Consider the following 265,679-nt stretch of genomic DNA (forward strand, 5'->3'; position numbering starts at 1 on the left):
ACGCTTTGTCTGTTAACTACCTCAACTTGTTGCTTTCTTTAAAATCTTATTAAAACTATCTGTTACCACTTCTGTGATGAAAAGACACTGAATTCTACATAAATATCTATAAAGAATATGAAAAAGTACAGTATACATTACAAGTAATTTTATATGAAATATCTATCTTGTGTATAGAATTTTGGCAAAAGAGAAAAGACATCCATATGATAGACAGCAGTGTAACTGTATTATTCAAAACATGTGGGAAATTCCTAGCACATACTTTTCTTCCTGACACAGTTGTTCTTTAACAGCCATGAGTACTTCTTGATTATCTTGTTTGTTACCCATGTGTGAAGAGATAACATCAAACAGAATTGATTTTGTGAACAAATCTACTTCACAAAGTGCCCATGTCTCCTTCTGCAAGTTGCAGAAAAATCAGAGCTTTTTCATCTGAACATCTGTCATCAAGAAAAGTTTTGAAAACACCCTGCCACATCATCTGGCTTCTTTTGTAAAGATCTCTTTGTGGATCCATGAATGATTACTCATTTTCTTCTCCGGACTCAACTTCCCTTTTAAATGTGGCTAGGATATCAAGTGTTCAGTGGAAAAGAAACCTTGATCAAGTTTAAAGCAGGACAGTTTGGAGTCACCATTTGTTAACACATCAGCAAATTCCTTTCAGGAACGTGTTGTTCAGCATATTATACTCCAGGATCAATTTGTTCTTGTAAACTAGGGTATGAATCATTTAATCAGAGTGCGGGACTTCTGAAATCACTCTAGCAGCTTTCAAATCTTGACACATTGTGTTTTTCCTGTGCCTGGCATTGTCAATGCCATCTTCAAATATAGTTGATACAGATACAGCTGTAAGATTCCACATGAAAAACATGCTCTTTACTGCAGATATAAAGAATTGCCCTGCAGTGCAAAAGTGTGGTATGAACCAGATTACATTTATGCAATTATTACAATTACAATTATATAATTAATAATTATGGTTATTACACACCCATAAATCAGTCCTGATGTTCCTGGTGCCTATTCCATTTGAAGCATCAGCTGCTTCATAGGTCTTTCAAAGAAATAATCGACAAAGTCTATAAACACATTGTCTTTATACCACTTTGTCCTTTATCAACACCTGATTCCTCTGTAACAACCTTTCTATCTATCAAAAGTCAGAATAAACATGGTGTTCTAATCTGATCCCTTTGGATCAAATCAGGTTGGCAGACCCTTCTTCAAAGACTATAAAAGCTGAGCATTTATATTGGGCTTAACATAGTTAAGCCTTGGTTTTGCAACAAACTTTTGGACATCTGCTCTCTGCTCTACTGCCCTAATTCCACATACTTATGTTGAATTTAATGGAAAAACTACAATTAACTCCAGATGCCCAGTAACTGAGGTGGTGTATGCAAACTAAATTGGGAATTAAAACTGAAATAGCAAGTTAAGCAACAGAATTATAGCAAGACCTTGGGAATGAATAGCTCCATCTACACTGATCTAAGGAAGAAATCTCACATTTAATACATGTATTTATTTATTTATTTATTTGTTTTTCCATATGAGACTTTACCAGACAAATTTCCTATGATTGGTTGCTTGATAGGGAAACTAGGGAGACTATGAATTTTTTTTATTTTTTTTTCTTGGAGTAATCAAAATAATCAATGATTGCTTTGGACCAATTCAGTTAAAGACAAAAACATTAAGATTGCTTTATCCATGAGCCTGGTGATGCTAGAGAAACCTGCATTTCCTGCTAAGATGAAAAAGTCCAGGCTCTTCATTTGCACCGTACGTTTATATTAGATTATATGAATATCTCTGAACTCCAGTGGATTCATTTACACTTCAGCTGTAAGCTGAAGAGAGTCTCCTCTTCAGCTTACAGAGAGTCTCCTACTGAAACAAGTGTCTCCCTGGCTATATTATCTACATGCCAGATTCCCCTTAGGGAAGGCTGCTCAAAGTCCTGTTGATATTCTTGTGGTGTTATGTTATCCTAAACCAAGCTTCTGAGAGCCAGTCCAGAATGCTTGTGTGAACAGATCTTCAGTTTAGCTCTCTGTTTCTGAAATAGGAAATATTATAGTTCTGCAAGAAATGCCCTTATCAATCTTATGAACTTGACATCTGCATAAGGGTCAATCAGAGGTCTCTAAAACATGTGCCTCTGGACAATCCTGTCATCAGCTGTAGAGGGATCCTGTCCTCACAGTTTGTTCTTGCTATAGCTCTTCAAAGGTGATGAAGAGATAGCCCACTTGGAGCCTACATCCAGTAACACTGCCTGCAGCCTTTTGACCAGCAGGTGTTCATCACAACCAGGCATCTTCTGTAGGAATAAAACAGAGGGAAAATCATCTTTATCAAGTAAACTGTCATTTTCTCATCAAGCTACCAAGACAACAATTATCTTAAGCTATTTATCTTCCCCCAAATAGTTGAAAATGTATTCCTTAGCAGAAACTTGGATTAAATTTTGATTTTACTGGCATAAATATGTATTGATTCTGTTAACAGTCCTGGACATACTGTTATGTAATTGAAAGAAGAATTGGGCCCTTGATATTAAGGCAGCCTTAAGCCAGCTTTCAGATTCTAATTAGGTACCCACTGAAAGGGAAAAAGTGTTAGTTATGATAAATACTGACAGAAAAGTAGCTACACAAGCCAAGCACTCCCAGTGTAATAGTGCTATCCACCTGCACCTGTGCCAAACAGAAGACAAATGTAAGACTGTGAAAAAAAAAGGGGGGGATCAGGAGGCTCAGACAGCAAAGAAACAGAAGGACCATTTGTCAAGAAATGGCCTCTTTGTTAGTCAAAAATTGGCTATGAAAAATCCTGATGTGTAATGGATCTATACAACAGTTAGGACTAACAGATTGAATGATCTAGCACAGCTTCATAAGTCCATTGTCATAGGGAATCTATTGTTTATGAAGGTTTCTCCTCTGACTGGGAGGAGGAAAAAAAGAAAAAAAGAGAGAGAGAGAGAGCCTAGGATTTGTGCCTTGACTTCCAAAAACTCACTTCTTGCCTTAGATATACACAATCATCAGTATTAGGCTGCTTCAGGAATAATCCCAGAAAAGTTTAGTTCTACTTTTGGAGTGTAGATTAATTTATTCTTCAGTGTATGGGGGTTACATTTCAATCCAAATAATTTTAACTGATTAACAAATTTAAGACACGATGGACTAATGAAAATCTTAAAGACAGTTAAAGTCATACACTTTTCATGAAAACTGTCACCTGCTAGACAGGATAAATCCAGTTAATGCTCTTTCTAAACAGAAGTGTAAGCACAAAAGTCATCTTCTATGTTTTGCCTGCTGATAAGCCAATCAGTACATGTACATGAGCTGCTGGCCAAGCTTTAGCATGTACCTCACAGACCACTGATGGGGACAAGCAGAGTCAGTCAGAAATTGTGAAAAATTCTGAGAATCCTCAGAAAAGATGAGGGAGGATGTATCTGAAGGTGTGGAGGAGATCTGTAGGCAAATTTCTGACACTTAGATACACGTACAAAGGACATGAACTGATGGGAAAGCAATCTGAAAAGTTTGACTTTCTTCCATCAAAAATCATAGGGTAATAAGCCGCAGGAAAAATCAATGTTCTGCTTGCAGTTCTGGCACAGCTCTAATGGGTGTAATACCAGGTCAGTCATCTAATCATCCAGTGCATCAGGTTCCTGTAAAATAGGGATAAAATTCTTATTTTAAAGGTTATAGTGAGGTCATTCATTCTTGTTAGAAGATGGTTTTGCAGCAGTAGAAAAAAACTAATGCAAAGGATATGTGAGTGGAACACAGAACTGAATGTAGGCAGATATTACATTGACCATTTAATGCAATGAATTAACAGTAAATTGGGACTGGGTTTTCTCATTAAAATTCATCCATTGAAAAATCTCCTTGTCAGCTTAAGCCAATGAATAGGAGGCATTTCATTTTTGTAGGCCACCCTCTTCTTTGAGTAAGGACCCTTACCCACCATCTTGTCTGATAATTAGGCCTTTGAGGTACAACCACCTGTCACTGAGAGATTCCTTATCCATCCTTTCCAGGATCCTTGTGCAGCTTTGATGTTTTCTCATTTACATATGTGCTATTCACAAATTTCTAACTAGCATTTTTCTTTTATCTGAAAACAGAATACAAATGAGTACAGCTGAACCTCTTGGCTTGTTTGCTTAACGTTTGGAAACTTCAGTTGTCCCTACAGACCAATAGCCACTCTGATTTGTGTGGGACAGAGACATCCAATTCTCAAGATATTGTTATTTTGGTATCCATAAATTAAAATGTGGTATATGATTATTATGTCAAATCTGAGAACAAGGAAATATTATTTTTTTTTAAGAAATGATTTCTATGTAAGAATGTAGAGACATTTAGGAGACAGTGAATGTCAGAGAACCAAGTCCAGGTTAAAATCATGAATTTAATCTAGAGTTCACAATTCACAATAATTAAATTCACTAAAATATTATGTTTTTCTCCCTCTTCCTGGACAGTTCACCACATTTCTGAAATGATCAAGTAGATCCTTCATAGTTTGTGTTTGGCAAAAGATCCCTTTCTTATATATTTGAAATATTTATAGTGGTATCCTAAGAATATTAACAATAAATAAGTCCTGACAACTGAGGTACAGAGAATCAGACGTAGGTCGTTGTAGGCTTATAGTAAATATCTATAGTAAATATCTAGTAGGCATACTAAATATCTTTACTATGGTAGCCACAGACAACTGTTGGCATGTGGTGTTGGCTGTATTTGAAGCTTTGTTAATAATTAGAAAAGTCAATTCTGTAGTGGTTCCCTGTAGATTCTTAAGACTTGGTAGAGGTCATACTTCATACTGTTACAACTACCATAAATACCTTTGGTCAGCTTTCTAGCTCTGAAATTAGCAGCTGCTACTCCCTTTTTGAAATGACCTTCTCCACTCCAGAGATGCCAATACTCAAAATAGCAATAGTGGTTAAAGGATTTAAATGGTTTGCATTTGAATTTTTCACCCTCAGTGACAAGGGCTTTTCTCATCTAGCCAAAATATTTTTGCTATGTCTTTCTTATTCTTTCACCACTTTTGGAAAAGTTTGGCAAAGGGTTTGGAAAAGCTTTTTATTTGTTTGTTTTGTTTTGTTTGTTTATTTTTTTTCTTTGAAAATCTATTCAGAAAAAAAAATCTTAAGACTAAAAAATATGATTTCATACAACTTAGGAATGTAGGAAATCACTTCTGGTCTCAGAGAAATCTCACTCAATATTTTAAGAACGATCTGAAGATTATAAAAAGAGAATGTTAATTACAGTAGGAAGGATTGTTAAAAGGCTTGTCATTACTAATTCTTTTGTTGGATGGGTAAGCCAAAAATATGAATCTTATAAACTACCAACCCATTTATTATTGAAAGGTAATATTATTATATTCATTTTTATTTTTGTCATACGCAGTGGATTTAATTGATTTCATTTTACAGGTTATTCATATCATAGCTTTTGTTCAGTTTGACAAGAGTGTTTGATTGATTGTTCTTAGGTGGAGATCCATCTACACTCATAGAACATATAGAACATAAAATTCACCATTTTTTAACATTACAAATTGAAAATGTTATACTTCCATGATGTCTTTATAACCTATATGTATCGCACTGTCCTCCACAAAATGCAACACATCAGACCACTATTCAGTAGTCATTATGTTCAGATCAATTATTACCATATTTTATTATAAACTAAAGTTTCATTTCAGCCCAGGGATGTTGAAAAGTGTATTAAACTTAATATTTCACGCAAAACTAGGTCATGTAATCATTTCACATGTAAAGTAGGTGAACAGATGGATTTCTGCTCCTGTGAGCAGAACTACATTAAATTAGAACTAGATTTAACTAGATTAAATTACATGGTCCTAATAAGGTCATTTAGCAATAAGAAAAAAAAAAAAATCAAATAAAGAGGTCACTATCCCAGAAAATGTAATCAGCATGAAATTTTGTTTAATTTTGTTTGAAGAATAGTAATTAGAGCTTTTTAGTAAATGTCTATTTTATTTATTTATTTATTTATTTATTTATTTATTTATTTATTTTTATAAATAGGATTGAAAATATTTAAGAACTTATTCTGCTCTCAACAAGCTATCTTGTACTGTCATCATTTTCTGCTATAAGAGGTCCGACTTTATGTGTGGAATTTTGTCCAATCGCAGCTTACATCCCATGGAGCAGATGATTAGCTGGTGTTCATAAGCAGATGCTTATGTTTGTCACAGGTATTTTAGCCTGCAGCCAGCAATAGCCAGACAGATGTTTTTCAGAAAACCCACATGTGCTTCACAGGAAAAGGGTTGTGTCTACTTACTGCCTAATAGCTGCTCCTCTCATAAATAGATAAATAAATAAATCAGTTTTAGTGTTACTTCTGCTACCCATCATGTCCCACTAGCTGCATATGAAACTCAACGACTTTCTAAGTTCATATGCATTTTCTTGATCAAATTCTTCAGCATTTTTTCATGCACAGTTGAAAAGCCTTGACAGTTGAACAATAACTGAACATCAGAAGCAGGGAAACTTGACATAGGCATTACTCAGTTGTTGATATTTTTCACTGTTCCCGAACATCCTCATGTTTTCAGAAACATGAAAATATTCTTAGCCTGTGTGCTTCATGTTCTGATACCCTGGTATCTCCCATACTGTTCACTTCCCTAAAGTTTACTTCCTCTGGTTATCCATTCACTTTGGCACTCTTTTTCTAAAAATAAATACATAAATAAATAAATAAATAAATTGAGTTGGAGTGACAACGAGGATTGACTGGACAAGGAACCCTCTAAAGTACGTCCAGCCTTTTCACATGGCTGGGGTCACATCCCAGTGCTTCTGTGAAGCAGAACTATGCCATGAAGGTGGCCTCTTCATGAATATTCACTGAACCATGCAACAGAAAAGATTCCAAGAAATATTTGTTATTGTATTTTTATTCCTATGTGAGTTTTGGAGTGGAAAGGTAGTCAGCTGTCAGCAACCGGTGGTAAGAAAGATGGCTGTTCATTATTCTTTTCTGCTGAACCAAATTTTCAAAACCATTATCTCTGTGTCAGGAGGCTTTAACAAATGCTCTAACATTTGATGCTTTAACAGTCCGGTGGCCAGTTTTCCAACTCTTTAACAAATTTCCAAATCCAGTACAATCACACATACACCAAAACACCACTGTCTGGTTTCACACTGCATGACACATCAACTGAGTTATTTTCATTAATGTCAATTAACAGAGAACAGGATTTAAATATTTTTTTCTTAGAATACTGTTTTCAAAAGGAAGCATAAATAAACAAGAAAAAATTATCTCTATGTAAGACAATCCATAAACAGCAATTTGTATTGTTCAAAAGCATTTTTCACACTGCAACAAGATGAGGACAGAAAACATTCCCAAAGCAAAAAGCTGATGTAAATAATACAGACACAGAATATTGACCTTATTTCAAAAGTTAATTATTTTTAAAGCTACAGTTTTAAAAAAATCCAAAACATTTTTCCCTTTTGCTCTTCAAAGGTAGATAGAAAACATTATAAAATCAGTATCAAAAGTTCTTAAGATATGCAATAGAGGTGCATAAAAGAACTCCGGATTACAAAAGTTCTGTTTTGCTTTGTTTTTCCAAGAACTAAAATGGTAGGAACTTTTGACAATCACAGCAAACTGCATGTGAGGAAAAAACAAAGTTTTTAGTTTTCCTTCTCCTATGGAAAAAAAATAGTCAAAAGAAGAAAACTAATGCTGAAATACTTGAGAATCAGAACTGAACTATTTTGCTTGACTTACAGTCAAGGAGTTTACCAAGAATAAAAACCCTCAAAGGGGAGTTTTTATCTTAGTTTTAGTTTTTCCAGTGGTGTTTTTGGGGATTTATGTTTGGCAAGTAAACTCTGTTTTTGTTTTGGGTGCTTGAAAATGTCATTAAGAACCACACAAAACCCTTGGTAAGGAAGTTCTTATAATTTTGATAATATTATCTGATCTTCTGGGGAGATACAGAGAGTGTCTGTGATTGGGAGAGCATAAAAAAAGTGAAAGAGCTCGTGGGGAGCAGAGGAGAAATTCACTTTGCTTTTCAATGCTTAAACAAAGTTATTGAGCCAGAATTAGTTTTATCAGGAAAAAAAATATATTAAAAAATAAATAAATAAATAAATAAAACAGGTAAAAATTCCTGTCATGCAAAAAATGCATTTGTTCTTGCTTTCAAAGAAAATATCTAAGCAAGGTTTAATTTTTGAATATCAGAGATGAAATCCATGTTTTAAAGAAACTGTATGTGTAACCTCTTTAGTTTTCCAGTGTTTCGTACATCTGCAACTTCTTTGATCTAATTCAGAAAGAGCGAAGCAAGTCACATTTTTATCACCATAGTGTTGTTTTTAAACAGGGTATCAATGATCCCCATTGCAGACAATCAGATTTGAGGGATTTTAGTCAAAGTATTTTAAGCTATTTCAAATATTAGGGAGGATTCCACAACTTCATTTATTACACTGTTTTGTGACTTTTTTATCTGTCTTCTTTTGCTGTATTAAGCAGCCCTTATAAAGAAGATAAGGAAAAATTGTTTAAATGTCAGGAAACACAACAGCAATCCCAGCTCTCTCAATTCTTCCGCTTGAAAAGAAAGCCAGAGGAATTCCATCTTTTCCATTACTTGTTCTGCGTCTGACAACATTTCTTGGAAGTTATATCTGCCAGTCCTTGCTGGACTCAAAATGGGCTGATAAAATGGTGAATTTTATCATGTATGTAGAACCCATTGTGTTATGAATCTGTGGTAATACTGTACTTATCAGAGAAGAGAAGAGAAAATGAACAGATTGCATAGTTAGGTACTCTATGTACTGACATCATTTTCATTTTTATCAAACTTTGGAAGAGAAGGAATGGGGTTGGGAAAGTTTTAAGTAATGTATGTCACTTTTGAGTAGTGGATGGGCCTAGTGAAGTCTGTTAATGTTCCAGAGACAGATACTCCTTCTTGTCACTCATGTAATCTACCAGAATACGCCAGAACATGGAGAAGACCAGAAACATCAGGGTATAATGTTTACAAATAGCAGCATGTCATTCCCATAGGCTTCAGTTCATATTTTATAGTTTTGTAGTTTTATCTCAGATGCTATTTTTAACTCAGAAAACTTTATGGATCAGCACCATCAAGAATTAATGTTTTTTGAAAATAATAGTTTTAAAAATACTGCATTGGTGATGCTCTGATTGAAAGCCTGTTCAGCTACATCGGCCATAGCCTGTGAACTCCTCATTCATTTCCAGCTTTTTCTGGAGTGCCTGGAGCTCCAGGGAGAGGGTAGAAAGGCAAAAGAAAAAAAAAATCCTTCATTTTGAAGAAAGCAGTCATTGGAAAAGTATTTGACAGCTGGATGGGAACTATCCTTGCTAATGGACATATATCTGGGCAGAAAGAAAAAACAAACAATCATCTATTACATAAAGCCTGTGCACATTCTGGTTAAGTGGTAAAAATATATGAGTAAATAGGTGGCTTTTTCTGTGGTTGACTTAGAGTTCACATAGTATTTTGCCAACATGTGTAATACTACACTAGCTCTGTATTTGTTCTTTACGTACGTTATAACAAGTTATGAATTCCTGCAGCCTTTCCTTAGGACATGATACAGGACTAAACCAGAAATAATGGCTCACAAGACTAAACAAAATGGAATTACACAGATGAATAAAAGCAATTTTGAAACCATAGTAAAGCAAGAATACTAATAGAGGCATAAAAAAAAAAAAAAAAAAAAAAAAAAAAAAAAAGTCATACCTGCCAAGAGTGACGTGCTGAACTTTTATCATTTTGCTTCAGCAAGGTATTTGACACAGGAATGCTTAATGATAGTCAGTGTTGGTTTCTGGTTTATGTTTAACCTCTGAATGTGCTAACCAGGAATGTTGGGAATCATTCTGATTTTGAAATACAACTAAGCAGCTATGTGGGAGGGACTGTACAGAGTTGTGGTCATAAGGTAGAAATATAACAGGAAGGGGATTTTGCTGTGGAACTTTCCTGTAACACCATCCTTCAATATTATTCATCTATTCCCTAACAAGCAAACATAAAATCTGCAGATGATGCCCAGGAACTTAGCAGTAGCTGAAAATACTGCATATGACAGGTTAAGGATTAAGTCATGCAAGATGCAGTTATCCTATATACCCTGCTGCACATTGGGATTGTCTTTCTAGCATTGTCAGATTGGTTGTGCAGGTCATTGCTCAAATGCTGCCATGGAGCCATTGTGTCACTGCAAGACAGGACAGAGATCTCCAATATGCTTTATATTTTAATAGAAACACATGATTTCATGTATCACAGGTTTCTCTGACTAAGATTACGTTCAAATAATGCACTTGTCACATAAGGTTTCAAATAAATAGTTTGAAAGTATCAAATTCTGCAGTTTTGTAAAACCAGCAGCTGGTCTAAAAAATATAAAAGCTTTGATTTAGTGAGATTCAACTGGAAATGTTGAAGGAAAAGAAAGCATAAGGTCAATTTCAGGACTTTTTCAGTAATTCCTCATTTATTTACCAGAATTGGGGAAAAAAAAAAAAAAAAGTCTTCAGAGGAACGAACTGTTAAGAGATGTAGCTTGGTGGGGAGGAGGTGGAATCTGGAGGATGGAGAATTTTTAGTTCTGCTTTTTATTTAGGTTACTATTGACACTATGTACACTCCTAGCACAATTCTTTCAGATGAAACATCCTTATGGAGTCCTCCGTATTGCTTATATTTGAGATGATGTTTCACGATATTCTAATTTTGTACCTACACCAAAGGAAGACCTCATGGTCAAGCCACTATTTACCAGTGCAGTTTGATAATAATTTTTCTGTGATCAGATGACACACCATAAATATTAGTTTCAAGAACTGGTTAAAACTCTTGAGCTTATGTCCTCTTTCAGTCTTTGAATTTCCAAATAGGAAGATTATTAAGGTCAAGGTTACTGGCTCCTAAAATTAGACCATACAGCTGTGTTTTCATTTCTGGGTGTGTGTTTGTATGAAAACAGAGATCATCTGTGCATTTGGGCTTTTGTACAATGCAAGAAAGATTTTTAATTTTCTTTTCTTTTTGGCAAATTGCCATATGCTTCATTAGAAGGTAGGAGGCTTAAGGTATAGCATTTATATTTTGTATATATGTCTCTATCAGTTCATGTTGCATATGAAAATGATAATAAAGCCATGTACAGAATTCTGTGAGAAAGCTTCTTGGAATAGGTACCTGAAATTTTGACTTAATTTCAGTGTTTTTTTTGTTTTGTTTTGTTTTGTTTTGTTTTTCCAGTTTAGTTTATGCTAAATGACACTGTAAAAGGGCAACACCTCCTATTGCTGTTATGAGACAATACTTCTAGATGAATTAACTCCAAAACAAAAAGAGAAAAGTTGTTTATCTGCATTTTTAATTTAAAAATATTTATGTCACTCTTCTGCTTTTATGGTGCTTTCACTTTCCAGGAGCCCATGAGGATTCCTGTAGATTACAGTGATTTCTAATGACCCCCAGGTTTTCTGGAAACTGAGGAACTGCTACGCTGCATTTGTTCATTGTCCCAATGGTGCCCTCTTCAAGCTAAAATCCTTGTATTTGGTGGTAGAGGCTGGTAATCTAGGATAGAGCTCAGCAAGCCTAGGCTAAAATAGTCACTATTTGCTTGCCAAAATGGAACAGTATGCCCTCTGCAGAGGGTTACACATATACTCTGGTGGCAGAGTTGAACTGAACCTCTCTACACTCTGATATCTGAGTAGAGGCATTAAGATCAGTAGTAAACTAAAATTTTCTATTTTAGGCCAATAAAGTCAATAAATTCAACGTTTTACCAACTTGCATTAAAAGAACAACCAAGGAATACTGTTTTGACTTCCAGAAAGTAATTAGACAGCTTGTTCACCATATGGTTATCTGAAATTGCTTGAGGCAGCCGAGACCACAGTTAGGATTTGGTGTTAATAGATAATGAACTTGTTAGCTGAGACCAATGCACAGGAAGAATTTACCATTCAGTCTGCAATATTTCAAGAAAGTAAAAAAAACCTGCAAATATACAAAGTATATACATTCTGATTTCTTTGTTCTCTGGACTGTGAAGTCTGTGAGATCATTATTTTAGGCTTCTTTAAATGACATGTTCTGACTCTTGGGCAAATAAATTTTATATAGATCTTAAAAATAAATAAATAAATAAATAAATAAATAAATAAATAAAAAGTTCTATTTTTAAAAACCTCTTCAAGTCTGTCTCTATCAACCAATCCAGGAGTCTGCCTCTCTCAACCAATCCAGGGAAGTTAGTTTTTGGCTGAAAAATAAAAAAAAATAAAAAAATAAAATAAAATAAATAAAAATTTTGGTCTGGATAACATTGAATATATACAGCAATATGTCGTATTTCAAAATGTAGAGGTGCCATCAAGTTTGAATCATCAATTATGGCAGACATTGTACAAACAATAAATTGAGTTAGTGAGCATACACTGCCCATACAGCAATGCCAAGAAAAGTAACATGCAAACAAGTTTTTATCCCAGGATTTATTTTATAGCTGTGGAAAATGTTTCTCCTGCCACTGGAATAAATCTATTGCTAAGGAAGTGTTCTCTTCTCAGGTTCTCAGGGCTGGTTAGCAGTAAAGAGCAATCAAGACTGTTCCTCAAATCCCCACAAGAGCTAAGCCACTGTCACCTCCTAAAAGTGCTGCTGCTCTTACTTTTCCTAGACATCACCAAGCAGCTATCCCTATGTTCCTTTATTCCATTCCATAAAGGAACTAATGTGACAAAACACAGTTTACCAGGTTGGTTATGACTCCATCCAAATGTTAGGAGAATTCAAATTTTGATTTTCAGGATGTACTTTCCCTCGGACACGCTGGAGTTTACAGAGATAGCAGGATGACAGAGACTTTAAAGATGTTTCAAAACCAAAAGCCCAATGTGCAAATATGAACATTTATAAATCTCTTTTTTCTTTTTCTCCCCCCCCCCCCTCCTCCCCAAAGGTCAGAAATGTAAATGTTCATGTGAGAGAAGGAAGTGGTAAAAGGCACCTGACTGGAACTCCAAAGCCAGGTTCAGTTCCTGGCTCTGCTGCAGCTTGTGACTGCAGGCAACTCTTACAGGGATAACATTTCTGTACCTCAGAGGGCTGCTCCTAACTCATCTGGGGGCCTGAGGCCTGTGTGAGGAGAGATGAGAGCAGGGAGTCCCTTCTGCAAAACTGCAGCTGAGTTGCTCTATGCACCCAAGGCACCTATCTCAAAGGTAACCCATCAGTCTTTGCACAGCACACCAAGGGCTGTCTAGGCAGTTCCCTGCATGCTGGCACTGAACTTCACTTCTTTTACACTCTATAAGCTACACTCACTGAAGTTATAAAATTTTAATTTGGTACTATGAAAATCAGTTACTCTATGGTCATGGTAGGGGAAGAAAAAAGACCTCATAGTAGAAGAATGAGGGGATAGATTTATTTTTTTCTCCACACATATGAATTCAATTTCATAGAGAAATGAATCTCAGACTGTACGCACATGAGGAGACCTCTGAGGAGTCAGAACAAAGGGTCTCTTAAATGATAATCAGTCATTCTATCAGTCTGTGATTGTAGCAAAATGTTTTTGTTGTAAAACATTTGTCTGACACATGCTTGTAAACCTGCCAAAAAGGATATCCTACTTAAACAAAACAGACATTAGCTTCAAAAGTGGGTTTTCAGTTCAAGATACTACTGATCTTTTTCCTAACTTTTGTTCAGCTAATGTAAGTGATTAGAGAGTATCATTAAATTAAACAAGAGCATAATTAAAATTGCTGTGTGATTCTCAAGAAGAAGCAATCATGCCATCCATGTTGTAGAATCCACAAGTCCAGCCAACCTGTGCCTTGGCACAGTGGCAGAGAGAACAGGGCAGTTGCAAGCCTTCAAACGACGGGTACCTCAGTTAGAAAGGAGTGCCTCCTCCCTGGACACCGCTGCATAAATTGTGCCTGTTGGCCATGCTTATTGGCTGTAAGTCCAGCTTGGTGGAACCAAGGTTGGATACCTTGCTCTTTTCCAGCAGGTATTTTGCAATCTCGTCTCTGTCTGTGCTCTCCGCAAGTGAGCAGCAGTGACAATTTTGCAGAGAGGTCTGGACAAAATCGCTCCTGCAGACTCCATGGAGTTGGAATCAGCTTTGGTGTCTGGTTAACTCATTGCTTGTGGAGGTACAGAGCCTTACTGTAAACACAGAAGGTATAGAAAAGGAACTGAAAGGTCATCACAAGCTGGGAGGCGCCAGGCAGCAGTAGAAATGGAGAGAGCCCACAGGGCCCTTCAGCTCAGCAGAGTTAAAGTGTCGGACAAGTTCTGCATATGCACAGACAAGGTTAGTAAGAAAAAATAAAACTGTTCCAGGATGTGTTGCAGTATGCTTATGGTTATGCAAGTAAAAAAGGGATATCCAGAGTGAGGAAAGGGAAGGGAAGGGAAGGGAAGGGAAGGGAAGGGAAGGGAAGGGAAGGGAAGGGAAGGGAAGGGAAGGGAAGGGAAGGGAAGGGAAGGGAAGGGAAGGGAAGGGAAGGGAAGGGAAGGGAAGGGAAGGGAAGGGAAGGGAAGGGAAGGGAAGGGAAGGGAAGGGAAGGGAAGGGAAGGGAAGGGAAGGGAAGGGAAGGGAAGGGAAGGGAAGGGAAGGGAAGGGAAGGGAAGGGAAGGGAAGGGAAGGGAAGGGAAGGGAAGGGAAGGGAAGGACAAATACATTTTTTAAATGGTATTAAAGCAGAAAGTAATCAGCTAAATCATTTAATTCCAACTGGTCTTGTCCCATCTGTATATTAAATTTGCATATTGACTGGAATTTTGAAAAGAGAAAATTAGGAGGCTACTATAGGTTTAAAATAATAGAATTATTAATTCTTTATTTTGTTGCTATCCTTTGTAGAGGTAATACAAAGTGAACTGTTCTCAGCTAGGAATCAGTCTTCAAAGTCAAAGAGGAAGGAATATATTCGGTAAGGTAGGTAATATAATTGGTTAGTAGAATTTCATTTAAGCAGAATGATGTCCATGAGTATTAGTGGCTGAGACGAGAAGAAAAGGGAACCTTTGAACATATATTTTATTTCATTTTAATTCGGATATGAAGTTCACTAACTCACACTAGATCCCTCAATGAAACAACAAAGACAGACAATTTAAGGTCAATTAGTAAAAAGGGTACATGGGGCAGGCAAGATTAGATGGTGATCCAATGATTTTGAAGACTGTTTTAAAGACTTTATTGAAAGTTATTTTAAAGAGCTCTCTGTTAGAAGGATAACATCTCAAGACACTCAGACTATATTGAAGCAAAGGAATTCAACCTTAAGTAACTTGTTGGAATTCTTTGAAGATATTACTGCCATGATAGATAAGGAAAATTCTAATTTAATTAGGTTTTCAGAAGGTAGTCAGCATTGCTCCACATCAAAGATTACTGGATAAAAGGTATAGAACAAAGGATTAGAGATAGTGTAGGATAAAAATTGCCTCCTGAAGAACAAAAGAGAATGATGCACAGATATTTTTGAAAAGGAAAAGAGGTTACTGCTTATGGCAGGGTTAGTTGCTTTAAACATCCTAAAAATATTGAGGTATGAATAGGACTTTTAAAAATCAAAGGGCATGATGGAGTATAACTACTTAGTCCATCACGGCTATCACAAATTTCCCTGCTTTATGAAATGTGAAATTTTCCCAGTTGATTAAAATCTGATGTCACAGGGAAAGCTACAGATTTCTTACAATACTCCCTTGTTCTGACAATGCTTAAATAGGAAACAGAAGACCAATGGAACAGCTCAGTGCCATGCTGGTAGAAAAGTATGGCCACTAGCAACTGTGGCTATTTAAAATGTTTATTAGAGCATCTTTCAGTCTAATCTAATTTGGCACAAGAATTCTAAAAGTCAGCGAAGCTGTAATGCAGACAGCTAGCAGACTAGAGCTATGTGCTCACTGTCAACACTGCAATTCAAAATTATGGGCAAACAGATTAGAGCTTCTACCAGATTCAAAACCTAGAAGAAACTGAAACATTTCCACCAGAACTACTTTATGCCAAGATATTACATACATGTAATGTTAATGGAAAAAGTGGGGGAAATTAAAGACTACCTCAGAATAAGCTAGAGGAGCAGAGTGAAGAAAAGGAAAGGAAGCTACTTTCAGATAAATGAGAGAAAGGAAGAAAAGACTGGGCATATTCAGTAGGACAGGCTCTTCCTGTCCTTGTGCTAAACACTTCTTATGTTGCCTTCTCTGTTTCCTAATCATATACTCCAGGTGAAAGGGCATACTCTGCTCTTGCATTTTTATTTCCTTAAGTATGACAACCAATACTGTTCTAGGCCTTTCCTAAAACGTATGTTAGTAGCATCTGAACCAAAAGCAATAACACACAATTCATCATTCAAAGCAGCTTAGAGAGCCAAAACCCGAAGTCATGTACCAATTTTGGGGATCATGCATCCCTTGCTGCACTTCTGGTGTATTGTGAAGCAGAATTTTTTTATGCTTCTTAAGACATTGCAACTTAAAACCATATATGCATATCATAATTACGCTGTCTTCCAATAGACTCAGCACACTGCTAAATGCAGTAAGAAATGTCTTCTATCCTTGCTGCAGACAAAGCAAAGTCTGGTGAGTGAGCACCTCTGATTGACAGAAAAGCATTTTGTGAATGATTTGCTGGAAACAATCTCTCCTGGCTGGAGAGGGGGGAAAAAATGTTTTATGATCTTTTTAAATTTGTTTTAATTGATTTTCATCAAATAAGCTGCAATAATGTTACATTCTAAATGAGGACATTGTTCTCAAGCACATAACTGTAGAAGTCAGATCACTTAGTAAAGGGCAAGTCATCAAAGGATATGCAGCATGAAGAGTTAACTGTCAGCGCAGAGAAATCCCTAGCAATATTGTGTTTGGAAGTTTGAAGTTTTGTATTCCTAAAGACAATAGGGTGAGGAACTCCCTGTGATAACTGTAAAGGTCTCTTCATGCCATAGCAGTTCACCCATAAACAGTTCACCTATAAACTTTACTTGCAAGGGACTTTAATGTTCCATATCATTCCTGGTGTTTTCTAATAGTGTTCAGATGAAATTACTGGCTCTCTGAGTGCCAGATCCCAGGGTGGAGAAACAAGAGGGTGCCATAAATAAATAAATAAATAAATAAGCAAACATTTTTTCAGGCAGCTTTCTGACTTGCCATTAAAATTAAATAAATAAATAAATAAATAAAAAGATAGATAAATAAATAAACAAATAATCCCCCATCCTTCCTGAGTTTAGTGATGTTCCTCATGGGGTACTGAGATTTAAAATTACAACAGACAAGTCTTTTTTTGTTTTCACTTTTTGTTTCCTCAGACAAAGTTTCTCTGCATTCAGATCAGCCTTCTCATTTAGTCCTCTACATTCATTTCTCCTTATTCCAGGAGTATTTCTAGCCAGAGCTTTTTGCTGATCTTTGAGTCTATTCCTAGCTTTTTCTCTCAAAGAGTGGGTGGCATTTCAGAAGACTGGGCTCATTTGCCCAGTCACAACAAAGGATAATAAAAATAACAAGCTGAAAAACTGAAGCTACTGGAATGTGCAGTACTCAGCATTAAAACAGCACAGAAGTGCTTGTCTATTTATAGCTCTCGTTTTGAGAAACAGTGAAGCACACTTTGGGCACTAGGTATAACGGATCACCCAGGAAAATGAATGGTCTTGCATTTAGTGTGTGAATGCCTTTTTGTTTGTTTGTTGCAATATCAGTAATTGCCCACAAAAATGGGGCTTACTCAGAGGTTCAGTTATGTATTTCATGCACGTAAATGCCAGGGTTTACTTGCCAGTTTGGTCAGTGACTAAAACTTAGATGACTAAATAAAATGCTATGATTGCTGTAATTCAGATTTATTCATATATCACTGTCATTATATCTTTGCTGAGACATAGATACTGAGCATGATTGCACAAGCAAAGTGTTTCCAGTGTAGTAAGAGACCCATACTATCTCATTCATCAAGAGATGAGACTTTGAGGATAAAAGACTTCCAGTTTACTAGTATCTAACCTTTTTTTTTTTTTTTTTTCCCATGTGCTTCATTATCCTTATTTGAGTCATGCTGAATTATACTTAATAAATTATGTTTGCTGGTTTCTCTCTTTATTTTCAAGTTTCTTCTCACAGTGTAGTTTTCCAGTTCAGTAGAATATGAGATAGATTGAAATGTCAGTGAGTAGAATGACTGTGGAGATAATGAAATTGCTGTTTGAAAGAAATAAAACTATGCTGCACATAACATGTAGAAGACATCTGCAAAGAGACTGCACCATTAGTAGCAGTCCAGAGATTTTGACGCTGTGTGTAACTGTAAGCCAAACCTTACTGTGCACCATGTGGACTGACAGAAGACAGCAGTCCTCCACATAGGAGCATGCAATTCAGAAATGCTACAAAAGCATATTTGATGGCCCAAGGTAGATATCTGTGGGGAACCGCATTCATGCTGTCTTTTGGTAAAGCTAGAAGAAAATCTAAGATTTCATAAATTTAGAAGGCAAGCTGTGTTCATAGACAAGACACACATTTATCCAATACACTCCTGAACAGAATGGCAAGCAGACGCAGAAAGTGAATTTGAGGTTCCCTGTGGGGTGTCATCACTTACCATTGGTGGACTAAAGTTCAAAAGTAGAAAATTGGTGAGTATGTTTTGCCACCATTATGAACAAACTCACAACACCTTCCTACTTTATAACAGCAACTTACTTAGATCAGATAAATATGGTAAAAGCAAATATAAGTGGAACCACTTATATCAAAGTTTTCTTTTTTTCTTATTTTTTTTTTTTAATTTCTAAGCTACATCTGACCTACAGGCTCTCTTGAGTTTATCTTCCAGCTTCAAAGGCACAAATCTTTGGAATTTGATGTCTCTGAATGAGATGCAGACCTTAGTTTTGTTGTAACTGCACATAACCATTGCAGTGAACAGGATATAAACAGATCCTTACTAAAATGTATACAACTTATTTCTCCTGGTTTCTTGCAAAACAATGTCCCAAATAAAAATTATTAAATGATGATAATTAAATAATTAGTACAGCTATGTTTAATAGCTGTATCTCCTTGGGAGACCAAAATTGTGCTGGAAACAATATCTTATCCTATATAGATAACCTGTATTCTCTCCAGCTTTGTGTCCATTGCATTCTGTACTAATTAATAAATATTCATTCTCAGAACAGAAGACCATGAAAAATGCCCTATATCATCAGTTCAGAGGTCTGTCTAGCCCAGTCCTCTCTCTCCAACAGTGGCAACAGGAGATGCTGATTAGGAAGAACAGGTAAGCTGAGCTGCTCTCTGTGGGCTTGTCTCCTCCTGCTCCCCAGCACCCACAGTCCCTGGAGAGAGGCTGAGAGGGCTCAACCCTGCCTGTTCCCTGCAGTCCTCTGAGCATCTCCATGTACAACCATCGCTTTGCAAAACAGCTCAAGACTGTCCTGCTATTTTGAGATTGAAACTTATAATTGATCATGACAAGAAAGGTAAGATCAAAAGTGGGGAGAAAAGCACAGAAGAGAAACGAAAGAAAAAGTTTCTGACAAGACTCTGCAGTGGTGATTCAGCAAGGTATACTCACTGGAAAAAAAAAACTGAACTGAAGCCAGATAATAAATACGGTCCCATGGATCCATTAAGGTATATTAATGCTGCCGCTTTTCCATCTGTTCCCTGAAGTTCCAAACCAAAAAACAAGTCATCTGCAGACTTGGCTCTCTCATTGTGTGAAATATTCATCTATTAAATTAATCTGGAGAAAATGGATCCATTTTGTCCCTGGTGGGACTTTGTTTTGTTTTAATAGGGTTACATACCATGGATTGTAGCCCACTGAGGCCACTGATAAATTACATGTGAATAAAAACAAAAACCAAATGAAACAGATAAATAATAACTGCATGTTATTTTTTGTTCCTCTAACAGAAATGCCTTCGGGATAACTGTAATTTTTTTCTGTGGTGTTGAGAAGGCTAGCAATTTACACTAACAAAATTGGCACAATAACCCTGGGAATCCTTATTTTTCTATGAGCAATACACAATGACAAAGTTTAATGCTAAATTTCCATGTCTTCAAACACCAACATATATTTCATCTGTGAAGCAAAATTACTGTTGCCAATATCACAGAGCGAAAGGCTTATGTTTGACCTTGTTAAGCAAAAAAATTAAAATGTTCTTCAATCTCCCATGTCAGTAATTCCCGAAAGCTCTGTGTTGCAAAATTCCCTTCTGCCACCCTCTGATTATCACTGCTCCCTCAGATCATCATGGTGATGCAACCAACCTCTTGGGGCAATGGCAAGAGCTATTTCTAGTGCTTTTGAAAGATCTTTAAGCTCACAGTGTTCAATATAGTGCCTTAAATGCAGCCTGGAAATATTTGTTCATGTGCTCAGCAAAGTTATGTTCCTTTTTGTGTTTCCACTTAGGACTAATCTGTATGATTTAATAATTATTAGGTGGAACACCCTCTAGCCTCCCTAGACACCCTACCAGAATTAGCACATACCCTCTGTAGAGAATAAATTGCTAAACAGCCACTTGCAGGGAAGATGTGGAATTTCTGTGGCTCACACAGTGTGTTCCCCACAACTCCTCTTGTGGTTCTCTTTCTGTAGATGATTAAATGCATTATCTTTTTCTTCTTTTTTTTTTTTTTTTTTTTACAAAAGTACTTTCCAAACTGCTAATTAATTAAGCTGCATCCTCACATGTGATTACAGCACAGGACAGTGAGTCAGGCAGCTTAGGTTCCCTCTATGGCTATGCCATAGTTACCCTGAATTTTCCTGGGAAAATGTTCAGTGTCTCTGTTCTTAAAACACAGTGTTAGTGCAAGGATTAATGAAATATGCCTTTCCCATAGTTAGGTTTAACTTAGCAACACTATAATGTAAATGCATGCCTTTATATTATGACGTCAAAATGCAAATGACCATTAATCATTGTGCATTCTAGTGCATTCCTGCTCCATATATTTTTGTTTAAATATATTCGAGCTTTTTTTTTTTTTTTAATGTGTGATTATTCTCGTCTTAACATTCTTAACCATAGAGGCATCAGAATTAGTATTTAAAATTATAACTTACTTGTCATATAGGTTATATGACTATATTCACTTACAGAGATTTAATTAGGTGAAACTAGCTCTTGCTCTTACTGGAGATCTTTAGAGCTGGTGTAAGTCAATAGACAACTGTTTAATCATGCAGCTGATCTAATTTTGATGTTACTAATTTATAAAACTGTCTCTATTAAAATAGGAAAATCTCTTCAGCAGAAGTCACTTCATTCTGTGATAACTTAAAGATCTAGAAGGATTGACCAAAACTAAGAATGCAGCATTTCACAGATTCTTATTCATGACCATGACAATTTTTCAGTTTATTCAAAAATGAGAAATGAGTGAAGTTCCGTGGTCAGCTTAAGCATACTTGGCTATACAGTGATGGCAATATGCTCACAGCATTTGCAAAAGTAACACACAGGGTGATTGGATGGATCCACCAAACACAGCGCAGACCCACTACTTGAACGCCTACATCATCATGCATCTAATCATACAGAGGTCACAATATTTTTTTTATCCTCACCTCTCTTCAGTATACACACTGAAATTTCAGAGAAGTTCTGAGCTATCATGTTTGCATGACAAATACGTGAATAAGACTCCTCCAGTGACCTCTATTACTATTTTAGTGATGATATTATCACTGTGCAGGAATGAGCAGATAAGAACAGTTTCTTCATTTCTGCATGGGAAAGGCAGAAAGTTTAGTATCTTCAGGAATTTAAGTAATCAAACCGCAGAAAGCCAAAGTAGGATGGAGATATAATACATGAATATTTCAGAAATGCACTCCTCTCCTCTAGCTGGGCAGGAGAAACTGAGGTTTTCCTTTTCAGTACAGATATGGGAAATCCAGTTCCTTGTTAGTGCTGTTGGCTGCTTAATTTTAAAAACCACAGCTCTTGATTTTAGAAGTTGTAGAACGCAATCAATGCTAGACAGCTGACATTGACTTGTCTCTAGATATGTGCCTGAGAAACATCAAAGGCTCGTGCTAACATACCCCTACCTTGCTTCATCAATTTTTATACATAACTCTAAGAACAGAACTCAAAGTCAGGATCGATTAAGAGAGCAGCACTCTGGTGACTAGTTCACTCAATACAACTTCCCGATACTGCAGCAGAGTTTTGCTTTACTGCTGCTTTCTGGGAAACAGACTGTTATGAAATGGCACAATGGAAGAAATCATTGGCATGGTTACAGGGAAATACCAACTATACCTTACGTAAAGCCTTCCCAAGAAATTGAACAATTTGCAGGCAAAAAAAATGTTACAAAAATCCAATAAATCTGTCTTGTTAATGAATTTGTCTTCAAATATTTTACTAAAGTAGAACTGTAATGACGAAGATAGATGCATCACCACCTTCAGCAAAATGAATTTTGCTGTTCATAGCATGTAAAAAAACATTAATTGAACAGTGATGAAAGAGGCGGGGCTATGTGCGTTTTCTAAAACACTGTGTATAAATCCTTATGCATACAGATGCTAAAGTATTTGACTGGCCCTAGAAAACTAATTTTTAAAAGGATAATGTTGTAAAACTCTGTCTGGTTTGCTTTTTACATAACAAAATTTCTTCTTTATATTTTTTTCATTTTAACCCTAATTGCATAATATGGGGTATACAAATAAGTATTATAATTTTAATAATTATTTTAATTATAATTTTAAGCCTCATCTTTCCTATACAAAATGCAAATATCCCAGTTCTGTTTTTTCAGAAGCATCAGGATAGACACATACATACAGAAAATATTTGTTGCTGTCCATCACTTACTATTCCTCCCTTTCCATGCTGCAGAGACCAATTCCCATTTTCAGTTTGTGCTTTGAGAAACATTTCAGAGAAACAGTCGGTTCCTCCTAATGTTACTTTTCCTTAATTGACCACATTACCACCCCTTCATATGTAATTTTAACTTACTGCCTCATAAAAATAACAAAAACCACCAATAAATAAATAAATAAAAATAGCATTCAGCTTCAGTGTCAGCTGTCCCAGCTGAAGCATTTAGATCAACATGGCATGAAGGAGCATTAACTTAAAATATGAATAAAAATATATGAGCTTTTTCTTAAAGTAAAACTCCAGAAAACCCTGTTGTGGTAGACAGATTAAGGAAGATTCCTTTTGTACACATAACTAACATGGGAATAGTATATTGGTAGTCCAATCTGGAATAACGAGAACCAACTTTTGAACTCCCAGAAAATCAGTGATGGTCATTATGAAGCAAGCAGCTATGCAAAGCTGTCTAAAGATTTTTTCTACACTTTGTGTCTTGTTTAAGATAAAAGAATCCACAGTAAATCACTAAATTAAAAGAAAAAAGAAAAAAAAAAAAAAAGAGCCATGTTAAAGTTCATCAGATATGATGTATAGTTAAGTTAGACCTGGGACTGAAATATGTGAGGTTATATTTAACAAATATGGATGTTTTGATTCATATGCTAATTAAAGAACTTTGAAACATGCCATGTTTCAAAATTGCCATGACACCTGATTTCTAATCTCTTCACATAAGTAGCCTTGCTACTTAACAGGTTTGTAAAGGACAAGCACATGTGTTTCAATGTTGTTTTTCATCTCCATTTGAAAAGTCAAAGAAAGCATAACAACACAGATTTTCCTCTAATTCTGTTTATTTTCTGTCTTATGAATATTTTTATATTATAAAAGCAGTGGCTATGTTATGATGTTACTGCTAAATCCCACTCATTTACTCGTATTACCAGATGCACACACGGAAGCACACAAAAAACTCACCTTTATAGTAGAAAAAAAAAAGACCATAATCCTTCTGGGAATAGAAAACACAGAGACTAAATCAAGCATTATCCTGCTGAAGATTGTTTTTCATGATGCATAATATTATTTTTAAGCAAACAGACCTCAAGTCCCAGTGAAATTTTTCCTGACACAAAAGGCAGCCTCTTCTCAGTCTTTTTATATGGGAGGCTTTAGTACTGAGCAGTACAAAGTTCACATGCCCTTGTCCTTGATTTTCTTGTGACTTTGTAGCACTCTGTTTTCAGACCATCCAGATGCTTCTTGCATGCACCAGCTCTTTGTTGTGATGAGCCTCTCTGCCCTCCACCACCCAAGCATCTTTTCATCGAAATAACAAATTAAAGGCGAGTAAGAGATGCCTTCTCCTCCCTCTCCCCCTCCACAAAAAAAAAAAAAAAAAAAAAAAAAAAAAAAAGGAGAAATACAGTAGTTCTGCTTTCACTTTTTTTTTTTTTTCACACTTACAGAAAATATATTGCACGCCACTACCTAAAAAAAGGAATGAAGGGATGAGGAAATCTAGGTGCAAAGCTAGGATGACATTTTTCTGTGTACTTCTCCACTCTATGTCCTTTGATATAATCAGGGGAAAATTCTGTGCTTAACACAGCTTCCTTTTAAAACTTAACATAACCCAAGTTCACATTAAACTGGTCCAAAATTAACTTCAAAGTTTTTCAAATTCTGTCCAACTTTGTCCTGGCTAATTTAAGCTGGAAGCTAGCAATGAAATCCAATACCAGAAGAGTTTTGTGTGATTTGTACTTCAAAGGGAAATTTTGTACTTTCCAGGGCTCTGTGGTTCTACTCCCTTATGCTATAATGGTGTATGCCCTCATCATCCCGGGACAAGAACCCCTAGTTTACAAATCCCATTCCTCTCAGTTACAGTCCCCTTGGACTTAGCCAGAAAAGGCTGTTCTAAATTTTTGTGAAATCTTTATTGGTTCATTTTGAAGCAATAGCCACTGAATTTGTCACACGAAGATTGTTCACCATGCTACTGCCACAGTGATTACTAATTAATATTATGCAAATTTATTTTAATATTAGCAACAACTTTTCCTTTTCATCTCAGTAAGAGTTACTAGTGGTTCTTTGTGGGTTTATTCTCCTTATATATGACAGTCACAGATACTCTTGTCGAGCCTTCAGCTCAATCAATATATCTACTAACTTGTGCTTCTGAAACAATAGGCTAATAAAGGTTTTCACTCCCAGTCTCAAAATCTGGGCCCACTGACCTATATATAAACACTTCTTTTGCCAGATTTGTGAGTTCAAAGCATGCCTCTTGGCATAAGAACAATGTTCTTAGCTACCTTATGTAGACTAGCATAGCCCCACCAAACCCAAGTGGGCTAGCTGCTCATGGGTTCACTGTCTGCAGACTCCCCACAGTTTCTCTTGTTGTAATTTCACTTTACTGGTTGCAACACATTTAAAAAATAAAAAAAAATAAATAAAGAAAGAAAATCAGGATATTATTTCTGATCAAACTGGTCTTTCCAGAGTATCTGAAAAGTTCTATGGAGCTATTATCTACCTGAAAATAAATAAATAAATAAATAAATAAATAAAAAGTATTTTAGTCCTGGGTACTCCAAGTATTGAAGGGTATCCTGTAGAAATACAGGTATGTTGGGCTAAGATGTAAAATGTTTTCTTAATTGCTTCTTCAGCAACTAGGAGAATAAATTCTCCTTTAACTAACAGAACTAAACACATAAAAGTGAAGGAGAAATCTGGCCCACTTTGCCTTGTGCACAATTCTTATTACTTATTACTAGTCCAGTTAAAGCTTTGTTTAATGGCTGATGTGTATCTCTACTGGATTTCAGTTTCATCATTTTCAGTTTTCCATAATATGTATTCATCTAACCCCAAGAGCAATTACGCAAATAAACATTTTTAGCTCTCAGCTTGATATATGTATTTTGCCTGATTAATTTTCAAAATACCTATTGGTACTTAAGCCAAACAGCCTACTATTTCCATACAATCATCCAGTTTGTACACCAGCACTTTATAAACCTTTAAATAACATCTTCCATGTTTATTTTTCTTAGAGAGAAAATCCCATTTGATAAATGTGGAACTTTATTTTTATACACATTTTACTACTGAGAGGGTAACTGTGTTCTTTTCTAAATCATATTGACTTATTTATTTACTTATTATTATTATGGGAAGAGAAGTAGTTAAAATAATACTAAAATATGTGCCATTTTTGGTGTGGGCTTTATCTACATAGCTTAAACTATATAGGCATCATTTCATTGTCTGATGGTACTGGAGAAAGCCTACAGTTATGATGATAGGAAGGGCAGAAAAAAAGGCACTTCTGTGGAGTTGCAGCCAATATTTTGTTCTCAATCTGATCTCCTAAAAGATGCTTACCTCTTTTCTGATGGCATTTGGCAACTTCCACTGTATGTCTTTCTTCAGGTGCTTAGTTTCTTGGAATGAATGGAGAATGTTTCTAAAGGATGTACACAGACAAAATATACTTCCCTCCTACCCAAGAAGTGGCATTCCCACCTCCTTTTTCAGGAAGAGAATGCAAATTCAAGGTAGATAGAGGGAAAATGACACTGACAGCAGCATCCTTTGTCATTCAGCAGCAAGGCATCATCCTGACATTCAGTCAGGGCTCCCCAGAGTTCAGACATGAAACCCATAAAGACATCTATCCTAATTTTGTCAGACCTGCTCTCTCTCTTGCTAGTCACAAAGCACCCTCAGGTCTTCAGTGGTTATTGTATTCACCACAGCTCCTCACAGGTGACACTTCAGGATATGGTCCTGATGCCATGGGCAGTGAGTTAGCTCACAGCCTTCTCCTTGAAATCAGAATTATTTATATGGCTGCATGATGGCCTCCATGCCTCCGAGGAAGCAACCATGATTTTATCGTGTATAACCTTTAATCCAGGACACATTAACAGTGCAGCAAGAGCAGGCCTAGAGGCTCTGTGTGTTCAAATATTTATGCTTCCTGGGTGAGTCTGGCAAGAAGTGCTGCCAAATGTACTGCTATCAGTGTCCTGTGCTGGCTAATTGAAAATTAACTTGGGCACTGCCTACATGAGTTACAGCAGCATATTTGATTGAAATGGTTTTGCCCCTCCAGGCAGGATAAGGAGCTCATGGGGAAGGTGGAGAAGAGATGAATCATTTTTGTGCCCTTCAAAACCTGAGCTACCTTGCCTTGTCAGCTGGAGAGACTGCCAGTGCAATTCAGGCAGCCCTTCAGCAATGCTGGTGAGAGCACCTTAAAAAAGGGGGATGTGAAAGAGGACCCTAGCCAGCATTTTGCACTGTACCTGTGCTGGGAATGCCATTAGCAGATGTGGGGAAGATGCACAGGGGCTGCTGTCTTACCCCCATGCCCACAAGGCACTTGGAGACCTGTGGCATTAAAGCAGCACTTTACAGTTGTAGATTAAAATTAGGGGCATCCTTCCCATGGCTTTCAGGAACAGACAGAAACACTTATTAACAACAACAACAACAAAAACTAAAGAAGTGGGAGGGGAAAAGAAAGGGCTGTGTAAGTTTTGTTGTTTTATCTACACAGTTTTCGCTGGGTGTTAATTCCTAAATTGCACCCTGATCTTTTTGTTTGTTTATTTCCTCTTGAGGAAAAACATTTCATTATCATTTCAAAAGATCACAAGTAAGCCTGAAAAAGTACTGAGCTTCTCGGAGTATATTTATTTATGGACTTGCTCCAGCTGAACACAAACTTGTAAAACGGATTCTCTCATTTCCTGGTGCCCTTCTAATTACTTGCACAGAAGTATCAGGCAAAATGAAAGCTTCACTGGAGTTCAACAGAAAGCCAGTAAAGTCCCCTGCCACAGGAATGATCTGGCGTATAGGAAATCAAGGTTACTGTTCCTTGATTATTTAAACAGAGCACAGCCTACTTTGCTCTCAAGTCTCTCGTGTAAGCAGTTTAAATGTCAGTCCCTGCACTGCCAAACCACGTTTTATGTTTGAGTAGCTCTCACCACTCACTCTGCTGCTTCTCTGGCAAATAGCTTCACTTTGCCGTGCCTATTTTGGGAGCACGAGGCGTATCAAGAAATGGGTTCTTAAACAGAAACAAAAAGAAACAAAGCGAGAAGTTTCCCCTGCGGCCGCGCAGTGCCCTGTAGGATTATCTCAGGTTTCTAGTTTCCTAGGAACGTAGTAACTTCCCCATGGGTTGTTTTGTGGGCGGTGTTTTTGAATATATGCTAATTCAGCTTTCCTGACAGGGAGACGCGCTGTGCCGGAGCTACGCTGCTCTCCTGACAGCAAACGGTGCTGAGAGGCGGCTGCGGGTCAGGCCGCGTGCTCGCTTGCGTGACAGGAGCCCTCACCGGCTGCCTTTGTCACCGACATGTGCCTATGACCATGGAGATGAAGGACTCGGGCAGCGTGGTCCTGACAGCCTACCACCCCCACAGCCCCGCCAGGATCCCCGGCATGGAGCAGAGCTTCGTGCAGGATGTCCCCTCCAGCCGCTCGCCCAGCAGCAGGTAAAGACGGAGGGTCGGGGCTGTTGTGTGCGGGTTGGGTTGTGCACTTCGAGGCCGACCGGTGGCTCGGCCACTTGGTAAGCACTGTGCTCTCACACGTTTCTTGCCTCCAGCCAGGAAAGTGATTCAGCCTGGCGCTACTGGGAGTGGAACATTCAAGTGCTTGTTTTAAACTGTGTAAATGACAGATTGAGCCCGTTTCCCGCCCGGGAATCCCTACAACACAATCCCCAGGCACACGACACGTGTGCCAGGCTTCTGCTCAGGTCCTTTAGGGAAGCCAGAGAGCTGGAGTGACTGAGGCTGGCTCCCAGAAAACTGATCCTGGCTTTGGATTAGGCGATTATTTGATTCCTTCCCCACTCACCCCCTGGGTCAGGTCCAGCCCTTGCCTTTTTGTGGAACTGCAGTTGCTGCTTTGCACACCCCCATACATACAATGGGAGCCTGCATCGTCAGAGAACTAGTCTAAATAAGAAAATTCCTTTGTGTTGCAGGAAACTAAGTATTGTCTTAATTAATGCAGTGGTGTGTATGTTTACTTCCCTGCTCTGTATGAATGCATGCATTTGCGCAGTTCAAAATTTTGCACGGTTGGGCAATTTCATTGTTTTAGAAAAATCTGACCTTTCTCCTAAACATAAGTGTCTGTTCTGTGCAGTTTTCTCCAGCAAAAGTAGTGTGGAAGTTCATACTGTAAAAAGTTGAACAAAGTAGAAAACATTTTTCTGTGGCTTGACCGAAAGAAACCAAAACTGAAGTCTGAGGAAACAGTAGATAAAATTGTCCACAGGAATTAAGTCTGTGTCTCCTGTTAATACAAATAATGATATTTACTTCATATTGTTTATTTATAGCCTGATGGTTATTTTATTTTCATTGTCATTATTTAGGTTAGCTGCATCTTCCTGTTCTTTGTGTATTTCCCTGGCTGTCTCATAAAGATAACTTCTTTGTTCTGTTAAACTGTTGTTTGAGAGCAGCACCAAAATACACAATTTCATGTTAAGAAAAGAAACAGAGCCTGGGCTTTTAGACGCAGTTGGAATGGCATTTGTTACTCAAATCAGAGAGCAGTGGTTTGGCATTGAGTTAGTGGGGAACATGTCATTTCTTCCCCAAGGAAGAATGCTAAACTGAGCCTCCCTTTCAGCCTGAGCAACGGAAATGTGGTGTTTTTCTGTGTTACTGGTAGGTGTGCTCATTGTTTTAAAATGCTCTTGAAACTTAAGGCCAGAATGTCTGAGGGTTTAAATCACATACACATCACCTAAGAAAAGGAGAAGTGCAAATTGCAGTTTTAAAAAAAAAAAAAAAAAAAAAAGAGGATCCTGGCATTTTGATGAGAAACATATTTTGGAAGCTCCTGCCACGAGGCAAAGCCATGTGTCTCTCTGTATAGTCTCTCAGTATATCTGTGTGTCTAGAAGGTTTTGGTGCTGTCTCCCCTTTCTTGTCTTCAACTTCCTGCAGCTGTCTAATAGCAATAGCCAAATTCTGCCATATAGGCAGTCAGTGACCATCTGAGTTTCCAAAGGCTGTTCAGGAGGGGGATTTTATTAACCCAGCATGCAGTCCTCTGGAATGCAGAGTCCATGAAGGCAAATGTACTGAGCTTTTTAGCAAATAGTAAAATAGGCTCTTACTTAATCCCTACTCCATCTTCTAAGAACTGTTTCCTGGACTGCATTTTCTATATAGTTTCCTCTGCCGCCATCCTAATGCAAGCGGCTTTACTATAACCTCTGTCTGGTGTTCCTTGATCCCAGAGCAGCCGCCCGCACTACAGCATGTCAGTTCCTTAACTCTAGCAGAATGATTTGAAAAAGCATGCAACAAACAGAAAAGTTATCTATTTTTCATTTAATAACAAAAAACAACTAGAACCCAGAGCGTGACTTTCCCCTAAATTCTGTTGGCTTTATTTAAATGTAGCTCTAACAAAGTCCATATTTCAGATATGTATCTGTATGAATCAGTCTTGGATTTTAGCCTTTGATCTGATAGACTACTGGTCAGTTCTCTCTCAGCTTAGCAATCAAGATCTTTTATTTTCTTTCATCTCCTCAAAATATGTCTCTAGCTTTGGAGTGATGCTCCATTCATATCAGAAGAACAACTCCACTTGCCAGACTTGGATGTGAGTCTCTCCTAGCTATGTTTTCTCTTACACTTTCACTTTGGGAACCTTCTAAGCGGAGGTTTCTCACAGAAAGGGGAAGCTAATGCAGCCTCTGTTGGCATTAAACTGCTCTGCTTCCCACTATTTAAGGAGGCCCTGATTAAAAAATAAATAAATAAATAAAAAGAGGAGGAAACACTTAGGTACCGTGAACCTCAGAATAAATCAGCAAACATAATTATTCTTGCCAAACCAGGTATGCAGCTGAGAAGTTCATGGACACAAAAGTTTACACTAATAAAGTAACTTAGATGCATCAGACCACTTAGCTTCAAATTCATCTACAATTCTTGAAGGGCCAATCAAGTGGACATCCTGTGTGCATGTCTGAAGCATACCTGTGCAGCATTAGCATCAACACAAAATATAGCAGCCATAAGTATTTTCATTTGTAAACCCAATGAATGGATGTCTGCCAAGTTATAGCTTAGGTGATACTAGTGGTGGATGGTACGGAGATCAGGACAAGATGTGTTTTAGTTACTTTGAGTGGAAGATACACCATTGTGCAAAGAAGGATAGTAAATTCGTATGTGTAACAAATGGGAGAGTGGAATGAAAATTTGACTACACAGTGATACCATCACTGATCTGCAAAGGGAGAATTCTATCTTCTAAATTTACTGTTTTGTACTATTAATAAAAGTGTTAAGAAGAGAGGCCACTAATTCCATCCATTCTCCAGAACAAGAGAGTGTCAGGGGGACTAAAGATAGCTGTATTTAAATATCTCCTCTTCAGGGGTCTGTATCATTCATTTCTATCATTATCCTATTTTTCCACCCCCAGACTTAACTTCACCAGTTTCACAAGTGGGGTGAGCTCTGAAAACTGTACTGCTGACATTGTTAGAGGTGCAGGAGAATTCTCCATCCTCATCTTCCTTTAATTCTGTTAATGCAACTATCAAGTTCATTTTTCTCATGTGACATTTAGGGCTCTTCACTATCCTTGTCATCCATGTTACATGATTGCAATTGTTTACACCATTCATATTATTCATATCTTTTTGTAATTTATTGCCATGGAGAACTAGATATTGGCAGGGTCTCTGTTTTCTTTCACTATTAGCAGTTAGTCTAATTCTGCAGCATATAAGGACAGTGGGGAAGGCTTCTGCATTTGTGACACTCACTTGTTTTTAATGCCATGAATTATGAATATCCATAATGAATATTAGAATTCAGATAACACAAGTACCAGTACCAAACACCTCAGAATATAACACTACCCCTTTCATTACAGACACCAGCCCAATGCAAAGGTGAAAGTGTTTATCTGAGTTTAGCACTGGTCACCTTTTCCATCCCAGCTTCAGAGAGTGAAAGACTTTACAGCTGTGCACAAATACTGTTCCTAGATTATATACAGGAAAAGTGGTGCCACAGCCATTCATCACATCTCTTTTTTATCTTGCTTGGTAGAAGTGAGAAGTGAGGAGGAGTTATTCCTGTGCTCAGAGGAAACAGGAATGACCTCTCTACCAAATGGCCAGTGAGCTCTCTAAGGTAATTATGCAATTAGGAGAGTACAAAGCATTCCTGGGTGAGTCATGCTCAAGCTTTCCTTGACTCAAGTATGAGAGTTAGTGAGTTCCTCAGCCCGTTTGTTACTGGCATATCTACCAGCAAAGAACTCATCCTGCACTGAAATTCACAAATATTTCCATTGCAATGTGTGGCTTAAGCTTGTATGGGCATGACATCAGAATCGGGGGACAGAAAAGGCACATTAACAGGCTTTGTTTCTGCAGAATGGGTTAGAGCAGATATAAAGCACACATCCTCATGATGAATAATCATGCATCCTACCAAACTTACGCACATGCTACAAAGGATAGAATGGATTTCAGCACCACTGAGCAATGCAGCCAGGACTCCTTTCATAGCTTCTCTCCTAGTCAAGAGAAAGTCAGTCATTTCCAGTTGTTTCAGGCTGTCCAATCTCTACATGTTCAGCCTGTCTGCCTCCTCCTGACATCAGGGGGGGACTTTCAGGCAGGCATCTCTAAACTGTAGACTCAAATAAGAACAGGAAAAAGTTCTGAAATTTTTATGTCACCTTGAATTACCTGTTGACAACTTCAAGGGTCCCTGCTCTGCAAATCTTGGACTTGGGGGCCAGTAGTAAAATCATTGCACCAGACAAGCACAACAGAAGATATTTGTGCAATATTCACCCCTCTTGCTAGCCCCAAGATACTACAGAGACATGTTAGGGTGAGGTAAAATGTCCTGAAATAATGACAGTTGTATCTGGAAGGAGTAAAACTAGAGGAGAAGCCCTTATGCACCAAAACTTAGCTTGTGACAAGAGGAACTGCATGGGTAGTTCAGGTTTTATCCTAACAGAAGCAGATTTTGTCACAGTGAAGTAAGGTCTGTATGCCCTGAGGCTGGGTGATCTGGGTTTAATTTCTGTCAGGCTGATTGAACAGCTCCCCTGCTCAGCTGTATACAAGTGATGTCAAGAATGTCTTCTAAGTGATGCAGGATAAACAACCTTAACTATGTTGGATGTTTATCTCGCTCTACCATAAACTTCCCCAGAAGACAAAAATAAAGGGCTGGCTCCTTTTCCACAGTAAATCTTGCAATGGCTTGAGCCTCTTGCAGTAACTTGGACTCAAAACGACGAAATTAAAATTTTAAAAGCGGTAAAAGAAAACTCCATGAAACAGTAGTCTAGGAAAATACTGTACTGGCACAGACTGGGCAAGAAGTATGTTTTGTGGAAAAATTAATACTTTTTATAATTTCCACCAGCTTCCCAAAATATGGTTTTAAAAGTATGTTTTTTATAGATGCTAGGAATTATGATTCTTAATAAAGCATTTAGTGAGAGGATGCATATAAATAAGTCAGACAATAGTAGACACGCTTTTCCTGTAGGTTTTAGAAATACCTACAGAATGTCCTCTGGGAGCCTCACTGCGGAATGTAATATTTATAGCCAGTTCCTCATGTTATGGTTGAAACTAGAGTTGGCTTCTCTGGTTTCTTTTTAGTTTGGTGCTCCTGCTGCTCTCCCTGGTACCTCCATATGCAGAGTTGATGGAAAACATCTGGCACTGTCCCTTTGATCATTTTGTTTGGTTGAGCATTTAGCCAGCTGCCCCATTCATTTTTAACTAAGTCACTTATCTCTGATTACATGAGGACTGGAACTGCCTGCAAAAAACATAAGACCTGAAAGCCCTGCATGCCCTACACAGACACCTTCAGATTGCATCTGGCACACTGACAGCACTGGCATAGCAAACAGCCAGGAGTCAAGAACTGTGAAGTGTTATTTTTGCACAGAAGATCAAAATAATTCAGTGTAAATGAGTGGAAAATGTGCAGCAGTGGGGACTGCAAGACACAATTATGGAATACTGGTAAAAGTCCTAGGTTGGACAGTATCTGAAAAGCATCTGGTTAGCACCATACAAATATAGAATCACATCCGGACATAGTGCTGAGTATCCATAGCAAAGGATCAAGTTAATGTCCTGGATTTTGGCTAACCACAGTACTAGCAGCCACTTGGCCCTAAGCAGTGCTTTGCTCTGGCTGGCAGGCAGCACATCTGCCATCAGGGTGGGACCATGTGCAGCCTTCAGATACCATCATTTTGGGTGTTTTAAAAGAACAAGAGGGGAACCAGAAGAGCCAGTGACCCAGCTGACAACTAAAGCATCCTCCCCAGGTTGTTGGCCCATTTGCCAGCCTTCTTTCTCTCTCTGTAGCAATAGTCCCCATCATGGTCCTCTGAGTCCTGCTGTGTGTAACAGGGACTCTGAAGGGAGAGGCAAAAAAAGAAAACAAGGGACTGAAGGGAAAAGGGTAACAAAGGAAAGAAGAAGGACCTGATTCTCCTCTTTTGTGTAAATAAAAGGAATGAGAAAATAAACCTCTACCAAAAAGACATTGTGTGGTAGAGCCATTTAGAGTCAACCCCCACGTCCTACCAGAGACATGTGGCAAGGGGGTTCTAAATGACATTTGAGGTGTTGCTTTGGAAGTCAAAAGCTGAAATGGTTTAAAAGGTGGTTTGAAAACTAGTCCCTGCTCGTTAAGGACTGTTTTAGATGAGGTCAGCAAAAGTGCTTGAGTTGGCATCCCTTGTAATTAATGCAAGGGAAAGACTGATGCTCTGTGAGGGATCCCTCAGTTCTGTAATTCATTTTTTTCCTCCCCTGTCTGTATCTGTTAACTTTCCAGACACTGCTGGAGCCTCTGGTCTCTGAGGAAAGAGAGCGGAACAAACACTGGAGCAGAGAGCTTATTATCAGGTTGTTCGTTTGAAGGCGGCTATGTTTTCTTATTTAGGATGCTATGTGTAATATTCAGCTACTGTGAGCCTGGAGGATTTTCAGATGTGTGAAGTGTAGGATGGACATATGCTGGAGGTTTAAACAGAAAAAAAGCTGAACAAAGGAGGGAAAGAAGACTGCTACCAAGTGTTGTCGTTATTGCATTTCCACCTGAGGACTACTGTAGGAGTTGCTCTGAGCATGTCATGAGCAAAATAATGACCATAAGTCTTTTCATGAAGGGTAGAGGAGAATCCTAGCAGTGCAGAAATACAGAAGGAAATATGTATTGATTAATTGTATCAGATGTAGAAGTCCAGCTGGGTTGACATCATTTATCAGCTGAAAGATGAGTAAAGCAAGAGGCAAGCTCGTTGGGGAACTGTGTTTTAAACATCTGTAGGCCAAACCTCAGGACAACTCTCACAGGTTGTTGCTGGAGATGGAAGAATCTCTAACACCTGTAAGGTCTCACATTTTGCTACAGCTGATCAGAAATATACTGGCTTCACAATGGACAGATCTGGGGAGGAACTAACTTTATACAAGGCCTGAATTTGTCTCAGTAAGTGCTGTGTTTCTTGCTAACTGCTCCACATCAATGAGTCTGCAGTTAGCCAGGCTCTGGGTTAGTCTATACAAATTGCAGGGGAGGCGATGGATGGCCTCCTCCCCTTCAGTTTCTCTTCCTCTGGCTAATAAAAGCTTAGAACAAAATATCATCTAAGCTTATTTTCTGGCCCAGTGATGATCATACCTCATAGTCAAGCGGGAATTTAAAAGTGTGAAAGTCAGATCATTTTAAGGTTTGAGAACAATATCTGAATAGTTGTAACATTCAATCTAACATTAAATATTTTTTATTTTTTTTTAATATATTCTCCTCTAATAAAATGTCAACAATAAATCCGTCAGTGAAACATAATTTGGGATATAAGCCTTGCTCATACACATAGACTGAGTTAATGTGTACTTAGGAGATGTGCAGACAATGGAAGTTTTACCTTTGAATTCAGTGGAAATTGGATCAAGCCATCAGAACTCACATTTATTGTCAATAATTTTGCTTACAGGCAATGAGTGATCTGGTTATGCCACCTCTTCTCTCAGCTCAGGCTGACCTCCTGTTTAATAGGATTCTTGCTGAATCAGTATGAACACATCAGTATGAAGTGTTAAGTTAGTAAAACATAATGGTACCTAGGCCTGTCTTCCTTTTGCGGTGATTCCCTCTGCTGTTGAAACACAGTGAAAACTAAACTTCTAAACATAAGTCTGGATGTAATGAAGATAAATGTAAAATCTGTGCTGTGGTTACAGGTGAAACATGAAGCGGGGAAGCCTAGGGCATTCTCTGAAGATGTTTTGCAGGCTTGGCTGTCCTTGGCCATTTCTAGGCCAGATGGTGCCCAGATCATGCATGTGCAAGGAAGCGAAAGGAAAGAGCGAGCTTATCCTGATGAACAGAGACAAGGGAAGTCTTTGTCCTCAGACAGCAGCAGGATTTCACATTGAAAGTGTTCCCTTTTGGAGAGAGAGTGGGCAGAAGGAAGGAAGCACAGCTGGCCAAGTGCAGGAGGGGGGTCTTTTAAATATGTGAAGGTCTTTAGTGTCCTGCTCGAATTACTGTGCCCACCTTCTGTAAGGTCCTTCTCGTGTCTTCTACTAAGAAAATTCATTTCCCCATAATCCTCAATAACCTGCAGTGATCCTTGACTGCTGCTTTTCTTGCTTGCTTGCTTCCCTCCTCTCTTTCAATTAGCAAAAGCAATAAACTATGAGATTTTAAGGAGAACATTACAGAAAACGTTAGGTTTCTGGAAATATTAATTTATTTCTCTATGTGTGTGTGTACAGTATGCACTAGTCTATAGAAGAAGCGTGAAGCTTAATACTACCCATGTGTCACTGGCAATTCACAAAACATATGGCACGCATTAGAACTACATGCCCACAAGTCAAAAATTAACTTGAGTCTTCTTGAAGCATATTTCTTCAAGCCATCTGTTGCCTCTGACAAAGAGTTGCAATTAAAAATAAACAAAACAAATGAAACTACTATGTCTCTTTCTGAAAAGCCTTCTTCATCATCCAGAACCTCCATGTTCTGTATTTAGGAAGCACACCACAGATTTTTGGGAAGGACATTGACTCTGCAGCTGTTTTTTGTGGTCAAGATACATTGCAACCTTAATGAGCACCAGCCTTGATGGCTTTTTTTAGTTAGATTTAAAAAAAAAAAAAAAAAATTAGCTAAGCCAGGAATGATGTTAACTGTGCCACTCTCAGAAATGCAACAAGACCATGGAAACCAAACCAGCTTGCCTCAGTCTATACTGAGAACAAGTAAATCTGGAGTTAGTTATGGTATGTGCCATGCAGCAACAAGTCACTGTAGTTGCAACTAATCACCCATTCATACAGGGAGCTTATTGTCATAGGATATCCTTGGAGGTCCATTTTCTCTTTCCAGATTCAAACATGGGGTATAATATTCATATAGGTAATGAGAATCCCTATAATTAAAAGTGTTAGTGCTATCAAGAATTCTAGAAGATACAGTAGATTTTACTTTTCAGGGTTAAACTACTTACATGGAGACTTACTGAAGCAAGAAGGAGGCATATTGTGTTTTGTTTAATTCATTGTCCTTTTTTGGATACTGTCAGACACGGGACACTGAAATTTGTGTATGCAAAATATGTCAGGCACAGACGTGAGGCCTATATTTTGATACTTGGTGAAAATCTTTATTACAGGCAGAAAGGAAAAAATCAAGTACTGAAAAAAAAAAAAAAATTGTCTGACAACACAAGGTTTAGCAGTGAGGTAATAAATCCATAGACTTAATGATTTACCACAGAAAGATTACACCATAGGAATTCAGATTATTTTTTGGCGAGGTGTCTGAAAACAAATCCAACCCCTCTTTGCCAGTGTCCAGGGGCTGTATAGCTGTGTTACCACAGCATTTTGCCCAAGCAGTGCATAGTTGCAGCTCTGCACTGCCACAGCTATACAGTTTCTGACCCTTCTGTGTCCAGCCTGCTGGCACAGCATTGGAGGCTGGAATTCAAAGTGTTTAGACTAATGCTTCAGGACTGATAAGAAAAAAAGGGTATGTTTTTCTGAACAGGCTAGTCTGCTGATTAATAGGTTAGGCTGGCTATTTTCAGGGCTAGATGCTTAAAGTAAATAGGTGAAAAGCTGTGCTGCATTTTTCTCAAATATTTTTCAGGCTGGAGGAGAAACTTTATCTAACTTGCTTGAACCATAACAGAATATCTCATTCATTTATGCAAGTTGGATTCCTAGCAGAGCAAAACACAAGAAAAAGGAGTGGTGCTTGTGATATCCAGCTAGCAAAGTTTATTGACAATACTGTAAAGGTACCCAAAATTCATCATCTGAATCTGTGCAGACTCCAGCAGAAGAGTCAAGGGTATAGCAGGAAGCCAGAAATAGTCCTGGTGAATAAATTCAAAGATTTAAAAATTTTATTAGGTTAAATTTCTTTCCCCAAGTTTAGCTAACCTGTGTAAAAAGTAGAGCTTTGATTCTCCTAGAGAACAAGGCATGAATTATCTTTTATTTCTTAAACAAAAGATAGGCCAGTCAGCATCTGACTATCCATTAGAATCTCTTTTCTAATTAAATCTCATCTGCTGGATCGAGAATATGATGATATTCACAGGCTGAATTGAGCCATATTCAAACACTGTAAATAAGGTTCATAACCTTTATTCTTTAAATACCAGTTTAGCCTTTGGTTCCTGATTCAATTCATGGCACTGACCCAAGGCTGTAGCTTTGCTAAAACAGGCATTGACCACTGCCTAAGTGGGTGGAAAAACATCATTCAGCAGTTAGGTGGGTATAAATGCTGAAACTATGTCTGTAATTCTGTGAAGGCGATGGTGTTACTAAGAACAGATTGGTTTCAGAGACTGCATTGAACCCAGCCAGCTGTAGTTAAACCCTCAAAGGCTGACAAAGTGCATTCCTAATTATATCAGTGGAGTGGACAGCTAGATTAAGTTACCTCCTTTGAGAGTATTGGTGATGAGTTTCCATCGCTAGGATAGATTTTACATTTTATCCAACCCAAAGGGGACCTCAGGCTCTGCAACTGTTTCAGTAGAAATAAACCAAACACAGAAATGATACATGTTTATGGGGCTACCCAAAAGTCCGCAGAGAGACACATCCTACAACTACACTGGATGCTGCAGAAAAAATTAACAGGCAGTCTTTGAAGACTTTTAATACATTTAAACTTATTATTGGATTCATCTTTGAAGTTAATTAAAGCAGTTTGTATCAGGTACCAGAAACAGCCAGGAGGATAATAGATGGTGGAAAGAGTTTTGGTATCTTTACACAAAATATATATTTATGGCTTTGGCCACCTTCACAGAGTCTTACAACATTCTCTGACGTCAATATACTTAAGAAACTGGAATAGCTAAAGATAATAGGCTCAGTGGGTATTTTTCTGTGCTTTTCTGTGATCTACATTTAGTTTAAATTGTAACTTTATACCACTTTTCCATCGTTGTTGATGATCCATAAGATGCATAATGCCCTATAACGTAGTTACGACATACCAAAATTAGCATTCTCTGAAGATAATTGGAAAGCAATGAGTAGGTCTCAAGGATAAACAATGAACAACACAACTTACATATGCTGAGAGGAGTGACATATTCCTACAGGAGGGGAGGAAACTTCCTAATCCTCAATATCAATTTTACATGTGAGGAAAAGAATTTGCTCACTTTGCAAAACTGCTGCTGTGCATTTTATGTTTTGGAGACATAAAGAAAAATCCTGTTTGCTTAAGCTAACATTTCTGCCACCATTGGCCTTTCCAACTTTTAAACCATGCTACCTAAAGCCAGAGAGATGATACAGTACTCTGTACATGCCACCTGGAAAATCCTGTTTAGAATTACACGGTGTGATCAGTCGATCAGATAAGTCTTGCCTGTAGAGAGGACGTGTTTGTTTTAACTGTTGAACTGTGGAGGTTACAGAGAGTTGAATCTGTGTATTACTAATGTAGTTGACATCTCACAACATTTAAGGTCAGATTCAAAACTCTTCTTGGCTGCAGTAGGCTTTGAGCTTGTCTCAAAAGATATAAATGTCTTGTGTCGATACTCTGCAACCAACTCTATATCATTGATACATCCTGCAGTGCTTCTTTTTGGTCATTGATGCTATTCATTCCACTCTCCCCTAATTTAAAAACTCTTAAATTCCTCACAGGGATGAATCAGTTATTGAAGTTCTCTATAATTACATTTCTATCGAATCCACTTTGTGCATATATAGGACTTTGATAAAAAACAATAAACTTCAGCCAAAAGCTGCTGAACTACACAGAAAAAAAGGATAATAAAGTGGGACAATTCTGTAATGGTCATTCATGATGGAAAATGTTAGCAAGTTCAATAGTTTTTTTCCTCTTAGATTCATCATAGACACTTTTCTGGATTGCCCTCAGAGAATATACTTACGAATGGAAATATTATCAGAAGTTAGCATTGGACCCCCAAATCCAAACTAAACAATGAAACAACACAGACTTTCCTTCCTATTCTGATTGCATCACTGGAACCACTGCCTAATAAAGGGATTGTGTTTGAAAAAACTTCCTTCTGTGTTTTTTACAGTGCTGTGTGTCTGCATTCCTGTTCATTTGTATGCTTGATTAGCTGAAATCAAATACAATCATGTGGATCTCCAAGCAGCTATAAAAGCTCAAACTAGGCAAAGCTAACAGCAAAATAAAAAATATTCTGCATTACCATCTTCATGGGAATTGTTCAGCAGAAAGCAGAAGAGCTGACACAAGATCATGTATGTGTTTTTCCTTCTTGTTATTTTGTCATTATGTAACTGCTCAGAAGTTTGCTCTTTAGTACGCTTCATATAGCTGTGCGGACAGGTTACAGAGGATGTATTGTTTGTGCCTCTGCCTCATACACAACTGCCTTCTGTCTGCTAGATGTAAAGAAGTGGATAGATTTTACAAATTCTGTAAGTATCAAGGTGTGGGATTTTTCCTCTGCCCATTATATTGTCTATGCTTTTTGTATTGCTACTAACTTTGGATGAGTTGCTCATTTGTGGCCTGGCGCTAAGTCTTGTAGATTTTTAGAGCGAGGAAGGCATTTTGGTCTTTGTAGTTGATGTTGTATCTCCTAGGGATGAATCATTGAATTGATTCTGATCACAGTCATCGATTTAAATGGATAGAAATATGATTTTTAGGTGGCTAAGAAGATCAGTGGAGATTTATATCCTCCTATCTGTATTTTTGGAATGTTTAGCTTATGTAAAGATAAACTAAACTAAACTAAACTAAAATAACATAACATAAAATAATAAAATAATACAACAACCAATCAGACACCTAACTAAGAAATCCTCCAATCACTAAAAGAATCAAAAAGTACTCAAGAGAAAACTTAAACTTGAAGGATGTAAAGTGGCTGTAGTGGTTAATTAAATAGGAAATATATGATTAAGACAAAAACATAAAAATCTACTTTTATGACAACTAAGCATTTTAATGCTTTTGCTATGAGGATAAATTTTATGTCTTGCATTTGTCTTATCATCAATAAAAATTTAGCTAATCAGTCTTTGAAAAGGAGACATGCTTGACAGCATTGGAAGAGATTTTGGTGAGTACCTTCTTCCATTACCAAGCAGTGAAGTGATGGATAGACTAAAAACATGATGAAAGTAGATGGAAGATCATGTAAATTTCTTTAGATGAAGCTTATTTTAAATGAATCTTGACTTTAACATGTTGTTTTGTTGTGGTGCTTTATTTAAATTACTGATTTGATCATGCAATTGTTGAAAGCAAAGCTGATGAAAAGTTTTGTAATTGGATTATATGGAAAAGAAAGTTTGTGACTAGAATATTAAACACTGATGGTTGAAATCAAAGCAGCTACTCAGAAGTCTAAACAAGTAACTGAAACACGCAGATGTAACCAAGCATTTCAAAAAAAAAAAAAAATCCATATACCAGATTTGATGGGGATTTTTTTTTTTGAAAGATGAAGTCTGTATACTTCTTTTATGTAAACCTTTAAATGACTAAGTTCAAGTGACTTATTAGACTGTATTTGAGTTCTGACTATTATCCTATACAATATGTAAAGAGGAAAGTCCTGTTTCCCTGCAAATTATGATAAGAGAGCAGCTTCTTGGTTAGCTGTGACCTCATGCTACAATCCAATGTTTGCCTAACAAAAATGAAATTAGTTTATTTTGCATGAAGAAAATGATCTGATAATATCTTGGGTGGAAATTCCTTATGTATACACTGCTAACAACTATACCGTAGAATGTTTTCTGACTTGCTTTAATTCTGAGAATTTTGAACACCTTTTGATGGACAGGATCTTCTTAACCCTAATAGCAAGATAAATAACAAGAGCAGTTCTGTGGCTCCTTTGAGTTGCTATAGTTGTTTAATTTTCATTGGACACGACTTTTATCATAAACTTATTCTTAGTGACACTCACTCTGCATTTCCTGTAGCATTATCGGGGACTGATTCACATGTTATTCATATTCTTTAGCATATTGAGTTGGTTGTGGAGAAACATCTGGGGGAATAAATTGTGTTGTCTGGCAGCTCATGTGGGACAGACTCAGGTGACATCTAAGCTTGAATGTGGAATGTGCCAGGCAGTGCTCTGAGGTCCTCCTGATCCACCTCCCAGCCCAGATCATTGCCTCAAAGCATTAAAATGAGACCAGAAAACTTTCCCCATCTGTCTTCAGAAATGTAGCTCTGTCTATGGCAGACAGAAATTGTAGGAAAAATAAAATTTAAAAAAATAGCTGCTGACAGGCTCACGTAGCTCTTGCAATCACGGCAACAACACTATTATGTTAGTGTTTTCTGGGGGAAACTTTAGAGGAATAGGCAGATCACAAATAGAAAGTGGCTTTGTTTCAATTTATTCTTTATTTGATTATTTATTTGATTATATATATATATATATATAAAGTCAAATTCCCACCAATGCCACAGGTGCTATCGGGTGGCCAGATACCTCCAAATGACTTTAATTCCCTCCTACTGTGTTAGGACTCAGAAACACAAGCAAGCCATTCACGATCATTTAACAAGCTACCACTTCCACTGTGGGATTTTATAACTGTTCAAGGACCTGCTCTTAACATGGAGCAAATAAAAAGTAACTTAACTAAGCTTTTATGTCTCTCATGGCAGAATAACTTTGAATTATATCATATTTGTTATGCTCTAAACTTTCACATGACAGTTCATATGGTTCAGGTGCCACACAGGAACTTTTCCATTTTTTAACAGTAACTTCGTTTCTCTAAGTTCTTACAATGAGGTGCACCTGAAAATCTTCCCCCTGGTCCAAAAGAATGCTTGAGCTACTCCTAAGAAAGTGATGTTTTGGAGTATGGAAAAAAATGGGGCATTAATGCTTTCAGTCTGTCCCCACCACAACCTTCTTAGATAGGAAATAATAATAATAATAATCCATGTATCTCAAAAGTTCTGGGCCATAGTAGTTACTGTCAACTTCTTAAATAACAGCACAGCATCAGACATCCTTGCTCAAATGATTATGTTATGTCATCCTCAAGTGATGTTTGATTTACATTAGCTGTTTCACCAGCATAATCATTTATCAGCATAGGTTCCACTGTACAAACATCTTGGAAAAAGAAAGCTGCTAGAGAACATGTGCGAAGTTCATTTAGGATTTCTCTCCAAGGCTAGGAGAAGATTAATGCAGTCATGAAAGCAAAGGCCCTGAAGCCTCTGCCAGCTCCTTTTCCAGTTGCCTGAGTGCTAAAATGATCACAGAGATTTCCTCAGGAGTCTCACTGTACAGCCCACGTGTGCACAGCTCCAGCACAAGTGATGGCTGCAAGCCTGCACAGAAGAAATACCCCAAACCTGCCTGGCAGCTGGCCAACTCAGACATGAGCCTGGATGGCTGTGTCTTGAGCGCCAGCAGTGTCAGCAGCACAGACATAAAGCATGTCTTGGCTGCTTGCAGTGCCCTCCCTGCAAGCAGGTGGGTCCAACTTCAATGGGGACGGCTCCCAGTTGGGTAGCGCTCAGTTTGAAAAACATCACGTAAAATCTGGCCGCTGCACAAATTACAGAGCTGAGGAAGTTCTGCAGATAGCTGTCATTGTGCTGGAAAGGAAGAAGTGGAAAGCCAGGAGCTTGTCTGAAAAAAAAAAAAAAAAAAAAAAAAAAAAAGTCTAGGGTTTAAATTTCTTCTTACTGCCTTCTGGCAGGCAACCTCAATGGATGCGTGAGAACTGAGCAGTACATGGCAGGAGTCGTGCTTCACTTTGAACCCAGTTTATGAATGCAGACAGCTGCCTCTTGTTGCCCCTGCTCAGCCATCCCTGCCCCCTCCAAAAAAAAACAAGGCATTGGAATAACCTCTGATTCAGGCATTGGTGCTCGCAAACACAATGGCACACTCACCACGCACCCACTGCATGTGCTTGGGGAACTCACTAGAAGGCAGAGTCAGCATTTTCCTCTCTTAATCAGCGTGTCCAAACCCCTGATGGTCCTTGTTTGAGCACTGCTGATGAAGCTCCCGCTTTAACTCCATGCTTGTGAAAAGGCAACATGGAAATTTCAGTACATTGCCCTTCTCTTCTAGTGCATGTATGGATTGCTTTACAGAAAAGGGAAAAGCAAAGAAGGGGAAAATAAGAAAGAGAGAGATTAAAATGCAAACCAAAGAGCTTACTAGCACAGCAAAGCTAACGTAATACCATCTGCTCTATGTCTGGTCCCCATTTGGAGCTTGATCCTGCAGGGTTCTTAGTGCTCAGGCTATTTCCTATGGCACCCTCCGGTGCATGCTTAATGTTAAGTGCTTTATGGGATCATGGCCAGAATGCTGAGCACCCCAGGAACCAGCCCTTGCTTAATTTTCCTGGTTTGTAGAAAAATCCTTCTTAGATCTGAGCCCTAGCACTTCTGGCTGCGATTTTCCTTCCAGCCCATCCCAACCCCCATTTTTAAAAATTTTTTATGCTGAATAGTCATTGCCAAGCAGGGTTAAGCCATGGGTTGCCCATGGAGGAAACTGCAGTATAGGCCCCAGGGAGGATGATTTTTTTACCCTGAACTGAGGTCCTACCTGGAGTTATTCAAAACTCCTTTCACTCAACGCATGAACAAAATGAAAACTTCAGCTATAGATGAGAAGAAAGTGTATGTAATAAATCCTCAGGCATTGTCAGCATACATTCCAGAGGAGAAATTGGCTTTTAAATCAAATAAAAATAAATAAATAAATAAAAACTAGGGAAGCAGTCCCCGTGGTGTGCCTGACAACATGTGCTGTATGAAATACTTCAGTTCCAGAACCCCAACCTCTTTTGTCACCATGGCATGCACCTTTTGTGCTCTTGGCCCCCATTTCTTTCCTGTAACACTGAATCTTTGCAAAGAGCAGCTGTAAATTGCAAATCCAAAGCAAATTTTCAAATTGTAGAGCCAGATCTGTAACCAGTCTGAAGACTAGAATTAGAAAGGAATGGCAAAGTAAGCAAAGACAGTTCTTGGGAAGCGGCAAGCCTATTCAAGGTTTTCATTTCAGGGTTAGGATTCCTAATTCCCCTGTGAGCTGATCATTATTTAGTGCTTTAAAAATCAGTACGTAATGTTTTAAAAATAGCATTCGCCATGGTAAGATCTCTCGTGTGCTCTGTACCCATTTGTGTGTCCATACGTGCGTGTGTGTGTGTGTGTTAGTCATCCCTGCTTGCTCTCCACGTCCCCCACAACAAAATTTTACAAGCATTACAAACCTCTGGACATCTTCAAACAGCTGCTAGATTTTCTAAGCAGCCTGCCAGAAAGAAAAACAAAAATAAAGGAAATATTTACCTCTTCTCCTCAGTTATAAAATTGGCCTAGGGCCTGGGAAAGACAAAGTATAGTCTTGGATCACTGATTAGATTAAGAGCTTGGATGTCCCCATATATGTCCATACCCTCTGGGGCTAGAAATAATTCTTCACTGGATCAGAGCACTAGCCGTATGCCTAGCAGGACCCAAGACAGCAGCTTTAAAATTGCCATATAATTGAGTATGGGAAAGACGCTGACTTTTTGTTGTTATTTGTATATATTTTCTTATATCCCTAAATTATGAGTTTATGTAGTGAGAAAAAAAGCAATTCCATCTCTGAAATACAACTGTCATAGGGGTACAAAATGACATTTTATGCCTAAACTGCGGTCAGGATATGGCCAGGGAGTGCAGCGTTCCACGTTGGCACAAGTAAGCTCCTGATGGTAAACAGCATTTTTCAGTGTAACTGGTACAATTCGCAGCACACAGGAGGCTTTTCCTTCTAATGCAGACCTCCAGTGCATAATAATAATAATAATAATAATAATAATAATAATAATAATAATAATAATAATAATAATAATAATAATAATAATAATAATAATAATCTTTTCACTGCACACAGAAACAAACACAGCGAGCAGAAGTGGCATGAGCAGCAGACTGAAATTTCATGAGTGCTGTAAACAGGCCTCAGTGTACCCTGGAATTGGGCCAGTATACTAGAAACAGCACTGTAGCCCTACCACCACAGGGCCCCAAATTGCAGAAAGATGGGGGGAAGAAAGGAGGGGCTATGCCTCTGCTTTCATGTACTGTCTTACTCATACATATGCCCCTCAGGGTATATGCTGGTTCAGCCCACCTGTTGGTTATGATCCCATGGGATTCCCTGGTGGCTCTCTCACATATACACCCCCAAAATGGATGCAAGGAGGACAGGGGGTAAGGGACATCTTTGTCAGACAAAGTTTGCATGTGTCCTTTGTGGGTGACTTTGTTAGATTTCACTGCCACCTTCAAAATGCATGATTTTTCTCATCTACCATAACCCACCACCAAGTAATTTAATAATGCATGTCCCGTAAAACATAAGTTGTCCTCTTTACTCCTGTGAATTTGCAGAAGAATAAGATCCTGGACCTTGTGAATCCCTTACCCACCACTGCATCCAAATTGTGCTGCTTGCAGTTGCGGCAGCTGGCAAAGGACTACTGCAGTCCTGAAAAGTGCTGCCAGGAAAGCCTTTCTGAAACACCACCTATCAAATCAGCCCCTTTCAGATCCAGCACTTCGTAGAAATCACAATCAGCATTATTTTTCCGTCTTGTCAAGAAAGCCTGGCCGGTGCAACTTGGGTGGGTGAGTGTGGTGACATGGACAACAGGGAGATAAAGTGGCTCGATGCAAGGGACAATGCTGCAGGAGGAAGTAAGTTTTTGGCTAGTCACCTGGCAGGACTGCATGAAATCTGTGATGTTGCCATATGGCTGGTTTCCTCGGGCTTTCCAGAAGCATTTGAGCAAGTGCGAGAGGGACTGAGAGAGAAAAGCTAAATGGCAGGTGACTGCTGGCCCTGAACGTGTGCTTTGTTTTCTACTGCAGTTGATGGAAATGGTGGCTCTGTGTATAGATGGTCTGGGCACTGCTATTGAAGCCAGGGACTTGTAAATCTTGATAAAAGCCTTGATCTTGAAAGCAAGTAGGAATCTCATTGCAGCCTGTGAAGGCATTGTTGAGAAGGGTTATCTGTCCATTTCCCAAACAGATAAAAATTCATTTGGGAGCCTGACTCTCCACTGCCTTCCACTCAGACCTGCACAGGTAAGGGTAAAACACCACTGATAGTAGTGCTAGCACCATGGCAGTTGTGGTCAAAAATCTCATGATCTCATGACCACAATACATGTGCCAAGCCCTGACCCTGGTGTGTCAGGTAGGTCTCTGGATTGTAGTCAGGCAAGGGAGATCTGTCTACTGTCACTCTTAATACCATTGAATTGTGTCAACGGTAAACAATAGCATTACACTGACTTTTGAAGGGTCTTTTTTGTTATCTTTTATAGTTTTTGGTTGGTTGGTTGGTTTTTATAACAGGCTAATATTTTTTAATTTATCTTTTTGCTTTGTTGAAATGTCTGGTGGTTCACACTGGAGTGGCTAACACTGATTCCTTCTATTGCACTTGCTAATTAAATTTTCTTCTGTCCTCTTTTTTTTTTTTTTGCTGCATTGTACAAGACAGACTTCTCAAGTTCTGCCAAGCCCAATTCTGTTTCTATGTCAAATAATTAATAAAATTTTTAGATTAATCCAATATTTATGTTATACATGGTAATTAGATGTGTCTTTGACTTATGTATGTTTCTGTTTGAAGAAATGAACTTTAGAGATTGAACATTTGCAACTGATTGAGCTTTTTCAGAGCCATAATTATGTATACAAAATAAAAACTTTTTTTCCTTTGTCTGTTTGTGTCCAGCAGGGTTTTCAGACTGTTTAGCTAAGGATTTTTTTTTTAAGTCTTTTTAATGGAACACATTTTATGATTTACAGTCCCTCTCAAGTAATATGCAATAACAGTGCTGATTAAATTAGCATTACCTAATGGGTGAAAGTAGTAAGACATTTTGTTCAAATTATATCCTCACCTTTAAGAAGATGTTAATTGGTTGATAGGCCATTAGGTGCTCACCAGAAACTCACCTAAGTTCTTACAATAATGATTACTGGCCAAATACGAATTTGGCAGTTATGGTTACTTTTAAATTCATATTAGTGAAGAACATGTGTTAACATAAAAATATCCCTGATGCATTACGGTGGTTTAACTGTAGTTAGTTTAGCAGTGCTTGGTTAACATCTAAGAGAAGAGGTGGAACAAATGTTTTACATTTGCCAATCAGTAAGCCAGGACTTTTACCCATTGCTTGGCTTTGTTTGGGTTTAGACAAAGTTTCTCTGTTTCTGTTCAAGTTGCAGTAATCCTTCATTCCTTGATGTCATGCATTCTGGTTTTCCATACTTTTTATAATACTCTTTGAACCCTTAGACCACATCATATGTTATGAATATTCTTTTTTTGGACAAGAGAAGCAGGCAATCATTGTAGACTGCAGGAGCCCTACCCCTAACACTTGTCTGTGTGCCACAAGGAGCAACACAAAGGAGAAGCAACAGCAGAAAGACCAGTTTGGAAAGATGGTTTGGGATGAGGAAAACCAAAATGGGAAAGGATCAGTGAAAAGGATGTCTTTCAAGGGTCAGAGTGTCACTGCTGTTGAGGGATGCTTCAAACTATACCTGAAAAGCCTCTTCAAGGCTACACCTGGTTTGGTGCAGGAACATGTTCAAGCCGTTTCTAAAGAAGAGCAAAAGCCAGAAATTGGTCCTGATGAATGTGAGCAATGGTAGCAGGCTATCAGTTCAGGTCCTTTTTTCCTGATGACAATATATTGTAGTTCAGAGATACTAACGGGTAATGGTTTTCCTAATTTTCTTGCCAGGTGACTGATAGGGCTTCTTATGCATTTGTCCCTTACTCTGTGACTCTTCCACCAGACTGTCATCTTCTTGGCCTTCCTGGCCTTCTTGGTCTGTTTTTGAAATACAGGAATGCACAAAGCTGCTCCCAGGGAAGTTCAGACTGGACATTAGGAAAACATTCTTTATTGTGAGAGTGGTCAAAAATGGGAACAGGCTTCCTGGGAAGGTGGTTGATGCCCCATGCCTGTCAACGTTCAGGAGGCACTTGCACAATGCCTTCATTTATATGCTTTACTTTTGGTTAGCTCTGATGTGGTCAGGCAGTTGGTTTAAATGATATTTGAAGGTCCCTTCCAACCGAACTATCTATAAATCCTTGAGGCTAGAATTACTAACATCTTCTCTATGATTTAGTTTAATGCAAAATAGGTTTTGTTGTAAGGTCCTAACAGGAGTATATTGTTGAACATTACCAGCTGACTGAAAATTAAGGTGCAAAATACTGTTTTACCAAAAATCAGAGAGATACTTGAAAAAATCTAGTGTTTGTAAATTCATCATAAAAAATTACTCCCAGTCACATGGCTACACATGCTGTTTCCAGTGTACATACGGCCCTGGCTCGTGGCCTTCGCAATGGCACTGGAAAACAAGCTTAAGCCCTTCCTGTTAATTTACTTGTGGAGGAGGTTTTTTCCACCAGGCAAGTTCATCTGTCAAGGTGACCTTCGTAGCCGACACTGAGCATCTGCAGATAAAGAATGCCATGTCAGCTTATTTGTGAAATTCAGCGAAGTGGCTGGCAGCAGGACTCCTGAGAGGCACAGGCACATTGCAAAACAAAACTTTTCCTACAGGCACTGGGAGGATTTTTCTGTTCCACAGCTTTCGTACGTCAGTACTGCACATTTTGCAATCCGTCTTTTGTCATGCTCTGTAAACCCTCTTCTCTTGCCTGGCTGGTTTTCTATCTAAATGGTCTTGGGGTTAAATAGTTTCTTTCAAAAAATCCCTATTCTGTAAATTAATGCCCTCCTTGGCAGATCTAAGACCAAAATTAAATCTTAATTGATCACGATTGCAGATTGGAGATTTCACAGATCCCCTGCCAAAGTCCAGGCAAAAGAAGTCGATTTCCAGAGATCTCCTATGAGAAGGTTTAATCTTTCATAGCATTCGAGAAGCTGAAGTCAAGTCTGGAATGCCTGGCCATGAACGACTATCTTCTTGCTATCTAAATAGTTGCTTTAAAATACAACACTTATTAAGTTTTGGCCATTACCATTTTTCTACCATGAAAAACAAGCCAGATTTGGACCATGTGTGCTTAATGTATCCCAGTGTTAACATAAAATCCACCCTGGAGAAGAGCCCCTGATTTTTGCTCGCTAACAGCTGGAATAGATCAATATATAGAGACCCTGGAAATAGCAGTCATGTTTCAGAAGAAACCACCACATGATTATGATCATGCCAGTTTAATTTCTGTGGAATAATTAATCCAACAATATTTCTTCCAGTTCCTTCCTTGTAGTTTTATTTTCATGCTTGCCATATGACATCAGTTAGACAAGTCCTTAAAGCAATTCCCCAGCAGCAATGACCTGCTAAAACAGAAGACTTTATTTAGATGTGGGACCAAAATAAAAGGATTTTTTTTTCAGGATTTTTTTTTTTCAGGAAAAAAAAAATAAAAATGGCTTGGGTTGATCAGACTAATCTACACAGCATATTTTGAGCCGAGAAAAAAAGGATGCAAAAATCAGAAAAAGATTAAACATTTCATTGCAACATCTTCTAAATGAACTGTTTTGTTTCCAAGTTATGCAGATTTAACTTTCAACAGAAAAGTAAAACAAAGTCAAAATCTCTGAGATCAAACTGTTTATTGTTCTTCTGAATTTCTACAGGAAAAGAAAATGGCTTTGCTTCAGATGATGTTTAAATGAAGATTTTGTTCAATTACGTGTTTGGCCAAAGCCCTGAAACGTCAGTTATTTTAATAGCTAATTGTTTAGGACTGGAACTTATATCCAGATGTAGCAATGAGCTTAAGCATTTGTCTCATTGTAAGGATAATCTGTGTTTTTCTGTAGTCATAAAATGGAGTCAACAGCAGGCCCGTTGTATGTCTCAGTATTTAATTTTAGAAAAAGAATAGCATGAAGCCACATGTGTCAGAATTTAACTGTTGTATGACATTCGGTATACCTGCTGAACTATTTCATCCTTTTGTCCCTTATGTAAACTGTATATGGAATTAGTGGAGAGCTGTCTTTGTACTGGCCATGAAACAGAGTACTCAAACATGCAAAAAGATACTGGTGCAGGCAGATCTCTGTGTCATGCAAATACCGAACAGCTTCAGCGGGACACCTGTGTGTATGAGTTCACCACTGTTTATTTTTCATAGGCCAGCTGTGATTACGGCTCACCATTGTGCTGATCCAGAAACAGTCAAGAAAAAAAAAAAAAAAAAAAAGATGTTGAAGCATAGTTAAATTCTTTGGAGGTAAAAAATGTTAAGTGCAAGGGCACTGCAGGCAGAAGCTCACAGTTCTCTTGCTTTCAAGTGTTTCGAGTGTACCTAATGCCCAGTGAGCAGTTATCCACTTGCAGCCTTTAACAGCTCTTCAGTGAGTCCCTCACTGTCCTCTCCTGTTATGGACAGCAAGGGAGACATTTCATCCATCGCTGTGCTGAATTGCTCTTTGGAGGTGACTTTCCTTCCACCAGCTGTCATCAGGAGCCCAAAACAGCACAGACCTAACTCACACATCCCACTTCAATGTCTAGTGTTAGACAAGAGGACCCAGCACTTACATGAAACACAGAGAGTGTTTTAAATGCTGACAGGAGCCCAAGGGAAGATATTCTCATTGTGAGTTGCTGCAAGTGAGCTGGCCTCTGCTTCCTTCCCCCCTTCCCCAGCCGTGTTTTTCTGTACCACACAGGCAGCAAGCTGCAAGGGACTAAGTTTGTAAATGGGAATTGAACCTGCCTTCATATTTACCACATGCAGCCGAATCTCACCTTAATTCCTAGGAAAGCCTAGGTAGGGCACTGTTACCAAGGCTTGCCTAAATCTCATCAGAGAGCAACTTTGGGAAAAGGCAATCCAGTATTGATTTTTATACATATTTTAACTGAACTATACTATGCTATGCTACACAATACTATACTAACTATACTGTACTGTACTGTACTATACTATACTATACTAAGCTATATTTAAACTATATTTATCTGAGTGTTTATACAAAGCCTAGAATTAACTATAAAATTAATTTGTTCATACAGCAACAGTTTAAGGAGAAGCAACAGTGAATCACTTTTCTGAAAAGAGGGAGAAGACATCCTTGAAGCAGGGGGGCACTCTTGGGACTATTCAGCATATACTGAACGCCTGTAGGAGGTGACAATATAGGTATTTTAGCTGGGAGGATACAGACTAGTATCACCATGTCATTTCATGCAAAACAGTAGCTGCCGAGCAGCTGCTAGTAACCAGCAATGCCAGCTGGACTTACAGCATGAACAGCTCTGTAGTCCGCTACCAAACTTGTGAGCCACCGTTTTCCCTGCAGTTTATACTTTAAAGTATGACCTAACAGTCCCTAAGCAGACCTACAGGCAATGGTAAATGACCTGAAGCTTTCAAAATTTTCAAGGATTTACATCATTCTAAAAGCTGACCAGAAGAAACAGAAAGGCAAGATTAAGTCCAGTGTAAAACATGAGACAAACTTAACTTCAAGATGAACTGTAAAACCAAACCACTTCTGGTCTTGCTGTTTTTTTGTCCCTTCAGGAAAGCTGTGTCTGATTCAGGAAGTCCTTTCCCTTCTCTTTTCTTTTTTTCTGCCTTTTTTTTTTCTCTGCTTGTTCCGATTAAATAACAGGCTTTCTTTCCCCCTTACTCTACCAAAGGGCTTTAGCTATGCGTTTGGAGGAAGTGAAGAATATCAGAAAGCTCATAACCAGAAAGCCCGCTTTTCCTCCTGTATATTGAGCTGCAGGAATGATGACAGGAATGCTGCCAGTTTGACAGCTCCGCTTAAGTATTTCAATGGATAAGTAAAAGTTCGGTGAAGGGAGTTTAGTTTGACCACCGCAAGTGCTTTCTGTGGTAAGGAACTGGTTGCACATGGGCTCTCCCCCAGCTGCAGCTCCAGGCATTCCTGAACTTTGAGATTTTTTCTAGCTTGTGTCAAAAAACAATTGTGGGCCACAGTCCATGCAAAACCTGATGCATGCTTTTGTCAGCATTCATCTGTGTTTCCCAGTGACCATCCCAATGTAAAAAAAAAAAAAAAAAAAAAAAAAAAAAGGCAGGAAAGACTTCCCCATAAATGTTTGATTTCTTAATAGCTGTACTCTGGCTTGCTTCTCTTTCCTAGCTGGCATTGTGCACTGGAGAGAGCTTCTCATTAATTTACATCTGGCCATTTACGATTTTTTGAGTTATGTTAATGGTAGTGTCTTATATCCCTTTAGCAGAAAACACATAAATTGGCACTGTCTTTTTCTGAGCCACCCCACAGGGACTCTTCTGAATTACAGCACAGCTAGCACTGATTACTTTTTTTATTCCTCCTCTTAGGAAATGGATAAAAGGTTTAAGTTCTGACACAAACAGGAAAACACACTAAGAGGATTTATCCTGAAGGCATCTACTCTTTAAATAGTGATGGAGCAGTGTCAGTCTGTTTCCCACAAGGACCAGAAGCTCCACTGCTCTTTGTTCCCGCAGCCCTTGTATGACTAGAGGCAGAATATCCTATCACAGGCTGTCAGATAGCTCCCAGAATAAGCAACTTTGTGATCATAGGCTGAGAAAGAGCTCACTGCCACTAGGAGCATGAAGAAGTTGAGTTTCAGAAGGACTCTGCCCTGCTGCTTTAAGGATAGCACCAAGGCTTTATTCCGCTGTGAGGTAAGATTTGCAGAATTTTCTAAATCAATAACTTCTCAGCCTCCCAGACCCTGCTCCCTCCCTCTTGTTTTCTTAAATAAGGAGTGACAGGAGGGGGAGCAAGCTGTCAGAGTTATCACTAGTGGAATTTTCCAGCTTTACCAGGCAGGAAAGGGGGGGGGGGGAAGCAGAAATAATGATCCACTGCAGAAAAACAACTAGACACAGTGCAAGAGACTGCAGGATAGGTATATGAATGTTTTGAATTGTCTCAAGTTGAAGTGACATGAAAATGCACCTCAAAAACTATTAATATGGATCTCTTTAAAGTTTTAATGACAAAGTGTGTTTCTGGAGTGTTATACTCTGTTGTACAACTTTTTCCTCACTGTTTATGCTTTTTAAAAGTGTATGTCAATGGAATAATGTTCCAGAGGGAGCAGAACCTCTACTTCAAATTGAATTAATCAAGTTTTTCCCCGTTCTTGCTTTTGTTTGATTTGAGGTCAGAAACTTGCCTTTTGTTTGATTTGAGGTCAGAAACTTGCCTTTTTCAACCTTTATCTTTTGATATCGTGTAGGCATTTGTGATATCAGTGCATATTTCAGCTCAGTGTTGTGGCCATAATTTAACTTGCACAACTAGAGGTTTATAGAAACATAGCTTTAAAGAAAGAAGAACCTTAAGATATATCATTGAATGGGAGGAAAGCCAGGTCTGACATTTTAAGTGATGCATTCATGCAGATTACATGGCTAAATGAGCTAAAGTGTTTCTATATTCATGAATACTTTATCCAAATCCATATTTTTCAAACTGTGCTCAAATCTGGCTTGGTTCTGTAAACTTGGTAGGCAGGGATTTGCAGGTAGCACCAGATTTTTCTAATGGACGCTTTCAGTTTGAAGGTACTTATGTCTGGTAATCACACACACACAAAAAAAAAAAAAAAATCCAGTGCAGCAGGGGACTCATGGTGAGCAGCAGGTAAAACTGTTTGCCTGGTCATGAAAACTGGAAAAATTCAAGGGAACTGGAAACCAGGGCTAGTCCACATTGTTTGGATGAAACTGGAAGCTTATGTATGTAGTCAAAATAAATGAAACAATAGACAATCAGTCCAGAACTCATGGACAGGACAAGTAGGAATTCTAGGGAGTTTCTCTCCCGCTGTCTGGCTGGTGTGACACACACATCACTGCGCCTCCAGAGCAAACATCAGGAGTGTTTGAGGAGTTGCATTTAGGGAGCTCCTGTTCCCTGATAGCTTGAACATACTGAAACGGCCAACACGACATTTCCAGTTCCAAAGTCCCCCTGTAGTAAAATATCATGAGTCAGGGTCATGACCATTTGACAGAAATAATACTCCTTGCCTTGGGGAAGACTTTTCAAGGATTTCTTACCCTGTTGTTCCCTTTGTATAGGCAGAACAAGGCCTATACTGAAGATCAAAGGGAAGTCACAAATGGCACAAGATGCTGCAGAGCAACACAATAGGATGATCATGATCCAATATGATGAGTACATAATAGATTTTTGTTGACTTTGATCACAATGAAAGAGCAAGTACTTTTTTTAACCATGTCAGACACAAAGTCTCACTGAAAGGAAATCTAGGCAACTAACATCCCATGAGATTTGACTTTTGCTAGCTAGGTTCTTGACTGATTTTTTTAGAAAAAGAGAAAAAAAAATCAGAAGGTTTATTGTGAAATTTCTACTGTATGATTAAAATTCTAGCATTAAGAGATTTTCTTCAGCAAGTAAGGTGTCATTACGAGCCACAGAAGTGTTCTGCCAGGTTGGAAGAGAGGGCTTACTGCCATCAGGGCAGTGTCCAAACTGCCTTCTGTGTTTTTTTGATTTCTTTTTCACACGTATGGAACAATTCTGAGGGGTCTCCCATCACTGGTTTTGCTCCTGATTGTTCTCAATGAAAGTGATCCTGTCCATGCAATGAAAAGGCATAAAACTCCTAGGTGCTAGGACATTTTCAGGCAGGGCTTTACAGTGCAATTAAAAGTGATTCCTAATTCAGAAAATTTCTGAGACACGGGAAGGTAGATGGTTCTAAACAGCTACAAATTCTCTGCTGTTGATGTTGTTTCAAGATAAAGACCAAATTCTGATGAAAATGAACCTAGCAACACTAGGCAATAAGCAATAATTTCATGTTTTAATCACTCTTTAGTAAAATGTCTCTTAAAATGTATTATTTTTGAAAACACTTGGTAGTGAGCTATGCATAAGTGATCATAGTGACACATCAGCCTCTTAATTTGTTATGTTTCTTCTACCCAAGAGCCCAATGACTTTGAATATCAAAGTCTGTTCCATTTCATCTTGAATTAAGCTTCCATTTAGCAACCAGTCAATGTTTATCCCCTGGTTCACACCTTATGAAACATTCCATTCTCTGTGTTATATGGCTTTTTCACAAAAGCTTTTAGGAGATTACTAAAATATTCCTTCCCTTTCTTTCGATCTTCCGATGTGTATTCATATATATACATATATATTATTATACATATATATGGATTCATACTCACATATATGTGAGTATGAATCCATATATACATATAATAATCTTCCCTTTAGGGTATTGTGTGTGTATTTCATAAAGGAAAGCACATTACAATACAGACTGATTTTATGGTGGTCTTGCAGAAACTCCTGCCAAGCAAAAGAATAAATAACAGCTGTTTTAATCAAAGCCAAATTTAAAAGATAAAGCTTGAATTTAGGTGGCCAAAATCCCAGAAAATTGGGTGAACTTAATGCCCACAGAAAGAGATAATTAGTGTAATAGTATGCAATGAAGTTGAAGGAAACCATCTCTGTGACTTAAAAGCCTGTCACCTTCAAAACCAGGTTTGAATGCAGAAGTATTTACTCTAAGTGTAAGTCTGTAGGGTGTGTGCTCTAAACTCTACAGTTGTTTCTGAAAATGAGAGTTAGGTGACTGCCCCCCTTAGTTTCTTTTAAACGCATAACCTGTAGTCACCTGGAAGGCCAAAAAAAGATATCAAGCAGTGGCTGAACACCAACCAAGGGTACCAACTGAAACCAAAGAACTAGTTATAAGCACAATTATTCCCTTATTTTACTGAAAAGCTGTCAAGTGTCTCTGTTTTGGATTAACCATGTGAAGATGTGTTAGCCTGTTCAAAATCCTGTGGAAGCATTTTGAATCAATTGTAACTGATATAAATATAGCGCTTGACTGGAAATATTCCAGAGAGAGAGAGCTGCAACAGTTCAGCCAAGATGCATTATATCAAAAACATAAGTAATTCAGTGTCCTCGTGGGAAGGATAGTATTACAGCTTCACAACATTCATAAAGTGCTTGTGTTGTGAAAGATCTAATGCGATCATTAAAAGATGGATGAATGCCCTGTGAATCTTCACTTCCCATCATGGATCATGGCTCTTATCTAGGCAGGAGTGAGAAGAGGAGTATGTATTCATGATGACAGAGGACACAACAACAGCTTAGTTGTACCCATTTGACGTGAGCATATGAGCTTTCAAAAATGATTTACTATGTTTACATAGCAATATTAATTACTTTTTAAAGGCTATCCCTCCAAGAATATGTATAGGGTTGACAAAGCTCATCTAGAAACTTCAGCCAAGCTCTGTAGGACTTACTGAAGATTTGCAGTTCTATTAGTCACAGTGTACCAGACTTTTAAATCATGAACTATCTTTTGTATTTCTAATCCTTGTCAGTGGCAAAACGTCTGTGTGATTTTAGAGATACCACTTCACCTTCCTCGGTAATTGTTATCTAACAACTTCTTGGTGCTCCTGTTATGATGAATTAGCACTTGCCTGTATCATTAATTAAATGCCACTGGTATGTTTTAGTAGTTACCAAATTCTTGATCCTGCATCCACCACATGATGTTCTTTGACATGTGGGTCCAGATTCTCAGCTGTGACTGCAGAGCTCTCAACACAGCTAAAGAGGCAATTCTCCAAAGTCCTTTTTCCATTCTCCCAAGAAGAGCTGATGCAAGCCCAGTACGGCTTAGAAGAAGTGAGAACGATTAACTGTCAAAATAGCCAAGAGTAATGCCTTCCTGCAATACATTCTGTTTATTAAAGGTTTTTTAAAGTTCTGGACTGCCTTGCATTTGTATGTCCCAGGAAAACATGAATAGACATTTTGTACCTGTGTTAAGATGATTGAAACTAAGATAATAGTCTCCATCTATATCTTCTGTCTTGAAGACTTCCTTTCAATGAGGGCCCATTTTCCTCAGAAATTTCCAAGATCTACATCTTACTACCCCAAAGTCAATATTAAGAGACTTGAACTTCCAAACCTTACACACAAAAATCATTTGCCTGGTTTCAGCAGGGCTGCTTGTAGGATTCAGAATTACTCAAATCGCCGAAGAACTGCAAATGAAGGCACCATATTTTGTAAATATTAGTAGTCTCTAGCTCCAACAGCTTCAGGAATTGCAATGTATTTGAATAGCTAGCTTTGAAATACCTGGCATGTTGCAGCTTCCCTCAGACTGTTTATGGATGAAATATATGAGGTAAACCTCTAAAATAAAATAAGCAGGAGAAAAAAAATAAAAAGAAAAGTAGTTGAGGGAAATGGGAAAGATGCTATGCACCGTGACCTGGTATTCCATTGAAGAGGTGATTTTTCTTATTCTGTTATTTGCCTTTTTTATAGACATTGTAGAGAAGTGTAACTTAGTAGAACATTTCCAGCTCTTACTGGAGTCCAAGTTGTTTGGAAGCATCACTGATTCTTTTGGCTCCTTACCTAGAAAGGTCTTTTTTTTTTTTTTTTTTTTTTCCTTCCTCCACAGGCACATAGCACAAACATTAAAACGAATTAGAAAAATAGCACTTTAAAGGCAAGGTGTTACCTTGACTATTCCCATGAAGATGTTCCTTCTATCTCTTTATCATGAACCTAGAAACCACTTTCATTCTTTCATTCTGGAAAATACAATAAAGTAAACTTGATTTTGTGGTCCATTGTTTCCCCTGAAAATGGGAATGTCTGTTCTTTGGAGGCCTGTAATCTTGTACTTGGTGTTTCCTGGCTGTTGGCTTTATCTCCTTCAAATTTAACCTTACATTCTTCATCTTTGCTCTGTCCTCTCTTCTGGTTACATTTCCCATCATCTCACCGTGACCCTTCATGGTATGGATAATGCTATCAGATTCATCTGACAACTCAAGAGCTTCTTGCCAACACATTTCTGTGCCTACATTATAAATGAAATTTCTCTAAACAAATCTTCAGCAGGATTGAACTACATCCTTTGCTTTAAATTCAGCTTTGTCTTGATGCTTGCACAGTTATGCTTAAACGGTCATTGATGCCCTGATGGGAAAGGTTACCAAGTGATATATCATCTAATTATAATGTGAATGAAACACCCTCAGTTTCTGAAGACAAAGAAAACAAGTGAATTAGTGAGAAATTAGTTGTTCATAGTTTCCCTCACAAATGCTGGTCAAAAACCTGTTCAGATATAGCTTGCTTTTTATGGCTTAAAGATGAACCTTCCATTGTCTTCAACAGGGCTATAAGGATTTACCTCTGTTAACATGGCCTAGCTATTTAGGATTTTTTGGCAATTTATTTTTTTTAGAATGCAAAGTATGCTTTTCTCTGAACTTCTTACAAATATTTAGAACTGTTTGGAGAGAGAGGTTGGTGCATGACTTCTTCTGATAAGGAAATATGACTGTCAAATACCATTGGAGAAAGATGGGGGAACACAACCGTCAGCTGCAGTCTCCATCCTTTGCCTGGTGTGCCAGGTCCCCCCTGTGCTGCACTGGTATCTCCTCCATGTGGCTGTGTGCAGACAGCCCTTCTCATATGTCCTCTTTGCTCCACCTCTACTTCAAGTTCTCACCCAGCCCAACTGCACAAGGGTTTGGGGATGGCTGCAGATGGAGTGAAAGGGAGACAGCAGTAGAGATGAGGCTTCATGTTGCCTCAGGTCATCTAGAATAAAGTCACAGACTGTTTTGGACATTAACAAGAGAAATCAACAGGCAATTTGCTGAAAATCTACTTCTCTGTGTTTTCTACGTTAGCTGATATATAACCTTTTTTCTTCAGGTAAAAATAGGGACATAGTGCTTTGAAATAAGTCTTCCAGATACCTCATCAACACTTTTTTATTAAGCACTCTTTAACAAAAGAACAGTCTCTTCAGCAAATTTGGGACTCTTTCCAAAACAACTCATATAATCATTACAAATGTGCTTGAGCGGTGAAAAATAGAATTATGCACACATCTTGATTTGTATCTGGCTACAATATTTTCCAACAAATTTTTCATTCCTTCTCACTGATTCAGTGTGCCACAAAGTACAATACACTATGGAAAATACAGTCTGAGGGTTCAGATTTGCCTGACAGCCAACCCAGAGCCGCAGAGAAAAATTTAAATGGTGAGAAATAAATTTGTTCATGCAATTTTTGTAATTTGTAATAACTTAAGCATTAGCAGTACCACAAAGTAGGATGTTCTGAGTTTAACATAAGGGATAAATTAAACCAGTGAGGTTGTAACATTTTATAACTATCTGAAAATCTAATCCAGGATGTGATGTTAACAGTGACAATGTGAAGTTGCTCCACACTCAGGTTAAAGATTTAGCAGTATTTTCCCAACATAAGCATTGTTTTTCAAAAAATAACTTTAAACGTTTAGCTTAAAAAAATCAAGCATTTCAGCATTTCAACATTACTTCAGTCTAGTCCTGTGAATACTATTTAGTATGGTGTTCAAAATGTTTCTGTGGATTTCAGGGTAACTGATAAAAGTCATGACTAAAATGTAAATTAATACATTAGAAACATTCATATTTTGTAGCTCAACCATCTCCTCCCATATAAATTAAAACATTTAAAGAAAATACATGTACACTGTCTTATGAAAATAAGTACAGCTTTTTTGCTTAGTTCCTGAAGCCTTCAAAAAAAGCATTTACTTAAAAGTGTGCATTAATTATAGGAAGGGACAGAGCAACAGCTGGAGTTCACTTAAAGCAAAGCACAAGGAAAACTTCAAAGACATTTTGCATGACTTCAAGCTCCCATTTAGTTTACATGTTCACTCTCTGGAAGTATCTGCCTCCCTTCTTTGGTTATATTAGGGGCTTAAAAAGCTTACACTTGCAATGTATGTAATCACATTAGAAACCTTCCAATAGATAGTATGGTCCAGTTCTTTATGCTGTTTCCTTAATTCAGCTAAAATGACTGCATTTGTCTCTTGAAGTGCTTCAGAGAGACAAAGTCCTGTAAATACTCTGAGCCCATTAACGATAATAATCATGTTGGTTGAAAGGATAGCTCCTTTAATAATGCCTTAAGTAAAAATAAGTAGATATTCTTCCACAGTTACCACATCAATGTAGGCAACATTAGGAGCTGTACTGAGAGCTGTAGCAAGTTTGACCCCTTATATTTCAGTGCTTTCTTCATGACTGATAAGTATTTTCATATTTCTTTTTCTTTAGAAAATCTAGTTTGTGCTTCTAGAGCCAAATGTCTCATAATTTTACATTTTACATCCCCTGTGTGTTTCACTTGGTTTGCTTCTTTGTTTGTTGAATGATTTAGGCCTCATCTGAGTTCTCAAACCTATACATTTCCTGTAAATAATAAGTCTGTCTAAGTGTGAGTTGTTGACAAAGGCTTATCAATTTTATTGTGACAGAAGATCCTGGACTAGTCTACACACTGCCCTGCACCTCCTAACCTCCTTATTTGTAGTTGCACACGCATGCATGCATAGTGGCCTGACATACTCCAGTGGGCCTGAGATGATGCGATCCCCCTTGGAGTACTTACACAGCTGTTGCTTACCTTAGAAGTGACACTGCCAGGACAGTAGGAAGCAAAAGAGAAATACAGCTTTCCCACAGCCTTTTGTGAGAGTTTCCTCACTGCCATAGACAGCTGTCTGAAGAGGAACAATGAGAATGTAACAAAGAATATTGGCGTTGGTGCAGTATCCTAGTTTCGATAAGATCTAATGAAATTGTGCTCCCCCCTTTCATTTTCATTCATGCAATTCTTCCTCATCTTTCCTTACTACTTGGGGTAATACACTAGGTAGATGCTAGCACCCAGCTGCATAATGAAATGTGTCTGCCTTATCCTTACCATACAGCTTAACAAAGCACTTCATGCCAAGGACTGGTATTTTATAGTAGTATATTCAGGGTGATCATAGTTCTTGAATTCAAATGCTGTCTATGTCGAATCTGAAGGATTTGCCTTGGATTTTGGGGTGGTCATCTATCTAGCTATCACTATGGATGACTGCCAGACAGATGGAATTTCTGCAGCCATCTACTCAACATGAGTAGATAAACCAGATATATATAGTGCATGAGCATTGAACCCAACACTCCTGGAGGTCCTGATCAGCATTAAGGTGTATGTACAGTGAACTGTCAGATTCACTGGGTTCACTGTTCAGACAGAAAACATTTGTACTATACATGCATAATAGATCAAATATTTTCTGGTAGCATGAAATTTCCTAAAACTACAGTACGTGGCCCATGTGCATATGTTTCTTCCTGGAAAACCTTGGTCTGCCCTAGATATGTGGATTTGTTTCATATAAAATTAATTGGATTTAAGCAAACACCAAACGAACAGAAGAATTTGTCACCTTTAACAACAGAAATGTGATGGAAATTTTTACGATGTTTAAACTGGCTGCACACAACCACAACTTTTGCCTGCTGTAGGCCATGTCTAGATGTTTTTTTATCTTGTCCATATCCATTGAAACTCATATCTACCATATTCTGCCACGATCTGCTAAGTCTTACGAATTCAAAACTATTACGCTGACTCTTAATCTATAAGAAAAGAATTCTTTTCCAATTCACTTGGGGGGAAAAAAAGAGCGTAACAGAACATACTCTTGTTAGCATTAATCATTTGGGAATCACTTCTGCCCTTTAGAAACAGCCTTGTTAGGACAATGAAGACAAAATACAGTCGCTTTCAGATTTTGACAGACACATTGAAACTATGTAGTGCACATAGCTCTCAGTTGCATCAGGCCAGCACTTAAATGATGTGATTGCCAGTGTGGAGGGGAGGTCTGGGTCATGTCCCCAAAGGTCATCATTGCCAGCAGGCAATACCTAGAAAGTATACTCCCGCACTCCCCTAGCTCAAAGGGTCTGATTGTGAGAGCCCCCACACTGACACGCACAAACAGAGAGAGATTCTTCTGCAATCTCCATGCTCAGCCACAGAGCAGTCACAATGTGACCCTTGTAGATGGGGGACTTCCGTGCCACTTATGAAAGAGTTGCGAAAGAGAGCTGAAGAAGCCAAGGTGAAATGCATTTTTAAATGCTGGCAGGTAACACTGGTGTTCAGACTTTATAGATGAATGTCCTGACTCCTGCTACTGCCTTGAAGGTGAGTAATGAATAAATAAATTCTTTTAAGTATTGCAAGTCCTTTATATCTTATAAGTTTTTTCTCTATTATGCCTTTAAGTCTTAATGCTAGTTAAAGTAGTCCCTTTGGTCAAAAAAAAAAAAAATGCTTGTGGAGACAGAAGAGGATCTTTAAAAATAAAATGAATAGTTAACAGAAGTATATTTTGCAGAATGTTTTGTAGAATACAAAGACATGCGAAGTACTGAATTCATGTGTTTCCAAGTCTAGCTGATATAGTAATGTGATAACTCTTTGTAATAATTGTATATTTTCAAACCCAGCTTTGTAACAAAGCAATTAGTTAATATGATTTTGGAGTTTTGTTAGGCAACAGGATGAAAAGATTATTACTGAAATTAAGTTGTATTTTACTTCTCACTCACTCTGTTGCAAGAGAGGCTAAGTGACACTTCAGTAAAATCAATGAGCATAATAGGTTACATACATGTATTTGCTATGCTAGCTGTTAGAGAAAGAAAGGTGAAACTTAAGGGTCCAACTTTCCTAATATCTGCAAGATAATCAGAAAAAGAAGTATGCAGATGGAGTTGGGGGGATATTGTCTGAGATAGACTCCTCTCTGTAATTAAATGCCACTGAGCACAAAGAGAAGGAAGCAAGCAGAGAGTAAACAGCACTGGATCTGGGTCGCAGGAAGGAACCAGAAGATGAGAGATTTGGGGGAAGAGTGCTGCCTAAAAACAAGTCAAGAACTGTGAACAAAGATACCATTTCCTCCTTTGCCTACAGCTTGTACATGTTAAAAAAAAAAAAAAACACATAAATAAATAAATAAATAAATAATAAAGGAAATATTAGTATGATTGCTTCATAAAAAATCAGAACAGACAAAAATGGTCATAACAAAAAGGAAGAAATGTTTTTTTTCTTTCTCAATGCAAGGTAACATTCCTTTTTTACATTTGGGAAAAGCTGAGCAGAAATAGAGTAATTATTTTTGTCAGAAGTTGGTGAATTGTCATGATAAACTGAAAAACAGAAAGACTGGAGACAGACAACTGCACAGTACTCTGGCACTGTTGTGTTATGAAAGTGCTACTGACTTCACTGGGCTGACTAGCTACACTGATAGAATGATTGCAATATGAATAGATAGATCTTGGTGCTAAAATGACCAGGACAATTTGCTTTCTTCACCTTCCCTACTCCTGTAAATTCATCTAATTATGGTGAAGTGGGTTCAGAACCTGCTGAATGGAGTGAAACACAATGACCCACAAGAGTTAGATGTCCTGTCTTTGTGTAAACAAGGATTAAATACTGGTTTTAACTACAAGGTGTCTCTATTGCTTTTCATCTATTTTATGGATTCTTTACCACACATTACTTAATTAAACTGAAAACACAAGCCTAGCTTTATCATTAGTCAGCCTGGGAGCAATCATTAGGTGTCACTGAACCAGCTCTTCATGAGGTTTGACTAACCTTCGCTTTGGGGATAGGATAAGAATTGCTCATTGAATTTGACATGACTATCCCAAAATCAATGTGTGCTGTGAGACCCTGAGCAGCTCACTTCTATGTGATATACAGAACATACAGGGCCTGCTTTGCTATTGCATTTCATCAGCACTGCAAACACACCACCACTGCAAACCTGGAGTCACATGCTGTTGAATCAGCTTCCTTGTGCCCAATGGAAATACCCAGGTTTGCAAAAAACTTTCCATGAAAAGCCCTCTACACGATAGCATCATGTTTCTCCTTACTTGCACTCTTTAACTCTTTTTTTTCTGTGACCAATGCCCGGCAATAGAGTTTTTTTGATAACATTGGCCATTGTGGTATACTTTTGCCTCCTTTCTTTTTCAAGTATTTGTGTTTGTGTGTTGTTTTTGTTTTTGTTTTTTCTTCTATTTGCATCCTGAACACCGTGTCAGCTCATTCAGTGGAGTCACTATAGTTTTGTTTCATGTTTTAAGATTCATCCTTTTCTCCTAGCATTTTCCATCTAGGAAGGCAGGATCTGAGATCCCACTTGTATTGAATTTTAGTGAGCCTTCCAGATTAGCTCACCACTGCATCTGTGTGTGAGGGAGCAAATGAAATGGAGCATGAACTTCATGATTGCTACTTGTCTAACAAGACCAGTGTTCAAACTTTCTGTAAGAAAGTATATATATATATATATAATATATATATATATATATATTATATATATATAATATATATATATATATATATATATAATATATATATATATATATATATATAATATATATATATGTATATATATATATTATACTTGTAAACTTCTATACAGACACTGAGGAAAAGGACAAATAAGCCAGAAAGCCTTGAAGGTGAGAAAGCTATTGGGAACATAGGTTTTCTGCTGCCAGAGTTCCCAGGTGACAGGCAACCTGGGCTTTTTGAGCTGTTTCTGAGACAGGCTTGCTGAGTCAGTGCTCATTGTGTCCTTCAAGAATGAATTAAAAGCTGTGAAGAATATGCTTTGCTTCCTTAGTAGGATTTTTTTTTTCCTGAAACTGTTTTTAGCAGCTCTGGTTGGAGGAAGTGCAGACAACTGCTATTATCACATTAAAGAAAGACCACTTCCTCCAGGACAGAAACTCCAGGTATATGGGTCAAAATGGCAGCTGGAGATCTTTTCAAACAAGTCAGTTTTTAATAGGAAGATTCCAAATAATTGGAGGTTTGTACCAGACCAGCTGGAAGCAAGGTTCAGTTGTTTACCAATAAGGATAAAGCATCTCTGCCTGATCTTTCTTGTTACAAGAATTTTACACAGTGTGATTTTATCTGTACCGAGATAACAAGTCTTAGATATGAGGTTCTCAGGAGACTTTGTTCAGCTGATTTTCCAAATAAGCTCCATACTTTTAATATTGTTGTAAATGCATGTTGATTACCCAGTAACCTTAGACGTATTTGGTAATGCTGGTTGTCACAGCAGTTGTTGCCACGCTACGTGGTCTGTTTTTCATTTAGCTTTTTGGTATGGTAATATTACAAAATAACATACTCACTGTGGGGAGAAAAGAAACAACCCGCAAAGCCTCTTTCATCCTAATATGGAGAAATAAAAAGCATTGCTTGAGTTAGCTGAAGTGCTGATGGAGTCAAAGCCCAGGGATCAGTCTGGTGTGGTGCCCGAGGAGCACAAGGGTCATGGTCAAGACTCACACTGGGAGGGCAGGAAATGTTTAAATTCCCTGACCATGACTAAATGATGGGAGGCAGCAATGCTGCAAGGGAAAAAGCCCTCTTCTCTTTGACTCCTGCATGGTGAGAGCGTTTCTTCCTCTGAGTGCTGCTGCAGGAGCTCTGGGCTGCACTATACAGCAGATGGGTGGACTTGTTTTAACAAGGGTTTAGACCAACACTAATATTGGTTACCCAGTGGGCAGCAGCCTGGGGTTTTCGGGCAGAGCCCTGGGCTAAAGAGGAAGCTGAGGAGGGACAGGCTGTAGTGGGAGGTTAGCACCCACCACCTGCCTGACGCCAGCCCTTGCTGTAGGCTCTCTGCTTGTACAGCGCGGGGTGGAAAGGGGCCCCAAATGTCTCTGGAGTGCCAGGAAGCTTTGCCTTTTTCCTTATTTGTGTTCGCTATCACCTCTTAAACAAAGGAGCACAGCTTTTCGTAGCAGTAAGTGATTGGCTGTTTCCCTGTCCCGGCCACCTCCCGACTGAAGGCACGGAGTTTTCCTGGCTGCTTCTCAGGGGTTCGGCTTCTCCTAGCTAAGACCTCTGCTTAGGGACACTCAGCACAGTATTAACTCATAATATCTGAGTGCTGCAAAGCTTGCAGTTTTGTTTCCTTGCTGGTGGTGATGCAAGGAAGGCAGAAAAGCAAACCCAGAAAACAGAGGTCCCACTGCCTCCATCAGCTAACTCCAGCAGTTAGGGTTTATCAGGTACCGTGGTCACATGAGGCTTCGCAAACAAACAGCTGAAAATCTCACGTCTCCCCAGCGGGAGAGCTCCTCGTAAAGCACGCCAATAGCTTTAACCACATTTGTGTCGCAAATTCTTCTTGCATTTGGTGACTGGGGCTTGTCCTAATTAAAACAACAAGAGTTTCAGTAATGTGTTTAAAAACAGGCAGTCATTTGCTGTTTGTGAGGAGAAAGAAAAAAAAAAAAAAAAGAAAGAAAAGAAGCACTGAAGACAGCACCTCTTTTTCTGGGGGATATTTGTCTCCGTATCACAACACCACATTTTCTTCTGCTGAAGTATTGCCACTCGTCTGAAAGCTTTGCCTGTCTGCAGCCAGCTAGCAGCACGTGGGCAGGTTTGGCAACCGAATTGTCTGCATCGCACCCCCCTGTGTTTGGAAAGAGGCAAGGGCCTGAGCTTTGCTTTCATCAAGTACTGATAACATCAGAGAAGACAGATTTGTTGTGCTCCATTGTATCCACCACAGCTTCCCAACCTTGGGCTCGGACCTAAGGCATAGAGAATTGCCTGGGACCACCCAGATGATGGGAGGAGGCTCCAGGAGCCTCAGAGAAGCAGGCAGCCCTTCGCTGAGTGGGGGGATGCAGCAGCAACATTGCAAACATGGAAAAGCCTGTCCAGTTGGCTTCATTAAATAACACAATGTTTGTACATCCATTATGAAACTTTGGACAAGAGGGGAAACACTGAAAAGGAAGTGTCTTTTTTTTTTTTTAATGGAGTAAAAGTGATGTCTGTGGTTTTAAACAAAAGGCTGTTGGCAGGATGATGCCGTAAAGGAAAGGAAGAGAAAGGGAAACAGTATTTGAATTAATTCAGATAAGGGAAGGCCAGAAGAGCTTATGACATAATTTTCCATTAATTTCTGTAGTCTAGCTCTCTGCCATAATTATGTTACCTTCTGGCTCCTTTGTACAAATATTGGTTGCTATTACTGTTTACTGTAATTACTGTAATCACGCTTACAAAAGCTGCTTATAGTATTGCCGTTTTAATAGTGTGAAAGAACTAAGTTAGACAAAACTCTTGTGGTGGGTATTTCATAAAATTTTCTATGAAGTTGTGTAACTATCTTCAGCTGTAAGAATTTGCAAGAAGAAAAGACAAAAACAAAGGAACAAGGATCTAACTTCTTGGTTTACCAAAAATCCTAAAATAATTTAAAGAAAGAAATCCTTGTTTTGAATCATAACTTGAAATTTGATTTTTAGTGAATCAATTTTCTTTAAAGCTGTGATCGAAACCTTACAATTGGCCTGAAACATACTGTTTTATTTCAAAAACAAATTTTGTTAAGAATTAATTTATTTTAATTTCATATAAGAAAATAATGGGTTATTTTAATTAGGACTTTCAAACAAAAATTGTAATTATTCTTCTGAATTAAAGTATTTCATGCTCTGGCTGTTTTTTTTCTTCATAATATGCACAGTTACTGGAGTCAAGATAAGTTTGTACAGTATTTCAGTGTTCCCAAGTCTAACTACTTTTCCCCAAAGAAGTGTTCACTGAAGAATTACAGCAAGTAAGCAAAACAGGAAGGGAAAGAAAGAAAAACTGAACCACAAGGTTAAAGTATTTTCTCATTGCTTCATTAGATGTGTAGCAGTGTTAGGAAAAGAAATTGAATATCCTGAGTTTCCCTCTAGGGTGTAACCCACTAAAAGTCATTAAAGAGATAAATTGTTAGATGCAAAACAAATTTCAAGTCATAACTGTGATGAGCAACAGATATCATGAAGACCACCAGAACTGTACATATTGCCTCCAACATCTTGTTCCCTGCTTTCTTGGTACAACCATATTTGAAGCCCTAGTTGCACGTCTTATCTACATGCTAGAAAAAAAAGGAGTATATTTATTTTTCATCAATCTCTCTTTTCAGAAAATCTCTTCCTCGCTGCCGAAGAATTAACAGGATGCTTTCCAACGAGTCCACACCTCCTCCCGCGTTCAGTCGCTCCAATTCTCAGGCCTCCATGGACAGCACCTCCATGGAGGACTTCTGGTGTGAAGTGGAGAGCATCAAGGAGAGCAGTGAAGATGGACCTGAAGAAGCAACGCTCTTGGAGTTCAAACCTGCTGACGGTAAGCACATGAACACCACTTCTTCCTCACACCTTGGCTTTGCCTTGTCTGATTAGTGATGCCCTGATTTCCTTCCCACCCAGTATGAGCAAGGTTAAAATAAAGACTAGTTTGAGCCAGAAAAAAGAGGCAATAAATGAAAACTTTATCTCCATCATTAAATAATCTAAACGCAAGGCTAAAAAGGGAGCAAAAAGTTCATTTAGTATATTGGAATTTTCCAGTTTCTGGCTTTTGGTAGGATAGAAAGCAGAAGTTATGAAAGTCTTGAAGCAATTTTTAGTTAGATATCATTTGGTGCTATCAGAAATTTGATAACTGCCTGTTTCTCTGAGATTGCCCAATTTAGATGTAATTCAAGGAGAGATTAGAGATGAGTTTGAATACACAGATGCCTACATTGTTCAGCCTCTTCACTCATTAAAATTCATTGATCACTTATACAAATTATGCTGAAGGTATTATTACTTCATTCTGTTCCCTTAACATTTTCACTTCTCCTTTTTCATAATGTATTTGGAATAACACATAATATTTTACATTAACTTTTGTTATGCAGCTATGTGTTAGATGATTTGATAACATCTGGAACAGCAGTCCTCAATTTTTTTCCAGTTACAACCCCACTTACAAATGCATTATATTGTGCAACACAAAATACCAGCTCCTACTATAGGGTGAAACTGGATTTCTTCTGGGGTCATGACCCACAGATTGCTACAGCCCTTTTGTGGTCATGGCCACGAGCCTGGGAATAACTGATCTAAGGATAGATTTTGAAAGAATAGTGTATTCTTTCCATGCAATTAGTAACATGAGTGACGGTGTATTTTCTTACCTTTACATGCAATAGGATGTCATTCATTCTGCTACCAGGAAAAAGGTTGAAAAGAGGGAAAGGGTGCTACTTTACTCAGCAACTAAATGTGTAATCATTCATGATAAACACCCTACACAGAGGTATCTAGCTGCAACTATATATTGTTCCCATGGGGAATACCTCCAACTCACTAGTTCCAGGTAGAGCTCTCTTGGGAGCGAAAGTAGAAGACCTCTGTTTACCAGAAGTTGCAGTCTGCTATGAGGGCCATGATCTCTCAGCTTAAATCTAAACTGCACTTCTTTGTGTTGGTCTGTGGTCTCATAAAAAGATAGATCAAGGTGTAACATTGAAACTTTATGGTTATTGTTATGATAACTCAGAAAAGCAATCTGCCTCAATCAGTTTGACCTTGTTGGGGAAATGTGCCCTTGAGGCTAGGAAGGCTAACAGTCCTCTTGGGTACACACGGCAAAAGTATTGCCAGCAGATCAAGAGAGGTGATCCTTCTGCTCTACTCAGTGCTGGTGAGGCCACACCTGGAGTGCTGGGCTGGCCAGCACAAGAGAGACCTAGACATACTGGAAAGAGTCAAATGGAGGGTTACAAAGATGATGTAGGGACTGGAGCACCTCTCCTATGAGGAGAGGCTGATAGAGCTGGGACTGTTCAGCCTGGAGAAGAAGAGGCTCAGGAGGGGTTCTTGCCAACATGCCTAAATACCTGAAGGGAAGGTGCAAAGAAGATGGAGCCAAGCTCTTTTCAGCAGTGCCCAGTACAGAAGGCAGTGGCCACAGACTGGAGCACAGGAGTTTCCCTCTGAGCACCAGGCAGCACTGCTGTGCTGTGCATGTGGACAAGCACTGGCACAGACTGCCCAGAGAGGTTATGACGTCTCCTCCTTGGAGATCTTCACAAGTTGCCTGGGCATGGTCCTGGACACCTTGATGAGGAGGTGGTTGAAGCAGGTGATCTGCAGAGGTTCCCTTCCCACTTCAGCCATTCTGTGAAAACTCCTGTCTAATCATGCTCTATAGCTTGGAAACCCCAGAAAGCTGAGATTGTGAACCTCATGGTGACTGACTCCTTTATGCAACCGTCAGCATGAACTGACTGTGACTTGTCCCCAGTGTTAGGGGAAGGTCACATATCTGTGAACTACCAGTCCAGTTAAATTAGCAGGACAAGGCAATACAGGCACCCATTTTCCCAGTTCTCACAAGCTTCTCTGTTGGTCTCATCACTGCTGAACTAACTCTTCACAACCGTGCAAATTGTGCTACAGTCCCGTGTTATGCTTTGTCTGATTATGCCTCATTAAATTATATTGATTTTTTCCTCTCTGTCATAAATTAAAAATGAGACCACATAGTAAACTACAATACATCTCCACACTTCATTTACCTTCATTCTGTTGTTTTAAACACATATATATTACATACACCCACACACAACAAGGGAGTGCTTGTACTACTTATTAACTTCAGTAAAATATTCAGTCTGAGATTATAAATCTTGGAAATAATCATGAGTTCTATTAAACTACTAGTAGAATAATACTCCTTCCCAAGGATCAAAACACTGGAAATCAATTTGGAAGTCCCGAGGATAAAATTAAAACAAATACTCGTCACCCTGTTGAGATTTCTTTGAGAGGAAGAGGTGCAGAATCCTTAGGAAGGAACCAACAGTGTGACAGCAACCAGGTACGAATGATATTGTCAAAGCCATAGTGCTGCTTTTTGCCAGACAACATGTACAATGGGAAAATATCAGAGCACTTATTCTATAGACATGTGTAACTAAGGGCAAGAAAAGTAGAATAACATAATAAATGACACAAGGGATGAGAATGCAGGGGAAAAGGAAGTCATGGAGTGATGTGCAGAACTGATTTTAACACTTAGTGTTGCAAAGCTGAGATGGTGTGAGTCATTTGGGCTTACATCTGAAATTCAAACAAAGTCACGCCTCTTTCCTAGCAGTCTCTAAGTGAAGAAAAAAAAAAAAAAAAAAAAAAAAGACAGAGAGAGGGAACTACCAGGCAGAGGGAACCCTCTCTATTATCTGTTTATCTTCTGATGGAACAGACCCAACCAGTGTCAGGACCATGCTGTATTTTTACAGCTACCACTGTAAAAATAACGTTTTGTAAAATGATGTGATTTTATTAGTCCTTATTTAAATCTATTTTCATATAATTTTGAGGATTTCTGATGCAGGAATTCCTTCCCTGTAATAGTTTTACTCCTTTGGTTGTTTTTGTTATTTCTTAGCCTATTGTTTGTGAGCAGTTGGAAAAGGAAATGGGAAAAAGCCAGAGAAAACAAGTCATAGGGGTGGCTGGTAAGCAGGCAGAATTACATGTCTGGTTTACTATTTTTCATAGCATCATGAAAGCCAAGTTTGATTAAAAACTAAATTCTTGGAAAGAATATGTCAGAATAAAAGCCAAAATGAATATAATTAAGAACATGGAACATGAATGAATGTGGCTAGAACAGCAGCATACAGAAATGAAAAGAAGGCTTGTTAGAAAGACTGAGGATGGCAGAAGTACTATGGTTTGAAAACTGACAGAGGAGGAAAAGGAACAGCCAGTCATCCTGTCTGTAAATATGGAAAGGATCTGAATGGAGACAAGCAGTCATACCTCAGTGTAACACAGAGCTGGGTTTTTAGAAGCAGAAATTTTTTTAGAGCTTTGCAAAGAGACAAGGCAATTAACAATGAAGTCAGTGATGGCACATGTGTAAGTTGCTTTCCCTTGCCCCTGCTGACCAGACCTGTAATTTTCCTTTGTATATCTAACTGCCAAAGTTCTGTAAACTGGTGTCCATCAATCTGTCTGCAATCTGATGATGTCAAGAAGTAATAGAGAAAGAGTGGGAATACCAGCCTGCCGTTAAGACCAGTTCTGTGAGAGGAACAATGGGCGTATTGACTAGTTGTTTTACAGAACAGTCTGCAAATTAGTCCATTTGCTCTTTGATGTGTTTATTTGTAATACCTTTCTTTCAGTCAAAGCTGGAATACAATTACTGTTTTGATTGCCTTGTCTCAAACAGCATATTGCTGAACTAGGATTGTTCACAAGCAGAATAAAAATGAAGGCGCTTAAAATCTCCTGTGTGAAAAGAGATTTAAAAAGACGATTGTTTACTTTAGAAAGCAGATAAATAAAATGTCAATGGCAGAAAAATTTGAAATTACAAAATGAGTCAGAAAAGGTAGATTGGAAGTTTCTCCCTGTCCTACAGTGACAGGAAATATTCATTCAACATTACAGCAAACCAAAACCCAAGGAAAGCAAGCAATGTTTCACAGAGTGCATAATCTCACTGTGGAACCAGTTGGGAAGCAGGAATTGAACAGGACTCAATAAGCTGTTAGTCACTGATCTGGGTATCAAGAAACCCTGGGGTGTAGAGTGCTAGCCAGCATTTAACTATTAGAAATTGGATGATATCTAGCATGCAAAGTTAGCTATTACTGCACCTTCCACCCCTGCCTGCCCTCTTTGATGTCTACCCCTACTTCCTCATTAGCGGGTGGCTCTGGCTCTTAATCATCTTGTCCAAAACAAGCTATTAGACTATGTGGACATTGAGCTTTTCTCAATGTGTCCTTTCATAAAGTGTGGTTACTAGCTAGCTGGCTGATGGTTTTTATGCATCTTAAATCTTCTCATCCTTCATTTGGAAAAAAATCATTATATTGTATCACTACTTCAGTATTCTTGCTTATTTGAAATGGAATGGCAACTTAATTTCCACCTGCCAAATGGTTTCATCTATTATAATGTGGTTTAAGTGATAACTGAGGGGTTTTATGCTCTTGAATGAAGGGTTAGCTTTTAGCAATCTTTCTATGTCAGGCTAGGTACTCTGCTGCCTTCTTCACACGAAAGCATTAATTCACAGTTTACAAATACCTCCTCCACTCTTCTCCTAAGTGTCTCCTATGCAGAGACTGACAAAATGAAAGCTGGCAGTATGTTGACAAAAATTAAATTAGATTGCACTTGTGGCCTAAGAACACTTGGACATGGAATATCCCCAATGCATAGGCTAATGCAGTGATCCTCTGTGCCACCTCCATTCCTTCCTGCCCTCCTCTCCCTCCACATCAAGCCTAGCCCATAACTTGCTTTCTTCCTCCACAGAAGGGGAGCTGGAGGCCGAGTGGCTGCAGGATGTAGGTTTATCTACACTGATCTCAGGAGCTGAAGAGGAAGATGGCCAAGCCCTGCTGTCTACTCTGACCCGAACACAAGCTGCTGCTGTACAGAAGAGGTACAACACCTACACACAGACCCTGAGGAAGAAGAACAAGCACACAGTCCGTGATGTGCGAGACATCTTTGGCACCAATGACTCTTCTGTAAGTAGCTGATGCATCCATGGGAATGCTTATGAGCTTAATTTTTACGTATTTTGTAAGTAGCTCATGAAGGCTTCTACCAGACAGGAATCCTTTTCTGCTAACGATGTACAGCCAGCCAGTAGCAGTTCCTCACACTAAGTCCAGGCCTTTAATGCTGTATTTGCTAAATTTTGAGAGGAAGGGAAGATACAATAGATGGTGCAGTTTTGTCAATAACCTGTAACATAATGTTGTATCTGTTGCCAGTCTTTCTCCTGCAATCTCCTATCAAGACTAACATTTATTCCCTTATTTTTTGGAAATTGGTGAGTTACTCTTGGCAGATATTCAAATTTTTGCTGGCTTCTGGGGACGCTTGCTATTTACTCAGCAGTCTCAGCAGTGAAGTAAAGCTTCTCTAATGAAACAACTGGGGTTCAAATATGCATAAGCAATTAAACACCTGCCAGCACGATTGCAACTGGTACACTAGCAGTTACATTTCACTTACATAGCAAACAAAAATCTATTAACAGTCCATTTGTTTCATGGCTTCAGAAACGAGCACTTCCCCTAGTGGCTTCATCCACTTTTCCCTGAGGATGGCTCTAAAAGCACCAGTTCTCCTCACTTCACATTTTGATTTTGGTGAATGCAGTCAACTGTCTGAATTTAGTTCAAAGCAAAATGCATGATTTTAGATGTGTGACTCTTGATATCTTAAACAGGAATGACCAATAAGCTCACATGTTCACCTTTAAGAATTAAAGTTTTTATCATTATAAAACTCTAGGAAACACCTTCTGTGTGAAACTGTTTTATGTTTTTCTATTTGTCCTACCTTCTACTCAAGGCTTGGCACCCTAAATTAATTCAAAAATTAAATAAAATAAATAGCAGCTGCATAATTATATTAAGATTACAAAAATATAATGGTTGGGGAAATTCTTTTTTTGTCTCCAATTTAAGTACCTGGGTTCTTTAGAACCTCTTGCATATATCCCATAAATATTTCCAGAAGCACCCAGTAGTTTCCTGTGGGCAGACTTTCTTGCATGAGAAATCCTTAGGCATGTTTGCATGAACTTTAAAAAGCTGATGACACTTCTTATTAGATTGGCACATTTCTCCTGTTTCAAGTGTCTGGAAACCTAAATGCATTTATAATTTTTAATAATGCTAGCAAAGCTAACACTTTCTAATAAATTTAAATCAGGCAAATAAACGTTGTGTCCATTCTCTCAGAGAGACACGCTATTGATGTTTTTTTGACCTGCTTATTTTTCTCCACTGTTTTTCACTTGCTAAAGGAATCAGAAACTTCTAATCCATTGTCCTTCAAATCATTGTTTTACCTCCTCAGAAATTCAGCTCACTTACTTGTTTCGCACTTTGAGAACGTGAAAGATAAGGCAGAAGAAGTAATTAAGACTTGTAATTCTTCTTCCCACAGAAATATGCAGTTCTGCAAGGTACTTGCCTAAATGTTAAACACAGATGCACAAACACAGCTGCAGAACCCACCAACACCTCTCTCCAACAGACTACAAAGCAGATTGTATTTCTAACAGCCTGTAAGGTTCCCAACAGCCTTGGACACTTCAATTAACCATTGCTCCTATCTCTGCTGCTTACTATGGGATTTAGAAAGCTCATCCTAGTTATCAGCTCCTCGGGGATGGACAGGTGCATTTTCAGAATGCAGCAGACCCACATTTTAGGGGATACTTGTGTCCCAAGCTGAGGTTGATTCTGAGCAGCCCTGCATGAGGCATTCCCAGCTGAACAAGTCCGTCATGCTCTGCTGAGTCTTTGGGCATGCCATTATAACCACTGGTGAACCCTTATAATGAATCGGTTTGGGAAAGTGATCTGGATTTAAAAGAGCCCAGCCCAAAGAGGAAGAGCAGTAGGGGACAGGGAGGGCAAATCTTTTCAGCACAGCTGCTACAGAGAGACTGGTAAAAAGATGGCTTAAAGTGACATGCAGGAGGTTCTTTACTCTCCGGTCCTGCTTTTTTGTTTGTTTGTTTGTTTTGGTGGTGGGAGATAGCAAAGGGGGTAGAAGAAAATGTGTTGCAAATAGCAAAACAGCTCTAATTGCTTCACATAACTCTATAATCCTTCCCATTAGTAGGATGGATTTACACTTTTCTTCCCAACAACCTAAGCATTACAGGAGCCCAGAGGGATGGGGTCACAGGATGGATTACTCTCTTCTGTGGCTAATGATGAGAGAAGAGGTGATTAGCTCACTGGAGTAACCTGAGATGAGATTTACAGGATGACTGAAGCTGCATAAACAGTTGTCATCCAGAGGGTGAGAGAGAGAGGGAAAAAAAACAGGGGGAAAAGGGAGAAGGGGAGTGGAGTTGAAGAGTTTTGCCCTCATTTCTTTTCTCTGTTCTGAAAAAGTCTGTCTGGTGGGCTTTTTGCCTGGTGGCCAGCCTCTATATAGGTAGGTCAACACAGAGCAAAGGGGGCCCGGGCAAGAGTGTTCCCTCAGCAGTCCAAGTGGACTGAAATGAAAGCCACAATTCCTTACTTTTTATTCTGCTGGAAAGGTGCAGTGATTGCTGAGGGTAAAATCCATCATCTGTGGTACCTTGCCCCCTACAAGAGTACCTCAGTGGAGCACCTTGCCCCAGCTGAAGTGCTTCTGCTCAATTTCAGGCAGTCTTGCACTCAACAGGCTCGACTGACAGCCACAGTACAAGGATTTAAATTGGATGGTTTATTAATCACAGTGGCCTGATTTTTCTTATTGCTGGTACCCTGCTGTTTCCATCAGAAACTATCAGCTCTGCTAGTGCTCAAAGCCTAGAAAAATCAGCAGCGGAATACAAATGGGGAAAAAAAAATAAATTGATTTTATTATTAGAGGGAGGAAGTGAAGCAACATGCTCATTAACAGCCCATCCCTGTATGTTGTGATCAACTAAAACTCCTCAAGAGTTCTCAGAGCATTATACTTCAGCAATGCACAAGAAAATCTTATCTTAATTAAAGAAGAATCACTAACTAACCCAGAGCTATTTGCATGAGAAGACAATCATGATGACAGCACTTGGAAATATGAATTAAACCAAAAGATTGGCAAGTTGTACCCTGACTAGAGCTATAAGACTACCTCTTTTGCGTTCCTTTTCCTTAGCTAGAGGGCTGACAACAGAATTTGGTTGCTTTGGTGCTCCAATTAATTGTTTTTACATCTTCTACAATGAGGGTAACCACTAAAGAACTATCTATCTCATCTCCATCTTCTTCTTGCTGTTCTAGTTTCCTCTTCCCATTGGAAATTCCTGTGTACATTATGCTAGTAAACACTGGGCTCATTTTTAGTATCCAATCATAAGAATTGTCTAATGAATCACTTTCAGTTAGAAATCAGGATATATGAAGTCTTGCCTTGACAGGAACCCCAGTCAAATGAATAAATCTGTCCCAATTTAATTAAGAACACAATTTGACTGTTGGCCTTTCGCATTCATTAAGATATGAGTTTCAAAGCATTTTAATCTTCATTTTTACTAAAGAAACAACGTGGAACTTCAAAATTAATGCAATATAAAGGTTTTACTCCCATACTCCCAGCCTACCTTCTCTTTGCAAAAAAAAAAAAAAAAACTCCTGTTGATTTCATCTAGAAGAGAGTTCCACAAAAGGCACAAAGGTTTTTCTTATACATGTAGTTCCCCCGTGAAGGCTGAAAAATGAAAGTAAGAATGTGATGCTTTTAGTTACCCTGATATTGTACATGGCTCATGACATCCATCTGCCACAATCTCAAGCAGCCTGCAGGCTCTTGCAAGCACTGCTGGGTGGGAAACAGAGCTGTGCTCTCAGTTCCCCTCTTCCAGCTCCCCTGTGCTTAGCAGAAGCTGCTTGCTTCAGCATCTTCATTATTGATTTCACCTGGATATCAAGGCTGCAAGGATTTTTTCCTTAATAAACTTGACTCACTGTAAATCTATTCTGAATACCGTTTGTAGGGTCAGACATTCTGCACAGTGAAAGTGAGCCAGTTGCTAATCATAGAACCATAGAACATTTACCATTAATTCCTCTATCTGGATCTCAAGCAGATTTTAAGCAATGTTTGATTTTCCAAAATTGCAGATGCAAGTTTAACCAACCCTTCCATTTCCATACTCCCACCTGAAATGCTCTTACTTTTTTATGTCTTAAAAATGTTCGTAAAGATGTTATGGGATTTTGTGCTAACAGCGTCCTACAGTTCTCCATTAAAATAAATAAATAAATAAATAAAAATAAAAGTCAGTGGTTTGTACAGTCTGCTGGCAAAGGAAGTCCATGTGACTCAAATCCTGTTTGCTGTCAAGTTTGTAGCCCATTAAATGGACTCTCTCAGGAGAGATCTTATTCATGTTACATTTGACTTCATTACCCAAATAGCTCAGAGGATAAAACTGAATAAAACAACTGCAGTGTTATTTCAGGTTTTCAATTGGAAGAGCTGCCTGCCTCTTAAACATCTGACACATTTTTATCAGGGGAAGACAACAAATACTGCCCTGAGGCATCACTGCTTGTTGATAAACTGCCAATTTAACAATTCAGAGAGCAATTTGAAGAGCTGTTGCTGGAGGCTCATTGGGGCTCTCAGCTGCATGTTCAGCAAGCTGAGGGCTGCTCCTTAAGGCTCAGGGGGGTGAGGCAGCAGATTGGTGGGCTCCAAGCAGGATAATAAAGGACAGCCAAAAAGAATACAAGGCTGGCTGAGGGCATTGTAGTCATTTTCACTGAGTACAATTCAGAGCATTTTTAAATTACAGCCTTTTTTCATCCCCAAATGTGCAGGTGAGCTGCAATACCATCCACACACACACACATGCACACTCAGATTAGTTTTTATCAGTCCCCAAATTGCTGAGCATAAGGGCAAAACCCAGCAGCCAGAGAGAGGTGATTCTGCCTGGAAGTCATCCACTACGCTCAGAGCCCTTTCCCCCACTTTCACACAGCACGGAATGATTTATGGAGCAGAAAGAAATGAAGTTGATTATAAAAAAGGATCATTTTTTTTTCCCAAAAACTGCATTTTCAGTTCTCTGCTAAAGTGTTAGTATATAGCCTATTGGAGGACATCCATCAATTAACAATTCGCAAGTGCCCAAATATCCTGAAAGGTAGTGAATAGCCTGGTGTCTGCCAGGTGCTTGGGATGTTCAGCGTGTGTCAGAGAGTCCCCAGAAAGATTTGTGACCAAAGTGATTAAAAGCAGGATGGATTACAATTTGACAAGGACCTTTCGCTTAGTACAATTATGTACAGCAATTTATTTAGCTAATTTCAGTCATTATACAGGGCAGGACTCATTAGCTACAGTGAGCTGCAATATCACTGACCTCAACATGATCCAAATCTGTGCAGCCTGGGGAAGATTAATTCTCAAGCTCAGCTATGAAAAATGTACTCTGGCAAATCACAACAGGTTGTTTAAACTTGGCAAAGGGTGTAAGCTGAGAATGATTTGCTGTTGCTTAACTGTAGCAGTTTCTGTCCATAGAAGTTGACTTTCACTGCAGTCTGATCATTTTTCCTTGCCTATCAGCCCACATTTGAGACAGTTCCAGTGTCACCAGTTCCTTCTAATGGTATCCAGCTTCCTGGGCAGAAGCCAGTTTGGAAATCAGTTAGCTGTGAGTATGCCAACGTGTAACCAGTGTTCACTTCCTCCTAGAAAAATGGTAGACAGAAAGATCCTTTTGTGGTTCTGAGGTTAGTCCCCTCTTTTGTGTTGGGGCTGTGCTACATATATTTTCTTAATATCATTGTCAGCTTATTGTCATGTAGGACCCAAAGTTTCCCATTCAAGATTGTTTTTTTAAGGACACAGACTGATGTCTCTGAGGCATCGATGTCTAAAATGTACTGAATATTACAAGGCTTGGAATGTGAAAGTAACCTCCAAACGGTATGGAGCAGAAGTTGCCAAAAATATGTCTCTCAGCTGTATATTTTCTCGTGGCAAATCATAAAAAGAAAGATGCATATGTCCTCCATATTTCTTTTCCAGTACTGCAGAAATTGTAATGTTATAAATTTATTGTCTTTCTGGTTCTCCCCTATTATTCTGCTATACTAATGGTGTCAGTTTGGACACCCATTAAACATTTTGTCCTGGCAGTTATTGGCAGTGCTAATGAAAAAGATAGCTCTGCTCTACTCGGTGTCCAGATAGCTGTCAGTAGCCTTCCAGGGAATGTCCATCTTTTATTTTGAAAGCTCTTTCCATCACTACTGTTCAGGGCTTACCTAAAGGGTTATTAAGAAGTATTATTTTATTATTAATATATTAACTTTCACATATATGGAGTGTCTAAACTAGTCACTTAGATGCTTAACTTTGGATATAGTGCCACAGACATTTTCCTTGGTTGCAAAAGCTGTTCATTTCACTGTTCTACTGATACCTCTGCCCCTCAAGCAGTTGTATTAGAACAGATTTAGTAGCAAATGGCCAGGGCCACCACAGTGAGTCTGTGATACCAGATCTAAGGATGGAAAGAGAGATGGAAAGCATCTTAAAATTCTTTGGCCATTGGGTAACATCTGAGGCCAAAGTTCAGAAGCCAAGCTTACCTTTTTAATACCAGAATTTCAAAACAAATGTTGCTACAACATGTGTTGGAAAAAAAAAGTAATATCTGTAAATTAAATGATTCAAAAATCATGGGGCGTGCAAATGCTTATAAAATATATAATACTTTTTAATTCACCTTCTGATTTCCGTGGGTTTTGAATGTATTTGGGTCACATTAGTAAACTCATCTCTGCAGTCCTGGGGGCTGAAATTTTATATCACTTTCAATGGAAACTGTGATCTTGTTCCAATTGCATGAGTCTAGGAGCTGGACTTTAATGGAAAATGTAAAATTGTCCGGAAATGTGAGAGATCAGTCATGAAAGTTGGCAACACTGGAACTCATGTATATTCTCACACTTTGGACTCCATGACAATAGGGTATTTCTGTACTTGACTGTACTGATCTCAAAAATTTTCCTTTGATATCCACTAATTTCAGGAGGCAACCAAATTTCAGAGTTGTACAGTAAGTCATTTCTGTATCTGTCAGAAATTACAGTAAAAGTAGTGTTTTTGCAAACTAAGATTGTACATTGAGTCCTGTTTTGGTGCTACGCACCTAGACTAGCAACCATGAGAAATATGAGTGCATATGTGTGTGAGCATACAAAATGTATGCGCAATGCATATAAAATTTATGCACAATGTCTTTTGATTGTAAATAAGTCAAGAGTGACGTGAAAATGTGTCAACATTTTTCTATCTGATACTTTTTTTTTTTCTCAATTGCTCATCACACAAGTGCCAACACTGTTTGCTAGCCTGGATAGACAAGGACAGAGTACAAAAACTTCATAATTTGTGATAAACAGGAAGTTCCAACTTGACTATCTTTCTCACGAAAAGCAACAAGTTAAATAATCTAAAATGAAAATAAGGATTTTATTTCTAAGGGGTTATTTCCTCCAGTCAAAACAGGAACATGCTGTGTTTTACATTGAAATTCCTCTTTGAAGCACTTCCTTTATTACTTTCTCAAGATTTTTGTCATCTTGGTTCAATTTGTTAATGTCCTGAATGCAAGCATACATTTGGTGTTCATATGCTGTATCCCTTATTTTCAGCTAATAGCTGTCTAGACTGTGGACTAGATAAAGGCAGCCCATCCATAACAGAAGAGCTCTCCTATGAGGTCTCTTTCTCAGAATCCATTACAGTCCTTCCAAAAACCCAAGAGTGGACGAAAAACCAGAGGTTCAGAAAGGAAGACTCTGCTTTGCCTGTAAGTTTGTTCTCTATATATTTCCTCAATGTTTGTGGCTGTTGTTTTATTTTTGTTTTGGTTTAGTTTTGTGTATTACCTTTTTTACCCATTAATTTCCTGCTTTATATGCCCAACACATTGGAGGCTGTTAAGGTGCATTAGCTGTTCTTTGCTATGTGTTCTTCATGGCGAATCCTCATGAGTTCTTTATGCATCCTGCCATGCTTGCCTACAGTTTATGACCGATTCCCAGAGAGGTACCAAAGATAAACTGGATATTCAAGCCTGATTTTCAGATGTACCCATCACAAATGAATATATGTAACTCAATCCACGAATATTATATTACCTGCACATTTTTCACATTGAAATGAAGTTGTTACTGGCACTAATACCAGCAATCATTTTCATTATTGGTCTGCTTTCCTACTTTATTCCCCCACAGATTATCTGCCTTTGTTAATGCATAGATTTAAAATTGCTCCACAGATGAAGGAGGGGAAAGCAAGCCTTAGTCCTGCAGCAGTGCTGATTGCCTCCAATCAGTATTCTATGCAATTACACTATGGGAGACACTGCACGAATGGCTAAAGGAAAGTTAACCATATCGTATCATCCAACAAGACCTACAGTGAGCAGTCATGCCATTTTCTGGAATTATTCCTTGTATTCAGTAGATAGCTTTCTATTTCCATCAGCCTTCACAGCTTCCATTACTAACAGCTGGAACATTAGGCTCATGCTCCAGATATCACCTCTTTACTGAGATGTCTGAAATAGCTGTAAATTATTTGGAAGCATTTCCTGAATGTTATGGCACCTGAGGTCCTGAACTAATCCAAAATTGTTGCTATCCACACAGACATAGAATTGTCTGAGAATTATCCATTTGTCTATCTCAGGCACCAACAAGGAAGCAGAACTTTAGATGCAGAATTAAGCTTCCTTGTTGAAAAGAGGGATAAGATACCAAATTGATTGCAACTGTTATGAAATCCCTGTGTTTTGTTTTTTTGTTTGGTTGGTTTGTTTTGTTTTTGTTTTTCTGTGGTATGGTTAACTTGGCATCCTGTGGAGAATAAGGTTATCTCTGCATTCGTCATGACTCTCACAAACCAAGAGTTCCTCCTTGCTCCTTGTAATAGCAAACCTCAGACCCCAGCCTTTGCTACTACACACACACACACAAATTGTTCTCTGCAAGCACTCTGACACTAACTTTCCAGTTGATAGATCAGGGAAACTGGTGACAAACAGGGAAGAGAATGTACCACTTTGATTATTTTGGACCCATGGATGCATAATTGATTAGTTTTAGAAAAGGCTAGTTTTGTACTTGAGGTGAACTATCCTGCATGCATGACAGCTTTCTGTGTGCTTGGAAGTTTACACAAGAAATATTTCAGGTCATCGGAGACAGAGATACTCTAACTGTAATTGTAATCATAATTGTAGCTGTTGGTGTTGGCATTTTTCTTAGTTCATGTGTTGCCACTCATGGTATTTGTTTTTTCCCATAATGGCACAGACTGTAATGGGACCCAGCAAAAAATCACCTCTTGGTCTGTTATGCAGATCAGTCACCCATGCTCTTAAGGACTGTCCCAACATCCTCAAGGTGGGCCAAAAAGGACAAAAAAAAAAAAGGAAAAAAGTTCACACATCATACTTTTTCTGGTAGCTTTCTTGCATGCTGGTATAATCAGCATCATGGATGGCATATACTGAGCTAAATGTAGAGAAATTGTGTCATAAAATACCATGTCCTCTGCAGCTTCCAGAGGAGCCAACTCAACATCACTTGCCCCATAGGGTTACATGCAATTTCCCCAACATGGAAACATAATTAATGTGACTTAGCCAAAGATTTCTCAAAATTAAAGTCCGTAAGCATTTCAGGCCTATCTAAGTAAACCATATAGTAAATCATAGAGTAAACCATATATACAGAGAAAACATGTCAAACAATATCAGACATGATTCTTAGTCAAAGTACTAGTTCTTTAGTTTTCAGAATACCACAGCCATCTTTGATGCTACATAGCGTGACTTCACTGTTTGTAAGAAAAATCACTGGAAAATAATGACAGAAGACACGACAAAGAAGCATAGCCCCAAACCTCGTGTTAACATTGTATCACATTATTGTGACCCTAGAAGTCAACCAGCCAATATGAAAAATCATTGTAGCTACCCTTTGTAATCAGTTTTGGAGAGTTTGTCATTTTGTCTTGGTGTGCTTAGTACTTGCAAACAGACTATTTCATTCTCTGTTTTATTCTCCATCCCCTCAGGAAACATATATATACCGTGTAATTTTTTTCCCGAAGATGACTTACAGTGCTTTTGGACATTGTACATCAATGGGGCTGAAAAGAAATAGAAATTATTTTTGTTTATCTTCAGAAGGCCATGATCCATATAGATCTTGTTGTATTATTAAGTCTCCGCATAAGAGTAACAGTAGGGTTGCTGCATTTTGGGGAGTAAAGATTGTGGACTAAAATGCCCTAAACATCATGCAAATACATTACTTATTCTATTCCCTGTGCTCCCCAGTTATGGTTAACCCCTATTGAAAAGCTATGTGCAGTACAGTTCAGGAAGACTCAGCCTACATGATCTACATGTCCTTTCTCTTCTCCTACTTTTGAAATCTGGTGTAAATTTTTATTTATTTTTTTCCCTGTCTTTTTCTTAGCATGTTTGGCTGGGTTGGGTTAAATATATTGAGTTCAAATTTGTTTAAAATGGGAGGACTGGGAAGAAATCTCCAGAAGCAAAACACTCTAAAAAGATGGGTTTCCACACAATTCCCTGAAGGGAAGAGATTGTTTGCAACGGTGTTTATTTGTACCTCTGACTAACAATCTGAATTACAGTCTGAATTACAACTAAATTAAATATATATATATATAACACCAAAGTTACACAAAGCTTTGGAAAGCATGCTTTATACCATACTTTGGTATTATTTCTGGAAATTGTGTCAAAAGCTGTTGGGTATTTGTTCTTTCTGACATTTGTAGAAATTGTTATGGTATGATGCAATACTCCTGGCTCACGTCCATGACACTGCAGCTTCTAAAATATATAGACATCTTCACATGCCCAATATTACTAAGTATCATTTAGTTCAAGCCTACTTGAATAAATCATTTCTTAGCTGCTGGGAGTCATTTCTATGCCTAAATGCTTCTTGAGCAATAAAAAGTACCAGTAAAGAGTCAGGTTAGCATCAGGACTAGCTGATTTTACTGCTGGACTTTTTTCAGATCTTTACTCTGAATTCTCCTGTAAGACCTCATAAACGAGTAGTATTATGCAAAGCAGACAGGTACTCATCCCTCCCACCACCAATAGATACACAACTATATCCATGATGAAATGTGTCAGTTACTTTAACAACAATCAAAGACACTCTGGGGGAGGAAGAAGCAAAGCGAAGTGTAATATACTGCTAAAACTGGCGAAGTTTAGTTAACATGTAGCTCGTTCTTCCAGCCTAGAGTACTGGCAGAGCACTGAGGTTAACATCTCTGCTCCAGTGACACCAGTTGAACTGCAAGTGAACATGGTAAGCAAGAAGCTAAGTTCTGTTTCAGGTGGATGGAAGTTATATCAACATACCAGGCTAAGATATAGGGTTGCAGTTCAGCTCTTTGGTGTTACCCATCTACCCTGACTTCCTTTTAAATATAAGCATTTATTTCAAAATAAAAATTCACATGCTAATTCTAGTACAAATAAAGATGTAACCCATCTCTACTGTAGAAATTCATTGTTCGGAAAAGCCGGTTTGGACTGACAGAGGTTGGAGATCTCTCTCCTGAAGACATGAAGAAGATCCGCTACCTCTCCTTGATTGAGCTAACAGCCTTCTATGATGCCCTGGGAGTGGAGCTGAAGAGGAACCGTGCAGAGAGGGTGCGGGGACGAGGTACTGTTCCATGGCATCTGTGTGGCAGCCACTTGGGCACTGCTCAGCATTACTAAAAAGATATGTACAAGTCTGTGTTTGCTCTCTTTCATATTTATTCTTGTTATTTTCAAGAAAATGGTCTTTTTGGAGTCCCTCTCACAGTGCTGCTGGAGAATGATCAAAAGAAGGTTCCTGGAATAAAAGTTCCCCTCATCTTCCAAAAAGTGAGTATAATGTGACCGTCTAAGCCACTAAGATGGGCATTTCCATCATTTGCACTGACACCCAGAACACACATCAGATAAGAAGAGATGCAAGCTTTGCAGTTTTCAAGGTGTCTTCTACAGGTTTCTGTATGTATGTTGTGTTTTGAACACCTCATGACAAAGAGACAATAATTGCTTCTTTTGCATTTTTGCTATGGTGGGGACCTCTTTCCATTTTTCAGTTGTGTGGCACCATACAGTAAACCTTGCAAAACAAATGTCAGGCTTTCTGTTTCCCTTTCTCTTTAAATTAGAGAGGCAGGCAAAATTGTGTGTGTGTGTGCAGAAGTAGCACAAGTGACTTCTCTCAGAAGTTTTAATTTCATGTGAATTCAAACTGCAGGAATTACTTAGCTATTATTTCCAGAGTGGATGTGTTATCTTCTCCTTGAGGTTTTTATGACAAGATACATATCATTCATGTAAGTCTTTGGACAATACATTGACATCCAGCAGATGGCTTGGAGACAGGTACACAGACACAAGCACACATACATTTACACAGATTTACAAGAAGTTGACATTACAACAAATTTCAATGTAAATACTTAGGAAAGGGGAAGTGGCAAGGAATGTCAGGGGAAAGACTGACAGATCTTGAATATTTGCATGACTTTGCAAACAGCTTCATGGGTCCTTCCAACCTAGACAATTCTGTGATTCTGTGATTCTGTGTCCTCTGTCAAGTTACTATTGAAAATTAGAAGGATCCAACAGTGAGAACAGAAAGTAGAGCTGGTAGCAAAACTTCAGAGCTATATGAATAAATACTAAGAAAGGATTTTTTGTTCTTGTTCATTCTAATTTCTGTTAAATCAAAACTTTTTTTTTTTTAATAAAAAATTAGAGTATAAAGCCTATTGCTCTATTCACAGAAATTTCAAAATAAAATATCCTGTGATCATTTTCTAATCTGAGTTCTCAGGTCCCAGAAACATATGTTATCTATAATCCATTCCATTGTGCTCTTCATGGAGAGACTTAAACATTTCTCTGAGGTTAATTTTCCTTCAAAACACCATTGTGTTTAACCCAGTGTATCTGCCCTTTTATTAATACATTTATGTGTTGCTTGTTCTATAGCAGTGCCAAGTCCCAAATCAAGGACAGAGGGGCCTATTGTGTTATCAGCTTTCCGTACTCTCCATATGGCGGATTTCAGGGTCAGGAATATAGAGATCAAATTAGGAAGGCATACTTACATGATCTGGCTTGTTTTCATTAGCAAATTATTTAGAAATGTACCTTTTTCAAGTTAGTTTCAATGAGATCTAGGTTGAAAAAAAAAAAAAAGCAGTATTAGCAGTATTTTTAAATACTTCTGAGAATTTTCCTGGATTTTTCTTTATTTTCAGTTGCTGCTCAAGCTTGAGGAAACTGGTTTAGAAACTGAAGGAATTCTTCGAGTGCCCGGATCTGCCTCCAGGGTTAAGGTAGGCGATTGTGCCAGTTTTCTGTCTCCCGGACCACAGCTTCTGTGTCAAATAACACAGTACACAGAAATACTCACTGCGCATAAATACTGATGTATGTAGATCAGCATTTCCAGTCCTACCAGTGAAAGGGCAGATTAGTTCCTGGGAACCAATAAATCACAGAGCACGTGGTCTATTGCTTTGCATTTGTTAATGTTCTATATAAAGCATAGACTTGATGTTGAATTGAACTAAACATTGAGCGATACTTTCAGTTTATCTCTGTCATCCAAAATTGCTGTGATCTTATCTCTTTTTTAATTTATTTCAGAAATCCAGCGTTGTCAAGTTGCACTGACTTAAGATAAAGATCTTATTCTATGTCATTTTAACCTTTTTGTCATTTTGTTTCTCATTTGTCTTCTGTGATCTTACAATTTCATGTTCCAAGTGAGAGAGTTTTGGCCTGTGTTCATTGTTTGGCAGCCTAGAATGCTGTATTTTCACAGGCTATTTGCAGGCCATGAACACAGGCTAGCTGGTAGCCAATAACCTTGGCTCTACCACTACAGTGCAGTAACACTTGGAAATGTTTCTGCAGACTAACTCAATTCTTATTGAGTGTGGCAGTGTGACCATTCTTGCTTTCTGAAGCAGGAAGGCTCAGTGTGGTGGCACATGCACAAAGACTAATGTTGGGGATTACTAAACACTGATGGGCTGGGTATCATCAAAAATGACTGTACAAGAAAAAGCAACATCATGTGAAATACACCAAAGATAGGCAGCGGCATCCCAACTCCCTTTGTCTTTCTGGATTGATAAAAGTATTCAGTACCTTGCAAAGTGCCACATCTTGAAGAAGAGAACTCCTCATTTGTCCTGTACTTGTCAGATTCCTCATTTTTTTTCATACAAATACTTAGAGTATTATTTCACACAATCTCAAATTTCTCTGATGTCTCTGGGGAGATTACACAGCAGGGCTGTGCTCTGCCTAATTAAATGACTTTCTTATTCTTTGCATATACAGTGCTGTGTCTTGTTCACTCCTTATTCACAGCCTTTACCCAGGGAGATTCTATGAGATATGAGTTTATCTGTAACTTTCTTGTACTGGGTGGTAAGTCAAACTGCCCACATAAATGTTTTAAATTATTTGAGTCTTGGCTTCATTTAAGTCTGTCCAACAACCCAACCAGAAAGAGAGAGGTTGTTGTTTTTTTTTTCAAAGTAGATCCAGATTTCATCCTTCAAAGCCTTCATATGTTATTATGACATTATGATTTGAGGGCATTCCCATTTTATTTCAGTCTTGTTTGGAGAAAGAAAAGGCATATGGAAGCAATTAAAGGTTACTCTTCTGTAAAACAAAGAATAGAAGAAATAAATACAACTTTTCCTCTCTAATCTAGTCTCTAATCTAGTTTGTAACGAAAGCTCCAGTGAACCAAAAATGCACAATAATCTACTGTGGGATCAGCCATGCTAAAAAAGTGGCCAAAAAGTTTTTGAAAGCACTTAGATGCATGTGTCTGTGTGTGTGTGTATGTTTCTGTGTATAAATATCTCTATATATTCTTGCTTGTGTAGATATATGTACACATATGTGTACGTTTCAAAAATTTTGCTTTGTATTTCTACTGCTTTCGCAGCAGAAAAATGGAGAGTAGTTCTTCTCTCCTCTTGTGATTTTGATAAGGTGAGCAGAGGAGTTCTGTTCCACATTTCCCAGTCAGTTACCAAGAGAAAATTTAATCCAGGTGTTTATATGGTTTATGAGCAAAGGATGTGAACAGAGGAAGCTGTGATAGCCCAGATTACAAGAAGTAAAATGTGCTAGTAAAAATGAGATTGTAACATTATATACAAAATCCTGAATGAGTCTCTATTTCCTTTTGTGCCAGCCATTTCACTTCATTATGTGTGACCATATTTGATATGTAATTTCCTTCCATTCAAGTGAGGCATGGTAAACAAAATTCATTTTTGAAAGCTTTTCTATCCAAATGGATTGTTTGTTTTTTTGTTTTGTTTTATTTTGTTGGTGGTGGTGTGGTTTTTTTTTTTGTTTGTTTGTTTGTTTATTTGGTTGGGTTTTGTAGTAGTAATGTACATTTGACAAAAGCATGATCTGAAACCTGAATATCAACTACAGATGTATTTTGTCAAAAACAGTCTCACAAAAAAAAAAAAAAAATAACAGGCTTCTTATGGATAAGGCAGTGTTTGGCCAGTAATAATTGTGAAAGCTGCATTATTTATGGATATCCTTATATTACAAAAATCTCCTTCAATCTTATTTAGCCAAAAATTTTTTGACAGAGCTTGCATTTTCCAAACAGTGATCTGGGTTTGAAGCCAAATTCTGCTCCTAATAGGAACCTTACTGAATATTTCCCATTCACACACTTATGAAATATTGATTTGTTACCCTCCAGAGCCAAATATACCTTTGTTATAGAGCAAGATGCTCAAATGGAGAACAGGATTAAATAAGCATCCCAAACAGTATAATCAATTCTGTCTGAACTCTCTCTTGGGCTTTTGAGTGTTTGTTGTTGTTGTTGTTGTTGTGTTGTTGTGTGGGGTTTTTTTAGCATGCATCAAGTGTAGTTTTTCTGATAATTTGATGATGATTTGGTGCCTTCATTTTCCTACAAAGTGATCAAATTTAATTATCACTAACCTAACAGAAAATATCCTTCTAAAGACAGGAAGTCAAGAAGTTCAAACCACTTGCTTAAGGCCCCTGGACTAGGATGCCAACAGATTGTCTAGCAATTTCACTGGCAGTGAGGAAGAACATGCAATTTCTTTGTGATTTAAGGGTCAAAACTTCTGTATGAGTATTTTAATATGTCAAATATGTCTCTGGCAGATATCTACCTATAGTAAAAAAATTTAGCCTGCGTTTAAAAATATCCCCAGGAATTGGTTGTATTAACGTGCTCTGAACACACGGCTGTACCAGGACCACTACTGGTTTAGGGCTACTTTAATTCAGCAGTGGTGTAAACATGCCTGTTGTTTGTAAAAAGATTTCTGAACTATCTCAGATTGCCAGGTCAGAAGCAAGGACTGAAGGTCAGATGTTCCTCTTATCTTTCAGAATCTTCATCAAGAACTGGAGGCAAAATTTTATGAAGACACTTTTGACTGGGACCAAGTGCGAAACAATGATGCAGCAGGACTGCTGAAAATGTTTATTAGAGAACTCCCAAGTCCGCTCTTCACAGTGGAATATCTGCCTGCTTTCATCACTTTAGTGGAAAGTAGGTAGAAAAGGAGTTTGCATGAACTGATATTGATAAATTGCAGCAGTACAGAAGTAGAAAGAAAGAAAAAAAAAAAAAAAAGATCTACTGAGTGGCATAAGCATTTCATTTTTCTGCAACTGTTCCTTTTAAAATTGAAAAAAAAAATATATGTGTATTTAGCTTACAGTATAGATTCGTGTGAGTGACACAACTGATTATTGTGAGATTTGAACCCTTTGAACAAACAATAGTTGAGCAATACCTTTCATATGTAGGCTAATTCACACAAATCATTGATTTTATAAATTAACATTTCTGCAAGGTGCATTCAAGTCACTTCCTTTTCGTTAATATTCTGTTAGATCTATAATTTTTATTAAAGTTTATGCTGAGGTCAGAATATTCATACAAGATATATGTGATCACAGATGGCTTCAGGCCATCTGTTTTTGTTTTCAGTGTACACACGCTGTCTCATTTGGAGTACATTTCGTTCTTTTCTATTCCAGGAAGAATGCTATAGTACCTTGCAGTACCTATTGACTTTATTGTAATTTCACTTGAGCTAGGACAGAGTGAGACTATCAGGATGGTGAATTTATTAGGCAGACTGGTACAGAAAAGTTAGAACCTTTATACAAGGCTGCAGCCAAATTTCTATGTCTTCATGAGGTAGTTTAAAGGGCACAGAGAGGTGACCCCTTGTTGCATCCTTCACATAATTGAGTATGCTTCTTATAAGTCCCAGACTTCATGCAGTGACAATCACTTTCCAGTGTGGTGAAGACTGAACAGGAGAACTGTGCAAAATAAAGTGACTATTTTTCTCAGTAATAGACACACTATCCACATCACACCTTTGTTTTTCCCCCAACTCATCTTCCCAGAATGGAAGTGGGTGTAAGTTAGTATTCCCTTCCTCTTTTCTTCACACCAAATCATTATGGTATTTTGTAACTGACATTTAGCTAGAGTGCTAGATTTGGAACAAATACTTTTTAAGTTATAAATAATCAATCTCTACTCTAATGACACGAGCATTCAGCAAAATACTCAACAATATTAGTATGAAAATTTTCTGAAAACAAATATCTATTTCAGTTTGAAAAGGTGGAAAGTACTTGATCCCTGTACAACACATTCTGACCCAGATATCAGAGGGAATCTGATTAACACTGAAAAATATTGAGTCCTTGTTATTCAGACAGAATTTTATATAGCCTTATCTCTGTCTGTGACAAAGATCCCAGATGTTAAGGAAAAACCCACTCATTAAACCAAATCTATATTTGGGAAAAAAGTTGTTGTCAATCAATAGCTAAACATGCTAATCTGAACTGTCCAGTCATTGCTGTGTTTCTAGAACTGCTGACCAACCAGTTTTTTAGAACAAAATCTGTAACTGGGATTTGAAAAATGTAATTATTCATGTTCTTAGAAATCTCCAAGATCAAGTTACAGCTCCAAGCTTTGCATCTGTTGATCATGCTACTGCCTGAAGCCAATAGGGACACGGCCAAGGTAAGCTCTTTGTTTGCTATCACCTGCCATCTGTGGTGCCTTTGACTTCTAAATGAGAGACAGTTTTGTTTGTTGTTTTTTTTTTTTTTTTTGTGTGTTGGTTTTTTTTTCCTCTTAACAGTCAATGATCAGATGTTGCACCATGAAAGTATTCATCTATGTTTCTTATAATTTCCTTGAAATGGTGATCAAACTCCCTAGCTGTCATTTCTTTTACAAGTAATTAGAAATAGTTACAGAAGGTATCCAACTCCATATGTTAGTAAATGGCTCCCAGACATCATTTATTTTGAAACGTCCTTTTAAAAGAGGCATGTTCCTTTGATAGTTTGGGAAAAGAAGGTTCAGTTCCTGGGGGTTCTGTATGATTGGAATTCTCTAGGTTGAAATTAAAAGAGAAGCTGTCCCTAAGGAGTTTGCTTAATGCACCCTGAGGGCTGAAGGTGTTCCAGTTCACAGGACCAGACTGAAGGAGGTAATCCAAAGTAAAAACTCTTGAAATACATGTATATATCTGCAGCATGGATGTCAGGGCCTCAGCCTTAGCTGTTTTGCTTCACAAACCCATGCCCACATCCCTGTACCATTCCTTGATACAAACACTGTGACTACAAACATTTGGCATGGGGGGAGCTGCCAGATCTGGTTGGAGCTGTGCCCTGACTCTAAGAGACATGGTCTGGGTCTTTGGACTTGTTTCCACTTAAAGAAAACCTGGGTGAATGAGTTGCCAGGGAGCCACAGATGTTTCATCAGGTTCCCTGCTCATCAAGACCCTGCAGGTTCACAACTCAGGAAGAACTCCTGTTGGTTAGTTTAAATCTAGTTGTTGGTTATATAATAGTTGGTTATATAGTATAGTTGTTGGTTGTATAGTATAGTTAGTTGTTGGTTAGTTTTAAATATAGGACCTAAAGGGAGCCTCCAGGAAACCTGGAGAGGGATTATTTGTCAGGGAGTGTAGTGACAGGACAAGGGGTAATGGCTTTAAACTAAATAAAGGTAGATTTAGATTAGATATTAGGAAAAAAATCTTTACTTTGAGGATGGTGAGGCATTGAAGCAGGTTGCCTAGAGAAACTGTGGATGCCCCATCCATGGAAATGTTCAAGACCAGGTTAGCTGGGCCTTAAGCAACCTGGTCTAGTGAGAGATGTCCCTTGATGACCAAAGTACGGGAGTTGGAAGTGCCCTTCCACCCCAAACAACTCTATGATTCTATGATTCTATGATTCTATGATTCTATGATTCTATGAAACGAGGTACTTTCTTGTATTTATTCATAGGTGTAGAATGTGAATAAGAACCACCTTCTAAATGTTTGAAGGTCTTGCCAGTCATCTGTGAACAACAAGAATTATTTCTTGTTAAAAAGTCCATACAGACATGGAACACTATATGTAAAACATGCTAGAAGAGTGGCTTTAATTATTACTAGGCTTTTATACTAAAATAGAAATGATGACAAAACTGTGTGTGTTTCTACTTGCAATCTGTAATGAGATTTTAGAAATGTCTCCAACACATTTTCTGTTTTGTAATCCCTTGGTTTGTAAAAATGTTTCAATAACAATGTCAGGGTACAAAGATAGTGGTTTTAATGTTGTTGTGTTGCAAAAGGACTCACTGGGAGACCCCAACTCTAACCACAGCTACAATCCATCCTACTCAGTCACACAAGTAAAATTCGAATAAGCTGCCCAAAAGGGAAACGAGTTTCTTTTGAGTCTGCCATGCATGTGCAGAAGGGACATCAGAGAATAACCACTGAATGCTTCTTGCATTCATTATCCCAGAACAAAAGTCTGGGGGTTGCTTGCAGAAGTGCCTCAGATTATATCACATTTGAAGAGAGGCTGATCACCCTGATTATGGTAACATATAAAGTCTTGACCAGATAGATCAAAATGGACACTTGGAAACCTATTAAGAAATTAATTATTCCATTGCAACACCTTTCTATCTTTCCTCTACTACAGGGTTCAGAGCCTTACCACAGATACTGTACTTGACTTTGGGATTTGGGATTATGCTCTAAGTGGTACATAATTTATTAAAGTATATTTTGCTGAACTACTTTTCTGTGGTTGATGTTGTAACTGTGACAGCAAGAAATCCAAAATAGAATACAAAAGCCCCTAAATTTCACTTCCAAGTGCAAACATCGCAGCTTTCTAGCCATATAGGTCGTGCATCTGGAAATGCTCATTTGAGTAAAATAATTTGTCTGAGCATAATAAGTGTTGTTTTTCCAGGCCTTTTTACAGTTCCTGAAGAAGGTGGTTGCTAATGAAGGGAAGAATAAAATGAATTTGTGGAATGTTTCTATGATTGTTGCACCAAACCTCTTCATCTACAAAGGGAAACGTGCAAACCAACAAGAAATGCAAGCAGCTGCCACCACAGCACATATTGTGCGGCTTTTAATTCGGTACCAGGACATCCTGTGGACAGTGAGTGATGCTGCTTCCCTCTTTATGGTTCCGGTACAGGGAAGGATTTTGCTATATACAGCAGAACTGTAGAAAACAGACTAAACTGAGCTTCTTTCTGAGGAAGATTTAACTATTTTACATATCTAGAATGAGATAAAATGCCAGGTACCTCTGGGAGGAGATTTACCTTGCCTATCTAAGACATTCCCTTTGCATGAATTGCCCTGTAGAGGTACCTATCCCACAGCAATTATTATATTGGAGAATTTATAGGAGAACGATTTAATCTAGATGCCTAGGTGAGATATCTACACTTGAATCAAATGAAATGACTGTTTGAAGTCTAGTCCATCAAAACATGGGCCAAAAGTATATACTACTTGCTAGACTTCTGAAAGTTGGTGTGAAGATGAAGACAGTCTTAACTCTTTTCCTCGTGAAAAAGGGAAGCTATGATGTGGATTGCAAAGGCAGTTTCCTAATAAAATTCCTACCATGGCAAACCACTAAAAAGATTGAAATGGAATGAAAGATGAATTACCAATGGTGTGTTGTTGGAGGGAAATGCTAAACCCATGTATCTTGCAGTAATAAATAGAGCTTCTGATGCATGAAATTTGGTAATTTTTTGAAGACCAAACACCAATTTTATGAGGGGGAAAAATCAAATGTTTATTCTAAGCTCTGTTTTCCTCCCTTTAGGTGCCATCCTTCCTGATTTCCCAAGTGAGAAAAATGAATGAGGCAGCAATAAACAACAGCAAGAGGCAGCTGATGTTTGACAAAGGAGTGAGAAAACTTCTGAGGAGAAAGACCATGGAGCGGGAGAGACCTGAAAGACCAGAGGTGTGATAAAAATATACCATATTAAAATGTCAGCTTTAACTAACATCCCTCCTCTGTTATCTCATAAAAGCTTCTGGAGTGTGGGGAGGAAATTCCTATAGAAGTGTTATAAAGCTACTGCTTCTTTAAATATGTCTTCAAATTTTATTTCTATTCTAAGTGCTCCCATCTGGGGTGAGTTAGACCAATATCAGACCTTCATTCTGCTTTTCTCCTTAACTCTACTGAATCTGCTACGTAATCCACCCCTTTGTCCTTTCTAAGTGGCTGACTTAAGTTTGCTTATCTCATTTGCCATATATGCCCTCTTCACCACAGTAGTGATTGTCAACATAATTGTTTGCCTATGCAGTTCCCCATACATCAAGGAACTTTCTCTTAACAAATTACGATCAATATAGTAGATGAATTCTTTAACTGTATGTAAATCAAGTATATTTTAATAGAGAAAAACAGTATGAGTGAAGGTATTAGAATAGTGGATTTTATACAAACATTTAAAATAAAAGTCCCTTAACTTTCCAGTCAGACAACAGCTTGTATATTTTGCCATACAAATAAGCTTATTCCAATTCATAACATTCTGTGATTCTATGATTTGGGACTTATCTTGAAAGATGTGCTTCCTGTCCCAATATTCTGATAAGACAAAGCACTGGGGATTGATTGAGAAAAGGCGATACACGCAGAATGATTTTTGAAATTTCCAAGTTATAAACTGTTACACACATGATGCTTTTATACATTTTGTAAGAAAATGATCATATGTAGATGGCCCTTTACAGACCTATAGATATTCTATAAATGCATGGATCTGTAGTTGGGTAATATGATGGTCCATATTAGTAGTTGCACTTACCCATGCTCTGGCACAGAACACTCGATGTTCTCCTTGCAAGTTTTGGTTTTACAGCTTTGCACTAACTTCCTAAGCAGAAAGAAATTCCAGTTGGCCCTGGAATTTTAAATTTTAAGCATCTGATGAAGTAGTTCTCAGGTCTCTGTTCACCAGATAGTCAGAGGAGAGAGGTGGATACCTTGGACGACTTCCAGAGCTCCAGGTCCAGTTCAGGCTTAGGAAAGTCTGATACAAAGATCTCCCTCTGGTTGTCTTAAAGCCACCAGCTTTTCTCCACCAACTGGATGTAGCATTTAAGAACTTACTTGAGGAACACTACTTCAGCAGACACCTCAGATGAACATACGTGTTAAGTGTAACATATAAACCAGGCAACATGGCAAGTTGTGCACATCTGTGCAACATATGCAGTCCCTATAGCAGATTTCATGTAGTACCACCATGTAGTAACTACCTTTGGCAACCAAACTAGAGGGCCTTTACATTCTTTCATGGTGATCTAAAAGAATGGAGATTGGTGAATTACAAGAGTAATCAAGGAACTGTTTGAGGCCCCTACAGATATCAGAGAATAGGCTGGAAGGAAAAAGGAGAAGACAAAGTAGGAAGGAGTGGTATTAAGAGATTGTGAGAAATAGAGAATAAACCACCTAACACAGACAACAGAGAAATTGCAAAGGGAGCATTTGGAAAAAAAATAGAAATAGAAGATATGTATGAATGGTGAATACATGCTAATTCAGCTTTTTGAAGAATTCATTTGCTTGCACTGCCTGAAATATGCTTTGGGGAGGATATACGTTTATAATGCAGACACAGACATAAGTATTTGTTTAAAAAAGAGGTCTAGGTTACTCTGTGCCAAAACTGTCCTCACTCTGGAGGGAGCACAGTGAAAGCTTCTAAGGAGAGTGCATTACTGTAGCCCCGCACCTTTGGAAAGACAAGTTCATTGATCGTAGTAATTGGTTTTGCATCTAGTAAAAAGGAAACTAACCTTGGCAGGTAGCTGAAATATGAAGGGTAAATTGGAAGCAAACTCTGTTTGGATAACTGAGTTGAATTTTGAGAGCACTTAACACAAACCCCAGGTCTCAGATGTCCTAAATTACACAGCGGCAGAGACTGGAGACTATTGTGCTCTGCTCAGCATGGTATTAACTGGATTAGCACTGGAATGCAAACCTTGCTAATTGATTTATCTTCCATTAATCATGGAAGAGTGCATAAACTTCATAGATGATTGTTTGAACCCTACACAAGGTCAAATTGCAAATTAATGGAAACCATATGGTACGTCAATATTTTACTGTACGTAAGCTTCGATATAGCTGAAGCTCTAGAATGTGGAAACAGAACTGGATCTTCATGCATTGAGAGAGTTTCATCTTTTAAGGGAAGAGCAGGCATTCCTAAATTCATTTTTATGTGTTTTTAAATAAGCTGTTGGTCCACTGAACAATGTTAAGAGAATAACTTTAAAAATCTCAGATAACAACTTGACTCAAACTATTATTGCAAGCAATTAAAATTCAAGGGCTGTAATTTATTCTGCACGTATTTCTGTGATGTTTGCCAAGGAACTTTTGTCTTTGTGTTGTATATTACCATACAGTATCTATAAATGTGCAATTATATGATTATAAAATTGTTTTTTGGATAATTAAATGAATCTATGCCTGTGATTTTTGCAAGCAACCTCAAAAGAGTTGCAGAACTGCTTCTAATCGGAGTTACAGTAACATGTGCCTTAGACTTACTCTACTGAATATTCACTTTAGGGAGCTGTCACTTTTCCCCCATACCTACAGTCTGACATACCCGAGGGGGTGATAAGAGTTTATGCTCCACTGCATTCAAAAGTCTCTATGGCAATTCAACTCAACAACCAAACAAAAGCCAAAGACATCCTGGCTCGATTCCACTGTGAAAACAGGTGGGTAAAACAGAACATTTTGTTTTTCCTGAACAGTAATGCCAGAACCATTAACGAATAGATTGTCCCCTTTTCAGAGACTCATTGTGTTACAAGAATTCTTTTTATATTCTAAAATTGCTAATTCATGGTTACATCCGTCAAAGAAAATTTAACCACTGATTTTATTCTTTAAAGTTTACTTAATAATTGGCTCCCACACAGAATCAATCTGCCCTCTGTTTTGCCACTACCAGAAACATATATTATATAGGCTTGCCACATAAAGAATACAGAGATTGTCTTACATCTGTCCGTAAAACGTTGATGATTTTATTTCTGTAAAGTAATAATTGTTAACAGCTATGGGAAATGGCAAATTGCATTTGAAAGCCTTTCCTGCAGAATCTTCCAATGTTAACACATAATTCTATTCTTTAAATAAATAATAAACAGTATAATAGAAAGCTTAGTTAACTGTGACATAGTAAACTGCCTCTGCAGCAGATATATTCTGCTCTGTTTGGTAGAAGTCCTTTTGATTAGTAAATTCATCAGAGAAGGGAAAAAAATATCAATTTTCTGCTTAATATAGATGACGGTTGATAGGGCAGAAGTTATAACACAAAAAGCAAACTGAACCTTTTCTTCTCTCCTAGCCATGGATCTTCACAGAACATGAGAGGCCAGATCCAAAGTTTACATGAAGTTGGAGGAAACATAGGTAGGTCTCCTATTTGAAAATTGAACTCCGAATATCCTTAGCCTCCTAAAACATCACAGGTCAGTACTGTTTTCACACAGCTGGGTCTTTCCTGCACTCCAGTCCATCTGCAGGAAAGGTGTCTGATCTACAGTTGTTAAAATCAATCCAAAGATGCCTGCTGACTCCAGCATGACTGGAGGAGCACCCTGCAGGATAGAGTGACCTGACAGCAAGATCTCAGCAGGACTCCTTATGATCGCTGTCGTCCTGCCAAATTCGTCTGACCTTTCACTTACCTCTCTTGCACTTACAATTGGGCATTTTTCCATGGTTAAGAGATCCTTGGTCTTCCTCTTGTGAACACATTCTACCTCACTATTACATCTTTCCCTAAAACACATTTCTGTTTCTTCCTCACTGTGTGTAAGTGTTAACCTCCCAAAATATAAACACAGAATGGAGAATTCAGCCCCTGCCTATATGGGTGTAATATATTTGTATATTTGTATACGTGTACTTTATTTATATTATGAATTCCTTGCAGTAATGATCTCTTTTTCTTCTATGTTCCATGCAGTGACATTTTTGTAATAAAAACAGTGGTTTGCCACCAAAAAAAAAAAAACGGTCAAAAACCAGATTTTAATTTGATACTACAAATCCTTACTCTCTCCTTTCTCTATTCATCCTGAAATTCTGAATGATCAGAGTCTTATCAGTTGTCTGATGAGACTCATTACTTCTAGGTTCAGCTTTAAACAGTTTCTGTAAAATTATTACAGAACACCACAGACTTATTTCAACAGTAGTCAAGAACCAAAGTCTTTTTTATTGCTATGCTCATACAAAGCTTAATTTGACTACTGGCTTGTTTTGCCTGGTTAAACAGAATGGCCAAGAGATGCTAACACAGGAGATGATCCTAAATACTTTTTGAAACAATCCCAAGTATTCCAACATGTTCTTGAAAAAAAAAATCCAGACATTTACTTTGTATACATTTTTGTTGGTGGTGATGTGTTTTGTTTTTAATATAATCCTAGATGTTCCAGGGTGCCTTGTTCCATCAATTCATTTATATTGCTTTCACTTGAATAAAATCATCAGGACCCTAGTGACATAAGTAACTGGACAAAAATTTTACTATCATCATTTGTGTCACAGCAGCATAACCTCACCAGTTAAATTGCTTCATAACCCAGCATAAACCCAATGTAATCCAACAAATCAACTTAACTCAAGCATTTATTGCCTTATTATTCAATTAGCAAGCACCAAATGCCTCTTTTAGTGCGAAAGGCAAATTGTGGCAAAGGCAGCAGGGACTTCCCAGCCAGCCAATGCTCATTTCCAGTCACCAGCCAATGAAACCCTCAAACTGCCAGACTTGAGACCTTTTTTTTTTTTTAAAACTGGAAAAACAGCAACTGCCAGAAACCTTTATATAGTCTGTATTTGTCTTTGTGAGTTCCTACATGGATGGGAACATGATTTACAGAGTTGCTGTTTCAGCATTTAAAAATAGCACAGAAAAAAAAGTTACAGAGGTATAATTCCAGTCCAGTAAATTGAAAGAAATAAAAAATATATATATACTGTGTCACTTGCTGTAATAGTGTTGTTAATAGTTATAGAGAAACCATAATATTTGTTTAACATTTGACTAAATGCCTCATCCATAAGTCTGCGTAATGAAAGGCATCCTGCCTGGAAGTGGAATTGAATTATGAATATCACTGAGAAAATCACTGGCACATTTACCAAGGCCCCTATCTGTAGCCAGAAGACATTAGCTTGACACACAAAACTCACTGTGTGCACATCAGAGACACATTCAAGGACATTTTAACATAGCCCTCTCCCATTCACTAAATGCGCTCAAAGCATGATACGATTCACAGCTGTTAATTTTTGTTTCAGGTCAGCACTGTTTGGATCCAGACGCATACATGTTAGATGTTTACCGTGCAAATCCTCAGGCAGAATGGGTGATAAAACCAAAAGCAAGCTGAAGCACAAAGCTGCAGCGTACTGGACAAAGGCCAAATGGACAACTGTGATGTCTGTCATTTTCAGAAGCTCTTGCCTTTTGCCAGAGATGAAAACAAAATGGTAGCTATCTACAGGATGTTATTCCTTCCTACCATACTGTCCAACTGATGTTGATCATATACTACTTTCGGTATAAGAATTGTCACTCCAGTTTCTGGCCAATTTGACAATAACACATCAGTTAAGCTTTCGTATGGATTGTGCTTGTGACAGTTGGCCCAGAAGTTGAGGTAGACAGACCAAGGTACGGAGGCACTGACAACAACCTGTTGCGTAGGGAGTTGTTCGTTTCCTGACCTGGCATCAGAAATTGATCTTTGGAAAGGAAATAATCCAGTGGCATCTGAGGATGCATGAAACACTACCGACCACAGCATAACACAGAAGCATCACAGAGACATTCAAGAAGGTATCTGTCAAGCATGGAACAGAGGTGCCTGACCTGCAGCAGTGCCAAGACATAGCTGTGTGATAAAATCAAACCTTTCTGCTGAAAGTAAACCTGTGCAGTGTGCATTACTGCAATATTTACATCTCTCAATCACTCCTCATGAGTACTTGGTGCTGGGGGAGGGAGGGAAGGAGGCAAGGGGGGGAACTACTGTGTAGACAGCTATACTGCTTTGTGTATGTACCACTGTATATATAACTATCAGTCTTCTGAAATCATCTGTCTGGACCTCATTACTGCATGCATTTGTAGTGCCACAAAACATTTTCTCCGTCCTTCCTCTGTCAGACACACAAGCTTCAGGAGACGAATACTAAGTGAGAAGGGGCACATCTCCTGGCTCCATCTTTTACTTGATACACTCAAGTAAATGAGTGTAATGCCACACTATGTGTTATGTGTTAATGCTGCCACTTACAGACACCAGTTTTTGTTAAATATTGTAGTGTCTTAATTTGTAATCTAATTATTTTCTTTTGTTTATTTTAGCTTCGATGTGTAAGCAATTTTTGTACTATTCAGCTACATTGAGAAGAAAGATCTTTGTCCAGACCTTGTATAACACAGCATGGAGAAGAAAAAGAGCTTCCGATGAGCAGAGGGATTTAATACTTGTTTAACATTGGCATACTAGGCCCTTAAGACCACAGCCAGACTAGGCCCAGTCGTGCTAGGGTTTTTACAAATACGTAGCAAACTGCAGCTACTTTTACAGGTTGCATGCAGTCTATGAAAGTACATAGGATGACAAGAGAACAGGGGGCTGCAACTGCCTTAGAAGTTCAGCACAGCAAAATAAGACAGGATGTCTAGTTGGCAGCCAGTCACAAGGGTGAGCATCCTTCCTCACCTAATCATCTTGCTCTGGGCTACACTTTATATAATCAAAGCATGTTTGTTAAGTAGGAAAATCACAAGTCTCCATCAAACAGAAAGTATTTTTCATCTTTGTCTTAGAAAAAAAGTGGGAACTAATGCTTTCAACACCTTCAGGGACACCACAATGTCCTTGTCATTACATTAATTAATGTATTGCACAATGAGTTCACCCACAGTGTGATCAGTGGGTCTTGTTCATCATCTGGATAGACAGATGAAACAACAGCTGGTGCTCCAGTTACCAGGTACCAATGCAAAAGCCTTCTCAACCAGGTTTTCCATGAGAACATAAAGTACATTGTCCTACAGAGAAAGCCTGCACCTTGTGATGGTCTGCTGAAGCTCTGTGATGATGATTTTCACACTTAAGAAACCCTACTCCTGGTTCAAATTTAATTGTATTCTCCCATAGTTAACTTTCTTTGTCAGTGTTCAGTGAAAGAAGTCAACATCTAATCTGTAATTTTACCAGCAACAATAACGTCTACAGAGTGCAGATCGTGCCTGTTTTTCTTTCTTGAGATTAAAAATGATAAAATTTAGCAACATTATTTTTTTGTTTACTTTAGAACAGTGTAATTTTTATATTTCTAATTTGTTTTTCATAACACTAATGGGTGCATAGTTGCAGCCAGGCTAAGACCAGGACCATTGTATTATAACATGCACTGCTTATTTTGACAACTATTTATTTTAAATATATGAGAGAGAAGAGATCTGTGGTTTGCTTATAGAACTCAGCATTAACGTTTTGTCATGTGCTTCATTCTTGATTCCCTTTAGCTCCCTCTGTGGCCATGGAGAATTCCTTCTGCTATGCTGCCCTCCTTTTTTAGCTGTAAAACAGGACTAGTACTTTCCTTGTAAAGGTAATGTGAGAATTAGTTGGAGTTAAATGCTGTACCCAGCCAAACTCCATGAGCAGAGCAGGAGTTATAAACATCCATTTAGGAAGGACAAACTCAGCAAAGGGACTTTAAGTGGAAAGTGCTTTGAATACGAAATGCATAATAGAAATGCTAAGCATCATTTTATTTATATCCAACGAAAGAGCTTTTATGACTATACAGAAAGCCTGAACATTAACTAGAGAATCTGAACTGTCATAGCGAACAAGATAACTCCTTCTACAGTACTTTCAAACACACTGACTTTCACTTTCACCGTCTTGCCCACTCCCTTCAATCTGTTCTCAATAGCTATGCAAGGGAAAGAAAGGTACAGAGCACCTGTGTTCAGGCTGTAACTTACTTAGCATGTTCTGGACCCTGAATTGAGGACTCCATCAAAATGGTTTCTTCAATCTTATTGTACTCTGCATGGGATAGAAGGGGTTATCAAAAGACTTTCACCTTTTACCACTTTGCAACTTAGAAAAGCCAAATATGATGTAGTGAAATCCATTCCATGAACAGTTGTTTCACACTAAAGTTGCCTATAACTTTGTCAGATATGCATGTTAGCAGATGAACAGTGCCGAGACTACTACAATGTGGCCAAATACCTGCTGTCTCTGAAACAGAATGGTAATTATTATTATTATTTTTTTTAATACAAATGGACCTAATGACCCATGTGTACTGTGGTTAATACTGTTACACATTAAGTTGTTTTGTGTTGTTGTGGTACACTAACTTGAATTAATACGCAGCAGACAAAGTGAACAATCTCGCCAAAATTTATAAATGTGAGATTTCAACCTAAGGCATTAGATTTCAAAATGCTAGCAGAGGTATCTGGAATTTTGCTCCTCTTGACAGCAGTTGAAGTAAAAACAAAGTTATGTTGAAAGCCATTAATAAGAAAGTGGTAGCAAGGAGGAAGAGACTTGTTCAAAAATCTCCAAAGATGCCTGAAGCATTTATATACTCCAATTTATATATTCTGTGGTTCTACAAAGACAACATTTTGCATATCAACACATACAGAAGAAGTAGGCATCAGAAACAGAGTAGAATGTTCTAACCTGTTTATTCAGCTAATGTCATTATAATGTGTGCGTGTGTGCAAATGTGTCTGTGTCTGTGTATAATAAAAACTACCTCACTCTCCATTTTCCAGTAAAAAAAATGGTTTAGAAGTTCAATATTCCAAAACTTTCTAATATTAATTTCACCTCTCCATTACTCTTTTACAGAGATAAAATGCTTCTCCTTATAAGGGGCAGTATTTGGAAATTATCTAAAATATACATTAAAAGACATATTTGAGGACATGGATAAAACTTCATCCAAACCATGTTGCCTCAATTACTGTTTGCAATGTGAACCTTATTTGATCACATATGTTGGGTTAACACACAACAAACATTGTTTCAGTTTTTATTTTCAATTGCTTTCCAGTAATGTGTATCTTCTCTGGAAAATAATACAATGCCACTAATCAAAGCAAAATGTTTGCATGTACGTTTCCCTTAAACTCCTCATTATAATGTTAAGTGTTTTGTTGAAATAAACCCATGTATTAGTGTATTTGTACAGCAGAATGTGTCCATTGTATTGTATTCATGTCAAAAATAAAAGCAATAACAACAAAAATATCTTCAAAGTGAAACACGTGGTTTTCTGATGGAAGTAGGTGACAAAAATTGCAAAAAGGTGTGGTGAATCTGTTTCAAAGGCAATTCTGTTGGTACACCACCTGAACAAGTACACAGAAAGATAAAAGACCACATTCTGCCACATTTGCTTAAGTGGAGCACTTTTGCTTCAGGAGCTTTTCTCTTGGACTACTCCAATGCACAAAACAAAATGACAGTACTTATAATCCTGCCTCACTTAAATCAACAACAAAGTACTTTAGGTTTCATTGGAGATGGTATTTTCTAAAACTATCGTAAAATAAGTAGAACGATATTGACATTGGAAGGAATTGTAAACATGCATGGAAAAAGAAAAACAAAATTATGAGGCACAGACAAAAACTCTGCTGGTTCAAAGACAAAAAGGAGAGGGAAGTGACTTATAAAGAACTACATTTAGTATAGACTCATCTGTAAGTTCCAGACATGTTTCACCACTGGTCAGTGATCCAGTTGAGTACACATTCTTACTCGAGTCAGATTCAGCGTGTAGCCCCCAAGCTACACTTTGGGAAGTGTATGGAATTGAAGCGTCATTTTAGAAAGAGAGGCAGGCATAATAAGAAAAGAGAGAGAGAACTGCTGTCTGGCCTGCTAATGAGGACATGGAAGGTGTTCCCTTTCATCCTGTAAGAAATACCGTTTTCCCAAGAAAGATGCATTAGTTCTCTTTGCAAAAATACACAGTTGTTGCCGAAGCAAACCCCAATGGTTTCTTCACCAACACTGTATTTCACATGCTTCTTTGTGCTGGGGAGTTGCTTCTTGTCCTGCCTAAGATAATGTGGCTCACAGGGGCCAGGACTGGATATTAAGCAGAAGGAATGGGGATCAGAGTTACCATATAAACTGTAAACAAGAAAATTCTATTCTTTAGACTCTGAATTCGATACCTTCAAAGTTATGCTATTAGTCTGCTGCTCCCCCTGCTGGAACTTGTACTTTTCACTTTGTACTTTTCACTTCATAACCTTACAGCTATTTTTCTTCCAATTGAAATATATGGATTGCTGAGCTACATGAAATAATGCAGTTTATTTTAGTTTTCTTACATGATCCAACATTATTGCCGGTTTATAAAATGACCAAGACACAATAAAATGAAATACTGTCAAGTAATCAAGAGAACACATATTGTAAACACTGATTAATAAAAATTCCCAAAAGAAAAATACCCAATTAATGCCATTAACATTGTAGTAGAGGTATTTGTTGTTTAGAAAAATTCTAGTTAAAATTCAGACATAGAGCTTCTTACTAAAAAAGATGACCTGAGTTGGAAACAACCAGAAAAAAAAATAAAATCAAAGAGATGCAGGTTCTCACCAAAACCTTCTTTTCATTACAAAATGAGAATGAAAAATAACAGATCAACAAACAAACAAAAAATTAACACTCTCTAATCCAGACAAGCTTTACTGCTGTTCAGTGCTCAGCCCCCGGGCAGGAATGAGGAAAGACTCCACGCAGGTCAAAAGCTTTGCTGAAGTCAAACAATTCTGCCTGTTGGCCCTTGTTCAGCACAAGGTTCCTCAAACAGCCATGGAATGAGCTCTTACTCGTGAGACAGTTTTGCTTCACGTCACCTGAAACCAAATATGAAATATGTAGAATATATCTCCAATGAAATGAAACAACACAAAGATCCAGGTTACTATTTCATAGCTTCCCATCCGTCACAAAAGAGACAGAAAAAAGAAAAAACAGAGCAACACCTAGTTCCATTCATGATCTTGGACATTCCACCATGGATGGGCATTGTTGCCTTCAAGCATTAGCCATGCACTGGGACAACTTACATGTATGCAGGAATAAATTGCCCCAGGGGACAATGGGAGATTAGAGTGGGGAAAAGAGAGGAGAAAGCCATTTTACATGTGTCTTCCAAATAAAAATTGTATCTGACAGAATATGAAGCAACAGCCGAGCTATACACAGTCATAGATTGCATTTACAAAAAAAAGGTGGTACAGAATTCAACTCTTTTTTCTATATAACCTGTGAAAAATTTCACTCTATGCTCTGTTCATTCTATAAGACCTATACTAATTAAGATCCAGTTAATTACCATTAATTCATTTTTCATAAAGAACCAAAACCTTGTCCAACTGAATGCTCTGTAACATTTTAAGCTATTATCCCTAAAGCTTTCCAAATATTTAAAAGCTGAATTTGCCCTTGAGATTTCATCACTCTGTTTTCACACAAATGGAAATATCTGAACTGACAAAGTGAAACAGTTGTTTTGATGGGCATTTGATGCTATGTTTAAAGGTACAGAATATTAAAAATGATACAAAGCCTACACAGTAATGATGTGATTCTTAAACCATAATAAATAAACATATTTCTATATGCCTACAAGAAGGCTAAGCTCATGATCATCCAAATTCAACCCTCTTAATGAACAACTTCTCCTGGTTCAAATTATCAGCTAATGAGTTACACTATTCAAACAATTCAATTATATATTTTTTGTGTTACTATCTATTTATGTTACCATTATACTATGACTGACAAGCAGTTAATTCAGAAGGAAACACACACAGAGTGAGGGAGACATATATGCATCTGCTTCAATTTGGCTTCTGCCTGCACAGTCCCTGACATTGAACACTAGCAAAAAATAAAGCAGATAAAAGCACTGTAAAAGCTTTACTTAGATGAATGTAAAAGGAAGCCTTAATATGAATTTGGCTGTAAGAGAACCAAACACGAACGTACACAAGCAGGATGCTGTGAATCCTGAGACAGACTGTGAAAGACAAGCCACATGTAGGAAATCCTTCTCATGAACTAAGGAGTAGGTTTATGTAGGAAATAAAATGATTCAGTTGATCTTGCCAACTCACACAACGGCTAAAATGCATTCCTCCACAAAGACAGAACACACAAATATTAATATGCTGTGACCTCGGTGACAATGCGAAAAATGGTAAGTATGTTTTATAACTCAATCATGAACTTCATGACTGAGTGAGAAGGGTTGGGGGAGCCAGTTCTTATGACAGAGTGAGCACACAGGAGGGAGAGTAGGAAAAAGAAATATTATTGTACCTACCAGGATAACCTCCAACATAAATGGGATTGTTTGTGTCTGCAGATGTTGACTGAATGTAGGGATTATCAGTTTGTACCAAATTCCCATCAATTATCAGTGAAATACGATGTTTGCTTTTGTTTGCTTGAAGCTTGTGCCATTTTCCATCACATAAACCATTTGTGACTCCTGGTTCATACGCAGCTGTTATTCTGCCAGCTCCATTGTTGACATGGAATAAAACCTGTATAAACAGCCAGATTCCAAGAAAGATATAAAGTAATAGAAGAACTAATTTCTCTAGATAAAAGTAAAATCATGCTGGTGCAGAGATTTTCATTTTAATAAACGCTCAGTAATTATGCAAAGCTAATGTTTACTTTGATAGATAGAGTGTGAGTCCTTACTGAAGTATTTTTAAAACCTAATAGACTTAGATCCATCCATGCAGTGATCTGTTGCTTAGCTTTGTATACTTGAGATTTCAATGTTTCTTACAAATACAACCAAATCCTTTTCTCAGAAAAGCTGACACTTAAGATCTGAAAGAAGATCCACTGTATCTAGTTAAAGGGAAAGAGAATGAACTAAAAGCACTTATCATTGCCAATATTTGATTTATTTTCATGTCTTTTATTTTTCAAAGCAGTAGATGTTTCCTCAACTCTGTGGTAAGGATTAATATGTAAATATTAACAGAGAAAGTATATCGCACAAAAACAGTTATATATAATGCTGTCTCTAGCTAGGAAGCATTGAATAAAAAATGAGCTATTTCTGAGAAACGACAATACTTAAGAGCAATCAAATATGTATTTTTTACTGCAGGAGATGAGTGGTGTACTACATATTGATTGTTAAAAGGTTTATGGAACATAACGGCCAGTGGATTTACAGTTAATTGCTCTGAGTATTTCTCATGAATATTGAAGAAGAGATTACAAAACAGGGTGTTTTGTACATGCAAGAATATGCTTAATAAGGACAAGTTTAGCTCTGTGGCAGAAAATGTATTAAACTGCAAGACAGGAATATATTCAGTCTACCATACAAATTATCTAGTACAGGAGGTCACAGTGGCTGCAGGTTAACATAAATTAAAATTAAAAAGGAAAAAGTTCCAGTGAATTCTGTTAATCTCACATTTTATCGTATGATGACGATAAGAAATGTGGAGATTGACCTCTGGGGATTTGGTTCTGACATTTTGCCTCCATCACATTTCACTGGTGTCTATTTAGTGCTACCCAACAGCCCAGCAGTTCAAGCCTCTCACATTTAAGAAAGCCTCATGAAATGAGTATGCCAGCACAGGGTAGCCTACCTTGCCATTTACAATCTCCAGTCCAATGGCATCAACCTTAGCACTGCTGACCCCAAGGAGAACACCATTCAAGCCTGTTGTACGAAACTCAAGTGTGATGTTCACATCAGACCGGACTTTGTAACCTTCTCTATCTGAAAAAGAGTTTTAAGCTTCTAATAAAAGATTTGTAAACCACAGTACAACGTAGCATTCATACATGTTCACTAAAATGCCTACAAAGTATGTAAATTAGTTTGTTGGGATATGACTTTGTAGAAACTCTGTCAAGTTTTTCCAAGTAATTTGTCCGAAGTCAAAATTCACATTTTATATTGGAAAAGAAAAATTTCCAAATATTTTTATTTGATTCATATAGATTTAATATATCCTATCTCATTTGCTGCAGAAACAGTAAAGAGTGTAAATTAATATAATGCTTCATATTATTTGACAATTGCCCTGCATCATTTTTGTCTCAATTCACTTTACAGACCTCAACATACATGTAATATCATGATCATAGGTATTCTTAGCTGCTGAAGAAAGAGATAGTTTCTTTTCCCCAAATCATTAGCATTGGAGTGCTGCATCCAGGTCTGGGGCACTCAGAACCAGAAAGATGTGGATCTGTTAGGGTGGGCCCCAGAGGAGGAACACAAAGATGGTCAGAGGGCTGCGGCATCTCCTTGTCCAACCTGAGCCATTTTAGGATTCTATGATTAGGTCCTTCACTTGTGGAAGATCCTCCTTTGAAAAAAAGGCCGCTTGTGGACATAGGGATTGAAGCAATTCAGTTAGAAATACATATGCAGGGCATATTAATTACATATAGTTTAAGCAAGGCCTAAAAGCAGTTTGTTTTCATTACCATTAATTCAGTGAGGTACTAGTTCCATTTAATGATACTTACAAAGAGCAGCAAAACCACTTCCATCAAAGAAAGTCCCTTCCTGCACTGTTACATAGCATTTATTCACAGCAAAGATGGAGATGGGGCTCTCCTTATCCAGTTGCTTGCTGTTAATGGTCATACTGCCAATGCAGGCAGGAATACTGTGAGTCACCTAGGCATATTGAAACACAAGAGTTAATGCATAATAAAAATTCCTGCTATGGTCTTTCAGTGATTTACATGATGTTACCGTAAATTAAAAATTCTCTCAAAACACATCAAGATCTAAAATATTTACATAATTGCATTTCTAGTTATTATATTTATTTATATAAGGTTGCAAATGTACACGATGCCTTATGGAAGCAAAAAAAAGCATTGTATAGGAACACAGTATATACTCTTTATAATGTAAGAAAGAACTGCATTTGCTTGAATTTGAGCAGGGATAAACCCTATGGTTAAAGACATTTCAAACATGCCTCAACAAATTAACATGTAAATCAAGATTTTCTAAGACACTGTGCAAGTACATATCACCAGAGTTCTATCCAGCAGTAAGATTTATTCACATTTCTCTCTATCACTGTTTTTAGCAATTGCAGACTCAAAGTATTAAAATATTTGTTATTCCTACAATGCAATTAGAAAGCAAGGGTGAAGAAATTACATGCAGGAATTGAGAAACACCGCTACTGATGCCAGACTCCTCCCTAAGATAACGGCTTGCACAAGGAAGAAGATGACCAAAAAAAATACATTTTAAAAGCACGTATGTTTTACTCTCAGACACCAGCCTTTCAAATATGTAAGTCCTAGTTCTAAATCCAAAGGATTTAGGTACTAAAGTTTTTGAGGTTCTAGGTTATATTTTTCTCTTCTAGTGTTAAACATAACTTACTTTCTTCATCTGTTTTCAACAAAGAGATTGATAGAAGAAGAAATCCATTAAGAACTATTAATAAAACACAAGACAAGAACCTCTAGCTAGAATCCTAGAATCACTAAGCCATAGAAAGCTGGAAAGATTTATATTTGGTAAATGGTCATAACTTTGTTGTTTGTTTCTTTTTTTTTTTTTCCCCTCAGAGACAGGATACTGAATCAGATGAGTTTGATGCAGTACACCCATTCTAATATCACACATTGTCAGACAACAACAGCCCTTGCCCCTCCTCAAACCTTCTTACATTCCCAAGATTCTTCGCCACATAGTCCAAGGGGAGTCCTCCCACATAGAGTTTCCCCTCCACATCCAAAGTGCTGCCATCTCCCAGGGCACTGACTGCTACCAATTCATGTCCATCCACAATGATGATACCTTTTCTTTTAGCGTATTCTGTCTTTATCTGAAAAAAAAAAAAAAAGAGCATGAAAACAGTAAGCTGAATCAGTCACCTAATCATCGTTTGCCAAAAAAGCAAGAAAGACAATTTTTAAAGGTTAGTTTGCTTTGATGCACTATACTGAGGTGTCCTCCTGAAATTCGCAGAGGTAGAGTTGCACTTCAAAATGCAACTAAGCAGGCTAAACTGCTTTCTTGCCTCCCCAAGGGCCTACACTGATTGCGTGTTGGTCTGCACAAGTTTTTCAGTGTCTTAACAATTAATATTTAAAATGACTGGTTTATTGCTTTAGGATATGAGTACATAACAGAGTTTGAAAAGTGGAGTTCTGTGCTAGTCTGCAACTGTACCATCTTAGCTCCCTGAAGTGCACAGGCCTATGCTTCAGCTTTATGATGGGCAGTGATGAATTTGCTACAACCAAGAAGATGTCCAGTCCTGTCCATCTCGTTCATTCATGCCCCTATGCCTTCCTTGCACTAAAACAGTTACTCACATGCAGATGAGGTAATTGATTTGTAGTCAGCTAACCATTTATTCTTCCCTAGTTGCTTGTAGCCAAACTCAGAATCCTAATCAGGTTCAACGTGAGGTTTCATGAACATTTGTGTTGGTAAGGGGATAAAGTGGTAGCAGGGTAATATGAGCACATGACAGAACAAGAAGTACTTCTTTTGGCAGCAATGCATGCTAGCTTAAATTGATTGTACAACTACTTCAATAATCATCCTCAGCTTTGAAATGGTGTGACAGCCTTAATCTCAGAAAAAGGTTCAAGCACATTTTTTTATGCTATTTGTGTCAGCAGACCTCTCATACAGAACCTGTTCATCTCTTATCAAGGAGATGATATGAGTATGAGGTTTTATGTAGGTATATTTAATTTTAAACAAGCAACTGTAAATCCTGGAATGTTTTTCCCTTCAGGGTAGGCAGCAGAGCTTATCTGTGATATCTCTCTCTGACAGAAGTTCATGTTTGCTTTCTTTATGGTAGTTTTTGCTGTTTGTTATTCGACTGCTTATACTAAAAAAAAAAAAAAAAAAAGAAAAAAAAAAGTAATTCTGCTGATTCCCTAGGCATTTGGGAAAGGTGGCAATCCTGTGTCATCAATCACCTTGTCCCAGAGAAGCCACTTCCTGGGGTTAAGGCACCACATATGGACAAGCAAAGGGAAGCTTAGAAGGATGAATATTGTCATCCTCATCTGCCCTAAGGAAAACTCATGTGGTGAGAGCTGCTTTTAAAGCTTATGCAGATATCACAGACATTTCTTGCAAAGAAAGCCAGAACCAACAGTCAGTGGGGTTGTGCAGAGGAACTGGCTGATGCAGAGCCTCTGTACAGAAGGTTATGCATATTACATATTACCTGAAATCTACAGCTATAATTTTCTCCCCAAACTCTTCTTATGGCCAAGTTCTCTCCCTCCAACTTCCGTTCATTCCAAATATCTAGCTTTCTCTTGTTGCATCAACCAAGGTAAAGAAGGAGAGTGCTTCCCTGTTTGCACTATCCATGTGCTCAACTGCTCAAGAAATGAGCTCCTACGATGTGCTCGAATACTAAAGTGATAAGTGGGAGAAAGGAGAAACTGTGCACCCACAAATCCTTTTCATTCTGTCCCACAGTGAATTGTAGGTTTTTGGTAGCACAGTGCATGGAAAGCTCTCTGGAAGAGATCAGAGTTTCTAGACCTTTCTGTTGGTTTCTTCTCCAGTGAAGATAACTACTATGCTAATTACATAATGGGTGAACTATTTTATTCCTAAATAATCTGAGATACTTGACAGTAATTGGCTACTGGAATCGATGCATAATGAGAATTTTAAAAGGAAGTAATTATACTTGAATACAGTTATCTGTATGGTTTAATGACTGGGTTAAACCCTGTTTGCCCTTCAACACAGAAATTGCACAGGAAAGGAAGTGAAAAGCCATCCAAGTAACACCAGGGAAGAGAAAATGGAGTACGAGATCAGTGACTACCTACCGTATGCCATTTTCCATCATTGACAACAGCAGGGTGAAATGCTACTGCTTTTCCTCGGCCTAGATCAAATGAGAAATAGAGCTGTCCCCCATGAAGCTGTAGGGCTGCATAATCAACCTGGTTCTGGTGAGCCATGTAGTAAATCAGACCACTGGAGGCAAAGGTTCTGAGATTCAGCTGGACAGAAAGTCTAGACAACAAAAATTCAGTGTTACTGATGGATACTTTTTTCTGCATTGATAAAAAGCTTCTCTGGAGGCAGAGAACAGCCTCAACCAATTTAATTTTAAGAAAGGACATTTTTTATTACAAAGGACATAAAAGTAGAATTTGCATTGTATTCTATGAAAGCATGACCTATAATGTATTTCATAATACAAATCAGTGCTGTACCTCTTAGAAATGCAAAAAGAACTTGTCACACACTGAGCTAGGTTTTAAGAGGGATGGGCTTGGCTGTTTGCAACTGCAGGCTTGCCCATTGCCCCAAGGAAGGAACAAATTCCATTACTGCTGGCCAGACTTGCTGGAATATAAATGGGTAGAGTGAGAACAGAGAGAAGCTTAAAGGTAGAGGAGCTGCTTCTAGTCTTTTGGTCCCCAAAAGCTATTTATGGAGCAGTCATTTATTATGGAGACACTAGGTTAGACCTGTAGAGCATCAACCCCTGTAATGTTCTTATATTTGGTAACTAAGAAGAAAAGAGCGACTCTTCCCAGTAGTCTTATCTCCTTTGGTGACCTGGGGAGTAAAGCAGACATAGAAGGTACAATTGCAGAAAATCCAGAGGAGAGGGCAAGGTGTTATCTGCATTACCCAAAGAAGCAGGAAACAGCTGAGGTCTGAATATGGAAAACAGAAATCCAAAATGCTTACAGGAGGTTCAATAGGGCTCTTAATTATGAAGGAAAAAAAATAATGCAGAACTCTGATAAATTCACAACCACAAACGTGTTAGGGACATGCTAATCATGATCCAGTGGTTATGATACCTTCTTCCATGAGGAACTCACAGAAATTGAGGCAAGGTCCATGTTCAAAACTCATAATTCTGCATGAAAAACATCATCCCACTTCTAGTAGCTCAATACAAGATAACACAGGTGTGCATGCGTGATTCAGGAGATACTCACTTCTTCCTGACAGTAGACTGATTGAAGAGCAGTGTCAAGTGGCTGCCTTTGGCAAGTCCAAACTGATGGGCACCTTGAACATGATCAGGCAGCTCATCTTTTGCACATACTACCTGTTAATGAAAGGACTTCATTAAGAACAGTATCGGCTGCTTGTCAGCAATGCTGAATGACAATGCACCCATGCTGAACTTTGTAAGAAAAAAAACAGAGCCACATGATAGCCACAAAGCAGAGAGTAACATCAGTAAGCTAAACTCCTAATACTTTCAAGCTAGCATTAGTCTCAGAGAGAATTAGTTGTAATGAGTAAGCTATGTCTCATGGATAACACTGGCCTTCTCTATCAAGAAATGTTTATAGTTTGAGATGTATTCATTCACATTTCTCTTAATTGATAGTCCTTTTGATAATGAATGCTGGAAGATGGAGTAGAATTTCAGTGAAAATCTTATGGACTTAGTAAAAATATTTTACCACTTAGTGAGGATGCACATTTTTGTTATGATTTAGGGAATAAAAAGCTGAGTAACAGAGCATGAGTCAAAGCTATACTTTAGCTCTAAGGACAGCTTGTTTCTTTTTATAGCCACAGTTGTATGAAATGCATAAAATTCTACTTTCTTTTGCCACAGAAAAATGATTTCAAGATGCTTTGGAAACACTTCATCATAAAGATGTGCAGCTGCAGAAGGAGAGATGAAATGCTGCCTTCTCTCTTGGGAACAGGGACTGTGTGAGAGGAAACAGGTGCCAAGCAAGCTGTATTCAGGCACTGTGTCTCTATAATGGTTTGTGCCTTGTCCTTGACACAGACCAGAGACTATATGTGTGTGACCAGGAAAATGTGAATGCTAAATTGCACAGCTAATGCAAACCTCAGCATGGTGTCACTTTGGCAGGAACACGCTAAAGATAATAGTTACTGTCAAGTCCTTCTGCTGAGGGATTATCACTCCACTTTTCTTTTTAGTGTTGCTGCCTGAACAATGATAAACCTAACTACATTTCCCTTTCAAAAGACCTGCTACACAGTTTTCTATCTCAATTTTTCATAGGAAATAATCAATTAAAATCCACATTTGTTGACCACCTACATACCATAGAAGAAACAAAAATATACAGCCTATATTTTGAAGATTCTCCACAAAGCTGAAATGCAGCTTTCTCCTGAGTTCTTTCCTAGAAGAGGCAATAGAGACTTGTTGTAATACATACTTTTTTTGAATCTGTAAGAGGCCTCATGGGAGCCGGTAAAGCCTGAAGTTCAGGTTGAATCTCAAAGTCTTCTAGCTGTATGGCTGGTTTAGGCTTCTCTGACAAAAAGCAGCTGTCCATATCCACATATTCATACTTCATGGAAGTGGTGAAATCCAAAAGTCTGTGTTTTAAAAAGTAATACATTAAAAGGTGAAATCCCAAATCCCTACATTTTACAAGCACAGGGAGAGTATTTTACAAGGTTTTTCACTGGTAACAGGAGAAAAAAAATCAGCAGCATACTGGCACAAGAAGATTGAAAAGAGTTAAATAATCTGTCCATAGAACAATGTTAATAGAAAATATTTGTTGAAGACTTTTTTATTTATGTATGCAGATGAGACTACAGCAGAGGGTTGCATTTTGTGCAGCATCTATATACACGTTAAAGACATTATTAATGTTATTTAGAAATGTAGCTGGTAATACTCAGTATTAATTTTCTGCATGTTTTGATAACAGATCATTAGCATAAGGCTTGTATCATGTTAAAAACCAAGTGGGTAATTTTATGAAAACAATTACAAACTACAATTACTAATTACTGTACAGTTTTCCAAAACATGGAAATTACCACTCTGACTTACTCCTTGTTAAAAATAAGATTGCTGATGCAGCCACGAAAGGAGCCAGTCATTTTTAGCCCTAAGAAGCTCTCTCCTGCTGGAATGCCACCAGCATAGAAGTTGGAAATATTCATGGGACTCATTTCTGCTGATGAACCAAGCCTCAGTTCTGAAGGGGAACTTTCATCCACTTGTACAGTTATGATCCTAAAAAGATAAAGTAGAAAAACATTCAACAAGGGCCTCAGACATTCTTATTCAAATCAACAATATTCCTTTTATCCTCAGAAATATCCTGTTCTAAGGCATTAAAATTTCATAACTTTGGTAATCCTTTCAATGTCTATAACAAAAAAATAGAAGACCTTCTGTAGATAATTTTTAACATGTAGAGTTTTGTTGAGTATCTTTCCAAGCTATTTTGATAGATATGTTTCTAAATTATTTTGATAGCTGTATTTTTTCTAATACTATTTAGCATCTTCACTCAAGTGGCCCAATCTGTCTGGAGATTTTGAGTGCTTTTAAATACAATTTAATCCGTGGCTGTGTGCTGTATATAATTACCATATCAATCAGAACACCTCCATTAACAGCAGAAAAAACACAACTTTGATTATTTCACCTAATGATCAGCAAAGGCAGTTCCTCAGAGAGTGCAGTGAACTGACAATGGCATACAATAATTAAACAGGTAGAGCTGTTCACAGTCACATGTACCTCTTATTCCGAATTAGGATAAGAGAGTGTTCTTGTCCATCACTGTACGTTCCATTAGCAGACTGAAGAATTACTTTTCTAGTACTTGTTCTATCTCCAGCATTAATATGCACTGCAAGATGACCATCAACCAGCATGATGGAAAAGAAGGGCTGTAGATTTAACCAGAAGATTATTTTTTTAAAATGCAACTCCATTTCCTGTCACTCATTCAATGTTTTAATAGAACATAGTTTGGACAAATTTACCTCCAACTTTGCTGTAAACAAACATTAACGAAACTCAAATATATATATTGTACCAAAGGTATATATTGGTACCTCACAGAATGCAAAGCCTTCTAACAGTAGACAAGAAAGTTGAAAATGTCTCTGGTCACAATAAAAAAATCAAGTAAAAAAAATAAGGTTTTTGTTTGTATATACACACATCCCAGCTTAGAAGAAGGAAATAGAATGGGACAGGTATTCCTACTAACACTTCATCCTTGGATTCTAGGAGCTCCAAAACAGTCCACCAGGTATGAGTTCATTGTTCATCTCAAATGCTTCACTAACTGACTTCTGACTATCAGAAGTGGAAAGTAATACACAGTGTGTAGTTCATGTGCAGCTTTTTTGTTCCAGAGGTATTCTGGATCTTTGCAACAGGTCTCTGCTAACTGATCACCTAGTTCCAACCCCCCTGTCCTGGGCAGGGTTGCCACCCACTAGATCAGGTTGCCCAGGACCTCATCCAACCTGACCTTGAACACCTGCAGGCATGGGGCATCCACAGCTTCTCTGGGCAACCTGTGCCAGTATCTCATCACCCTGTGAGTGAAGAATTTCCTTCTGACCCCTAATCTAAATCTCCCTTCTTTTACTTTAAAAACGTTCCCCCTTGTCCTATCATTCATTATCTGCCCAGGTAACTCTCCATCTTTTTTACAAGCCCCATTAAAGTATTGAAAGGCTGCAATGTGGTCTTCCCAGAGCCATCTCTTCTTCAGGCTGAACATCCCCAGCTCTCTCCGACATCCTTCATAGGAGGTGCTCCAGCCCTCTGATCATCCCTGTGGCCCTCCTCTGGACCCGCTCTAACAGCCCCACATCCTTCTTGTGCTGGGGGCCCCACACCTGGATGCAGGGCTCCAAGTGCGGTCTCACAAGGGTGGAGCAGAGGAGGACAATCACCTCCCCTCACCCCGCTGGCCACTCCTCTGGTGATGCAGCCCAGGATGCAGTTGGCCTTCAAGTATGCAGTGCTGGCTCATGTCAAGCCTTTCTTCCACTAGAAGCCCCAAGTACTTCTCCTCGGGGCTGTTCTTAGTGAGTTCTTCTCCCAGTCTGTGCTCATGCCTGGGATTGCCCTGACCCAGGTGCAGTACCTTGCACTTGGACTTGTTGAACTTCAGTTCAGTTCATGTGGGCCCACTTCTCTAGCTTGTCTAGGTGTCTTTGGATGGCATCCCTTCCTTCTGATGTATCAACTGCACCACTCAGCTTGGTGTCATCTGCAAACTTGCTGAGGGTGCACTTGATCCCACTGTCTATGTCATTAAAGATAAAGGTATTTAACACTTTCAGTCCCAAGACAGACTCCTGAGAGACACCACTCAACACTGGCACAGAGCTGTTGACTGCAACTCTCTGTATGCAGCCATACAGCCATAAGAATTATCTGATCAGATATTTATTTCTCATCTTTTGCAAATTACTTTCATATAAATTTGATATTTTAAAATACAAATGGCAAAAACAGAACCAAAAACCATATTTGTTTTCAGTACTTGCCAAATGCGCTTGTCTGCGTTGTCGCTTCTCCATTCTTCTACTGAGTCCAGCAAGGATGATGCCATTGCTGTTCTTTGTAGCAAAAGTTGCCATCAGTTCTGATTCTGGACTTAAAGACTTAGGTTCCAACTCAATATATCCATTGTTCAAGATGTTCACAGTACGAATAGGCTATTTTATGAGCAAGAGAAATAATTACTGGCTTTGTCCTGTTGTAGACCCCAGTGAGAAAAAATAATTTCACACATAGATTAATTAGCTTAGAATTTTTCAAGATCACACCATTTCAACTCAGTATATTCTTTCACAAGCATTACTATTCGTTGTTCAATAATATTAATTCAGATCACAAAACCCAAGGGTCTCCTACCTCCAATACACAGCCCTTTCTTACTCCATATGAATTTCTAAGCAAGTCAAAGGTTGAACGGGATATTTCCAGATTCTTGATGCATCCCACATATGTTCTACTATTCAGACCTTTCCTGAAAGACAAAAAGAGGCTTTTTTTTTCCAAGAAGTAGTACTTGGAACATTCTGGGATAAAATATTAAGCTCTTTTCAATATGAAAAAGAGAGAATCTGTTTTAAAGAATTCAGTCAGGCCAGTGTAGGCAAAAAGAGGGGTAATTTGGATTTTACCCTTAAACAGATATTACTTCTGAAAAAGAGCCAGATAGCACTGTACCCAAATAGAAACATGTAAGTGTGTAGTGCTGTGTTCACAGGTGAGCTCATTTTCCAAAACTTTCAGCTGAACCTTCAGCTGAAATGTGATGGCTCTTGTATGGGAGGGTAATTGTAGTTCTATACTACCAAGTAATTCAATTTCATTTCATTTCATTTCATAAGACTGGAGGACACTTAAGTCAGAGAAATCTAAGACTGTCCTGCCATAATCCCTTCCAGGCTCCTATGCCATTTAAAATTAGCAAGACTGCAGCTGAGAGCAATAACTATACAGAGATAAATACTGCCCTAGAGTTTACCTTATTGTTGAGAGGAAGGAGACAGTTCAAATAAGTTTTCTTTTAGTCATATTTATCTTTTCAAAGTGAATCCACTGGAACAACTGTGGCTTTACAAGTTCAGCAGGGATGTACAATACAAAAAGTAAAAACTAGAGACCTGCATAAAATATACATGTATATTTGTAGTGTTTTTTGTTGGTCTGTTTACATTTAGTTCTCTTGTATTTGTTCAAAAGTGAATTTTCAAAAGTTCAAAACTGAATTACAGCAATTCCTTTGTGAAGTAGAACTTTTATCCTAAAGTGCAGTTTTGACCATAAATGCCAGCTGGAAAGCATGAGTCTCACAGATCAGAGTAGCATCACTGCAGGCAACACTTGCTGCAGCATGACACAAAGAGCAGGTGGCTGCTGTGGAAATCACCCACAGAGGAGAAAAATTGGTTGTCCCTGATCTGAACTGATCAGACGTAGTAGTGAGAAGCACTGTATTAAGAGTTAAAGGTGAAAGACAGATAATTCTTCAGCAAGATGTCAGACTTCATTGATTTCCACTAACATCAGTGGAATATCAGAGTTTAATGTCTTCCTCTCTGCTTATTCTTAGCAAAGGGGAAGTTGGACCACACTTTACCTCATAGCCCTTGATCTCGGCAGCCCACCAATGAAGATTGGGTCCTTATCAGAGCGGTTCAGGTCTGAGGCAACCCCGGGAGACTCTCCTTGCTTGGTTTCTTTATAATTAAAGTTATATGCATCCATAACTGCCAGCATTCCTGAAAAGAAAAGAGAGTAAAGATCTAGAGGAGGACACCAATACTGATTCTTCTATTTTGGCAATCTTGCTTCTAGTAAAGGAAAACATATGCTTTTAGTCAAACTTGTATGGACAATCTTCTTATTTCTTGAGTGAGTCATTTATTGTACTTCCAGCTGTTCTTTTAATCTCATTCATTCTTCTCTGTCAAAATCAAATCTGGGGAAGTCTACAGGAAAATACATATATGAGAATACGAACTATTAACACATATAATTTGTAATGCATTACTTCCATCATAATGCATTACGTCCCAAACACAGGCCCCAAAACTCTGTTGTACGATTTACTAAGAAAATGCCCATCAGAAAATAAGTTCCCTAAAATACAGGCTTGGACAAAGACCTCTCGTTTAAGCACTATTGATATGTTTTCTGGCAGCTTCTGCACTGCCTGCTCTTTATAAGATGTGCCAAATTAAGAATCAGAATTGCATTGTATTTCTGCTGTCTTATTTTAGCAAAGTAATATAGGAATGGCTGCTAAAGAATCTCTGCATTGGAAGTGTCCAGATTTGGTTGCAGTGATGTTCCCCTGCGGGGAACATTTGTATGTGTGCAGACACCTGTTTTTTCAGCCTGAAGCCTACCTTGTTTCTTGTTCCGACTGAATGAAATTTTATACCAGGTTCCATTATTGTAACGATTTTCTGTTGTAAGAGCAAGAGGTCCTGAACCTAGATCAACAGTCAGTCTCACTTTGCCATCAATAAGCTCAAGGGACAAGAAATCTCTCTGGGAGAAAAAGAAGAGAAAAAATAAATAAATTAGTGGAAATAAAATCTTCCAAAAGGATGCATACTTGGCAGGTTTGGCCTACTGTGTGAAGAAGGGTTAATATCTCTTGTACCTAGGCTATTTTTTGGGCAGAAGACATTTATCTTTGCTATATTTAGGAAAATTAAATTCTTTGTACTTCATCAGGATGTCTTTCCTTTGTTTTGTTGTTGTTCTTACTTAAATTAATCAGCAAGCTTGATTATTCAGCAGACAGAAGTTTAAACAACAAATGTCACATTTGCTTTCTTATATTTTGATTGAGAGTAATTTGATTTGACTGTTATCATAAAGATCAAACAATAGTGTTCTTTCTGCAAGATGGAAAAAGCTTCTACTCATCTATTTAGACCAACAGAAGCAAGAGTCTTTCTGTATCATATTGAAACTGCCTCCCTGTACATTGTAAAATTTAAGTCACATATCATTGTGTAACACATTCAAGCAGTGAGTACATAAATCAAATGAATTATGTAGTGCCTCTAGAACAATTTGCATCTAAACAAAGCTTTGTTCTCCTTCAGGAAAAGGAAAATCACCAAAGTACGTGGTAAACTGTATGACATAACAATGAAGGTCTAGAGATGGGTCTAGGTTATGCTGCTCTTGGAGGCTAGGTTTTATTTAATTTATTTCAGTTTACTGAATCCAAATCTCATGGCTTTTATTTAATATTTCTATTCAATAATATATTTTCCTCTCCTCCTGCAAGCTCAGTTCCAAAAGATTTTACATCCTGGCAAGATTCCTCCAATAGAGGAAAAAAAAAATAAAACAAACAAACAACAACAACAAAAAACACCACTAGTTCATCATCCCTACTTCTTGTTCTTGTCTTTAGTTAATTAACCATTAATTTTTCTCTCAGAATTAAAATGGATAATGGATGGATAATTCTTTTCATTGCTTAATTCTGGCCTTAGTATATATGAACATTTGCTCTAAAGAGTTATCTCTAGAGTTCTTGTCTCATGTTCATGTTCTCTTGTTCCTTTGTCTCATTATATCAATCACAGATGATAATATATACAAAGATAATAACTTGTTTTAACACAGATAAATTGAAGCGAGGAATTATCAAGTGATCTAAACACAAATTTTGATAGTTTAGGAATCCGAATCTTACAGTGCCATTTGAAGTAAGATATAGAAGAAGCCCATTAGGTGAAAAGGTGCTGAAAAATATTATTATCTGAGTCACTGTTGAGCGAAGAGCCTTCTCCACAACTGAGTATCCACTGCCATCAAAATGGAATGAAGTGTCTTCATCCTGTGGGCTATGGAAGTTGAAAAGAGAACTAAAATGTTAACTGAAGATTTGTGTTTTTCCAGTCATTTTTATATAAAATATAAGAAAAGTTAGATCAGTTGGTGCACGTCCTAGGCAGTATGATTAGAAAGTGCAGAAAGAAGCTTGAATCTTGATGTTACAAATAACTAAAGGATTCCAGCCAAAGGCCACTTTCATTATAGAATCTCACAATGCATATTTTAGCCTCAGGGAAGGATATATAGAAGATAAAATAATTGCTACAACATACACCCTCTTACTTTAAACTTGTGATACATTTATCAAAATGATTTGCCTAAGAGCATTTACAATACATTTTCTATTAGCCTCTTTTTCTGTAATATAAGATTTTGTAAAAATATCTCATCCAATCAAGCAGCACCCTCTGCTGTTTCTACATGAAACGTTCTGCAAAAGGGAAAACAATCAACTTTCTTTTCTATTCCTTAAACATAAAAATAGCACAGTCTGCAATCACCTTTCACTCTGTCACACACAGGAATGGGTAGCAAGCTCAGTGGCTACAGTTTTGGACTTTTTAGTAAGAGTGCTTTACAGTGTTTCTGATGCTTGGAAAGAATAAATGTATCTTGCTACAAATTACTGAAAGGCAAACATTCCAAAATATATTGATTTACTGACAGTCCCCACTCAGAGCACAAAACAGATCACAGCCACAGAACTCTATTAAAAAAGTATTAATAAGTGATAAAATTATGCACAATTAAGTTATTTGACACCACTAGCACATTCAGATTAACATATTCAGAACTGTAAGTTAATGATCAATGAAGCACTGCAATTTGCCTGAGTTTGTTATTTTTGGCTGCAACAGAAATATGTTTTCTACATGACTCTAAATTTATTTCAAAAGAGTAAGACAAAAATACCTTCCAAAACACCCATTGCATATGCCCTCTCTTTCCATGTAGTTCCAAAGACCAATAGATTTGCCATTCAGGGATGCTTCTCCCATGCACCCTTTAAAATGTGTCACCTTAACAGCAGGTGATTTCTGTAAGAGAAATACTTTGTGAAAACAATTAATGTTAAGTATTCTGAAATTTATACAGCCAAATTTCTGCTTGCTTATTTTTCTTGAACTCTAAAATTTTAGTTATATTTAAGTCATAATAAAAGAACATGGCTTAGCATAACTATTAACAATTACCATTTAAATCATAATAGATTATATTTGCAGCAAGTAAAAAAGTGAGATAACTATGTCCTTGACCTACTCACATTTCTCATTGCATGAACAATGGCAAGCCAAAAGAAGCCATGGAAGAACAAACCACAAAAAAAAAAAAAAGGAGTTCAACATGTAATATCTATGCGTTATACATGCACACAGAGCCTATCCTGGTGAACAATTTATGCTGAATTTTCCAGGCAAAAACTAAATTCAGAATACTGAAGAACTTCCTTACAGCATCTTTACTTTAGGTTCAAAGTACCTGTCATCTCTTGATGAAATAACTAACTCATGCAATTATTGCTAAGTCAAAGGTGTATCTCAAACATCACAAAAATAACATATAACAGAATATTGATTTCAGAACTGAACCTTGATTTGCCCCCCAAGTCCTCCGATAAACATCAGTGTTGATTTGTTAACATCTAGTATGCTGGCTGTCCCAGGAGAGGTTGCAGATTTAGATGAAGACTTCTGATTGGAGTTCATTTCCTCTATGCTGAGTGTACCTGTTTTTCCAAACCTGCCAATTCAAAAATAATAATAAACAGTTTTAGAAAACACCAAGCTTAATCAGCACATGCTATCAACTTCTCTCTTTAAGGATAAGAAGCATCTTGTCACTAGAAAACTCAGCAGATGGTTTGTGTGGTTTCTGATGAGTTCACTAAGTAGATGGACATTTCTATAATACAGCAATCACATTTAATAAACAAAACAAAAAATCCTTATCTCAGTTTCCACCGAACTTATTTCTGATTGTCTTTTTAGACCTCCAATAATAATGTCATTCACACTTTAACTACCTGGTTGCGTGTATTCTGTGCCATTTGTTGTTGTCAATTTGAAGATCAGGGTATTCCACTCTTGTTGATCCAGAGCCCAAATCCCAAAGAAGAGCTACCTTACCACGTCGCATCTCTACTGCAAGGAAGTCAGTCTGAAAAGCAGCAGTGCTTATTTTAAATACTTCATATTGAGCATACTGTTTCTATTCTATATATTTGATTTTAACATGCAACATTGAGAAAATCTTTCCAGATTCATGTCCCCACATCCTTAGAGTTTACTTTTAGTGAAATCAAGCCCAGTGAAAGAAAAAACCTTTAATGAAACAAAGAAATTCAGCTTACAGACAAGCAGTTGAGTCTTTTTTTAAATAAAGACGTGATAAAGACATGATATTGTTTACATACACACATACAAATATGAACTTCTTTCTGAGTATATGTATAGTGACGAACCAGTCTATGAAAAAGTATTATCACATGATAGTGTGCCACAATGGAGTAACAGCTGTTCATTTATTAGAATTAGAGAGGGAAGGAAGAGAAAGGCAATGTGACACTAAGCTGTCATGCTCCTTTTCAACTGGGTAGATGTGCTGTGCTCATGAGGGCCAAATTCAGTCCTCTCTATGATAACAAAATGCTTGATGTACTTCAGCATACTATATGAAAACATCACACAGAGTGTCACACTCTGTGAGGTTAATACACAGAACGGGAAAAGATGGAGATTCATGACACAGCCAAGAAGCAATGCTAACAAATCAAGTGCTTTTATTCTCTGCCTTTGAGGATCTCCATGGAATCAGTCAAAGGCATAAAAATATTTCCACCCCTAGAGACCACTTTTGTCTGCAAGCAGCCACATTTAGGTTCTTAGTTTGAATTCAAGTAGGAAAAAACTATATATATGGCCATTTAAAGTATTTGATTAATATCACCTCCAATGAACGTACATCAGAAACTTACCTTTCCATTGCTACCCAGGTAGAAAAGGAGGTTATCTGGTTCAGCAGTTTTCACATTAAGGGTCAGAGTGTTGTAATTTGTAGATGAAATCTGGGGTTGGTAGGCACGAATGCAATCTCTGTCTGCTGACACCGCAACTTTAATCTGTGGGGAAAAGAGGAAATGGAATCCAAACAAGCTTCAGTGTACACAGCATATATTTCTGAAATATGTACTTAGCTTCTGACCAACCAATAAAAGCAATTTGTTGAGATATTTTCATGTGACTTTAGTATTGCTACTGGGGTTAGATCTTATCAGTCTCCTAGGTATCGCTAAAAAAAGAGATTCCCAGATAGAGAAGAAAGAAAAGTGTCATAATTCACTCATCCAGTTATGAGATTTGAAGCCAATAGATCAAACTATTCAAATACCTCAGAAAATAACAATAAATCTTTGGTCAAAAGCTCATATATCAAAAAAAAAGCCAATTTAATGATTTCAGAAAATAAAGATACAGAAATCCTCAAAGAAATTCTCAAAAAAATTCTGTGTTAAACATGAAAGTGAAGCCAGTTAAGTCTGCAGTGATGGTACTTACGGATGCTGCCTGCTTGCGGGCTTGGCTGATGAGCTCTTTAATTTCAGACAAATTTCTGCTGAGGTTCTCTTCTAGCATTTTCAGAGGTTTCAGCTTATTAAGTAAAAGACTTGCTTGTGCTTTGACCTCTTTAACTTGTTTTTCAGCTGTGATTGCTGGCAAAATGTAAATGAAACGTTGAAGCAGGTTGAAAGAGAAATGATGAAATATTAAATTGCTAAAATAGTTAACTTATTTCTGACCATTTTGTTTTCAGCAATGTTAAATATCAGTAAGGAATGTGCATACTTAAAGGCATCCTTTAAGACTCCTCTAGAGGTCTTCTAAAAAGTTAGCCCAGTTTTATTGAACTGGGATGAAACTTTCAGTCCATCAGACATATTTAATGCCTATTAAACTTTAATATTAGTACTGTTTCTGCAAGCAGTGACATTTCTACAGAGTAATGAAGCAGCAAACTTACCAGCTTTCGATGAATCAGTTATAAGTTCACTAGTTTTCCTCAATGTGTCATTAACTCGGGACAATGTAGACGAAGTATTCAGGAGCTTTTGACTGAAGTCCCCAAAGTGGCTTAAACCCACCACGGTGCTGGTGTTTGCAGACACAGCCAGCTCTTTCACCTCAAGCACATATTTCCTTGTACCTGAAAGACAGTGGCAGTTCACAGATTAAAAAAATAAAATCACAGCTTTCATGAATACTTGAGAGCATAAATGCCTGGCCTGTTTCATAACAACACAGTTATAGCCATAATCAAAACATTAGAAATGCTGTCAGTTATAGGCTTTTTATAGTAAGAGTTATATTTTTATCTCTTTGTTTACTTCAGGATATAAGAGGAGCTCCAAACCAAGACCTATTGATATTGATACTTAATTTTGTGTAGCCATAGATGTAAATGTCTGCTCATACACATATACGCACATATATAATACTATATTCCTCAAATATATATACATAATAGACTATACTGCAATTTCAATTAAGTCTAGTCACTTTAGATTTTCAAGTCTTTTGATAAAAAGATTGATTAAACCAAGTTTGAATTCTGGGGTAAAAAAGAAGTTTCATTTTTTGTGACCAGCTCTGAAAACAATGTAGACAGAGAATGATGTGATGGAGAACTTCATTCTGTCTGTTCCGACAGGGAGGTTATCTGAATACATCAAGGTCACAGCTTTTAAGTTCCTTGAACAAATGCTGGCACCCCAAGTCACTAGTCTGAAACTCACTTTTTGCATCCTGCAGAAAGCTGGCAAGGCAGAAGGCCTATTACACCCTTTGTTTTTGGATATGAGCACTTATAAAGTGAGCATACTGCTCAATTCTCAGCCTGCCCCTTACAGTCCCTGTGCCAGGAATAGAGGGAAGATGCTGCAACTGGCACAAAAGGCCCGATTTCGGTCTGCAGGGGTCCTTCCTCATTACCACTACCCTAGGCAGAGGGCAATACCATCATTAATCTCTGTCCAGATAAAAACCAGAAAACTTCAAGAAATAAAACAACAAATTAAAATCAGACATCATTAAGCTATGAGTTAAGGAGGGCTGTTCCATGATTTTAATGATGCCTTCATTTTTAACGTGTACCTTAATGTCAGATAGCATCCTGCAATTAATGTCCAGTGTAACGTCGTCACTAATATCACCCTTTAGTGTGAGTTAAGAGCCTGAGCAATAAAAAGGGTATTTTAAAGCTCTGGACTTAGTGTTCTAATCTGGAGATACAGTAAAACCCAACAACCCATGCACTCCTTTAGGAGTGTTCATTTACCTTAAAGAAAAATAAAAAATAAAAGTTGGTAAAAGTATTTCAGACCCTCCTTTTCACAACATGAAAGACATTTTCTTTACTAGCTTCAGTGAAGCTCTAGGACTCCTCTTTCTCCAAAATAATGACTTTTTTTTTTTTAAAAAAAGGGATTTTTTGGTTTTGCTTTGGAAAAACACCAAAAGAACATTTCATCGGCTAAATGAATTCAGCATTTACAACTAGAAAATATTTAGATGCACATGATAAGACAGGTAGCAGAGAAGAAATGATTTTGAAACAAGATATCAAAAGAAAGCAAAACATCACGTCATATAAAATTTCTCTCCATGTGGGATCAAATATTCTAGGACTTCATTCTCTTCTCATACTAGTGTAATTCCATTGCTTTCAGATCCCCTCCTGATTTACCATAGTGTGAAATGGGAATCAGACTACAGACCCTGTATAATAATCAAATTATGTTTTATGGTTACTAAAAATGGAAAATATTCCTTGTAAGGCAGGAAGCTAAATGAGTCTCCAGTCTAGTTTGTTGCTAGGTTTCTCCCGTCAGATGATAGGCAGGATTTTATTATGATTGTACTAGACTGTTCTGTAATAAGAAGAACGTCAATACCGATTTAACTTACCATTAGGCAACGCTTTTAGTGTCAACAGGGAATCATTAAGCTGGTTGACAATTTTAATAGCACTTTCATGAATCTTTTCTACCTTTTTGTTCAATCCATTCAATTCAAATACAAGGCCTGTTGGAAAAAATAATTGTGATTTTTCTGTGCATAAACAAATACCATACAGTCCACACAAAACCTACATACAAGGATAATAAGAATTTGGTTATTTAATCAAATAAAACTTTGTTTTCCTCAACAGAAAGAGTGTTTTAAAAACATTAACCTAAAATTAATGCAGTATGTCCAGATAAACTCCTGTGGGCGCTGTTCCATGCAAAGCTATCCTTTTTGGACAATTCCGTCAGATTGAAATCGTAGAAACATAGTCAGGGAGAAAGCTATCAATTATAATGTTTCCAAGATGGCAAACCCCTATAATTTTTATGATGTTCTTGACTTTTTTTTTTTTGGATATATGACAGTAGAAACTGAAAGGAGGAGCGTCTTTCTTTTTTCTTGTTTGTGAGTTGTTTGCAGAATACTTTCACTAATAACGAAAATATGTAGAACAGAATGAACAACAAGGTGTGCATTCTGTCCATCCAAATTACAAAAAAATTATACATTTCTAAAAGCCATTGATACTCAAAGCAAAGACCGTTTTACAGTTACTGTTTTTCTTTGTGAAACATGCATCTTCTGCCCAGTTTTGTCCACAGCTTCCATAGGGCCAGGTGATGCTCCTAAACAGTCGTGTTCAAAATGGTTTTGAACTTCTGTGGTGCAAACTAAAAAGTTTTGCTGATCTTTCTGGAGTAACAACAAGCTAAAAGGATTTTGGAATTTATAACAGGACGCTGAGCCAAAAGGCACTTTTTACAGTCAAAAAAAAAAATTCATCTTGTTATTGTATTCATCTTATTATTGTATTTCAACTGTGTAAAAGGATCAAGAAAAACGATATTATTTACAATATTATTTATTTAATTATAAATTATTATAATTTATTTATTATTTAATATTATTTACAGACCCTAATGATTCATAGCATTCGGAAAAACAGTGATTTAAAGAAAATATTACTTTGAATGCTTTATGAAATGAGATATAGTAAAGGTTAATTTTAAAGTGTTTATTTAAGTACATTCTTACCAAAAAAGTAAAACAATACTTGAATCCTGAACACAAAAATAATCTCAGTTGTATAAAAATGCATGTATATTCATATGCAATGTTGTTACTTACCTTATGCTCATTTAAAAACATAAAATAAGGTAAAATAAATCCATCATAAGCAGGATACAGAAAAAGAAATAGAAGCAGAAATGTGAAATCTAAAGAACTGACCATTACTTTTTTTCTTCAGATTTTTTGCTTCATTTTGAAATTTGGAGCTAAGCAGTAGAGCTTCTTTTCCAAGAAGACTGAGAGACTCCTCTGGCTAAGGAAGAAAGAAAAATAATAGAAATCAGTCCAATTGAAAACATTTAAGTATCTTTGGATGTCTACTGAAAGTTACTGATTATTCTCACTATTTATGTGACATTCTATTTATTATTTTATAAAGCATAAATAAAAACAATTCAAGCTGTAACCTTTTGTCCGTGAGTGTGATGTAATAATCTCTTTGTGGGTCACTTAAAAAAAAAAAAGATTGAAACAAAAGCTATTAAATTCTAGTTTGAACAGTGCTACTGATTCATTGTTGCCTTTTGGAACAACAGTAATTTTAGTACCAGTTCTAAGTCAAAATTTTCAGCACTGAGCCCTTTAAGTGAAATATTTGAAAATTCCAGTCTTTAAAGTGTTCTTTTAACCCATTTCTCCATCTAGAAAATCTGGAAAAATACTCATGTTGTGTGAAGTTTTAATAAGACAGACTAACATAAAATAACAAACAAGCTCACAAAGCAATTATATTTTGATCACTATCACATTATATGCATTATATGCATTTGTTATGTTTGCAGGAATAATATGCATGACACATGTAAAATGTAGCTCATTCTTTCCTTGGGTTTACAATCGTGAAACATGCAAAGAGATAAAAGAGAAAAAACAGAACAATATGACAATAATAATAACTTGTCAGGATTTACTAATCTACTGTTTTAATAACAACCTGATATTTTTGCAAGGCAGAGGAATGACAGATAAGACAAAAATATGAAATGTCCTCAACTAGGCAAAACAACTGTGGTTGGGAATATCCAGATACAAGTGGAATAGGGATAGGTCAAGCAAGAAGATGGCTAAATAATTCTGAAAGAGAAAGGGAGCACCAGAGGACTGGCAACTTAAATCCTACAGATATGCATGTTAGATGACTGATGATAAACACACAGAACAAAATCTAGTCCAGCTAAACATGCATTAGATGTAAAAATCACAGTATAAATAGTACTTTGGCAAAGATGAAAGCAAAGTAAGCAGAACTGAAATCTGGTACCATTACCACCTTTGAGAATAGATTCAGGATGGAGTATACTCTAGCCAGCAGAAAAGGCTGCCATCATCAAAAAGACCCAGATTCCAGCAAGTGCAAGAAACAAGAACCAATACTCCAAAATGGTAGGGAAGTTAATTAAGATACTAGTATCGGTACTTACCAGATCCAAGGGGCCATTCACAACTCTAGATGCATCATCTGCCAGACTCTCTGTTCTTTCAATCACACTTTTAACATTGGAGTGGGTGTAGACAGCAGCAGTTGCATTCAGAGTCACATTCCTTATTTTAGAGAGGCCACTAAACAGGAGATTAACAAATAATTCTCTTTTTATTAATCAAGAAACATAAACAAGTTCTATGTCTTCATTTACAACATGCACATCTTTCTAGAATACTCTAAAGTAAAGATGTACTCTAAAAATTTAATGTACCCAAAAGTGACACAAAGGCTTTCATTACAGTTAATTATTTTGAACCAAGAAATCAGTTCCAAATCACCTGAAAACCTAAACCAATTCATTTTATATTTTATTCCTTGTTGTTTATGGTGAGTTTTTCAATTTATAAAGCCACTTAGGCATAGACATTTTACATGAAGAACAAACAAATCACATTGCCTAAACATAACATAACAGAAACACATTCCTAGCTGGAACTCAAAAGCAAAGCAAAATACAGAATCAAGGAAGAAATACGAACATCTGAAAGCTATTCCATATCAAATTTTGCTTTATTGGATTTGTCTGGCCGCAGCAAAATCAGCAGACTTGCTCAGTGTTAATCAAAGCACAGTCTTCTGTTCCTGAACTTAAAATACGTGTCAATTTTCCATTCTTGTAAGAGTTAAGTTTTAAACACACGTTTGCTGATTTTATAAGACAGAGTCCTAGCAAGTATTCCTGGGACAAAGTATTTCCATTGAAATAACTCAAATAACTTCCCAACTTGAAAATTCTAAGAGTGCATTTGAGTCCATTTGGGATTGCAACCCACTCATTTCTGCAAGATGCTTTGATAGCAACAATAATGCAGGCATAGCAAGAATAGCTTCTTGATGAGATTCAGTGATATATTGTCAAAGAAGTATTCATACACAGACCACAAGCTTTTCAAGTCATGCCATGATATATTCACTGGGCACTTAATAACTCACTCGTTACTGTGTAAGTCAGCCACACGAAATTCAAGACTTGTCAACCCCCTCTGTATCATTTCATAAAGACACTGTGCACTACCTTAGAGGTGAAAAGCAACTGAAATGAAATGGGGGATAAAAACTGATTTTGTTCCCTTTAAGCTACTAGGATTAAGCTACTACTACCTATTTAAATTAAATCTGACTATAATGTAAATAAAGCCTCTCACAATTTCATCTTCCCTGAGTTTGTTACCTCTCCAGTGCATCTGCAAGTCTTTGAAACTGGGCAGCATGATCTTCAGCTTTGTATACCAGGTCGAGCACTCCTCTCACGGACATCTGCATCACCAGCTCATCCACATGGTGTCGCAAGTTGGTACTCCATAGAACTAGCCCATCCTGGTGGACCTCCAGGTTCTGTCGAACAAAATGTTTTCCTCTTTTTTGTTTTCCAATAACAAAATCCACTTGATAGTGTCAAAAAGGATGTTAAGAACTTACAGATGTAGAGTTCTTTACATCTTGGACAACAGAAGCAGCAACATTCACTAGGATCCTTCCTTCTTTAATAAGCATGGTTGAGGCTTCTTTACCTTCCTTTATATTCAGCTTTTTTTCCTATAGCATAGAACAATTGTTTTATAGTAGTTTGTAAGTTAATTAGTGCAGATAATTTCATACATTATATAATCTTTTTGTTTGCTTTCAAACAAGGATCTGGTTTGTTTTGAGTTCTTAAGATATTACACAGATTAACGTGTTTAAATGTGTACAGTTTTATGAAAGTCAAAAAAGAAACTTATAAACACAATTTCAAATTTGCTATTTCTTGCATAACAATGCAGATTGTCCAGTCTTACATTTAATTCTCCCAGGTTGCTAGAGATAAGAGGAAACAAGCGATTGGTCTCATTGATGTTAGCCAGTGCCTCCTTCACCAGATCCTGGGCATCTTGCAGTCTGCTGCTGTGCTTTGATAAGAGCTGACTTGCATTCTTTTTCAGCTCAGCAAGCTCCTGCTGGGGTCTAAGATACTCCTTTTGAACCCGGAGCAACAAATTTTCTGCAGCTCTGGCAAAGTGAGAATCAAATCATCAATTAAAAGCAATGACACTGGAAAGAAGCAAGTAACCAGAACTGTAAGATACATGTGCAAGAATCCTGAAAGTTTTAAATATCAAATAAAAATAAACGGCATAATTAGAATGACTCTTGAAAGAAACCATCTCTATACTTATACTTTGAAATCAGTTAGAGATATTACCTGGGTAATCTTCCCAGATCTAGACAGTTGTTAATCTCTTCAACTAGTTTATTTGGGAATATTTGCATATCCATTTGAACACTTTCTAATACTGAAGAAGTTGAACTGAAAATGATCCTGAAAGTCTATTCCTCTGTTTCTCTTTGTTTATGCACATATGCTGCACACATTAACTCCTGTAAGTGACATTTTATTTATGTACTTTGTCCCTATTAATCTGATTTCAAATCATATTGATCTTTAGCCAAAGTAGAAGCAGCATAGTTTATATCATGATACATTCTATCTTTCATATTGAATAGCAGATGTGCTTTTGCATTTATTGCTTCAAACTAATAATTCAGAGTCTTCAAACTCAGAAACTATGAACTTAAAAAGTTACAAGAATTAACATATTTTACAAGACAGTGGTGACTTCTATTTCAGTATACAGTAAAAAGATTATATATTCCAAATGGCTTGGAAATTCTACCGTACATGGCAAACGTGAGGAGACTTAAGTTATGAGTGATGCTTAACAGTATGTCGCCACAAGTTCAATCCACTATAAGCCATGTGGTAACTTCTGCATTCCGAAAAATGCTGCTTATTTAAGTCAGTTTTGAATTTACAGCTGCACTGCATGATAAATTCTGCAGAGCTGACTATCTAATAAATCTTATTAACTCTCTCCTTCATTCTGTCAAAGGACTTACCAGAGAACTTTCAGGAATTTCAACAGAGTATGTAATTGAAAAACTTAATTTATGAATGCCTTGTATAACAGCTCAAGCTGATGCTGAAAGTCAGAACATTCTCTTAATATGGGACAGGACATTAGACATTTTACCAAGTGAAAAAAAGCTATTTCAAGTTCCTAATAATTATAAGAATAAACAGTACGTTCCCATGCCATTTTCACGTCCGTTTAGCTGCTGTACAGCTTAATATTCAGTACAAAGAAAAGCACAGGAGTCTGTCAAAAAAAATCAGATATCCTATCTGGAAAAAAAAAAAAAAAAAAAAAAAAAAAAAAAAAACTGTTCTGCCTAATCTAAAGGATTTAATAAAGAAAAAGCAATTTTTCAGAAATATTCCTGATCTAAACCTCTGTCCCTTGAAGCCAGCACTACTACTCTCACAGTGTCAGTGGAAGCTAGCCTTCCACTTCCAAATTTATGCTGACTGTGGGAATAGCTAATGTTTTATATTGCCAAGTCTGGCAACAAGCACCAATAAATAATGAATTCAAAAGCCATTTTAAAATAGCCTTTAATTGCAGGCAAATCAAGATAATAAATACAAATTTTAAACAGTGTCTCATAATGCTGACGTTTGGTTTGGCTTCATTTCATTTGCAAATCTAGTCAATACATATTCCATTGACTATCTATTATCATGTCCTTAAGTAGATCTGACAACTCTTGGGCTTGCAGCTGACAAACTGTTCTACCATATCTCCTAGCCATATGTATTAGGGCCAGATCTGAATCAAATTCACATCTGATTACAACTGAAATCAGTGACTCTTTTCACTTACTGTGATACATCTTTGTATCACATCCGAATGAACGGGCTTTGGCTATATTAGTTTCATATCAGATGCAGAAGTATCTTCAAATAAGGTAACCACAAATTCAGAGTTCATATGGCTTCAGCAGGGCTAGTTATAATAGCACAGCCTATTATTAAGGCACAAAATTTCTCCAGATCTCTCCCAAAGAAGCAGTATTGCATAGTACAAACATACGTGAAACAAAGTTTCCAGTAGACTAGGCTTACTTCAGGAGACTGGTAGCATTGTAGTACTGTTGACCAAAATCTTTCTTGCGCAATGCATCTAGCTGGGCAGAAATATCATCCTGAAGGCTCTGAGATGTAGCATTTGGCAGTGGGAGATCCAGTGTTTCATTTAGTGACACTGCAACTTCAGCAAGTACTAAATAAGAGAATAAACGACTTAGTCATAGCACTAATAAAAGAGTATGTGAAACTCCTGCACAAATTGCAGCATTTCTGTGCAAATAAATAGTTCTTTAAAAAGTTACAAAGGAGATACCTTTGTAAATTGTGCAAAGAAATGGTGATATCTTAAAAGCAGAATACCTTTGATGGCTGTATGTACCGTGTCAATAAACCCAATCAGTTCTTTACTTTTATTCCTGGTTTCCTGAGTCATTGTGTTAAGCTGCCAAGCTTTTTTCAAAATTCTAGATGACTGGAATAAAATCAGAGATAATCTTTGACACTTCTGTTAAAATACTATCAATTTTAATGACAATTGTTTACAATTTTTACATTTATTCCCAATATTGAGAATACTTTCTGAGAGGAAACAGTATTTTTTAATAAGGCACATCTCACTGAGTCAAAAAAATTACAGTTCCATGCTTTCAGATGCCTGCAACTTCATTATTTTGAAAGTTCCAGCCCCTGATATCAGTGATTTTTTTTTTTATCAATTACTTTTTACATATAATTTAGGTAATTACCAAAGCTGTTTCTTTTAATATAATAGACACCACGTACTTTTAAAGACAATCACTCTTAGCAACAACAATATTGCTAGTGCAAGCGCCTAGTTATCTTAGTCACACATGGTCGGCAAACTATAGGTACACGTGGTGATCAAATGAGAACTAATGGACAAAGAACTAGTGACAATTTCCTACATAAAGCTTTTCTGGTGTTAAAACAAAAACAACAAACAAACAAACAAACAAAAAAAATCAAAAAACATAAATGTAGGGTTTTCAGCAGATTTTTTTTTTCTCAGAAATTATTTAAGGCCCTAAAACCGAAGAACTTTTCGCTGGTTCTAGCATGTGGAGCTAATTTAAAATTATGTCACTGCTGAATATTTATAGCATTGTGTTTAAAATAATTAAAAAGCTACTGAGCTTCAACAGAAACAATGTAAATCTCCTGTACAATATCATAAAACACTGTAGTCTGCTGAAGATTTCCAAAGGTCAATTAATTTCTTTCCCCATAAAGACTACAGAATCGACAGAATTCTGTCACTCAGTTCTTCAACTTATATATATATATATGTCTAAACAACACTCTGGCATTTATATACAATGCTATGAAGACTCAAAAGATCTCTCCACAAAGGCTAAGAACAAAGTCGTCAGTACCTACCTCTTCAGGCAACTGAGCAAAACCTCCTGATAAACTCAGAAGACTTTCTTCTGCTGTAGCTAATGAGTAAGCTGGATCTTCTCTAGAAATAACAGACCCCTATAAGAAACAACACACTAATTTAAAGACTTCATTGTGCGTCCAGAAAATGTATGGGATGAAAATAACTATGCACACTATTTACACCATTTTTATATTCTTTAAATGACTGATTTGCAAGACACTTGAGACATACATAGGAGTTGATGCAACAAAGTGTGTCATTTCTTTAGATAAGGAAACAAATTTCTAGATCCAGCTGTCTCACTTTTAATCAAGTAATAAGAGGGAAGCATAATGTTCTGCTTTCCTGATTCTCCATTTCACCAGTCTGAGCTCTCCAAATAAGCTACTTTGAGAAGTTCAAAGGCCCATCAAATTAAATGTTTCCATCCAGTCCCACAGCTGCTACAGTTTCAGCAGCTTGTCAAAACAGCTGTATTTAGTGTACATCTGTGAGGATGGCCTTGGAGCAGTTTCAAGGTCAAATCCAGTGCACAGCACTCAGAAGTTCAAGATTTTTGGCACTCCAATAACACAAGCAACCCTGCCCTGTGGATCCTCTCATCAATAATAGTCTGTATATGACTTCAAGGCCACCTCAAAACTGCTCTATATGGCAATAAATAGGCCATTGTACCCAATTTTATCATATTTGATACAGTCAAGGCCTGCAACAGAATACCACTTCTCTACAGATGCAAAACAATATAAGGAATCTCTTACAAGAAGGGCATGTCTGGGAAAAAGTTGGGTTTAGATTTCAGATCTTTCAGAACGAACCATTATAAACATCACAACAAGTATCATTTTGCCCAGCTTTTTAAAGGAATATGCAGGATTACCACACAGCCTTGTGTCAAATGAAAATTTCAGAGTCTTCTCAGGTTGAGGAAAAAATAAGTGAGATAAATTGCGGTAGAAGCTGAAGTTCTTGAGGCTCCCGGGACAAGGCAAAGTAATATTTTTTTTTAAAGCTGAGTTCAGAAACCCAGAATTGGATAGCAAATATGCCCAGGCATGTCATGAGGAGTAAAGCAGGGGGCTTTAATGAGAAAAACAGAATTACTGATGTACTCAGATGGATTAGAGGTGCAGACACAATAAGGAGTAGACAGTCTGATAACTTTCTCATTACTGAAAATCCACACCCAGAAAAGAAGGAATATGAGTCCCTGAGCAACCAGCTTGAGGTAAAGATTCGATACAATGGAGGGGAGAGCCCTTCAGAGAGTACCTGTAATTCACATAAATAAAACTAGGGATTTTCCAGCTTCCAGGTACAGTTACTTTTGTACAAGTCAAACAGTAAAGGAAATATTTCACTAGCCCGAAGGATGGGAATACTTGCTTCCAAAACAGAAGAATTATGAGACTACTAACTTATCCTCAAGACTAAATTGCTCAAAGAACATTGTGGCCTTACACAAACAGAATAAACTAAGTCACAAGAGGTTTAGTATCAGTTTTAGATCCCTTAAATAGTGCACTTACAAGAGAGTGACAGCTGATTTGATTTTAATACAAAAAGGTATGTATTAAACCAGAAATTTGAACTTTTTTTTGGTTTTACATATGATTTGAGTGTTTTATAACTGAAGTGCTAAACAGATGTTACATATCGATTAATATTTATGCTCCCAGAAGATGATGCTCCTACACAAATGCAAAACAGTTAGAGGAAGCAAGTCAATGGCATCCTTAAAGTATTACAATAATTTGGTATGTTTGTGCCTTCATGGCATACAGGAGGCATAACTGAATTTTTATAACTAAAATGTTAGCATCTAAAACTAAAGGATAAGACTGCCTCTGCTGACACAGATACATGTTATTTAACCCAGCTTGCCTTCAGATATTGTAATTATTAATAGTTCAAAGCACAATGATCAGAATTCAGCCTACCTCACATTTTAAATAATTAAATTTTAATTAAAACTCTTAATTTGCAAAATCTATCAGTACAAGAAGGCTTATATTATTCTGATTTTGTTGTGATAGAGTGGAATAGAAAGAGGCTATTTTTTCTTCTGTTTTAGCGCTTCCCTTGCTAAAGTTACTGCTCAGCAGATTCTTATTGATAAATATGCTTATTTTAGTAGTCATGAAGAAGGGAATAGTTCTGTTTACCTCTGACTTTGTGCAGAGTCCACATTCACCTACAATAACTGAACCTCTAAGACCACAGAACGTGGTATTTCATGCTTTAAGGCAGCAGGAAACTGGGAGGTAAAACGTGCAACGAGCAGTCTGAAAGTGTCCAACATAAATATTCTGCCTGACTTTTGTCTCCTGACAGTGCAGAGGAAGACACTTGGACTGCCACATAACTATAAGGAAAGCAAATGGCTGCATCCAAGGAGCCCTGCATAACGGGGAAACAGCCTGCCAGACTCTTTCTTCCCCGGGAATCTGAGGTAACAGCCTTGACAGCTCTTTAGCCAAGGGACCAAAAAGGGACCTGGCCAGGTGTTTATTTCATTGCTGAAAATTATGCTGCTGACTTTCAGTAAATCTGGGCCAATACTAAGGATCCTAATAATCCAGGTGTAACATGCACATGTAGCACATTCAACAATCAGAGATGATTGAAAATTATATTCAGGCATTTATTTAAATGCTTGTACAACAAATACAAAGAAAGAAATACAGGGATCTAAGCGGCTTAAGATGTATTTCTATAACAAATGTAAAGATCTTGATCTGGTATGTCACCTACAGACACACATATTAAAGCCATGAATTTAAGAAGACTTCATTTAAACTTCTGGCACATGTGAGTGGCTGCAAGTTTTGCTTTAAAGGTGTGACTAAATATTTCTACTATTTGTGTGATTGTATTACCTTCAGATGTTTTGTTGCATTCTCCAGCTCTGACAATATCCCATAGGGCACATGGGCAATACCAGTGAGGTTCACTGAAAGTATGGCTTGGTTGAGATTATCTAAATTACTTAGCAAAACTCCTGTGCAGTTGTCATCACAAGCTAGAGAATTTCAGAAAAGGAAAGCAATATTAGTGTTAAAAAAACAAACTGGTGTGATTATTTTTGTTGTTTATACAGTATGTACGTTTACTTTTTGTGTTAAAACTGATAGAATTCAGTAATTTTGAATATACAGGTTTGTACTATTGCTCTTCCACACTTGCCCCAGAAGTGGATCTATTCCAAATACACTCTCCTTACGTTAGCACACATTCAAGCCACATTGATCCTGCTGGCTACCGAGCTGCTTGTTATATATATAATATGGATATTGCATCTATTAACAGTATTGCTGTAAATACAGGGTGATGCCACTAACATTCACCAAACAGGTTCTAAAGACAGGGAATCCAAGCCCATGTGGTAAAATTACATTTATACCCTATTTCTTTTTCACTTGTATAAAGCAAAACCTGAGTTTTTCCAGTTCATTATTCCCAGTTCATTATAAAATCAGATTACCACACTTGCTGGATAATCCTGCTATCCACTGTCTCATACAGAACTTAAATTTGTTTGTAGTACTACCTCAGCCAATTTAAGGATTAACTGCTTGTCTGATATTATGGTTTGTACTGCAGTATCCTCTGTGTTCACAGAATCACAGAATAGCTGAGGTTTGAAGGGGCCTCTACATGTTGTCTATGTAGCTTCACCCCCCTGCTTTACAGAGATATTAAGCTCTTAATATTCCTTTCTTTCATAGAAAGAATAGGACTCGACATAAAAACACTCAAGTAATAATAATGTGCATATAAGTATCACTGGAACAAACTAAAGCCCACTGAAAAAGTTCACCTACAAACACACTCTCCTTCCACAAGAAGATGCCTTGCTTCACACTCCTCACAGAGCTGTCCTGTCACTCCCTGCTTACAGAGGCACTTGCCAGTGGCACGGTCACAATTAACATGAACAGAGCCACTTGGATTGCATTGACATGGATGGCAGCTGCCTCCAGGCAGCTGAGGATCACCGTAATAGCCGAGGGAACACCTACAATGGGAAGAATGGGACATCAACATCAGAGGGGATCATCATAAAATCAGATGTTATATTTGAGTCACTGATAGACTTTTAATTAATAGTTTCCAAACAGTAACTAACAAGTCACTCTAAATCCTTGAGCACATTTTCATATGCCTATTTATAAACACTGAATGATCAATTCCAACTATAAACAGCTATATACAACTATATACAGATTTTATTAATCAAAACTGTCCTTGAAGTTTGGGGACAAGTGGGAACAATGTGTACAACTCACTTTTCACAATATTGTCCTTCATATCCTGGGAGACAAGCATCACAGTGGTAATCTTGGACACCTTTCAGAACACAAGTGGGACTAAAACTGGAGGAAGGAAAAACAAATACCTGCTAGCACATAAATAAGAAAACATACAATGACAGAGAACTCTCAGCCACAGGTCAAATTTTGTAAGCAACAGCATCATTTGCTCAATATGATGCAATGGGCTAAAATGAGTGCTTTGAATTTAAAAGTTTGCATTCCTGATGCAAATCCATTACTGTATACTATGCTAAAGCATCTTATGACCTTCAGTTTGAAAGATAAGACAATGAAAAACAGATGTTGCATAAACAAATTGAAAGAGACTTTTCATGAGTCATTTAATACTAGTGACCTCTCCCACTTCACCCTCCCCAGAGCAGCAGAGAAGTTATGCCTCTTGTGTGCCAGAATGGAGGCTGTCAGCTATGTCCTGTTGCAGTAGGAAAGTTCTGGTGACCACCTTAAGGATGTAGCCAATTTCAAGTAAACCTTGTCTGTGTGAACCGTTTCCTACCTCTGTATAGCCCTCTGCATGGCCAATGATCAGCACCCTGAGCACAGAGGAGGTCTCAGATTTTCTGTACTAGTAAAGCCCGCTGCCAAAAATACTCCAAAGCAATCAGCATCTTGATTTATAGCTATTGTTTTATCACCATTTTACAGAAGAGAAAAGGAAAGAGAGCAGAGTGAAAGGGAACCACCTTTGAAACTAAAATACGTCAGAGCATCTTACTCCATTATCCATAAAATCTTCTGTGTGACTGATCTATCCTTAGAGAATAGAGAGATGTATCTATTAGTTAATCTTTTTATTTTAAAACTTCACAAAGTTATCACTAGATGTGAAAAACTCAGAATGCAAGTTCTACTTACTAAAATAGATAGCTTTCAGATGACTAAAGATTAAGAACATGTAACAATAACAATCTCCTGTTGCCATAGAGTAGGGGGAGTAGGAGATGGGACATACACCACAAGGCAAATGAAATGCTAAAATATATATTGGATTTAATAAGTTCTGGTTACCTAACAGGGTTGGCTCTGGGACAGGCACAAAGAGAGCAGTCGTTGACAGATCCAATTACTTTACCATAGTATCCTGGGGCACAAGCATTGCAGTAATCACCAACTGTATTATCTCTGCAGTTCTGATACACAAAAGAAAAGGAATTCAGACAGTTTAAAACAACAACAAACAACAAGAGGAATTTTATCTTCTCCCCAATCCATAAATGCCTAAGGTCTTTGACAATTGCCTCTAAATGCCACCACCCATTGGTCAGCATTCTCTGGGTAGAGGGACTTTTTATGCAAAAATAAGCAGAATGCCAGCATATTTTCCATTATGTGAATGCCCTAGCAGACAGGCTGACCTAATATCTGTTCTCAACTTCCATTAAGGTTCATATATTTCTGCTTCTATTAATCCAATTCAGGCTAGGGAATCACAATACAAAGCAAAAAAAAAAAAAAAAAAAAAAGCAAATGATGGAAAAATTAAATAGGATACCTGGACCAAAAAGAAGAAAAAAAAAAATCAGTGTTTCAGCAAAAGCATTTCACTGCTATAAGCCAAACAACAATCACCATTAGGACTCACAGACACTATACTTAATTTGAGTACTGATCAGTAGCCAGCGCTATTAATGTTAAAACACTAAATCAGTGATATAAACATAATTTAATTGACTAGTATCCTAAGTGAATAAAATTCAATTTCTTTCTTTCTTTTCTCCTTTTTTTCTATGATTCTTCTACTTGTGAGTGTATAGATTTCAGAGGTTAGCTGAGTACAGTAAGCAGTAACAATGCAGTCTATTACTGTATGGGAGCAGAAGTCAGAGGTGAAAACCATTTCTTTTGCCTACACTACTCAGATGGAAATCTCTGAGCAATTGTAACATGTGGGTGACTTGCTACCCTCCAATGAGAGTCTGAGAGGATGAATGACTATTATTCTTTAGTGTGAAAGGCCCATGTGTTTTGGCCTAAGAGCAATGAGAACCATCATTCTTACTCATGAGATTCATATTTTAGGCGAAATAATAGTTTACAAAAAGCCTGAGGGACTGAGGAAACTTAATTTAAAAAATGGCTTCAAAAATAAAATCAGCAGAAGACTTTGAACTAACCAACTCACTACTGGAAAAAAGCAAAGCAACTGAAAAAAAAAAGTTAGGAAAAAAAATTTTGGAAATAATATCTGCTCATTAAACTGTAGCAGAGAACTGACAGCATGTTGTATTTGGTTAGCTGACAAGACAAGAGGCAATGTGTTAGTCATAAGTGGACCCTCTTTGCAACCTTTGGAACAAACTGAGGGAAGTGAAAAAATTAACTTAGCTGAAACATATCCCTAGCCTACTTTATTCTCTGGAAGTCTCAAAAAAAAAAAAAGACTAAAAAATGTATTTAAAGAAAATTGAAATATATTCTCTTCAGTAGAGACACAGAATTTGACTTCGACCTAGTCTGTGGTATGGTGTGCCTTACTCCTTTTACTTCACACCTTTTTGTGTGATTAAGCAGACCTTGGCCAGGCCAAGAAAGTGAAGACTAGAAGTAACACAGGTAATAAATAAATAAATAATAAAATAAAAAATAAAATAAAATAAAATAAAATAAAATAAAATAAAATAAAATAAAATAAAATAAAATAAAATAAACAGATATATTGAACTGATACACAGAACTTGTTTTTAAAATGAAATTAAACCTAAAATAATTCATGATTTTGAAGACGTCGATGCTCAAAAAGCTTGAAAATTTTACTGAATGGACCCCTAAGGAAATTAGCACTCAGATTTTCTATTTTTTTGTAGAGATGGAGGGGAAGTTATACTTTTTCCAAACTGTACGTACACATACTTCTCCCAAAAACTCCTTTCACAGGTTACAGCCATCATATGCCCAGGTGAAACCAATGCAAAAATGCATAACATGTACATACCAAGCACTTTCCAGTTTCAGGATCACAGGTTTCACTGTGATTGTTGCACTGACACGGCAAACAACGTGCTATCATAGTATGAGACTCTCTTGCACCAAGTTCTGTAGGCTTCTCCCTGTAGTATCCTGGAGCACAGCTCTATGTGTAAGGGGAGCACAATTAAAACAAACAAAAAAAACATGGCTGCCAACAGTTTTGAACAAAAACCATTTATGTGACTTTTTTATTATCTAACTAAGAAAGGATTTGAGGATTTAGTACCTGACAGGAGAATCCAGTATAACCAGCAGGACATCTACATTGCTCTATAAGGTGAGCTCTAGATCTGCCTCGATGCATCTCTTCAAACTTCACTGCAATTTCCATTGAGATATTTGCAATTCTACAGGATACATGCAGAAGACAGCATGAACATTTAGAAAAGTCCTAGCAGCAGAACTATACAAACTTTTTTAATATTTCAAGATGTGTATGTGTATATATATATATATATATATATACACACATATACACACATATATAAATATACATACACACATACACGCTTTTCTGTGATCCCATTTTCCACATCAAAGATGTTCCCTGCCCATGTCAGGGTGTTTGGAACTAGTTGATCTTTAATGTCTTTTCCAACCCAAACTATTCTATGAGTCTGTGGAAACATCTCAATAAAATCTATTTGTTTGTTTTTACCTAGGTATGGGATTTCAGGACCTACAGCAAACAAATCAGAAGTACTTTAAAGTAATATGGGTTGATTTCCATTGGTCCACTAAAGCTGACAAATCCTCCATGCAAGACAATGAAGTATGGCCTCAGATATACTAAAAAGAAATACAACAGCTCGGTTCCACAGATGTTTTGACAGAGCTAGCAAAAATATAGTTGACAGCCTGTGAATCAAACATAATCCCAAATCTGGAGGTGGATCTGCTCTACTTCACAGCTGTAAAGATGTAAGAATTTTCACTGGAAGCATCTCTGCTTGTCTTGTTTCTAAACAAACAGATGGGATGATCATATACCATCTCCTTCCTTTCATTAGTAACTTAGTTCTGTTCAAAACTGCAGTCAAATGTTACAATTCTGAGGTGGGAATACTTTGCTACCACTGTCCATAGTACATGAAGCTACAGGATTGACCTAGATTTGTACAAACAAATGAACTCAGAGGATCAGGTGTTTCATTTCTTCCACCAGAAAATGAAAAACAAACAAAAATTTCAATACCTATAAAAATAAGATGGGGAAGAAATTAATTAGAAATCTTCTAACTATATTGCCCAACCTGCAGACCACTGCATCAACCTGTAAGGTTTTATGCTTCTTTATGGGCTTTTCTATCAAAATAAACAGCAGAGACATTTAGTGTTTTACAGAAAGAATTAAAGAGAGATTCTGCTTCACATTAAAGGTAATAAATGTTTTCTTATCAGATGAAGAACAATAAAAGTCATAAATAGGAAATTGGAAATATGTCTAATTTGAGTTAAATCTTTACTGTATGGTTCATCTGTAACTTTCTAAGTTACATTATAGTAAATGCAGTCAGAGATTGCTTTACCTGCTTTGCTGTAATCCTTGGCCATAGGCTGCCTTGATAAGGATGTATTCAATATTGCTTAGCACAGACATGAAGTCAGAACGTGAGACAGGCTTTTCAGACACAGAATTAAAATACTTCCAAGAATCCTAGGGGAACATGACACATTATTAAAACCATGAGTGTTCAAGCTCACTTAAAGGTAGTTCTTCACACTCTCTTTCAGAAATACAGTCAGTGACTATGTCTATACGCTTGGTCCCAGAAAATCCAACTTCTAGCTCCATGTTAGAACAAGACTAATTTTATAACATTTGCCTCTCCTTTCTTTCTCTGCCTCCAGCCTCCACACCCAGTTTCTACAGGACAGCAATCCAGATCTGCATGGGTTTTTTTTGTTTGTTTGTTTGTTTTTTCCTCCTCGATCTAGAGAACCTGGATAGACAAAGAACGGGGACTTCACACCACTCTTCCTACATGTAGTTAGAAAGACATCTGCTTTAACTGTGTCGTGCCTCCTGTCAAGAAGAGAGATTAGACCTAACCTCAGCCCCATGCAGCAGAGAGTCTTAGGACCAAATAATGTCATTTTTCTCTCTTCTGAAACTGTCCTGTGAGCACTACTGAAACTTAATGCTCCCGCTAGGCTAACATTCAAGTCCCATGTGATAATCCTGGGCTGAGAGTATAACAGACAGGCTACAAAACTGTGAGACTGACTGATGGTGACAATACCTGGCAGTATGTCATTTACCATTGAAATCTGTGTCTGTCTTTGAAAAGCACAAACACACTTTCAGCACTTCCAAAAGAGGAAACAATGTCAACATGTTACCTTCTTCTATAACAAGATTTTTCCAGACATTTTTGTTATAAAATAGATGCATTTTAATCCAAGTACTCTATTTTTACTCAGCCTAGTTGAAACCAAGTATGCATTTTTTATTTACATGGGGCTTCTCTATAGAAGAAGCCCCATGTATAGAGAATATAAACATCCCCATTTCCACACCAATGTTTCAGCTTACCTCCTTCATTTCCACTTCCTTGTCACTTCTTACTCCATTTTCTGGGGAAGGGATGTCTACATAGATGACCAATTTGCTGGTACGACCCCCTTTCATTAGAATCTGGGGCTCAAAATTTGAGGTTCCAAAGCCATCCAAAGCATAAAAAGCAACAGTATATCTCAGCTTGCCTCCATATGCCATGAGCTGTTTGGATATAAAGTTATTATTTTATTTATTCCAAGGTTATAGCTGCTAGTTGAAAATATTTTAAAGTCATCAGAACATTTGAAAACTGACAGTTCCTTGATGAATTAGCAATAAAACATGAAAATTGACTTAAACTCAGCAGTTTTTGTACCAAGGTCAAATGTGTATTTCCAAATAGTAGGCACAGTTTCTTCTTTTATTCTTTCAAGGTGTGTAACTTTCACTTAATTCCTAAGCAGACCATTCCATGATCTATATTCTGAATCTACTGTCAAGGCTGAAAGCTCTTTTCAGTTTCTAAACTAAAATTGAATATATCACATACAATCTCCAAAGAGTAACACAGTAATTAAATATGGGTGCTACCAGTTACAGGGTCAAGAAAAATCTCATTAGAAAATGTAAACATATTATTTGTGCTTGCTGTAAATAAGTTCATTCAAAAAGTGACTATTATACAATAAAGGAGTGACATTTATACAACAAAGAATGATCAACAAAGCATTCCAAGTAGTTAATTGTCTTACCTGGTCTCCCTGAAACTGCTCTGGTAACCTCCAGTAAAATGTTTCTGTATTTAAGTATTTTCTGACAATGGTAGCATCCAGTAAAATGTCAGAAAATTGTGAAAATACTCCTTCCACTGTTCCAGTCAGGTTACTTGGGGCTACTACATGCAGAATGGACTGGTCAGGAGTTAGGGTTATCTACAACATGAAGAGCAATAGATTAATTTAATGAAAATATTCTATCCTAGTGTAATATACTGTTCACATCTTCTTTGAGATAGTCAGCAGTCTATTTTATAGTAATAACATCCCAAGCCAAAAAATTGGGAAACATTTTTAATATCTATTAAAAACAAAAAGTGAAGAGTGAAAGATACGTTTTCAGAAAGAAGACTGCTTTCTTTTTTATTCTGACTCTGTGAGCTAACCTATTGTATTCAGTCTGATTCATGAAACGTATGCAGCCTTCAGCATGCTAGAGTGGTACCATGAGGATAACAAAGAGCATCCATACATTTATGTCACTTTACTTACAGGAATTCTCACGTGATCTTCTACTTCCCAACAAAATGAGGACAGACCGAAGCAGAAACATGGAGTACAACCCAGTGAATTGTTAGCAGACAGAGCAAATGTTCCAGGTTTACACTCACTGCACTGCAGCCCAAATACATTTTCCTGGAGGAAATAAAAAAAGCACAGCAACACACTCATGTTACTTTGCTAGCTGAATGAAAGATGGCCCTTATTAGAAGAAAAAATAGTGGGTATATAAACTATATAACAGCTAGTCATTTATTGTATCTATTCTGGTTTACTATGCAGGAGATTTTATTATTGTTACTATGTAATGCTGTTTTACCAAAAATATGGAACATTCAAATAAAACTCACACATTCAAATTTCTAACTAAAATTACTATAGAATCATAGAATATCCTGAGTTGGAAGGGACCCTTAAGGATCATCAAGTCCAACTCTTGACACCGCACAGGTCTACCCAAAAGTTCAGACCATGTGACTAAGTGCACAGTCCAATCTCTTCTTAAATTCTTACCAATTATGTATTTTCCATTAAAGACAGAAAAGTGTCTCTCTACCCCCCATCCCCGTCTGAAAAACAGGCTCAAAGCCAAAGAAGCTCTTCAGGATGAAAAAAAATCAGGGGACCTAGTCCCGTGTGTTTGTATGCTCAGTTCTCCACTGGTAAATCCAACTGGAACAAACACTAGAAAAACTAGTGTCTGTGTTGATCCCATCCTTAATAAGAAGATTGGAGAGAGGCCTATGTCAGTATACATTTGTTGCATTGAAGTAAGTTTTCTATCACCACGTCTTTCAAGAACAGATGCCCACCATCTCAAAAAACAAACAATCAAACAAAAAACATTCTATTATATTTCTGTAGTTAATGTTTCCTCTGTTTTAATACAACAATGTCCATTCAGGCTACATTATTAGCAATAATACCACAGTTATTCTTAACCACTGCTTTTGTTTATAGCATAGGAAACATACATTTGAACTTGCAACATAATCGAATTAAGCAAAATGTTGAAATTCTCCATTTTGCATGTATTGGCTTCTTGCTATCATATAATTTGGATTTTCAAATGCAGACTCTTAACATCTGAATTAATACGCTGTTCCTACATGTAATAAAACCACGTCTGTATGAGCAGAAAAAACTTCTCTGTACCCCTTTTTTTTCTATTTACATAATGAGGATAACAATAAAATGGCTTTTCCACTGGAGCTTTCTAACATTTAATTAGCTTTTAAAATGCTTTCAAATCCAGAATAAAAGAAGCTGTAGACATGCTAACTATACACAGAGAGTGAAATGATTCTCTGTTAAAACAGTAAGGAATTTACACATTTAAATTAAGAAAGAAACAAACTTTTTAATAAGATACTGTCTTAAACTCAGAGTTTGTCTTAGAAAACTCAAGATGATATCAGTCAATGTGACCTACACTCAAAAATGTAACTGACTACAGAGTATTCTTAGACTCTATGATATGAAGGAATAGAATTTCCCTGGCTTGAGGTAGAAACATTTTCTTTGCTCTATGAATCAGAATATCTGTCTTCAATCCTCTATGTGTATTGGAAAAATACCCTTTCAAATAGCAACCCCAAAATAATCCATGAGTTATGAGCTGTTATTGGCACTATTTGCAAGGCAAAAAGGAGGTTCCATAAATAAAACATAAAAACTGTGTCATTAAAAACAGTTCAGATGGCATAGTTTTTGTATCAGAAGGCATTTACATCATACAGAGAAATATAGTGACACTGAAGTCTCTAGCACTAATCTCATATATTGAATAAGGTTTGCAAAAATTTTATCCCAGAACTCATAGCTAATGCTTTGTCCTGTTCAAAAAAGGTGTACTTGCCTTTTGTGCGGCAGAAAGAAATCTTGCAGCAAAAGAAAAAGCAGAACAAATGCATCCCCAGCCCTCATTCATTTCCATCTTACAGAACTAATTCATGAAAAATAGGATTCTGAATGTACTGTAAGAATGATGTGGTTATAGACATTCACTTAACACAGAAAAAACACATGGATTTTACATTTAGCAAATGCAATCAATTTGAATTTAGGAGTTCAGTGAGACTGTTGTGAAATATGCCAACTCCTGTAAAAAACTTGAAAGACAGCAGTGTTCTATCAAATGTACAGTTGTTTTGTAAAGTTAGGAAGGATTCAGCATTAGTAAGTTAGAAATGATTTCTCATGATTAAGGATACAACAGATCTGATCCTGACTTCTTAACACACATCCACCTTAATTCCCTGAGTTTCGCCTAAAAGAGAACTACAGTAATGTTCTGCAATAATTTTATGACCACAAATGGGAAATAAAATTATCTGGATACTTAAAACCAAACAGAGGGAGGTAGGAGAGGCAAACTCTCCATTATTATCACAGGAATTTCTGAGAAGAGAAATAACAATTGCATGTTGGTAATGCTGGTGCTGCTCCCTGCAGCAATGTCTGCCCTAACTGAGAACCTCATCCAACAGTTTTTAACCCAGCTGACTAATCATAAGACCTGTTTAGCACTGGCACAGAAAATCCATTAGGAGTGATTTCGGTGTACTCAGAAATAAAGGAAGGATGCAGACTAAGTCCCTTTCAGCCCTAGAGCTTCCATGAGTTTTAGGAAATAAATGATCAGAATGCCCCGGTGCTGTCTCAAAAAAGTCTGAATATTTCAGTACCTTGCAGGTACAGATGCCAGTTTCTTCTTCGCACCCACAAAGTCCTTCGGTATCATCACACATCTCTGCTGTGGTTCCACTTAAGTCGCAGTCACAGGCAACACAGTCTGGGTAGTCCCTGTAGCCTAATGCACATCTGGAACAGTCTTGTCCTCCAAATTCAGCTTTGCACTGGCATTGACCAGTCAATACATCACACTGGAGATTGATTGAACCAGTGTCACTACAGTTGCAAGCCTTAGAGGGAAAAAATAATAAACAGTCTTTAAAAACAATTTTGTTACAGCAGAAACAGGACTATAAATTTAGAGTGGCCATTAAAACCCAATGTTTGTCAACAATTACTACTACACAACACAAAAGGGAAGAACTTCCATATAAACATAGGATTGCTTAATTTGTATTTGAACTAAGAATTGCATTGCTAGTAAACAGTGAATTGTAAAAAGTAAGAAAATTTGTTGATTCCCAGACCTGGGAACTAAGAGTTGAAGGAAACAGTTCCAGAAGATAAAATTCCAAAAGATCTTATTTAAAGTACTGTGTTTAGCAAATAAATTACAATAATGTGATATAAATATTAGATGAAGGAAATACATATGAGTAGAATAATTTTATAAATAGAATAGACAAATCTTAATACTAACGTTCTTAGAAGATTTCAGGGAGCATTAATAGAGTTTCCATCTTGCTCAAGCTTCATTTGTTAATTGATCAGGAACCGAGAATCTTACAAAATCCAAAGATGCAGTTCAGTGCCAGAGGAACACTTATCCCTGGCAGAGTCTACGTTTCAATCAGCAATTTGAACTTGTTTTAACAAATTTGCAAAGTGGTTGTACTTAAAATTTGTTGTCCTTTTTTTTTTGAGGCAGACTGGCTGTTATCTTTAGTCTTAATTTCCCATCCGTGGTTACTGAAGTCCAATTTTCCTCTGTGGTTATTTCTAACAGTGCAAACAAAAATTTCTTTCCATCTATCCTCACCGGACTATGAGCATTTTCCTCAACTCTTTTTTTCTCATAATTTCTTTGAGATGAAAAGCCTTACCTTGTAAAAGCACTCTGCACAAAGGCCCACAAAATCTATTAGCATCTTTGTGTATTCTCTAGAGTTCTTCACATTTCTTGATCGCTCTATTTATATTAAGCAGAGTTTTTACTCTATCAGCACTAGGTACATAGTCTAATACACTTTACAACCAAACAGGTTTAATGGTACTTAGGAGCCAAAGTTGTAAAGGTCAACAATTCTGAATGCTACACCCTATTTTAAGCATCATCATAATAAAAATATTTACTATCTATATGTGGTAAGGATAAATAAGGATTCTGAGGTACAATTAAATGTGTGCAGCACCTGACTTGAAACGGGTCGTAAGCAGAACATGACTGAAGTTCTGCTCAATCACTGCACCCAGGAATGGATGCTGAATACTGAGAAAACTGCAAGAAACATGAAGTACCCCACTCATGCAGTCTACGTTTTAAAAGCAAACTGTTGGGATTTCTTTCTCCATTTCATACATCTCAAGAACATGAAGGAGACTCTACCGTGTTTGCCAGTAGACTTTGTACCACACCTAAACCATTGCCACTGTTGTCTATTCCAACTCATTGGAGCCTCTGTTGAGATGAGACTCCTATTTGCAGATCTCAGTATTGTTGCATCATGAAAGTAACTAAAATACCTTGAAGTAATTCCATACTATTTACTGTGAAGCTGTCATCTAAAGGAATGCTAGCAAATTACCAAAGGTGAGCAGTCACACCTTTAATTTAACTTGATCAGTGGCAAGTGCTGTGGAATCACCCTATGAAAGGAACACTTAAAGGGGAGTTAGCTTATCACCACCACTTCCTTACACGAAATGCACAGGAACTAGCATGTTGTATTTGCAAAACATTTACGTAAAGAATAGCAGTAGCTGGTAGCTGACAAATTAATGGTTTAAAGATTGGCTGCCAAGTTTCTATAAATCGCTAAGATGGCAAACCTTCTTCCAAGTTTATAGGACAATTTTATCATCCTTACTCTAAAGAAGGAAAGAGGAAAAAAAATAATTGGCTGATGATTATGCTTGTCAGGTACTTATCACATATAATGACAGACCTTGTCAAATTGATTACATTTGTGGTTTCTGCATTAAAATTACTCATTATATTCATGTAATTCTGAGGCTTTTTAAAATCTCAGCATTTATAAAATAAAGATTGGCCCAATGCCATATCTGATAGGAATTTACTGTGTGAACCTAGTTGCGTAAATGATTGCTACTCCTTAGACCTGCACTGTTTGTGTTTTAATGATTAAACAAACATTAAACTGAGATAACAGGAGTTACTATTTCTCCACTCAGGAAACTTACACTGTTTTAATTTTAAATACTCAGAAAAAAGTCTATAGTGACTTTCAAAACAAGCTAGAGTTCATTGTTCTTAAAGCTGTAATCAACAGAGAAGCATGTTCCTTGCTACCAATTGTTGCTATAAATCTGCTCTAGCATCACTGTTCATGCAACTAAGAGCTAGAATACACACTTCACAATTTTTATATGATCTATGAACCTACTTGGAACAGACACTCTAGACAAATGTTTTCAAAGACATCCTTCTAAGAATGTTCCTCAAGAAATACTTTTTAGTCTGGTTTTGTGGTTTGTTTGGTTTTTTTTTTGTGTGTTCCCATTTTTAATGTGAGTATCTAGCACTAACACCTTGAGACATAGAATAAAGTTTGAGGTCCTTGTAACAAGAGCCCAATCCTTGCATTAGCATATGGCAAACTGCTTTGAACAGCCACGGCTTTTCAGTCAGCCTACTATACCTTGCAGCCAAGTTTAGGAGAGAGTCCCCAGTGATTTTCTTCACAGAATTCACATTTTGGTCCCCGAGTGTGAGGGGGACAAATGCACTGACCAGAATCTGCGTTACAGTTGTTCTGAGTATGAGCACAGTCACAGGCTGCAAGAGAAATAGGACCAAATGATTAACTTTATTTGCTTTGGCTATGTAGAAGAAACTGCATGACTACTGATAATCTTACTTCTCATAACTATTCAGTATGGTTTATCCATTCCACTAGGAACCCCTTGCTGTCCCCAACCATTGTGAAACAAATTATGACCAGGCTGGCATTTCACTTTTTTATTAAAAGTCTGTTATTTCTGCTTGATATAGCCTGATTGGTGGTTTAAGAAGCAGTGCTGCTTTTCCACAGGGGAGTCAACAAAGCCTATTAAAATTATTGTGGAGAAAAGTAAATTTGTAGGGAAAAACGTTATTATAGAGGATGAATCTCTCATCAGAGATTCAATAATATTCTTAAAGAGGTGAAACAATTAATCTCAGGGATTCATACTTTTCAAGAATCTCTTATTAATTAATGAGAAAATAGTGATTTTATTTATATCAACTGACGTTACTGTAGGAAGCACTTGTCTATTTAAGAAGTGCAACACTGTTCTTGCTAAAAAGAAGAAATTCAGTTAAGTGGGTTTTTAATTATTTTAATAAAATTTACAAAGTTTTCAAAACTGAAATGGTAAAAGGTACCTAGGAGATATTTTATTATTAGTAAAGACACAATATGTATTTTCAGAAACACAATCGTATCACATAATCTCACTGCAGAATTCACATTACTATACTATGAAGAAAAAAAAAATAGATTGGAGAAAAGGTAGGCATTCCTTTGGCTATATTGTGTTGAAAGGTTATCTTATTGACCTGATAAATTTGTGGGTTTTTTGATGGCATGTCCTCAGTTTGGATTAACATTTTGCACTTGGGTATGTACAGATTTTAGAGATAATGGGAAAATACAGTCAATAGCATGTCTTATCAATTCAGAAATCACGTTTTTAAGAATAAAACAAGAAGAAAAAAAGATAAAAGTCTGTAATAGCAGTAGTTTTTAACTTTTCGTCCCTACGTTAACCAAAATACTGGGAAACCATTCTCTCTCTTTTTTTTTTTTTTTGAATTTTTATCAGAACAACAGAACTTTGCTGCAATATAAGATAAAACACACCTTTGAAAGAAATTCCACTCCAACCCTAGAAAACTCATGGATTATAACTTACGTGTACAGCCCCCATTCTGGAACGAATGAAAGCCATGAGCACAGTGATCACACTTTTCTCCAGCCACGCCTGGTAAACAGTGACACTGCCCCTGATGGTTGCAGACCTCGGAGACTGAGCCAAATTGACTGCAGTTGCAGGGAATACAGCCAAGTCCAGTAAGCAATCCATAATAGCCATTCTGTTGAACAAGAAGTAGATATGTTTGAGAACATCAAGTCTGCGCTTATTTTCTCTTAGTTACTTTCCCAGCTGCCTGACCTGAATGAATATTGATCGGCTCTGTTTGACTGAAGTGGGAGGATTCCCTGGCCTTGTCTATTCCCTGTTCCCAGCCATTTGCAAGTGTGCATTTGGATGAAAAACTCAACACTGAAATGCTCTAATCTCATCTAAGTCCTCTAATCTCATTAGTGAGACTTTATGTTTTAAACTCTGAGTTTATTTTAATTTGAAGACTTCCATGAGGACAAAAGAGGGCTGTGCTGGCCAGGCACAGACTCCTGTGAATGCGTATTGAAGAGCAGAACAGAGCATGTCAGTGACCTATGGTACATGTGGATTGAAAAGCATTCATCTTGGTTGGCACAGGGGCAGTAACTGGGCACAGACTTCCTGCTCTGGTCTCTGAGTCAGTTCCATACTTATCAAAGGCTGAAAACTGCTGTTTTGTCTCGCCAGTGAATACCTATTTGTTCTTGCAAAAGGCCTGTCTTTTAGCTGAATCCCTTTCTGGTGTTCAACCATGATGTATTTATTATCACCAAGCACATTCTTCAGATATTCCCAGAATTCATTTTGCAGAAGCACAGTGTTAAGATCCCTCCAGGTCTTAGTCAAAACGACTGATCAAAAGCATTTGGTTTCCTATGCAGCAAACACAAGTTTGAATTCCCAGAAAATTTTGGAGAATGAGAGATATTCCATGCTTTCAAACAGCCAAAACTTTCCTTTCGTGTCATGTCACATTGATGCTGTTATCTGCAGAGAAACAGGCAGACCACAATACAAGAAAACACAGATATTAGGAGCAGATAAAAATATTTGCTTACCAGGCACTTATCACATCTTTGTCCAATCACGTTTGACTTGCAGTGACAGATGCCTGTCTCATGATGACAAGTACTGGAAAGAGAACCATTCACGTGGCACTCACAGGCTTATGTTTAGGAAAAAAAATGAAAGCAACAAAATATTCATTAATATATGCTTTCATTATGACAGGGTTCCAGATTTGTTACATTGTGTATGTTTCACTTGTTTATATCCTATAAATGTTAATATACTACAGCAAGACCCATACTACACATTTGAGCTAAAAGAAAAAAGAAGAAGAAAAAAAACAAACATTTCTGTGAAGAGATACAGGTTAAGAAGTTTGTTTCTTACAGCCTTATTTGTATCATTCAGAAGTAAGAAATGTCTACAGCAAGTCATTGGAGGGGTAGTATTAAGCAAGTCAGTAAGTTTCAGGAATATGAGGTGTCAGACCCTAGCACAATATATTCCTTCCCTAGGCTAAACCAACCCCATAGGTTTCACGTTACACTTGTCAACTCACAACTTAAAGGTTAGCACTTTTGGAAAAAGTGTGCATCTCCCCACACATTCTGCTACATACACACCACGTTTTTTTCCATTCCAGATGTTCTGAGAATAATAAAAACAGCTTACCACGACAACTTTTCTCAGCCACTGCATCCCCATAATATCCATCAGCGCACTTCTCACAGTGGTCACCTGCTGTGTTCCCCACACATTTCAAGCACTGTCCTGTGGCAGTATCACAGTGACCATCTTCTTGAGGGTCTACATTGCCATTGCATTCACAAGGAGCACACGACTGCCCAGGCACAAGTGGATTTCCATAGTACCCGTTAGCACACCTGTACCAGAAATTAAAAACTGTATCAAAAATCGCAGAATCATAGAACAATCCAGGTTGGGAGGGACCTTCAAAGATTATCTAGTCCAACTTTTCATGGAAAGGGCACCTAGATGTGATTATGTAGCACCCTGACCAATTGTGTCTTGAATGCAGTCATGTCAAATACTCTCCTCTTGGAGAGTTCCCACCCCAAGAGTTCCCACTTCCTATTAGATTTTTATCTAATGAGTCTCTCACAAGCAAAGACAAAATGAGGAAAATGTTATCAGGAATATTTTGTACATGTGGTATAAACAATTCAAAGTAGGTAGCATGATGAATAGTTAGTAACAACAATCATACTATACCAAAGCTACTACACATACCTTTCACACTGGAAACCAGCGTGGCCTGGGAGACATTTGTCACAGACAATTCCACCTCCTTCCCTCAGCTGGCAAGTAGGACTGAAACTATCAACAGTATTTGTGACAGTTAGTATTACTGCATGAAAACACAAGACTTATATAAACATTTAATACCCAGTTCTTAAAATCCATGCACCTGTCCATATAACCACATAATTTCTAGTTTTTCCAGATTAACATCAATTTTACACATTGCAGTACGTCAAAACAGAATTATCACTTTCAGAAATTCTTCTTGATTTTTATTTCATTCAAAAGAAAGATTTTATAATGCTTCCTAAAAAGCTGTCTCTCCTTCTAGTAAATTTGTCAAATCTCTGTACTAAGTGCCTCTTTTTCAGATGTAACACTTCTGTCCTTCTGTTGTTTTCTGCAACAACATGAAAGATAACTGTGATGTTGCTGCCAAGTTCAAGGATAGGTCTAAATATTTCTCTGTGTACTTTGTATACAAATTACACCAGTTCACTTGTCCTGTCTTAGCTTACTTATTTATCTACCTGGCAAAAAATAAAAATAAAAATGTTTCTATGATACAGGCTCAAATGAACAGGGAAAGAAAAGTTCTTGTCTTTCTCCTTCAGATTTCATAACATTTTTCTTTATCTCACATTCTGATTTTGCTGAAAATGCAAAAAAAAAAAATCTCAAGCAGCTTACTTATTTGCAGCAGAGCTCAGAGGACAGGCACAGGGCTGGCAGTCCTCAGGAGTTCCTTGGGATGGATTTCCATAGAAGCCAGGCAAGCACTGATCACAAAAAGGTCCTGTCGTGTTGTGTTGGCAAGCCTGTGAGACATGGCAAAAAAATTCTTATATTTACTTTTGATGGGTTTTAATCCCTTGTGGGATCTCTGCAGGAATCTGCATGCAGTACAATATTAAAATTCAAGGAAACAACCATGAAGAACTTTTAAAATGAATGATTGGATTTATGCTTTTTTTCCCCCAAGTTATAATAACAATTCATAACTGTTTCTTTCCTTCATTTTAGAATGTATTTTACATGATAGAACCTCACTTAAACACAATCTTGAACATATTTTGTGAATTGCAAACACAGAAAAAAAATCTTATATATTTCTAACTGGTATTTAGCTATTGTATTCCTGTGATTTTTGAATTTCAGAAGAGATCTGAGAGCTAAATCATCTTCTCAGAAAGGAGTGTGTAACTTCCACTGATGTTGGTCATGGAAGATTCACACATATACATATATATTCACACAAAACACTGTTTAATTTTGTTCCTTTCAGGGAAAGTATTACTGTCAATTTGAGCAAGCAAAGTTAAGATTTTTATCATCCAGTATATACCAACATTTTTTCTTTAGTTCTGATTATTCCACACTTGAAATGGTAAACTGAAACAAACTATTGGAGAATGCTTTAATGGAGCCTCCAAACACATATTGAAGTAAACAATGAAAAGCAAAAAAAATAAACAATTTGTACCCATAGCTTTAAATTTACGTACATCATAAACTTGTCTCCCACAGCCAAAATGCTATCCTAATTTCTACTGACACTTAGAAGGATGACTTACAAAGCAAACACCTTGAATATCACATTCAGTTGCATGCCCATTGCATTTGCAGGGTTGACAAATACCCCCGAATAATATTCCATCCACACGGTAGTACCCAGGGAGACAGGACTGAAAAGAAACAGGGGGAAAAAGCAACAGCATTACATGTGTTAAAATTACACTCCAAATCATTTTCAAAGAGCCCACTTCTGACCACCCACCAACTTGTTCACATTGTGGTAAACTGAATACTTTTTGAAGTCTATTGATGTCACTGCAACTCTTTTCTGGTGGTTGTTTTTTGCTTGCACTGGATGAAGGGGATAAGTATTAACTCCATGAAACTTTGATTCAGCCCTTTGTACCCCAGAGGCACATAAGTTTTCTGAACTTGAATATGTGAAGTTATTTATTATGGGACAATAAAAAACAGATGGTGTACCTTCTCTGCAGAATCACGAATGATGCTATGGCACATGGCTTCATATTGAAATTATTTGTCAAAATAATTCCTACTATTCTGCAGGTGGTGCTCTGCCTCCATAATCTTCTATTCAGATACCACCTTGCCTTACATATCTGATCCTTGTAGGATCTTCCAAAGACTAGCATTTTTCCCTGCTAAGATTCCTTATTGCCTCCGTAAAGCTAATGACATAAAAGAGAAATAAACTGCACAAGTCAGATCTAGGAACAGTGCTATTCATGAGTAAAGTACACTTAGAACAGATTCACAAAGCTTTTACAGCTACTCCTTCCCTAACAATAATGCTGTAAAGTCTATCATCATCTTTTAGTGCCATCAAACAGAACTCAAGAAATAAGTTTAAAACTTCATCTAATATATCTGAAAGAAAACATCAACAGCATTGTATACAGTACAGTACACAGAATCTAATCGCAGAATGTATAGTCTTATGGCAGTGTAATTAAAGACAGCTTCTTTAAAACCTAGACCCTTTCAGAAAGATCATTTTACATACACAAAACATTTCAAGAGGTTACCTCACAGGATATTCCTGTGTAACCTTGAGGACATTCACAGAATTCCACATCTGGTGCTGAAGAAAGATCTATAACATTCGCACTTGCAGTATCCAGGGTTACAGAGTCCAGCCTAGAATTAAGCATGAAAACATCTTATCATTTATTTCCTAAAATTTGATTTTTAACTGGTTCTATGGGAGTCATACCACAGAGTAATGCTCCCTGGAAGCAACAGCTGAGGAAAAGGCAAAAAAAAAATCTCAGTTATAAAATATTGTGATGGTGGTTTTATCACTGCATTTGCAATTCTCAGCTGGAAGTAGATATACCCTCATCCTGTTATCATTATTGTTACTCCTATTGTCTTGGCGACTTCTCCTGTGGTGAGGTTTAATTAAAAACTTCCCCCCTGTCATTATACTAGAGGTATATTGGTGGTGCAGTCTTCTCTTGAAGTCCTGTGATAAGACAGCTTTACTGCATCATGTCTAAACTAGACATATATTGCAGGAGGGTAAACGATGAGAAACAGCACCAGTTCAATGCTGGTGCACACAACATAACAAAGCAAAACAACACAGTGAAATGGCATTTTGCAGCAGGGGCAATCTTCTCAGCCACAGATAAAGTTATTTAAATGAATCTTTATAATCATTCCAGGAAGATGAATATTGTGTCCTAAATGGACATAAATATCATCACTCTTCAAGAGCACAAAGCAAATTTGTTCTAACTATGAAGTCCAATGTTGTTGATATAAAATGCTACCAAAGTAGGGAATGAGAAAGAAAGGCTAAGGGAAGTAATTAAATAAATGATGAATCACTGAACAGATTCCCTTGAGATCAGTAAGACTTTGTTCCTGTATAACTTGGAGAACAGAATAAACAGATCTGTAATGACTGATGAAGACGCTGCTACTGCTGACCTGAGACTATGAATGACCAGTTACTCCATCCCAGCCCAAATTTCCTATTCAACACTCCTTTTGGAGGAGCATCAATAACATCTTTGGTAACAATTAAAGAAATTAAAGCTAGCATCTTTACTGGCAGGTAAATATCAATAATCAATGATGGATTAACTTGCCACACACCAAAATAAGCATACCGCTGAGAGTTTAAGAGATATTTCCTTCTAACAAAGCTGTCATTGTAATAAGGCTTTTAGGCAGTATTCTTTTAAAGCAGAAAACAACAATCCTGCTTCACAACCAAATGCCCTTTTCTGCACATTCCACACGGATATATTTTGGAGACAACAACACTCTTGAAAAAAGAAAAAAAAAATCAATCATTTTCTTCTACAAATTATTAATGCAACACTTTAGGAATACTGGCAGTACAAACAGTGCTTCACATGCACAAAAAGTAGTAAAAGTATATAGATTAATTTGAGTATTTTCTCTCCCTCACCTGTACACAGCTCTTTTGGCAATGTTGTAGCTGGCCCTAATGAGAAGATGAGTCACATTTACTAGAACAGTCATCAGTCTTTCTCGGTCTATAGCTTTTTTTGTATTGAAGTCTATAAAATTCTCCGACACGAATCTCACTGAATTAGAGTACTCCTCATACGGCTGCAATGACAAGCCTGCTGCTCTTGTGCTCAAAATCTGCCCATTGCCCTGAATGTGAAAGACAGAGAAAATATTTTACTTATCTATTACATTTAGCGTTAGATACTCATCCAGATAACGTAGAAAAGAAACAAAACAGATTTCTTGCTCTATGAAAAAATAAAAAAATTAAAGGTCTGAATTTTCCGTGTATTCAGGAAGATTGCAATCCCATTCTCTTTTGATTTAGAGACTTTGGAAATACTTGATTTTCTTCTGGAAAAAGAACTACATTAAAATTGAAATCAACTGTGCAAAACAATCTCTTTTCTGCTTTGGTTCTATTGCTAAGTATGTATTACAAAATCATGCTTTTTGGAGATGTCTAGATTTCATATAGTCTTACTTTTTAACTGCAATATAACTCTTAAAAAAAAAAAAAGTAATCAGCAAGAATATTCATCCATTTCATAAATATAAATTATTCCTGCTTATTGTAGTTACTTTTGTAAACACAGCTTGGTTCATTCATTTAGTAATTATCACCTCACATGTTTTCACAAAGGATAGTATTTAGTTCTTTATTAATTAAAAATAGTATAGTATACCTACAATTTCAGAGAAACAGAACAGAAAATTAGATAATTGATTGGCAAGAAAATATCGGTGCTGACTTTTAAGAAGGGATTTAAAACTGAGATTTAACTAGGGATTTAAAACAATTAAGATAGAAATACTATTTCACTTTCCATCTTTTTTAACCTATCCATAGATTCCTAATAATGTCTGAGTAGTAGCCAGCTGAAAACAATCTACCTGAATGATGACATCCACGCTAGATACTATATCACTGTCCACACTCTCCATTGGAATATCATAAGACACTGTATACTTCAAGTCTCCACCAAAAGCCGTGAGCTGAAATAGTAAAAAAAGAAAGCCTTAACAACAAAATAACCTCCAATCAACACAAAGAAGAGGCATGAGAAAATATAATGTACTTGTCCCAAATTAAAGGAATACATGGGCTTACAAACACCACTTTCCAGGGAAAATTTAACATGCTGTGCCTATCAGCACAGGCACAAGTGCTGACTTGTTACTGTGCAGGTGGCGAAAGCTAGCTGAAGGCTCTACAGATGATTCAGATAAGTGCCCTCATTCAGTGGAACACCCACAGGACTTTCAACAACAGCAGGGTTTACACTACCATCCTAGCCAAGAGGCAGAGCACGTGGGAGTTATTCACGTTCCATCTCCCACCTTCCAGGCTCCTTAGCCCCACATCTGCTGCTGACTACTTCAAAGCAAATGAAAGAATTACATCAACAGCTAGACCTACATTAAATGGAAGAGAAATCAGAATTTGAGTGAATGTTCCCCTCTGCAAAAACTACTCCCTAAAGTTACACTTCCGAATCTTGTGTTCATTTAGCCTGCCACTGTACTAAGAACAGGGGCTGCATGAGCAAAGAGGCTGGACTGAAAAAAAATAAAGTGAGGTTGCAAGGTCACCTCTGCTCAGAACTGGTGAGGCAACACCTGGAGTACTGTGTCCAGTTTGGGGCTAGCCAGTACAAGAGAGACATGGACATACCAGAGAGAGTCCAGTAAAGGGCCCTGAAGATAATGAAGGGACTAGAGCACCTTTCATATGAGGAAAGATACTGAGTGTTTAGCTTCGTCATGGGATCTCAATACGTATAAATATCTAAAGGGAGGGTGCAAAGAAAATCTGAGCCAGGCTCTTTTCAGTAGTGCTGTGACAGGACAAGAGGCAGTGGATACACGCTGGAACACAGGAGGTTCCTGTGCCCTTTATGGTGCAGTTGACTAACCACCGGCACAGGTTGCCTAGAGTTGGTGGAGTATCCCTCCTTGGAAGTACTCAAAAGCCATCTAGACATGGTTCCTTGGCAAACTGCTCTAGGTGACCCTGCTTGAGATGGGAGATTGGACAAGATGACCTCTAGAGATCTCTTCTCAATTATTGCATGATTCTTGGGGGAGGGGGGTGGAGAGAGAGGAAGGGTACCCAGAGCTCTCAAAAATTAAGACCAGGGCAAAAATTAAGACCCGTCATTTGGAAACTAATAAATCTGAAATGAAAGATGAGCAACGTCCTGTCAACTGTATTGAATGAGGTATGAAGGACATCAGCTTTGGGTTGGGAACCATTAGTACAGGGAATGTGAGCAAGAAAGCTAGTAACAGTCAAGAGAAGGAGGGAGATTAGTTTCATCAAAGACAGGCCAAGAAGAATGTGGGGAGATGAGTGAGCTCTAAGAGAGAGAAAGAGTGGCAAAAACTGGGGTCATCTAGCCAGGAACACTACAATTAGAAGAACAGAGACAGGTTGAGAAGTCTGGTAATACTAGGTTTTATACGTACTTCGTAATTATGGATATATTATGTTGTGCATATATTCCAAATGTACTCAAATTCTAATTACTTTCCATAAGCTAAACGAAGAACAAACAAGGCAACTCCAAAGGTTTCAGTGCTGAGTAAGTAAGAAAGCATTAAACTGAAAGACAAAACTTTATGTCATACAGGAAAGATGTACAAATAAAGTTCTAGGGGCACAGAGATGAATTTAACAAAGGTGAATTTAAATTATTAACATCCCAGTAAATAAAACATTTTGGTAAGCAGAAATATATGTACTGTTCACATACAAGAATGTTGTTAGACCAATACAGTATGATTAAAATAGGGAAATGGATTGTTCTGGCTCTTTCTAAGAACTCACTTTATTGCCTAAATATGGCTCAGGCGCTGACCAGTAGTAAGTATGTTTCAGCACTTTCACAGCCTCAGAGTTGTTGATGCTTATTTGGTGGGGTCCATCCAATTGGCTTTGCTGAGGTTGCACACCCCTTGCGTTATACAGATCAGTAACAAGCCATCCAGTCATGTGTGATATCTGCAAGAAATAATGCAAGAAATTAACAGCCAGGCTTAGTGTCACTGAAAAAGCAGTCATTAAACTTAACTGATCCCTAGATATTCATTTGAACTGGTGAATCTATAACACTTTTATTAACACAGTCCAATACACACAAATGGGGTACTTGATGAGACTAGGACTGTCTCTGTCCCTGTAAGAGACAGGAACACTAATACAGCAAGTTTGATTTTCATCCTCCCAGCGAAATTAGCATCAGCTCTTCAATATACAAAGAAATTTTAACAGCACGAGGTCAGAAAGCAAATATATATATATTTTTTAATCACAGACTCTGCTAGCCAGCTTCTGATATTACTGCAAACCAGTGGGGTCAAAGCCTGACTGAAAAGGTATGTTGACCACCTTAGAGCTGCCAAATGATATTGAAAGTCTATTCCTCTGTAAGAAAACACATGCCAGAATTTAGAATTAACTTGGGTGCATGTCAAAGAGAAATACAGTATGTTTTGCAGCTGCCTGATGAAAGAATATTAGGTCATGGAGGTAGCATATAATACCTGACTGATGGGCCATGTTAGGCTGTCACAGACATCAGAAACTCCAAAGCAGAAGCACTCTGTGCAGCCCTGAGGATTTCTTTCTTGCAGGTTGTAGAATCCAGGTTTACAGAGGTCACAGTTCTCACCTTCTACATTTTCCTGTCAGTGGCAGATAACATTTGTTTCACATCAGTATTATTATGGCAACAAATACAGTGGATTAGATGGGATTTAAGCATAACAGCATTCAGAAAGTTCTAAAAGAAAACAGATTTCAGCCCAGCAGGCTTATTGAATAAGACTCAGAGCTTAAAATGAAAACTGATTGGAAAAAATCATTAGAATTTGCCAGTTCATCAAAATCAAAATATACCCTGGTAAAGGTTCTATTGCAGTGAAACTTCAGCACATGGGAAGGCTTTGAAAAACTTCTGCCAGTTTGCCAGTCTGCTACTCTGGTAGTTTGAATTTCTAACTTTCTCTGGAGAAAAGCTCCTGTCTTTACCAAATCAAGATGACCTACAGCACAGCTTGTCCCTACCACAGCCAGTTCCTCAACCACCACTGCCACCTCTTCCTAGAGGAATTCTACATACATTTGTGCTGCTCCTTTAGCTCCTAGCACTGGCCTGCTGCCTTCTTACTAAGCAAGCTAGGTAGTTCACAGCACACTGCTACATACCTCTTTCAGTGTAGTATTTATGGGGGGGGGGGGGCATCCAACTATTTTCTTCCAAAATCTGTACAGGCACTATTTATTCAGTTATTTCAAAAGTTTAAACAAATGTTGCTGAGATGCAAATAAGTAAAGAAAATATTCAGTAAATACCCACAAAATTGTATAAGTAGATCTCAGTGGGTATTTCTACACAGTAAGATTCAGAACACTTCCCGCTGCCAGGCACAAGTCTCTGACCATGTCCTGATGTATCAGGACAAGACCTGGATACACATCACTCCTCCACCTCAGCCTTTGGTTTCCACTGAGAGAAAACCTCACTGCAAAGAGAAAGAGGACTTTACAGAGCACCCCACCAAGTTCCCCAATACCCATGATTAGGACACCAGGAGTGTAGGGCATACAGTGAAGCATTTCTGTCTTGCTGTTTTGAGAAGGCCTGTATGAGCTCTGCAGTGTAATTTGAAATACAAAGCTTGCGGACCAAGTTCTGCTTTGGGAAGCTGTTACCTGGCTAACATCCTTCCACTTCACCTGGAGAACCACTCCCAATTCCAGCCTTAGATTTGGTTCAATGGAGCTAATTTCAGGCTTACCAGAGAGAAATCTAAACACTATCAACAGTCTCCTCTTGTCAACCTGAGTTTGGCATATCAAGTTTATTGAAGACCTTTCGAAACAGGTAGATCATGCATTTCTGTACATAAAATACAGACCATTTCTGCAAATCTTACGAAAAATCTAGCTGATCCTCCCCTCTTTTATTCAAAGGCTGAGGATGTTATTTGTTAATATTTAAATTTACAGATAATCCCACCTAAAGGGCCTACTGAGATAATGAGATTTTAAAATTTTGTTTTTACAGAAATAATTATTGTATGCTTCTTCATTTCTTCAGAATATACTTGGATCACACTTTTCATTTTATCTCTGTAACACTGGAAGAAATTACCATTATTTCTTCGTGAAAACATATTGTCATACCCAACGACTGGACCTCAAGAGCTGTTGTGACTAAAGAGAAAACCGTACGGATGGGATGTGACTATGATTAAAACCCTATAATGGAAGACTCGAGTGAGTATGGTCAAGGGCAATGTGCCCATGAAACTCAGAGAATAATGAAGGGTGTTACTGACTACAGCTGTTGCAAAGAAGCTGACTATCTCAACACAAAGGGATTGGAGAGTAGCCTTTGTTTTAGATAAACAGCTATCAACAGTTAAACAGACCAACTAGTGATGAAAATGTTTATTTCTGTGTTCATTTTAAAAGTGTCAATGTCTCCCTGAGTTCTCCAGATGAGCATGGTGTGTGGATTTAGGTGTGAATATGTTGCTCAAAGTATTAAAAAAAAAAAAAAAAAAGACAAACAGCAAAAGAATTTTGAAGAGAGCAACAGGCCTGAGCTGGCTTCAGCCCTGGCAAGTGGGGACACCCAATGCTGTGATGGTGAGTATATAAAGACCAGTAATGGGAATCGCATTTCTACTATGATCCAACTGTATGCTACAATTGCTGTATTGCCCTTGTATAGTAAATTTAGTACATTGCTCTTGTAAATCAAGAGCAAATGCAACATCAGATCTTTTAAATTTGATTTTGATATGAAACATTTCCCCCTCCACATGTGGAATATCTAAACAAATTTGATCGGAGTATTAGAAACCTACAGCTGTATTTCACAAATGATCAAACATGAAATTCAAAGTATAAAGGGCAAGCTTGCATTACTGTGTTCACAGAAATGACACAGGCTTAGAAATTAGAAATTCTGTCTCCTTCATTTAAAATTTGGAGCATACAACTTCCTTCCCCAATATAAGTGGGCTGATAGCTAGTGACACTCTCAGTGATCTGGCATAAAAATTAAGTATGCCAGATTCGTGCCCATGACAGCACTGAAAGGGGACAGTTTCTCATCCAGTTTATACCAAAATTTTAACCAGTTAGCTGCATCAGCTAAAACAGTGTTACTGTAGCTCGGAATCAGGCAAAATGGTTGTATATCTTTTTTCTTATTTAAATTGGCCATTGGAATTATTTCTTTCTTCCAGACTCTGGTTATTTATGCACTTGATATTTTGGATCAGATAACTCATGCAAGAGAACTAAGCAGTTTCAGAAAAACTGTCAAACAAACCATGTGTTTTTTGGCTCCTGTTAACTGTCATATTTGGCAACAAATACATAAGCTACTAGCTAACATTCGGTTCAGAAAATTATGTGTAACTTCTTTAAATATTGACGCACAGCTTGGTAATGAAGTTCAGCAGAATCTACAGCTGCAAGATATTTCAAGAGGATTGGGTATTTACCAAAAATGAAAGAGGTGGTAGAAATCTGTTTTTTTGTTAAAATTGTTGATGGTTCATATTTCAGAATAAAATAATTAACTCATATTTCATACATAAATCTAATTTAACTGTTCCAATAATTATTCCTTCCAAATGCATGTTGTTACTTTACACAAAGCAGATTTTATAAACACATCCTTTCTTTATGTGTCACCAGTGGCTTTTAAGAGAAACATCAGCTCATCCCTAAAACCAAACCCAGCTTGGCACACTGTCATTCTCCCTGTGATTCTCTCACACTCACGTTTGATTTTAATGTCAGTCTCGCCCTTTCTTATAGAGCAACATACAGAATACTAAATATCATACAGAACCATGCAACTTAATTTGCAATATTTTCAGTTCAGAGAATAGTTAGTCATTTTTAGTTCTAGTTGTGACCCCAAGTCACTTGTTATAAAAGAAGTGATCTCAAGTTAATGAATAACCTCCCCTTAGTAAAAATAAATAAATAAATAAATAAATAAATAATAATAATAATAATAATAATAATAATAATAATAATAATAATAATAATAATAATAATAATAATAATTTACAAATTCAATCCACGGATTCCCTTTTAAACAAAAATAATCAGTTTAATACTTACTTTGCAAATACAAGGTTCTGTGCATGGATCTTCGTTAATGCTGCCAATTAGGCTGCAGTTACAACGAAGGCAGTTTGGATAGCCTCGATACCCAAATGCACAACGGTCGCATTTTTCTCCTGTGTAACCTTCTCTGCATTGACATTGACCTGGCCACATCCCTTGAAAAGCAAAAATTGATAAATAAATAAATAAGAACAGGCAGTAAACTGGATTCAAGATGTCTCAGAGAACGCAAGTAACTTAACATCCCTTTTTATTATTTATTCTATGTTAATTCCATTTATTTATTTCATTTATTTATTCCATCTTAATTAGTCCACGGACACTTGACATAATGTCAGTCTCACCATCTATTTTTCGTGTTCAGAGTACCAGATGCAGAGACTGCAGCAGAATGGATTTTATGACAGCTATAACAGCATTCATGAACAACAGTGTTAGATCTCAATCCTTCATATTGTTTCACAAAGTCAGAGCCTTCCATCTCCCACACAACAAGACCATATTCAGGAACCTGAGACATCTTTCACCTCACTTTTCTAAATATTCACCATTGTTTTGAAATGGTACCTAACTGGCAGCCATTCACAAAAAGAAACTGTTCCCTCATAGTTTACATCCCAGACACATTACCCAGATTTTAAGTTTAGAGAGAAGCTATTTCCTGCTCCCTTACCGCGCTGTGAGTCAGAATGGTGCTCGTCTTTAACACAGTCAGAACTCAAAGATCCAAATGGGTCACAGCCACAGGGATAGCAGGGGTGATCATCATAGGGAGAAACCTACGAGACAAATGTTCTCTGTCAAATTCTCAAATAATTAACTGGAAAATTAAAAAGTTACTTCTGTTTCTTGTCTGGGATCACTGGAACTAGCACAAATGAGGACTAGAAAAACTGGTATACAACAATAGATCAAGGGACTCAATCTTTTTAATTTTAGCAAACAGAAAATGGGGGGATTGCAGTCTAGAAAAAAAAAAAAACTTAAATGCGGGAACAAAATTTGGTCTTCAGTAGCACAGGCAAAGGTACAGTAATTCTAATGGCTGGAAGTTGAAACTTGACACATTCAGCTTAAACACACTTTTTTTTTTTTTTTGAATGACAGCTGTTAACCACTGTGGTGGTTTGCCAAAGATTATGGAAATGTTTAAGACAAGAATAGATGTTTTTTGCAAAGGTACTCTAGTTCAAAGAAGAAGGAAATGAAAAAAATCCTTGACTCTGTATTCAATAGGTGGACAGATTATTCATGAAAATTCGTTCTAACTTCAAGTTCTATACAGCTTTGTAATACAAGGCAATGTAACTCTCATGCAAAGGATTTTTTTTTTTATAAGGGAAACCTGAAGTTTTCCTTTGAGTACTTTGGATGTAAAGCAAATCAGTAATGACCTCTGTATACATATATAGTGGCCACAAATCCACTGAATACTTCAGTGCTTTTTAAAACAAGTGAATTAGAGAATCTAGGACTCCTACGACTCACTCTTGCTCTCTGCACCTTTTTATGCTGGATTTCTAAAGCATGGGCTTTTGAAAATATGCATAAACCTGCTGAAGCAAGAACTTGTGGGGTAGAAACTTTAGAACCATGTGAGGGTCTTTTTAAACACTGATTGACATGGGCTGGTATAGGACAGTACATAATTTTGGCACTTCTGAAGACATCAGATATTCAGTGCTGGCACTTTTTGAGCTTTATCCACAGGAGAAATGGGTTTCCTATCACAACATCTACATTTCCACACTAGGGAAACATATTTATTTACTCTTTTCTTCTCTAACAGTTTCTTTTAGAGCAATTAGACCTGCCATTCCACACAACTGGACAAGCACTTTATGCTTTTCTCTGAAAGTTATGGTGGTATGTGATTTATTAAAAAATAAAATAAAATCCTGTATAGTTTTTAGTTATTCTACAATGGATAACAGCACATGTATGAATGTAAAATAACATTAAAATGGTATATTCCAGATCTTACTTTGTGTGGTCTAAAGTATCCATCAGCACACGTTTCACAGTTGATCCCAGCAGTATGTTGAGTACAGTTTAAACAGACACCACCTCCTATATACTGGCCGTGAATATCCATGCTCCTTTTCTGATCTGCAATACTCTGATTGTAATAACAATCTTCTGCTTTGTTATGACAGTTGCACTCTAAGAAGAAATAGAAAAGAAATCCACTTTTTTAAAAAATGTACATTACATTACAGTTTCTACCACACATTTTTCAAAGAGAAAATTGTAAGTCAAAGAACATATCAATTCATCTCAAATGTGTGATTTTTTTTTTCCCATTAACCATGCTGTATGCATCAGTAGTCTCAAATACACTCAATTTCTTAGTAAGTAAGCACATTTCAAAAACACTGTCACCACTTTAATAGCACCCTTCTTAACAGTATTCCACAGATCACACTCCTTTCAGCAGTGATGCCAATAGCGATGTGTGCTATTACTTTGAGCTGCTGTTACATCTTCTGTCTTCTGTATTATAGAAGAAAATCTGCCTGATTCATCTCTTATTTGTATTGTAGACAAAAGTCTAAGAACTCAACAGTGCCAGTAGATAAGTATATATTTGATTTAGGTTAGAACATACTTTTCAGTCAAAACAAGCACTTATTTTCCAAACAGTGACATTGAAATTTATGTAAAAACTTCTACTAAAAAAAACTTTTCCATTAGCAACTGTAAATTTTATCTAGTATGTTTTTAATTGTCTGCAGCTTGTGCCAGGCATTAGTGATGTGAGGAGGGAAAATACACTAGCTAGCCCTAGAGACACTCATCTGTACTGAACTACTGTCACAGCCTAAGTCAATCTATCAACTAATCTGAAATGTAATTGGCCAGTAAGGACTTTCTTTCAAAAGATTTGTTATCAGAACAAAGGTGATTTTTGTTTTTTACCTGACAAAATTTATGATCAAGTAAGAAGTTTGCATTTCAAGTAGCTAACAAAGGGATTGATGCAAATCTGCTAGTTTTTGCAGGAGTATAATAAATCCCCGAGCCTCTTTTGTCTCATCCTTTCTGAAAGTTTTACTGCATGCCACTTCCATTAGCCAGGCAGTCACATTAGATAGAATATTCAAAATCATCTAAACAGTTAAGATTAGAAGTAGGCTCTCTACTCCATGAAGACAGTTTTTAGGATATTTGGGGGAATCAGTGTAGATCTGTATGAAAAGCAACCTCAAACAAGAGCATAGTAAGCCTTTATGAAATTATCTAAACCTTTGTGCATACTTACTCTCACATTTGTTCCCAGCAGAAATGGTTCCTGGTCTCCATGGTTTCTGATGATACCCAGGACAGCATTTGTTACAGCTCTCTCCACATGTGTTGTGCTCACACTGGCACTGCAATTTCTAGGAAAAAGAAGAAAACACATCATTTTCTTTAAATATTTTTAAACAGAAAACTTATTCAATGTTCTCATAAGTTTGCCTAATATCTGATTTATTCCCCCAAAAATGTCAATGCTCACAAATACTTATCAATTAGCATTAAACTATTCAACCACATTGTATCAACTACTGGGGAGTAGCATTTCTACAACAGGGAAACTCCTCCTTTTGCAACTCAGACTATTTCTTGTAATGCCTTTCAAGTTGTTTAATTTTAATGCCAACGTAAAAATTCCCTTCAAAAAAGTTAAATTACCAGAGACACAGATATGCTTACAAAGAAAAGGAAGAAAATTATAGCAAATAATTTGTATGCATTATGTAGTATTTTAGCCTTCTCTTTCCCATTCTTAGGCAAAGACCTTTTTAAATCGGACAAGTTGTTTTGTAAAAATAGATCAATGAGATCAAAAAATACCTTTGTGATTTCATCCAGAGGACAGCTTCGAGCGTGGCCATAACAAATACACATGCCACCAACAGAGATGTCCTTTATTGAGTAGTAGTACTACAAAAATTAAAGTTGAAAAAAGAATGATTAAAAGACATTACATATATATATACACACACATATATATTCCCTCCTACATAATAAAATGCCAGCATTCTATTATTTTGTGACTTAAAACATGTCAAGAAAATACTATGAATTTCTGTCACTTAGAAAAGTAGAATAGCATCACAGTCATTTATGTTAGAAAAGTCCTCTAAGATCATCTGGTCCAACCCTTCACCTAGCCCTGCCAGGTCCACCATTAAACCATGTCACTAAGCTCTACATCTACGTGTTTTTTTGAAGACCTCCAGGGACGGTGACTCAACTGCTTCCCTGGGCAGCCTGTTCCAATGCTTCACAACCCTTTTAGTGGAAAAAAAAAAAAAAAAAAAAAAAATCCTAATATTCCTAAACCTCCCCTGGCACAACTTAAGACCATTTCCTTATCTTATTGCTTGGTGCTTGGGAAAAGAGCCCAATCCCCTCCTTGCTATAGCCTCCTTTAAGGTAACAATAGAGCACAATAAGGTCTCCCCTGAACTTCCTGTTCTCCAGCTTAAATAACCCTAGCTCCCTCAGCTCTGCTCATAAGACTTGTTCTCTAGACCGTTCACCAGCTTTGTTCCTCTTCTTTGGACATGATCCATCACCTCAATGTCCTCTTTGCAGTGAAAGGTCCAAAACTAAAAACAATATTTGAGGTATGGCCTCACTAGAGCTGAGTCCAGTGAGACAATTACTTCCTTAGTCCCGCTGGCTACAGTATTTCTCGTACAAGCCAGGATGCTGTTGGCTTTCTTGGCCACCTGGGCACACTGCTGGCTCATTCAGCTGGCTGTCAACCAATACCCCCAGGTCCCTTTCTGCCACTCATCTCCCAGCCTGTAGTGTTGCATGGGGTTGTTGTGACCGAAGTGCAGGACCTGTCACTTGGCCTTTTTGAGCCTCATACAGTTGGCCTTGGGCCACTGTTCCAGCCCATCCAGATCCCTCTGCAGAGTCTTCCTACCCTCAAGCAGATCAACACTTGAGCCCAATTTGGTGTCATCTGCAAACTTACTGAGGGTGCACTCGATCCCCTCGTCCAGATCATTGAGCTGGGGGAAGCCTTCCATTTGGGATTTTTTTTTTTCCTATGTTTTAACTCAGTGGTACAAAACAGCAACTAAGTTTTAACTTTAAATAATGCACCATTCCTAAGTTTCAGGAAAGACCAGCAACTGTAACCAAAATTTGCTTGTAAAAGAAACTTTTTTCCACCATAAAAGCCATGTAGCATAACAAAATGCTATATTTGAATTCCAGTTTGTGAAGTAAATGTGTGCTTTCTTAAAATGGGAACTATGCCCTCCCTTAAAATCACTTTGTGCACCTCCTTCTAGACTAAGTCTGCTACTAGTGTGACGCAGTGTACTAGGCTATCCAAACTTTTAGCTTAAAATTGGTGATGCAGCACAATAGAATCCATTAATGTTGAGATGTGGTGAGCAAAAGCGCATACATAAGGAAAAGATTTAATTTTCAAGGCAAGGAAGAGGCAGGAAATGACCATCTGGGTTCAGTTACAGCTGCAGTATCAACATGGTTGGCTTGTTTGTATCCTGGGAAGTATGTACTAGTACTAGAGGGGAATGAAAAAAAATATTTTTCGACCACACTTCTAGGTAAAAGTTCAAGACTCCCAGATCTATCAGCCCTAGGGTCATCTGCTTCAGGATGAGGTGGCGGCCTTGGGTGGTCAGACCTGCTGACTCCATGGACTGTTATTTCATGGAAGGATATTGGAGCCAGAGCAAACTAGCCTCTTTGATTGAATACTTAATTTTTAAGTGTTTATTTTTTTTATTATAACATTACAGAAAAGAGAGAGAACAATAAGCCCTTAATTACAGAGTAGAGGTCCAGGCTGGGAAAAGTAGGAGGATGACCAGAAAGCAGAGCTGTATTTGTTAGTACAGAAAAAGCTCGTTGCATTCACTTCTTCATCCCCTTTGTCTTGTTTTCTTAAAGCTTAAACTCTATATGGCTCACAGCAGCTGTGTGCAGCTTGAAGTTGAACAACAGACTAACGCTAACCAAATGCTACAGAGAGAAATAAATAAAAGAAGCAAAACACAGAAACAAACCTGCTGTTGAACACTTGGAAAAGTTCTGCATCTGCCCTTTTGCAAGATTTATACAAGACACCAATAAAATTGGTATCAACAACTGGACGTAAAGTCTTCAAAAACAAAAATGGAATACAGAAAGCTGGAAATGACTATCTTGGTTGTCGTTGGTCACACAATGGATGAGACACAAAGTGAGACATCAGGACACAAGAACCCTGGCCCAGTAAAACCCATGTCTTATGGAGATGAAGATGTGTAGCTGTTCATGCAGAGCTGCACTAAATCTTGCTGGGTAAACTAATACTAAGTACTGGATTATACAGCAGTGTACGTTATGAAGGCAATGGGTATGCTTATCCTCAGAACCCTTGTTTCCCAAGTAAACTGCATGTTTGTATCTCAAGCCTTCCTTTTTGGGGTGTATTTCTTGATATTACAGTATTATGGAAAGGCTAAAATATCTACCAGCTTGTTCCATATGAATATCTCACCTGTTCAGTTTTTGTGTTAACTGCTATCCTACATCCAGCAAAGCACAGCTGGAACAGACGCCTAATCCTCATGCATGCAGTCCCTGTGCTAGCAACTCCCCCATGGGGTAGGTGGAACGAATGGAACATCCAGATCTTGTGCTTCTGAAATGCTGCAGCTGAACAGGCACCTTCAATGGAGATGAGAGTGGGGCTGCCTTGAAAGTGCCCTCCAAGGCCCGCTAAGAGCCAGGCTCCTTTTTCTCTTCTATACGCAGCTACCCAATCCAGTTTCAATACCAAGTGTGTAAAGATTACTTTAAGAAAAGTGTTAAAATTCTAGATGTTTTGCATTGTTATTTCTGTGCTTGAACACAGTAAATTAAAATGGTGTAAAGAAAAGAAGAAAACTCTTATCAGACATCAAAATTTACTGTAGCAAGGTTTACAAATAATTCTTTTTATGGATCAGAGCACTGAAAACTTAACACATGAGAAAATGTACTGAAATTGCATCAAGAGCAACCTCAAGCGACACTTTCATTTAGCCAGACTATTTTTTCTTTTTTGATAGAGAATTAGAAATTACATTCCCAGCTTAAATCATTTGAGCAAACAAATAAATAAAAAGAAACAAAAAATAATCTTTAAAATTATTTCTTGAAGTTGTATCTGGCAAGGTATTGTTGCTAATAAACTCATAGGGAAGGCAGAAATTAGTTAACAACCTGATAAAACAACTCTGTGAATGGCAATGATCAAGTACTTCATCAAAGAGATCAGAAAAGTCTTTCCCATTCTGCCACACTGAGAAGTGTTTCTGAACAATCATCTTACCCTTCTGGTAACAATGGGGTCTAGTTCTTTAGGATCATGATGGCTGAGAGTCATGAGGTCAGCATTAAGGGTTCTAATACGCTGCAGTCGTAAGCGAATGTATCGTGCTGAAGTAAATTCCAAAAGCTTTTCCGAAGGATCATCAGCACTAGGCCTACCGTTGATCAGTGACGTGTGAATCTAGGAAGAGGGAATGACTTAATCATAAACATAATTATGATCTATTTGCAACAACAAACATCTTAGTGTGAGAATTAAAAACATAGAAATTAAGCTTGTTTTCTAGCAACTGAAGATGGTGAGATGTTGACTCACCTGGAATTATTTTTTATTTCCCACTTTCCACCTACAGGTGTAACTCCCACTTCCTGAATAACACAGTTCTGAAACCACCAGTCTTGGTTTATCATAAAGTCTCATGGCTCCTGGATATTTGTGGAGTTAACATATGGAGAAGTGCAGTACCACAAGCTAGTCCTTAGTTAGCTGGTCCTCCTTCTTCTCCCTTATTGACATGGAACATGCAACTCTGGCCATAAGCATGGTTTTGTCCTTACAGATTTTTCCTAAACGATTTGTAGAGATCTTATTGCAAAATATAATATTGTGCATGTGCTCAATGTGGAGTCATTAATTCTATATCCTGTTGGGACAGGGCTGCCCAGTCAGCAAAGAATACTCAGTGATATGACAGCACAGTGGGAAGTCACAATGCAGATAATTGAAAGCAGGAGGCTGCCACCACGAAACAACCCATCTGGTCTCCATCTCTCCATCTCACACAATCCCAAGTTAGCCCCAGTAATATGGCTTTTGTTATCAAGCAGTGCAACTTATTCCAGAAACAGCTTCCTGCTCCTTTCCAAAGCAACTTAACAGCACACAAAGATACAGTTTCATGTGATCATAGATTCATAGATGACAGTTTGTGCTACATTTTGAGGTAGAAACAGTAAACCTGATGTCCGCCTCAACTAGTAAAGGGTTATGCACTAGGCTCATCAGATACATTTTAGAATGCAAGGTACATCCTCATTTATGCAGAGCAATTTTGTCTCATATACTACTCTTGGATTTATAGTATGACCTTTGCCAGTATTGTCAAATATTTCTCCTGAAAATATTACTAAAAATTTAAAATAATAATAAAGAAGTAGTTTAGTTCTGTACAACTAGGGACTTCACAGACAGCAATTGTGTTATTTCAAAAATATACAGAGTCTGGTAATGGAGCTCATACTCTCTACTATATGCTTTTGCCATTTATGGTCTATCACCCTTATTTCTAAATAGTCTAATATAACATGTTTGAATAATTTCACTTTTCAGATAGCCTATTTAGAAACTAATCATCATTTTCCAACTGCAGAACAACAGTTATCTGACCTTTTTCCAGGTCAGATCCTGCAAATTAGAATCACCTTATATAATATTCAGCTCTCATAGAAGCAGAGAATTCCTCTAGAACATCTAGACAATCCCAAAACAGGATTAACTGAACTTGTGTCAGATGTTTGACCAATCTGTTCTTGAAGACCATTGTTGATGGTAACTCTGCAGTCTTCCAAGACAACGTACTACTGTCCTTTCCTTGCTCTATTAGAAATTCTCCTTATCTCTGAAGCATATTTTACTTCTTGCAGTTTCAGATTACTTCTTTCATCATCTCTCACAGACATAAAGAACAGACTGCTCCTCCGATTATCCATGTTGTATGCAAATGAAAACAGAACATGCCCACCCATCTCAGTCTGTTTTCTCTAGGTAAACTGTTGCAATATATTCATTCAGAAGTCATATTTTTTGATGGCATTTACAAGACAGAACTGTTGGCCAAATATTCAAATAACATTGCATTTCTTCCACTGAAAAAAATACATATACAGATAAACTCACTGTACATAAGCCCAGCTGTAGCATTGTGGATCATATCCTACTCATTTGGCATTAATTACAGATGTAGAATTTGCTGAGCTCATTGCAATCCTTTGATTTTCATAATGAGAGAAGGATCCAACCATGGTGTTAGTTCTAGCATGCTGTGTTTTCTTCTTACCATTTAGGCTCTAAAGGTCTGAAGACCTAAAAAGGTCTTTTACAGCCAACTGGCCTTACCTCCTGCACAACACAAGCCATTTCATTTTAGATAATCTCTCCTGCCTTAAGCTCCAGTTCTCTGGGAATACATATTATCTCTGTTCATGAATAGCGTTTTCAAATGATGAAAAGTTTAACCTTATTCACATTTTAATTCTAAACTTATCTACTGGCTAGACCAGTAGAAAATCTGTAATAATACATTGTAATTTACATAGAGACAATAGGGGAATCTTTCCTACTAGGAAAAGGAAGAAATAGTAGGGACAGATACATTAAGGAAGAAAAATAAAGATTCTCCATGTACACTGCTGTATTTGGCTAATATACTGCTTGCATTTTGTTTATATACGCCTTACATATGCTGATATATTTGAATTGTATATTTTTGTCTTATTTGTCTTCCCTAATTGAAGATCATTTCTCAGCAGTTGTAGTCTGAGCCTTGGAATTCATCATAAGCCCTGACTCCATTACATAAATTTCTGGAAGCAGTGTTATGAAGATCTATGAGCACATCTTCAAGCAGTATTAATCAAGTTAACAAAAGATTATACAACAGTGCAGTTATACCTCTTTAAACCGGCAAAAAATCTAGCAGCCAAACTGGCAAAATGTCTGATTTAGCTAAATGTTGTTAAGACACATTGAGACACATGGTCATTTAACCTTGTTCTTTCAGATCAAGGCACTACAAGCAAAGTGCACAACAGTGGCTTGCTAACAAATGCTGGATAAAGATACAAAGCAGGTATCTGCAGACATCAACTGATGCGTGGAACTTTGTAGAGCCCCATATGGTTCAATATATTGTCCAGAACCAATTACAAAGCATTAAATATATATACATTTTTAAAGAGTGCCAAAGTTCATTATGACATTCTCTGTCCAGGAATATTCTTGTCTGCTGTTCCAGCTACAATGGAGCAGTCTGTTCTTTGTTAGCAACAACATTTATTTATGTAGCACACAGAAACTTAATTCTGTCATTTTTTTATATTCTTCTACTGTTTTTATGCTATTACATGTAGAAAAAACAAACGAACAAACAACAACAATGTTCTGGATAGGGCTGTTGATTAAAAGGAGAAAAGTCACTAATCTGAATCTCTATCATTTCTGGGTTGGAGCTGGACAGCCTATCAGACATTCATTACAAGAGGCACTGTTTGTACACAGTCAGCCTAAGGGCTTTCTGATTAATTGTGGTGAAAGCCAGGTTAAGTTTCTTTGTCTGTTCCATTTGATCTGTAGGGGATATGTTTACATCACTGAAACAAAAATTTGATTAAAACAAATGGGATTTGATGTCACCTGAATTTCATCGTTTTTGTCTTGCTGAAACATAATTTTATGTGAAAAAGCTTGACAAACTTCAGCCCTTTACTGCAACACACTCCACTCTTTTTTTAAGCAATAAATACATGTTGGCTCCTATGAAGCTAAGAGTTAGTAGCATTCTCCATAGGATAACACTGCATTTATTATCATACTCTTGCATGATAGCATTCACAATAGAATAACCACTGGTTTTAATGTATCGTTTCATTATGTGGCTGCCTCTATGAAATAAATTACACAAATACCATGAATAGAGTTTGCTAAAAGAACGAACAATCAACAGTGAGGCTGCACAACTCATAGCTCTTTTAATTATGCTTCATCCCTGAAACAATGCCAAGGCTAGTTTAGGAGTTCCAGCTGTGCCGAGCACTTCAACAGTGTTTGCAGCTTTATCTCACGACCAGGTGTTCCTAACACAGGGATTTTCTTTATTAAATGAAAAACCTGGCAGAACATAGAGCCTCTGTTGTAGTCTTTCATAGGATAAAGCAACTAATAATTCACAGTTAATAGCCACCATCAAATTATGTGTATAGAGAGGGAACAAAGAGTTTTGTAATAGGAATGTGTAGAGCTAAAGACAGGTTTTATCCCAACTTTTAAAAGTTTTCTATACTGGTACATGATGTAAAGATAGTATCATTAAAGAAGAATAACAGATCATCTGGTAGTGCTGAGGGCGATGAACTCTGTAATTGGAATTCAAGTGTTTTCAAGTTGCAGTCAGTCCATGTTCACACTCGCAAACCACAAGTGCAAAAACAAACGTACCTCTCCATGTTCCAGGGGAACGAGTCTGGAATAATAGGAGGTGCAGATCACTTCATCATCTCTCTTGTACGTTGGTGGCCCAATTCTTGGTGTGATATTATAACGAGTTAAACATTCTGTGTCGCTAATTGCATAGTACTGCCATGGTCTGAACTCTGTGCCATCTATGGAGCGTTCCAAAATCCAGTTTCCAGGTCGTGGAGCATTAGCAGATTTGATGATGACATATGCAACTTGAAAGACCTAAAAAAAATGCAAGAAGAAAATTTTAACACTTCATTCTGCTGTAAAAGACCACAAGAGGCCAGCTGCTAAAATTAACTAAAATTTTAAAGGCAGTATGCAATTTGCCTGGAGAGAGGGTAAAATTTGGTAGACTGGCTCTAGATAAAATTTTTGCATAATCTTTTGACCAAAGGCTAGATTAATCTTTTATGATACTAATGGAAATATGTATCATTTTTTGTCAAAACTCTGAACATTACAACAAAACAAACTGAAATATATATACTTGTATATTTACACACAAAGTTGATTTCCGGATTACTTGGGAATAACAGTCTTTCTAAGGGACATGTGCTATTTAGCTTTTTTGGACCACTGAAGGCTTCAGCGAAGTGGGTTCTTTTTTTTTTCTTCCAAAAACAGCTGCAGCCAAAACAATTCTTTGTTTCACACACATTCATTTCAGCTTGGAGTTTAATCCTCGTGCTAATAGCATTTATGATAAGCTTTTTACAACCTATATTAAAAATCTCCATGCATTCCATTTTCCATGTGTTGAAGTTATTTAAGCATAAGGCTACTTATAGACACTGCTGAAAATGTACATAGATAAAGTGCATATGACAAATATAAATATGATAATGTTAATTAAATAGTTCTTTTAAGATATGGAATCCCTCAGCTATATGCATAACCTTGAGGTGTTTTCTTGTTGTTGTTTTTGTTTTTAAACTCTTCTGTGTCCAAAGTGAAAACTCTATTCCCACAACAGCATTGTTCTGCTTTCTTCTCTGAGTAGGCAGGACAGTAATTAAGTTTATATCACCTTTCCAGTGACCTTGTTGTGGCAGCTAGGTAACCTGTGCTGGCCTGCAACTAGCTACAGCATCAGCCACGAACACTGAAATGATCTTACTCCAAAACTACTACCTTTTTCCTTAACTAATGCCCCCATTGCCTCACAAAAGGCTCTTTGCAAATAGATAAGACTCCTTATAAGAGTTTAATGTTTTACGTGCAGCATATTATCAAGCCACGTTTGGAAAAATAAAAACACCGTGCTATTTTACCATCACAGAGGTCTATATTCTCACTAAAGTGGACCACTTGGTTAGCTGGTATAATTATTGTAACTCCTATAATTTCTTTCAGAAATTTTTAAACATGTTTTGGGGTTGTTTGTTTGTTTGTTTTGTAACTTGTTGTTGTATTTGTTTCACAATACTGATGAAAGCCAGAGTAAGAATAACACTTGCCATGAAAAAGCAAATTTCAGTTCCATCAAATGGAGAAATAAACATACAGAAACAGAGTAATTACATTGTATGCACAAGTGAACAAAGCTTTGCTTAGGAACTCTGCAGACACGTGTGATATATTTTTCTCCATCTCATCTTTAAATTCTGACTTTTTGGATTTAATATCTAAAAAAGTCAAACAATCTTGGTTTTGATTAAAAATCAGACATAAAATGTGATAGTCAGCTGGTCTGATTTTATTTTTATTTATTTATTTTTCTCTGTGCTTGCTCTCATCAACTAAACTACTTCCCTACTCATTACACAGTTGGCTGAACAACAAATGATCTACTTCTGATTACACTGAGATTTTTCAAGACCGATTATGTTCTGCAGCTGATGTGGCTAGTTTTAAATCCAGTTCCAACCAGTAACAATGAGTTATCCTTCATCACAAACTAACTGCAGGCAGAAATAAAACCGGAAGATACTTTCATACAAGGGTATGTAGATGAAATTTATTTTAAATATCACGTTTCTTGGTGAGGGGAAAAGCTATATAAAGATAAAATTTCTCAGAGCAACTTCCAGAGCAGTTCATTTTAATGTTGTATCCTTTAAAGCCAATGTGTTGTGTTTTTTTTTTCAGAAAAGTAGCCCAGTCTGGTTCTCAAGTCTTCTAGTGACTGATTTTTCCTCCATGTACCCAGTTCTCCAAAAGCTGAATTGAATATATTTGAAACTAAGAACCCAAAAGAGGCATTCAAAAAATAATGAATGGTCTGTAACTGTTGAAGTATGCATAGTCAGCATGTGTAAAAAAACACTGCCAGCCTCTTTTCCCTGTGGATTTTCTCAAGTCTCTTCCACATATAGCCCATAAGTACCTGAAAATACTTCATAGGTAAATTCACATGATACTGAATGTCAGCAAACTCTAGAATATGTCAGTCCCTGAAATTATATAGGTTAAATATATAAATGAAAGGATATTGCATAAATGCTCCTGCTATCAAGAAATCACAAGCCAACCTGCCAGTAGAAGTTATATTCTCAGGAATTATGTTCCCAAACAAGAGAACAAAGCTAACAGAGGGATTCAGGTGTCCCCGGTGTGTTCATATGAAGACATGTTAAGGAATGTCAATTTTGGCTTGGGAGACCTAATATCCCATAGCCTATGCAACCTAGAATGGATCTGAACCAGGATTCCATATAAGGCAAAATGACTCCAACATCCTCAGAGTATTTCCTTAAAGATTTTTACTTTAATGAGGTCTCCACATTCGAACATCACTGAGGGCAGTTTCTTCCCACTCTACATGTTCATTCATTGTCCACAAACTGGCCATGTGATAAACTTGAGCTGTGTGGCAAGAGCTAATGATTTGTATGCTTTAATCTGACTGTATAGCTTTCCCAGGACTCATTTCCTTATTGAGCTGCAAGGGTAAAAAGGGCAAGCCAAAGCAAGTTAGCAATTCCCAAGCAGCCATAGATTAGAAGTGTCATTTTACAGGCATTTCAATCCTGACTGTAAAGATCAGCCAAATAAACCTGTACTGAAGAACCCCTTCTTTGTAGCAGCAATACCAACATAACACATCACTTTTACTTTCTTTATCTTTTCTAATGACCTCGTTTCCCTGAATGGAGATCAAGCAACATCAGGTACTCTGTTCTTGTAAAAGGTTGGCAGATAAATCCTTTTCCCCATTCATCAGGCAATTTTACAAACTCTTTTGCTCAAGACACTGCTAGCAGTGACCACGCAGTAGATGCTAGCCAAATGTTCCTATTTCCACAGGCATGGTCAGCACTCTAAAACCTACACAGGTCCTGGCAAGTACAATTTTTTCCAGTAGACTTTTTGGATAAAGACTGCCAGTTACATTTTTCAATTTACTTAGGTTGACAGAATAGTAAGGGAAGATGTGCTGTCTATCCATAACTATTTGAGCCCCAGTCTCCAAAAGTGAAAAGTTAAAGGGAAGGATAAGTCCCAAAATATTTTTTTTTTCTAAATCTCAGATTAGTTTAACAGATCAGTTCCTTCTAATTTTATAAATTCAACTAAATCTTTCCTTCAAGATGAATGCAGGAAGGCAATGTAAAAAACAGCAAAGTCTGCTTTCAAAATGGTTTCACCACATGCTGTGGTGAAAATGCTTGCAAAAACTAACATTACTCTGTATTTTAAGTAAACCTGAAAAAACCTTTCTGCTTAATGGTGTCAATACATATAGAGCTGGTACTTTTTCTCTGATTTCATTTTCCTTTCTGAATCCAAAAAGCCTAAAATGAATGATATTTTTGCAAACTCTCAGAGTACAAGACTATATGAAGGGATATTCTGAGTATCAGTCTGTATTGTTCATATAAATAGTAAAATTCTGAGACCTAGCTAGCAATTGTTTGCTACATTTTGCTCTGATGCAACCATTGTTTTGAAATAGAAGTTAATTTTATTCAATCGGTGTATTATAAGAAAGTACAGATGAACAAGCACCCTGAATTTTTCATCATCAGTTTTATAGCAGCAAGGCTTTACCTTGCCACATAAAGTAAATTAGCATTGATCTAGTCAAGAGAACTGTATTTTTTATATCAGCAAAGGGTTTGTCCTGACAGTAACTTCTTCTTGCCAAGTGATTTCAAGATGAAAGTTCAGCACATATCATATCATAACATTATTTACATTATATTTGACTTTCTAATAGCAGAAACTGAAAATTATTCTTTCACAGTCTCTGAGTTGTAATCCAGTATTCATGAAATATTCATGAGCTATGACTTTATCAAAGTGCAGATGTTTTCACAACTTCATACTTGAGTTCTTACAAGAACAACTGATCTTGCTTTACAATTCAAGAACTTTGTGGGATACAAATTTGTGCCATTCTGTTACTGCCTAGCACTAAGCACCCTTAAATACCTTTGAAAGTCTGAAACATATTAATAATACTAAGGAAAATATTCGTTTAATGTTGTGATGGAGAAATATTTTACAGTTGGCACAAGCACACAACTGGAATTTGTAATAGTCGGCATTTATTTTAATTCATTATCATTTTGCAAAATAGCTGTCCAGAGAACAGCTGTGTATTTATTTCTGTAGAACTGCCAGTGTAGAAAGCATAAGATCATAAATTAAACGTTGGTATCTTGTACACCAATACTACATCTACATCATAGTACTAAACTACTCTTTCCCCAGCTCTGGAACTTTGGCATACATTTTAATGGGGGAAAAAAAAAAAAAAAAAAAAAAAAGTCTTCCCAACTATCATATACATGTATTTGGTCCTGGGAACACGAAAATGCATTACAGAATGTATGTACCTAGTTTTCATGATCCATATGAGCTACAGAACTGTGATGTGGCCATCAGCTATCCTTACAAAATGCTTAGCATTAGTTATAATAGCACAGAAATTTTGAAGGAGAAAGATCTAAACAGCAATTTTGATCTTGAATGGATTACTCAACTCTCTTTTCTTACTGAGATTCCACCAAGCTACTTTTCAGTCCAAACATTTTTAAATAAACTAACTAACTGCAAGCTAGAATATTAGCTGAAGGAATATTCTCTGCTCCCTTCAAATTTGAGCAGAGATTAATACAGCCAACAGACAGAGACTGTGGCCAGAATATATATACCTAGGATAAGCTGAGTGGAACCATAAATTCCACCAGAATCTTCCCCATATTCACCAGCTAAGCCTGCATTCCAGCACTCACCAACCCCATTCCTGGGTTGTATCTCAATGCCGTACATTAGCAAAAAAAAAAAAAAAAAAAAAAAAAAAACCAAAAAAAACATTGTTATAACTTCTAGTATTTTTTCAAAAATAATAAGAAATATTCAGATTATCTTTCTTCACATCACAAAGGGGTATTAATATATTCTATATTCTGCCAAGAAAAGTTAAAAACTTCAATATGCTATTCAACATATTTAATGCACAAAGCTTGAAATTTAAAAGAAAGTATCAATGCTAAAGAGGCAAAGTAATGCATATAGTTAGAGATACTGAATTTCAGGAATACCTTTAAAGGTTCTAGAAGAGTATTTAAACTCATTCAAAAGAAAACTTGTGAAGTAAAAAGTTACTAAAATCACTAGGGCCCCTTCATATGTTTTTTCTTTGTTATTTTTTACTTGTGCTGGCTCGGTTAAAGTAGGGACAACAAGTCAGCTCTAATAACTTATTGACTTCAAGCATTCTTTATTAACCAAATCCTTCCTTGCAGAGCAGCAATTTACATTCATGTTGCATAGCCCTAGATGCCTTCTCTCTCTCAAACTGTCTGAGGAAAACACAGAAAAAAGACCCCTCAGGGGAAACTTTTCAAATCAAATCAGTGAAACAGTGTGGGACAAGAGAGGAAAGATACTTATTTGAAGAAACATCAACAGGGCTAAGATTTAGAGGGCAGTTCAGTTGGTCTGTTTCCAAAGTAAAAATGTTCTAGGAGGAAAAAAATGAAAGCCTCACTCCCTCCTTCATTTTTCCTTCCTGTTTGTCCATTTATAAACCAAACACAAAATCAACTATCCAAACAAGGAAGTCCTATTCAAACTTATGACAAAAGATACTGTGTGATTATTTTCCTAATAGCTCAGCTTTCTAATTAAAGAAGAAACTACACATTTGTTTAACCTATGCTTCATTTTAAAGCATACTTCTTTTAAAACAAAGTTAAATCTTCTGTTTAAACATTAAAAATAACCTTCAGTCAGAGTTTAACAATCTTGCAAAAGCTTGTTATCATCTGTGCACCAAGTATGCATTTCTTAGCTAGTAACAAAGCTAAGAGTTCAGAAATATTAATTTCAATTCATATTGGAATTCATATTAAATGAAGCTGCAAATTATTATTAATTAATATTAATAATCTGTGAATTGCTGACCTATGATTTTCAAATAGCTTAGATCTGTTCAAAGAAAAAGAAGAATCAAAGGAAAAAACATTTTCTTCAGAAATGACTTTGTCTTTATTCGGGGCAGGGTAGGAGACTTCGATTCTTCCATGCCTAACAGACAAACCAACAAATTAGGGAATCATCTGTGCAGTCTGGCAGCTTCCCACATAAGAATTTTACCAGCTACAAGAAGAGACAAATACCTCTAAGCTTCTGGGGGTATTTTTTTGTCATTAAGTGCCAAAGCAAAAGAATCAATCTCTGTACAGGTAGTTCCATCCTTCCCAGGGGCAAAAATCTCTGATTCAGACCTCTAACTCTGCAGAACAACTAACATTAAATGTCCACAGAAGGAATATAGAACATTTCTTTCTGATGTTCCTTCTAACAAAAAAAAAAAAAAAAAAAAAAAAAGAGTGATCAGAACCAGTCAGAAGGGAAGCACAGAAAGTGGCAAATCAACTTCTCTTTCAGCAACGCTTTGCTCTATTTTATGTGGTCAAGTCCTTATCATATCAATCAACTGAAAGGAAAGCCCGCATTTCCAGGGTTCTGGAGATCCTGCAGCTGAACGTTCTGACATTTTACACTTCAGTCTGATCATTGCATTCCATTAACAGGTTTCCATATAACTTGAAATCTACCATCAGGTAAGCGATGTGAATACATTTATTCCTGTCACTTACTTTTCTTTCTTTCTCCTAAACTCAGTATCAGGGTTACAATGCTTATGGATTGGAAGAGTTCATATTTGTAAGTGTATTGGTGTATTGTGTGTTTTTTCTTGTATTAAATGTTAGATGTTTCTGCTATGTTCTACTCCAAATCATTACTCTTTTACTACAAAACCGTACAGTGATCAGGTGAAAAGCTGATAGATATAGCTTAAAAAAAAAAAAACAAAACAAGATGCATCCCCGTATATAAAATTTGTGCCTATGAGAGTTACACCTTTAAAACACTGTTTTCTGCTTTAAAATATCTTCAGTAACCCAGAATTCAAGCAACTTGCATGAAATCAAAAGCAGAGAAAAACTATAGCAGAGGACTGTCAGGGGAAAGATACCAAGGACAGACAAAGGAAGGTTATCAAGACAAAGCGAACACTGGTATAAACTCTCTTGTTCACACATATACAACTGTTGCTGTGTCTTGAATTACAGTAACACTTCATGACCTATATCGCTTGAAAACAAAGTCACTTCCATTCCAGGCTGATAGGAATAAAATCTCTAAGATGTTCCTTAATAATAATTGAAAAACACATCTGTTTAAAAACAGTTTGTATAACGTTTAACTGTCCAGCTTTAATTATGTGCTGTTAAATTTCTAACTGATAAATATCCAACCGTCTAAACACTGAAGAACTACAATAAATTGCATAGACTTATACTGTACGTTCAATAAGTGACAGACACTCAGGTAAATGTTACTCACCTGCCTTAGATCCAAGGTGATGGTGACCCAGTGGTACTGCCTCCCATTCTGAATGCTGGGACTTTGCCACCAATTATTGGTACCATCAATTGCACTAGAAATTGGGTGCTGCTCTGTATTAAAGAGAAAAAAATTAAACATCTATTGAAAATACATCTAAAGCTATTTTCTCTGACCCAGTACATTTACTTCATGCAGAGTATAATTTTCTTCTGCCACAAAGTAAAAGCTAAAATTTGCCTCCAGACAAAAAGGCTGTCATTGGACTCTGCAGTGCTTAACGGTGATTTAAGGTGTTTGTGCTTTCTGTCAGTCCTTTTGCTTAAAGGCAGCTTCACTCATGTAGTTGAGACACTAAAAGCAAAAAGTATTTGACCCCAATGCACTCTGTATTTATGGTAAAGGGTCAAAGAGAACAAGACAAAACAATGGAAAACAAAAACAAAAAAGATGACAACAACAAAAAAGAGAAACTTGCCTTTGGGATTGGCACTGTGACGGTCACAGACCCGGCACTGGGCGTTGCGCAGCGGTCGGCCTGGGACATGCTCAACAAGTTTGCAGAACATCTCTGGTCCTTTTTCCCCACAAGTGGCATTGGTGGAGATGTGAGCATTGCTGGCCAGGTTCAAAATGGCAGGGAACAGGCCTTGAAATAAAAAACAATTATCAGTCACAGTGTATAAAGCAAGCAAAATTCAGTCATCATTATGAGATAGATCTCTGAATATGCATTGTTTTGTGACAAGCTTCTAGCCTAGAGACAGAGATGCAGAAATATGCAATGAAAACAGATTATTTTGTGAAAACATCATCATACCAAACTGACAACAGCACATCACCCATTATGTCCCTGAGGCACCACTGGTCCTGACATTCCCTAATCCACCCCCAAGTGCTCCTAGGGGGCACCCCCTCTAGAAGACCCCGCCCAGAGCCAAGGATCCCCATTTCTCTCCCCACCCACTGATATTCCCCACAGACAAACCCTGCCCAGCCATTGGCCTCACTGAGCCAGGCACACCATGGCCCTACATCCTGGTCCTATCACCAGGGAGGCAATCCCGGGTTGCCCTGTTCCTGGCTGAGATGGAGGGATGGGCCTTGGGTGTCATGCCCTGCTCTGATGGACCCAGGGGAGTCCCCAGCTCTCCTGAGGAACATAAGAGCTAGTAAACTAACTCTGTTCCAGTTACTAAACCTTCTTGCCACATTGTGAAATAATCAAAACCAGGGGGAAAATTGGCCCTCTGCCAGAATGGATGAGGAGCCGTACAGCAAGCCCTCTGCCCATGCAGAACAAAGCATTTAACCCAAGCTCCCCAGGGCAAAAACACCACTGCCCTCAGCGACACGCTCCCTGCTTGCACATTTTAAGAGCTGCATTTTAGACCTTTACTCTGGGATTTTCTGAAGCCTGTGTAAAGTCTAAGGAAAACTTGGCTTGCCGCTTATTAATCTTTACACACTTTACAGTACTTTCAAACGGTAATGCTCTTGTGCACAGGAGTAATGAAAGACCACTGTTACCAGCTTCAGAACTCTTAATATTTTCTAAAAGGAGGGATGTTTTACTTGAGATTGAAGTCTACTCATAACATTTAAGGAATACTTCCCATGACAGGAAGAAGTTAAGTAAGCACAACTTCTCAGGAGCTTTGTTACAATTTTCCAGCCTTCCCTCCCAGGTTAAAAATCTCTTGCTTCTTGCATGGTTAAGTTTGCATCCATCAAAACAACACAGATACTCTATTTCACAACACAAATATTCCATTTCTATACAGAAACAACTCTGAAAAAGAGAACCAATTTGGATAAAACTGATCTGTGTGAAGAGATTAAACATGATGGGTTGAAATCAAAGTTGGAGCCTTGGAATAGCATATTAAGAGTGCTGCAAGAATTGCTACTGTTGCAATAGTGAGGTATTAAAATCACATTTCTGAAAGTTTTTGTTGTTGTAATTTTTCTTCTAAGGAATTAAAAAAAAAATCTAGACATATTTAAGCATATTTGTGAAAACATGCCTTTCTTCGAGTACAACTACAAAAATTATTTTTCTTCATTAATCTACAATATACATTGCAATATTAATACTTTGTATTTCTTAGCTGTCCACCTCAGCAAGGCAGAATTCAATATTCCTTTGATTACATGGTTAAATCCTAACCTTCTTCACCACAGTATGAATAATAAACTGTGTTTTTCATTGTGCTGAATTGTGCCATACTCAAAGAGGAAGATGGAGGTGGGTTCTTTTTTGTTTGTTTGTTTTAATCCTTACCTCATTTAAGTTAAATCTATACCAGAGCATACACCTTGTTCTCATCATACCTAAATCTGAAGCAGGCGATGACATAGAGGATGTACTATTGACCATATGGTGAGCCTCTTCTTCCATTAACATGCCTTCTGCACACTTATCTCATGTTTACTGTAGTGTTGGTGCAGTACTGCTCCAGACTCACAGCTGTAGGCAAAGCAAAAATGCAGCCTACATTTTCTTACCAGACAAGAAAGCTCACTGATGGAAGAGGGTACCCTGTTTTACATTACTCCCTAATGATTAAAAAAAATCTTCTGTATTCACTATTCACTACTGTTCACAAAGGCATCCATCGGCCAGCCTTCAAGATCTACCAATTAACTTCCCAGGTCATTCATTACCCTTCACTCATGTTACACAGTAGCCCTGCCATTCGTTTCCAGGGTCGTTTGTTAGAGTGACATAATTTACCTACAATAACCATGAGTCAACAAATTTGTGCCATGGGAATAGAAAAGCTCTGAAGAAAAAGTGCTGATGGTTAGTGCTGTCTTGGAAATGTTTCATTCCAAAATCCCAAGTTCAGGTCAGGTTCAGACATTGTAGCTGTCACTGGACTGAGCCCTTTTGACTGCTTGTCATCAAGCATCTCACCAACTTTATCAAATGCACTGACTGATAATAAAATGAAATGCTGGTATGATGCCATGAAAGTCTCATAATGAGTTTTCTTGTCTCAAAGAGATAAGAAATAGGGCATTTCAATCCAATTGTAGTGTTTTTGTCCCAGAATTGAACAAAAAACAAGAGGTTGTTAGCTTTATCCTGGAACATGATGCATCTCTTCAAATGCTAGGTAATTACATTAATTTCTGTTTCTCTTTAATGCAATCAAGTTTTAAGGCAATTTTCAGAGGTGTAGCCACTGATTTCAGTGGAGACTGAATAGCCTATGATCTGATTTATAAAGAAACAGTAAGTATCTGGAATAAACAACATGAAAAAAAGGGCAAATTTAAAATAAATTAATTACATCTTTACATTACATTGCTCCTCTTCAGTCATTCAGCATGTTCTTAAGAAAATTTTAAGAAAAGCTGAGTACTCATAATGGCGAGATGAACTCCAGATGCTCTTCTGCCACAAAAAGAAGACTATAACCATCTGGTGAAATACATTTTCACTTTTCTTAGGGAGAAGGTAGGTATGATAAAGATGAATAACCACAGAATCAGTCACTTAAATGAGCCAATTACAGATAAATGAGTGACTGTGATCATATCCTGCTTTAAAATTAAAGTGGTTGTAACTGACATAAAGCTCTGCCGGAAGATACCACGTATCATTAAACTGAATTTACAGCAAGTGACATTTGCATTCTTAAAAGCATTAATGTAACTTTTACAGTTTGCTATCTGAAGTCCAGCACAAATGATTGATTGAATTAGATTTATCATACTTATTTCTCACTAGAAAAGAAGGTAAGTGCTACATAAAAAAATCCTCACAACTTCACTGCTAAGATATCCTGTACCTCTCTCATTATGCAATCGTACCAAATAGGCTTAGAAAGAGCCTTTAGAGACCTCCATACAGATGGCCACAATCTGCAGAGTTCAGCAGTGACTTCTCAGCTGGCTAATCTGGTCTGGTTGACTATATTCCAATTATTAAAATACCTTATAGACAATTTTGCATGTAAGCACTTGCTACTTCACTTTTCTACCATTGAGACCATTTTTGTTTGGGAGTTACCATCCATCATTTTGCAAGAAGACTGGCAGTCCCAAGAAAATAAGAATTTTTCAAGTAAATGCATTTAATTCTGAGTGCTGGCCAACTCTTTTCATGGTAAGGTAAACTCTTCAACTTGATTCTTCCCATCTACTAAGCAGCCCATTTGCCCTGAACCAGAGATTGACACACCACCCAATATCAGAAAATGAATTGTGTGTGTACATGCTAGTTTGACCTTAAGAAAGAATAACAATTGGTTCACTAATTCAGCACAGAAATTGAGTGTGATTTCATTGAATACTCAGGGAAGTTGCTCTCATTTGTAAGGACTTGGTTTTACCCAGATACATAACTAAAACTACAGAAAGGCTGAAAATCTGCATACCTGGGTGCATGCTCCCGGAAATACACCATTCAGAGCTTTCCTACAGGAACAGAGGCAGAAAGCCCCAAGCTCAGAGAAAGCAGAGGGAATCAAATCCTTAACGTGGTCTGCAATGTGGATGTGGCAGAATTTGTCACATTAACACTCTACAATGTTTGACTCTTAGAGTGGCAAGGAAGAATCTAAAGGTTAGACAAATTTGCTGTAGGTATAGCTCAGTAGGCAGACCTTGTGATGAAGGACATAACGTTAATATTTTACTAAATGTCAGAGAAAAGGCTTGCTCATAAAGAAGTCAGTTGTAATGAACAGGTGGTCAGAGTGGCAGGGAAAAGAAAGACAGACAAGGAGCTTTTAGGTAGATGAGGCAGTCAACATCTATTTTATGTGCTTCCATGTGCCTATCTATGCTAATCCTTCAAATGAATGAGACATTTGGAGCATGCAGTTTTTTGGGGCACATCCAAAGGTATGACAATTCACACAAAGTCATTATGGATTGAGATATATCATTGTGTGAGTAGTGGATGTTTGCACACAGGACACATATCCATGTCTCCATTGTAAAGGTTATGGATGGACATATGGCTTAGATTTCTTTGGGAATTACCCTACTTGAACCCAGTATCTACAGAAGACTTGGCAAGCTCTGTTACAGAAATGATTACCATCATTTTTCCTGGATTCTTAATTCTGAGTGGTTTTATAAGTTTTCCTCATCTGAGTTTTTTTGTTTGTTTGCCTGTTTGTTTGTTTTAAAGGTACAAGCACCCCTGATTTTTTTCCTGAATCTCAAGTATCTGGGACATGTTTCCACAGTTCTGTGTTTCTGGTAACTCCTACTAGGAGTGAAAAACCCTGTATATGAACAATGCATATCTGTCAACACACTCTGGATACACCTGATTTACTGCACACGAGCAAATCAGTTCCATATTATTTAGACAGATCTGATACATGCTGGATTTGTTGAACATTCTCAAATAGGCAGGCTCATATAGCCTGCCCACGTACAGAAACATCACTGTACTTTAAAGACATTAGACTTAGTCTGCATGCAGGTGACAGCACATAAAAACATGCAAGTGTAAGCCTTCTCTGCCACTGAACAAGGGCTTTTTAGATATATTTGTTCCCTCACTCATCTTTAAAAAATACTCTCACTTTAGAGCCATTGTCTGCATGTTGTATAGCTAGATCTGAATGAAATCCCAACACCAGCCCTGATTATTGCATTTTTTACCCCGGAAATTAAGTCTTTCATCACTGTTCTATTACATGTGCAGGGGGACTGGGGTTGGGTGTTCTGGCAAAATCCTTGCGTTGTCTGTGGGTTTGAACATATTTGATGTGTATGGATTTCATAATGTGACTGACAGGCTGTACCTCTTCCCTTTTTACAGATGGCATGTGGAGAAACTGTGGGATTCCTCAGAATAGCTGTTTTCCTAGCAGAGGCATAGCAGATTAAATGTTTCTTTTACAAACACAGTTGTACAAACAGAAAGATACATATGGCAGTTCTGCTTTCCATAGGCTTCACTATGTCAGCAAATATGTTCAGTAAGCGCAATAAAGATTATACTACTTTTTGTTACCTGATAAACACAGCAAGGACAGCAAAACTTCTCACAAGAAGGCCCCATTTAAAACAGATTTCCACTGAATCTGGATTAACTAATCTGTATGCTATCCCAATAAACTGAATGAACCCAGACGGTGTTTTTGTTTGTTTGAAATCAGAAAACAGAACTGATGGGAAATGAATGCAAGACAATCTGAAGCAAACCAAGCACTGAGTCCAATAGATGACAGCGTTTTCTGCATTGTTCATCAGTGTATAAAATGAAGACTTCCAATCAGACTTCAGTGAACAGTTCTGAGACATTCAGCAAAGTAACAGCTTGATTTTCTCCAAGAATTTTAGCTGTTTTTGTGCCAACTGGGTAATAAAGAAGTAATTCCAAGTGAACAGAGTAAATGCAACTTGAACATAAGGGCTGATGCATATAGTAACAATGAGCTTTTGATTTTGTCTTTTCTCAGAAGCAAAGATACTTGAAGGGGTCTAATCTCATTTGCAAGTTAGTGTTTAAAATAAAATGTAAGGCAATGAATGGTTCATAAAAAGCAGGCAATGTTGAAATTTGCTCACTAGCAATAGATTCATTTATGGAAAATATTTACAGAGGATGTAGTGATAGTTGTTCTGAATAGTTTGATGCACTCCAGGAAAACACAAAGGACTAGGGACAAAATGTAATAAAATGTCACAGAAGATTAGAATGTATAAAATGTGGTAGTATTACACTGCAGAAATTGAGGTCACATTCTTTATAACATTCTCAGCCAGCTTTCAATGGCACAGATTTTTGTTTTAGTTATTCTGTCCTATTAAAGTTTTGGACTAAGTGAGTTTACTAAATAAAAACCCTGGAACTGTCATGCTTGGGTTCAGATTCTTTGCCTTCTTAGTAGATTGACTCTCATTTTATTTCACCAGCAAATGTCCCTAGCTTAACCTTTTCTACATACTTTCATCAGAATCCTATCCTGTAATCACAATGAAAATCTGAGCTGATTTCCCTAACATAAATGGGCTTAAATCCCTAATTTCTAACTGCTGGATTTAAGGCACTAATTCTCTGTTCCTATGGTAAGCAGGAAATTTGTTGTGCAACACCCAACCTGCCTTATAACCATTTTGCGGAGATACTACCTGAAAATATGCATTAGCAGCAGCATCAACTGATAGGAAAAGCTGAAAGTTTCACTACAAGTTTCACACAGGGTTTACATAGCAAGCCACTAAGAAATCATTCGGAAAACTGACCACTCATTTTTCTGTAGCTCAACAGAGAGCAGAATTTCTGCTAGTACAACACAAATTATACATGAGCCAACCAAGGAGTATAATTTTATTAGCAGCATCTCTACAAACTTTAATTTGTAGTATTTAGATAAGATTATTTCAGATTAAGAATTAATCCTCAGTGCCATGACAGACATTCTCCTAGAACCTGTTTTCTTTGTTTCCTCATGCTGTAAAGCAAAGCTGACTAATATGTCATTCACAGAAATACTACTCAGTGAGACTAAGTTTATTTACTTCCATTTTGAATACAATAATGTACTAAATTTGTCTACTCTGTTCAAGAGCAAGTGAGAGGTATTCCTCAACTTGTGTACTCTATCACTTGCAAAGTTACTGATTATTAGTCATCACTGCTCCATTCATGATCTGTCATGATCTTGATTACAGCTTTTGATTACCTGAAAGGCTGTTATCACACACATACTTTTCTCTTTTCCAGACTAAAGAAACAAGCCTTTCAGTCTTTCCACAGTCAATTTTCTAAACCTCTTATCTTTCCGAATTCTTGGCAGTTTGCATCTCTCCAGTGTGACTCTTAAGATCTCATCAGCACCAACTGAAGTAAAAAAAAAAACTCTTGAATTCTTCACAGTGTCATCAACACGCCCCAGAATAAGTTTTGTTTCTTTGCAAGGCACTACAATTCAGTTTGCATTGTATGCTAAGGTAAAGATCTTTTTCTGTTGTACTGCTTCCTACTCAGTCACAATAGAGACATATACTCTACACCAGCCCATGAGATGAGTTCAGGTTATCTAGGAAACAGCTTACTTTACGGCCATTTGCTGAATGCTCATAAGCCCCTGATTTCAGAAAAATCTGTTGATTATTTTATAGTTCTGATTCCATAAAGCTTCTGCAAATCACAATTGAACAATTCAACAGAAACACCAGAAGAAACACCAACAAAAAAACACTATAATGGTTAATGCGACCAGTAAACAATATTCTGTTTGAACCCTGCAAGCTGCCAGGGCACAAATAAGCTGGAGAAGACCAAACTCTGTGATTTCCTCTGCCCAAATCACACAGAATCACACAGAATTTTCTAGGTTGGAAGAGACCTCAAGATCATCGAGTCCAACCTCTGACCTAAAACTAACAGTCCCCAAATAACAGAGAGCTTCTCTGCCAAACACTTTCTGATGTTGCTTATGTGCATTCAGCATTATTAACAAGAGCCTTAATTTGAGAGCACTAGCAGCAACAAGCATTTGACTACTGAGGTCTCCCTGGGCTAGATGATGTGCTAATTAACAACCAATGGCTCAGAAAAGTATTGGGAAAAAAAGTATAACACTGAAAATTAATAAAGATGCATGCTTGCAAATTCAGACTGGAAACACAGGAGGCAAAAGTTTGCTATATAACGAATGAACATCAGCTGTACTATTCCCTCACACACCTTAGTTTTCTCTCTAGAGTTTGTGAAGATTAAAAGCAAGTCTTACACAACTTGTATGGTTTCCTTCAAATACTCAGCACAGCAGATAGCCAGGTTGATGGCCAAAACATAGTAGGTAATTTGAATAAGGAAGAAAATTTGCCCCCAAAAAGTAATGTCTTAACTCTAATAAAATACTACATTTCATAGCATAAGGAGCATGGTAAATATAAAAGACAATGGAAAACTAATGGTAAAGGGAGAGAGAAGAAAGCATTTGACACTAAGTCTTAATTGCAAGATGTTAAGTTTCCCTATATGTAGCATCAGAGAATGGTGAGTTAAAATTAGGAAGTTACTACACTCCCTGGAAAAGTCCTACAATGAAAGAAACCCCAGACTTCCAAATTAAATGCTAAAAAAAAAAAAAAAAAAAAAAAAAAAAAAAAAAAAAAAAGCGCAGATAAACAATACTGACACACATCTCCACAGAGACTGAATTTTGTCACCTCTGTTACACAGTAACTAACACTATTATACACAAAGCATGGTTTTAAACACCATAGATGGGTGAGACACAAGTTTAGACTGAACACCAACATTAGAATAATATCCTTTGCATTACGAAGTCAAGTGCTAACAAGATAGCTAATGCAAACTTTACAACAGCTCATCTTGTCTTACAAATCCCTCATGCTCTGAGCTTGCAAACACATACTTAAATCGTATAGAAACTCTGTCACAATGAGCATGTGCTCAAATTGGATGTAGAGAGTTATTAGGATGCAAAGACCTGGGTCAGCATGCAACTGTGTAACACTGAAGGAGTTTGAGCAAGCATTCAGATTCCTACAAATGGGCTAACCTTGCTGCCCAAAGGAGCGTATGTCACAACAGTTGTTGGTCTAAGGTTGAGAATACTCAACATTTTGAGGGAATAAAAAACATTGGGAAATATAATAGCTTTAATAGCTTAAATCACAGCCCTCAATAGGTTTTATCGCTTCGTGGCTTGGTCTGCCACAAATTTCACACATCAGAGGCAAAAAATTGACTTTTCCATTCTTGGGAATAAAAAGATAATCAAAAACTGTAAACAGAAATTTCTAAATAACGTAGCACTATCTATCTGCTTTCTTTCATTCAGAACAAACTAAGAGACAGGAAGAAGAAAACTAGCTTTCATGCTAGTTCGTGCATTGAACGGTGTGACTGAATATAAAAAGTTGAGAAATTTGTGAGTACTTTCTACATATATCATGCATTTTTAAACTATAACTTATATTTCTTCAGTCCTGTCTTGTATGTATATATATATATATTTTTCCTATCATGCTGGCCTGTTCAAGAATCTGCCTAGTATTTGCCACAGTATTTATACCAAAGTAAAAGAGCCAAAAGTTGACAGATGGGCAGGCTGCCAAGGAACAACAAACCTGCTAGACCATGAAATTAGTTCTTTCTTGTTCACCAAAAGCTTTTTCCACATGTTGAGGAGTCTGCATCATTGTGTTTATTGGTTTGGGGGCTGTTCCGGTTTTGTTTTGATTTTTTTAAGCACCACATTATTTCTTTTTCCTGAAGTCACCTTAATCTTGGAAACAATTTTCACTCAAAGCTAAATAAAATACAACTATTAAATATTTTAGTGTCTTGCCAGATTAGTTTACATGCAGCCTAAAAGACATTAGCTGAGATGAATATGACAGTAGTACTGGGATTGTGATCAGCATGCCAAAGATTAGGGAACTCAGTCATACACCATTTATGATTTGTCTTAATTTCAAAGATGCAGAACATTTTTGTTCCTATTGATGTTAGATGTAAGCTAGCCTTTTTTCCTGTCTTTTACTACAACTACCTCAACAAATTACAGCTCATCATGTGCTTCTTTTCTATAATCATTTTTTAACCTGAGGCAACAGTCTCCCTTGTAAATGAAAATCATGCCTGGGTTTGACCCTAATTAAATTTGCATGCATAAATGTGCAGCATTAGGCTTCATATTGAATATAATAAATTAGAAGTTATGACCCAAGTATCTATTAGCTCTCTCATGATGCTAAATTTATATTTATTACTTGCAAATTTTAAGAGGCCTGAGAGTGGGAAAAAAAAAAAAAAAAAAAAAAAAAGTTAAAGGTATAGTAGACCCAGCCATTTCTATATGGTGACCCAGTATCACAACATTATAAAATGTTACTATGTCTTTTCCCATACAAACATAAAGAAGGATCCCTTGAGGCTACTGGCACCTCCTTATGATCATAAACCAAGTCTTATAGCAACTAGTAGCACTACAGGGTAACTCTGAAATTTATTTTTCACTTAGGTCATTTATGCTTGTCATTCACCAGCCATATGTCAAAATAAATTTTATATATGGCTTTCTTTGCTTTCCTAATATGAACACAGTATCTTAATTTTACTGTGTATAGCTACATTATATGAAATTAAATGCTTGTTTAAAATAAATGGACTTCTTCCATTAATTAACAAAAGCTATTTCAAGTTGAAGAGTTTTTGGCACCTCAGAACTACCAGCTCTCCTGTTTTTACAAAGCCACGTGTTTCTCCAAACACAGAAAAAAAAAATGTTTTCACTCAAGCAGGCACAAAGCCATTATCAGAGCACATACAGCCTTGTATCACTGCCAGATACTCCTGGGTGGAAGGGAGCACCTTTCCTCTAACTCAGATGGAGCTGGTATGATTTGCAACTGGTGCAACACTTAGGACATGCAAGACTCGATCATTCCCTCACCTCTACTAAGAGGCATCTTCTCATCTTCAATTTAAATGGTTAATTGGGAAATATCCTCAGCAGGACTTTTTTCTGTTAAAACCAACTGTTTAATATGCTATAGAGGTGGTGGTCTGCTTTTTGCAAGAAGTAAAACATACCCTGCTACTTTTTTTCCCTAGGCTTTTTACTCCAGGCAACAAAGTAAAATTGCAAACTACATTAATTTACTTCCACTTGCCTGTCTTTACTCACAGGTTAACAAATACACAGGGCATATCTTGTGTCTCTAATTTAAAAATATTAGTAGCAAATCACCTATTCCACGTTTGCTGTGTTTCAAGCCCTCACCACTTTCAAACCCTCATTATTTTACAGTAAACATCCTTATAAAACCAAAGGCATTTGTGTCACACTGGATAAATTCTTGAAAGCTTAATTTTAAGGACACAAAATTAAAGAGGGGGGAAAAACAACATTGCAGATCTAAAAAAGTTCTCTTCTGTATTACCATCAATGCTCAATAACTCAGCCACATGGAATTTTAATCAAGTGTCCTAAAAGTATTTTGCCTTTGGCCTGAAAACAAGAATGATACATCTCAGCCTAAAGGGTGATTTTTAAAGAAAATTCAGTCTGAAGACCAGGCTTGAGAGCTGAAGTCCTTCAATTTAAAATTCAGCAATGCTATTGTGACATTGCAACTTGCAAAGCACATTTTGGATCCTACCCTGAAACACCCCCAAATATTTCTGCTGATTTACTGTGGGAAGTGAGACAATTTTCTGGGAAGAGGTGCAGAGCAGAATGCGTGTATTTCTCATTGTCCTCAAGAATAGACAAGATGAAGAGGGCTGCTCAAGTTTTAAAGAAAGAGCCTGTATCATCAGTTAGTATTATATGGTATATACAGGGATTTTTCTTTTTTGGGGCAAACATCTTGACACCACTGAGAAGCCCCTTCTTACCCTCTTTTCCTATTACCTCCACAGGCTTTTTGGCCTACCAGCCATAACCAAGCCAAGGTTTTTCATTAGTTGTGGCAGTGGCAGCACAGCAATAGCAGATCCTTACACCAAGTGCCTGTAATAAAGTTTCTGAGCAACCTTACTGATTGCTGGAGTAAACATCAGTGTGGCAACCTCTGATCTACACCAAGACACACTGAATTCAGCTATCCACCAGCAATCACAGCTTCTACCTACTACTTCATTGGTGCCTTCAGGTCATATGCTATCTGTTATCATTACAGACAGGTCTTCTCTCCTCTAGTCAACATGCAATTCAGCTTGAAGCTCCCTGCCCAGCCCCATACATCTTTCTCACTGCTTGCAAAGAACAGCTTCCTCCACTTCACAGAAAGCCTACACTGCACTTTGCAGTCATTTCTCCCATTAGAAATGCCCCCTTCCCAGTATTATGAAATACAAAAGAAATTAAGCTGTCCCTTGTGTGACCACTGTGAAGTGGAGAGAGGTCATCTAGTTGACCCTAGTATTTCTGCATGCCTTTAGCAATGATAAACTTCTGGTGGATGTTGGCAGACATGCTGTAAACCTACTTAAAGGAAGATAAATTGTCATAGGACTTGATACTTGTCAGTTTCAGCTTCAAATTCATGTTTACTTTTAAATGACCATTTTGCAAAGCAAAAAATATGCTTTCTAAAATGTGATCAACTTTTACTGAGATTTACAAGTTAAAACATTTACAATGTTTTTCATCTTGTAAATGAGATATATTATCCTGTAAATGCAAATCAGACAACTCATACAATTTAAAATGAACATAATTTAAATGCCTTACTGAACCATTGCATTAGTTAGCAACTACTGAAGGAATAAATGAACAATTGTCTGTAGATAAATGTGAATTCACAGCTATTCTCCCAGAGTCAGTGGAGTTAATTTGATCTCTCCTATTCCCATCAAAAAGTTGAATTCTGGCATATTTTAAAGGGTATTTTCTGGTAGAAGTCACTTAGCATGTGTTTTAGAGGCTCCACAGGCTAGAGCAAATGGATGGAATCCTAGAAATTTCAACAGCATGTATTTCACAACCCCAATTCAAACCAGGGTTTCCACAGACCCTTATAATTCAAAGAACCTTCACTGAAAATTTCTGCTATCTAGCCCCTCTGAGCCAATAAAGTTGAAACAACCTAATCATTAGAGGCATTAGCAGACAGTTACAACCCTATTTTGCCTCCTCTCTTACAACAGTGCAAGATATGAACAAGAGACTACTAGAAAGGCAAGTAAAATATATGAATGGTGTAGCATGGAGGATTACAAAACATGCATTACAATTCATGCATTTGAATGAGAAAAGTTTGTAAGGAAACATTAGGAAAAAAAAATAATAGGGGGCTCTTCAGCAGCTAGCAGTGCCTTCAGGAACTGGTTTCCTCCCTTCAGCAATGCAGAAACAGGGAAGGGGAGAGTTGATTAATTGGCTTTCCAAGCCCAGGCATTTTACTGGAGCTGGATGCTCATCAATTCACTCAAATGCTTTTTGTCTGGATACTCTGGGATGGGTTCAGAATAACTGAGAAGTTGGTAAGGACAGATTCTACCCTCCCACACCCCAGGCAGTGGCTCTGTCTGGGGAAGAGGCAGTGGAGGAGCAGCACAGTTTATCCACTTAATCAAATCTACAAAAGAAAAACATTCAATAATCAAATCAAGGCTATAGAAGTTGTTTCAAATTACCTGTATGGGTTCTGCACTGTTTCTGCAGCCTTTCAGCAAATAAAACCTTATACTAACAAAAATGATAAAGGAAGCAGTGGACACGGGCCTATCTTCAAGGTCATTTTACAGCGAAACAGAACAGCAAAAATGCAAGCAAAGCCAAGGGGAAAATAAAGTTTCCACTTAAAGCAGACCATTTCTTAAACAGCTTTTTAACCTTTATTCTCATGCGGGAATCAAGAGGGGGATTGGAACTCGCAGCACAATAAATAAGTTCGGGAAAAGGAATTACTGTATGCTGGCAAAACAATTTCAAATCTGAGACTTTAATCTACAATGAACTGGTCAGGGAATACCTCTGATATAGCCATTACTGTATTAAATGATAGTTTAAAAAAAAAGTCAAAAGCTAACAAGTTAATTCCTCCTGTTTTATCGGCTTTGCTCAAATCTACTTGGTTTACACAAAGTGGTGGCAGATCTTCATGGGGCTGACTGGTAGGATAATTGCAGAAAAGAGAAGACAAAACTGCTGAGGCCATTACCTCAAATTAGCCACTGCTTCACAGAGCCTGCAAGGTTGGGTTGCTTGCAGAAAGGCAAGGGCTCTGGCCAGGCAGCAGGTGAGTGACTGCCATGCATCCCCCCCTTCCAGCTGCCCTATGAACTCACGTGGCTGTTAAAACAATCGTGATTCTTACAGAGATACTTTAACTACAAAGGAATGAACACAAACATACCTCCTAACCTTTTTTGCTTGCAACTCCGGCAGATGAAGTGTTCATATCAAAACACTAAGCCAGAGTGCTATACTCACCACACAGTGCCCCTGGGCATTAGGATCAGCCTCTAGGATATCACTCACATACCCAAAAACGTATGTAAATGGGAGGTTTGATTGATGTGCACCTAAGGTTTATACCAACTAAGAAATTACAATTCTTGCAACCTAACCAATCTCACCTTGCAAAATTTCTCCAACATCCTATTTCTCTGGTCAGAAAGGGATGCCTTGAGGACAGCAGCTGTCTAACCCCTTTAGAAAAAAATAAAGACATAGAAAAAAGAAAGCATACTCCATCTGAAGATCCTGTGTGAGTGCGCTGTAAATACCAACAACTAATCAACACACTGATAGTCCTGAATTTCCAGAGATGCATTTTTCTAAGCCCTTAGGGAATAGGGGAAATATTTATGACAGACAAATGTTTTTTTATCTTAATCTTCAGTCTATTTAGCATGCTTTCATGGGATTTTTCTTTGTCACATACCTTTGCACTCTGAGAAAAGAAGAAATAGTCTGTGGCTTGTTGGTGCTAACTTTGTTTTAAAAGATGTGGGCGAAAAGAAAAGGAAAGCAAAGTTGGGATCTAGGAGTCTCCAATCAATGCGAAGCATGTTTTCTTCACAGAATGTCCAAAATATTCCTTGCATACCACCAGAAAAAATGAAATTTCTCATCATTTTCTTCTATCACATCTTCTAGTCAGACCTCAATCATCAAAATTCTTACGTCACTGAGATCCATTATCTTTTACATTATTCTTTTTACATTGCAAATTCTTTGAGTATTATCAAGCCCCATTTCTTGTTAATAATTTTCAAAATATATTTGTATTCCCTATTAGGAATTTAGCATTATCATTTTAATGTAATAGTACCTGCAAAGGCAGCATTCCTGGGCACATGCAATGTGGTCTCTGTTTGAGGTGACTTGGCAGATAAGTAACATAAAATTGAATTTGGTTAGAGCACTGTACAGAACAAAGTAAAAGTGGAAAATGTATATTCATATATATACAATGTGGATTTCTACAAAATTGGACATTCAGTCTATCTAGTAACTGGCCCCTGAATCCCATGTCTCCCCCTTTACTGGTTCCTGGGCATGCGAGCCTCTGAAGCCAACAGCCCTATGGGCTGTTGCCTATGTGCAGGCACACTGTGGATCCCTCCAGTAACTAGCCTGGACTTTCAGTCTACCTAGAAGCTGGCCCTGACTCTTCTCATCTCTTTTTGACTCGTGCACAGAAGCACATTTACGAAGATGGGTCTCCTGGTCAACCCCTAGATGGTTTCCCCAGTAACATTGGTCCTCCTGGTCCCTCTAGCTGCTGAATTGTAGACTCTCTGGTCTCTTCAGTATCCATCCTAGAACTATAGCTGCTTTGATACCTGCTCCCAAGCCTCTCATCCTACTTGCTGGCTGGCCTGGTGTGGTTCTATATGTCAGTGTGATCAAACAACAAACACCTTCTCTGGTCTGTCCAGCCATAGCCACCCAAGACACACAGGTCCCTGTGACTTGTGGTCCCCTCTCCAGGGACTGACACTTTCACCTCCACACTGTGAGCATAGAGACCCCTCCACCCAGGAAAACAGTTAGAAACAGTTTAATAAAGACAGGATAGACTGTACTGATGAGGTACAGGGTACAGCAAGACAAGCCTGCTGACTGGCAACCTGCTTACAGCCAACATGTTTATCCTCTTATCCCTCTTTGTTACTCCATACTTGTTCTTTCTCAGAACTCCTGGATCCTCTGCTCCTTTCTCTGCCTTCACTTTTCCCCGTTCCCTGTCTTTGGCTTTTCCCCTTTGAGGCTCTTCCCCATAATAAGTTTTGTCCAGTTGCAAAATGTTCTTCCCCTGCATTGCATAAGGAGTCCCACAGCCCCTCATAAGCAGTCACTACCTGGAGAACTTCTCCCATAGCTCCATAGCTCCCTCACAGTGATGGGTGTCACAGTCCTGGCCCCACGGGCTGATGGTTATCATGGGACAGCCCTGAGAGGGACTGAGTTTTGTACTGGGGTTGCCCCGCCTTATTCTTTTGTGTGTGTGAAGAGGAGACTTATCACATAGCTTGACAAGGTAAATAGAGCTTGGACAGTTGATAAGTACCTCATGGCCCTGCTACTTAACCCACATGAAGGAACATGAGGGGCACATAGGTTTTTATAAGAAACAAGCTTTACTTGCTAAGATACCACATGGCAGTTCTAAACTCCCTATAAAATAATGTTTCATTTCATACAGGAAGTGACCAGCTCATCTTGAGAGCTTAAGAAGACTTTCTTCAAAGTTTTATTGTTATCCTAATACATCCTAGGAGTTTGGCTCTCAGTTTCAGAAGGGTGTGAGGAAACTGTATATAATCCCATAAAACATGAGGATGCGGTGAGACAACTAAAACTACACCTAGATTTACGTATCTAGGCTTGTAGACTGAAGGCCAGATCTTAAAAAAAAAAAAAAAAAAAAAAAGACCCAAGTATTTTTCTAACAACTGAAGACACACCTAGAGTTCAAGCACACCAGCACCAAGGTGGACTTCACCATCCTGAAGAAGAGCACCAGGAAATCTATCAGCACTAAGTGGAACGCACAGTGGATCCCACCAAGTGACCCAGTAAAAGCTGGTGGACAAGGATATTTAAAAACAAACAAACAAACAACAAAAAAACACCTTTCCATACTGTATTTAAATGTCTGATTGTTGCTTGCAACAGAAATAGATAAAAAAGAGAAGGCCAGCATTTTGATTCTCCTTCCATCTTTGAGTGCTGACCAAAATAGGGCATCAGCTTTTTCTCTTGCCCATTATCCTTCTGCACCCTTTAAACTTGGATACACAGTAGCTTGGTTTCAAACAGAGGTTTGGAAGGATTTCGTATATGCCTCCCCCTCCACTACCTGCCATAGCAAACTGGTAATAAGGCACTTTATTCAGAAATTGGAGACATGGGTTCAGACCATCTCAAGCTAAGGAGATTAACCTAAGTCTCCCACTTCCTGAGCAAGTGCTCTAATAATCTGATTCATAAGTAAACCTCATCACTTATGTTTCATAAAAAAAATGTGTTTGCTGAACATAACGTTATGATTTGTGTATTATAGTCATAACTTCCACATACTTTCTAAACCAGATTCTTAAAGCAAGGTAGATTTGAAACCCAAATGGTGATAAGCAAGAGAAATACCTTTGCTAAATTCTGCCCAGAGGAGGCACCTCCCTGGACTCATTCAGTCTCCTAAGCACCAACACTTAAAAGCCTTTTGATTCTGAAACCCCAGGCAGGAACAGAACAGGCTGCTACAGCACACCAGCTCACAGAACAGACTGAGATGAGATGCAGCCAAGGAAATTTTGTCTAGTACACATTTGAGTTATCGCTGAAAGACATTTACTGTAGCAAGATTTTTTTTTAATTGTAGAAAAATCATCTGACAGTGGCAGAATCAAGTTTATGAAATACAGGCAATGCTGCACAACTTGCTTTTTCTTTCCACTTTAGAGACCTGTATCACTCTTACCCTCAGAATAATGAAGAATGCATTCCAGTGGAGCAAAGCTGCTACAAAAGCCTCTGAAACGGTTATTTGCTTCTGAGGTAGCACAACAGCTCTTGTCTGGATCTGGACACTAGAGATACGTGCTTCACAAAGAATAACTCCCATTATTAAATACAAAAGACTCAGTTGAAAATACAGACCCAGCTTTTCAACATGATGGTAATACTTCAACAACACACCTGCAATTAAAATGCCAAGTAAATTTTATAGGTATGTAGATATTAATCTTCAGGCTGAAAGAACCAATCATTAACCTTAAAAGCTGGTTGCTGCACTAACTTCACTATTCCGCGTTGCTTTTTCTTAGATTGGACTTCAGCACTTTCTGACAGACCCCCGCAACTATTGTATGCACATTTCCTCATCTGCTGACAGGACAAAAGCAGGCACCAACAGAAAAACAGGAAATGCTGAAAGGGTTCTACCAAGGTACTCTCCACAAGAAAGCCAAGATACCTTTTCCCCAAAACTTTCAAATGCTCCTGCAGTGTCCAAGAAATCTTTCTGTTAACAAAACAATGTTTTTTACATCATTACGATGCTTAAAGTTTAAACTTCAGTTGTTTACTTTCTGCAAAAGCAGCATGGCTATTCTAATCTGCATCACATTCTTCGCATTGTTTTAGGTTCAGTTATCTTGAATTCTGTGTTTTTTTGTAAGGCAGTTATCCACTGGGGGGTTTAATACCAACTGCTTCCTCTGATGATCTGTGCTCTCATGCTGAGAAAAAAAAAAGAAAAATCTATCAACTTAATCTAATAGGAGGAATGGTCTCCTGACCTAATCTTTCAACTAGAAAAATATAGGGTAATTAATTTAAATAGCCCCAGGAAGGGGGGCTTAGGTACGTTCAAATATACTGCTATCTTCAATCAGTGAGATAAAAATATGCATTTTATCAAGATGACTGACCATGTGAGCTGCTACATAAGAGCTGGAATGCCAGCACTAAACTCTGCTAAAGTTGCAGCAAATTACTGCAACGTGATCATTGCAAATTTCTGTGTGAGAAGAAAAGGCATTGGCTCTCTCAGATATACTTGACTATCTTTAGGAGAATTCTTACCTTTTTAAACTGTGTGCCAGCATGCATATTTAAATTAGTGAATTAGGGTTGTTTGATGGACAAATGGTACCTTATGAAAAACAACAGTGAAGTACAAGTTTTGTGCCACTTTTCGTTTGTTTCTAAGAGTAAGTTCTCGCAGCCAAGGCAAGGTGTATTTAATTACAGGCTGAAATATACGGACTCAGCAACTTGGGTTTGATTTTGTCACCTTGATGTTGAGGAGGAGGTTTTGTACACGTAACATTAATAAGCACACTTGCTTTTCCTGCAGCGTGCAAACAGCCAGCTGCTAATCTCACGTCCATCTTGAACGCCACACTTCACCTTCAACAAAACCAAGTCATGCATCTGCACAACATATGCCTTCCAACCATTTTCCGTCCTCGGCTTTTGGTTTTAACTGAGACCCGAGGCGGCTGGGGACTGGCGTGCCGTGCCGGCAGCAGCGCTCAGCGCAGGTCCTGCTGCTGGCTCCAGCAGGAGGAGAAGCACACCGAGCAGGAGCACCTGGTGGCTCCAGCGCTGTACCTGGCAGCCCAGCACATCCGAGCAGACCCCTGCAGAGCCGGGCTCGGCTCCTGCCCGCCAGCCAAACTCCCCGGGCGCTACTCCTGGAACAAAGCGGCCGCCCCGAGCCGTCCGCAGCGGTACCACGTGCGAGGAGGGAAAACTTTGGTAAATCGGCTCCGTTACATCCTCACGCCGCCTCTCCCTCACGCCCGGAGAGGGCTTTTCATCCCCTTTCACCCCAAAGAAGAGGGGCTTAAGCCGGTTTGCATCAGCGACGGCGCTTCCCCAGCAGGGGGGCACCCGGGGCTGCGGGCCCCCCATCTCACTCGGGGACGGGGCTGTCCCCGGGTCCCCCCCGCCGGCCCCGGAGAGCGGGCAGCTCCCGTGCCCCCTTCCCTCCCCCGGCCCTTTTTCGGCGTTCCCCGTCCCCCACAAAGGGAGTGGGCGGCCCGGAGGAGGCGGCCAGGCGGAGTGGCCCCCACCGCCGCCGCTTCGGGAGAAGAAAGGGCTGCGGCAGCCACAGAGATGGAGGAGCGAGGGGGAAAAGGGCCCCCCACACCCCCGTACTCGCTGTGCCCAGCACGGGCAGGGGGCACCCCGTAACCCCCGATGGGGATGGGGACAAGCTGGATCCGCGCACCCCACGCCCACTCCTCCGCGACCCTCACCTCGGGGCTGGCCGTGCCCCGGCGCCCAGAGGAGCGAGGCCAGAGCCAGCAGCAGCCGCCACCCGCTGCTGCCCACCATCATCCTCATCATCACCCCGCCGCCGGGAGGGACTGCCTGCCGCCCGCCCCGCCGAGCTGCCCGCCTTATAGCCGCCCCCCTCCCCACCGCCGCCCCCGGCCCGCCCCGCACCCGCACCCACGCCCACCCACGACCCCCCCCCGTCGGAGCGTCCCGTTTGGGGAGGCCCGAGGGGGGCGCCTGAGAAACCCCAAAAGGGCGTCGTGAGGTGTCACCCCCACCCCCCCCGGCTGCGTGGAGCCCTCCTGAGCCTCCTCCGCTGCGTGGCCGTGCAGCCATGTTTGTGCACCGGGGGGCTCGTCCCTGCGCCTCGGGAGCTAAAGGGTCGCCCCTGGTCCGACCTGGACCAGAAAACCGGCTGTGGGGATTCCTCAGGATCGTTTCTACATGTTTCACTCAGATTTCATTCACGTTTGGCTTCCCTGTTTTAAGGGTCGTCAGTCACACAGCTCATACGCACAGCTACTCCTTAACAACTATCCCAAGCGAGTTGCAGCAAGGTACCACACTTTCCGAAACAAAGAGCAGTGTGGTTGGAGCAGGGGAATTTCAGTCAAGACACACTGTCTCATACCTGAGAACACATCCCGGTTACTTTCTAGGAAGACCTAAGTTTGCTCAGCTTCAGAAAACACATTCCGAAATGCACTGCCATCTGTGAGTTGCATGAGCAAAGTTAGGCTGCAAGTGCATTCTTCAAGTCGTGGGGAACTGCTTATAGCTTTCAGGCTGCAGCTTGGTTGTCTGGTGGTTTTTATTGATCAGGGTAAAGAAATTCAGGAAAAGAACAGTAATTTGTATATTTTGTAAAATAATAAAGCTATTTTTTATCCTGTAGCTGAAGAGTTATCAGTTGTACTTGAGAATGCATAACATTATTTATTCTCCAAACACGCACAAAAAGGAAGAATCCGCAGGTCAAGGAGATAAAAATGAAAATGTTCTGCCACAAAATGGTATCAAAGACATTCAAGCCTACAAATAAATAACACTCCACATCTGTCCCTTCCAAAAGATCTGTCCTTTGCTCACACCAGGAACTTCTTAAATTTCAGGACAGGCAAGAAGGAGGAAAGCAAAACATCTGTGGAGAGAAAAGTCAACAAATTTCAAGAGCCCAAGTGTCGTTTGTTCTAAAATCACAGAGGTCAGGTTAAGGAATCCTCTGTGCAGGATCACAAGTACCAGTTGGAAGCCAAGTACAAAGGAATGGGAAAGACGAGCATCTGTGCAACGTAAAATCCCACCAGTTTGCAGCTTTGTAATTAGTTTAACCATTTCATCAAATTCCAACAGGTTGAGGAGTACTTTCTTTACATCCATGCAATGAGCAAGTGCCAGTTCTTTATTACATGCATAAATCCTCGTCAAAATATTCTACTAGGGCTAGAGTATGTGTATCGAGAACCAGCCCTGGACTATGTCATCAGCCTCAATTATTATACCTTAACTAAACATCTGTATACAAGTTTTAACTGAAAAGTATACGTTGCATTTGTCTGCAGGACCACATCTCTGTTGTTGTGTCCATTCCCTGCAAAAGCCAACTCTCCTCCAACTTCATGTGAGGACATACCTCGTCTAGGAGGATTATTGTGTTTCCTCTCACTCCTGCTGCCACAGTTCACTGCTGTTGGTACAAACTACCAGACAATCAGACTGATCCCTGCTTCAAGACATACCACTGCTAATATAATTCTTTCCTGACCTCAGTTTCTAATGAGCTTTGAATGATTATACCTTAAGATGAGAATCTCAGCTTCTTAAGCGAGTGTAACTATAATGCAGGTTTACACTGAGCGCATCAGGTACCATTTGTGGAAGATTAGAAATTTCTTAGTCTTTACCAGACCAATCCAATGAGAAAATGGAATGTCATAGTACAGGTAAGATCCTGACGGTGTGAAGAAGTGTACAAGAATGAAAACATTTCAGACCACTGTACTCTTTCATGCACATTTATACAGTCCTCATAGCCCATATCCATCAACTGAAACTATGAGCACTATTATGCTATATATGCTTAATGTAAATAGTAACACTACAAAATAAAATGGCAGATGAGACTTTTATATTACAAAATGATTAACTTGCTACTGCTAAAACTTTCCATGAAATAAGGGCAGAGATAACACAAACTTTAGGAAGGATGAATTCTGAATACCTCACAGTTATTTGTTTTACTAATTAAAATTAGCTCCAAAATAAACAAAACAAGCTTGCTATGCAAAGAAAGAAAGAAAAAAAAAAGTTACCTGTAAATACCCAGAAAATACTAAGAGGTGTGATTACAGGGAACTTCTTAAAATTTTATTTTCTCTCACCACAACTTTCATGAATTAGAATTGCCTTAAGGACTAAGTGTTTCAGTTGCAAAGAAATGGAAAATACTAATATTTGGGATTATGTAGCACAAAGTGAATACGTTAAACTAGCCATCTGTGGGTAACAGCCTATTGATAAAAACATTGCCTTCGGCAAAAACAGAGGTTTGGGAGAATTAAACTGGAGAAAGACCAAATACACAAAGTCTGAATGGAACCTCTCTGCTATCCTGCACCTAAGTAAATGCCCAATGAACACCAAATATGTTTTTTCAGCTTTTGTCTGGGCTGCTGTGCTTAAGGCAGAACTATTGTGTTGGTGGCAGGTTCCCTCCAGCCCCCTCAGGAGCACGAAGTCACCTCCTGACCCCGAGGGCAGTGGGGGCACTCACAGCTGTCAGCAGTGCCGTGCTTCTCCTCATCCATAGCATATAATAACTTGCACATCCCAGCATCCCACCTTGCTACCTACCCCACTTCTAGTGATCCTTTTTTCTCCACTGCAAATCAATGCATTTCTACGCTACAGACACCTTTGATGCAGTATTTGCTGGAAGTGCGGTGGGGAATTTGGAATAGCTTCTCAAAGGAGGTATGCTAATCAAACCAGTCCATAATCCCACCCAGAACTACATCTGACAGCTAAGTAAGCTTCTTATTAATAGCTGTACTGTACTACAAAGGGTCTTTCTAATTTTTAGCTGCTTTTTTTTTTTTTTTGGTTGGGCTTTTTTTGCAGACACTTGTTATCCATTCTGTCTTTGTCTCCTTAGCTCAGAAGCACCACCCAAGTGTTCTGAAAAAGTACTCTGGAAATAATTATCACTTATCATCAGAGGAAAAAAAAGTTCAGTAAACTGCCTGTCTGCCTCTAATAAACATTCACTCGCTACTAAAAGCCGGTTTAGATAACTTGTTATTTTCCCCAGAACTCTTCAAGTGTTTTTCTCCCTCAGAAAAGTCCGTCCGGAGGTTAATAAATCTGAGCTGTGACAGACCAAAGAGAGGGGTAAATTCAAAGCAAAAGGCCCTTCACAGCACACCCTGCCCACAACTTCCTCTCATCAGAGAAAGCCACCTTTACAGCTTGACACGTGGGAAGTATGATTCAAGGAACAAGGTGTGGGCTGGGGCAGATCCCCATTCCCTGCCGATGTTCCTCTGCTGGTAGCCTGGCTCTCTGCAAAATATTTTGCCCTTCCTATTCCTGAAAATGATTTCAAGCCGTAACTTGAAATCTGTGTTATGATAATTTGGCTCCGAGATGACAAAGGCTTCCAGGAGGATTAAAGAAAATCTGCTGTTTTGGAGGAAGCTGGGAAACAGCTGCTCCAGCAGACTGCACGGAGCTGTCACAGGCAAGAGGACAAGGTGCGAGTGGATTGAGCGCCTCCAGCCTGGCCAGAAAAGGCACAGCGTGGGCTGCCCTGCAGATGCAGTCACCCAAAGGCTTGCCTACTTCATGCTGTGGGCTTTGTTGACCCCAGGGGCTGCCTGGACTTAAGTGCCTGCCAGAGAGGAGGGCTAGCTTTAAAGAGAAGCAAGCACTCTAGGATGGTCTGGATGCCAAGAGGGGGGAATGGAGGAAAGAAAATGGGAAATTTGGTGTAAATTCCTATTCTGCTCCCAGAACACTCATATAACACAGAGGATTTTTAATTCCTGGGCTACCTCATATACCAGGTACATGCCTCTGCCTCACCCTGACCACACGTAGGCTTAGTGGTACCCTGCCCTCCAGGCTCTCAAGGGGCTGTGGACACCCTGTGCCCCCCTCCTATTACCAGCTGTGATTTTTGCCCAGGTGCTATAGACATCTGGGGAGAAAGCACCTGGTGTTTTCTGCAGTGAAGAAGGCACCAGGAGCTCCAGCAAAGAGGCCAAAAGCTCTGCCGAGGAGGAGATGTGGGCAGGAGCCAGCACAAGACAGAAGTGTCATAACTGGCTGCTCTGCACCAGGGAGGGGCTGGATTCTTCCTGATCTCAGTAAGATAGGCACAATACCAAATAACATAATAAAAGTGATTTTATAATAGGATGCAAATAAGACAAAGATTATTGATAGCAAGCAATTCTTATTTCTCTTCATTCTCTTCACTCGTCCTTTCATGCAGCACTAGGTAGACCTTATGCAAGCCATATAGTTGCCCCAGACTCCCTGTTTTGAACTGAAGGAGAAAACTATCTCAATTATGTTATGGTAAATATATCACATGCCTGGATCACACCAAGACACCTACCTGACTGTGAGGACACTTTGGTTAACTCCTGTCCCTTCATGACGACCAAAGGAGGAGTTGCAGGTAGCAAGAGATACTTAGTACCAGGGAACCGTGCCTGTCTCGGGTGGTATGATTTGGAAATGGGTTAATAGACCTGCACTGGTTCTGCGATGCAAAATACCTGCTGATGTTTTCCTGTTGATTGATTTCTGTTCTTTTCCCACCAGAAGGGACGGAAGCATTGGCTGTGAAAGATGTCAAAGGCAGACTCAGCATGTCTTCTGTGAATAGCTTACAGGCTGGAAGTTGTGATTACCGTCCAAGGGGAATGATTGGATGCTATATTGTATTATGGTAAATATATTCTCCCTGAAAATCACAGTAAAATCAGATACATTTTTGTTCTTTTGGAAAAATGGGACTTACAGATTATACAGAAGGCAATACCATCACCGCTGGTGATCGGCAACAGCAATAATGCTCTTTCCAGTCTGGGCATGGAACCCCTCCTTGCATTTTGATTAAACTGTTTGCAAGAGCTTGAAGGCTCCAGTAACCCATGTAGGCAAAGGAATGGCCCCAGGTAAGTTCATGACAGGCATCTATAATGAAGGACTCAGCTTAAAAGCAGAAAAAATTTTAACTCATACTGATCATCTCCAACCTGATCCTGGATCTGTAGGAAGAGCTTGTGGGACTTGAAAGATACAAACCCACCACTTCCAAATTTGTGTTAGGAAGGGGAAAGAATATAGCGTGGCCTTCTTAGAGATGTGCAAGATGAATGGCTTTTAATTTGTGCCCCTAACGTCTAAGATAGTTCTGAGTGAATAGAGAATTTATAAATTATTTAGCTCAACCACAACTGACTTATGAAAGAAGATTAAAGTTTCTGATTTTTTTTTTTTGCTTCCATACTGTTTTGCAAAATATATTAAATAGGAGTTAATCAGTTAATCACACAGTCTGATCATTTCTTTGTTGAGTTTGGATTTCTTCTCAAGTGTAGTTAGGTATGCAGCTGGGAAAAGATCTGTAGGATGTCAGTATTGTTCCGGTGCTTGAGCTTTTAACAGCAAGTGCCAAGATTTTGCTGCCCAGAGACATATACCTGTCTATGCAAAATCTGTGTTAAAAAAATCATCTTGATGTGAGATTAGCAAGATTTACATCACCTTTTCTGTAGAGTATCTGGAGATCATGCAAGAAACCCAACTTCTAGAAAGCAGAAAATGAAAGACAAGAGTTTAAATATGTGACCTCTTTTTCCAAATTTTAGAACAATAAATATCTGTGGTTGTCTTTCATAGCTTTTAAAGTGCAGTCATGTATTTATACACCTAAACATGAATTTAATGTCAGCTTTAAGCTTCTGTTACAGAAATTTGCCATAGAATCAACATGAAGAGGCAATGTAACTTCATTAATGTGGGAGGAAATACGCACATAATGCTATTATTTAATCTTAAGTGCCATCCCTGCTATTGCAAGAAAGTGCTTTACACCTATCTGGAAAGTCATTATTATCAAACTGAATAATTTATCACTTCCAATTTTCAAGAAATTATACCTGCTTAAGAGTCAGACCACTGAAAAAATAGTAATTCGGAAAACTATGTTGGCTTCCTAATAATATAAGGTACAATAGGAGTGTCCTACTGTGAAGTTTCAAGGAGCATCATTTCAAAGCCAGCACTAGCTCTTCCTCTCTATGCAGCAGGTGAACTTGTCTTCCTACTGCCTGATGGGTACCTTTATCTGTATTTCAACCAAATTTTTGTAAGTGGAGAAAAAATTGATGATGCGGTCTGAAAATCTCTGTGCTTCACCTTTCTAATGGTACTTAGAGATACCCTCTGTACCCAAACATTGGCATTAACATACAGAATGGAAGCAGAGCTAAGGCTTACACTTTATCTTTAAACTTAACTCTGCACTCTTTGAAGTGCCTGATTTTGAATTAAATACATATACATTGAATTAAATACAGGAAGTGATGAAATCACTGTTTGTGTTGTGTTTTAAGTTCTTTGCCTGAGCTGGAAAATCGGAGAACAGAGAAACCCCTTTAACTCATAAAGAACTAAAGAGTAGCAGGCAAAAGGACAAAGTTTGTGGGGATATCTTAATTACTGACAAGTTAAATTGCACCGACTAGAACTTTAATTTTTTTAATTTTAATTTCTGATTCTTTTTTTAAATAATGTAGTGCAAACTCAGTGTTAAATGCCACTGAGTCCTGCTAGCATTTTCAGTCTCTTTCATGCGGTATAAAATAAACTCTCATCAGTGAAGAAGCAGTTTAACACTTTTTAATATCTAGCAAGGTATCAGCTCCACTTGAAAAAGAATGATAATTAAAAAATCATGAGATACTGGAAATGTTTAGAATCTGAATTGCTTAGCAGGAAGAGACAACTGTGTCTACATAAATATTATCCACATGATGGATGGATTGTCAGGCTGTATTTACTAAGGTACTGTTTCTATGTAAACACAGTTGCTAATTAGAGGTTTGTTTTGAAGAAAGAGACACAAAGCCAATCAGTTTGATGAGGGGAGAGCTTAGGAGGTGAGCTCTCTAGCTCGTCTTTGACTTCAATCAAGAAATGCCTTCGTTTGAACAAATGAAAACATTATCAAGTTGTAGTCAGTCCTTATCTGCAGAGACATTTCAGCACTGCATTTACCATCCCTGAATTCCTTCCTGCACGTTTCTGGTTGTCTCCAGGGAGCAGACAGAGGTGCTATCCTGCAAGTGGCAATTAAAATTCTTCCCCATCTACACAAAGTCCCTTCTCCTTCCATCACCCTGCAGCCTGAGGTGACCCCACCACAGGTGCTCCCAGGAGCCTGTATCTTTCTGGGGAGAGGCATCACCAACCAGCCTGACGATAATATTTGTAGCTCATCTGAAGGTGCCAATGAAACCATTGCTTTTTCTCTTTTCCATTTTTTCTAATTTGTAAAAGTCAGGGAAAAAAAAAAAAAAAAAAAAAGCCCTGGCTTGTATCACACGCACAATGTAACCAGGCAAATATTTTACTTTTGCTTGGAAGACTCTTTTATAAATGCTAACAGAGGACAGGAAAAATAACTATTATTGCAATAGGATTTTTGGTAAAATGTCAGGAACTAAAGAATACTGGAAGTTGCTCCATTGAAAATTGAAAATAAGCCAGTTACAAAATAAACAATTCAGCATGGAGTTTATGCAGTGATTTTTGGTGAATATTTTATATTACATAATTTCCAAAGCATTCTATAAACTCTACAAGATGATGACACTAACAATAGGTATGGCTCAATTAATTGGCACAACAGTGAAACCACAAGCACAAGACTATATAAAATAAAACAAAAGCCCTTCAAATCCAAACCAGAGCATTAGCATGTAGGTTGTTTCCTGATGAAAAATAGTAGCACTACTTCAGTTTTCAAGTATTTCTATGGTATTTGTGATGATGCTGTGTTTTGGTGTATTTTGTTATATTACAGTATTTTTTAATTTCATTTTTAATTACTTGCTCAGTACTAATAGAAGTAATACATTTTTGTTTTATAGATACTTAAAGAATAGTAGAGTTAAAACTTGTAATGAAAAGGTCTTAATTGCTAATAAATAAATAAATAAATAAATAAAGATAAAAAATCACACAGAAATAAAGAACTACAATTAAGTATTTGTGGACCTATGTTCTGTCTAATTCAAATCTGTAAATCTTAACTACCTACCTCTGGCGAACCTGAAATCTTCCTGCTTCAGCGTGCCGTTTCCAAATTTCGTTTTGCAGTGATTGAAAACACCCACTGGATGGCAGTGCAAACCTGCAAGTTGAAACCTTTAACTCCTTTCCTCCCAGCACCCTCTTCAGCTGCGCTAATGGAACCAGCTCAACCTGTATTTGCAAAGCAGAGCCCACCGGCTGCTTTTTGCTGTGGCCTTTTTGTATTTTTCACATATGTCACCATGCAAGTCTGAAAAATCAGGATCGGTTGTGCTCATCCCCCGCTGCTGGCTGCTGCACGGAGAAGCATCCCGCTGGCTGTGCCTGGCAGGAGGCTGGCCAACTCAGGATGCTTCAGGCAGACAAAACAGTCACTCTCATGGAAAAAATGATGAGACCGGCTGTCTGTAGGGGAGTTTTTCTGCTCCTGAACAGTTAAGCGTTAGCTTATTTCATAAAGCTCGAGCTTTATGAGTTTATTTTTCACCTCCCTAATGTAACTTACCGGCTGCATGAATGTCCTCGTTGTGCATACAATGCCTGAAGAGCCACAGCTGCAGGCTTGTTTCACGTGCTGTTCATCTGAAACAGCATCCAGAGAAGGCTGCAGAGCTCTGGGTAGAAGAGGGGTACAGGAGGCACAGCAGCTAATAAGCAAGCTGATTGAAAATCAATGTGAGTGCAATAAATACTCCTTGTTCGTAGCATTTCTTCACGTTCAAGAAAATAACATTTTTCTTTTCCTTCTCTTAGATGCCACGTTTGCTTCACCTCTTTGAAAAACAAAGAACAACTTTTATAGCACCTCTTATTCCCTGAAAATTTCTGATACCCTTCCAACCTCTTCAATTCTGTGATTCTGTGATACTTGGTTCATTCCGGTACCCATGCTGAACTCACTTATTAGCATTTAACAAGCCGGATGCCTTCTAAGTTCATGGGTTTAATTGCTTTGTCAAAGTAACAGGTTTTACTGTTATAACTTTTGCGTAATATTGGCAAAAAAATAAATTCCACATCCCTTCCTGAAGCAAAATTCTCATTAAGGTCAGTTTGAACTTTACCCTAGGAGAAAGAAAAAAGAAAAAAAAAAAAAAAGAATCACTGAGCCTGGAATTTGGAATTAATGCATGACAGATTTGCAGCAGTGATTGCAGTAAGGGCAATGAAATCAGAAGAATTTTGCTTGAGAGCAAATTTTTTGCTAGAAATAAATAATTGATAGTCAATCATTACTAAAAAGAAAGAAATAAAAAAAAAAGGACGGAAGCTAACAGCTGTTCAATTTAAATCCAAATGTATTTTTTTTTTTTTTCCTCTAATACATATTTTAAAACACCTGTCTTTAAAATAAAGTTCATTTTCTTGCCCATGTGAATTGGCTACGCCTTCTGAAAGAGCCTTTCCAAGAATGTCTGAAACATAACAGCTATCATGACAATTTTCAATAAATCATCCCTGGCTGGGAGTCTCAGAGGAAGAGAAACTAAATGATGATTGAATTATCCTTTTATCTCTAAAAGTGATCAGGACTGAGGCACTATGAATAAATGGTTTTAGAGCACTTATATTTCTGCTATCATGATTCAACCTGTTCTGCGAATGAAGAACTCCCCAAATTTCCACTTTTTGGATGAAAATTCACAGAGCAGAAGCAGAAAATAGCCAGTGACTTGACGAAGGTTAGTGTACAGGGTGGTGGGAGTCATGCAGCAAATAAACTCCCCTCTCATAAATGCACCCCATTTGAAACCTAAGCAATATCCACCAGTGTGTCATGGATGCAGGGCACACAAGCCAGTTGTACAGCTACAAGAAAAGTAACACCTCTGAAATAAAGGCTCCAGGTCACATCAAGTCCCCCAATAGCCATGCTTCCACCTACTAGGTTTCCAACCATGCCCATGCCACAAGCAGTGCCATCCATGCTGCCTGCTCTCTTTCTGCCCAACCTGTGCCTTCCTCACCTCCAGAGGCAGAGAAGGAAGAGGCAGATGTAACAGGAAAATGATTTAAATGCAGTCCAGAGATCACCTGTGGAGCTGAATGCCCTCTGGCCAGAGTGCACCCACCTGCTCAACATCTTTCATTCGCAGAGAGCTGAGCATTTTATTTCTGAGTATATTTCCAAATGGCATCACTTGCTTTGCAAACAGTGAAGTGACCACATGCCATGGCTTTTTTTTTTTTTTTTTTTTAATTTTCAAAAAATACATTAAAAAGAGAAATAAAATATGTGTGCAGCTCTGCTGCTGAGGCAGCCCCAGTCTGGCTGGAAGAACAAGGAGTACGGTCAGAACCAGGCGGGCAATGCCCAAAGCTGCCAAGCAGTGTTGAAGATCCCAGTTTCAATATGTTTCTGAATGAAACATATTCTGACAACACATTGCAGTATTGTAATTGGATTGAAATCTCATTTTTTCTAACCTGGATGCAAGCAGAATTTCAGTATTTGCAGAAAATGCACATCACTGGAGTATTTTAAACATATAATCATTTAAGACAGTAAATAAAATCACATGTACTGAATGGTACATATGTGTCTGTATATTTAGGTACATGTTCTTATATAATTGATGATGTATTTCAACACCCCCCTTATTGTCTGTTAGGATGCTCAGTGGTTTAGAGCAGAGAAATTTCACAAACATCCACAGTAGCAAGCCTTACACAAAGCCTGGCTCCTACACTCCAGCATCATCTGCATGTTCCTTAAAAGTCTTTGAATTAATAGCTTAAATATTTATCCTGAGACTCCTCTTCCCACCTTTTGTCAGGAAATAATGGGTTTTTCATTAATAAATTAGATCATATGTGTTCAATAACATCAGCAGTGAGTGCAATAACTTCAGCAGAAATGTGTGCACACATTTCTGTCTTTACTGCCACAAAAACAGAACGAATGAAATAGATGCTGTACAGCTACTTCCCACTGAAAAGTCAGCATAGTGCTTAAATAAAAGGGGAATTAGCTATTCAGGCATAGTTTTCTATCATCAGAAGGGATGTAATGATGTGACGGTAATGGTCTGTCCAGAAGTTCCCCCATTTCTGAGATACATAGGGACGTTTAAGATGTAAAGCCAGGGGGCTACATTTTAACTGAGAATTAACAGGTGCAACTTTCAAAATAAACAATGCTGGCTGACATCAATTCTGAGTTTGGCCTGTTTAGAAAATATTTTTGTTTGTTTAATGCCACAGAATACAGAATACCTTCCCACAGTCCCAGGTGCTCTTGGATTATCTAAATGCAATGGATTATACAAAAAAAAAAATCTAGAACAGAATGATCATTTTAATAATCCTGCTGGAAATGTACAGTGTAGCTGACTTCTGTAGCGGCCAGCTACAATGAGATATCACCAGATGTTACATGGATGCTTAGGAAAAAAAAATATTTTTAAAAATATATTTATTTATTTACTGTATTGCTTGTTTTCCTTATGTCTGAGACAAAGCTCACCTGTGAGCATTTGTGTTGGAAGCCCCTAGATTGCCTCAATGCCTGAGGAGGCCAGGCTTCATCAGGGGACATGCTTGCCTTCAAGCCATCCCAGAGCATGAACTTGAACTCTGCCTTCACAAACACGGTGCCGCCAACACTTACATCTCTGTTGAGCTGTGTGACGGAAATTGTGGCAACACACACTGGAGAAGCACTTGCCACAGGGCACAAGAGGAATGGGCTGGGGTTTGTTTCTGTGGTGTCTTGACTATTTTATTTTATTTTATTTTATTTTATTTTATTTTATTTTATTTTATTTTATTTTATTTTATTTTATTTTATTTTATTTTATTTTATTTTATTTTATTTAAGCTGTAATATTAAAGATTAAAACTTCCTACAAGGTGTGCCTATGGTTATGGAAGAAGCATAGGTGTATTGCATAGGTTTATTTGCATTGGACAGCACAGCCACCTTTCAAAAGCTAGTTAGGAAGAGACTACATGCTCTTTGTAGCCACTGTCTGATGCTGCAGGCTCTGCCCTGTGTTAAAAACAGAGAGAATCTGTGAGGCTTCCCTAATAAGAGCAAAGTGGGAAAAAAAATGTTTGCCTGGGTGTGAAACAGAAAGAGGCTGTTAGACTATCTTGGCTGACACTCTCACAAATCAGTGGTGCAGAGCTCTGCTTATTACATAGCAACAAAATCCCCTACAAAATTAGTTTCCATTTTTGCAGCAGATGTTATATGCTGCATGTAGACGATTCAAATGACAGTCCATCTTCCAATGCTTTTCAATGACTGTCTGAATCGTTCAATAAGTTATCCAGATAACCACTTCTGCAAGGACATGTTATGGTCGTATGCTATTCCTAATGGAGACTTCCTCTTAATTTATGACTTCTACCTTTCCAGCATTTTTATTATTATTATTATTCAAAGCATTTATTTGAAAACTAATAAAGCATGTAAGCATTATAGTAATAGCTTAAATTCATTTATGAGATTTATTGGGGGAGAGTTTGGGCTGACAGAAATAACATGTCTAACAAGCAGATTATTGTCCTTCCCAGATGACTGATCCAGGAAAACATCAGTGATTATCAATATTAAAAGACAACAACACCACATCCAGTGTTTTCCAGCTTATACATGTCCATACTTGTACACATCATTTTGCTAATAAGAAAAAAAATAATTGCACCTGAGTCTTTCTGTATGAGACCTGGCTGGCACATAGCCCTTTCAAGTGCCTTCTTCAGCAGCAAGATTGCAACAGATGCCCTGGAGAAAGGCCAGCAAACCTTCAGATTGGCAGGTCCTTAGGCTGTCCTCCATCTGATAGATTCTTAATCCTCAGCAGCTATAGCCTGGCTCAGTCCCTATAGCACTGGCTAGTGAAATCCTCCTAGAAACTCTATGTAAGTCTGTGTGAGCCTCTACCCAATTCCCCCCCCCCCCCCTTTTTTTTGCAGCTTCTACCTTTGTGTTTCTCTCTTCCCGTGCTTCTTACAGTGTTCACCATGTACAACAGTTTTGAAATGCAAACGAAAACTTTTCCCTGTATAAGTGCTGATTCAGAATTACTGTTGCTCCTGGGATGATGTAATTTATGGGATAATGATGCAGCTTTCTGTTGCTCACATTCACCTCTTCCCTCTTATTTTGGAAGTGGCCTTGTTCAGCACAAACATTCGTACAACTCAGATGAGAGGGCATATCCTTGACTTATCATCATCGGTGATTTTTTCACTTGACAGGATGAAAAATGCATACACCTATTTACTCTGATGGTTCCCTTATCACCGTGGGCCTTCCTGAGGCTAAGTCTGCTCAATCATTCAATTTTGATTCTGGAAGCAATGTTAAGGCCATTAGCTGGGTCCACATAAGGATGCTCTTATAAATCTTGACATGCTTATTAATCATAAATTCGGTAGACATTCTGCTCCACTCTTCCTATTGTCTGCTTATGCTTCATATATGATGTAAAATGTGGCTTTGGGGGGAAGGTGTTGTATTTTTAGATCAGTATTTGTGCCAGATAGCAGGTAATGCTTGGTATTTGTATATTAGGGTTTCTATCCAAGGAAGAACAGTTAGCTCTTCTCTGCTGGTATTACACATAGTTTGTTCCACAGCAAGACATTGAAAAAGTTCAGTTAGAGAAGTTCAAGAGCAGGTGTCTGCAGATGAATGTTCACTTTGCCTTCTTTTGTCACCTTACATTACCAAATATTACTCCAGCATTATGACACTGTCACTGAAGGGGCAGGAAAAACAGAAGGCTAAGAAATATTTTTCTTGCTGGCCCATTCCACCAGTGCCTTTTAAAGCAAAGCTGCTAAAATCTGTTGTCCTGAAATGTGACCTGTCTAAACCCATCGAGCACTGGTGGTTTCCAAGCTGATAGTTAACTGAGGTCACAAAGACCGTGCATGTATACTCATTTTTGGATTGCTAAGTTGACTTAATTAAGACATTTGTAATGCATTGTACGTTCAGTCTGAGCTCATGAAATGGCTCTGCAAAGTTCATTAACCTTGGAAAACCTGAATCCTCTTGTGAAAAATGCAGAACTTCCAGAGTGGATGCGAGAGGGAAACAGACTGTAACCCTCTGCCAGCATCTGCCAGTATGTTGCTCTGAGCCCCCAGCCTAAGCTGTGTCTGCACCCAGCCCTGGCTGCAAATAAGATTTCTTATCACTTGGAAAACAACCGAGTACAACTCTGTTATAATTGCATTTTCCTTTGATTGCCTACATTTGTTCAAATTCAATAAACTAAAAGTGAAATGCAGTGAGGCAGAAAACGTGTAGATCAGCACCAAAGATAATGTGAATGCAGTGGCCTGTGAACTGAAGCTCCTGAATTTTGCACATGTGGGGGAGTTGAAGACAGAGGGTCAGATTTAAGACCATTGCGTGGGAAGAGACAATACAGGTCACTAGGTCCAGTCTCCACATATCACAGGCAACTATACCACATAATGCCTTTCATCAGTTTATGGAGCTCTGCTTGTACAAAATATTCATGAAAAAAGCACAGTCTTGCACTTCTGTTTCAAATGCTGTGCAAATACTGCTTGTGATCATCTTTGGTCCAGAAAAATAAAATTAAAAATAAAATACTCCAATTCTTTCCCCAGATCCCTCCAGCCCAACCTTTTGTTTTAATTTCATTCTTAAATTTCCATGTTGTCATTTGCATTCCTTTCAAGCCACACACTATTTTCCACCTTCTCAAAAAAAAAAAAAATCTCAAAAAAAAAAAATCTCACCTTGTTGTTAGCTGACCTGGTCACACATCAGAGCATCGGTGCTCACCGTGCCCTCACCTCTATGGCTGTTTAACATGCTCTTCTTCCACCTCTGGTGGAATCATTATCTACAATATCCCATCTTCCTACAGTCCAATAAATGCTGAAACCCTGTGGTTGTACACCACAATTAATCTTTTGTGATGTTCGGATACAGAACAGACTCATGTTTGATTCTCTTTATTGGGAAGTTGCTCATTAGAGGCTGTAAAATAAGAGAGATGACCATTATGGGTGGGCCTTTCTTCTTCCTTCTTTTTTCTTTTTTCTTTTGCCTGTACTTGAGCTTGAAGATCTTATTTGCCCTTTGATTTGCTCCGTTTTATAACTTTTAAGGTCATTTTTTATGCAAGTTGCTTTTCATGTGCTTTTTTTCACCTACTGGGCTATATCTTCTGTCTCCAGGCTGTGCTCTCTATGGTGCCCTTAGCTCCCCTTAAGTGCAGCTTGACTCAGATCTCACCAGTCTTTGTCTGACCATACAGTGACCCATATTATTTCATAGGATTTCAAATATCACTGTCATACTCATAATACCAAGATGCATTGCTTTACTGATTGCTTTAGAAGTTTTATTTGTTCATTAAAGCCCTTTGAAGCTAAGCATTCAATATGTTTCCTTAAGTTAGAGCTCAGAAATTTAAAAGTCAAGCTATTAATTGTCAGTATTGAGTCTTCAAATGTCTAGAGGGATGCCTGCCCTTTCATTTGATAATGTCTCTGATAAATCCCAAACTGAGACACTGGTATGTGTTTTAGGGAGTTTTAATTAGATTCTGTTTTATCATCTATCAGGCATATGAAGGTAAATGCAGAGTTTCTTCTTATATCAGTAAAATTTGTGTAAGAGTCATGGATCTGGGATTAAGGCTCCACAGCGGCTTTGATTAAATTATTTCCTAAGTTCTTTTTTGCATTCATTATTGTAATGGACTCAGATGGAACTACCAAAACCCCTTCACACTGGGTCACATTGATTTACAGTACTGATTTGCCAGATTTCATGAGGACTAAGATAAAAAGGGCTTGTGCTTTCAACTGGAGAAGAATGCATTCATTTTAAACACAAAATCAGTCATGAAAAACTGGATTCTCTGGTGTCTGATTTTATTTCTCAAATAACTTTACAACTTACATCTGGATTTGCCCTTTAAGGTTTTATGATACAGCATTTTCAAATACACTTAAGTGATTAGAGGAAAAAAAAAAAAAGGTGGGGGGGATATTGGCACGGCAGCAATGAACTTTGCAATGCATAACATTCAGACTCCTGGCCTTTACTGTGGCATGCAGAACCCTGTGGAGCCAGAACACATACACATTGACATTAACAATGCCTGGAGATAATTACTTATTTTAAAAACAGTCTATCAAAATCAGCATATCGGCAGATTGAGCAGGGAAAGTCTGTAAGACTCTTACTAGATAATGTTAAATTAATGGTGTAGCTTAAATCCCATCTCTCTCTAATTATAGGCATTATACTTAGAACCCCATGGAAATGTTTCTTTGGGACCCACAGGTTTGTCTCTGCCTTTTATTTCAAGAGCAGAGCATAGATTTTCAAATGCCAAAAAGTAGGTAACTACAGTGACCTGTCAAATGTAAAATACTTAAACAGTCTCTGTTGGAGGGACTGGGAGTTCTGCCAGCAGACCACAGAGTCATGCTTATTTTTGGACTCTCTTTGCACCCACGGATGTTCAAGAAAACCCTGCAAACTTGAGTAACAGCTTTAGGAGAGGTGGCGAGAGTACCTCTCCCCAGAGTGATGTGTATCCCCTGGTTGCCACATGCCTCATAGAGCTGGAAGTTGTACATCAAAGGCAGCCAAACTGAATCTGCTCCAGGCACTGAAAGAAGCCCGGGAGAAATCACAGTCCAAAAGAAAGGCAGTAACAAAAACCGGAATGTATCGATGCACTTTGCATGAAGGCTGAACTAGTAGATATGTGATGGACATTTACATGATCAGAATCCAGATAGACGTCTTCTTAGGTCAGATTAGATATAGGCAAGGAGAATTCAGGCCCTCCTACTTTTAAAGAGCTGCTGTTTTATTTCTTGTGCTGTATTCAAAATGTAAAACAATGCCCATCAAGAGCTGTATGAAAAACCTGTGGCAGGGGTTATGTGGCAATAGTTACATTAGAAGCTACTTCATCCAGTCTGAAAAATCAGTTCCAACTTTCCTTTCAGTGTGATGGCATTAACTCATCAGTTATGAAAGCCACTGACCACAAGAAGTACCACTTGTCTATATTGCTAACAGGCACGTATAGGTTATTACATGGGTGTTTATGAATGTAGATGTGAATGTTCATAAATGTAGTGATGAATAATAGAACAGTGAGTGGTTTATGTGACTTCAAATATGCTGATAAGTAGGGTCAAGTTTATCACATTGGCCATAAAAAGAGTGGAAGGTTGACACACAGAAGCTGCGTACAGGTTACTCAGGGCAGGACGGTTTTGGTGTCCTTCTGCAGTGTGGTGGTGGGCCCTAGCTCATGTCCATGTTCTGAACTTTCCTTTCCCTGCAGTGGAGTGGGCACGCACTTATGGCAAGTGTACCCATTGATTCCTGGTGCTGTCTGGGACAGCACTTGTGGGCACAGGACAAGTCAGAGCACTTGTCGGGTGACAGAACCGCACAGGAGCATGGGCTGCCTCTGTGCAATTGGCTTGTACAGACATAGCCAGACAGACTAGCTATTTGGCTTGTGTACACATGGGGAAACTGTGGCAGATGTGGGAGCTGGCCAACCAGTCGTTTATGCATTTTCTGCAATTTCAAAATATTACTGCAGAAGTAATTTCAGTAAGTTTGCAGAAAAGAAAGAAAACTTCCTCTAATTCCATGGAATGTGAGATTTGCTGTTGGCAACTGACTAGCAGGAGGAATTGTGCCTGTCATTTCTAGTCTACACACACAAACAAACAAATTTTCTCTCTTTTTATTTCATACCATGGATAGTTTGAGTTTGTCTTCTGTCAGAAGGTCTTCAGAAAGAGTTTGTCTGTCTGCCAAAGCTCTTGTTAAATGAGCCCCTGTGAAGAGTCATTCACCTCTAGATCCAGTTCTTCATGGGTCAGATGATCCAGCATCTCCGCATGGGATTTTAATAAAGCATTCCCGGAAAGCTCCATGGACACACAAGTGTTAAAGGCTGCTTACAACACCATAATAAAAAACAAATTAACAGAAAATCTGAAACTGCTTTAAGAATTGTTCTTGCCTTGTGTAATATCTCATAAATCTCAAATTACCTTTGAAATTTGGCTTCCTATTTCAGAATAGCTACAAGATCAACAAAGCACTACAAAATAGTGAAAACTTACAAAATTTGCTTTCTTGTTCCTAAGACCAGAGGTTATCTTTGACAGTTTGCTTGGCAATGAAACTTATAAAAATCTTCCTTTAGAGGAAAGGGACAGCACAAAGAAAACGGTTCAGTAGCTGCAGTTGTATTGGTAATGAATATTTCTCCCACATGACTGTTGCTTTCTGCTGAACTGGAAACAAATGAACTTTTTTTAGACAAAGCATCCTTCTTGTCACAGAAAGGGTTATGTAGTTTCTGCAGTCTCATTTAACGGAGTGTTTATTATAACACTGAGATAATGAATGTAAATGAAAATTTCTTCAGAAAGAGCGTGGGTTGAACTTCCCATAATTTTAGAAAAGGCTGTGCTTAAAGATTTAACCTATTCCTTGTTATATTAATATATTTTTAGTAAATTAATACATTTCAGTAAACTGAGCCAGAGGAACTGTATAAGATTTTGAATCCACAGAGAACATGAAATTTGTTTCAAAATCAATTACAAAGATATAGGTATATGCTGATGAAATTATAGATATCAATTGTATGTTCACCAATGCAAAAGACAATGACAGAATTTGTTTTTGCAAGAAAGCATGGATTATCAAAATTTCAAATTCATTGTGTCAAGATGCCTATTGTTTCATTAAAAGTCTGATGCTATTGGATGTTTTGTTAAAAGCTCAAGTCCTATGGAAAGAAATTATGTGATGATGTCAACTTTTATTTCATTTAAAAACGATGTACTTGTCCAACCCACCACTGGCTGCAGAGAAAAGCTTGAAAATGTTTCCCAAACATATTCTAGAGATTCCAAATCCGAAGGCAAATAAAAAAAGCCAGTAGATAATAGACTTTAAAATTCCATGTCTTTGTGAACTTGTCTTGCAGTTTTTTCAGGGCTGACAATCCTGCTTCCTTCATAAAAATTCTAATCATTTGCATTGTCAAAGAACTTCAAAAATATAGCTTGTCATTTTTGTCAATTTACCATTTTTTTATCATTGTTAGTCATGTAGCTTCTTTTATTATATTGGTTAGGCTGTACAGTTGTTCAGCAAGATTTGGGACATTTTTTTCTCCCTTTCACACTAAAGTTTTTGTTAAATCCATGAAACAATTATCAATTACACTGCACCATGCAAATCCCAAATCCCACCAATTTGTGTCCCCCCCAATACCTTCAAACCTGCACCTATTAAATTCATTTCTACTTTCTGAGAGGCTTTATTGACACAGCCTGTTGATGTGTTTTGCTGGCCAGGATATCTAAGAAAGGACCAAACAGCTCAATCTGCACTCAGAGCACAGAGCAGCAGGCAGAAGTGATGCTGTCAGGACTGCCAGTGAGGAGGGGTGCTAGATGACCACCAGGTCTTGTTCAGGTGAAAAGACATTCAGAGAATTTGGAGAATGTAGCCAACACTTGCAAACTGAATTTTGCCTTAGATGGTTTTCTTTCTTGTCCAGGGTGGCTTTTCTGGTAGCTATGTTCACCAGAGCATGGCTGCCAAAAGACAAGATGAATGAAATATGAATGAAATTTGACTTAGTTCTTCATTCTTTTGACAAGAACAGGATCTTGATATTTCCCCAAAATGTCTTTTCAGAAGATATAACAACTTTTTTTTTTTTTTTTCTCCCAAATGCTGGTCTAAAAATCCACAGCAACTCAAAGAAAAGAGAACTGAAAAGTGAACAAAAAAGAGTCCAGGACTATTTTATTCACAGATTTAGTTCCTGCAATGTCCAGATGAGGCCACTGTGGTTTTATTCTCCTGATTGCAAGAAAGGAATTTAACTTGGTTACCTCAGAGTTTCCCCATCTCCACAACTGAAAGTGTGCTCTAGCGAGCCTGTTTTTCTGTTGGAGAACAAAGGAAAGGAAATGGCTATTTTCCCCAAACACACACACACTGGTTACAATACCCGCAAAGGCAGGAAGAGAGCTGGACAATGGAAGCTGCAGATGTGGAGGTATTTTTTCAAATCCCCTCAGCTGCTGCTGCCTCGCAGGCAGCAGAGATAGGGCAATGGAAGAGCAGAAACTGCTGCTAGACAAGCACAGCAAGCATTTCTGTTTTATAGAGGATCTGGTGAAGCTTTCCAGTAACAGCCAGCCCCAGCCTGTACCGAGCTGTAGCAGAAGCTGAGTTTCCAATAGACCGTGGTGCAAAACCAGGAAAGGGTAGTGAGCGCTTTGGCTGAGTCAGGCTGTCAGGAAATCTGGATTTCTGCGGTGAGAGGCTGGGCCAGCCCCTGCCAAGCCCCCAGGCAGTGAATGCTAGTGCACAGTGGAGAGTGAGACAAGGACGATGCTCTCATCCAAAAATATCTGGCCAGACATGAGGGGGACTGTGGTTACGGGGCGGCTGTGCAAGAGAGCAGCAGGTTGTTCCTTCCAGCCCTATGATCACAAGAAGAGAAATGTGTAACTTCGTGCAATCCCCCCTTTTATGGGCCTTCTTTTCTTCCTTTTGCCTTTGCCACTACAGAAAGGAATTGCTGGTTCAGATCTGAAAATTAGCACGTTCCTAACAGCAGTCAGGCAGAAAGCCCTGAGCCAGGGTTTGTGAGGGACTCTTGTCTTTGCATGTCCCCTCACTTGGGCTGCAGGGCCATGTTTTAGCCTTAGCTGCCCACCGCATCGTGCAAGGCCTGAGTGTGGCTTGCGGCTGGGCTTCCTCTCTGTCCCTGATGGCAGGGCCACCCCCGCCACTTCAGGCAGTAATGTGAACTGGACAATGATTAACATGAGCATTGAGTCAGAGTTGTGGCTGTGATGGGATGTAATATAGTGTTTGTTTGTAAACTGACAAATTGGCAGAGGGAACTTGTGAGGGAGGGATATGTGGCTGTCAGTCAGGCTGCCAGCCTGCCCTGACCAAACAGCAACAACTGGCCTCTGTCCTTTGCAGGCTCATCCAGGGAATGTAATATTTCACCTCCCACCTCTGAAAGGACCGGCAGTTTTTAGGCTGTTCTAAATTTTCATGCTTTAAGTGTGAGGCTGGCTCGTCTCACCACCACCTCATGCTTCTCACCACGGCCCTGGCTGCTCTCCTGTTGCAGGACCCCATTCTCCAGACACATGGAGATGCTCCTGCTCTCCCCTCTCCTCCCAGTTAGGCGCAGTGCTAAGGGGGGCCCAAAACTGAGCAGGGACTGAGAGGTGGTTGGCAGTAAGAAGGGCCTCTGGGTACTGACTCCAAAGAAGTTGCCAGAAGGCTGTAACTCCCAGTGGCAGCTCTTTGCAGAGTCCTACAGTGTTGGAACTGTTATGTGATTTTAAGGTGAGGATCTCTGAGATGAGGTGGTGGGGAATGCATCCATTACCAGATCTTACAGGAAGAGGCAATGTCTTCTTCATCATGAGGCACAGAATCATAGAATCACAGAGTGGTTTGGGTTGGAAGGGACCTTAAAGATCACCTGGTTCTAGCCCCCCTGCCACAGGCAGGGACACCTCCCACCAGAACAGGTTGCCCATAGCCCCATCCAGCCTGGCCTTGAACACCTTCAGGGATGGGGTATCCACAGCTTCTCTGGGCAACCTATTCCAGTTCCTCACCACCTTCATAGTAAAGAATTTCTTCCTTATATCTAATCTAAAATTACCGTCTTTTACTTTAAAGCCATTAACCCTTGTCCTATCACTACATTCCCTGACAGAGTCCCTCCCTGTTTTCCTGTAGACCCCCTTTAGGTACTAGAAGGCTACTACATGTATAAGGTCTCCCTGGAGCCTTCTCTTCCCCAGGCTGAACAACCCCAACTCATTCAGCCTGTCTTTGTAGGAGTGGTGCTCCAGTCCCTTGATCATCCTCATGGCCCAACTCTTGACTTGCTCTACTAGGCCCATGTCCTTCTTGTGCTGGGGGCCCCAGAGCTGAACGCAGTACTCCAGGTGGGGTAGAGTAGAGCAGAGTAGAGAGGGAGAATCAGCCCTCTCACCCTGCTGGCCATGCTGCTTTTGATGCAGCCCAGGAAATGTTTGGCTCATGTTGAGCTTCTCATCTGCCAACACCTCCAGGTCCTCCTCAGGGCTGCTCCCAATCCATTCTCCACCCAACTTGTATTTGTGCTGGGAAATGAATTGCCTTGGCCCACATGCAGGACCTTGCACTTGGCCTTGTTGAACCTCATGAGGCTCACACAGGCCCACCTCTCAAGCCTGTCCAGCTCCTCATGGATGGCATCCCTTCCCTCCAGTGTGTTGACCACACCATGCAACTTGGTGTCATCAGCAAAACTGCTGAAGGTACATTCAATCCCATTGTCCATGTCACTGACAAAGATGTTAAACAGTGGTGGTCCCAACAGTGACCCCTGAGGAACACCACTCATCTCCACTTGGACATTGATCCATTGATCACAACTCTTTCAGTGAGACCATCCAGCCAATTTCTTAACCACTTTGTTGTCCTTCCATCAGATCCATGTCTCTCCAATTTAGATACAAGGCTATCATGGGGGACAGTGTCAAATGCACAAGTCCAGGTAGATGATGTCAGCTTCTTTTCCCCTATCCACCAATGCTGTAACACCGTTATAGATGCCACCAGATTTGTCAGGCATGATCTGCCCTTACTGAAGCCATGTTGGGTCCACCAGAGAAGAAAACTATGGGAAGGCATGTCCTATTTACTGCACTTTTCATTTAAACATTTCTGTTTAAATAGTGCCTGAAGTCTTTGGATATCCTTTCGAGTTTAAACTCACTGCATATTTCTGTAGCAATAGAATTTCCTCTCATCAGCATCACTGGCTTCAGCTGTTGTCGGGTATTATTATTATACCTTGCTGCTTCCTTCCTCTCCCATCAGTCTTCCTATTCTGGAGTTAAATGTCATATATAGTTTGAGCTATTTGACTGCTAGGCCCCCTGTACCCCAGGATATCCCAGAAAGACAGGAAAGTTCATTGTGAAAAAAGGGGACATCAAGTGGCTGCATTTTCTGCAGCACAGAAGAAACAGAGACCCAAAACCTCAATGATAGATCCGAAGTAGCACAGGACATTTAGGACAGAGTAATTTGGGCAGAACTGTGCAATGTGACTGCTCACACTCAGCAACGTGGGTAGTGAGCAATCATCCAAGTGGGCGCAGATACCACTGGAAAATGTCACTGTTGTAGTGAAGGTGGTGCCCTTTCTGCAAAGAAAGAGGCCTGTCCCCACTTCAAAGGTAATATAAAAACTTAAACATTTTTTACAATAATTAACTTTTTTTTTTTTTTTTTTTTTTTTTAACTAAAGAGGAAAAAAAAGGGGGGGGGGTGGGAGGGGACTTGCAGGAAGATTCTTTACCAGCGTTTTTGCATCATACAAAGTTTTCTGGTGGCTTGATAATTATTTCAGTGAAATGAGGAGAATCAAAATTAAAACTAATTTGAAAATGGCCTTTAATCTGAATTGAATTGATGTCTTGTTTGTTTGTTTGTTTTCTCCTATAGCTTACTTGTTTATTTTTTTGAAGTCACTCTTGTTAACTGTCCTGCAGCCATGGTATGTACCAGATAGCCAAGAAAGCTGACATGGGGAAGTTATATACAGCATCCTTGTGACCTTTTTGGAGTGAAGATACATATCTGTCCAATAAAGCCCAGGCCAAATGACAGTGACAGCTGCCTCGTGGCATTCAGTTTGAATTGAACAGGTTTGCTCACAAGTCTGGAGCAAGTATTTCATTACAGACTGTGCACCAAGAACAACATAAGCACCCAAAAGTGAAACTTTCCCTCAGCAGCTATGGAAACTACCCTGGTGGACTGAGATGCACTTCACAGGCTCCTCCTTATCTCCTTGCTTTGACTTTCCTGCAAGCTGTCAACCTCTGGTGGCATTTGCATGTTGGTGTAGTACTTGCACGGGAAGAAAACCTCGCTTGATTTATCAGGAGCAATCCAAGGTGTTATGGGAACCGAGCACTCAAAAAGCGAGAGGCGAAGAAGAATGTTTTTTCTGAGGAAAGGTCCAAAGTTGCCTGCATGGGAAGATGCTCTTCTCGCAGGGAAAGACCCCAAGTCATTGCTGAAACGGGGATTGCGTTATGTCAGCTTGAGCCTTATAATGAAAGGGATGACCAGTGCTCCTGACTTCTTGTGGGGACTGCCTGAGGTGCAGAAACTGAACCTCTCACGCAACCAGCTGGTGGTAATTCCTCCTTCACTGGGAAAACTGGACCGGCTCGTAGTGCTCAACTTAGGTGGCAACTGCCTCAAGTGTCTGCCGAAGGAGATCGGGCTGCTGAGGAACCTGAAGGTCTTGTTTGTTAATATGAACTGCCTGACAGAAGTTCCAGCAGAGCTCAGCTTGTGCAGAAAGCTGGAAGTTTTGAGCCTCTCGCACAACTGCATCTCACAACTACCTTCAAGCTTCACCGACCTGACAAATTTAAAGAAACTGAATCTCAGTAACAATCACTTCGTGCAGATTCCCCTCTGCATTTTTGCACTGAGGAGCCTAGACTTCTTGCACCTGGGGTCCAACAGGCTTGAAAGCATTGCAGAGAGTGTTCAGTATCTAGCCAATTTGCAAATCTTTATAGTAGAGAATAATAACATACGCACTCTGCCGCGGTCTCTCTGCTTCATCATGGCTCTGGAGCTACTAAATGTAGATTACAATTCCATACAGACTCTTCCAGATGACCTCTACCTGCTGCGCAGGCTGCCCCGCATTGCGTGGAACCCAATGGACAAAGGCCTCCACGTCTCCCACAACCCCCTGTCCCGACCCCTGCCTGAGCTCGTGGAGGGGGGACTGGATGTTCTCTTCAACTACCTCAGGGAGAAAAAGGAGCACCACTGACTTTCTGCTGAGCTTGGGATTAAGCCTGTCATCACAACTCAGTCACGCCAGAGCACTTTCCTCAGCAGTCACTTCCACTTCCTAATACTTGGATTTCCAAGACTATGGATGGCTTTAGTAATGGTTGGAAGAAAGCAAGTAAAGTATGATGGTCTGTTTAAATGTGTGAAGAGTAAGATTTTCTAAAACTACCCACCCCTGTAACCTTCAATGTTGGAGTGCTTGTTTTTGGGGGGGGACAAAAAAAAGAAAAAAAAAAAAAAGAAATGCGATAAAATGTTTGCTCTTCATTTGACAGGAACAAATTAAGGCAGACTTCTAGGAGTTCAGAAACGTATATTTGCTAGCTATCATGTTGGAGGAATATTAATACAAATTGGATTTACTATACGTGATTACAGTTGCACTTTAACTCCTGCTCAGTTCTTCATGTGCAGATGCCACTACATAAACAAACACTGCTTATCTAAGTGAATCTCAAGGAAAATGTTTAATTCACTTTCAGCAGTGAGTATATCCTGAGCTATATTAGCCCACGGACAGTGTATTACCTGCCAGTTTAATATTATTTGTTGTTTACCCTGCAGCTGTGAGCTGGCCACTATAAATTACAGGTGAAGATGGTCGGCAGTGTGGCAATTCCCCAGTTCTCTGGAAGAAGACCCCAGCCTTTCCCAGAGCATGTAGTCCCTTGCCTGAAACACACAGCCTTTTGCACAGAGCCTACTGGGGTGCCAGTAGAAGTGCATCAGGACCATCAAGAAGCAGCATCTACACCAGAAGTGAAAGTGGGTCCTTATTCCCTCAAACAAAGGCTGCCAGATGAAGTTGCTCATTGCTGGATGAACTGCACTGCTTTCCTTTTTGTGCTTCCCTGCATTTGGAGTCACGGAGTAATTTGACTCAGGAGGCCGTAGGTCTCCTAAAGGTGAAACATTTCTTTCAAGAAAAGCAGCAGCAAACCAGTCATCAGCTTAAGTAAGAGCTTCAAAAACAAATACTTATTTCTGTGATTTTCAGTAGCAGCCAGTAGCATAGAAGTCAGCTCGTATGTGATTTCTCATATTGATCTTCTGTGTATGTCCTTCATCAAAGTTTTATCTAGTAATAAAGACGCAGTATGAAAGAGCTGTTAACAATTTATGCAACTTGATTTTTTTCTCACAACTCTGTTGAATCAACTCTGTTGAAATCAGTTGAGATAAATGCTTCTAATGGCAGCATAAAAGAGGAATGAGCCTGTAATTCTTGAACTAATTAAGAATATTCAAAGCCACTTTTAAAGTACTTCCTATTGTATGTCTCAGGAATCAATGTTTACTTTCTGAAATGTAATTGGCTCAGAATTATGGAAGACTGTGGAAGATTGATCCTGCTTCTAGTGAGGCTAATGGACAGCTGCTGTCTGAGGGAAAAACTCTTCCGTCAGCAGTGGTAGAAGTAGTCTGATAAGAGCAGACAATTATGTAATTCATAGACACATGCAAGTAAATGCAGCACCTTTGGGCATGCTAACGTTATCAGTGCAGTGCTGAACGCAGCCACGAAGAATCTGTGCTCACAGACTCTTCCTCTCTGGGGCTGCTCACTGATATTTTGTTATGTTGGATTGTTTTGTGTATCATTTTTTATCTTAATAGAGAATTTCGGTGTTGTGCCCAGGAACTGCGGTTTCCAAGTGTGCTGTCAAGGACAAATCTTATGTTTCTAGCAAAAGAGAAACCCTTTTGAAGGACACTTTTGCTCAAGCATAAGACAAACAAACAAACAAACAAAATAAACAACAAAACACAGTTATTTTGTGAGTTTTTCATTTAATATATGTTTCAGATGTTTTTTATCTAGCTTTGCATGCATTTATTCCACCCATGCAATAGGATTTGTAGCAAGTTCCAAGATTTTTAATGCACAATACATCGAATAAATTAATATGTGATTCAATTAGCGACAAGAAATAACCCTGCAATTATTTATAGAAATACCAACAGATAATTCTTGGAGGGGATTAGGCACAGATTATTAACTTTTCTAAATGCTCATTTCATATCCCTAAGTCCTGCATTCACGTAAACACTGTAGTCCCTCAGTAGCTCTTTGCAGGAAAATTAAATTCCTATGACATTAATCACCTGAAAAGACTTTCCACATATCAGTATCCAGGATTATATGACACCAGATAGCCTCCAGTGTGTTCTGACTAGAAGAGGTATGCACAGTAATTTACATGGAAGATGTGAGCCTGGACTGTGTGTGTTCATTAGGACACCACTACCAAGGGTGAGCAGCAGTGCATGATTCAAGAAAATGGTCTCCCGACAGGGGATTAAAAGGCAAATTTGACAGAATCAAATGCATCTGGAAAAGCAGTTATAATATGAAGTGCAATAGCAATAATTTAAAATTCAATTATTCAATTGAATAATAATAACCTTTTACTCAAGCTAATAAACCTTTGCAAGCATACGAAACACATAAAAGTCTCTGCCTTTTTAAACAGAATAATAAAATTCATTGAATAAATGGTACTTTAATGTATAATTCAGATTTTAGCACTAAAAAGATAATTTCTACTGAACTGCTTAATCTTTCTTTCATTTCTGAATTAAGCCCCTTATAAATAGGTTTCTTAGAGATAGAGAAAATGATTTCACATGAGTAAAGGTGCAGTTCTGAATTCTTACTATAAATAGAAAAGACTGTATATCACTGTTAATGTATAGAAATATGCATAGGAGGCAAATAAACGTGTTTGCATCTGAGAGGGTGCAAGAGGCACAGGAGGGAGGCGGAAAGCCTGATGTCATACACTGGCTCTGGTTGTGAGTAGGGCATTAGCAAAGAGTTAGTGGATCTCAGCCTTGCCATCTGACACCAGTTGTACAGAGCGTGAGGAAAAAAAGGTGCTGAAATGCTGCAGGGGCTACAGTCATATCTCATATTATATGAAACCTATCATTTCTATGTGTATATTAAATGATATGATTTTGACTTAAAATCTGTCAGAGAACTATGTGCTGAACAGTGCACTTGTTTCCAGCACTCACTGAAGTTTCCTCACCATAGGTCTGACAGCAGTATAACTTTTGATGCATTTATTTTTCTCGTTGTTATTGGCAGTGGTGGTTTTCAAAGGAATGGAAAAAGCAGGATCCACTCATGGAAAAGGATGCTCTCATGGCAGCCTGACTTTTCGACAGCTGCTGCTCAGAGAAGCTCTCAAAGAGCTAAAGGTTAGAAAAATCCTTGGTATGGATGAAATAAAGGGCAAAGCAAGTAGAAAGAGCATAACCAGGAACCAAATATTTGGAAAAAGTATAATATGCAATGGGGCTATATAATTTGGTCCCCAGCTATCATCAAATATATTGATGGTACATTTGGTGAGGAGAACAGCTTCTGTTTTTATTTTATTTTAAATTATTATTTTATCATTTTATCATTTTATTTTTAATATTTTATTTTATTTTAAGTATGTTTTTATTTTAAATTAAAAAAAAAGCTGCATTCTGTGAAAAGTTTAAGCCTAGTAAATATGCAAGATTTTTGAAAACTGGAAGGTTTCAGAATCTTGGTCTAACACAAAAGTTTTGGCTTCAAAATTTGACTGAAATTATAAAAAATTAACTTGAAATGTTGCTATAGTATCCCTCTGCAAGTTAAAGCTGAAATGTGTTATACTTACTGCTTTACAGTTACTGGCCAAACCTGCCACATTGACAAACTCGTTCATGCTGCTTGTGACTAGTGACCTCCCAAAACACATTGCAAGGTCTCAGCAACCCCATGAGGCACCACCAGGCATGTAGACTAACCAGCAACACCAGCCTGTTATGCCAGCAAAGCAACAAGAGCCTACGGAGACCAATTTCCAAGATGCACTGGAGTGGCATTTCAAAACAGAACCTTTCAGATTCCAGCTAAAGGCTCTAGAAATTCAGATTAAAGATTCTGTGACTATTATTTTGGATGAAAGATATTTTTTTTTTCTTCTGAATATATTTTTATTTGTTTTTATCAAAATTCCTCATTTATTGTAAAAAACAACAACAACAAAACAAAACAAAACAAAACAAAAAACTAGAGCTGTTTCTCAGCATTTTTATTATAAGAACATATGTTTTGGAGTTTAGACATTTTAGGATACGAATGAATTGCTTTCTTGTTATTACACTGTAACTTCACTAAACCATATTTTTTAGTTATTTTTGGTTAATATTTTAAAAACTTTGCAATCATTGTTTTACTGGATAAGGATGCATCTAAAAATAATACATCGATCCTGGAGAGCTGAACACATTCTTTACTTTGCTAGTCCAGCACATAACTTGAAAAAACATATCAACATAATAATTTTCACAAGTAGAAAAATCATTCACAGTCCAGCTTATTCCCTTAACCAAATAAAAACGAAAAGGAGCCTCATAGGTCATCAGGCTTTCCAGTATAACCACATGAAAGAGAAACAAAGAAATCAAAGGGAATAAACTGATCATCTAATCAGTACAAATTCACTGAATTCCAAGGGTAAATTTCCTGCAGAGCCTTCAGACAGCAGATCTTCAGTAATTCAGGCAGATTTTCACACCTCCTTGCAGGGTTACATTAAATATAGTTAACACAAATAAAAATAAATATATGAAATTATATATATACAATAATTTGTAAAATATTAAGGAAATATGCACATTATTATGTAATGTATGCTTCTGCAATCCACATGTGTGAGAGCTGAAGTCCTGAAACAGTTACAGCCAAAGGAAAACTTACATTGACTGTAAAAGTGCCTGCACTTATATAAGAATACATACATTTACCATTCTATATGCAGCAGAAACAAGATTTGAAAACTCAATAGATGTTTAAATGCCTATGCGGCTTTAGATATATTGGGACAGGGATACACTTTAATACTCACACGTGGAGTAAGCCTGAATATCCTTTTATAAAATTGCATAATCCTTCCTCTGTACAAGTAAAAGGCAGAATAATAATTATAAAAGATGAAAAAAAGAGACACTGAAACGTCTCTGCTTTAGAAATGTATTAGGTTATCTGAACACCCTGAATATCCCAAGAGGAAATCAAATTCATATAAAGATTTTTTTAAAGTGGAAATTACATAAGAAATGTTTTTTCTCCCTCCCAGCTATCCAGAGGAAAGTAGAGTACTGACGTTATTAGTTTTAAATTCTTCTTTTATTTTCCCCCCACCACTGATTTCATACATTTATCTCTCTTGCAGCCAACCAGCCTTCAAAAGCCATCCCTTAACACCATCTCCTGCAGCACTCAGCCCAGCAGTACCAGCAGGGTCCCACACTGCTAAGGCCACTGACCACAGCAGATGACTGCAGGGTCTGGTGACAAAGCCTGAAATTTATACTCCAATGTATGTGGAGTCATGTCATGCATGGCTAAAAAGGTAGTTTCCAGTGAAGCAGGAAGTGTAACAACAGATTTAGAAAAGGTCACTGCAAATTATACTGCTGCATAAGGGGAGCTTACCCAGGCAGACTGGAAAGAAGACCAAAGGGCAGAGCTCTACATTCTCCTATGGCTCAGAGGAGTTTCAGATACCATACATTTATTGATGAATACCCTGTTTTTAATTTTGTCTACCCAGGCTTAAAAAAGAAAAATAAAAATTATTTTTGCCATTTTGATACAACTCTTCAAAGGAAATATATGTTGCTTCCATTTCTTTCTTACCTCCAACCTTTGCATCCTGGGTGAGTTCACAGAAGTTGCAAATTTCTTCTCGCCCCCCTACAAAGTCAGTCCTGCTGGGTGTGGGTGGGTGTGAAAATGTATCCAGGGCCTGATCTCTTACCCTCCATGCAAGGAGGAGAGCATGGGGGAGGCATGCAGGCATCACAATCAGTGGTCATGAGACACGTAACTTATCCAAAATAGGCATCCTGATCAACACAACGTCTTTATGCACCTCCTTAGCAGTTTAGGACAGTGGTTAGTCCCTGGGCATGGTTTCCATGGTCAAGAGAGAGAGATTAAGTTTCTCTTGGGACAGCACTAAGAAAGGAACCTGGCTTAAGAGCCCCATGTTGTCCCAGGGTCTTTCCCTGCTGGCTGCAGAGAGCCCCAGGATATCTGCAGCCTAATTTAGCCATCTGAAGTAAGATCAGTGACATTGTACAGTACAACTTGCCCTCCCCTTGCCTCTGCACACAAGTGCACACAAGACCAGAAGCGGCATCCTTCAACATAACATTCAGACTTGCTGAGAAGGGACGGAAGATATGGCAGAGAAACACCAACAAGCCAAAAATGCCCTATGCCAAGTGCTTTGAATGACAGAAAATCTTTTATCTCCCTCACTGTTAAAATGTTCTGCCTTGAAATGAGTTTTAAAAAGACACATGCAAAATAAGCCTCTGTACTTTTTAGAAATGGCATTGCAAAATCTGCTGAAAGAAATGACCAAGTGCACCATGGCAAACTGTCAGAGAAATAATCCCTTCCACCTAGGAAACAAACCTATTTTCTCTATACTTTCTTCACTTATATTTTGTCCTTTTTGTTGTTAGAAATATAATGGAAGAAGTGTGTGTGTGTATAAATTTTTGTTTTGGCAAGTCTGTGCATGCATACATATTTCCCCTACAGGGACAGCAGAGGTCCTAAATTGTTTGCTTGTGTGAGCAGGAAAGCCTCTCTGGCACAGACCAATGTGATGTCCTGTGAACAGCACCAGCCCTGGTGGGAGAGCTGAAGAATCCAGAACAATACCCACACTTTGGAGAATTCATTCAGTCAGCTGTGATTTGCTTAAGATAACACCTTTCCATAAGCATTTCTGTGCCCAGTGGTCCCCTGTATCTTTCAGTACACCAAACTTCTCTTTCCAATTGGGAAATAACACTGTAAAGAATGGATTGCAATGTGGTGTTTGTGTGTTCTGTCCACACACAAAAGAAGTTACAAAGATACTAAGGAACCTTGAAATTAATTCAGTAAAAACATCCCTCTGAGCCTGTGGGTGTGCGTGTTTGTGCGTGTTTGGAAGTATTTGGGAGGTTTTTACAATGCTTTGTGATGCAGTATCTGAGGAATAAGTGTGAGCTGACTGAAAAATTGCATATTCCACTGCAAATAATACGCTGGTGATTTAGTATCAAAGCAGGACTTTAAATATATGTTGGTAAACTATGTTGGTTTTGAATTTGTTTTGCATTAATTTTTCTGGGTGTTTTTTAGTGTCAGATATCACAATGTTCATGGGGACTTTTTATTAATCAATGTCAAGATTTAAAATACAGAAGAATTCCTTTTTTTTTTTTTTTTTTTTTTTTAATTGATGAATGATCAGGGAAGAAGATACAATCATTTTCTGCTCCTTAGTAAGTGTTTAGTAGCTCTTGCTGTGAACTATTTGTAATGCATTTTTTAGCACATCAAAAAGAGTTTCAATTCTACACAGCCTAATCTTTCTTAGAAAATTTATAGAATTGATTCTAAGCTGAATACATTAAAGTTCAATTTAGCCTGGATGGTTGTAGAAGGCTCAAATGGAAAAGTGTAGAGAATTTGTACATCTAATTGTCTAGGCTGCTCCTGGAGGCAAGGGTTGAAATGTAGTTGGTTCAAAATTTGGTTCAAGTTCAGAAGAACATAGATGGGTGTTGATCAAAAGCTGAAGATTTTACCTCTCCCATTCAATCTCCATATTTTATTTGGAAAAAAAAAAAGAAGAAAAAAATCAACATAACAGTGTTTAGTATGAGCTTTTTACACTGGAAGAATATGTTAGCCAGCGTTTCAGACTTCTAGTCCAGCTTAGAAGGCAAACTTAAAGATGTTTATTTAGGTTACTCTTCTTTAGATGTTTTCCTGGGGCTGGTAGGACTGAAAGCAAATGAATGTTTGTAGTAAGACATCTTTGGTTTTACAAACCCCATATCAGGAATAGTTTTGATTTATTTCTCATTTTGCTCAAAATTATGAATAGTTAAGATGTCTTACCTTCCTTGGACTGGCATGCAGATGTTAGAGTGTATAGGTGAGAAAATTTATTCAGCGTGTCCAAATCCTCCTGAGGACTAGCCTTAGGGGAAGATGTGGAAATTCACTAGGGACTCAGGGCTTCCACTGGTGTTTCAGCGTCCATTAGAGAGGCTGTTTAATGTCCTTTAGATAGGCTAATATGTTGCAAAGCACTGACATTTCAAGACTTAGCCCTGAAGCTAATAGCTCTTCTGGGTAAGTCATTTTCACATTTACATCAATTTAGTGTAGTCTAGATTTGGATAAAGATAAGCACGGCTTTTCACTTGCCAGTGTTGCCAGGGTGATGAGCCACCAAACTGGGCTTTCTGCAACAATTCTCCTCTCTCTTCTACCCTCCAAACTAGTGGTTGGCTGTTCTGAGTATGACCTTGTGTGTACATTCAACAACAAATACACAGCAGAAATGCCCTACATTCAACAACAAATACACAGCAGAAATGCCCTACATTTGCCTTGCCACAGTTCGTACTAACAGTAGTTTATTTTAAAACGTAAGATAAATGATGAATATAAGGGGAGGAGTGAAGAATTGCCAGTTTAGAGGCTAGTGCTATATGTGGAGTCACTTTCATGGAAAGCCAGGACAGTTTACATATAGTTTGTTCCGTACTAGCTATCTGTATTTTCACATTATTTCTACTGCCTTTTTCTTTTCATTTGTCCTTCCTCTTTGTTTTATTATGCTGTCTCTTTTCCATTGCTACCCACTCTTCTTCCATTTTTGTTTTGCCTTTTGTTTTGCCTTTTTGTTTCTTGTTAACAAGTTTCAACATTTTTAATTAATGTTGTCTGCTTAACTAATGCCAGTTCAACCCTCCTTCTCTGAAATTGTCCTCCAAAACAAGTTAATCATTAGCAGAGGCCTGTCTTGATCAACTGCTTGGAGGTTCACTGAGCATAACAAAAACAAAAAACAAAACAACAAAAAAAATACAAGTAGACTAAGTGAAAAATGGTTAACAAGCCTCAGGAAATAATAAAGAGCCTGAAGACTGGAATATACTTTCCACTTGGTGGCATTTTTCTGTGCCCCTGTAACTCATAAATCCCCAGTCTCCAGTATGATTCTAGATGGATTTATTTTAGCCAAATACTGAAGTGCTATTGCAAATACAAAAAATGTGGGAAAGTGTCTAGACACCACCATGGATGATCAAGAATTCCTGTCCTCACCTGGCTTATTCTCCAGAGGTCACCTCCTGTTTCCAGTGAAGCTCTACATTAATTCACTACCTCTGTTACCTGTGTTTTGGACATGAGGGATTTCAGTCCCCCAGTGTCCTGTTGCTACAGAATGATTTAGAAACATATAAAAGCAGGAATAGATTCTCTTGGCCAGCCCCAGATTTTGCCATGTGCTGTAGACACTGAGATTTATGTCTAGTTCTCTATTTCTGCTCTAAAAATATTCCCGCCTCCCTCCCTTTCACCTGTGTATAATACACTTCTAATCTCTGGTGTCAGTCCTTTACAAAGCAGGCTGCAGTCCTGAGGCTGGAGCAACGATGCGTAGACACAATTACACAGGGCAGGGACAATTACGCTGCTCACAGAGAGATACTCACTTTAACTTCGGGACAGAAAGAAGAAAGGTAGGAAAAAGAAAGGGAAGGCAACAGGATCCGGCACAGAAGCACTGAATCTCTTGCCTGATTGGGACTGAGCTAGCTGATGTGAAGCTCAGCACTGCCCTGCTGTGACTGTCAGGAGATTTGGGGGCTCTGCTCTTGTGGGATGCTAGCCCCAGTGAAGCAGGGCTGAGGGAACTGCTCCTCCAAGCTTCACCTCCCCCTGAGTTCAGTGGGAACTGTAGGCATGCAGAGGTGAAAGAGGGCTGAATTTGATGTACACAGGGCATTATGGTACAAGATAGGATAACAGCATAACAGTGTAATTTATCCACTAGTTCTGGGATGAATCACGGTTGACCATAAGGTTGTTGCTTACTGCTGGGTGTCTGAAGGTACAGCCTGTTCCACAGCAGGCAGTGCTGCATCAGTTTTGCACTTAAGGGGAATATACGAAAATTCTTCTGCCTCCAAGGAAAACCTCCTGGTTCAGGATCCATAAAAACTCAGAGACAGATCTGAACTGACTGCTCACAATCCATTTTAAAGTCCCTTCTCAGTCCATCACTGTAAAACATAAATCAAACCACTGTACAATATGACTGAACAAATGTAGTTGGAGTCTTATTACATAAAAGCAAGCAAACAGGATGACTAGAAGGGTATTTTAATACATTATAGTGGTTAGTTGGTAGTTTGATGTCAGATATATGAAATATTAAGCAAGATATAATAATCCCTCTAGTAATGTTAAAATGTTCACATTTTTAATCTAGAGATTCTCACTGATGAGGCATGATTGTTCAACATCCTAGAAGGCAGCTTTCTAAATTATGCTATTCCCCATGGCAAGTGAAGGACAGATCACAGACTTAATGGAAGGAGCATTTTCGTTTTCCCTGGTGCACAGTGGGATTTACATTTCAGCCCTCCAGCAAACTGAGTTACTCATGATACCTTCTAAATTAGTGCCACCTCATGAGTTTCACCCAGGATACTTCCTAAATTAACAAGTAATACATTTAGGAATCCCTGAAAGGCTTATTATCTCCTGTCTAATATATCATTTGCACTGTATATAATTTCTGACATGCTGTGCCCACCCTTTCTTCTAGTGAAAGATTCCCATAGGTTAAATATGGCACCATCAATGCCCAATTCCAGCTTCCTATTATACTTCTGTACCAGCAGAGGAATTAAGGCTAACTGCAAAAGAATCGTTCCCCTGGCCTTTCAGTTTATGTGCTTTCATAGCTGCAGAATCACAGCAGAATTGCTGGTCCATTATGTTATCATTTCTATTTGATGGTATAAAAGTAAATGCTGCATTCATAATCCCATCTGCAGATGAAAGAGAGCTGTCATTCCAAGGTTAGGGTATTTGCTTCTGCATCCTAAGCCCTCCTGGCTGTTTCAGAAACCTACAGGGCTACAGCCATCTCTGAGCTGCTTGTCCACCTCTGTCACCACTTGGGACTGCAGCAGGAAGCAGCAGAGGGATCAGAAATGCTGATGTAACCGTTCCTGTTGGGAAGTAGCTGCTCATTAATATGCTCTCAGGCTGTCATACTTTGAGATGATGGGCAAAGACGTTTGCAAAGCTGGAAATCAAGAAATGCCCACCTCTTCAGCTTTGTCTGCGGTAGGAATTTAACTCATCACTGACAAAACACATTAGCAGCTGGAACAGCTGGAATAGTGCTCACACAGGTCTAGCCAAAGCATAGAGATATTGCTGGCATCTTACTTCATCGCCCCCCAATCCATCTGAGCTACCCCACCATCTGCTTCTGATGCAGAGCATGCCTATGGCACTGGGGTCCAATTACCTGGAAACACTCTGTTCACTTAACATGAGAGTCAGATGCCTTCACCCCAAGTAGAGGGCTTCTGGCAGCAGAAAGCTGTTTCTAGGCAGACTGGATCCACACAGGCATTTGCTGTGACAAGGGTGTCTGCGACTGAGCATGGTCACCACTGGCAGGTGATGCAGTGGTTCCTCACTCCCCTTAGGCAGGTCCCACAGCTGCACCTCCAGCAGAGACCTCACCGAAATTCATCTGCTTTTCCTCAGCAGGTATAAGGCAGAAAAAATGTTGAACCCTGTGGCTTCAGAAGAAATGTCCATAGCTTTATTTATTTACTTATTCTTATTATTTTTTAAATTTATTGCACTAGTTAGAACAACTTGCATCTATGAGCTCTTAATATTTTCAGCTATAGCTATTAACCATGGCACAAAGGTGCTGATCAACTTCTTGGAAATGGGCAGCCACACGTCTACAAAATAGGATGTGTTTTTTTGTTGTTACTATTATTGTTTTTTGTTTGCTTGCTTGTTTGTTCATACACACAAGAATAAATATATTTCTTTCATGAGACACCTTTCAGCTGCTGAGTGAGGTGACAAACAAACAAATTCATCTACAGACTCTCTGTTACTTCCTTTGTGAATAGCTACCATTTGCATTGTAAACATTTTAACAAAGACACATTTAGCTAAATTTAACCCTATGACTTTGATGAGTTTAGTCCATTGACTTTGTGGAGGAAAATACAGAACTGAGTCTTGTTTTTGATTAAGCTCATGAGTACAAAGAACTCTCTCAAAAATTCCCACTGTGGGACCTCAGCCAGCAGAGGCCCATAGCCAAACAATGGGAACTTGTTATCACTCTTTGATTATAAGTATCTGTTGTCTAAATATGCACAAAATGCATATCTTTTATTTTTAACAGTTAATCTCGTATCTATTTTTAAAGAACAAAGACTCCACTCTCCATTTTTGAAGGTCTCACTAACTAACTTAAATGCTTTAGATCAAATTACAGAATGACTAAATTTGATTTGCAATGAGAATCAGATCAACAAAATTATCCCAAAGGAATCTGGGAGGGTTCCTCTAAAAAGGTGATGCAGCTGATAGCCCAGATGAAGTTTCTCTGCTCAATGTATGCAACATGGGGAAACAAGCACAGTGCAATTAGAAAACGATGACCCGATTATCGTCAAGGAAATGTGTTTTGATGAATCACACAACTGGAACACTGCAATTGAGGGCTATAGGCTTTTCAGGAGAGATAGGCAGGGGAGCAGAGTCAGGGATATTTCCTTCTGTGTTAAGAAATGGATAGACAGTGAAGAGCTGCCTGTGAGAAACAGCCCTAAGCAGGTTGAGAGCTTGTGGATAAAAATTAAGGAGCAGACCAATAAAGGACACCTTGTGGTTGGGGTTTGTTACAGGCCACCTGATCAAGGGGAACCTGCTGACAAGGCTTTCCTGCTTCAGCTGCAAGAAGCATCACACTCACAGGCTCTCATCACAATGGGGGACTTGAAACACCCAAATGTCTGCTGGGGCAGACATGCTACACAGCAGGCTGTAATCAACCCAGGAGACTCCTGGAATACATCAAGGAAAACTTTGTGATCCAGGTATGGGACAAACCAATGAGAGGAGAAGCATTAATGGCCTGGTGCTCACCAAAATGGATGAGTTCATTAAAGTGGTTAAGATTGGAGACAGTCTGGGCTGCAGTGACCATTCCCTGGTTGAGGCTGTGATCTTGAGGAATATGGGCCTGGCAAAGAGCAAAGTCAGGACCCTGAACTTTAGGAGAGCAAGATTCCATCTGCTTAAAGAACTAGTGGATGAGATCTCCCAGGAAGCTGTCCTTCAGGACAGAGGAACTGATCAGACCTAGCAACACTTTTCTTAGAGAACAAGAGCTCTCCATCCCCATACGTAAGAAATCAAGCAGAAAAAGCAGAAAATTGGGGTAGCTGAGCAAGGATCTGCTGGTCACACTGAGGTGTAAGAAGGAAATGCACAGGAAATGGAAGTAGGGACATGTGGCCTGGGAATTGTTTAGGGATGCTGTCTGGATATGCAGGGATAGGGTCAGGAAATCCAAGGCATGGATGGAAAAGAGCTTGGCAAGGGATGCAAAGAGTACCAAGAAGGGATGCTATAGGTACATTGCTCAGAAAAGAAAGGCCAGGGAGAGTGTACTCCCTCTGATACAGGAGAAGGGTGAACTGGTAATGACAGACATGGAAAAGGCTAAGATACTCAACAATTTCTTTGCCTCAGTCTTCACTGCCAGTCAGGCTTCCCAAGCCTTTCCTCTCCCTGAAACCATAGATAGAGGCTGGAGGAGCAAAGTCCCTCCCACTGTAAGTGAAGAGCAGGTTTGAGACCACCTGATGAAACTAAACAGCTACAAGTCTGTGAGGCCCAATGACATAATGACATGCATCGCAGGATTCTGAGGGAACTGCCTGATGGGGTTGCCAAATCCCTCTCTATCATATTTGAAAAGTCCTAGCAGTCAGATGAAGTCCTTGGTGACTGGAAGAAGGGAAACGTCACTCCCATTTTTATAAAGGATAGAAAGGAGGACCTGGGGAACTACAGAACGGTGAGCCTCACCTCTGTGCCTGGGAAGATCATGGATCAGATTCTCCTGGAAGCAATGTCAATGCACATGCAGAACAAAGAGGTGATCTGAGACACCCAGCATGGCTTCACCAAGGGCAAACTCTTCCTGACCAATCCGGTAGCCTTCTATAATGGAGTTGACAAGGGAAAGCAGACCAATTCCATCTACCTGGACTTCTGTAAGGTCTTTGACATGGTCCCACATGACATCCTTATCTCTAAATTAGAGAGATTTGGATTTGAAGGGTGAACCATCTGGTGGATAAGGAATTGGTTTGATGGGCACAGCCAGAGAGTTGTGGTCAATGGTTCTATGTTCAGATGGAGGACAGTGACAAGTGGTGTCCCTCAGGGGTCTGCCTTGGGACCGGTGCCGTTTAATGTCTTTATCAATGACACAGAGAGTGGGATCAAGTGCACCCTCAGCAAGTTTGCAGTTGACACCAAACTGAGTGGTCCAATTGATACACCAGAAGGAAGGGATGCCATCCAAAGGGACTTGGACAGGCTTCAGAAGTGGGCCCATGTAAACCTAATGAGGTTCAACAAGGTCAAGAGCAAGGCGCAGCACCTGGACTGGGACAATCCCAGACTTGAGCACAGACTGGGAGAAGAACTCACTGGGAGCAGCCCTGCAGAGGATTTTGGTGGACAAAAAGCTCAACAAGAGCCAGCAGTGTGTGCTTGCAGCCCAGAAGGCCAACTGCGTCCTGGGCTGCATCCACAGAGGAGTGGCCAGCAGGTGGAGAGAGGTGACTGTGCCCCTCTGCTCTGTCCTTGTGAGGCCCCACCTGGAGTCCTGCATTCAGGTCTGGGGCCCCCAGCACAAGAAGGATGTGGGGCTGTTAGAGCAGGTCCAGAGGAGGGCCACAAAGATGCTCAGAAGGCTGGAGCACCTCTCCTATGAAGATATGCTGGCTAAGAGAGCTGAGGATATTCATCCTGGAGAAGAGAAGGTTCTGGGGAGACTTCCTATAAAAAAGATGGAGAAAAACTTTTCACATGGGCAGATAGGACAAGGGAGAACAATTTTAAACTAAAATAAGGGAGATTCAGAGTAGAGGTTAGGAAGAAATTCTTCACTCAGAGGGTGGTGAGGCGCTGGCACAGGTTGCCCAGAGAAACTGTGGATGCCCCACCCCTGGAGGTGCTCAGGGCCAGGCTGGATGGGGCTTTGGGCAACCTGGTCTACCAGGAGATGTCCCTGCCCATGGCAGGGAGGATAGAACTAAATTAACTGTAAGGTCCTTTCCAACCCAAGCCATTCTGTGATTCTACAATTCTATGATTCTGTAGCGCTTATCTCCAAGAACATGTCTCTCTTCTATGTAAATTTGGAGTCTCAGTCAACTCTGAGTTGACTCTCACAAACTCCCACAGACCAATATCTTGAGCAGTAGATGGAATATTTTATTTTGATATATAATATATCTCAAATCTCCTAAGGTAGCTGCTACCAACAGTATCTCCTTTGTCAGAGTTGTATATCTTAAAATATAGGAGTTAGATACTGAAGTTAGTTATTAACATGAAGCCTCCAGATTTTATAGCTATTCCAATCTAAAATCATAATATAAAGTTCAAAGAAGCCAAAAGAAAGAAGACAGAGAAATTCCTATTCAAAAGAAAGTCACAGGAAATACATTGTTGATACAGCCTACAGGACCCTGTGTGCTAAGGCACCTGTGATTCAGGTATTTTAGTGACAGCGTGTGAATTCATTCATTACCTAGAGAGAGCAGGATTCAGGTTGTGAACCCATGCATGAACTGAGTTCAGTTTTTGGAGTTTAGCTCTCTACATCACTAAAACTTCACCAAAAGTTTTATTTCTTTCTGAAATTCAAATTTAGACCCTTGATTGCAAAGATCAGGTCTACAGCATGAAGCATCTCTGAGTTATCTCGGAGCATCTGTTGCCTCAGAATCCCACACTGCCTAGTTCCAAAAGCCTCGCCTCCAGTGTCGTTAATGAGTCTGGGAACAGTAGCCAGGGACATGGAGGACAGCTTGGAAGTCTGTAAATTAAGAGAAAACTGAAGTTTGACACCCACAGCAGACAAATCCTAGGGATTCTGCAACACATGTGCAAAAAGAATAGGTGCCTGAGTGATAGCCTAATGAGGAAAATGAGTCAGTGCTGGACTGTGTCAGGAATAGCACTTCCCCATTTTCAAAGACCTTTTTCCTGGTATGAAGATTTTTTTTATTATTATTTTTATTTTGAATGGGACCTATTTAATATAACACTGCCTGAACTAATTATGTTAGACTACCCATCCTGCAAATTGTTCTTAAGGAGTAATTTGAACATCTGGAGGGAGGTCATAGGACAGGGAGTCACCTTATCAAAACTCTGTTCCTGTTCTGTCCTGGATATGTTCCGGGGAACTCTTTAAAGAAGTGAGGCTGTTCAGTCTAGAGGCTAAAAGTATTAGAAGTGTAAACTTGAATTTATGAATGACAGACTTAAACCCACAAGAGTTTTGCATAGACTGGTGGCACCTGTATTTCATGGGTTTTGTCAGGTTTAATCCTGACAAAAATAAATGAGTATTTAGAGCTAATGATGAAAGTCATTATAAAAATTCATAATATTGATTAGACTTTTGTAATTGCTTTAGATAATATAATGTACAAAAGCATTCAGGGATGTAATGAACATTGTGAGAGGGACTGAGCAAAAAAGTATGGATTGAAACCAACACCAGACTTGCACAAGAAACAGAGAGCCCTTTTACAAGGTGACAGGAATCCAGCACAAAAGAAGAGATTGGGTGGCAGCTGTTTTCCTGTTTACACATTCATTCCGTATGTCTTGCTGACAGACTGCTTTACAGCAGACTGATCCTTCACCGAGTGTCTGAGCATGGGGTCCTGTTATACCATGAGAAAGAAAACCTTTATTTCAACAGGCAACAACTTAGTAAGGAAACTCCAGGAATGTTTTTTTGATTTTATTTATTTATTTATTTATTTATTTATTTATTTTCCCTAGCAGACCTATAAACACATTTGGGTAGAAGGGCAAAGGCTGGGTTCCTGCCCTCCTCATCTCAGCTGTCCATGGGGACTTGTCAGATTTGTTGCCATCACGTCAGCAGGGCAGGAGGCAGCTAAAATCAGCTTCCTGCCATAAGGGAATACGCGGCAGATGGCACTGTTTCTTTAGCAGTCTGCACCAGCCTCCTTTTCCCTTTGTGGGAAGTTCCAGGTACGTTTTTCCTCCCTAGCTTCCCTCCTTCCAAGGGATTTTATCCCATTTTCTGTGATGGGGTTCATCCCCAGCCGGCCGTACTGCTGTGGTGCAGGGGTGCCTGCCCCCCCCCCCCCCTCCGCCCCGTGCTCCTTGCTTAACACCACACTGACTCCCAGCAGCAGCTTTCTGTAGTGAAAACCTTGTATTTGCATAATAATTTATTCCCATTGGTTCCCTCGTATGCTCAATTTAATTAGTTTGTAACATTTCAGTAGTGTTTTGCTCAGATGTTAATAGCATGTTGGGAAGGCTGAGCACGTTTTTGCCATGTCTTTTCACTTTCAGGGCACACAGACTTCTATCTCTTTCCATAACTTTGTCTTAGCATATTGTTTTATTTATTTATTTATTTATAATGCTAGATGTTTTGATGCTTATCTCCTTCCATCTTATAGTTCTTATGCCAAAGAATTTTTAAAAAGGCAAATATTTCTGGGTTTCCCTCACCCCTTTATAATCAGTCATTTAGATGTTAAATTAGTTTAGACTTCTCTAGATGTGCTTTAATTAGAGAGACACTTGTTTATTTACTACTAGCTGCATATGGATGAGCTGGCTTTCTAAATGCAGTCCTAACCTGAGAGCTGCTGAAAACTTCCTCTAAAATCAACCACTATCAGAAAGTTATTGTAGATTTAGTCATTAAAAAATAACAGAGGAATTTTATTTATCTTTACAAATGCTTACCCAAACAGGACGATTTTCTTAAAGAACATATGTGGTTTGGTCTCGAGGTGCCTGGCCACCTGCCTGGAAACCAAAGCTCACCATTTGGCACCATTTGTGCAAAATCACAGAATCACAGAATTTCTAGGTTGGAAGAGACCTCAAGATCATCGAGTCCAACCTCTGACCTAACACTAACAGTCCCCACTAAACCATATCACTAAGCTCTACATCTAAACGTCTTTTAAAGACCTCCAGGGATGGTGACTCCACCACTTCCCTGGGCAGCCTGTTCCAATGTCTAACAACCCTTTCAGTAAAGAAGTTCTTCCTAACATCTAACCTAAAACTCCCCTGGCACAACTTAAGCCCATTCCCCCTCGTCCTGTCACCAGACACGTGGGAGAACAGGCCAAACCCCACCTCACTACAGCCTCCTTTAAGGTATCTGTAGAGAGCAATAAGGTCCCCCCTGAGCCTCCTCTTCTCCAGGCTGAAGAGAGTTCAGTGCTTCAGATGGGGAAGGTGAGTGTCCTGCAAGGGGAATGGGGGCTGCCTCACTCCATTGATAATAAGCTCCAGGTAAAGGCAAACCTGGATATCACCCACAATGCAGGTCCAGATGCCTGAACCAAGGTTGCAGGCAAGATCCTGGATCCAAAAGGTAGGACTCTTGTCTGAGTGAAGCAAGCCACATATCTTCTGTGCTTGATCAGGACATGAAGCACTGCTTTCCCTCTGGAATATGGGAAAAACATGAGGTGTGGGTGCTGGAACCCACAGAGTATTTGTCCATGAAGTAGGAAACCTTCCCCTGAGGCTGAGACTGCTGACACTAATTTTTACCTCTTCCTGTGGAAATGGTGAAATAGTACAGAAAGAAAAGTGGCTTTCATGGAGGATGCAATAGCAAAGCAAGCCTGACATGAGACCCTAGAAGTTAGGTCCTCATAGGTGATTGAGGCATTGCTCTCCTTTGTACCACTTCTTCCTAGCTCTTTGGGTCAGAAAATAGTTAATTGGTTAAGGTGCCACTAGGATTAGGTGACTGTGGAGTGCTGAGTTTACAGTCACAGTTTTGAAGTTAAGTATTAAATCCTGTTTTGGAAACTAAAGATAGATCTTTGCTATGGAAGTCAGGATTTCTTCACAACTGTTGTAGAAGAAATCCATGGTCATGTACTGCTGCCATTTTGAGACAAACCTTGCTGTCAATCATCCTGTCACAGAGCCATTTTGCATCTTGATTTTAAAGCAGGCTGATGAAATTCAACATATCCCACTGTGAATCTGGAGAGGACCAGGATTACTGAAAGTTCTACCTTCCTCATCACTTTGGTTTGTAGCTTTGAGCTAGAAGAACATCTGGTTCCCAGCAATATAACACTGAGCTTTTTTTGTGTTCTTCTGAAACCCTCCCATCTTTCAGAGTTGTAAATATGAATGAGCCTTAATGCAACAATGAGAAAATGTAATCCTTGGAGATGCAAATGGGGGCAGTGGACTGGTTGAATTAGTAACACCCATGACTGTGAGTACAGGGGCTTCCAGGCTACTTGGACAATGGAAATAATAGAAACTATTAATTTGGCATGAAATCTCAAAAGTCTGTGGTGCCCTTTTGTCACCCTGAAAATATTCAGTCTTTTTGTTAGTTAGAAGAGTTAATTGACATTAAAGGATTTGGAATGAAAGACCTATCATTAGATCCTCCTTTCGATTCTCCTAGAAGTACAGGAGTGTTCCTGATAGCATAGACATGTTAACTGACCTTAGACAAGAAGTGTTGCCCTTTTTGTTTGTTTCTGATTACAGTTAACAACAAAATGAAAGAAAATTTCTCAAAAAAAAATCTCAAGAAAAAAAAAAGTGTATGTACTTGTGTTCCGGGAGAATGAATACAAAATGAGAAAAATCTTGCAAGACAAAGCAAAATAAACACACACACACACAAAATGTGTAGATTAAATTATGTAATCCAAATGTTATTATTATTAATAATATTAATAATAATATTATTAATAGGAACTATTCAGATGAGTAGAAGCTCAAAAATAAGCCAGTATCTCATAGGTTTGTTTTTGTTTTAAGACAGCTGGAAAACAATGTATTCTTTAATGATACATGCATGTTAATATAAATTGTGTACTCCACTAATCTAATACTCATGAAATGAGCACATCCATCAGGGAAATTATACAATAACTTCTTACTTGAATAAATCCTGCAATGAATATGTTATAAAAATAATTAATAGATAATGTCAATTGGCTAGAACTTTATCAGAAGAGAATGGTCTCCATTTGTAAAATTAAAAAAGCCCAAGAAAAACTGTGGAGAGTTGTAAAATAAAGTCACAGTTTTTTCAAACTATGAGACTTATTCTCTGACAACATTTTATTCTATTGACATTGTTTCTATTAAACTAATTGATTGATGGATGCTTTAGACAGCTGACTGACAATTGTTCTTCATATCATTTTGGAAAAACTGGGACCTGATTAGCTTCAATAATGTTTTATTTCCTCCTAGCCAATAAAAAGTCAGCTCTATCAATAAAATAATAATTTCTTATTAATGTGCTATATATTTTTGAAGAAGGGGGCTATTTGATTTCTTTATATAGTCAATTAGACATGACAAGATATGCTTTGAATACATCACCACCCACTCATTTCTTCAGCAATGTCCATAAGAAAGAAATAAAAGAGGTATTTTCAAGCATCAAAAAAACCCTTGCTAATGTTTGGTTTCAGAGACAGGAAAAGGTTGGTTTGGTTCTTATTTAATCTCAAGCTTTTCCTTGGGGCAGAAAACATTGATATTTTCATTCCTCCTTGGTATACTGAATTTTGCCAGATTTTCTTTATATTGGCTGAATTGACTGCCTCATCTCCTGCACTGCAAAGACAGGCAATGTTCTGCAAAAATACAAAATGCCTAACAGCCTCTGGGAATCTGCACAGAGCTGGAAGTCAGCATTTAACTCCCAGTTCTGCCAAGTCTTGTTTATGTTTCCTGATAGTTCTCGGCCTTTGTTTTAGACCTACAGCTACCACTCGATGAAGCTAACAGGTTTTAGTCCCTGGTTACAAATAATTTAAGAGAGAAGTTGCACGGGTTTACTTCACATAGAGATGGAGCCAGAAATCCATATTCAAATTGTCAAAAGCCCTGATGTGATCAGAAAGTATAACACTGTACAGAAGTCAGAGTGCTAGCTAGGAGAAACACAAGTTCATTTCTCTGCCATAGCCTGTGAAAATCAAACTCCAATTTTTCATCTCTCAGAAAATCCCACTACATGCTCAATTTAAGCTGATTGCATGGAATAACTAAGGCAAAACAGAGCTGGAAATCCTTAACAAATGTTGGTGAAGCCATTTAATCTTGAACACAAGAGTTTCATGCCCCTGTGAGATCCATTAGCTCTCATTTAAGACACTTAGCTTGCTTCATGTCACTTCTAGGTGACCTATGAAGGTGCTTCTGCAAATATTTGTGGGATTCTTTGTGTTCACTTTGCATCTTCTCTCTCTCATTCTCTTTTTTTTTTTTTTTTTTTTTTTTTTTGTGGTGGCGTGTGTGTGTGTGTGTGTGTGATGGTATTGCTTCAACAGCAAGGGGAAAGGGATCTTCCACCCGGGATTACTTTATGTATTGAGCCAGTCACTACAGATTTTAATTTCTAAATTGAGACCTTCCAGCCCAAGATGTTCTACAAATGGAAAGGATGCAGTAATTTCTTCTGAATGAGAACTATTGAATGAGCTAGTTTATGTAGAAAGGGAGCTCTGGATAATGCCAGCTGGTATTTTCAAAGCCCATCCACCACATCAAGGTCATTGTACATGGGGAGCTCATAGGTGCAAGTCCCCAGCACCTAGTCAGAGTTCTGGTGTCTCTGAGATCTGATGGAATCCCTGCTAATCAGTATGTAGTCTTAAATCCAAGTTGAAATTTAAATCCAATCTGAAGCAATTATTACCTGGTCCAGATGTTCTGAATATTCTGACTGATTGTATAAATGCCTTTAATTTTAATGCTTTTTTGTTTTCTTTTCTTTTAAATACCAGTGTTAATTGTACACAATGAATGATTTGATACATTATATTTATTTTTGACATTGTCTTTAACTGTAGCTATAAAAATGCATTTTACCTTTTTCAGAATACAGGCCTAATCTTGCTTTCATTTAAGTTAATGGCTAAATTGCTATTGACTGTGGTAGGAACAGCTCTATGCCCATATATATTTAACTGCTGTAATGTAATTACTTTCACAGTATGGATCAGTGTTTGCAATATAGGATTTAAGTTAATAATCCTTTTTATATTGCTATATATGTGAAAGGCAAACTTATAATATAGAAATAATATGCTCAGTGCTGGCAATATAAAAGATTAAATCATACAACTTACATTTTTCCATAATAAACTTGCAGATTCTAATTAGAACTAAAGTGAGCTCTGTCTATGGATTTATCTTAACTCACAAGGATTATCTTCTGCTTTATAATGTGAGTGCAGCTTTTATAAATTGAAAAAGAAATAATGAACTTCCAGGTTGATTGAAGCTGCCACAGTAACAGGGACAAGAAAGAGCTTGAAGCCCATTGGCAAAGTGTGTTTTAAAAATATATATCCTTGCTTATCTTAATTCACATTCTGCCTCATTTGATAGGCTCAGGATTTCACCTCTGTGAAGGAAAAGATGTGGTACATCATGTTTTGAAGAACATAAGCAGATTTGACAGAAGTCTGGAACTAAGGATGTGCTTTCATGGAAATGGAAATTTAAGGCTGCATGGATTTCACTCCCATCTCTTAAGCAACCATCTTGGACCATCTTCTTTTGGAAGAGACACCCACCATATGTACATTCATTGTCAACAGTTTGGATTCTGAGTTTTCTTGGATTAATAAATACTTCTGATTTTCTAGCAAGCATGCAGAATATTCGGTAACATTGCAGAGGGCCATTGCAAAGGGACAAATCAGTTTACACAGAATTATTTGTGTAGTCAAAGGAAGTGTATATTTGACATCACAAGCCTGAAATAATTTATTATTGAGGTCCCAGGGCATTAGTAGATGAAATGTCCTGTAACAGAGACAATATTTCTCTGTACGGTTTGCTACACAAGTAAATATGCTGTCCAGTAGATAAAGTGGAATCAGAATACAGTTTAGTCAACACATACACAAAAAAAAAATAATAAAAATACACTGGAGCTAGTTATCTAGAGACTTCCACAGCTAAACCTCCCATTTCAAGAGACAGAGGTAAGTCTGGTGTATGCTGCCACTGCGAACAAAGAGGACAACCACACAACACTGAACTGCTGAGTAACAAAGGCAGTGGCTTACCAGCACAAAAACACTCAAGCACTTATTTAGTAAGGAGTATCAGGAGCAACCTATTTTCTGTAGCACAGTCACTGCTGATATGGTCAATCAGAGATGCAGCTGCCCTCATGCCTTGCACGGGGAATCCACCAGATGAAGCGTTCCTAAAGAAAAAGTTTGGCAGTACCTGTGAAATGAAGGATCTCCTCTTGTCCCATGTGAAAGTACAGAAGGCGAGGGTGCATTGGATCTTAACACACATAGACATAGAGACTTTGTTTTATAAAGATTTCTGTTTATTACAGGTGTCCAGCAATCACCACCATCATACTGTGATCAATAAGGTGAATATACATATGTAGATAAGAAGCTATACTGCCAGGGAGCAATTATATATTTATGTAGTAAATATTGAGGGAATAGAACTAATTATTAGTAGCAGCAATTAAAGATAGTAGGAAAGCTATTAGATATAGTAAAAATCAGTAATATAGCAGCAATAATAGATAAGCGTTACAGATTCAACAAATTTATCAATAGTATGGCAGTGAATATACTTGTTATGGATTACAAACTCCTCAATACTATAAGGATGACTATACTTATGATAGTTTAAACTTTTCAAGACTATACTTAGGACATGCTATGTACATATTAAAATTATATATGTTTCATAAAATTACTGATACAAAGGTCATGAAACCAGAACTGGGGGCCAAACAACCAAAAAAGGGTCTAAATTAAGAAAACTAGCCTCAGAAATGGGTTAATAACAGAAAATGGTCTCAGAAGAGACCAACCCCCAGAAGTGGGCCCAGTAAAATAGCAAACACAATCTCACTTGGAAGTTCATCCACATCACAGAGTTCAGAGTCAGCCAGGCATCCTCAGTGAAGATTCAGTTTGTTTAGGAGATGCTGAAGGAAAGAAAACTTGATGCATGAGAAGTTCTCAGAGAGAGAGAAAGAGAGAGAGAAAGAGAGAGAGAGAGAGAAGCAACCAACAAATGATGATATTTCTTATTCTCCTGGACAAAATTTTGCTTTTACAGACTATATTTTTTCTTTCAGGAGATAATTTGCTGCTACAATTCCTTGTTTTTGCCCTCAGTGTTGGCATCTTCAGAATGTCTCTGGTTCTTAGGTACTCAGCTGCACTTCAAAAAGGCCCGCTGTGCCTTTCAAGGATGTTCCTGGTTCCCAGGCCTAGTTCCCAGGCTGGAAGGCATTTTCCTCTATCAGTGTTTTAATAGACATTTTCTGTCAACATTTTTCTCATTATAGCCAGGTCACTTTTATTGCTGCTCCCATCACTTCACTCTCTGGCGTGTGTGTGTGTGTATTTGCATTAGTAATTACCCAGTCAGAAACTGGTGAGAACCACAGAGCCAGACTTTACTAGAAGCGTGTTATGTCTGTTTGCAGAGCACAAGCCTTTTAAGACCAAACCAAAATTTCCTCCCTCTCTCTTTCCCTCCATCTTCCCCTTCCTCTCTCCTTCCCTCCATCCATTCTTTTCCCTTTCAAAAAACCAAAAAAAACCCAACAACAACAACAACAAAAAACCAACAACAAACAAAAAAACAAAAAAAACACTTTGTTTTCTTAGCAGTAGAAGAGCTTTCAGAGCAGAGTTGGGAATTTTTCCTTTTCCCTCCCTCAAAAGATGTAGGCTGGCTGTCAGAGCATGTCCTAAGACATGAGATGCTGTTCAGACTTTGGGGTGGGAGAAAGCATGCTGTTTTTGAGGCAGTATATTCTACTTCCACAAAGATCTGTCTAACCTCTATGCTAGTGAATCAAGAAACAACAAGATAAGGATCCTCTGCCTTGCCTAAACATTTCTGAAAGAAAGGCTGTCTGTGTTCACTTTCAGGTGGTGGCAGGCTGCAGACCCTGGGAAAAGAGAGGGGTACGAGTGCTCTCTATCCACTTCTCTGTTCTCAAGGACTGCAGACTTAAGGCACAGCTCTGCTCACAAGTGGCTGCATCTTCTGCCAAAGGTGCCTCTCTTGTCAGAGCTCAGATCCCCACACTGCAGCACACAGAGCCTACAGGCAGCTCCTCTCTGTATTTCAAAGACTAGGTGGGAATTGGGGCTCAAATTTTCCATGCTCCAAGACGAACCACCAGGATGCAAACCTGCATTTGGACATCGCATTTAATCAATTTCCAGAGACTGGCAGAGAAGAGAAGGTAGATATATTCTGCCTTCCAGTATCTGCTCTTAGCCACACTCCATGCCATTGCATTAAACTTCCTGTCTGGACCTTGATCTTTTTTTACCAGTCCTTTGGAGTGCTTACCTTAGCAGAATTAGCTATAGGGATGTAAATCAGGAGTTTGGAGTGGTGGTATAGAAACTGTTTTCTAATTAGTTCTGCTCAGTTTTATAGGATTTTGTAAACTTTGGCTTTTCTTTCATTCCAGACAGTTAAATTTCCCATGTGAATAAATCATTTCAAAGAAGCATAGTAACATAGAAAGGTTATATCAGATGGGACTTTTGGAGGTCAACTAGTCCATCCTCATGCTATAAAGCAGAAGTGATTTCAAAGTCAGATCAGGGTTGCTCAGGGCACTTACCTGTCAAGCTTTTAAAATCTCCAATGATGGAGTTTCCACAAGCTTTCTTGGTATGTGCTGCAAGACTTCAGAACTTTTGCTGTAAAGAAAAATGTTTTTATATCCAGCCCAAATTTCTCTGGATGTAAGTTGTTTCTGTCTTTTCACTCCTGGCCTCTGAGAAGGGTTTGGTTTCCTTTCTCTATAACCCCTGTTTCAGCAGTGGAGGGCAGTTAGACCTCCCCTTGGCTTTCTCTGCAAACAAAGCAACTTCTGCTCCCTTTCTTCATGTGCTGTTTGCTTTAGCTGCCAGCCACCTCAATGGCCCTCCACTGAACTCAGTCCAGCTCATCTACGTCTCTCTTGGACAGGGTGGCCTTAAACTGAGCACAATACTTCAGGTGCAGCCTCTCCAGTGCTGTGTAGAGGGGAATAATCACATTCCTCAACCTGCTGGCTACACTTGTGCTAAAGCCGCCCTACATGAGATTAGCTTCCATTGCTGAAGGCATACACTGCTGGTTCGTGAGCTGTTTGCTATTAACCAAAGCCTCAAGGCCTTTCATGCAGAGCTGTCTCTCTGCCTGGCCCTAACCTGTGCTACATCATAGGACTACCCAATCTCTGGAGGAGGACTTTGGATTTGCTTTTGAGCTTTGTAAATCAGCTCAGTTCTCCTGCTAGTGGAGCTTCATGTGAGTGGCAACCATACCTTTCAGCACACTGAAGCCTCACCTTAACTTGGCTGTAGGAATGAGCTTGCTGATATTGCCCATCATTTGGGACAGTGATGGACATCGTTCAGGACACGTTAAATGGTATCCACCCCAGTACTGCCAGTTTACTTCAATTAGACTTTCTTACATGCCAACACAGTGCAGCAAAATCTGAATTTCTGTGGGCTCTTCTTCCTTAAGTTCTTATTTTTGTTTTTGTCTTTTTGTTGTTGTTGTTTCACCTCTACAGCCATAGCAAGAAAATCATGAAATTGTTTCTGCCATCTTTATGATTTTAAAAAAGCAAACTTAGATCTGCATCACGTTTGACCAAAACATGTTTAGCAGAAATGTGGTAGTAACAGTAGTAGTGGTAATGCTACTGAATGAGATAGTAATTATTTCTTCAGGTTCTAAGTCTTAAATAAACAGTGCGTGCCTAAGTACTTTTCAGTGCTTTCCAAGAAAATAAGCAAAAAAATTCCTTCTCACTGAAATGGAAAATGAGGTATTTGTGGATGGAAAGGCATTCAGTAAGAAAGCTGAAATGTTTCCAGAGGAAATATTTTCACATAACATCTCAAAACTCCTGTCCAGCTACCTTATCTATCAAGATGACAGCAACAGGGTCAACTGGGTATTGCATTTTTTATATATTCCTAATCCATTCTGCAAACATACACACACGTGTACATACATGTACATGTACGTGTGCTTACACTTGCACACTCTCCTTCGTTGTCTTTCTCTCCCCATGTTTTTTGCTTCTTGCAATTGCTGTCATACACAGAAATGTAAAATGATTCACTTTTCTGCTTAGTGCAAACCTGCTTTCCACTTAGTCTTACTAATGAATTCAAATCTTCAGATTTTGGTTGCAGAGGGGCTCTAAGTTTTTTTTTTGTTGTTGTTGTTTGTTTGTTTGTTTTTCCCCCAGGTTTTTCTTATTCTATAGGGGAAAAAGGCTTCTTGCAAGCTATTATTTTCAGCTCTTAACTACACAATAATAATAAGGTTTACTTTTTTAAATCAAAAGCCTAAAGCATTCTTCTGATTTTGTGTAACATAAACTTTCTCTCTGCCTTCTTCTCCCCCACAAAGCTTAAGAATTGTAAAACTTCAGAAGTATCTGCATCTGATACTGTTTTTGTTCTCAGTTTCCTTTATTCAAAACCATTTACATCTGCAGACTTCAGCATCTTTATCACCTGCATTTCAAAAACTCTTGCTGCTGTCTCTAGAGGTTGTCCCTAGATTCACCATGGGAGAGTTAAAAGGTATGAGAAATCACATACCATTAGATACAATGAAAACTCTTGTTTGCTGAACATTTAAGAGGGAGATTGCTGAGGAGGAGAATGCTCTCAGCCATTCAGGTACCCAAAAGAACAATAGAATTGCTCAGTGCAGGCTGCATGCTTTGTGCTGTGATCATACTGAGTGTGCCAGGACAGTACACAAGGCTTTATTTTCGCACTTTTTTCTCTCTTCCCGCCTCCCCCCAGGAGTTGGTGAGCATAAATAATTTAAATTTTTGTGTTGTTTTGTTTTCAGGAGCAGGTTTGAGATTCTTGCTGATTTGGTAAAGTCAACAAGATATCTTGGTTGGAGGTAACGACTTCCAGTAATGTCTCTTGAGTGCTGGTTGCAGACTTAGCACCCTCAGCAGCTGCCTCATCCTAGCAGACATCTCTGGAGCAGGATCATCCTGTAGCCGTGGCTTTTTGCAACATAAAAGAGAGAAAACTTCCATCTCCTGTCCTCCCCTCATTTATGGGGATTTTGCAATGTGATATTTCAAAGCTGAGGGATGCTTACTTAACCCTAGCAAAGTGTGTTTTTTGAAGGTTTTAGTCTTCCAGATGGCTTTCACAGTGGAAAAAGATGGATACTATTTTAGACCAAAAGACGAGATTTTCCACTGTACCTTTCAACTGAGTGTGGGCAGCGCAGTCAGAGGGCCTGGGGCATCAGGAATGCTAGCAATAAAAAGCTGGCATGCAGCAACAAGTTTTTATGACCTCCCAAATCCTACTGTCTTTTTTTGACTTGCCCTCAGTTTACAAAGAACCCTGCCTGCCATGAGGCACAGGGAAATGGTATTGTTCTTCCAGTAAATGTATTGTTCTTCCAGTAAATGCGGATCTGTTGGACTGCAAGAGCAGCATATCATCAGGTCAAAATACGCCCTATTAAAAATGAAGTCAATGATGCTACTATCCTGAAGTCATAACAAAAGTAGCACATTTAAAACAGAAACCAAAAAAACAATAGCAAAACAAAGCAAGAAAAAAAAACCAAACACAACACACCACGCTACCAGCAACAATGACAAAACCCAACCCAGCAGCATCCCAGCAAGTTTACTGTTACAGCTGCTGCAGATACATGTGTTACTGCTCTCTTTGATTTACATCTGGGACTGTGGCAAATTGAAAGGAAAATCGCATCAGGTTATGCCAAGTCAACCAGAGAAATGTATTGTGCCTCCGTAAATGCATCCTTTCTCCCGGTTTCAGCTGAATAGTACCGCAGCAGTTCCGAGGCTATTGGCAGCCCCGTGTATGTGTTATGCATTGACTTCTGTGAAGCGAGTTACCTTATAGGAGCTGCCCTTAGAAATGCTGAACTGCTGCTGAACACTGAGCCCCTCCAGGGTACTTCTAAGTGCTTGCCCTGGAGGTGGGAGACCAAAATGCAATAAATCCTTCTGGAAATTCAGGGCACTGTCAAACGAGAGAGATTCAGCCAATTTAAAAGTATTAACCTGCTTGCCATATGTTTTGTGAGCGTATAAAGTAGTATCATTAGCACTAATAAAACTGCCACGGTTACAACATTTGTGATTATCTACTATATGTGGTATTCATTTATGTACATTATGGAGAGGTGTGGGAGTGTTTACAAAGGATTAACTTATTACCAGCAGTGACATCTACACTGAAAATTGTCTATTATCTGATCCAGGTTTTCAGTTGCTTTTAACTTTTCAATCTTTTCATGTTTTTTTATGCCTGAAGCTTGATTTTGGGGACAGGAGTGAACAAATGCTTCCATTACCAAGCTCAGCCATTGACAAAGAGATTGAAGGGAAAACATATCTCTTTGCCCTAGTATTTTTTTTTTTTCCAAACAATTTAATTTATTTAGAAAGTAGTAACTCTGTGTAGTATTCAAGGTTCAGATGAGCCAACACACTGGACTGTCTGCTGAAGGGTTGGATGCACCAAATATAAATCCACCAGATGAGCACCTTCCTATAAATGCCTTGACTAAGGAAGCAACCTAAGGAAAATTGTTTCTGATGCATATCCAAAATGTGTTGCAATACATATGTAGAAAGACGGGAGAAAAGTAAGACTAGAAAGGCAACATAAGGACATCTCTATTTCTTAGGCAGCTCTGGTTAGCAATTTTCTAACAAAAAGTTTATTGACTCAGAGCACCTTGTAGAGACCCTTCTGGAAAGTCAAGCTTTGTCAAAGCTGTCATAAAAAAAGTCATCTCAGGTTGAGGCTAATTTTTTCCCTTACTAACCATCTGGAGTTGAAAAGCTCCAGGAATGTATTTGCTAATAACCCACAGTAAGAAAACAAGAGTTTTGCTAAGCAGTGATTTGGTCAGAGACAATCAGGTAAAGGGCCAGGGTGAGCTTTGTCTCCAGTATACCATCGATGTGCAGTAAACAACCATCAACATCACTACAATAATGAATGAGAGGCAGAATCTGGATCTGAGTGGTTAGGACAAAGCAAAATCCTCCAGTGCTTCAGGTACATGCTGAGCAGGCTGCTGGGTCCCTGAAATACCAGTCTATGACAAACCAAACACTTATCTCTTTCTTATACTCTCCAGCTCCAAGAGGGGGAAATTGAAAAAAATGTGTATTCTCTAAAATATGAGGTCCTTTGTTATCAGTTTCTTGAGTTTTTCAGTGCTTTCTCTTATTACCTTCCTTTCAGTCTTCTGCTTGTCTAATAGTGTTGCAGACTTCAGAACTCTGCTGAAGTATGACCAGCTTAATGCCAGTGTTTTCTGTATTAACCTCAATGCCGTGTGTCCTTCTGTTGTCTTCTGACTGCAAGAGGTTAAGTTGTAACCAAACAACTGTGCCTTGGTAGCACCTCCATCAGGCTCCTTTTGTTTCCTCTGAGCCTACACTGCAGTCAGGAACATCTTCAGAAATCTTTTCTTAGCCCCATTAACTGGCGAGTGATAAAGAGCTATGCTCTGAAATATAATTTGTTACTTTATGAATGCTGAGCTCTTTCAGAAACAGATGGAGGTTAGCTCTCTGGGAAAAAAAAACAGCTATTTTGTGATGCTCAATATAATAATTCTTGGAAGAAGCCTCCTTTCATATTTAAAACCTTTTGCTATTTAAACAGTCTGGTACATTTAGAACCACCCAGCCAATGACAAACCACTTCTCTGGAGGTACTGACTGCTTCTCAGGCTACCTGATCCATAAGTACTTGTAGCAGAGTCCTTGGCAAAATTTGTTAATATAATTTTACCTCTTTGCCAGAAAAAAATGCTAATCTAGTCCTAGGAGTTCTACTTAACTTTTGCTTCAGCTATAATATTGTCAATTTAAAAGGTGGTGTATTTTGGATCTCCTAAGAAATCACCTTGGATGTAGCATGAAATCTGGAAATCCAAAGACTTAAAAGATAT

At 38.3% G+C, this 265,679-nt stretch overlaps 3 protein-coding genes and 3 long non-coding RNA genes across 10 annotated transcripts; 4 read left to right on the forward strand and 2 right to left on the reverse strand.

Moving 5' to 3' along the window:
* Positions 1-14,223: 14,223 nt before the first annotated feature.
* On the forward strand, positions 14,224-20,024 carry LOC137851792 (uncharacterized). The gene is made up of 3 exons (XR_011093478.1): positions 14,224-14,485; positions 15,038-15,112; positions 19,381-20,024. It is a non-coding gene; the product is annotated as an uncharacterized lncRNA (long non-coding RNA).
* An 8,098-nt stretch (positions 20,025-28,122) lies between these two features.
* Positions 28,123-105,965, forward strand: ARHGAP28 (Rho GTPase activating protein 28). 4 transcript variants are annotated; one of them, XM_068671585.1, is made up of 16 exons: positions 28,123-28,248; positions 28,340-28,603; positions 69,698-69,900; positions 74,886-75,103; positions 80,661-80,748; positions 82,760-82,917; positions 86,674-86,839; positions 86,954-87,045; positions 88,443-88,520; positions 91,615-91,777; positions 93,201-93,283; positions 95,539-95,736; positions 96,421-96,564; positions 99,205-99,359; positions 99,998-100,062; positions 101,965-105,965. In XM_068671585.1, the coding sequence occupies exons 2-16, from the start codon at positions 28,473-28,475 to the stop codon at positions 102,054-102,056; spliced, it is 2,034 nt and encodes a 677-aa protein (XP_068527686.1). In that variant the 5' UTR covers positions 28,123-28,248; positions 28,340-28,472; the 3' UTR covers positions 102,057-105,965. The 4 variants fall into 4 exon arrangements, with proteins under 4 accessions (XP_068527686.1, XP_068527684.1, XP_068527688.1 ...); XM_068671587.1 differs by lacking the exon at positions 28,123-28,248 and adding an exon at positions 40,761-40,947 and having other exon boundaries at positions 28,476-28,603; XM_068671583.1 differs by lacking the exon at positions 28,123-28,248 and having other exon boundaries at positions 28,314-28,603.
* A 1,058-nt stretch (positions 105,966-107,023) lies between these two features.
* LAMA1 (laminin subunit alpha 1) lies at positions 107,024-209,310 on the reverse strand. Of its 2 annotated transcripts, XM_068671582.1 has the most exons (63): positions 209,157-209,309; positions 188,949-189,119; positions 188,471-188,583; positions 180,644-180,886; positions 176,432-176,611; positions 172,936-173,025; positions 172,361-172,478; positions 171,083-171,261; positions 169,772-169,877; positions 169,093-169,253; positions 165,483-165,623; positions 164,767-164,940; positions 162,831-162,932; positions 161,872-162,083; positions 160,475-160,586; positions 159,488-159,598; positions 158,604-158,731; positions 157,902-157,988; positions 157,323-157,534; positions 156,701-156,807; positions 155,649-155,829; positions 154,391-154,527; positions 151,565-151,801; positions 148,869-149,012; positions 148,353-148,532; positions 147,637-147,822; positions 146,630-146,757; positions 145,327-145,447; positions 145,066-145,203; positions 143,142-143,263; positions 142,086-142,172; positions 141,621-141,814; positions 140,676-140,818; positions 137,793-137,891; positions 136,755-136,866; positions 136,431-136,587; positions 134,266-134,476; positions 133,907-134,023; positions 133,659-133,822; positions 132,426-132,564; positions 131,164-131,257; positions 129,832-129,948; positions 127,889-128,071; positions 127,426-127,580; positions 126,846-126,989; positions 125,895-126,028; positions 125,461-125,611; positions 124,784-124,908; positions 123,729-123,879; positions 122,416-122,560; positions 121,644-121,785; positions 120,410-120,524; positions 120,040-120,210; positions 118,265-118,416; positions 117,566-117,751; positions 116,937-117,099; positions 115,719-115,831; positions 114,585-114,774; positions 112,436-112,594; positions 111,264-111,417; positions 110,372-110,505; positions 109,069-109,291; positions 107,024-107,593 (listed from the first exon to the last, which is right to left on the reverse strand). In XM_068671582.1, exons 1-63 carry the CDS (start codon positions 209,245-209,247, stop codon positions 107,433-107,435), a joined length of 9,297 nt encoding a protein of 3,098 aa, XP_068527683.1. In that variant the 5' UTR covers positions 209,248-209,309; the 3' UTR covers positions 107,024-107,432. The 2 variants fall into 2 exon arrangements, 1 of the variants encoding a protein (XP_068527683.1); XR_011092930.1 differs by lacking the exons at positions 107,024-107,593; positions 109,069-109,291; positions 110,372-110,505; ... (3 more) ...; positions 115,719-115,831; positions 116,937-117,099 and having other exon boundaries at positions 117,612-117,751; positions 120,036-120,210; positions 209,157-209,310.
* Positions 209,311-209,594: 284 nt separating this feature from the next.
* Positions 209,595-218,162, reverse strand: LOC137851793 (uncharacterized). Its single transcript, XR_011093479.1, has 4 exons — positions 217,517-218,162; positions 214,957-214,999; positions 213,800-214,026; positions 209,595-210,319 (listed from the first exon to the last, which is right to left on the reverse strand). It is a non-coding gene; the product is annotated as an uncharacterized lncRNA (long non-coding RNA).
* Positions 218,163-233,154: 14,992 nt separating this feature from the next.
* On the forward strand, positions 233,155-238,342 carry LRRC30 (leucine rich repeat containing 30). The gene is made up of 2 exons (XM_068671588.1): positions 233,155-237,646; positions 238,109-238,342. The coding sequence occupies exon 1, from the start codon at positions 233,520-233,522 to the stop codon at positions 234,414-234,416; it is 897 nt and encodes a 298-aa protein (XP_068527689.1). The 5' UTR covers positions 233,155-233,519; the 3' UTR covers positions 234,417-237,646; positions 238,109-238,342.
* A 13,177-nt stretch (positions 238,343-251,519) lies between these two features.
* Positions 251,520-257,320, forward strand: LOC137851794 (uncharacterized). Its single transcript, XR_011093480.1, has 2 exons — positions 251,520-251,663; positions 257,058-257,320. It is a non-coding gene; the product is annotated as an uncharacterized lncRNA (long non-coding RNA).
* Positions 257,321-265,679: the final 8,359 nt, after the last annotated feature.

This window comes from Anas acuta, chromosome 2 (genome assembly GCF_963932015.1).
Source record: "Anas acuta chromosome 2, bAnaAcu1.1, whole genome shotgun sequence".
Lineage (NCBI taxonomy): Eukaryota > Metazoa > Chordata > Aves > Anseriformes > Anatidae > Anas > Anas acuta.

Bases quoted from the DNA above. Each gene is read 5' to 3' on its own strand.
- ARHGAP28 (XM_068671585.1), top strand. From the start codon at position 28,473: ATGACCATGGAGATGAAGGACTCGGGCAGCGTGGTCCTGACAGCCTAC. The intron at 82,918-86,673 runs GTAAGTTTGTTC...TCTCTACTGTAG, and splicing joins AGGAAGACTCTGCTTTGCCT to AAATTCATTGTTCGGAAAAG. The intron at 93,284-95,538 runs GTAAGCTCTTTG...TTGTTTTTCCAG, and splicing joins CCAATAGGGACACGGCCAAG to GCCTTTTTACAGTTCCTGAA.
- LAMA1 (XM_068671582.1), bottom strand. From the start codon at position 209,247: ATGATGAGGATGATGGTGGGCAGCAGCGGGTGGCGGCTGCTGCTGGCT. The intron at 171,262-172,360 runs GTAAGTATGCAC...ATTTCTTCTTAG, and splicing joins TGCTGGGAACAAATGTGAGA to AGTGCAACTGTCATAACAAA. The intron at 120,525-121,643 runs GTAAAGTGTGGT...TTTGTCTTTCAG, and splicing joins CCGAGATCAAGGGCTATGAG to GAAAGGTCTGAATAGTAGAA.
- LRRC30 (XM_068671588.1), top strand. From the start codon at position 233,520: ATGGGAACCGAGCACTCAAAAAGCGAGAGGCGAAGAAGAATGTTTTTT.